We start from the raw sequence: 274886 nt of genomic DNA, 5'->3' as shown, positions 1-274886 counted from the left end.
TCTCAGTTTGTCTCTAGATTTTGGCGGGCCTTTTGTGCTAGGATGGGCATTGATTTGTCTTTTTCTTCGGCGTTTCATCCTCAGACTAATGGCCAAACTGAGCAAACTAATCAGACCTTGGAGACCTATTTGAGATGCTTTGTGTCTGCTGATCAGGATGATTGGGTGTCTTTCTTGCCGTTGGCCGAGTTTGCCCTTAATAATCGGGCTAGTTCGGCTACTTTGGTTTCACCTTTCTTTTGTAATTTTGGTTTTCATCCTCGTTTTTCTTCTGGGCAGGTTGAGCCTTCTGATTGTCCTGGTGTTAATTCTGTGGTGGACAGGCTGCAGCAGATTTGGACTCATGTGGTGGACAATTTGACGTATTCTCAGGAAAGGGCTCAACGTTTTGCTAACCGCAGTCGGCGTGTTGGTCCCCAGCTTCGTGTGGGGGATTTGGTTTGGTTGTCTTCTCGTCATGTTCCTATGAAGGTTTCTTCTCCTAAGTTTAAGCCTCGGTTTATTGGTCCTTATAAAATTTCTGAAATTATTAATCCGGTGTCTTTTCGTTTGGCTCTTCCTGCCTCTTTTGCTATTCATGATGTTTTCCATAGATCTTTGTTGCGGAGATATGTGGTGCCCGTTGTTCCCTCGGTTGACCCTCCTGCCCCGGTGTTGGTTGAGGGAGAGTTGGAATATGAGGTTGAGAAGATTTTGGATTCTCGTTTTTCGAGGCGGAGGCTTCAGTATCTTGTCAAGTGGAAGGGTTATGGCCTGGAGGATAATTCTTGGGTTGTTGCCTCCGATGTTCATGCTACCGATTTGGTTCGTTCTTTTCACTTGGCTCGTCCTGATCGGCCTGGGGGCTCTGGTGAGGGTTCGGTGACCCCTCCTCAAGGGGGGTACTGTTGTGAATTCCGCTCTTGGACTCCCTCCGGTGGTTGTAAGTGGCACTTTTGTGAGTTCTGCTCCTGGGCTCCCTCTGGTGGTTTCTAGTGGTATGGCTGCTCCTTGGAGTTAGCTGTCATCAGCTGCCTCCACTTATTGTCCGCTATTTAAGTCTGGCTCTTTATTCAGCCTGTGCCACTTGTCAATGTTCCTAGCTGATTCACATCTCTGCTTGGATTCTCCTGGTTTCCTGACCAGTTCTGCAAAGATAAGTTCTGGCTTTGCTCATTTCAGTCCACATGTTGTGGACTTATTGTTCTGTGCATTCTATATTTGTCCAGTTGTCAGTATGGATTTTTTCTGTTAGCTGGAAGCTCTGGGAAGCAGATTTACCCTCCACACCTTTAGTCAGGTGTGGAGATTTTGTAAACTCTGTGTGGATTGTTTTTGTAGTTTTTATACTGACCGCACAGTATCCTTTCCTGTCCTGTCTATCAAGCTAGTCTGGCCTCCTGTGCTAAAATCTGGTTTCATTTCTGCGTATGTTATTTTCCCCTCCTCTCACCGTCAATATTTGTGGGGGGCTATCTTTCCTTTGGGGATTTTCTCTGAGGCAAGATAGGTTTCCTGTTTCCATCTTTAGGGGAAGTTAGATCTTAGGCTGTGTCGAGGGGTCTAGGGAGCGTCCGGTACCCCCCACGGCTATTTTTAGTTGTGCTGCTAGGTTCAGGGTTTGCGGTCAGTACAGATACCACCTCCTTCAGAGCTTGTCTCATGTTGTTCCTAAACCACCAGATCATAACAGCGGAGACTCTTTCAGCAAGGCCTGGTTTCAAGGAGGGCAGCAAAGAAGCCACTTCTCTCCAGAAAAAACATCAGGGACTGACTGATATTCTGCAAAAGGTACAGGGAGTGGACTGCTGAGGACTGGGGCAAAGTCATTTTCTCTGATGAATCCCCTTTTCGATTGTTTGGGACATCTGGAAAACAGCTTATTCGGAAAAGAAGAGGTGAGCGCTACCACCAGTCTTGTCTCATGCCAACTGTAAAGCATCCTGAAACCATTCATGTGTGGGGTTGCTTCTCAGCCAAGAGAATCAGCTCACTCACAGTCTTGCCTAAAAACACAGCCATGAATAAAGAATGGTACCAGAATGTCCTCCAAGACCAACTTCTCCCAACCGTCCAAGAGCAGTTTGGCGCCCAACAATGCCTTTTCCAGCATGATGGAGCACCTTGCCATAAAGCAAAGGTGATAACTAAATGGCTCATGGAACAAAACATAGAGATTTTGGGTCCATGGCCTTGAAACTCCCCAGATCTTAATCCCATTGAGAACTTGTGGTCAATCATCAAGAGACGGGTGGACAAACAAAAACCAACAAATTCTGGCAAAATGCAAGCATTGATTATGCAAGAATGGACTGCTATCAGTCAGGATTTAGTCCAGAAGTTGATTGAGAGCATGCCAGGGAGAATTGCAGAGGTCTTGAAGAAGAAGGGTCAACACTGCAAATATTGACTTGCTGCATTAACTCATTCTAACTGTCAATATAACCTATTGGTACTCATAATATGATTGCAATTATATTTCTGTATGTGATATAAACATCAGACAAACACTAATAAAAACCAGAGGGCAGCAGATCATGTGAAAATATAATTTTGGTGTCATTCTCAAAAATTTTGGCCATGACTGTACACATGGCCCAATGCTTCTCTATGCCCCAGCTCCTATCTGCCGTATTTTACTGATCCGTATTATACGGTCTTCTACGGCTGTAGAAAATCGCAGCATGCTGCGTTTGTCATCATATTGCGCAAAAAATACGCCAACGAAAGTCTATGGGGGCCAGAAAAATACGGATTACACATGGACCAGCAGTGTGACTTGCGAGAAATACGCAGCAGTGTTAGAGAGAAAAGCCGGCAATTCAGTGCGGTGTACAGTAAAATCACACTGAAAGCTTACAATAGAATAGGTAGAATAAATGTGTACACATAGAATAGGTATATATATATATGTCATTGAGGCACATATATGTATATATATTAATATTTCATCCAGCGCGAGATAGCTTTAAAGCCGGTAATTCAATTGCCGGCTTTTGCTATCTCCTTCCTAAACCCAACATGATATGAGACATGGTTTACATACAGTAAACCATCTCATATCCCCATTTTTTTTGCATAATCCACACTACTAATGTTAGCAGTGTGTATATGCAAAATTTGGGCGCTCTAGCTATTAAATTAAAGGGTTAAATGGGGAAAAAAATTGGCGTGGGCTCCCGCGCAATTTTCTCCGCCAGAGTAGTAAAGCCAGTGACTGAGGGCAGATATTAATAGCCTGGAGAGGGTCCACGGTTTTTGGCCCCCCCCCCTGGCTAAAAACATCTGCCCCCAGCCACCCCAGAAAAGGCACATCTGGAAGATGCGCCTATTCTGGCACTTGGCCACTCTCTTCCCATTTCCGTGTAGCAGTGGGATATGGGGTAATGAAGGGTTAATGTCACCTTGCTATTGTAAGGTGACATTAAGCCAGATTAATAATGGAGAGGCGTCAATTATGACACCTATCCATTATTAATCCAATTGTATGAAAGGGTTAAAAAACACACACACACACACATTATTACAAAGTATTTTAATGAAATAAAGACACAGGTTGTTGTAATATTTTATTAGACTCTTAATCCACCTGAAGACCCTCACTCTGTAACAAAGGAAAAATAAAAAAACAACAATATCTCATACCTTCCGATGATCTGTCACGTCCCACGATGTAAATCCATCTGGAGGGGTTACATTATTTTACAGGCAGGAGCTCTGCTATAATGCAGCTGTGCTCCTGCCTGTAAAACCCCAGCAAATGAATGGAAAGTAGGTCAATGACCTGTAGTTACCTTCATTCGCGGTGATGTGCCCTCTGCTGGTTGTCCTCATATGACCTTGAGCGTGGGAACTTTTCAGAATTTTTTCCCAGCCTCGAGGTCATATGAGGACAACCAGCTGACGGCGCATCACCGCGAATGAAGGTAACTACAGGTCATTGACCTACTTTCCATTCATTCGCTGGGGTTTTACAGGCAGGAGCACAGCTGCATTATAGCAGAGCTCCTGCCTGTAAAATAATTTAACCCCTTCAGATGGATTTACATCGTGGGACGTGACAGATCATCGGAAGGTATGAGATATTATTGTTTTTTTTCTTTTTCCTTTGTTACAGAGCGAGGGTCTTCAGGTGGATTAAGAGTCTAATAAAATATTACAACAACCTGTGTCTTTATTTCATTAAAATACTTTGTAATAATGTGTGTGTGTTTTTTAACCTTTCATACAATTGGATTAATAATGGATAGGTATCATAATTGACGCCTTTCCATTATTAATCTGGCTTAATGTCACCTTACAATAGCAAGGTGACATTAACCCTTCATTACCCCATATCCCACCGCTACACGGGAATGGGAAGAGAGTGGCCAAGTGCCAGAATAGGCGCATCTTCCAGATGTGCCTTTTCTGGGGTGGCTGGGGGCAGATGTTTTTAGCCAGGGGGGGGGGTGCAACAACCGTGGACCCTCTCCAGGCTATTAATATCTGCCCTCAGTCACTGGCTTTACTACTCTGGCGGAGAAAATTGCGCGGGAGCCCACGCCAATTTTTTCCGCCATTTAACCCTTTAATTTAATAGCTAGAGCGCCCAAATTTTGCACATACACACTACTAACATTAGTAGTGTGGATTATGCAAAAAAAAAAAAAATGGGGATATGAGATGGTTTACTGTATGTAAACCATGTCTCATATCATGTCAGGTTTAGGAAGGAGATAGCAAAAGCCGGCAATTGAATTACCGTTAATTCCTGTGTGGTTCCTGAAGGTGTAATCTCCCTGAATGCATTTTTTAATACTTTGTGGGGTGTAGTTTGTGCATCTTTAAAATTGGGTCTTGTTTGGAGGTTTGTTGACTCCTCAAAGTGACTTGAAATTTGAAGTGATTTTTAAAATTTCATTGAAAAAAATATAAAAGTGCAGTTAAACTTTTATCCCTTCTAATTTCACAAAATATGCTCATTTAAATTAGCCATGTGGTGAATTGTATTAACTATTTTGTATGTCATGTCATTTTTACTTATTTCGCCCTGAAGCCTGTTTTCACCTTCCTGACCAGGCCAATTTTAACAATTCTGACCACTGTCACTTTATGAGGTCATAACTCTGGAATGCCTCAACAGATCCCGGTGATTCTGAGAATGTTTTCTCGTGACATATTGTACTTCATGATGGTGGTAAAATTTCTTTGATATGACTTGTGTTTATTTTTGAAAAAAAGGAAATTTGGTGAAAATATTGCAAAAATAGTTAATAAATAACATTTCCCACATGTCTACTTTACATCAGAACAATTTTGGGAACTGTAGTGCACCGGTAGCCAGTGATGAGGCAGTGACCCACAAAGTTCAAACATAAAAGTCTCTTTACTATGTTTTCTTCATAAAGAAAAGGTTCCAATACACACAAATGCATATAACTTCAGTGCATTTAACTTCAGTGTTCAATTCACACCAGTTCATAACAGCATCCTTTAGATTGCAGTCACTACACACGCTAGTCCTCCTCTGACTAGAACGCGGGTGTCCTGTATCACAGTCTCTACTCACAGCCGTACACAGACTTTGACATCCTCCTGTCTGCAGCTGTGACACATGCCAGTCCTTCCTTTGGGCACAGGACAGTCTAACTCCGGTTCACGTCCGGGCACAAGACCTGCCCACATTCGAGACCAGTCATCGTGGACTGCGACTACATATCCCCCTCCCCTGTTCAAACCTGTAGGGTTGAACACTTGTCACCCCACATGGGCGCGAGACAGGGCATCTGCATGACCCTATGACATCCCTGCCTGACACTAAACTAAGAAACCATCGATCAGTGCATGCATCCCTCCCCTTTGCGTTTCTCCTCCATACTTTCTCACGCGACCACCCACCGCATTCTCCATTGCAGAAGCCAAGCCCTCTTTTCTGATTAACCATAGATTTGGGCCAGTTTTGGGTGGTCTTGACCTTGTTTATTTTGGGTTCACTAACCCCGCAGGTCATCCTGTCACCTAAGTTCCGGCCTTCGGGTCCTTGGTACAGTTTACTCCGTACCCTTACCCATGCCCCGGTGACTGTCACGCGGAAATGCCGCAGACCGCACTGGCAACTCCGAGCATACATCTGCATTACGCTGCACCTGAACCTGAGCCTCCTGACACTACCGTCTATCAAGCGCTCTCTCTATTTTACCCTGACCCCCGGCCACATCCTTGGCCGTTGCCAGAGGGTTCCTTATTCGCACGTCTCCAGTCGCCTTGGTGACAAGACACTCCCGGATCTTCCCAGCGTCCTTTCTATTTGCACATTTCTTATACCTGTGTCTCCGTGTGGGACGCTGGATCTGAGCTGTCCCAAACTTACCAGAGAACACCTCCAGCTCGGGGTTCAATGGGGTCCCCACGACATCAACTGCCACAACCTCTACAGGGAGCCTATTGGGGTTACACTCTAACCCTAAATTAGCAACCCCTGTTGCAGACATCTTAGCATCTTTGGGTTCTACGCCTGAAACAATATTTTCAGTTTCTCCTGCCATTACCTCTAGGGGGAGCCTATCGGGACTACACTCTGTCCCTAGGTTGGCGACCCCTATGGCAGGTATCTCAACATCTTTGGGTTCTGCAACCGGCACATTTCCTGTGAGAGGGTTGACCCTGGTCTCCCACAGGGACCAAAACAGGGGCAATTCTCTCCCCAACACAGTCCCATATGGAAGGGTCTTCGCCACTCCCACCACCTGTTTAAAGTCCCCACGTGGTGTGGAAAAATTTACCTCTGCGGTCGGGTACTCACGGATTTGTCCGTGGATACCCATTACCTCCACTTTCGGTCCTTTGGGGTTGTCCCCGGCAACAAGAGACCTATGGACCAAAGTCACATTTCTCTCCGTGTCCAGGAGAGCCTCTGTTTGGTGCCCGTTTACGAGTACCTGGCACAATCGTGGTTTACTGCCGGCTGTGCCTGCAGTGGTGATACAGACTGGCTGGGCACACATAGTCTCATGGCAAGTGTTCCCACAGTCCATGGGCTTAGATGTCACTTAACAGTTACTAGCCCATGCCCAGGGTCTGGTGCAATGTCCTGAGTTGGTTTATACCGCTCAATCAATTCTATCAGCAGTTCCAGGGTGCCTAGGTCCCTCGGCCCGAACCAACGCTGCATGGCAGTAGGCAGAGCCCGCACCATCCGGGTCAACCACGATTCCCTCCATCATCTCGTACGGGTAAAAAAAATATTTTGCTTGAGACCTGGCAGACCAAAACTCTACAATAGGACCACTGGTACACCCAATGATCACCCCTCACCTTAAGGGTCTCTTTACCATGCTGAAGCTCTGCTACCTTCCACTGCAGCACCTCTTGCTGCTGCTGCTGCAGAACCTCTTGCAGCGACCACTGAAATTCCAGCGCCTCTTGCTGACGCCTTTGCTGACTGAACACAACCTGCTCCAAAAGCTCCTTTATTTCTCCAGCAGACTTGCACAATGATCTGCAGCACTCTCTGGGGTATGCTTCAGTTCACACGGTCCGCATTTTTTCCATCATATGTAGTGCATCGGTAGCCAGTGATGAGGCAGTGACCCACAAAGTTCAAACATAAAAGACTACACCTGCGACTACAACGCGCCCTCATGGCCTCACTACGCCTCTGTGCGCATTCTGGGGAGAACAAACAGCACCCCTTAGCTGTAACAGGGGTCACTGCCTCATAGAACATAAAAAAACTAGAAAGTTATAAGGGTTAAAAGTTGACCAGTGATTTCTCATTTTTACAACGAAATTTGCAAAACCATTTTTTTAGGGACCACCTCACATTTGAAGTGACTTTTAGGGGCCTATATGACAGAAAATACCTCAAAGTGACACCATTCTAAAAACTGCACATCTCAAGGTACTCAAAACCACATTCAAGATGTTTATTAACCCTTCAGGGGCTTCACAGGAATTTTTGGAATGTGGAAGAAAAAATAAACATTTACTTTTCTTTTACACAATATTTCATTTAGACCTAATTTTTTTTCACTTTTGCAAGGGTAACCGGAGAAAATGGACCTTACATTTTGTTGTGCAAATTCTCCATATCATACCGATACCCCACATGTGAGGGAAATCTACTGTATGAGCACACGGCAGGGCTCGGAAGGGAAGGAGCGCCATTTCACTTTTTGAATGCAAAATTTGCAGGCATAATTTGTGGACGCCATGTCATATTTGGAGAGCCCCTGATGTGCCTAAACAAGGGAAACCCCAACAAGTGACACCATTTTGGAAACTAGACCCCTTAGAGAACTTATCTAGATGTGTATTGAGCACCTTGAACCCCCAGGTGCTTCACAGAAGTTTATAACGTTAAGCCATGAAAAAAAAAAAAAATCACATTTTTTCCAGATAAATCTTTTTTAGCTACAAATTTTGCATTTTCATAAGGGTATCAAAAGAAATTGCTCCACACAATTTGTTGGCCATTTCTCCTGAGTGTGCAGATACACCGTATGTAGAGGAAAACAACTGTTTGGGCGCATGGCAGGGCTAAGAAGGAAAGGAGCGCCATTTGGCTGTTTGAATGTTAAATATGCTGGAATAAGTAGCGGACGCCATGTCGCGTTTGGAGACCCCCTGAGGTGCCTAAACAGTGGACACCCCCACAAGTGACACCATTCTGGAAACTAGAACCCTTGGGGACCTTATCTAGAGGTGTATTGAGCACCTTGAACCCACAGGTGTTTCACAGAAGTTTATAACATTAAAGGGAATCTGTCGCCTCATTTATATACAGCATTACAGAATGCTGTAGATAAGCCTCTAATGGCGGTGGCCGCAGCTTATATGCAAAAAATGAGGTGACAGATTCCCTTTAAGCCGTAAAAATAAAATTAAATACAAAAAAATTAAAATCACATTTTATCAACAAAAATCTTTTTTAGCTATAAAGTTTGTTGTGCAATTTCTCCTGAGTTCGCCGATACCTCATATGTGGTTGAAAACTACTTTTGAGGCACAGTGCAAAGCTCAGACGGGAAGTAGCGCCATATTACAGGGCAGTATTTTCTGCACTTGTTTGACGGTTTCATGTTACATTGGCAGAGCCCCTGAGGTGCCATAACAGCAGAAGCCCCCATAAGTGACCCCATTTTACCAATTAAACCTCTCAATGAATTCATCTAGAGGTGCAGTGATTATATTGACACCACAGGTGTGTCACAAACTTTTATACCATTGGGCAGTAAAAAAAAAAATAATTTACATTTTTACCACCAAGATTGTGTTTTAGCCCCAATTTTACTGGGAAATGGGTAAAAATTGCACCAGAATGTGTCCCATAATTTCTGCTGAATGTAGAAATACCCCATATGTGGCTGAACAGTACTACTTTGCCATACGGAGAGACTCAGGAGGGACAGAGCGCTATTTGCCTCATGGAGCCCAGATTTTCCTAGACTAGTTTGTGGATTCCATATAAAGAGCCTCTAAGTGCTAGAAAAGCAGAATCCCCCCTCAAGTGACCACTTATTGGAAATGATAACCCTTTGGGAATTTATCTACAGATGTAGCGACGATTTTGACTCCATGAATGTTTTCCAGAAACAGGTAGCAGTGGATGTTGCCGAGTGAAAATATGTTACAGTTTGAACGTTGCTGACTGGCATTATCAATTTCTTGGATATCATTTTGTATCCCTTTCCTACAGTTCAACTACCTTTTCCCATAGATCCGTTGACAATTCTTTTGCTTTCCCCATGACTCACAATCCAGAACCGTCAGTGGCTGGATGAAAGATGCAAGAGTCTGTCTGGATCCCAGAAACTCACTCAGCTTTTATGCACACACACTGATTACAAGCAAACAGGTCACAGGTGAGGATATTACCTTTAGTAGCCATTCAAACCCATTTGTGTCAACTTCTGTGCATGTTATCAGGTCAAACTCACCAGGGTATGTGAACTTTTGATCAGGGACATTTGGATGTTTTGGGTTGTCGTTAGGATTTAAAAAGAGAAAACAGAGTAGTTTGACAATAAATGGCTTCACCCAACCACTAACCATGAGTGGAGAAAAAGTTTTGGTGTTATCATTCATATTCTCTGAAAAGGGCCAAGAAAGCAAAACTTCTGCCAGAGTATGTAAACTTTTGAGCACAACTATTTCCATTAACAGATGACAGATCTGAGTGAGGACTTGCTTTTTTTGTGGATTGAGTTGAAGCTTTTATTGCGAACATTTTATATAACATTTGGGATCACAATTATCCAGCGCTCTATGCTGAGCCCTTACTTTGGGGTTTCCATATAAATCTCAGAGTGATGTGCCAAATGAAACCCCCGAGGGATCCATTCACTATAATGAGGCAGCAGATTTACTCTGGACTCCGCTGAACAGAAGCCAGATGGTGTCCTTTTCAGAAGTGCACAAAACTGTAGCCGACGGCACTTTTATGCAATCCTAAAAAGACAGACACTGCTGGATCACAGGTCAGACGGCGTTCACAGTGCCTCCATCTGCCTCATTATAGGGAATCTTCCGCCAGAGGTTCTGTCTAAATTACATATTTCAGAGATTTACATGGAAACCCCGGTGCAAGCGCTCAGTGCAGAATAAATGTGCACCGAGCCTTACTGCGATCTTTGGGAGGCAGAATGAAAAAATGAACAGTAGGTGAAGAATTGGTTTTAATTATTTTTTATGCCGTTCCTTGTGTTGTATAAGTGATTAGGCGACTTTATTCTTTGGGTTGGTGTGATTACAGCGATACCAGATTTATATAGAATTTTTATGTTTCACAGCTGTCACACACTAAAATACGCTTTTTAGGGTAAGTTCACACAGGGCGTTTGTGCTGCATTTTTTGCTGCATTTTTAATGCTAATTTTCAGCTGCTTTTTACAATACCAGCAAAGCCTATGAGATTTCAGAAATCACGTGCACACATATTGGTTTTTTGTGTGATCAGTATTTTGTGCTTTGCTGCTTTTTTTGGACATAGAGCATGTCACTTCTTTCAGCGTTTTTTCAGCGTTTTTCACCCATTGACTTGAATGGGTGTTGAAAAAACGCAGGTATCATTATTTGCTGCATTTTTGCTGCTGAAAATTCAAGGACATTAGCATGGACAAAGAGAAAAAAAGATGCAGAAAAAAAACACACCAAAAAAAGCAACAAAAAAAAGGCACCAAAAACGCACCTAAACCTGCGTTTTTGATGCAGTTTCTTTCCTGCCAAGAAGATCAGGTTTTGCTGCAGAAAAAAAGCCGCAAAAACGTCCTGTGTGAACTTACCCTTATTGCGAAAACTAGTTTTTGAATCACCACATTTTGAGAGCTATAATTTTTCCATATTTCGGCTGACAGAGTCATGTGATGGCTTGTTGTTTGCGGATTGAGCTTACGTTTTTATTGGTACTGTTTTCGGGCACATGACATTTTTTGATCACTTCCTATTCTGATTTTTGGGAGACAGAATGAACAAAAAACAGCAATTCAGGAATTTCCTTTTTTCTTTTTTTTTTTATACCGTTCCACATTTGGTAAAATTGATAAAGCAGCTTTATTCTTCGGGTCAGTACGATTACAGTGATACCTTATTTATATTTTTTTTATGTTTTGGCGCTTTTACACAATAAAAACTATTTTATAGAAAAAAAATATATTTTTGCATCGCTTTATTCTGAGAGCTATAACTTTTTTTTACTTTTCTGCTGATGAAGTTGTATGATGGCTTGTTTTTTTGTGGGACAAGATGACGTTTTCAGTGGTACCATGTTTATTTACATCAATATTTTATATCGCGTTTTATTGCATTTTTTGTTCGGCGGTATGATGATAAAGCGTTGTTCTTTGCCTCGTTTTTTTTACGGTGCTCAATGAAGGGGTTAGTCAGTGGGAACGTTTTATAGAACAGGTCGTTACGGATGCAGCGATACCAAATATGTGTACTTTTATTGTTTTGTTTTTTTTTCTATGTACATAAATGTATTTGTTGGAAAATATTTCTTTTTTTTTCTTTATTTAGGGATTTAAAAAAAAAACATTTTTACACTATATATATATATATATATATATATATATATATATATATATATATATATATATAATATATATATATATATATATGTTTTACATTGTCCCAGTATGGGACATCACTGTATTATATCAAATCCCTGATCTGACACTCTGCACTGCGCTGTATCAGATCAGGATTTGACAGGCAGGGAAGGAGGCATGCCAGCGCCTGCGCAGGCGCTCACAAGCCACCTCTACAACATAAAGTCCCAATTCACATTGTCTTTGCTTCTTTTGTTGAGACTAAAAGTGGTTCTAAGGCTGCCGTCACACTATCAGTATTTGGTCAGTATTTTACATCAGTATTTGTAAAGGCCCCGTCACACATAGCGACGCTTGAGCGATTCCGACAACGATACGACCTGTCAGGGATCGCTCAAGCGTCGCTATGTGGTCGCTGGTGAGATGTCAAACAGTGAGATCTCACCAACGACGCAGCAGCGATGCGGCGACCTGTAGCGACCTGTACAACGATCCTATTTCATGACGATTCAATGGGACGTCCTGTCAGCGAGGTCGTTGGTAAGGTGTCAAACACAGCGATGTGTGTTACCCAGCGGGACCTCAACGATCAAAAAATGGCCCAGGCCATTCCGACACGACCAGCGATCTCACAGCAGGGGCCTGATCGCTGCTACGTGTCACACATAGCGAGATCGCTACTGAGATCGCTGTTGCGTCACAAAACTTGTGACTCAGCAGCGATCTCACTAGCGATCTCGCTATGTGTGACGGGGGCTTAAGCCAAAACCAGGAGTGGAACAATTAGAGGTAAAGTATAATAGAAACATGTCACCACTTCTTCATTTATCACCCACTCCTGGTTTTGGCTTACAAATACTGATCTAAAATACTGACCAAATACTGCTAGTGTGAAGGCAGCCTAATAGTGACATTTATGTTTGCTCTTGGGTTATATTCCCACGGTGAAGTTTTTATGCTGCATATTTAAAAAAAAAAAAAATGCAAGTGACCTTTTTTACTTAATGGGTGTAGAAATAGTGCAGAAAATCTGCAACATCAAAACCTCACCAAAAACTCATCATGGAAACATAGCCTTACAAAATCTAATTTATTTTCTAAGAGACAAACCTGTGACATTTTTTTTTTGAATATCAAGGAAACTTTTTACTCTAAAAAGGTGCAAAACATGAAAAAGTAAAAGAGTATCTTTGACTTTGTCCAAAATTCATCAACTCGTGTGGACATAAAATAGCAACAAATACCACAAGACAAGAAAGAAAAGTAATTTAGGGGCAAGCGGTCACAAGATTCATGCTGCCCAAACCATGATAGCATGAATCCGAACCTGGCAGCATTATAGCAGGGGACCGTAAGCAGACCCCAGACTTGTCCTTTCCCAGCCGCCTTCTCTGCGCATCACTCCAGGTGATTGACAGGTCTCTGATTCATGATATCTATAGTTTGGGCAGCATGATTCTGGAGACAAGTTCCTAATTAAAGGAAAGCAAATGATAACACAAGGCACAAAGTTATAAAGTGTCGGAAACATTCGCAGAGATCGGGACGGCAAAACCGGGACATCAGTAACAGATAATGGCAGAACATTAATATCTCCCGATAGTGACAACATGGAGCGGGTGACGGCCATAATGGAGACTGTACAGTAACAGAGCAGCGAGCGGCGTCAGGAGGGAAGTGACCCAATGTAATCCAATACAGAGAGACCCTGATATAGCGACACGTTCTGTCTTCTGGAATGTGACTGCAGAACTTAGGCGGTTAATGTCCCCTGCCCCCGCCCAATAATGGGGAATATCCAACACCTACCTCCACCTGCAGAGCCGCACACCACATATATGGCTGCTCTGTGCGCACAGGACCTGTGATGAGGTCACAGGAGGGGAGGAGTCATTGGTCACATGATCAGGGGCCTCAGTGTCTGCAGGACTCTGCTGTGCAGGTTGTCATGTGTGGGGTCAAGCAAAGTGATGAGCGAATGCTAAAATGCCCGGGTACTCATTACTCGAATCGGGCAGGTTGGACGCTCGGACTCGAGAAATGAATATAATAGAAGTCAATGGGAAGTTAGAGCATTTTTCCAGAAAACCATAACAGAAGGGCTGAGGAGGCAGGAAAATTGCATAGGAAGCCACTTGGATGCAGGTCTGACTTCCAGGTCGCTGCTGGGAACAATATTGTCATTTACAGACTGACAATAAAAGATACAAAACTGAAGACAAGGATGGATTTTACAGGAAAAAATGTTAGGAAACATTCTTTTCTGTATAATGACTTGTACATAAGGTTCAATTAAAAAGATGAGAAAAAAAACAACTCCTCCACCCTTTATAGCCGGGCCATCTCTCACTGTATTTCCCCGTCGGCTACAAGTAGTACAGTAGATGACATAGTAGAGGGGGAAATAAAACTGCACCCACCTGTGAATGTAATTTTTACATTTTACTACCTCACCTGGGCATGTGTGACGTGGTCAGACACATCTTGTTTAATTTATGACGGATGGACTCAAACTCCCAAAGCCTAAGCTGACAATTCAGGAACTCCCAAAAGTTAGAAGACTGCTTTATATGTATAGCCTTACCCAGGATGATCTCTTATAACCTGAAATAATATCAGAAACAACTTCCTGTTGGGTGGAAAATGGTCACAGCTTTATTTTATTAATTTCCTTCATTAAAAACACCACAATCACTTGACCCAAATTTCTTCTGTAACAAACTCTCATCATGCCTGTCACTGTACACAGTGAGCATGTTTTTTTACAACGAGCCAAAAATTATTGCCAAGGAAGGAGGCCGAAAAACCTTTTCGACCACCACCACCCAACAAGGATAATGCATGTTGCACACCTTCCTGCAAACCATTTAACAATATGTTGTTACCTACAGCATTCAAGTGAATGCCATCGGCCAGAAGATCACCATTATCACCCTCAACATACGATGCCGAATAGCCGCCCTTCCTTTAGAACCCATGAAACGGGACACCCTCATATTCAGCAATCTCCATGCCCTCTCCAAAGCCTCCATGTCGCGTGCTCCCCTTCAGCATTTATGAGGCATCACTTCAGACCAAACTAAAACATTTTTGAGGAAACAATCTTCTAAACCTTGTACAATCAGAATTTATTATCCCAATGGATTCAGCCAACTTTATTTTACCCAAATCGTTACTAAGACAGTAGGGTTCGCACGTAACTTGCTTATTGCCTCTGTGCTATCGAGCATCTGAAACCACTGACACAACGAAAATGGGAGACATTTATTAGCATCCTGGATAGGACCTGTGCACAGTATATACCGTATGGGAATAAACATACTAGAAATAAGAGGAAACCAATATGGCTAAATAGAGCTGTAAGGGGCGCAATAAGTGACAAAAAGAAAGCATTTAGAGAATGAAAGGAAGTAGGTAGTGATGAGGCATTAAATAATTACAAAAAATTAAATTCTGTAAAAAGCAAATCAAGGCAGCAAAGATTGAGACAGAGAGACTCATTGCCAGAGAGAGTAAAAATAATCCCAAAATATTCTTTAACTACATAAATAGTAAGAAACTAAAAAATGATAGTGTTGGCCCCCTTAAAAATAGTCTGGGTGAAATGGTGGATGAGGATGAGGAAAAAGCCAATATGCTAAATGACTTTTTTCATCAGTATTTACACAAGAAAATCCCATGGCAGACAAAATGATCAGTGATAAAAATTCCCAATTAAATGTCACCTGCTTAACCCAGCAGGAAGTGCGGCGGCGTCTAAAAATGACTAAAATTGACAAATCTCCGGGCCCGGATGGGATACACCCTCGAGTACTGCAGGAATTAAGTACAGTCATTGATAGACCATTATTTTTAATATTTAAAGACTCCATAATAACAGGGTCTGTACCACAGGACTGGCGTATAGCAAATGTGGTGTCAATATTCAAAAAGGGGACAAAAACTGAACTCGGAAATTATAGGCCAGTAAGCTTAACCTCCACTGTGGGTAAAATCCTGGAGGGCATTCTAAGGGACGCTATACTGGAGTATCTGAAGAGGAATAACCTCATGACCCAGTATCAGCACGGGTTTACTAGGGACCGTTCATGTCAGACTAATTTGATCAGTTTCTATGAAGAGGTAAGTTCCGGATTGGACCAAGGGAACCCAGTGGATGTAGTATATATGGACTTTTGAAAAGCTTTTGATACGGTGCCACACAAAAGGTTGATACATAAAATGAGAATAATGGGGATAGGGGAAAATATGTGCAAGTGGGTTGAGAGCTGGCTCAAGGATAGGAAACAAAGGGTGGTTATTAATGGAGCACACTCGGACTGGGTAGCGGTTAGCAGTGGGGTACCACAGGGGTCAGTATTGGGCCCTCTTCTTTTTAACCTATTTATTAATGACCTTTTAGGGGGCATTCAGAGCAGAATTTCAATATTTGCAGATGACACGAAACTCTGCAGGGTAATCAATACAGAGGAGGACAATTTTATATTCCAGGATGATTTATGTAAACTAGAAGCTTGGGCTGATAAATGGCAAATGAGCTTTAATGTGGATAAATGTAAGGTCATGCACTTGGGTAGAAGTAATAAGATGTATAATTATGTGCTTAATTCTAAAACTCTGGGCAAAACCGTCAATGAAAAAGACCTGGGTGTATGCGTGGATGACAAACTCATATTCAGTGGCCAGTGTCAGGCAGCTGCTACAAAGGCAAATAAAATAATGGGATGCATTAAAAGAGGCATAGATGCTTATGAGGAGAACATAATTTTACCTCTATACAAGTCACTAGTTCGACCACACTTAGAATACTGTGCACAGTTGTGGTCTCCGGTGTATAAGAAAGACATAGCTGAACTAGAGCGGGTGCGGAGAAGAGCGACCAAGGTTATTAGAGGACTGGGGGGTCTGCAATACCAAGATAGGTTATTACACTTGGGGCTATTTAGTTTGGAAAAACGAAGACTAAGGGGTGATCTTATTTTAATGTATAAATATATGAGGGGACAGTACAAAGACCTTTCTGATGATCTTTTTAATCATAGACCTGAAACAGGGACAAGGGGGCATCCTCTGCGTTTGGAGAAAAAAGGTTTAAGCATAATAACAGACGCGGATTCTTAACTGTAAGAGCAGTGAGACTATGGAACTCTCTGCCGTATGATGTTGTAATGAGTAATTCATTACTTAAATTTAAGAGGGGACTGGATACCTTTCTGGAAAAGTATAATGTTACAGGGTATATACACTAGATTCCTCGATAGGGCGTTGATCCAGGGAACTAGTCTGATTGCCGTATGTGGAGTTGGGAAGGAATTTTTTTCCCCAATGTAGAGTTTACACTTTGCCACATGGTTTTTTTTTGCCTTCCTCTGGATCAACATGTTAAGGCATGTTAGGTTAGGCTATGGGTTGAACTAGATGGACTTACAGTCTTCCTTCAACCTTAATAACTATGTAACTATGTAACTTCAGACCATGATAACCTTCCTAATGAAAAATGGCTCCAACTTGAGCTAAGTTCAGGCCCAAAGGGGGAACACTCACCCATCTCTCCGCCCAATATATAAACGAATGGCCGATGATCCATATATGAAGCATTGACGTATCTGCAAAATAAACCAAAAATAGAACTTACTATCTCCCAATTACAAGTTCAGTCTCACATACATCCAAAAACATGAAGACTTCCACCTACCCAGCTGATTTATTGCTTCCTCACCCAAACCTACAGCATTAGCCTCCATAGCCGTTCCTATCTTGAAAGAATGCATCCCAAACTGCAACGCATCCTGCCCAACCTGGGTTAAGTATGCTTTGAATACAGTCTTGAACTGATACAAAGTCAAAGACGCACCAGATTCATGAACCAAAAATTGGACACAAGCTTGACCATATATTGTTTCATTACTTTTACTGGAGAAAATTTTTACATTTTCATTGTAAGCCAAAAACCTTTCCCTCCTGACACACATTTAAACAACCTTGACGAATGTTAACGTCACCTGCTGCCAAACCGCCCACTCCCTCTGTGCTCGGTGTGACTAACTCCCCAATACGCAGTGCTGCAAAAAAGGCCAAAGAAAAAGCTGTTGAAAAAAAACATGCATCAAAAAAGGTGCGAATAACCATTTTCATAACCAACAGCTAATAAGCTGTGACAATGAAGCAAAAGACACAGGATGCCTCTTGTCCTGTAATTGCTTCTTTTTTTGCAACCTTTTATGATCTGTCTGATAATAAATTCCTTTGTTACAGTATATCTCTACATCCCCAAAGTTTTAGCATAAAAGATACTCCTTATAGCCTTTTTTGCACACTAAGGGCCTTTACTCCTCCAAACTTCCAACAGCGACAGAGTAGCTTCCAAATGAGACCCATCATTTGCCGGAAAATTGCGCCCGGCAAACATCATCCACTCATTCCACGCAATACCATGACTTTTCCACGTCGAGTGAGCCACCGACATCTGCACTAAGTACGCCTACTCCACTTTGCGATGATCCACAAGTGACCTGGACAACTGAAATCTGTCCCTTCTGCCCCTGGATGCAGTTCCCTGAAAAGCTCCATCTGTGAACAAGATAAAGCATCCGCAAGTTTATTATCCACGCCCGACACATGACGCGCTGACATCAGAAAAGTGAAGTGAGTTCATTGGCTGTGAACTCACAGGACTTGTCTGATGGCACCGCAAACAGGAGACTTTTCTCATGATCGTGGTGCTGTCAGATATGTAATAGTTCACAGGGAAATACTGAGAGACGCTGCTCAGTGTCTGCTGGATGACAGACTGTATGGTCGCATCATGCAACCATGCAGCCTGCCATCTAGTTGCAGCAGAGCTAGATCCATCGTGGGACAAATGGATTAGCAGCATCTCTGTGGAAAGGTGAGGAATATTGTTGTTTTTTTAACTACTTTGCAGATGATGAGGGCATTGGATGAATGGGCGAGGTCATAAGTATGGTTTAATTAAGATTATTAAAGGAGTCTGTGTCATTCTTTTAATTAAAGGACTTTATTCTGGGTATCTGTGTTTTTATACAACATGATTATTGACACCTCTCCATTACTAACCTCGGGGCTTGATGTCACCTGACAATTCAAAGGTGATATTAACCCCCCAACAACTACCCCACTTGCCACTGTTACAGGGCAAGTGGGAAGAGCAAGGCTAAGTGCCAGAATTGGTGCACCTTAGAGATGTACCTTTTCTGGGGTGGCTGAGAGCTAATGTTTTTAGCCTGGGAACGGCCGTTATCCATGGCTCCTTCCCAGGCTATTAATATTAGCCCACAGCTGTCTCCATAGCCTTTGCTGGTTATTAATTATAGGGGGACCCTACGTCATTTTTTTAGGGTCGCCCATTTTAATTGAAAGTAAAGACTAAGCATACCGTTGTGAGAAAATATTAATAGCCTGGGAAGCTCCATGGGTATTACCCCTTCTAAGACTATAACCATTGTCCCCCAGCCATCGGCTTTCCCTCTATTAATTATGAAAAATTGGGGGGGAGCCCTCGCCATTTTTTTCAGAAAAATAATCTTTTATTAAATACATGTACAGTGAGCTGTACATACACTGTACTAATTATATTTGTCACAAACATCTGTCACCTATTCTATTTGTATTTACTGTATGTTGTCCATCTCTTCTATCCTGTCGGCTCCAGCAGTGATTTTACAGTACACCGCAAATGATTTGCCGGCTTTTCTTCTATCTATCTATGTATCTATCTAATATAAATTCATATATACAGTACAGACGAAAAGTTTTGACACACCTTCTCATTTAAAGATTTTTTTGTATTTTCATGACTCTGAAAATTGTACATTCACACTGAAGGCATCAAAACTATGAATTAACACATGTGGAATTATATACTTAACAAAAAAGTGTGAAACAACTGAAAATATGTCTTATATGCTAGGTTCTTCAAAGTAGTCACCTTTTGCTTTGATGACTGCTTTGCACACTCTTGGCATTCTCTTGATGAGCTTCAAGAGGTAGTCACCGGGAATGGTTTTCTCTTCACAGGTGTGCCCTGTCAGGTTTAATAAGTGGGATTTCTTGCCTTATAAATGGGGTTGGGACCGTCAGTTGTGTTGTGCAGAAGTCTGATGGATACACAGCTGATAGTCCTACTGAATAGACTGTTAGAATTTGTATTATGGTAAGAAAAATGCAGCTAAGCAAAGAAAAACGAGTGGCCATCATTACTTTAAGAAATGAAGGTCAGTCAGTCTGAAAAATTGGGAAAACTTTGAAAGTGTCCCCAAGTGCAGTGGCAAAAACCATCAAGTGCTACAAAGAAACTGGCTCACATGAGGACCACCCCAGGTAAAGACCAAGAGTTACCTCTGCTTCGGAGGATAAGTTTATTCGAGTCACCAGCCTCAGAAATCGCAGCTTAGCAGCAGCTCAGAAAAGTGAAGCAGTGTTTAAATCCCGCCCCAATATCGCTGATTGGTCGCGGCCGGCCAGGCGCGACTAATCAGCGATGCGGGATTTCCATTACAGACAGAAGTTACAGACAAACAGATAGAAGTGGACCCTAGTCAATTATATATATATATATACACATATATATAGATTCTATGTGTATATATCTATATATATAAATTCTATGTGTATATATCTATCTATTCTAACCTGTCAGTGTGATTTTAGTGTACGTGGCACATGAATTGCCGGCTTTTCAAAGGATACCGATGTGTAAAAATCAGACAGCACTCACATCATCCGAGTGCTGTGTGATTTTTTTTCTCACATCTATAGGCTTGCATGGGCGAGTCTCAGATGATATAGGAGTACAATCGCAGCATGCTGTGATTTTACATGCACATCAAATATGCCTGAAAAAATAAATGGTGATGTGAGCTGCTCCATAGATTAACACTGGTCCAAGTGCTATGCGCTGTTTTCTCGATACTTTCTATGGTAGTGTGACGCCGGCCTCACGGGACTTTTTTCTGTGTGCGTTTTTATAGAATATGACTATGGGGTTAGTAATGGGGGCATCTTATTGATGCCTCTCCATTACTAACCTCTGGGTTAGATGTGCCCTGACAATACAAAGGTGACATCAATCTCCCCCAACTATCACCCCACTTGCCACTGCTACAAGGCAAGTGGGAAGTGAGAGGCTAATTGCCAGAACTGGCACATCTTAGAGATGCTTCTTTTCTGGGGTGGCTGAGAGCTGATGTTTTTAGCCTGGGGGACAGTATCCATGGCCCCTTCCTAGGCTATTAATATAAGCCCACAGCTGTCTGCATAGCCTTTGCTTTTTATTAATTATAGGGAGACGCTACATCATTTTTGGGGGGTCCCCTATTTTAATAGCCAGTAAAGGCCATGTATACAGCTGTGGGCTGATATTCATAGCCTGGGAAGCTCCATGGGTATTACCCCCTTCCCAGGCTATAAACATCTGCCCCAGCTGTCAACTTTCCCCCTGCTGGTTAAAAAATTTATGCGTGAGCCCACGCCATTTTTTTCTGAAAAATAATCTTTTAAAACTAAATACATGTACAGTAAGCTGCAACGCATTGTACTAGTTGTATTTGTCACTGACATCTGAATATCTATATATCTATGTGTATATACTGTATGTAATCCATGTATTCTATCCTGTCGGCTCCTGCTGTGATTTTACAGCACATGGCTGCTGAATTGCTGGCTTTTGATAGATAGATAGATAGATAGATAGATAGATAGATAGATGTAATATATACATAGATATATGTGTGTTTCACTGACATCTATACACTGTGTTCCAAATTATTATGCAAATTGGATTTAAGTGTCATAAAGATTTAATTGTTTTGTTTTTCAAATAAACTCATGGATGGTATTGCGTCTCAAGGCTCAATGGATCACTGAAATCAATCTTAAACACATGTGATAATTACTTTTCCAGGTGATTCTAGTTAAAGGAAAACTACTTGAAAATGATGTTCCACATTATTAAGCAGGTCACAGGTTTCAAGCAACATGGGAAATAAAAAGGATCTCTCTGCTGCTGAAAAGCATTAAATAGTGCAATGCCTTGAACAAGGTATGAAAAAATTAGATATTTAATTAAAACTTAAGAGTGATCGTCATACTGTGAAGAGATTTGCGACTGAAACAGAGCACAGATAGGCTTTTGCACTTTGATATGCTCATTTGTAGTTCTTGATGTTCCACTTGTCTGTAATTATTAAAACTTCAATAAAAAGAAAATTGAAAGAAAGAAAGAAACAGAGCACAGACAGACTTCATGTAGATAAAGGCATAATGAGGAAGTTATTTGAAGCTGCTGGTGCCTCTGGAGTCCCATTGGGGCATTTTTGGAGCTGGAGCTGGTCTAGACCTCTGGCAGGCTTTGATGAACCTGACCACCCACCTATCTGCTGCCAGATTGCAGTTGTAAAGTGCCCCTAAAGCAGATACCTGCACCTTAAGGGTGCTAGTGGCCAGTCCCATTTCCATACCCCTCTGAAGGAATTCCAGGACTTGTATAATCGGGATTGAACCCCCAACTGGCTACCCTGAGAAAGTTAAAAATTTTGCCCATAATCTGCCATAAATTTTAGTTGTTATGGGCTTTCTGCTTTGCATCAGAGTAGCTACCAGGGCCGGAGAAAATTCCTTTTGTATCAGCAATGTCCTCTCAAAATCCAGGCCGTCAAATGAAGACCTGATTTCTGAGGATGTAACACTGGGCCCTGCCTGAGGAGACCTGGATATCCGGGAGAACCCAGGGGTCTGTCAAGGACATTCTCCTTAGCCATGAGAACCATGGTCTCTTTGGCCAAAAAGGAGCAATGAGGATGACATCAGCAATCTCCTCCCAAATCTTCCGGAGTACTGCCGGGATTAACATTAACGGAGGAAATTCTTACACTAGCTGAAAGTTCCAAGGGATTTGTAGCGCATCCACCGCATATGGCCTTTCTCTTGGGTCTAGGCTGCCCCCAAAAATTCACAATCTGCTGGAAAACTGATGCATCTAGCTCCCATTCCCCCTGTCTCAAGGCTGTGCGGCTGACGAAATCTGCTTCCTCGTTCTCCTTCCCCTTTACATGTAAGGCCGATATCTGCAGTTGTTGATCCTCCACCTGAAAAATTTCTTGCTCTAGCAGTATTAACGGTCTGGACCTTGTGCCTCCCTGATGATTGATATATGCTACGGAGATTCGATTGTCCGATAGGATACAGACATGGCTGCCTTCTAACCAGGGAAGGAATTTCATCTCTGCTTTCTTTATGGCAAGTAGTTCTCTGTAGTTTGAGGAGCCGCTTGCTTGTGCTTTGGACCAGACCCCCTGTATTAAATTGTCTCTGAAATGTGCTCCCCATCTCTCTGCGCTTGCGTCCTTCACCATAATGTCTGATATTGGGAGGGACAATGGGACACTGCACGACAGATTCTCTGGATTCAACCACCAGACTATGGAACTTAGAGGCTCTTGAGAAAGTACGATCTTTCCCTCTAGGCGACCAGACATTCTCTTTTTTCCCTTTAGGACATCCTGCTGTAACACCCTGGAATGGCACTGGGCCCACTGTACTGCCAGAATGCATGAAGTCATAGAACCTATAAGGGACAAGGCTTTCCTCAGGGTTATGGTTGGGTTGGACAGGACTGCTGACACTAGGGTTATCATTTTGGCTCTCTTCTCCTCTGGAAGTAGACAAAGCTGTTTTTCTGAGACTATGATAAGCCCTAAGAAGGACTGAACCTTCCGGGGCTGCTGCCTTGATTTTTCTATATTTATCATCCAGCCTAGACTGGCCATGGTACACTGGATGAAACTTAAATGAGCCTTGCATTCTTGCTCTGTCCTGCCAAAAAATTGTCCAAGTTAGGCTCCTCCAGTATGTCTTTTTCTCGTAAGTGTGCAGTTACCTCCAGAATTATTTTGGTAAAGATTCTTAGGGCTATGGACAGATCGAAAGGCTGAGCTCTGTACTGAAAATGTCTTAGTTGACTGCTCATATGCACTGCTGCTCTTAGAAATCGTTGGTGTTCCTGATTGCTGGGGACATGATAATATGCATCTTTGAGGTCTAAGACAATCATATAACAGCCCGGCAATAGGATTTTGATTGCGGTCCTTATGGACTCCACTATGAATGGTCTGTAGACCAAGAATCTGTTGAGGCCTCTCAAATTGATTATCGTCCTGTACGATAGGTCTGGTTTCTTTATCAGAAACGGGAGAATAGAATCCTCTCCCCTGCTGCTGAACAGGTACTTCCACCAGCACCTTCTTTTGAAGCAAGAGAAGTACTTCTGCTTCTAGGGCCTGCTGTTCCTTCCAGGATCTGGGGGACGAGATCCTGAAACTGTGCCTGGTGATGGACAAAAACTCTAGCTTCAGTCCTGTTTTTATAATGTTGAGCACCCATGTATTGGCAGAGATCTTCTCCCAGGCAGTTCGGAAGTGGGACAGCCTTCCTCCCACCAGGGGTGACCCATCACTTAGAGGATTTTCTGTTTTTTTTTTTTTTTTTGAGGAGGAACCTCCAAACACGAAGCCCTTGTTGTTTGGTCTTTTATTCCTCCAGTCATCTGGATTCTTGGGTCGTCTGCTCATTCTGTAACGTCTCCTCCAAAAGGAACTTTTGAACTGCGGCCTTAATATGGCAGGAGACCCTTTCTTCTTATCCGCTGCCTTATCCAAGATATCATCGAGGCTTGCCCAAAGAGGAATTTCCCTTCACACAGGATGGAGCATAATCTGGTTTTGGACAGTGCACCCCCTGGCCAGCTCTTAAGCCAGAGAGCTCTACGGGCTGCGTTAGAAAGGTTTGCCGATCTTGCCGCTAACCTTACTGAGTCTGCCGATGCATCGGCTAAAAAGGAAGCTGCTTCTTGTAATAGAGGTAGATCCATCAGAATCTTCTCTCTTGGGGTATCGTTCTTTAGGCGGTCGCTTAGCTGCTGTAACCACACCATTAAAGATCTTGCTATGCAGGTGGCTGCTATTACTGGTTTTAATTAACCTGCTGAAGATTCCCATGCCTGTTTCAGGAAGGTCTCGGCCTTTCTGTCTAAAGGATCTTTGACCCAGGCCTCCGAACATAATGTCCTGGACAGATTTAGTAGACTTGGGGTCTGAGATACCAATGGTGGATCCTATAGCCCTAACCAGTTTGTCCGTATCCTCTGTAGGAAAGCAGGGCCTAACCCCCATTTCCCCATCAGAAGAGGATGATGAACTTGAGCCCGAGCCTTCCTCATGCTGTACTGATCCCTCGGATTCGGAGTATAGCGACTCAGGCATGCCCTTCTCTTTCATTGCCATCAGATCCCTTAATGATCCCTGAACCTCCAACCTGATAATGGACTTAAGGTCCCTGGAGTTTCCTCCGCTATGGTCTGCCGTATACATTGCTGACAAAGTCTTTCTGAATGGAGCTAGGCAGATCTCCCTTACATATTCTCCCTTCCCTATTAAGGAAACACAGAAAAAAAGGGGATGCCTGGATTAATATAATGCACATTCATGTAGATCACTCACCACCTGTAGATCAATCTACGGTCCTGGAGATGAAGGCTGAGCTGGTTCCGAAGAATGTCTTTCTCTGGCAGAGGATTCATGGCTTGCCTTACTCCTCAGGCTGGTCTTACTGCCTGCATGACTGCTATTGCGCCCTCTATGCTGCTGACGGCACTGAGGGGGCTCCTGCGATATTGGTGGTGATGGCGGCTGCTGGTGCTGCTGTTGCAGAGGCTGCTGCGGTTCCATTGCCAGAGCTTGCAGACAAGTGCCGCCATCTTCTTGGGGCCACCCCTTTAAGTATTGGGTGGCTCCACCCCTCTGTCTCAATTGTTTTATATACCACAGCGCGCGCAGCCCAGGACCCATGTAGACAGGGGCCATTTTTCAAAGAGGTCTCCTGCTGCACGCTGCACCAACCCGATGGTCGGCTCTTCTTCATCCACGGACGGCGTCCCGACTCACGGACACCCTCCTGGGTAAGTGTACCGCTAGTCTTCTTGTAGGATTCCACGTGGACAGGAAACCGAGCTGATGCGGAGCAGAGGTGCCGCCTTTTTATTCAGTAGGTTTCTTGTCCTGGTGGGCCGATACCCTCTCCCAGGTAGTGCTGTCATGGGAGAGGGGGAAAAAATATTCTGCTTTCCCATTGACTTTCATTGTATTCGTTATTCGGTACGAAAACACGGATATTAGAAAGTATTTGTGCCGATTTTCCTGAAACAGAATATTTCACTATTTTGCTGACAAGAAGTCTGGGCCGCGAGAGGAAGATGCTTCATGAAATTAAGTGTCCTGTTCTTCCCTACCTGACTGAAAATGTTTCTGGTGCTTTTGGGAACAGCAGTTCTTCTGTATTTGCTATAGGACGTATTGCAGATGGAATGTTTGTATAGTGTAAAATCCATTTCTTCCTTGAAACTCCTTTCCTAATGAGGGCACCATGCAGAAATAGTAATTTCTAGCAGAATCGATTGGCTCTCTCCATATCATTGGGACTGCAGAACACATAGATTGCCTCTCTCCATGCAAACAATGGATAAGATGTGATGCACATCTATTGCAGCATATGTGTGGAGCTCAATTTTTGTTCTCCTATACTGCAGCCAAAATTCAGGTTGTAGGCTTTCCTTATCATGGTATTTAAGTTTCACCTACGTGACGCAAAAGTGACGTCTCTGCATATGTAGCAAAAACTATGAGCTTTGTTAAAGCAAGAATGAAGCATATCTGAAGACACATATAGCAATATGTCAATATGCTAAGAAACTGAGCTAAGAAATCCTAAAACTGTATACCTTACACAGAAAACAGTTATAAATGTAGGTGATGCTACAGTAATTAGGATTAAGTCATCGAAGCGGAGATGGCGGTTTTTAATTGATCACCCTAAGATGATAGAATACTCAAGGCTCAATAGAGTAAATACAGTGGCATGTAAAAGTTTGGGCCCCTCTGGTCAAAATTACTGTTATTGTGATCAGGTAAGCAATTTGAAGATGAAATGATCTCTAAAAGGCCTAAAGTTAAAAATGACACATTTCCTTTGTAATTTAGAAAAAAAAATGTATATTTTTTAAGTTTTACATTTTAGAAATTACAAAAAGGAGAATGGGCAGATGCAAAAGTTTGGGAACGCTGCATAGTTAGTACTTAGTAGCACACCCTTGTAAACTTGTAAATGCTTTTTGTAGCCAGCAAAGAGTCTTTCAATCCTTGTTTGAGGGATTTTCATCCATATTTCCTTAGAAAATTCTTCCAGCACTGAGATTCCTGAGTCCTCTTGTATGCACTGCTGTTTTGAAACCTAGACACAGATTTTCTTTGATGTGCAGAACAGAGTTTTGTGACAGCCATTGAAAAACCTTCCGCTTGCGCCTTTTGAAGCAGTCTACTCTGGTTTCTGATGTGTGTTTAGGATCATTACTAGTGATGAGCGAGTATACTCGTTGCTCGGGTTTTCCAGAGCATGCTCAGGTGGTCTCCGAGTATTTGTGACTGCTCGGAGATTTAGTTTTTGTTGACTCAGCTGCATGATTTACAGCTGGTAGCCAGCCTGAATACATGTGTGGATTGCCTGGTTGCTAGGGAATCCCCACATGTAATCAAGCTGTCTAGTAGCTGCAAATCATGCAGCTCCGGCAAGGAAAACGAAATCTCCGAGCAGTCACAAATACTCAGAGACCACCCGAGCGTGCTCTGGGAAAACCCGAGCAATGAGTATACTCAATCATCACTAATCATTACCCATTTGTAGAAGCCATTCACGTTTCAACTTCAGCTTTTTTACAGATGGGTTATGTTTACATCAAGAATTTGTTGAAATTTAATTGAATCCATTCTTTCCATTGGCTGCAACACAGCCACAAAACATGATTAATCCTGGGGCTGAATGGTTGTTTTTTTCCTATAGGAAAGATATATATCTTGTTACCTTGTTAGCCCGTAGATATTTGTTACCATCTTTTCAGTTAGCCATTAAAAGGTATCAACCACTGAGGACTTTCAATTCTAAATATTGTTCTTTTCCTGAAATTCTGTGCCCTTTTATCTCCACACATATCTTTGATCATTGTGGCAAAGAGTTCTATTTTAACCTCATCGGTCCACAGGACTTGTTTCCAAACTGCATCAGGCTTGTTTAGATGTTCTTTTAGGGTATGTGCACACGCTGCAGATTTTGCTGCGGATCCGCAGTGGTTTTGACGTTTTCCATGAGTTTACAGTACCATATAAACCTATGGAAAACAAAATCCGCGTTGTTTATTCCGCAGCATGTTAATTCTTTGAGTGGATTCCGCAGCGGTTTACACCTGCTCCTCAATAGGAATCCGCAGGTGTAAAACCGCAGGTGGAATCTACACAAAAACCGCGGTAAATCAGCGGTAATTCCGCAGTGCGGTTTACCTGCAAATTTACAAAAACAGGTGGGGAAAAATCCGCAGAGATCCAACCTACGTGTGCACATACCCTTACATATTTTCAAAATTGAATTTTTTGGTGAGGAAACAGGAGAGATTTTCTTCTGATGACTCTTGCATGAAGGCCATATTTATGCAGGTGTCTCTCAGCAGTAGAACAATGCTAAATCTTTCTGAAAGTCTTTTGCAGTCAGAGGTTCAGGAAAGCTTAGCACCAAAATATCAGATTCTGGGTAAAAAAAAACGTGTATTTTATTCCATGTCAATTAAAAAACAAAAGCAGGAAAGCACTGTGGGCAACGTCTTAGCCATAACTGGCCTTTGTGAAACCCAGAGAAAGATTGATATAGCCCAGAGAGCTAAAGTTATAATGATCATCTTATCTACACACGTGGTCAAAATTGAAGGCCACTTCAGAATAGTCCAATGTTTTTCTCTTAGCCATTCTTGGGTGTTTTAGCTGTGTGTTTTGGGTCATTATCCTGTTGCAAGACCCATGACTTGTGACCGAGACCAAACTTTCTGACACTGGGCAGCACATTTCTCTCTAACATCCCTTGATAGTCTTGAGATTTCATTGTACCCTGCATAGATTCTAGACACTCTGTGCCAGATGCAGAAAAGCAGCCCCAGAACATAACAGAGCCTCCTCCATGTTTCACAGTAGGGACAGTGTTCTTTTCTTGATATGCTTTATTCTTCCGTCTGTGAACATAGGGCTGATGTGCCTCGCCCCAAAAATTCAATTTTTGTCTTGTCTGTCTATAGTATATTCTCTCAGAAGCTTTGTAGCTTGTCAACATGTAGTTTGGCAAATTCCAGTCTGGCTTTTTTATGATTTTTTTTTCAACAATAGTGTCCTCCTTGCTCATCTCCTATGAAGTCCACTTTGGATCATACAATGAAGGATGGTGCAATATGACACTGATGTGCCCTGAGCTTGAAGTTCACCTTTAATATGTTTAGACTTTTCTGGGCTCTTTTGGTACCATTCTTATTATCCATCTCTTTGATTTGTCATCAATTTTCCTCCTGCGTCCACGTCCAGGGAGGTTGGCTACAGTCCCATGGATCTAAATTTCCAAATAATATGTGCAACTCTAGTCACAGGAACACCAAGCTGCTTGGAGATGGTCTTGTATCTTTTACCTTTAACATGTTAGTTTATAATTATCTTTCTAATCTCCTGAGACAACTCTTTCCTTCGCTTCCTCTGGTCCATGTTGAGTGTGATACACACCATGTCACCAAACAGCACAGTGAGTATCTGTAGCCCTATATACAGGCCCACTCACTGATTCCAAGATTGTAGACACCTGTGATGCTAATTAGTGGACACACTTTGATTTAACATGTCCCTTTTGTCACATTATTTTTAGGGGTACCATCAATTCTGTCCAGGCCTATTTCATGAGTTTTATTTTTGTTTATATTCTGTGGAAGCATGGTTGAAAAGCAATGTCTGACTTACATTTGTTCATTTTCATAGATCTTTTATTTATTACTACTTTTGTTAGATTTAAGTTATTTCTGTGACCATTGTGGGTTTTTCTGTCATTAAATGAGGGGTACCAACAATTTTGACCATGTGTGTGTATATACATACTTGGCTAGCTACCTTAATTTTTGCCATTTTATTTCTATGCAATGGGGAGAGAGGCAAAGTAGTATTATGTTAAAGGTAATGGCTATACGTATGTGATGCTTCTAGCTACTCCTATTGCTATACAGGTCCTTCTCAAAAAATTAGCATATAGTGTTAAATTTCATTATTTACCATAATGTAATGATTACAATTAAACTTTCATATATTATAGATTCATTATCCACCAACTGTAATTTGTCAGGTCTTTTATTGTTTTAATACTGATGATTTTGGCATACAACTCCTGATAACCCAAAAAACCTGTCTCAATAAATTAGCATATTTCACCCATCCAATCAAATAAAAGTGTTTTTTAATAACAAACAAAAAAACCAACAAATAATAATGTTCAGTTATGCACTCAATACTTGGTCGGGAATCCTTTGGCAGAAATGACTGCTTCAATGCGGCGTGGCATGGAGGCAATCAGCCTGTGACACTGCTGAGATGTTATGGAGGCCCAGGATGCTTCAATAGCGGCCTTAAGCTCATCCAGAGTGTTGGGTCTTGCGTCTCTCAACTTTCTCTTCACAATATCCCACAGATTCTCTATGGGGTTCAGGTCAGGAGAGTTGGCAGGCCAATTGAGCACAGTAATACCATGGTCAGTAAACCATTTACCAGTGGTTTTGGCACTGTGAGCAGGTGCCAGGTCGTGCTGAAAAATGAAATCTTCATCTCCATAAAGCATTTCAGCCGATGGAAGCATGAAGTGCTCCAAAATCTCCTGATAGCTAGCTGCATTGACCCTGCCCTTGATGAAACACAGTGGACCAACACCAGCAGCTGACATGGCACCCCACACCATCACTGACTGTGGGTACTTGACACTGGACTTCAGGCATTTTGGCATTTCCTTCTCCCCAGTCTTCCTCCAGACTCTGGCACCTTGATTTCCGAATGACATGCAAAATTTGCTTTCATCAGAAAAAAGTAATTGGGACCACTTAGCAACAGTCCAGTGCTGCTTCTCTGTAGCCCAGGTCACGCGCCTCTGCCACTGTTTATGGTTCAAAAGTGGCTTTATCTGGGGAATGCGGCACCTGTAGCCCATTTCCTGCACACGCCTGTGCACGGTGGCTCTGGATGTTTCCACACCAGACTCAGTCCACTGCTTCCTCAGGTTCCCCAAGGTCTGGAATCGGTCCTTCTCCACAATCTTCCTCAGGGTCCGGTCTCCTCTTCTCGTTGTACAGCGTTTTCTGCCACATTGTTTCCTTCCAACAGACTTACCATTGAGGTGCCTTGATACAGCACTCTGGGAACAGCCTATTTGTTGAGAAATTTCTTTCTGGGTCTTACCCTCTTGCTTGAGGGTGTCAATGATGGCCTTCTTGACATCTGTCAGGTCGCTAGTCTTACCCATGATGGGGGTTTTGAGTAATGAACCAGGCAGGGAGTTTATAAAAGCCTCAGGTATCTTTTGCATGTGTTTAGAGTTAATTAGTTGATTCAGAAGATTAGGGTAATAGGTCGTTTAGAGAACCTTTTCTTGATATGCTAATTTATTGAGACAGGTTTTTTGGGTTATCAGGAGTTGTATGCCAAAATCATCAGTATTAAAACAATAAAAGACCTGACAAATTTCAGTTGGTGGATAATGAATCTATAATATATGAAAGTTTAATTGTAATCATTACATTATGGTAAATAATGAAATTTAACACTATATGCTAATTTTTTGAGAAGGACCTGTACATATCTATTGACTCTCTTCTCTATTTTTATTTAAATGACCGAACTTGTTCGGAAAACGTTTGCGAATCTCAAAGTCAGCACAAACCTTGCACATTGGGATTCGGGTTTGGATTTCCGAGCATTTTCCTCAAAATCGCCAAAATTCAGCCAAAGTTCAGTAAATGATCGAGTTTCCACTAAGGCTGTGTGCACATGGCGGCTCTGTTCTACAGTAAGATTACTGTCAGAGCGCTGTGAGTTCACGCTGCCAGATCACTAAGGCTGTGTGTACATGGTGTCTTTGATCGGTGGTAACATTATGGTCGGTAAGATTGTTACCGTCGGTCAGAGTGCTGAGGGGTCATGCTGTCAAATGTAGGCATGACCCCGCAGTTGTGACTGTGACCTGCTGTGACTCACCCAGCAGAGGTGCCATAAGTGAGACCACTGGGGCTTATCAGCAGATGAACTCTGGTGAACTTTCTCACGGTAACTCAGCGCTACACACTGCAAGAGTGATTACACGCTCCTGTCAGTGGGTCGCTGGCTTCTCAAAGTCATCAGGATCGTCATGGGACATTATGGATTATCTTTTCACTTTGCAAAGGTTATTTATAATTTTAATTTATTTGGAGGGGAATTTGGCTTCACTGGACTGGGCGACGACATGAGTGTGGATTAATTTAGAGTCAATAAAAGAAAACAATACTGTGTGTGTGTTTTTTTTTATTTCTTTTTTACACATTATCACTATGGGCTTAGAAATGGGGGCATCTTATAGATGCCTTTCCATTACTAACCTCTGAGCTTGATGTTACCGGAAAATACAAAGGTGACATCAACGCAACAAATATGAACCCCACTTGCCACCGCCACAGAGAAAGTGGGAAGATCTGGCAAAAGATGCATCTTTTCTGGGGCGGCTGCGTGCTGCTATTTTTAGATTGGGGGGTAAAATAACCATGGCCCCTTACCAGCCTGAGAATACCAGCCCCCAGGTGTCAACTTTAGCTTGGCTAGTTGTCAAAAATGGGGGTTACCTCACTCCATTTTTTAAAATGATTTAAATAAAAAAAAAAAAAAAGAGTGGGGACCCCTATATTCTTGATAACCAGCTTTGCTAAATCTGACTTCTGAGGGTTGCAGTCCACACCTGTCTATGTGGTTTTGCCTCCCATTAAATTCAATGGTGTTTGATTATGTTCAATGAACATCAGGAGGTTTGCTCATCTCTAGTGCCAACCTCCGCAGTAAGGTAGTACCAATATCAGGCATTTCAATAGAGCATTACAGGTATCTGGTAGTGTGTGGTGTGCACATTCATTTCTTAATGCAAAAAGAAATAAATACGGATTTTTTATTCTATATTTGAATGTATTACAGGGGTATTGGTGTTTTTTTAGCGACATTTAACAAAAATTTGTTTTAAATGAATTCCATGTTCACGTCAAATATTTAATTCCATTCATATGATCAGTGTTTTCACACTTTGAGTTCTGCGTGCAAAACACTGTTAGGCCAGGGTCACACTTGCAAGTGTAATGCAAGAAACTGGCACGAGTCTCTCACATCAATACCCGGCACTGCCACCGGCACTCGGGACCAGAGCGTGTGGCTTCATGTATTTTTATGTATTTCTTTTGTGTATGCTTTACCATAACATATTTTTTCTTGCACTTACACTTGTCAAAATGTAAAATAAATAAATAAAATGGCTACTTCCCTGTGTGAGTTTTCTGATGAGTAACAAGATTTGTTTTCTGACTAAAACATTTCCCACATACTGAACATGAAAATGGCTTCTCCCCTGTATGAACTCTCTGATGTGTGACAAGTTTGTATTTCTCGCTATAACATTTACCACATTCTGAACATGAATATGGCTTCTCTCCTGTGTGAATTCTGAGATGTGTAACAAGTTTGTATTTCTCCGTATAACATTTCCCACATTCTGAACAGGTGTACGGCTTCTCTCCTGTATGAATTCTCTGATGTCTAACTAAGACATGGCGATGGTAAAAACATTTTCCACATTCTGAACATGAAAATATCTTGTCCTCTGTCTGGCTTCCCTGAAGAGTAACAAGATTTGTTTCTGGGTTAAAATGTTTCCCACTGTCTGAACATGAAAATAGCTTTTCACTTCTGTGACTTCCCTGAAGGCTAACAAGATTTGTTTCTGGGTTAAAATATTTCCCACTGTCTGAACATGAAAATAGCTTTTCACTTCTGTGACTTCTCTGATGAGTAACAAGATTTGTTTTCTGACTAAAACATTTCCCACAGTCGGAACAGGAAAATATCTTCTCCCCTGTGTGAATTCTCTGATGAGCAACAAGTTTATATTTCTCACTATAACATTTTCCACATTCGGAACATAAATATGGCTTCTCCCCTGTGTGAATTCTCTGATGTGTAACAAGCTTGTATTTCTCGCGATAACATTTCCCGCATTCTGAACAAGAATATGGCATCTCCCCTGTGTGAATTCTCTGATGTCTAACCAAAACGTGGTGATATTCAAAACATTTTCCACATTCTGAACATGAAAATAGCTTCTCCCCTGTACGATTTCTCTGATGAGTAACAAGATTTGTTTTCCGATTAAAACATTTCCCACATTCTGAACATGAAAATGGCTTCTCCCCTGCCTGACTTCTCTGATGAGTAACAAGATTTGTTGTCACATTAAAACATTTCCTACATTCTGAACGTGAATATGGCTTTTCCCCTGTGTGAATTCTTTGATGCACAAGAAGATTTGTTTTCTGATTAAAACATTTCCCACATTCTGAACATGAAAATGGCTTTTCCCCTGTGTGAATTATCTGATGTGCAACAAGATTTGTTTTCCGAGTAAAACATTTACCACATTCTGAACAAGAAAATAGCTTCTCTCCTGCATGAGTTTTCTGATGTCTAAGAAGATGTGATTTCCCTGTAAAATATTTCCCACATTGTGAACATGAATAAGGATTATCTCCTATGAGAGCTATTTCATGTTTAACAATTCTTCTGTTACTTTTGTTTTGCATATCAGTCTTTGATGAAGCAGGAGAAAAGACTTGATGAAAGGCATCAGATGGTAGATATTTGCTGTGAAGTGCAAACGGTATGTCTGGGATAATTACATGTTCTTCACATGTATGTGGTGTGATACCATGATCTTCTGCTGTAAAATCCGAAAATATAAATTCTCCCTCTGAGAACTTAGAAAAGTCATCTGCCAATATAAAAAAAAGTTTTACATGTTTTCTACATAACTATTGAAATATTAAAATGTATATATATTTTATAACATTTAATTTCAAATTGTAATGCAATTCAATTATCAAGTGACTAAGAACAGTAAACAACGTTCCAATGACTAAGAGAACTTGGTAACAGGTTGTGCTTTTTCAATTCGTTCTTGAAGCAGTCTTCTCTATAGGTTCACTTCAATTATTAACAATTGTTTCCAAGTACATCTTCAGGGGAGACTCATAAAAAGGGACTAAGTCAGTGCTATCAGGTGGTATCCAACTTATACACTCTCTCAGCTACATGCATTCTAGCACAGAGAAGGGCACGTGGACAAAGCAGTATGGTCATAGACAAATAAGCCATGGATCTGGAGAAAACATAAGGTTGTGTAGTTTTTACTAGTGGAACTAAACAGGGTACACAAGAAAGGAGAACAAGTCCTTTATACGTTATGGAAGCCATCAGAAATATTGGCGTACATCAAAAATATATGAATATGGGTGCATTGGGGAACTTAAAGGAACCCCAATTAACCGATGTAAAATATAACTTCATTATTTTCTTTGAAAGGGACAAAACATGTACAAACACCACACACTAAAGAGTGCACACTATGTTCACCCTATAGATACACCCTGAACTGAAGGCCTGCCTTACTGCAGAGGTTGGCACCCTATAAACAGCCTGTACAAGAATGGCGCCATCGCTCAACGATGACTGACCCTACTGTCCTATTATGCCCTATTGACAACATCACTTGTCAATAGGGCACAATAGGACAGTAGGGTCAGTCATCGTTGAGCAGGGGCTCCATTCTCGTACAGGCTGTTTATAGGGTGCCAACCTTCACAGGCAGGCGTTCAGTTCAGGATGTATCTATAGGTGAGCATAGTGTGCACTCTTTAGTGTGGTGTTTGTACATGTTGTTTGTCCCTTTTAAAGTAAATAATTCAAAATTATATTTTAAATAGGTTAATTATTGGGGTTCCTATATGTTAGCCTTACACTGATGAACGCTCTCACAAATACATTTGTTTGATTATTTTTTTTGCATTGGGGATCTGAAATAGAATTTGGAACACTGTTCTCTACGATGTATAGCTGCCGATTCTTTTGTAGATCCACAAGTTAAAAGGATACAGCCACCTATATGCATGGAAAATAATTAAATACATATGTAGCTAAGTTAGTTTTGTTAAAGGGAACCTGTAAGGCGATTCATGCTGTCCACATCATGGACAGAATGAATCAGATCCTTGATACACGATTACACTTATGTATTATTATTACTATGAACAAGCTGGTGTTATAATAGCCTTATTGGCTGTCACTTGCTCTTTACCTAGCATTATTGGTAGATTCCATATTTTCTCAGTGTTGACTAAATGTCGTAAAAATGTTGGTGAACTTTAACTTGTGCCTAAGGTGTATGGTAAATGAAAAAGTGAAACTGGCAACTGATAATGTGAGAAAACAAAACCTCATACCATGGAAAAAAAATGTTAGTGCTGCCAACAGCAGCACATTTTGTACTGCTGGCTCTATCTGTTTCGGCTGTAGTAGTACCAAACCTTGGTTACATTTGTTTCCTTTGTCTCTGGAAAAAAGCATATTAAGTGGAAAGGAAGCAAAGTAAAATATATCACATCATTCTTAGTAGGACAATGTTACTTCTGACAGCGACACTATCAGCTGGAATCAATCTTCTGCTTAATCCACTTCCTTCACTCTGCCATAACACTTAAAGGGGTTGTCCGGTCAAAGCCGATAAGGCTGCAGTCACTCTCTTAATGCAGAAATATGAATCCCCCCAGCACACGCACTGTGCTCTGCTGGGATTCGCTGGTTTCAAACCCAGGAATGGAGAATAGTATGAGGTATACAAACCCCCGGCCAGTGAGCTCGGCCTCACCCTACAGTCATACTGACCATCTCGAACAAAGTCCAGCTCACCATGATCGACATCCTTGGAGACTCGGAGCACGGAACCGCTGTGTCAGGGCGTAGAAAATCAAAGAAGAAATGAGGAATCCAGCTCAACGAGGTAGTGAAAAAAACTTCTTTCTTTATTCACTTGAAAATATATTCAGTGGAGGATAAAAACATCAGCAATTTCAAAGGATAAAAAGCGGTATCAACGCGTTTCTGGTGACCAAGCACCCTTATCATGATTTAGCACAGATGAGACGTATAACAGTAAACCTGCAGTATTGAGATTTGCTGGTGTAGAATGTGTAAATACTTCCAAAAATTGGGGAGATAAGACACAAAAAGAAGTACATTGGATATTAGTAACAGACGTACAGTGACAATTGGCTTTTAATGGAAAAACATTTTTAAACTATATTTGTAATTACATGTTAAGGGGTCCAATTTATTGCCAAGCGGTTATTAAAAATTTTTTAATGTTGGCATTTTATGCATACAAATATATATATATATATATATATATATATATATATATATATATATATATATATATATATATATATTATGTTATCATATGTGTTATCAAGATTTCTACCAATTGGGGTGGAGCTACAACTTTAAATAGTGGGCTGTTTTCACTCTGCAAATAGGCCTGTAGAAGTGTCAGCCTGCTGTTTGACCACGTAATATTGCTTGCCATGAGATAATAAAGAAGACTGGTGGTGACTGCTGTCATCTTCACTTCTACTACTTGGGACATTCAGTGACTTTTGTATAATGACAGTGCATCACTGATGATTTCAGAATAGCTATGTGCATGGACTACATCTGAGTATATGAGTGTGCATTTCTGAAAGGAGTTCCAAGTGGTTTCCTTCGTGTCTGTTATTAGGTCTTGTAGACTCCTGCTGACTGTACAATTGACCAGGAGACCCTTTTCTGCTTCTGCAGAGCCAACACTCCACTGCCTGTGCCAAATCTAAGGCTACAACAGGTAGCTGAGACAACAGAAGCAACTACGATACATTTAATGTGATGGACCAGATGTTTGCTGAAGTGTGCCAAATTGACGCACTCCAGTAAATAGACGCACATGGCAAACAGCTAGAGGTGTGACTTCTGGCTCAGCAAATTAGACCAGTAGAAAGAACTGACCCAGTTTGCTATGGCTGTATAGTTGTGTCAAACCTCTAGTATACTGTCAGAGGGCATTTAGCACAGTCAATGCTTTTATCACACCCAAGCAGACTTGGCTATCCTTGCCGTGTTATCTCTTTACAATATGCACTGACAGTGCACTCTTGCCAGCTTGTTACTTTCTATCAGAGCCGGCAAGGGAGCGCAATGTCACTGTGTATTAAAAATAATATTGCACAGTGACAAGATCCTACAACAAAGCCAAAGAAATGAGTTGGAGCATAGCTTTGTATCTGTGCAATGTGTAAGAGCACGTTCCCACTGGCCATTTCACAGATAAACGCCAATAAGAGTAAAAATGAGCATATACACTGTAGTAAGTAAATAGTAGCAGTACATACGCGGAGGAGGCAGAGGGATGCAAGTGCAGGAGAGGCTGGCGGGATCCAAGATGGCACTGTGGCCAGAGCGGACGCTGAGAAAGAACGCTGCCTGTCAGAAGAACATAGAGGTGGCAGCAAAGCTTAAAAGGTTTGCCCAGGTGGAAAATGGGGATGAGGCACAAGAGTCTATTGAGGAGAGATCTGAAGGGGAGGAAGAGGAGGAGGAGAAAACTGATGAAGGAGTGGGGGGGGCACAGAAGGAGGAGGAAGAAAGTAGCATGGCTGCAGCAGGAGAGGCTAAGAAGGAAGTGGAACTGAGAGGGGAGCTGACCCTTAAGGTACTGTCACACTAGACGATATCGCTAGCGATCCGTGACGTTGCAGCGTCCTCGCTAGCGATATCGTCCAGTGTGACAGGCAGCAGCGATCAGGCCCCTGCTGGGAGATCGCTGGTCGGGGAAGAAAGTCCAGAACTTTATTTCGTCGCTGGACTCCCCGTAGACATCGCTGAATCGGCGTGTGTGACACCGATTCAGCGATGTCTTCACTGGTAACCAGGGTAAACATCGCGTAACTAAGCGCAGGGCCGCGCTTAGTAACCCGATGTTTACCCTGGTTACCAGCGTAAAAAAACAAACAGTACATACTTACATTCAGCTGTCTGTCCCTTGCCGTCTGGTTCCTGCACTGACTGCTGGCCGTAAAGTGAAAGTGAAAGCACAGCACAGCGGTGAGTCAATGCATGGGAGAGGAGGAGGAGGAAAGGATGAGTACTGTGGAGGATCATGTGGTCCAACTACAAAAGGTAGAGAGAAAGTTTGTCCAACAGATATCGGAATTGGTGGCAAAAAATGAGGACCTAGATAGTGGGTCTGCCGGAAAAAACAGAGGGGAGAAACCCTACTGAGTTTATTGAAAATTGGTTAAAGGAGAAGGTTGGTGCCGAGGTTCTGACAAAGGTCTTTGCTGTGGAAAGAGCGCACAGAGTTCCGCCGCAGCCCCCTCCCCCTGGAGCCAACACCCGTACCATGCTGGCCAAGATATTAAACTACAGAGACAGAGACATTGTTCTTAGGAAGGCCAGAGAAATGGAGGATCTCACTGTTGATGGACAGAGGATTGCCATCTACCCGGATTACTCTGTTGCGGTCCAGAAACAGAGAGTGCAATTTATTGGCGTCAAGAGGCGACTGAGAGAACAGGGAGTGCAATAATCCATCTTTTTCCTGCGAGATTGAGAGTGGTCGCCTTTAATAAAGCCCATTTCTTCACGACACCAGAGGACACCACCCAATGGATTGATGTCAATGCCAAGAACCTGAGGGCGGTGGGAGACTGACTTTCAGCGGAGGCCTGAGCTGTTATTGTTACCAAGATGTTTGGAATAAGAGAACTGGGTTGCTTCTTGTACCCATTTAATGCCTGCGTCTCTTCCACTTTCGGAAGAGTGGAGTATGGCTGGGTTTGATTAATGCGCCAGTTAGAGACGCGCTGGAAAATGTGGGGGGAGGTGGGGATTGCTAATAGGGTGCACTGCAAATGTTATTTTTGGAATCTCTTTACCTCACTGTGTTTTGTTCTGTTAATGATTAATGTAAAGAGATGTGGTTCTGAGGCTTGCATGAGCGAGTTAGAGGAGGTAACTTAGGTTAGAATGTCTAAAACGGGCCAAGGAGCCCCACTCTCGATGAGAGGAAAATGCTTTATCTTGGGGGAGGTTGGGGGGATGGGAGTTCAAAGGGTGGGGGGAGGGGTTAGACAGCTCAGGTTAAGGAGTAAGATTTTCTGGATGACTGTTCCGCATCATGATGGGGGACCGTATTAAAATACTGAGTTGGAATGTTAGAGGCCTAGCGGATAAAACCAGATGAACGGCGGTGCTGCAATACGCACGAGACCAAAGGGCCTCACTGATACGTCTGCTGGAGACACACTTGGTTTATGAGAAGGTGGACGTTTTACGTAGGCGCTGGTTGCAAAAGACGTATCATTCCACCTTCTCTGCATACTCAAGGGGTGTATCGGTATTGGTCCCATCAGGTGTACGCTATGAGGGGATGAAAGTGTATGTTGATGTGGATGGACAATATGTGGTAGTGAAATGCAGAATGCTTAGTCTACATTCCTCCCCCTTATTCGAGCAAAAAACTTAGAAGTGCTGGAATTGTTTGGACGGGGAGATCCGATGCCGCTTTTAATTATTGGAGACCTCAACAACATATGTGATTATTTCTGGGATAAACAAAAATATACAGAACAGGTCGGAAAGCCATACGCCGTTCGGAACATATATTCGAGAGATTGGTATGACTGATTTGTGGAGAGTGCGCCATGTTGGGGAGAGGGGATATTCTTGTTATTCACCGGCTCATAATACTTTATCCAGAATAGATATGGCGCTCGGAAACAATATGTTTGATTCTATTGTGGGAGAGGCGAGATACTTGCCTCGGGCGATCTCCGATCATAATCCGATAGAGGTAGAGTTACGGCCAATGGGGACACAAACACGACAGGAGAGTGGAAAATTCACCCTAACTGGATGAATAGTGTGAGTTTGGAGGGCATACAGCAGGAGGTGGAGGAGTTTTTTGAGATTAACGAGGGCAGTTCGGACATACCCACTATATGGAAAACAATGAAGGCATATTTGAGAGGTTTGCTGTTCAGGGACATCAGTAGATGTAAGTGGCGATCAAAGCAGGCGGAGAATGCCACAAGGGAAAGGCTGAGAGTTGCTGAAGATGAGTTGGCCACACTGGGTACCCCTGAGGCTGGAAAATGGTTAAGAGAAGCCCAGAATAATATGGATAAAGTTCTTTTGGAAAGGGCAGGGAGGAAGAGAAAGTTCAAACGACTATCAGGAGGGGGAGGTAGTGGGGCATATGCTCTCGTTGGTGGCATCTGCCCAGAGGGGTAAATCATTCGTACATTCGCTGGAACCTATCAATGGTACAAAAGTGTTGTAGTGTTGTAGACCTCGGAGATCTTAAGGGTCTTTACGGACTTTTACGTGGATCTGTACTCCTCTGGTGTGGTCACATCGGGGGGTGACAACGTGGCATTTCTAGAAGGTATTGTCTTACCTAGGCTGAGTGAGGAGGATAGAGAAAGTTTGGAGGGGCCTATCATGGACGAAAAACTAAATCTCGCTTTAAGGGCCATGGCAAGAGGTAAGGCGCCAGGAGCAGATGGAGTGCCAGCTGAAATTTATAAGGAGGAAGTGCTGCTACTCAGATTACGAGTAGTCTTGGAGGAGGCTGGGAATAGGGGGTATTCTCCCAACCTCCATGAGGGAGGCCATAATAGTTGTAATCCCGAAGGAAGATAAAGATCTACGACTCCCTGAATCGCATTGCCCGATTTCTTTGCTTACCACGGATGTTAAACTTCTGACTGGGGTGTTAGCGACCCATTTATCGGGTGTTATTTCTAAGTTGATTCATCCAGATCAGTCTGGCTTTATGCCTGACAGGTCCACAGCAGTTAATCTTAGAAGGCTTTTTTTGAATTTACAACTGGCAGCTGATAACGGTGGGCATAGAGTTGTTGCTTCCTTAGATGCCCATAAGGCATTTGATAGTGTGGAATGGGGATACCTGTGGCAGGTATTACAGTGCGATGGCTTCGGTCCACAATTTGTGTCCTGGGTTCAGTTACTGTACGCACAACCATCAGCTAGAGTGAGTGTGAACGGGGAGCTTTCCCATACGATAAGGCTACATAGGGGGACGAGACAGTGGTGTCCGCTCTCCCTCTTTTTTTGCTTTAGCCGTGGAGCCGTTGGCCGCCAAGATTCGACAGTCCACTGAGGTCTTTGGTAGGGTTGAGCGACCTTTACTTTTATAGGATCGGGTCGGGTTTCACGAAACCCGACTTTTTCAAAAGTCGGGTCGAGTGAAATCGGCCGATCCTATAAAAAAAGTCGGGGTCGGGGTCGGCCGAAACTCGAAACCCAATGCAGTGCATTGGGTTTCCAATGGTTCCCAGGGTCTGAAGGAGCGGAAACTCTCCTTCAGGTCCTGGGATCCATATTTAAGCGTAAAATAAAGAATTAAAATAAAAATATCGCTATACTTACCCTCTGACGCGTCCTGGTACTAACCGGGAACCTTCCTTCCTTCGAATCAGCGCTTCCAGGACCTTGCGGTGACGTCGCGGCTTGTGATTGGTCGCGCGGCCGCCCATGTGACCGCTCGCGCGACCAATCACAAGCCGCGACGTCACGCAAGGTCCTGCAAGCGCTGATTCTTTGGAAGGAAGGCTGCCGGAAAGAAGCAGGGCGCGTCCGATGGTGAGTATATTCCTATTAGGTATATACTCACCCTCGGACACGCCCTGCTTCTTTCCGGCAGCCTTGCTTCCTAAGAATCAGCGCTTGCAGGACCTTGCGTGACGTCGCGGCTTGTGATTGGTCGCGCGAGCGGTCACATGGGCGGCCGCGCGACCAATCACAAGCCGCGACGTCACCGCGACGTCACCACAAGGTCCTGGAAGCGCTGATTCGAAGGAAGGAAGGTTCCCGGTTAGTACCAGGGCGCGTCAGAGGGTAAGTATAGCGAATTTTTTATTTTAATTCTTTATTTTACATTAAATATGGATTCCGATACCGATTTCTGATATTGCAAACATATCGGAAATCGGGATCGGAATTCCGATACCACATTCAGAAGATCGCCGACTTCATGGCCGACCCCACACAGGGGTCGGGTCGGGTTTCATGAAACCTGACTTTGCCAAACCTAGTCTTTGGGTTTAAATATGGATCGATAGAGGAAAAGATAGCGCTTTATGCTGACGACATACTGCTGTTCTTGAGTGACCCACATGATTCATTGAGTAATGCAATTCGGCTCATCGAGGGATTTGGTGCTCTGTTGGGGCTTAAAATAAATTGGAATAAATCAACTCTGCTCATGGTGGATGATGCAGGGGGTAGACTTAAAGTAGCAGATCAATTTAAATATTTGGGGATACTAATCTCTTTGCCGATCACGATTTACTTGCATACGAATCTTACACCGCTACTGGGAACTCTTAAGGCAAAGGTAGGGGCTTGGTCTAAGTTGCATTTATCTGTTGTTGGCCGAGTTAATCTCGTTAAGATGATTCTGATGCCCAAGATACTGTATGTTCTCCATAACTCACCTATCTGGATACCATGTGGGAAATTCAAACTGATTAACTCTTTATTTAGAAGCCTGGTATGGGGGAGGCAGCATCCACGAATCAGGTTGGAGACGCTTCAACGCCCTAAGGACGCGGGAGGCTTGGCTCTACTTAACCCTGAAATATACTTCTTAGCGGCCCAATGTCAGCATTTAAAGGGCTGGGACCATGAGTCGTTTGCCAATGTTGCACAACTCTTGAAGAGGTAAGCTATAGGCTGGACCACGGTGAGTCACTGGACGTGGTATATCTCGATTTTTCCAAAGCGTTTGATACCGTGCCGCACAAGAGGTTGGTACACAAAATGAGAATGCTTGGTCTGGGGGAAAATGTGTGTAAATGGGTTAGTAACTGGCTTAGTGATAGAAAGCAGAGGGTGGTTATAAATGGTATAGTCTCTAACTGGGTCGCTGTGACCAGTGGGGTACCGCAGGGGTCAGTATTGGGACCTGTTCTCTTCAACATATTCATTAATGATCTGGTAGAAGGTTTACACAGTAAAATATCGATATTTGCAGATGATACAAAACTATGTAAAGCAGTTAATACAAGAGAAGATAGTATTCTGCTACAGATGGATCTGGATAAGTTGGAAACTTGGGCTGAAAGGTGGCAGATGAGGTTTAACAATGATAAATGTAAGGTTATACACATGGGAAGAAGGAATCAATGTCACCATTACACACTGAATGGGAAACCACTGGGTAAATCTGACAGGGAGAAGGACTTGGGGATCCTAGTTAATGATAAACTTACCTGGAGCAGCCAGTGCCAGGCAGCAGCTGCCAAGGCAAACAGGATCATGGGGTGCATTAAAAGAGGTCTGGATACACATGATGAGAGCATTATACTGCCTCTGTACAAATCCCTAGTTAGACCGCACATGGAGTACTGTGTCCAGTTTTGGTCACCGGTGCTCAGGAAGGATATAATGGAACTAGAGAGAGTACAAAGGAGGGCAACAAAATTAATAAAGGGGATGGGAGAACTACAATACCCAGATAGATTAGCGAAATTAGGATTATTTAGTCTAGAAAAAAGACGACTGAGGGGCGATCTAATAACCATGTATAAGTATATAAGGGGACAATACAAATATCTCGCTGAGGATCTGTTTATACCAAGGAAGGTGACGGGCACAAGGGGGCATTCTTTGCGTCTGGAGGAGAGAAGGTTTTTCCACCAACATAGAAGAGGATTCTTTACTGTTAGGGCAGTGAGAATCTGGAATTGCTTGCCTGAGGAGGTGGTGATGGCGAACTCAGTCGAGGGGTTCAAGAGAGGCCTGGATGTCTTCCTGGAGCAGAACAATATTGTATCATACAATTATTAGGTTCTGTAGAAGGACGTAAATCTGGGGATTTATTATGATGGAATATAGGCTGAACTGGATGGACAAATGTCTTTTTTCGGCCTTACTAACTATGTTACTATGTTACTATGTAACTATGTTACTATGTTGATAGAAAGGGTGGCAAAAAGAAGTCCGGCGGTACAGTGTTTAGAAGATGGCTCCCTATGGTTACTGGGGAAAAAATACCAAACATTATTTCTCATATATAAAGTATGGGGGAGAGTTAAACAAATATGCGGGTTACTTGTCTGACCAGGTTTTCACCGCTGTGGTTTAATAATAATCTACCGGAGTTTTTGGCGATGGGACAAATACCAGAATGGCAAGCCAGGGGGATTCAGTATGCTTGCAGATTTTAGAGCGGTGGGGGTTGAAACCCTTTTTCCAGCTACAGTCGGAGTATGGTCTTAAAATATCTGGGGGGGGGGGGGGGGGGGGAGTCCAATGTGCACAAGTATGGCGTGCGTTTGTGGCTCAGAATGAAGGGGATTGTTTCCAAATTCAAAGCGACTTCGCATTGGATTACATCTGTGGAGTGGGGACAACGAGGGGTGTTATCTCTATATAAGGATTTACTCCATACTCACTTACTGGGATATCCGATTGGCGCCAGGGCTAAATGGGAAAGAGAGCTGGGCCGCTTGGAGGATGAAACGTGGGAGTCTGTACTAGAATGGATACCAAAACTATCACTAAATGAGCCATATAGACTTTCCCAGCTTTATATTGTACACAGAGTGTATAGATCCCCGGATGTCCTATACAAAGCTGGGTTGAGATCTGACTTGGAATGCCCTAGATGTGGGAATGATAATGCTGGAATGTTTCATATGTTATGGTCGTGTCCGAGATTGACTGCTTTTTGGTTGGTGGTTGTAAGCCGGATAGAAGGGGCATATAGGTACGTGGAAGAGATAGTTGGGGATAACAAACTGAAAATAGCAATCGCTAGACTATTATTCATGGCTCGGAAGGTCATAGCCAGAAATTGGTTTAAAGAGGAGCCTCCCTTGAGGGGAGAATATATTAAATATGTGAAGCAGGTCATTACCCCGGAAAAAAGTGTATATCAGAAAAGAGGGAAGATGGTCCTGTACGATAAATTGTGGACGCCTTGGATGGAACTAGGTTAGAGGAGGTTAAGGGAAGCAAGGCCTGAAAAGGGTTCGCCTATATACTAAATGGTTTATATGTTCATAATAAAAGTCATTGTATATGGATAATGTATATACTACAGGACATGTTAAGAGAAAAGCGTGAGCTGTCTAAAAGGGATAGGAGGGGGGAGGGGTGGGTAAGGGTAAAAGTGGAGAAAATTAAAATGTATGTCTTAATGTGAAATGTTTTATTGAAATTTTATACTTAAAAAATATGAGTTAAAAAAATAGTAACCGTACATGTAAATAACATAATAAGCAACCCAACACTATTTTCATCAAAAAAGCATAGAAGTCATCCCATCACAACAAGATGTACCCAATTGGGACGGTCCTATACTGCCCATGGGAAGCTATGTAGATGAAATGCCTAGCTAAAAAAGGGGGCCATGTCCCTGTTTGTACAAAGTACAAGAAACTACAGCAAAACAAAAAGAAATGAGCCGGAGCATAAGTTGGTATCAGCACGCTGTCAGGATTCAGAAGTCTGCAGTCATATAGTATCTGCACACTTGTCAGAGGAATGGACAACCCTTTTAAAAACAAAAGTAAGTATCTCCTCTGCAGGAGCTCGGAGACGACTGTAAAAAAAAAAGTGTTTGTTTTTAGATGCAATATCCACTGTATAGATTTGTACTCACTCACCTGCGGGTGAGGTAAGCAAAGGAAGGGGGTATTGCTGAAACGTCCAGGCAAGTTTATTTAAAGTTCATAAACTGATCAGGATAGCAAGCAAAAAGCAGCCTTTTCCGGCACAAATAAAAAGTCCATACAATAGAGCAGGTTCGCCTGCTCAAGATAGTGTCTGACACTGAATGAGACAATCGGTCTCCATTTTATTTGCCAAACCACGCCCCTGGGGTAGAGATATGCGAGCAGTCATTCCCACCCATCTCTTATGACTGCTTGTAAAACCTGTCCCCGGAATGGCCTAAAGCCCCCGTCACACACAGCGAGATCGCTAGCGAGATCGCTGCTGAGTCACAAGTTTTGTGACGCAACAGCGATCTCAGTAGCGATCTCGTTATGTGTGACACGTAGCAGCGATCAGGCCCCTGCTGTGAGATCGCTGGTCGTGTCGGAATGGCCTGGACCATTTTTTGATCGTTGAGGTCCCGCTGGGTAGCACACATCGCTGTGTTTGACACCTTACCAACGACCTCGTTCACAGGACGTCCCATTGAATCATCATGAAATAGCATCGTTCTACAGGTCGCTACAGGTCGCTACAGTTCACCGCATCGCTGCTGCGTCGTTGGGAGATCGCACTGTGTGACATCTCACCAGCGACCACATAGCGACGCTTGAGCGATCCCTGACAGGTCGTATCGTTGTCGGAATCGCTCAAGCGTCGCTATGTGTGACGGGGCCTTAAGAACTCTCTCGGCACCGCTGCTCAGGAAGGATATAATGGAACTAGAGTGAGTATAAAAGGAGGGAAACAAAATTAATAAAGGGGATGGGGGAACTACAATATTATAGGATTATTTAGTCTAGAATAAAGACGACTGAGGGGTGATCTAATAACCATGATATATAAGGGGACAATACAAATATCTCTCCGAGGATCTGTTTATACCAAGGAAGGTGACGGTCACAAGGGGACATTCTCTGCGTCTGGAGGAGAGAAGGTTTTTCCACCAACATAGAAGAGGATTCTTTACTGTTCGGGCAGTGAGAATCTGGAATTCCTTGCCTGAGGAGGTGGTGATGGCGAACTCAGTCGACGGGTTCAAGAGAGGCCTGGATGTCTTCCTGTTATTATGTTCTTTAGAACAACGTAGATCTGGGGATTTATTCTGACGGAATATAGGCAGAACTGGATGGACAAATGTCTTTGTTAGCACTATGTGCTGGAGCATGCTTCCAAGCTCACATCACCGCAGCCAATAACCACGAAGACACATATCTCTACTCAAGGACCCATCCGTCAGCCATCTTACACCACATTAAAAATCTCTTTGTTAACATACCCTAAACATTTCAATGCATAACGGTACGAACCAATAATTCCGTAAAACCAGTGACTTCTCTGCATTTAGGGCTTACTGCTCACCTGTGCAGTTATCTGTAGGAATCTCCTCTTTACACCGCTCATCACCCCTCACATGTCTCTGTAGTATTAATGAGGATCAGATATTCACCCTAAAACAAATTTTGAAAAAAGTCACAGAAAGATTTAGATGTTAAATAGAATGATTTCGAAGAGCAAAAAAGAGCAAATAGTTGAAGGTCTCCTGTAGAAATTAAGTCTTATTGTTCCATTTTCCTACCAGAGGTCTCCATAACTGATCATTGTGAGCAGATCCAGACAACATCTAATCAGTGGCGTACCGCCAATATCAGCAGACCAAGCAACTGCTATGGGGCCCCGAAGGGTGAGGGGGCCTGCTGTAGTCGGACCGCATCGGCTGTGCCAGGGGCGGACATACTGCCTGGGCAGCTGCACTGGGGCCCAGAAGTTCCGGGGGGCCCCTGCGGGGTGGCCATTAATGAGGGCAATCTGGCCTGTTTATCCGGCCCAGAGGGGCCCTTGGCCAGAGATTGTGCTCATGTGCGGCGGGCAGGGAGAGATCCCTGCAGCTCCGCTGCCTACAAGAGAAAATGGCAGCAGTGCAGCAGCGATCCGTCCTGCCGGCGCTGCCTGTCTCACAGCAGTGAGCGGCGCGGCCGAATGACATACGTACGTACGTAAGTGTGTGAAGATGAGTGGTGTGTGTATTGTCGCAAGGAGAGAGCAATGATGGGGTAATGGGGAGAAGGCAATGATGGGGGTGACGGAGAGGGTAATGATGGGGGTGGTGGGGGAGAAAGCAATGATAGGGTGGTGGTAAGGGCAATAATGGGGGGTGGGGAGGAGGAAATGATGGAGGTGGAATGGGCAATGATGGGTTGGTGGGGGAAAACGCAATGATGGTGATAGTGGAAAAGACAATACATAGTAACATAGTTAGTAAGGCCGAAAAAAGACATTTGTCCATCCAGTTCAGCCTATATTCCATCATAATAAATCCCCAGATCTACATCCTTCTACAGAACCTAATAATTGGTGGTGGAAACGGCAATGATGAGGGTGATAGGGGAGGAAGAAATGATGGAGGTGGTGGAAAGTGCAGTATTGGGGGTGCTGGGGGAGAAGACATTAGTGGGATGTGGGGGGAGGAGGACAATAAGTGGTGTGGGAGATTGGGAAGGGAGGAAGGGGGATTTATAATGGATTTAGGAATGGGGAGATGGAGGAAGATGTTATCGCTTATTATGTTTAACACAGTCCCTTAGTACACAGTGTACTCAATTATTACATAGCACAGCCCCTTAGTATATAGTGTACTCGCTTATTATGTATAGCACCATCCCTCAGTATATAATGTAGTCACGATTAGAGTGTCTTGATGTTTATGTAGTTGAAAAATATTTTTGGATTCTTTTTACTTTCTTTGGCAATGGACTCCTCTGTCTCAATCATTGCTGCTTTGATTTTCTCGATAATTTAATGCCTAGAGTGTCGCAAATAAATTGTCTGTTCAGTGAAGAATACTGATGGATAAAACCAGACTGAACACAAGACCTTCACAGTATTCTACACATCATGGGGGAGACTTCATGACACCTTCTCTCCATCTACCTGATAATCCTGAGGAACTTTGAGATCTTCTTCTTTACAGTCTTGTTGAAGAAGAGGACGGAGACATCTCTCTGGTGTTGTCATTTCACTGGATAGAACTGAAGGAAACACATACAGGGACTGAATTCATTCTTTACATACAGATAATTATAGGCCGTGTGTATTTAGTCCTGTCTATTACCTGGTGATGTGAGGGGCTGGGGAACCTCCATCATGACGTCCTTGTACAGATCTTTGTGTCCTTCTAAATACTCCCACTCCTCCATGGAGAAATAGATGGCAACATCCTGACACCTTATAGGAACCTGACACACACAATGATACCGTCATCCCCCGATCCCTCCATAGCATTACTGTATAATGTCCCAGCATTCCCAGCAGTGTCACCTCTCCAGTCAGCAGCTCAATCATCTTGTAGATGAGTTCTAGGATCTTCTGGTCATTGATGTCCTCATGTATCAGGGGGTGAGGTGGAGGCCCTGTGATTGGGCTCAGGGGTCTTCCCCATCCCTCAGACACAGGGGCCTGACAGCGCTTACTAGAGGTCTTCTTCACTACTGTGTAATCCTGGTTATGGAGAGAGATATTAATAAATCTCACTACAGACATTTCCAGAGTCCTCACCTCTCCATTTCTGTCCATCTGTTATCCCCATAGATAAGAATGATGAAATGTGACGTCATCAGAATCTCTCACCTCTCCAGTAAGCCGGAAGAGGATCTCTAGGGTGAGGTGTAATATCCTCTCCGCCATCTTGTCCCTGTCCCTATCCATCCTTGTAGGGTCACTCAGGAGAATTCTCTTATATAGAAGATCTCCACTGAGAGGATCCGATATTGTAGGGACCTGATTAGGGAGAAGATGTAACATCATAAAGAATCTTATTTAATAATACAATTGCTGAAATTAATAAGGTCCGTGATACTTTGTGCTGTGTCATTGTGAATGGGTCAGATTTGGGAACAGGAATTCACCTTATAGGCCATTGATACCAGAAGTCAAGGATTTTGGAGATGCTGAAAGAGGAATAGTAACATAGTAACATAGTTATTAAGGTTGAAGGAAGACTTTAAGTCCATCTAGTTCAACCCATAGCCTAACCTAACATGCCCTAACATGTTGATCCAGAGGAAGGCAAAAAAAAACCCATGTGGCAAATAGTAAGCTCCACTTTGGGGAAAAAAAATTCCTTCCCAACTCCACATACGGCAATCAGACTAGTTCCCTGGATCAACACCCTAACAAGGAATCTAGTATATATACCCTGTAACATTATACTTTTCAAGAAAGGTAGCCAATCCCCTCTTAAATTTAAGTAATGAATCACTCATTACAACATCATACGGCAGAGAGTTCCATAGTCTCACTGCTCTTACAGTAAAGAACCCGCGTCTGTTATTATGCCTAAACCTTCTTTCCTCCAGACGTAGAGGATGCCCCCTTGTCCCTGTCTTAGGTCTATGATTAAAAAGATCATCAGAAAGGTCTTTGTACTGTCCCCTCGTACATTTATACATTAAAATAAGATCACCCCTTAGTCTTCGTTTTTCCAAACTAAATAGCCCCAAGTGTAATAACCTATCTTGGTATTGCAGACCCCCCAGTCCTCTAATAACCTTGGTCGCTCTTCTCCGCACCCGCTCTAGTTCAGCTATGTCTTTCTTATACACCGGAGACCAGAACTGTACACAGTATTCTAAGTGTGGTCGAACTAGTGACTTGTATAGAGGTAAAATTATACGGCATGAGCATCTATGCCTCTTTTAATGCATCCCATTATTTTATTTGCCTTTGTAGCAGCTGCCCGACACTGGCCACTGAACATGAGTTTGTCATCCACCCATACTCCCAGGTCTTTTTCATTGACGGTTTTGCCCAGAGATTTAGAATTAAGCGCATAATTATACATTTTATTACTTCTACCCAAGTGCATGACCTTACATTTATCCCCATTAAAGCTCATTTGCCATTTATCAGCCCAAGCTTCTAGTTTACATAAATCATCCTGTAATATAAAATTGTCCTCCTCTGTATTGATTACCCTGCAGAGTTTAGTGTCATCTGCAAATATTGAAATTCTGCTCTGAATGCCTCCTACAAGGTCATTAATAAATGCTAAAAAGAAGAGGGCCCAATACTGACCCCTGTGGTACCCCACTGCTAACCGCGACCCAGTCCGAGTGTGCTCCATTAATAACCACCCTTTGTTTCCTATCCCTGAGCCAGCTCTTAACCCACTTACACATATTATCCCCGTTATTCTCATTTTATGTATCAACCTTGTGTGGCACCGTATCAAAAGCTTTTGAAAAGTCCATATACACTACGTTCACTGGGTTCCCTTGGTCCAGTCCGGAACTTACCTCTTCATAGAAGCTGATCAGATTTGTCTGACATGAACGGTCCCTAGTAAACCCGTGCTGATACTGGGTCATGAGGTTATTCCTCTTCAGATACTCCAGTATAGCGTCCCTTAGAATGCCCTCCAGTATTTTACCCACAATAGAGGGTAAGCTTACTGGCCTATAATTACAGAGTTCAGTTTTTGGCCCCTTTTTGAAGTTGGAGCGCGGCCTGAACACCATGTGCTCTATTTCCGTCCCCCAGAATCTGCCATCTACACGGGGAGTGAAGGAGATAATCACTACACGAAGAGTGATGACACTGGGAGGGTCCCGGGGAGCGGCCATGAGGGGGATTACAGGAGTCATTAATTATAACAACCGCCATGATAAATGTCACCTTAAGTAACTGCAACACACAATATATATTTATATTGTGCTATATATATAGTACAGACCAAAAGTTTGGACACACATTCTCATTTAAAGATTTTTCTGTATTTTCATGACTATGAAAATTGTACATTCACACTGAAGGCATCAAAACTATGAATTAACACGTGTGGAATTATATACTTAGCAAAAAAGTGTGAAACAACTGAAAATATGTCTTGTATTCTAGGTTCTTCAAAGTAGCCACCTTTTGCTTTGATGACTGCTTTGCACACTCTTGGCATTCTCTTGATGAGCTTCAAGAGGTAGTCACCGGGAATGGTCTTCCAACAATTTTGAATGAGTTCCCAGAGATGCTTAGCACTTGTTTGCCCTTTTGCCTTCACTCTCCGGTCCAACTCACCCCAAACGATTAAGTTCAGGTCTGGCGTAGCACCCCATCACTTTCCTTCTTGGTCAAATAGCCCTTACACAGCCAGGAGATGTGTTTGGGGTCATTGTCCTGTTGAAAAATAAATGATGGTCCAACTAAACGCAAACCGGAAGGAATAGCATGCCGCTGCAAGATGCTGTGGTAGCCATGCTGGTTCAGTATGCCTTCAATTTTGAATAGATCCCAAACAGTGTCACCAGCAAAGCATCCCCACACCATCACACCTCCTCCTCCATGCTTCATGGTGGGAACCAGGCATGTAGAGTCCATCCGTTCACCTTTTTTGTGTCGCACAAAGACACGGTGGTTGGAACCAAAGATCTCAAATTTGGACTCATCAGACCAAAGCACAGATTTCCATTGGTCTAATGTCCGTGCCTTGTGTTCTTTAGCCCAAACAAGTCTCTTCTGCTTGTTGCCTGTCCTTAGCAGTGGTCTCCTAGCAGCTATTTTACCATGAAGGCCTGCTGCACAAAGTCTCCTCTTAACAGTTGTTGTAGAGATGTGTCTGCTGCTAGAACTCTGTGTGGCATTGACCTGGTCTCTAATCTGAGCTGCTGTTACTCTGCGATTTCTGAGGCTGGTGACTCGGATAAACTTATCCTCCGAAGCAGAGGTGACTCTTGGTCTTCCTTTCCTGGGGCGGTCCTCATGCGAGCCAGTTTCTTTGTAGTGCTTGATGGTTTTTGCAACTGCACTTGGGGACACTTTCAAAGTTTTCCCAATTTTTTGGACTGACTGACCTTCATTTCTTAAAGTAATGATGGCCTCTCGTTTTTCTTTACTTAGCTGCTTTTTTCTTGGCATAATACAAATTCTAACAGTCTATTCAGTAGGACTTCAGGATAAAAGGGACAGCGCACCAATCGGGTGTTTTAAGGTCCAAAAGTCTTTATTCCAGCCATAGTAAACAGCAACGTTTCGACCGTACAATCGGTCTTTTTCAAGCATACACCAATGTGTTAGGGGCGGTCTTAAATAGTGTGGACACCACGCAGGGAGCCAATCACCATTATAGACCCACCCCCTTAACCATATACTATATACAAACAATAAAAACAGTCCCAAACGGGACATCAAACAAATGTGCAATAGTGCGTTATTTAAAACTAAATCATCACTGCATGCATACATGCCTCTAATAACATACAGTAGTCCAAAAGTGAGTTGTTCATCTTCTGATTGTCTTGCAAATAGGTGCTGCTTATCCGTCTCCATAGTAGCGAAGCACCAATAGGCGCCACGTCAGAGCCTGGTGGTGCTACATCGATTATATTTTTTTCATTTGGGAAGGTAGCCAGAGTGATTTAGAATCCTGTTATGAACAGGCGATTCAGAACCACAATGGACCTAGTGGTTAAGAGCACACAAAGTGACCTGATAGTTACTAACATAGGACGAGCTCTGAAACGTGGGAACTCTGCTGACCGCAATCCCAAATCCTATCATACCACACTAAAGGTAGCCGTGGAGCGCTCCTGACCAGAACCTAGGCGCCTCGGCACAGCCTGAGAAACTAGCTAGCCCTGAAGATAGAAAAATAAGCCTACCTTGCCCCAGAGAAATTCCCCAAAGGAAAAGGCAGCCCCCCACATATAATGACTGTGAGTTAAGATGAAAATACAAACACAGAGATGAAATAGATTTTAGCAAAGTGAGGCCCGACTTACTGAATAGACCGAGGATAGGAAAGATAGCTTTGCGGTCAGCACAAAAACCTACAAACAACCACGCAGAGGGGCAAAAAGACCCTCCGCACCGACTAACGGTACGGAGTTGCTCCCTCTGTGTCTCAGAGCTTCCAGCAAGCAAGAAAAACCAATATAGCAAGCTGGACAGAAAATATAGCAAACAAAAGTAACACAAGCAAAACTTAGCTTATGCAGGGCAGACAGGCCACAAGAACGATCCAGGAGAAAGAAAGACCAATACTGGAACATTGACTGGAGGCCAGGAACAAAGAACTAGGTGGAGTTAAATAGAGCAGCACCTAACGACTTAACCTCTTCACCTGAGGAAGGAAACTCAGAAGCCGCAGCCCCACTCACATCCACCAGAGGAAGCTCATAGACAGAACCAGCCGAAGTACCACTCATGACCACAGGAGGGAGCTTGACCACAGAATTCACAACAGAATCCTTCCACAATTATCTAAATGGAGTTTATTCAGAATTGCAGTTCACTCTGATGAGTTCAACTATTCAAATACAATTTCTGGATACCTTGGTTTATAAAGAAAGGAATAAGCTGAGGACAGATTTATTTGTAAAAGAAACAGACAGGAACAGTTTGCTGCTCTATGACAGCAACCACCCTAGAGGCATGATTGACTCACTCCCATGGAGTCAATTATTGAGAGTACGCAGGATAGTATCTGATGAACATATGGTGAATCTTAGATTAGATGAAATGTGTTCAAAATTTGTACAAAGAGGGTACCATGCTAATAACGTTAATGAATTTAAGATTAAAGCTCTCAATTCCTCACGAGAAAGTGTTAGGAAAAAATCTTTCAAAAAACAAGCCTGTGATAGGATACCGTTTGTCTCCACCTATAGTCCGATAAGTAATAAAATAAGTGGTGTTATTAAGAAACATTGGACTCTTTTACAACAAGGTCTACCCCAGATATCAAGTTTCAAATCCATCCCAATGATGTCTTATAGGAGGGGTAAAAATTTAGGAGACAAGTTAGTGAAATCCGATTTTGGTACATCAAAAATAAATAGTCAACGCACTTTGAGCGCACCTATGTTTGGAAATTTTCCTTGCCTGGGTTGCGCTTGTTGCAATAACTTACTTAAAGGGGATTCATTTTGCCATCCGCACACTGGGAAGAAATTCCAGATTAAAGAGAGATACACCTGTGCGTCCAGTTATGTCATCTACATGATAACTTGCCCCTGCGGACTGGTGTACATAGGGGAGACAACCACTGAAGTGAGGACCCGCATAGGGAAACACAAAAGTACTATCAGAACAGGTCTTACTGAGTTACCAGTTCCGAAACATTTTCTAGACAATAAACATCTAGTGAATCAGCTGAGATTCAGAGTTATCGATAGTGTTCCGGTTTTGAGGAGGGGCGGAGATAGATTAGGGATACTTAAAGCTAAAGAAATGAGATGGATATATACGCTAGGTACATTACAACCTAGGGGTTTGAATTTAGAATACAACCCGCATATATGTACCCCTAGATGATTGGAATATATATACCCTGCTTCCCTCCCGCATACAGCATCTGTATTGTTTTTAATACTATACATTTACATGTATTTTTACATTTTTTTCTTTCTTTTCCTTTTTTGTTTTTTCAGATGGACACTGGCTGAGACAGTCGGCGCACTATGCAATAAGATTTAGAATGAGATTGGAGTGCTTATCTAGCACGCTATAATATACAGGTTAAAATGCATATTTTTTATTTATTTTTCCGACTGTCTCATCTCTTGTACCATCTGATATGCTGTTTTGCATGTACCGTATATGCCTCTATATAGATGCGTTGTATATCTTCTTCTAATACTTGTGATATCTAGATGGGATTAATGATCTTTCCATTATGTGCATCTGATTGATTTATATTTATATCTGTAATATATAGTCCTACTATCTTTTGCTTAATGCTAATAGAGTTGATTAAGAATGAGTGTGGATTTCTTTTGATGTGCTGATATTTCCATGGTTATAGACGCTTTAGTTAGTCACGAGAGTCCGGTGGGAGGTGCTACAGAAGTGCCTTGCGTTGAGCTGCAGCTTCATCCCATTTATGGGTTGAGACGTGGCGATTGCATAGAGCACGGATGTTTGCACTCCTCTACGGATACCTAAATCTGCCGTATCTTTTGAGATCCTATGCGCTATTGTCCCCTAGGTTACCGACGCTGAAAGCAGTCACGTGGGATCGGCGGGAGGTGCTGCAGAGGTGCTTCGCGTCTGGCTGCAGCTCCGTCCCGATCATGTGACGGGGCGTGGCTATGACGCTGAGCGCTGACGCCTGCACTCCATGTCAGAAACCCGCGTCTGCCGGTAAGTGTGCGGACCCTATGAGCATCTGAGATATATGAGGATGAGTATTCTCCTTTTGATAGATTCATCCTTATTGGTGGGGCTGTGCTACATAAAATATATTAAATAGATTGGTTGAAGGTGGAATATGGCGCCAATAGACATGAATGGGTCAAGAGTACACAGGAAGTGTCCCCTATTGGTGCTTTGCTACTATGGAGACGGATAAGCAGCACCTATTTGCAAGACAATCAGAAGATGAACAACTCACTTTTGGACTACTGTATGTTATTAGAGGCATGTATGCATGCAGTGATGATTTAGTTTTAAATAACGCACTATTGCACATTTGTTTGATGTCCCGTTTGGGACTGTTTTTGTTGTTTGTATATAGTATATGGTTAAGGGGGTGGGTCTATAATGGTGATTGGCTCCCTGCGTGGTGTCCACACTATTTAAGACCGCCCCTAACACATTGGTGTATGCTTGAAAAAGACCGATTGTACGGTCGAAACGTTGCTGTTTACTATGGCTGGAATAAAGACTTTTGGACCTTAAAACACCCGATTGGTGCGCTGTCCCTTCTATCCTAAAGTTGTTACTATATCCAGGAAGGGTTCCCTGGACGTGGAACGAGCGCCTTAAGAAAGTGAGTGCTGTCAGCCTTCTTTTACTTTATATTCAGTAGGACTATCAGCTGTGTATCCACCAGACTTCTGCTCAACACAACTGATGGTCCCAACCCCATTTATAAGGCAAGAAATCCCACTTATTAAATCTGACAGGGCACATCTGTGAAGTGAAAACCATTTCCGGTGACTACCTCTTGAAGCTCATCAAGAGAATGCCAAGAGTTTGCAAAGCAGTCAAAGCAAAAGGTGGCTACTTTGAAGAACCTAGTGTGGCACCCCTAGGGGTATTTGCCACAAAAATAGTTACTGACACTAAATACAAGTACTAAGATAGCAAAACTGCACTACCACCTCCGGCCAGAAGGGGGAGCTCCAGAGACTCCCCTTGATCCATTCTGGTCTGAGAGAAGAACTGGCAGTTGGGCTAAGGAGCTGAAAGTGAGAGGTCATACAGCTGAATTTCTAACAGCCCTATGACAGTTTCCAGGCCCAAATCACCGGCCTGAGGAGAAGAGGGACAGAGAAAAAGGACATTGTGAGAACCGGGTAGCATTAATCACTACCCAGAACAGGCGCAAAGACGGATACCGGATCCGTGGTTGTATTCATTATATATAATACAGCAACCGGAAAAACGTGAGGTGATATCAGCTTCACTAGGGCCGGACGCAGCAACAGACACAGAGTTCAGCGGTACTCCTGGAGGGGGTAAGCCGATAAAAGGACTTGGGTTGCCCGTCGAACCAGGACCCGGAGGGGACAGATTGGGCCGGCAGCCAGTTCACATACAGCAGTAGGGCCACACAGAAACTGCGTACAATAAGAGGCGAAGACCCCGGCAGGGTCAAAGTAACTCAGAGTTCCCATACAGACTCCGGTGACAGGACTGGTTGTAAATCCCTTTATGTTGAAGTAAACTGGTTAAACGTTTCAGTGCCTCAGACTTTCATTTGGACAATAGCTATCTATCCAGGATCAGAATCATCACCGCTGAGAGAACCTGCTGCTGATCAAGTAAGTGCCTGTTCCCTCATGATACCCCTTACACTGTGCATTGCCTGAGGCCACAGCACCGGGTCAAGCCACCCGTGACATCTCCCTCAAGAGACAGACCCCATTGGTCCGGTGCTGGGTACCCTAGTCTCCTGGGCATCACAATTGGCGTCACGAACAGGATAGAGCCAGCCCGTACACCGGGTATTGTGTGCCGTGATTGGAGCCCAAAACTGTGAAAACTTGGATGAAAAATCTTGAAAATTGACTTTATTAAAGAAAATCCCGTTCCCCATTGAAAACTATTGAAAGTGACTTTTCCCTATTGGTTATAATGGAGTAAAAATGGCCGCCATCCCCTGAGGTAATCACCTCATAACCGTTAGGCACGAGACTGTTAATTGAGCTACGCCATTACCTGAGCCCCAGTCTAACTGAAAAACTTCAGAATCCGCCATTACAGAGCGCGCGGCGGATGGGAGCAGCAGGGGGCGTGTCATTGTGGGCGGCACCAAGCTGAGCGCTCTGACATCAGAGCAAGAGGAAAACCAATCCTGCTGCACGGCGGAACGAATCTACACTATCCCGACGGAAGCGGAGGACCGGAAGGGTCCGGATTAACTAAGGGGGCACAGTATGTCGCAGCACGGAGACGCCGCAGCACCCGGCGACGCTAATGCAGCTGAAAGACAGAGTGTCGATAGAGAGTCCGGCAGTGCAGCGGTGCAAGGAGTGGCGCCCATCATGCCGGTGCTGATGCCATATACTCCGGGTGGCCCGTGGCTTCCAATGTATGGAGGTGAGCCTAATACCCTTGACGATTTCAGAGAAAAGATGCTGGCCCATTTTGACATGTTCCCCATGGGTGAAGTTCAGCGTGTTAGTCTCCTGATGATGCAGTTAAGTGGCCATGCTAAGCTAGAAGTCACAGCATGGGCAGCTGATCTAAAAGGCACTGTTGAACGCATATTTGCTGGATTAAAAGCTACATTTGAAACCAATGCCGGCAGCAAAGCTAAAGTACGATTCTTTAATTGCAAACAAAAAGCTAATGAGGGCGTGAGAGACTTTGCCTTAAACCTGCAGGAAGCCCTTAAATCACTTACACTGGCTGAACCCATTTTTAACACCGGAGCGGATAAACTGCTAAGAGATCAATTTATTGAGGGACTCTACACCCCTTCTCACCGGGGGCATGTGAGCATGCTTGTTTTTAAGAACCCTGAATTGACATTTGCCCAATTAAAGGAGAGCGCTATTCGTCTCCAGCTGGCAGAGGCACCTCGGGATCAGGATCCTGCGCAACCCATGGCAGAGGCACCTCAACAACAGGGAGTGCCAGTGACATCAGCTATGTCCGGGGCCATTGCTAAGCCCCTGGGGCCCAGTACTAATGAGGCTCTTCAACAAAAGCTTGACTCTTTAACTGATGTTGTTGCTTCAATGGCTAAAACCATGCAGGAGATGAGAGGACCCAAGATGGAGTTGGCAAACCGTAGAGAGGATGTTCCATGGATGAGACCCCGGAGATACCCGACATGGAGAGGATGACCCCGCGACCGCTACCAACCGGATGGACAGCCCATTTGCCGCCGTTGCCAGCAGCCAGGCCACTTTGCACGAGATTGTGATTTAAACGGGAATCCCCTGGGAATGCGGGCCGCTTCGCAGGAATGAACTTTCAAGGCCCAACACCCTGGCACGACAGGTACATCGGAGGACGACCCATTATCCCTATCGTGCTGGACGGAATTCCCCTCAACGCTTTGCTGGACACAGGTTCCCAGATTTCATCTATACCGTATATCCTTTATAAGAGGTACTGGGCTGATGCAGATATTGATAAAGGGCCCTCTGATGTTGAACTAGATATATGGGCCAGTAATGGTAAGTTGGTACCGAAACTAGGATTCAGGGAGATGACCATAAAGATTGGTAAAGTAGAATTGAAGAAACAGGGTATAATTGTTGTTGATGTTGACCGGCGGAACTGTGAACCAACTGTATTGATAGGAATGAATGTGTTAGAGAACTGCTTTTCCGAAGTTATTTCTGTCTTACAGCAAATTGCTGAAACTGCCCAATCCTGCCAGCAGAGAGTTCTCCAAAGGGAAATAAAAGTATTGATGTTAAGGCAACAGGTAGAAGCTGCAGGTGGAGAAATCGGCAGTGTGAGGGTAAGTGATCCAACGTCTATTGTAATCCCACCAAAAACAGAAATGCTGGTATGGTGTAGAGCAGCCATTGGTACTAAGGGACGAGATTATCAAGCCTTAATAGAACCAGTGTACACCGACAGCAGGCCCACTATACTCACAGCACGAGGGGTAGTCGAGGTACACCAGGGACGAGTGCCGGTGCGACTTTTGAACTGTGAAGAGGAAGAGGTCACTTTGCCAAGGTATGCTACAGTGGCAAAGCTATATACTGTTGACAACAATGCCATCACCACCATTGAGCCCTTAGAACCAACCTGTCAGGTGGAAGTCAACGGCTCAGATGGAGAATTGGAGGATTGGTGCCAACAGCTACACGTGGGCATAAATTCAACACCTACCCATCAAAAACAAGGGGTGTATAGGCTAGTGACGGAATATGAACAGGTCTTCAGTAAACACCCATTGGACTTCGGACGGATAGAAGGGGTAGAACACACAATCCCCACCGGTGACCATCCCCCAATAAGAGAAAGATATAGACCCATACCGCCCGCTCACTATCAATGTGCAAAAGATATGCTGAGGGAGATGAAACAGGCCGGGGTAATAAGAGACAGCTGTAGCCCCTGGGCGGCCCCTCTAGTGATTGTCAAAAAAAAGGACGGAACCATGAGAATGTGCGTAGACTACCGGCGGATTAATAACATCAACCATAAAGACGCCTACCCCTTGCCTAGGATAGAAGAGTCCTTGACTGCTTTGAAATCTGCTAATTATTTTTCCACCTTAGACTTAACAAGCGGGTATTGGCAAGTCCCTGTGGCTGAGAGAGATAAGGAAAAGACGGCATTCACCACACCAATGGGTCTATGTGAATTTAATCGCATGCCATTCGGACTCTGCAACGCATCCGGTACCTTCCAGCGGCTGATGGAATGCTGCCTCGGACACAAGAACTTCGAGACCGTCCTCCTGTACCTAGATGATGTGATCGTCTACTCAAAGACTTACGAACGACACTTAAAAGACCTGGCAGAAGTGTTCGAAGCCTTATCCAGGTATGGCATGAAAATCAAGCCATCCAAATGTCACCTTCTCAAGCCAAAGGTACAGTACCTGGGACACATCGTGAGTTTGGAGGGAGTAGCACCGGATCCCGAGAAAATAAGCGCCATAAGGGATTGGCCAAGACCTACCAACGCAAAAGAAGTGAGGCAATTCCTGGGATTGGTGGGTTACTATCGCAGATTTATAAAAGGATTTACCAAGTTGGCAGCACCCTTGCAAGATGCCTTGGTAGGGCAGACGAAGAAACCTTCAAACCGAAACCCTCCTTTTCAGTGGAACGACGAAAGGGAAGACTCCTTTGAACAACTAAAGAAGGCACTAACCGGAGAAGAGGTTCTGGCATACCCAGATTACCATCAACCTTTCATCCTCTACACCGATGCCAGTAATGTGGGACTAGGAGCGGTGCTGTCACAAAAGCAAGAAGGTCGGGAGAAAGTCATCGCCTTTGCAAGTAGAAAGCTCCGGCCTACTGAAAGAAATTCAGAAAATTACAGCTCCTTCAAATTGGAACTACTGGCAGTAGTTTGGGCTGTGACTGAACGTTTCAAACACTATCTGGCCTCTGCAGAATTTATTGTCTATACTGACAACAATCCGTTGACCCACCTGGACACAGCCAAATTAGGTGCGTTAGAACAACGATGGATAGCCCGGTTATCTAATTACAACTTCAAGATCAAGTATCGAGCAGGTCGCAAGAATGGAAATGCTGATGCCCTATCCCGGATGCCACACTTGAGAGATGTAGAAGAAGAAACGGGGGAGCTTGAAGAAATTGAACTACCAGCCTTCCATCATCCCAAGGCAAAACATCATCAGTCAAGTACCTATCAGAAACAACAAGAGGTGAATTTTAATCCGTTAGCACACCATAGATGGGCTGACACCCAAGACAGCAATCCGGCTGTGAAGTTGGTGAAGGAACTGCTGACTGAGCAAAGTGCATATCCCGATGAGGATGCCCCAGAAGAGACGCATCAACTCTGGAAAGAGAGAGGCAAAATGTTCCTGTATCAAGGGAAGCTCTGTAGAAGGTACACCAATCCGAAAACACATGAATTGGTTTGGCAGATTATCGTACCTAAACAAGATGTGAAGATGGTCCTCGAAGCTTACCATAATGGTGCTGGTCACTTCGGTTGGAAAAAGTTAGAAGTACTTCTAAGAGAAAGATTTTATTGGGTCGGGATGAGAAAATCAATCGAACAGTGGTGCAGAAATTGTGGCCCGTGCAACCTCAGAAGAAACGATCAAAAGAACCAATGAGCACCACTGCAGCCCATAATCACCAAACAACCACTTGAACTTGTAGCCATGGACCACGTGAAGTTGACACCAAGCCGGTCCGGCTATGTCTATGCCTTGACCATCGTGGACCATTATTCACGCTTCTTGGTAGTAGTACCCGTAAAAGATCTGACAGCAAAAACAGCAGCCAAAGCGTTCCAAACGTACTTTTGTAGACCCCATGGATATCCGGAACAGGTTCTCACTGACCAAGGTACAGCCTTTGAATCAGAGATCTTCAGAGAATTCTGTAATATGTATGGTTGCAAAAAGATCCGGACGATGGCCTATCATCCACAAACAAACGGCTTATGCGAGAAGATGAACCATATTGTAATAGACCTACTAAAGACTTTACCTGAGACAGAAAGGAATCAATGGCCAGAGAAATTGCCTGACTTGGTGGATCTGTATAATCATGTCCCGGTGAGCTCCACCAACTGCACCCCAGCTTACCTTATGCGTGCAAGACCCGGCCAATTACCAATCGATCTAGAAATGGGAATTCTGAAACCAGACGCAGAAGTTCAAGAATCCAATTGGGATATCATACGGCAAAAGCAGTATCGCCAAGTGCAAGAGAGTGTGGAAAGAAGCCTTCAGCAAACTAGAGAAAGACAAGAGCGAACTTTCAACCAGAATGCTCTAGCGACCCCATTAAGACCGGGTGACCAAGTGCTCAAGAGAAACCGTCGAACCAATAAACTAGACAATCAGTGGGAAGCCGTACCCTACACAGTTTTACCAACAAGAATGGATAATCCTAAAATGTGTCTCATTAGCAAAAACGGAGGCTTAACATCTGTATTAGTGTCAAGAGACAATCTTAAATTGTGTCCGGAAGCATTGAAAGAGTCAGAAGTTGTCCAGCCAGAACCAGAAGTTATTCAACCCATACAGGTTCAACCAGTAAAGGAAAAAGAAGAGGAAATGTATCACACCTGTATAGGAGACTTTCCCAAAACCATACTAACATACCATGGTGCAGTAGTGGTTCCCATGGTGGCCTTTTACCCAGCACCGAACCCAATACCAGAAGTCCCAAGACAGGAAGAGGCTGACCCCGTACTACGGGAGGTTCCAGGCCAGGAAGATCAGATTCCTGATCAGAGTAATCCCATTCACGGTGGACTTGCCAACTCCATAGTCGTGGAATTATCTTTAGCAGAGTGGGCAGATACTACATCTGCAGTAGACAGTAGTACACCACATGAAGAGACACCGCTATTATGTAGATCACAGCGTAGTACCCAGGGTCAATTACCGGCCAGGTATGCGGATTACCAACTATAAAACTATAGTCATTGTTATCATTCTGCAACGTTTAAGCCCAGTACCTACAGAGACTTGTCTGTATGAACTTCTTGCATATTCTTGAACTTTTTATCAGCCCGGAGGCACTAAATCAAAGCTCCGGAAAGACTGCTTTTTGAACTTTGCTTTTTGCTCTTTTTGAACTTTCTTTAGATGTTATATCAATAAACTGTATTAATGGACGCTATTTGAAGTGACTTTTTACAGAACTCTATTTTTGTTTCCTTGAGTGGTTTTTGTAACTTTTCATTTTTAAGACTCTGTACATATTAATTGTTATTTCAAAATGTTATCGTCCCACAGTCCCGGAGTACTGTTCTTAACTAAGGGGGAATGTGGCACCCCTAGGGGTATTTGCCACAAAAATAGTTACTGACACTAAATACAAGTACTAAGATAGCAAAACTGCACTACCACCTCCGGCCAGAAGGGGGAGCTCCAGAGACTCCCCTTGATCCATTCTGGTCTGAGAGAAGAACTGGCAGTTGGGCTAAGGAGCTGAAAGTGAGAGGTCATACAGCTGAATTTCTAACAGCCCTATGACAGTTTCCAGGCCCAAATCACCGGCCTGAGGAGAAGAGGGACAGAGAAAAAGGACATTGTGAGAACCGGGTAGCATTAATCACTACCCAGAACAGGCGCAAAGACGGATACCGGATCCGTGGTTGTATTCATTATATATAATACAGCAACCGGAAAAACGTGAGGTGATATCAGCTTCACTAGGGCCGGACGCAGCAACAGACACAGAGTTCAGCGGTACTCCTGGAGGGGGTAAGCCGATAAAAGGACTTGGGTTGCCCGTCGAACCAGGACCCGGAGGGGACAGATTGGGCCGGCAGCCAGTTCACATACAGCAGCAGGGCCACACAGAAACTGCGTACAATAAGAGGCGAAGACCCCGGCAGGGTCAAAGTAACTCAGAGTTCCCATACAGACTCCGGTGACAGGACTGGTTGTAAATCCCTTTATGTTGAAGTAAACTGGTTAAACGTTTCAGTGCCTCAGACTTTCATTTGGACAATAGCTATCTATCCAGGATCAGGATCATCACCGCTGAGAGAACCTGCTGCTGATCAAGTAAGTGCCTGTTCCCTCATGATACCCCTTACACTGTGCATTGCCTGAGGCCACAGCACCGGGTCAAGCCACCCGTGACATCTCCCTCAAGAGACAGACCCCATTGGTCCGGTGCTGGGTACCCTAGTCTCCTGGGCGTCACAATAGAATATAAGACATAACAAAAAAGTGTGAAACAACCGAAATTAAGTATATAATTCCACATGTGTCAATTCATAGTTTTGATGCCTTCAGTGTGAATGTACAATTTTCATAGTCATGAAAATACAGAAATATCTTTTAATGAGAAGGTGTGTCCAAACCTTTGGTATGTATGTGTGTATGTATGCATACATACATATATATACATACAGTAGAGACCAAAAGTTTGGACATACCTTCTCATTTAAAGATATATATCCGCAGAGAAGTTTCCCCAGGAGACGTGTGCGCTTCTCTCTATTCATCCTATTCATCGTCTATGGAGAGAACCGAGCGCGGCTCTGAGTGGTGACTCTGTAGGGGGTGACTTACAAGAAGACGATGAGGGAATTGCTAATTTTTTCTGTCCCCAGAGAAGGAATAAACCTCAATAATCTACTATATAATTGTCTAAGGGTCACTTCCGTCCTTCTGTCTGTCTGTCTGTCTGTCACAGATATTCATTAGTCGCGGCCTCTGTCTATCATGGAAATCCAAGTCGCTGATTGGTCACCGCAAAACAGCCACGACCAATCAGCGACGGGCTCAGTCCGGAAGAAAATGGCCGCACCTTACTTCCTGCAGTCACTACCCGGCAGTCATCGCTAACACAGGGTTAATGCCGGCGGTAACGGACCGCATTATGCCGCGGGTAACGCACTCCGTTACCGCTGCTATTAACCCTGTGTGTCCCCAACTTTTTACTATTGAAGCTGCCTATACGGCATCAATAGTAAAAAATGTAATGTTAAAAATAATTTTAAAAAAACAAAAAACCTGCTATGCTCACTCTCTGTTGTCTGCCGAGCCGGCTGCCATCTTGCGTTCCCGGCGATGCATTGCAAAATTACCCAGAAGACTTACCGGCCTCGCGAGACCGCTAAGTCATCTGGGTAATTTCGCAATGCATCCTGGGAACGGAAGATGGCAGCAGCCGCGCACCTATCGCCGGAGCTCCGCTGGACCCCACGAGGTGAGTATATAACTTTTTTACTTTACTTATTTTTTTAACAGGGATATGGTGCCCACACTGCTGTATACTACGTGGGCTGTGTTAGATACCGCGTGGCTGCTATATACTACATAGGCAGTGTTCTATACTATGTGGGCTGTGTGATATACTCTGTGGGCTGTGCTACATATTACGTGGCCACTGTTATATACTACGTGACTGGGCAATATACTACATGACTGGGCAATATACTACGTGGCTCTGTGCTGCATACTACGTGGCTCTGTGCTGTATACTACGTCGCTGGGCAATATACTACGTGGCTGGGCAATATACTACGTGGCTGCTGTATACTATGTCGCTGTGCAATATACTACCTGGCTGGGCAATATACTACCTGACTGCTGTATACTACGTCGCTGTGCAATATACTACGTCGCTGTGCAATATACTACGTGGCTGGGCAATATACTACGTGACTGCAATATACTACATGACTGGGCAATATACTACGTGGCTGGGCAATATACTACGTGACTGGCCAATATACTACGTGGCTGGACAATATACTACGTGGTTGGGCAATATACTACGTGGCTGGGCAATATACTACGTGGCTGGGCAATATACTACGTGGCTGGGCAATATACTACGTGGCTGGGCAATATACTACGTGGCTGGGCAATATACTACGTGGGCTGTGCAATATACTACGTGGCTGGGCAATATACTACGTGGCTGGGCAATATACTACGTGGCTGGGCAATATACTACGTGGGCTGTGCAATATACTACGTGGCTGGGCAATATACTACGTGACTGGGCAATATACTACGTGACTGGGCAATATACTACGTGACTGGGCAATATACTACGTGGCTGGGCAATATACTACGTGGCTGGGCAATATACTACGTGGCTGGGCAATATACTACGTGGCTGGGCAATATACTACGTGGGCTGTGCAATATACTACGTGGCTGGGCAATATACTACGTGACTGGGCAATATACTACGTGGCTGGGCAATATACTACGTGGGCTGTGCAATATACTACGTGGCTGGGCAATATACTACGTGACTGGGCAATATACTACGTGACTGGGCAATATACTACGTGGCTGGGCAATATACTACGTGGCTGGGCAATATACTACGTGACTGGGCAATATACTACGTGGCTGGGAAATATACTACGTGGGCTGTGCAATATACTACGTGGCTGGGCAATATACTACGTGACTGGGCAATATACTACGTGGCTGGGCAATATACTACGTGACTGGGCAATATACTACGTGGCTGGGCAATATACTACGTGGGCTGTGCAATATACTACGTGGCTGGGCAATATACTACGTGGCTGGGCAATATACTACGTGACTGGGCAATATACTACGTGGCTGGGCAATATACTACGTGGTCTGTGCAATATACTACGTGGCTGGGCAATATACTACGTGACTGGGCAATATACTACGTGACTGGGCAATATACTATGTGGCTGGGCAATATACTATGTGACTGGGCAATATACTACGTGGACATGCATATTCTAGCGTTAGAATCGGGCCACCATCTAGTAATACATAATGGGGAATCTCCAGCACCTACCTCCACCTGCAGAGACGTACACCACATATATGGCTGTTCTGTGCGCACAGGACCTGGGATGGTGTTGTGCCAATGTGACCAGAATCTTGTGTGGGAGGAGCTATTCTTGAGTTTATAGGAAGTGAGATGTATCATGTGACTCCTGACTCCTCCCCTCCTGTGACCTCATCACAGGTCCTGTACGCACAGAACAGCCATATATGTGGAGTGCAGCTCTGCAGGTGGAGGTAGGTGCTGGAGATTCTCCATTACTGGGTGCAAGGGACATTAACCCCCTCAGTGCTGAGCCTGTTTAGGTGTATTTATATTGCTGCATTCTAATATTCATACTATTCTTTTTTAAATTTCCTCTGAACATTGATATGCAAATTGCCTCTTCAGAGAGAAAGTTGACTTGAACTCTATATAGCGCCACCTGTTGGAACTAGTGATCCTACTTTGAACATTGAAAGACTCAACCCTTACAGTTGGCTATTCCTTCATGCCCCTCACACAGTGTGATTCCCCACCACACATTCCCCTCCCTCCTCTATAGTGTGACTCTCGCTCTAAGTGCAGATGTACAGGTGGCGCCGCTGTGTGGTGTGCGCGGCTCCTGCACCTGGGGGGATGGTGACGTCAGTGTGTGCTGCGCCCCCCTCAGGTGCTGCAGAGGGCACAGGCTGTGGACGCAGGTACACATAATGTCAGTGCTTGCCGCAAACCTCCCCGGCAGCTTCCCACATCTGAGGATGTCCCCATGGATCCAGGATGCTTGGACGTATGAGAAGCAGTTTTCTGTCTATATACAACATTTTTGAGAAATTATATAACTATTTATCTGTGTTGTTTATGTCCTAGATTTTATCTTTTTTTTGGAACCTTTCTCTAGTACCTTTGTTAAACTGGCTGATAAGGCACCATATTGAAAGATGTGGGACGCCAATCTGGTAACATCAGTCCCTCCGAGTATATAACCGCCAAAGAAGTTAAAAAGCCAAGAGTGGAGTTACCTTTGCTCATGACTATCACATCTGAATCCCATGGTCCATCATTAGTAGGCCATGGTGCTCGCCTTGACATAGTATTAGGGCTGAGTCAGACCGCCGTATAACTCGTGCGAGGATCGCATTGCATGCACTCGCCTGGCACCTCTCCTAACCTGAGCAAGACAGTATGATGTATTTCTATGCAGCTGTCAAATCGGGTCAGAAGAGCCGACAGCCAGTACCAGGTTTATGATGCGATTCTCACACGAGAAATACGGAAGTCTGTCTCTGCCCTTAAAGAGACTCTCTCTGACGGTTGAAACTAAGTCCGGCAGCTTGGTGCAGTTTGGCATGGCCAAACATTTAAATACACCTTCACACTTGCTTGTTTTCCCTCAGTCTCTCTCCTTCCTTCTTTGATTGACCGCTCTGACTTCATAGAGCCAAAGAAGAGAGGAGACAGATGGAAAACATGCAGGTGGGAAGGTGAATATAAATAATTGTCCATGACGTGACACACCAAGCGCTTGTACTTGGTTTGAACAGTCATTCTGTGCTGACAGAGTCCCTTTAACTACAATTATTGCATAGGCATAGAAGCTGTGGCTTGTGTCATCATCTTAAGAGCTCACTCACAGTTGCGTGGATTTTTTCATGCAAGAGAAAATGGGCCAATTATGCTAATAACATTCGGCTCAAACTCTGTCCGAGTATGAGCCGAGTGTCATTTTACTGTGATCACATGAAAGAATCACAGTACAGGTGTGGAGAAGATGAAGAATTTAATTTCTCCATCTTCTCTGTGCGCTTACATCAGACTGCGCTTGGATGACATACGAATCGGCATGAGAAAAAACATCGGATAGCACTCGTCCAAGTTATACACTAGTGTGAGCGAGCCCTAAGATTATGTAAAAATGTGTAGCCTACTTCAGCAAAGGCAAAGCTCCCAAACCTTCCCCGATTCAGCGGGACTATCACAATTTGAGGGGGCAATGGCATTTGATTTTTTTTTACATCCATTTTTTTCAAGTGCCACATCAAAGCCCATAGAGAAAAAATGCACTAAAACAGCATAGTACAACTGAGTATTGAGATGCACCAAGGGTTTTCATGAAACAACATCCACTTTGCTGGGACATTTAGGCCATGTTCACATGTAGCGTAAATGCTAAGTTTTTTCTGCTGCCCCTTTTTTTTTGCATAGAAATTTTGCTGTGTTTAAGGCTATATTCACACATTGCTGTTTAGATGCTTTTTTTCTGCAGCCAAAACATGATATTTTGGCAGTAGAAAAAAATGCTGCAGACAAAAAGCATTTTTATGCTGCGTTTTTCAGGATCCCAAAGTTCAAATTTGCCTCCTGTGAGGCAGTGACTGGTGTCATATGTGAGGGTCGCTATGTATCCCCCAGGATGTGCTTAGAAGCATATTAGATTCGCTGGAGTGCCCTGTGCTCACAGCAGGTTGTCTGTGAGACACAGGGAAGAATAAAAGTGAGTGTGACCTGGGTCAAGTTATTTGACCCAGAAATTATTCAGGAAAACCCGGTATGGGCTTTTATTTTTGAAACGGACTGCAGGAAGGTAGTGGGGCCGGTCCGTTTCCTCCAGCCCAGATCTTATAGTGGCCCATGGCCATAGAATCTGGAGGAAAGAAAAAAAAAACCCTGCAAGAGAGTTTGGGTGTGTCAGTGTTGGTCTGGGAGTCAGACCTAGCAGGAGGCTTATGATGAGCTCTTTCCGTGTGGAGCAACACGGGCCAGGCAGAGCCTAAAAAGCCTGACACCCCAGCGTATACAGTGTGGTAATACATTCACGGCAACGGATTGTGGACTGTCTTTGTTTTTCCTGGCTGCATACCAAAGGACTTGTTTGCTTATGTTTTCGGTTTGTGAGTATGCTATAAAATAAACAAGACTTTATTTTGAACTTTATATGGGTCACTGCCTTCTCACTGCACAGCAAGGACTTCGCTGCATCACATTTGGTGGAGAATGCGGGCAGTGTGAATTAAGGCATACCCCAACACCATTTGCATGTCTGTTATTAAGCCTGCTACATTACAATTCAGGCCTACAGACAAAATGGAGGAGATCCTAAGGCAGCTGGTCCTCACACAGCAACAACAGCAACAAACTAATAACCTGCTGCTGCAGCAAATTACAGCCCTGCGTGAGGCACCTCCAGCACCGACCCCGGAACGTCGCGATGCCCGTGACAAGGTCCGCTCCGCTTTGAGGAAATTGAGTCCGGAAGATGACGTGGAAGCTTTCCTCACCGTCTATGAGCGCACGGCAGAGCGGGAGAATCTGCCAGCGGCACAGTGGGCCGAAGTTGTGGCTCCGTTCTTGAGGGGTGATGCGCTAAAGGCCTACTTTGACCTCAGTCGGGAGGATGCCCAGGACTATTCCAAGCTAAAAGGTGAGATCCTTGCCCGACTGGGGGTTAATACTTATGTGGGAGCTCAACGGGTGTTTTCTTGGACTTTTTTGGAAGCCCAGCCTGCCCGGTCTCAGATTTTTGACTTACTGCAGCTTGTGAAACGGTGGCTCCAACCTGAGACTTTATCCACAAGTCAGATAGTGGAGAGGGTGGTGGTCGACCGACTGGTGAGGGCTCTGCCAGCAGCCATACAGTGTTGGGTGGGTCAAGGGTACCAGGGTACCCTAGACCAGGTTGTAGGTCTGATAGAGCGATATAAGGCCACCCAGGACTTTATACGGGACACTGCTCCGCTTCGGCAATCACGTAAGGCTCCGCCAGCTCAGGAGTCTGAGAAAATTCCACGACCCTCCACTGGGACAAAACCGGACCGAGTCCGTGCTGAAGGGTTGTCTCGGAAAGAGAGTGACCACAGACCGGTGTCCCCTAAACTGGCCCCAAGGTTACCTCGTGCCACAGTCATTACGTGTTGGCGGTGCCAAGAACCTGGACATGTGGTTGCTAATTGCCCCCTAACAACAGAACCCATGGACTGCGGGTATACCCGCCGGGTGTCTATGTATGCCCAGCCAGTCTGCATTGCCACTACAGACCCTGCTGGTACCAAACCTCAGCTGTGCAGAGTACTCGTTAACGGGTACCAGACGGATGCTCTCTTGGACTCGGGGAGCTTGGTGACCCTGGTACACGGGTCCCTGGTTGCTGGGGACAGTCCTAATGGACGAAAGGTGGGGGTAGTGTGCATACATGGGGACCTCCGAGAGTACCCGACTGCGGAGGTCACGTTCTCCACTCCATGTGGAGAGATAAAACATGTGGTGGGAGTGGTAAAGACTCTTCCGTATGGAACCGTGTTGGGTAGAGACTTGCCCTTGTTCTGGTCCCTCTGGGAGACCAGAGTTAACCCTCTCAGGGTAAAAAGCATTCCGGGAGCAGAACCCGAAGATCCCGAGTCAGGGACACCTGCCGTAGGGGTCGCCACGATAGGGACAGTGTGTAATCCCGATAGGTTTCCCCTAGAGGTGTTGGCAGGAGAAGTTGAAGAGAATCCATCAATTCCTGAGCTGGAGGTGTCACCTGGTAAGTTTGGGACTGCCCAGCTCCAGGATCCCACTCTGACCCGGGCAAGGGAAAGAGTAATCGAGGTGAATGGGGGGGCACAACAACCTGGTGCAGAAAAGGAGTTTCCCCGGATGATGATCAACCAGGAGTTACTGTACAGGGTTGATAAAATCCGGGATGAGGTGGGCAGTGCTCGACATGGCTCACACTCACATGTTGGGGGGGCACTTGGGGGCCAAAAAGACGTTAGAGCGCATATTACAGAGGTTTTTTTGGCCTGGTGTCTACGCTGAGGTTACAAAGCACTGTGACACATGTCCTGAGTGTCAACTAACCTCACCCACCACGAACTACCGGAGTCTATTAGTGCCTCTGCCCATCATAGAAGTACCTTTTGAGCGGATAGCGATGGATCTGGTAGGACCAATAGTAAAATCCGCCCAGCGCCACCAGCACATATTAGTAGTCGTAGACTACGCCACCCGATACCCAGAGGCGATACCGCTCCGGCACACTTCGGCTAAATTAATAGCCCGTGAACTGTTTGGCATGTTTTGTCGCCTTGGGCTACCCAAGGAGATTCTTACGGATCAGGGAACTCGTTTTATGTCTAAAGTGACTAAGGAGCTATGTAAATTGCTCCAAATTAAACAATTACGTACGTCAGTGTACCATCCACAAACCGACGGGTTGGTTGAGAGGTTTAATAAAACCCTCAAGGCCATGCTCAAAAAGGTGGTCGCCAAGGATGGGAGGGATTGGGATATGTTATTGCCATATTTAATGTTCGCCATACGCGAGGTACCGCAGGCGTCCACGGGATTCTCCCCATTTGAGTTATTGTATGGCAGGATGTAGCCAAAGAGACATGAGAACAGGAGCCCACTCCACATAAGAGTGTCATCGAGTATGTGGCAAGTATGCAGGATCGGATTGCGGTGGTGCGACCCATAGTAAAGGAGCATCTGTTGGATGCCCAGGCCGCTCAGAGCCGTACATATAATAAAAGGGCCACAGTCAGGACCTTTAAAGAAGGAGACCGGGTGTTGGTACTAGTACCCACCCCAGAGAGTAAACTCATGGCCAAGTGGCAAGGGCCTTATGAGATACGGGGGAAGGTGGGGGAAGTGAATTACAAAGTGTACCAACCCTGGAAAAGAAAACCCGAGCAGCTGTACCATGTAAACCTGCTAAAGGCCTGGAAGGACCGAGAATGTTTGGTCACAGAGGCAACTACGGTCATACCATCGGAGGTCCCTCTGGCACTGGCCAAGGACACAGCCGGCTGTGAGGTAAAAGTCAATGATGCCCTCACAAAACAGCAGCGGCGGGAGGCTCGAGCTTTGGTACAGCAGAATATGGATGTATTCTCATAGCTGCCGGGGCGAACCTCGATGATTCAGCATGACATTGTCACTGAGCCCCAGGTAAAGGTGCGGATGAAGCCGTACCGAGTGCCAGAAGCCCGAAGGCAAGCCATCGCAGCCGAGGTAAAGCAAATGCTTCAGTTGGGAGTCATTGAGGAGTCCCGAAATGAATGGGCTAGCCCTATTGTTCTAATACCAAAACCAGATGGGTCATTACGCTTCTGTAATGACTTTAGGAAGTTAAATGAAGTGTCAAAATTTGACCTGTATCCCATGCCACGGGTGGACGAGCTAATTGAGAGACTGGGGAAGGCCCAGTACTTCACCACGCTGGATCTCACAAAAGGTTACTGGCAGGTTCCCTTAACGGAGTCAGCGAAGGAAAAGACTGCTTTTATAACCCCAGAGGGTCTCTATCAATACGTTGTCTTTACCTTTTGGCTTACATGGGGCTCCGACCACATTCCAGAGGCTGATGGACATTGTGTTAGCACCACATAGAGATTACGCGTCGGCCTATTTGGATGACATAGTCATCTTTAGTACCGACTGGGATACACATCTGTCCCAGGTACAAGCAGTGCTGGAGTCTCTTAGAGCTGCAGGGTTAACAGCAAACCCAAAGAAATGCGCGATAGGTCTCACGGAAGCCCGGTACTTAGGATACGTGATCGGCCGGGGGGTTATCAAACCTCAAGTGAACAAAATTGAGGCCATGCAAATCTGGCCTAAGCCCTTAAGTACCAAACAAGTGAGGGCATTCCTTGGCATCATTGGGTATTACCGTCGATTTATACCCAATTTTGCAGGTAAATCGGCTTCCCTAACGGACCTGTTAAAAGGGAAGAAAACGGTGATGGTCAAGTGGAATCCTCAAGCAGAGGAAACATTCCAGTGTCTGAAGTCGGCGTTGTGTGGACAGCCGGTCCTCATCAGCCCCGACTTCAAGAAAACCTTTATTGTGCAAACTGATGCCTCAGAGGTAGGCTTAGGAGCGGTGCTGTCACAAGAGGTGAACGGGGATGAGCATCCAGTCACCTATTTAAGCAGGAAACTGACCCCGGCAGAGAAAAATTATAGCGTAGTGGAGAAGGAGTGCTTGGCGATTAAGTGGGCCTAAGAGTCCCTACGCTACTATTTGCTCGGGCGTCAGTTTCGGTTGGTAACGGACCATTCACCCCTCGTCTGGATGAGAAATGCAAAAGAGAGGAATGCCCGTGTCACCAGATGGTTCTTGTCCCTACAAAACTTCAGCTTCTCTGTGGAACATCGGGCTGGGAAATCACAGGGAAATGCCGATGCCCTGTCACGGGCACCACGTATGCTGACAAATGTTCAACCCCACAAGTCTGAACAGAGGGGGGGGGGTATGTGAGGCAGTGACCGGTGTCATATGCGAGGGTCGCTATGTATCCCCCAGGATGTGCTTAGAAGCATATTAGATCCGCTGGAGTGCCCTGTGCTCACAGCAGGTTGTCTGTGAGACACAGGGAAGAATAAAAGTGAGTGTGACCTGGGTCAAGTTATTTGACCCAGAAATTATTCAGGAAAACCCAGCATGGGCTTTTATTTTTGAAACGGACTGCAGGAAGGTAGTGGGGCCGGTCCGTTTCCTCCAGCCCAGATTTTATAGTGGCCCATGGCCATAGAATCTGGAGGAAAGAAAAAAAACCCTGCAAGAGAGTTTGGGTGTGTCAGTATTGGTCTGGGAGTCAGACCTTGCAGGAGGCTTATGATGAGCTCTTTCCATGTGGAGCAACACGGGCCAGGCAGAGCCTAAAAAGCCTGACACCCCAGCGTACACAGTGGTGTAATACGTTCACGGCAACGGATTGTGGACTGTCTTTGTTTTTTCCGGCTGCATACCAAAGGACTTGTTTGCTTATGTTTTCGGTTTGTGAGTATGCTATAAAATAAACAAGACTTTGTTAGGTTGAACAAATTAATAATAAAATGTTCACTTCACTTAAGTTGCCTACTCCTGGCCTAATGGATATTGATCAGGTGCGCACCAAAGAAATAAACATATAACAACACACAGTCATATGTAAACTCTCCATGATCAATCTATGGCCCAGCTGCAAGGGAAAAAGAGACTTTATTCAGGCAAGACACAGATTTATATATCCCCTGTAAGGGGGCTCGGTTAGCTCTAAAATGGGAGTGATCGGATGCATTCCATTGGTTAGTGGGTTGGGCAATGAGCAAGTCCATGGGTGGATCCATGAGGTCATCAGGGTGGGTTGGTCCATGAGGTCATCAAGGTGGGCGTCACTGTGGGTGGATCCATGAGGTCACCAGGGTGGGCGTCATCTTGGATACCAGCCAGGCAGCCACATGGCTCTCTGATACAGGAAATGGCAGCCATCTTTAGAGTCTTACTTTCATCTAAAAAAAACTTATGTAAGATCAAACAATACACGTTATGGGTCGCTTCTCTCAATCTCTTATGTCTTGGGGTTAATTAAGTATTTGATTTTATGGCTCTCCTCAACAGTCCCCCCTAAATACTTTATTAACCCTTTTTTTATCTTGATCCCACCGTGGTTCCCTAACCCACCAGTGTTAAGTGTCACTATGACATCAGAGGTTTGATGACAATACGGATGCTATAGACACCAGAGAATGTGTGACCAATCATGGATATATCAGGAGGTATCTCGGAGCGCGCTACCAGCGTCCTCGGGACTTTTCTACCTGCTGGATCTATTACTCTCCAATCTCCCATCTCCATGGTTACATAAAATACACATGTCACTCAACCTGATGTAACACATCCTATATCTGACCGTCTCGCCCGGGAGGGGGGAATTGGAGTTTTCACCAGTTTGAGACAAGTTTTCCCTTGTGGAAAACCTCCCTTTGTAGCTGGACTTTGACAAGCAGGTCAGATCCTACTCTGTCCCTAACTGTCTAACAAGTTTATAATGTGAGAGATGGATTAAATGGCGCTATAACAATAAATAATAAAAATAATATGGATCCAGGAGACGCTCAGCAATCCTGACTGAAGTAGGAGTAGTCAGGAGCACTTGGTAGGAACCCTCAAATCTCGACTCCAGGGATATCTTTCTGATGAACTTCTTTACCAGCATGTAGTCACCAGGTTGGAAATCATGGGTACCTTCACTGGAATCTGGATCTGGAATGGATGATAAAACTTGTACATGTGTTACTGACAGTTCTTTTAGTAAGGACAATTACATAATTTACAAGAGTATCACTTCCTAAAGCTAGTTGTTGTGGAAAATATTGAACCTTGGAGGCTCCCCCAAAAAGAATCTCGTGTGGTGTGAGTTTGGTGGGACCCCTTGGAGTGTTTCTGACTGAGTATAAGGCAATGGGCAAAATGTCTGTCCAAGTCTGACCTCCTAACTGGCTTTCAGTATTTTATTTTTCAAGGTGCCATTCAGTGTTTCTACTTTCCCACTGCTCTGTGGGTGATATGGAGTATGTAAACCCAAATCAGCTCCCACCAATGTCCATAGTTCCTTAGTCAGTGCTGCAGTGAACGCAGGTCCTTGGTCACTCTCAATTACCTCTGGGACCCCATATCTGCATACTACTTCAGTCATCAGTCTCTTAACAGTCACTCTGGCAGTCATGTTTATTACTGGATAGGCTTCGGGCCATCCTGAGAACATGTCAGTTACTACCAGTACATACCCGTACTTCCCTACTTTTGGCATTTGAATGTGATCTATCTGAATTCTCTGAAAGGGATAGAGTGGTTTAGCCAATGTTTCTGAGTAACTTTCTGGGGCGGTGCTGGATTGCATGTTGCACACACAAGGCAGGAATTGCAGTATTTTTGGGGTGACAGTAGAGATCCCAAGTGCCATGTAAGTCTTCCAAATCAGGTCAATCATCTGATTCCTGCCTCTGGGCGATACCGTGTGCCCATTCTGTCTCCGAGGAATACAGATTACGGGGTAGACAGAACTTTTTGTTCACCCTCCAGACTCCATCTTCATCCTTTTTTAGCTCCTCCTTCTTGCCATGGCTTCTTTTCATCATCCGATGTCTTGATGTAGATGGATAATCCTCATAAGAGAGCCTTTAGTCCCTTCTTCAGTGTTTTGTGACACGTACACTGCTGCTTTCTCTTTCCCAAATGGATCAGCAGCATAGGTTTTTACTGTTTTGTCAGCAAAGAAGTTCCTCCTTCCTTCTGGAGAATCCAATCTTCCGTGAGCTTTGATCTTGATCACTTCAACCTCCGAACATAGATCAAGAGCGGCCACAAGTTCTTATATGGTAGCAGCATGTTTTACAGGAGTTCCACTGGACGCTAGGTATCCTCTGGCTACCCAGATACTGCCAAAGTCATGAGCCACTCCGAAAGCATATCTTGAATCCGTGTAGAGGTTGACCACCTTCTCCGTTGCTTCCTGACAAGCCAACGTCAAAGCTTTAAGTTCCGCTTCTTGTGCAGACATGTGCGGTGGTAGTGATCCAGCTGAGATGACCTGGTCATGTGTAACCACGGCATATCCCGTATGGAACCTTCCCGTTTCATCTGCAAATCTGGAACCATCAGTGAGGAACGTCAGGTCAGCATGTGGGAATGGGTCTTCAGACACGTTTTTCTTGGAGGCTACTTCTTTCTGCATTTGTTCAAGACAGTCATGATCCTCCTTTGAGTGTGTAGAGGCATCTTCTCTGAGAGCATCAGCATCATCATCCACATCCCCCCTGGAAAGAGGAAGCAGCATGGACAGTTTGAAGATGCTGCAGCGGACAAGAGTGACATTATCCGGAACCAACAGCGAATATTGTAGTCTCATATGACGCTGCACCAACAGATGTTTAGGGTTGCAGGAATAGCAATTATGTCGTGTGGAGCCATTAAGAGAACTGGATGTCCTCAGATGATATCAGAATTTGGGATTCCAAAAGCTGGTGCAGACTGTATGGCCTGTTTAAGAGCGTAGAAAGCTTCCACGGATTTGGTACATAGTGGAAACGCTGATGTCTTGAGGTCTTCGTACAATGGCTGCATCAGCTTTGAGGCATCTGGAATCCTTTGGCGACAATAAGTGATAGGTCAGCCAGCTCATCCGAGGCCCATGTCTTGGGTTCTTGGCAGAACTCAACACCAGAGTCCCATGTCTTGTCACTGGCAAGTGAGTCATCATTGAACACGATATCCATAACAGACCAATATGCATCGACTGCTTTAAGATTTGCCAGGGAAATTAGATCTTGCCACGTAGCTGGGTAAGTACTTTGGATTTGAAGCATGCTTCTGTAGAAAGGCATCGGCTGTTTTTCTGGATCTGGAGCTTGGTACAACAGAGTAGCAGCTTGCTGGGGTGTAAACTTGACATAGAGGGTGGGCTCCTCAGACATGAGCATTGGCACTGTTGGTGGTGACACCTGAGGCGGGAGTAGAGATGGCACCGGAATTGTCAAGGTCTCAATTTGCTCACTAATATTCGCATACTCTAAAATGCGAGTTATTGCTGCAAGAAGTTGTTGAGCACTAACGTCTGGTTGAATAGGGTCAAAAGTAGGGGTCACAGCGTGTATGATCATTCTACATGGAAGATTGCCAGCTTTAGTCACCACTATGTCCCCAATAGCTATCTGACCACGTGACTCAACAATGATTTGACTGTCAGCTTGAATAGTCGCCCCTCCTGCTTACACTATAGCTCTAGCTACACCTCCATTATGCTCTAACCGAGAATTGGCAGCTTTAACAATAGCGTCTGTTTCCATTGTCGTTATGTCACCCTTTCCCACCACTAACAAGGGTCCCTCAGGAAGTTCTTTTTCGAAAACAGGTTGCCAACATTCCCTCCCCTTTGTGCTTCCTGTGCTATTGACATCCCCCTCCCAGATTGAGCCCCCCCTTGATACAGTTGCCACCGTCCCATACAGGTGTGCACTTGGCTGCAAGAGAGCCTGTGAGGTACCGGGTATAGGGTTAGGTAGACTGTGTGAGAGTGCTATTGTAGTGGAAGCGTTGGGAGGAGAGGCCATTGCTTGGAGCATCTTGTGTGGGTGTGCGGCTAAATTGGCAGTGGAAGTGACAGTAGAAAGGGTCGGTGCCGAGGACGATCCAGGCGGGAGGATTGCTAGATAGGGGAAAGGTTCGGTGCCCCATTGGAAACCACTGAGACAGGATACATGGGTAAAGCTTGTTCACTTCCCAAAGGAAAATAGTATTGGCCGTTAGTGGTCATTACTGGGTAACAAGGATTTGGTGATGTGGTGTGTAGCCTTAGTCTAAGATGTTCACCACCAGGAGCAGCACATTTGCCATCCAGAAAATGGCTACCGTCAGAATTACATTTGTTATCCACAAAATGGCCACCATTAGAATTAACACTTTTGCCATCCACAAAATGGCCGCCGTCAGAATTACATTTGCCATCCACAAAATGGCTGCCGTCAGAATTACATTTGCCATCCACAAAATGGCCGCCGTCAGAATTACATTTGCCATCCACAAAATGGCCACCGTCAGAATTACATTTGCCATCCACAAAATGGCCGCCGTCAGAATTACATTTGCCATTCACAAAATGGCCACCATTAGAATTAACACTTTTTGCCATCCACAAAATGGCCGCCATTAGAATTAACACTTTTGCCATCCACAAAATGGCTACTACCAGCATTAACAAATTTACCATTCACAAAATGGCTACTACCAGCATTAACAAATTTACCATTCACAAAATGGCCGCTGCCAGGGTTAGCACATGGCTCTGGGCCACCATTATAAGGTGGTGGCCGCTCACAGGATATATTTTTGTAATACACATAATTCAAAACTCTGCCCTTTTTATTCCTTTCCTCTTCTACCCAATTTTCTCTATACAGACTTTCAGAGACTCTCTCCCATGCCCTAGCAGTAGACAAAAATCCATTATCTTCTAGGATACCCTTTCTTTCTTTCAAGACAATCTTCCACTCCAGGGGCTGTAACCTTCCCCTTCTGGCATTCCACACAACTTCATAAGCTTTTTACATTGTTTAACATGACTCTTCCCTTCACGAGTCGCTACTAATGTGCACGAGTCTATCTTGCCATCTGAATTTGGCTTAGTGCCAATACGGCAGAACTGCATTAATTTCTCCATCTTTCTATAGATATCTATATCTCTATCAAGATAACAAACACCAAACAAACAATAAGACGGGGGAGATGACTCAACCCTGAGATTCTAAAGGGAACTGAGTCTGCAGTACTCAGTTCCTATTTCTTCTTGTCACGTGGTCCCTGTCTGACTTCCGTGTTCCGTACTTTACAAACCAATTATTCCCTACTTAGTCAAATTGCTCCCTAACTTACCAGTCCCCGTGCAGAGTCAACTCACTCGATGCCACGAGGCAAAAAAAACTATAAATTTATTTATTTGGCTCGAACTGAGTCATCTCACTCCAAGTTTTAATGAGCCGCTACACAATTTATTAGGCGCCGAACTGAGTCATCTCACTCCAAGTTTTACCGGGCCCCCCTAGGCCGAGTCAATCACTCAAGGTCCTAGTCTCTCTTATACAGAACTGAAAATCTTATCACAGGCGACAACCATGTACTGTACCACAGACAAAAATAATTTTTTTTTCTTACACTTGCTTGCTTTTCTTTTCTAAAAACTTGCTTTTCCTGTTCTAACACTTGCTTTTCCTTCTCTAAAAAAAAACTTGCTTTTCCTGTTCTAACACTTGCTTTTCCTTCTCTAAAAAAATACTTGCTTTTCCTGTTTTAACTACCAGTCATCTCCCCTCCTCACAACACATAACAGGCAGTAGTCAACTAAAACATGTGGCGGTTCTTGCAATTAAATGACCAGCAGCGGAGAGACCCTTCTGCCGTCTTACAGATACCACGAAGACCGGACACGGTCAGGCAATCTGCACAGGATACCCCGAAGGACACAGGTAAAGACTACAGATTATAAAAATCAGCAGACTTACCGTGTTCTGATAAGGAGGTGATCAGTCTCCACGTTCGGGGTATTCAGCGCGTTCTGCCGTTCCAGTCGCCGGTCCTCAGGGTTCAGGGCTCTTCCTCTGCTGGCCCCACGTTGGGCAGCCAAATTTGTTAGGTTGAACAAATTAATAATAAAATGTTCACTTCACTTAAGTTGCCTACTCCTGGCCTAATGGATATTGATCAGGTGCGCACCAAAGAAATAAACATATAGCAACACACAGTCATATGTAAACTCTCCATGATCAATCTATGGCCCAGCTGCAAGGGAAAAAGAGACTTTATTCAGGCAAGACACAGATTTATATATCCCCTGTAAGGGGGCTCGGTTAGCTCTAAAATGGGAGTGATCGGATGCATTCCATTGGTTAGTGGGTTGGGCAATGAGCAAGTCCATGGGTGGATCAATGACGTCATCAGGGTGGGTTGGTCCATGAGGTCATCAAGGTGGGCGTCACTGTGGGTGGATCCATGAGGTCACCAGGGTGGGCGCCATCTTGGATACCAGCCAGGCAGCCACATGGCTCTCTGATACAGGAAATGGCAGCCATCTTTAGTGTCTTACTTTCATCTAAAAAAACTTATGTAAGATCAACAATACACGTTATGGCTCGCTTCTCTCAATCTCTTATGTCTTGGGGTTAATTAAGTATTTGATCTTATGGCTCTCCTCAACAACTTTATTTTGAACTTTATATGGGTCACTGCCTTCTCACTGCACAGCAAGGACTTCGCTGCATCACACTCCTCATATGGAAATTTGACCACTATTTGTAACAAAAAAGTTTAGATGAGTTCATGAAAAAATACACAATTGCAAATGTAAAAATGGCAGGGGGGGAGGGGAGAGTTGAAAAGGTCAGTCATAATTTACCAAACACATTGGCAATGCATTGAGTTGGTTGGGTTCTGTTTACTGTAACATTTGGTTAAAAATGCTGCAAAAACCGATGGCAGTGTTTTTACACTTACTCCTTGCTTTCTACGGGTGAAAAAAAGCTGAATTAAGAAAAAGCAGCAGTTCTACAGTTCAGTCAGGAAAAAAACAAGTATGTGCATGAGATTTCCCAAATCTCATAGCTTTTGCTGGTACTGTAAAAAATAAGCTTTTAATTGGCATAAACAAATGCAGCAAAACACAACGTGAATATACAATAACTGTCCAAGCAAAGTGAATGTGATTTCATGAAAACGGGGCATCTAAACACACTGGTGACCTGTTCAGGTTTAGAGCTTTTGTTCTCTAGAGCCTTCTATGTGGAGCCTAAACAAAGCATATAAACATTGCAGTTAAGTGCAGAATGAAACCCTTTCTGTACAATAAAAATGATATTAAAAAACGCTGCTTCACATCTGCACCAAAAATGCAACAAATAAGGAAACTGCTTTACTCCTTCACCCTCGGGCCATTTTTAATTGTTTTATTTTTGCTCCCCTTCTTCCCAGAGCCGTAAATCTTTTATTTTTCCATCAATTTGACCATGTGAGGGCTTGGTTTTTTGCGGGACAAGTTGTACTTTTGAACCATTGATTTTGCCATAGAGTGTACTGGAAAATAGGTAAAAAATTCCAAGTGCGGTGAAATTGTAAAAAAAAAGTGCAATTCCACAATTGTTTTTTTTTTTTTATTACACTGTCACTGACAGAGATGGAGCCTCCTCCATTATATCTAAAGTAACTGTCAGAGATATAGCCTCCTCCATTATATCTGAGGTCACTGACAGAGATAGAGCCTCCTCCATTATATCTGAGGTCACTGACAGAGATAGAGCCTCCTCCATTATATCTAAAGTAACTGTCAGAGATATAGCCTCCTCCATTATATCTGAGGTTACTGACAGAGATAGAGCCTCCTCCATTATATGTCAGTGACCTCAGATATAATGGAGTAGGCTCCATCTTTGTCAGTGACCTCCGATATAATGGAGAAGGCTCTATCTCTGTCAGTGACCTCAGATATAATGGAGGAGGCTCTATCTCTGTCAGTGACCTCAGATATAATGGAGGAGGCTCTATCTCTGTCAGTGACCTCAGATATAATGGAGGAGGCTCTATCTCTGTCAGTGACCTCACATATAATGGAGGAGGCTCCATCTCTGTCAGTGACCTCAGATATAATGGAGGAGGCTCTATCTCTGTCAGTGACCTCACATATAATGGAGGAGGCTCTATCTCTGTCAGTGACCTCAGATATAATGGAGGAGGCTTTATCTCTGTCAGTGACCTCAGATATTATGGAGGAGGCTTTATCTCTGTCAGTGACCTCAGATATAATGGAGAGGCTTTATCTCTGTCAGTGACCTCAGATATAATGGAGGAGGCTTTATCTCTGTCAGTGACCTCAGATATTATGGAGGAGGCTTTATCTCTGTCAGTGACCTCAAATATAATGGAGAGGCTTTATCTCTGTCAGTGACCTCAGTTATTATGGAGGAGGTTTTATCTCTGTCAGTGACCTCAGATATAATGGAGGAGGCTTTATCTCTGTCAGTGACCTCAGATATAATGGAGGAGGCTCTATCTGTCAGTGACCTCAGATATAATGGAGGAGGCTCTATCTCTGTCAGTGACCTCAGATATAATGGAGGTGACTCTATCTCTGTCAGTGACCTCAGATATAATGGAGGAGGCTCTATCTCTGTCAGTGACCTCAGATATAATGGAGGAGGCTCTATCTGTCAGTGACCTCAGATATAATGGAGGAGGCTCTATCTCTGTCAGTGACCTCAGATATAATGGAGGAGGCTCCGTCTCTGTCAGTGACCTCAGATATAATGGAGAGGCTCTGTCTCTGTCAGTGACCTCAAATATAATGGAAAGGCTTTATCTCTGTCAGTGACCTCAGATATAATGGAGGAGGCTCTATCTCTGTCAGTGACCTCAGATATAATGGAGGAGGCTCTATCTCTGTCAGTGACCTCAGATATAATGGAGGAGGCTCTATCTCTGTCAGTGACCTCACATATAATAGAGGAGGCTCTATCTCTGTCAGTGACCTCACATATAATGGAGGAGGCTCTATCTCTGTCAGTGACCTCAGATATAATGGAGAGGCTCTATCTCTGTCAGTGACCTCAAATATAATGGAGAGGCTTTATCTCTGTCAGTGACCTCAGATATAATGGAGGAGGCTCTATTTCTGTCAGTGACCTCAAATATAATGGAGAGGCTTTATCTCTGTCAGTGACCTCAGATATAATTGAGGAGGCTCTATCTCTGTCAGTGACCTCAGATATAATGGAGAGGCTTTATCTCTGTCAGTGACCTCAGATATAATGGAGGAGGCTCTATCTCTGTCAGTGACCTCAGATATAATGGAGAGGCTTTATCTCTGTCAGTGACCTCACATATTATGGAGGAGGCTTTATCTCTGTCAGTGACCTCAGATATAATGGAGGAGGCTTTATCTCTGTCAGTCACCTCAGATATAATGGAGAAGGCTCTAATTCTCTGTCAGTGACCTCAAATATAATGGAGAGGCTTTATCTCTGTCAGTGACCTCAGATATAATGGAGGAGGCTCTATCTCTGTCAGTGACCTCAGATATAATGGAGGAGGCTTTATCTCTGTCAGTGACCTCAGATATTATGGAGGAGGCTTTATCTCTGTCAGTGACCTCAGATATAATGGAGAGGCTTTATCTCTGTCAGTGACCTCAGATATAATGGAGGAGGCTCTATCTCTGTCAGTGACCTCAGATATAATGGAGGAGGCTTTATCTCTGTCAGTGACCTCAGATATTATGGAGGAGGCTTTATCTCTGTCAGTGACCTCAAATATAATGGAGAGGCTTTATCTCTGTCAGTGACCTCAGTTATTATGGAGGAGGTTTTATCTCTGTCAGTGACCTCAGATATAATGGAGGAGGCTTTATCTCTGTCAGTGACCTCAGATATAATGGAGGAGGCTCTATCTGTCAGTGACCTCAGATATAATGGAGGAGGCTCTATCTCTGTCAGTGACCTCAGATATAATGGAGGTGACTCTATCTCTGTCAGTGACCTCAGATATAATGGAGGAGGCTCTATCTCTGTCAGTGACCTCAGATATAATGGAGGAGGCTCTATCTGTCAGTGACCTCAGATATAATGGAGGAGGCTCTATCTCTGTCAGTGACCTCAGATATAATGGAGGAGGCTCCGTCTCTGTCAGTGACCTTAGATATAATGGAGAGGCTCTATCTCTGTCAGTGACCTCAGATATAATGGAGGAGGTTCTATCTCTGTCAGTGACCTCAGATATAATGGATGAGGCTTTATCTCTGTCAGTTACCTCAGATATAATTGGAAGAGGCTGTATCTCTGTCAGTGACCTCAGATATAATGGAGGAGGCTCTATCACTTTCCTCCGATATGATGGAGCAGGCTCTCTCTCTCTCGCTCTTCATCTAAAATAAAGGACATGGTCTACTTCAAATAAAATAGAATACTGAAACTGCTACCATATATTGAATGCTTTTCTATTCGACTTGCATCCCTCCAGCTTACCCTTTTCTTTTCATTTTTCTCGATCCTCTCTGTTCCTGACTTACTTCTTGGAGATTGATGGGAGATGTCGTTCTTTCCCAGTGCAGAAGTATATAAAGCGTTCCTGCCATTGAATGTTTCTGACAGGATCTTAGGCCGGGTTCACATTTGCGATCTGGGGCTTTGCGGAGGGCTGCGTACGTCCTCCATTAAGCCCTGCCTACTTTCACATACATTTGCATGCGTCCTGCATACCTATCTTTAACATTGGGTATGCAGGACATGTGGATGTATGCGGATGCGTCGTTTTGATGCGCCCGCTGTCCGCACAAAATGCAACTTGTTGCGTTCCCGTGTGGTTGGGGCACGTCATAACAATGCATCTGCATACATGCCCTGTGTACCCAATGTACATACGCAGCCCTCCGCAAAGCCCTGGAATGCTAATATGAACTTAGCCTTTGTTGAATGAAAAAATGGTTTGGTACCGTGTTTGCCAGTTGAAAAAAGATTGCTCTCTGTGGGAAAAACAAAATAATCTTGTAGTTATGATACCTTTTATTGGATAACAAAAATAAAATAAATTATGTTAGTTTCTTCATCAGGCATACCGATCTGAAGTAACACAAATATGTACACAAAAAGAGCAGAGATGTGGCATAATATATGGACATTTAAATAAACAAACCAAGTTTATAGAATAAATCCTTAGATTAGATTAGCGGTGTGAATGTTTTATAGTCCCAATATCCATGTAAGATCAGAAACCTGGTGTCCTTTCTGCCTCTGGAACAGATCCTCATATTTTGTACAGGAAAAATATATATCTTTATACCATATTGGCCAGTAGATAGAAAAATTTTAAAGTTTGAGAGTCCTCCTTGTTTGAGACCTTTGAGTGGCTAACTGAAAAGATGGTAACAAATGGCAACCTTTCGAGACTGCTCAGGTCTCTTCATATTTATACACAACATGGCACATGAGTAATGCAGTACAAGACAAGTGATGTGAAGCGGGAAGGGGAGAGAGAGTCATTGCAGTAAATATTGAGCATGGAGCAGCTCATAGATGAGGAGTGTAAAATTGTATTGTCCTGTGATTGAGGTCTGGTCCATGGTTGTGATGCCCCCAAAAGGTCCCAGGAGCACATTCCTTAGTTGATGTAGAAAGACATAAATCCAGGCGACACATTCATTTCTGTTCTGAGTGTGTCCAAGGTTGTCATAAGTTTATCTTTTCTGTTTCTCTGAGATTTGAATTTACCATATAATTCAAGTCATTTTATGTCCTTGATTCTGTGATCAGGGATACAAAAATGTTTGGCCATAGGTAAATCTATTATTTTTTTTTCTCTTCTTGTGTTGCAATGAGAATTCATCCTTGTTCTAAGCTTTTGCCCTGTCTCCCCTACATACAGACCGACAGTTGGACATTTGATATATATAATTAAGTACACTACATTAGATGTGATGCAGCTGAAAGTACCTGGTATCTTGTAATCCTGATGTGAATTGGGGATCTTTATCTTGTCCGTGCTCATTATAAATGGACAGGCTTTACATTTTTTTGTGATTGCAAGGAAGGGTTCCTGCAGCTGTTGGAGAGGACAGGGAGCTTCTGAAAATGATGCTTCTTATATTTTGGGGCTGCCTAAAACATAGAAATTGTGAATCTGGAAATATATAGTAATCAACATCTTTTTGTAATAAAGGTTGTAGTTTCTGTGAAGCTTCCCTTAGCAACTCCAGACTTGGATTGTAGATGACTACTAGAGGCACCCGGTTGCTTTCTTGTTTAGTTTTGTAATGTAGGAGATGATTCCTTGCTCTTCTGGTGGCTCTTGCAATCTGGTTTAAAAAAAAATGTCTTTATGAGGCAACCAAGGTGTTTGTCTCTGTCAATAGTGTTGGAACATATCCTATTGTATCTGATGGCTTTGCTGTAGACAATAGAGTTTTTTGATGTGTTTTGTGTGGAAACTGTTTAAGGTATGTTGGAAAGTCAATTGGCTTCTGGTATAGGCACTTCTCTATTTCATTGTTCTGTAGCTTAATGATGGGGTCCAAAAAGTTAATTTCAGTGCAGGAGTAGTTGCATGTTACGTTGATGGTGTGATGACACTGATTAAACTGTTCATGGAACATATAAAGCTGGGGACTGCTATTCATAGCCTGGGAAGATTCATGGGTATTACCCCCTTCCTAGGCTATAAACATCAGCCCGCAGTCGCTGGCATTCCCTCTCTACTGCAGAAAATTGCGTGGGAGCCCATGACATTTTTTTATATATATATTTTTAAAATTAAACAGATACTGTGTTTAAGGCCGGGGTCACACTTGCGAGAAACTTGCACGATTCTCGCACCTCAATATCCGGCACTGCCGCCGGCACGCGGGACCAGAGTGTGCGGCTGCATGTATTTCTCTGCAGCTGAACGCTCCGGTCTGAGTTCCGGCGGCAGTGCTGGGTATTGAGGTGCGAGACTCGTGCGAGTTTCTCGCAAGTGTGACCCCGGCCTGAAGCAGATTTTGTGTGTGTGTCTTTATTTAACTCTTTATGTACCATTTTATTATGTTTATTACTAAACATCGGGCTTGGTATTATCTATCTATCTATCTATCTATCTATCTATCTATCTATCTATCTATCTATCTATAGATATATCTAACTATCTATAGATCTATCCATCTATCTATAGATATATCTATCCATCTATCTATAAATATATCGATAGATAGATACAAAAAAGGGTTAAAAGTAGCGCAAAAAAAGCAAAATTAGGGTGCAGAGACCCCCAGGCATATACCAAACCTTGTCATAGGAGTCCAAAAAGTTAGAGGTAGCACATCACTGATAGTTGAAGTTTTAAAGGTGCTAAATTTTAATAGCCCATTGCGGTTACACTTCGGCTCATGGAGAGCCTTTCTAAAGCTTGAGATCTATCTATCTACCTATCTATAGATATATCTATCCATCTATCTATAGATATATCTATCCATCTATCTATAGATCTATCTATCCATCTTTCTATAGATCTATCTATCCATCTTTCTATAGATCTATCTATCCATCTATCTATAGATCTATCTTTAGATAGATAGATCTATAGATAGATAATCTAAGGATAGATCGATAGATCGATCTATCTATAGCTATATCTATAGGTCTATCTATCTACCTATAAATCCATCTACTGTATATATCTGTGTGTAAACATTATTCTTCAATGGACTAAGTAAAAGAAGAGGATGGACAAGGAAATGACATCACAATTCTTATTTTTTTGTTAAATAATATATCTATATTTAGCTTACAAAAACGCATACAAATCCGCATAAAAATCCACATCAAATGTGTGCGGATTTTCAAGTGCGTTTTCTGCCAAGAGTGGAAGATTCTGCCCAGAAAATTCCACAGGCAAATTTGCAACGTGTGCACATACCCTTAGTTATGCTTAATTCAGTGTAGATGATAAATCTTTGAGCAGCATATTCAGCTGCTGATTCTGAGAAAGAAACAGTTTGTTACTGTGTGTGGTCTAAAATATATAGGTTTTATAACTAAGCAGATATAAAAAAAAAAGAGTCAGAATTCTGTTAAATGCTAAAGATTAATACACTCAGAAACCGCTAACTTAGTATCTACCTATCAGCGGTTTCTGAGTATCCTTTTTAGGTAGCACACAGTTGACAAGGTGTGCATGCACCTTTTTACAGCTTTGCATTTATTCTCACTGTTTGCTTCTGATCATTATTAGCGCAGGTGTCTCTTATTAGTGTCTATATTATAAAAATAGTAATACTCACATTAAGGGCACAGACATATGGCGTATAACTCGTGCGAGTATCACATCGCAACCCTTGTTCTGCTAATCTACCCTCCTGACCTGAGCGTGACAGCTGCATAGAAATACAACACGCTGTCATGCTTAGGTCAGGAGAGGTGCTGGGCCAGTTCGTGCAGTGCGATGCGATCATCGCACAAGTTATACCAAAGTCTGTCTGCGCCCTAAAGATTCACCTCTGTGCCAATTTCATCACTGTCTGGGTCCCTAGTCAATCTCTGTAATTACTGCTTGTTAATTATAAACATGTAATCACTACAGCCAACTAATGGCCTAAACAGTTTCAGTCCTGGAATATAACATCTACACTGTTGCTCTTCTATGTTTACCCTTATTATCTCATTGTATTATTATATGGGATTCTTTATTATGTTATATCTCATCAAATTCTTCCCATTCAGGTCCCTACAATTTCTGATCCTCTCAGTGGGGTTCTTCTTCCTGATTGACAGTCAAAGATGGATAGGGACAAAGACAAGTTGGTGGAGAGGATATTACACCTCACCCTAGAGATTCTGTTTCGGCTTACTGGAGAGGTGAGAGATTACATAATTCTTATCTATGGGAATAACAGATGGACATAAATGGAGAGGTGAGGACTCTGGAAATGTCTGTAGTGAGGGTTATTAATGTGTCTCTCCATAACCAGGATTACACAGTAGTGAAGAAGACCTCTAGTGAGCGCTGTCAGGCCCCTGTGTCTGAGGGATGGGGAAGACCCCTGAGCCCAATCACGGGGCCTCCACCTCACCCCCTGATACATGAAGACATCAATGACCAGAAGATCCTAGAACTCACCTACAAGATGATTGAGCTGCTGACTGGAGAGGTGACACTGCTGGGAATGCTGGGACATTATACAGTAACACTATGGAGGGATCGGCGGATGACGGTATCATTGTATGTGTCAGGTTCCTATAAGGATTCAGGATATCACCGTCTATTTCTCCATGGAAGAGTGGGAGTATTTAGAAGGACACAAAGATCTGTACAAGGACGTCATGATGGAGATTCCTCAGCCCTTCACATCACCAGGTAATAGGACTAAATACACACGGCCTATAATCCTTTGTATGTAAATAATTAATTCCGTCCCTGTATGTGTTTCCTACAGATCTATCCAGTAAGAGGACGACACCAGAGAGATGTCCCCGTCCTCTTCTTCCACAGGACTGTAAACAAGAAGATTCCAATGTTCCTCAGGATCATCAGGTAGATGGAGAAAAGGTGTCATGAAATTTCCCCAGTGATGTGTAGAAGGCTCTGAAGGTCTAATTTTCAGTCATGTTTTATCCGCCAGCACTGAACAGACAATTTATTAGAGACACCTGTATGAAAATTGGAAATGTATGAAATGAAAATTGATAACATACAGCAAAAGTTTGTCCTGTGGATGTAATCCGCTAAGAAAAGTACTTAGAGAAGTTTGTTTACCAGACAACTTACACTGCCCACTACAAGTGAATAAAACATTGATGTCCGATTGCACTTGTACCTTAGCACAGATGGGCCATAACTGCAGTTATGGACCAGTTTCAGTGCTGTTGCTGTCTAAATTTAACCCCTTAGTGACAGAGCCAATTTGGTACTTAATGACCGAGCCAATTTTTACAATTCTGACCACTGTCACTTTATGAGGTTATAACTCTGGAACGCTTTAACGGATCCCGCTGATTCTGAGAATGTTTTTTCGTGACATATTGTACTTCATGTTAGTGATAACATTTCTTCGATATAACTTGCGATTATTTATGAAAAAAACAGAAATATGGCGAAAATTTTTAAAATTTAGCAATTTTCAAACTTTGTATTTTTATGCTCTTAAATCAGAGCGATATGTCACGAAAAATAGTTAAATAACATTTCCCACATGTCTACTTTACATCAGCACAATTTTGGAAACAAAATTTTTTTTTGTTAGGGAGTTATAAGGGTTAAAAGTTGACCAGCAATTTCTCATTTTTACAACACCATTTTTTTTAGGGACCACATCCACTTGAAGTCATTTTGAGGGGTCTATATGATAGAAAATAACCAAGTGTGACACCATTCTAAAAAATGCACCCCTCAAGGTGCTCAAAATTACATTCAAGAAGTTTATTAACCCTTTACGTGCTTCACAGGAACTGAAACAATGTGGAAGGAAAAAATGAACATTTAACTTTTTTTTGCAAACATTTTACTTCAGAACAATTTTTTTTTTATTTTCACAAGTGTAAAAACAGAAATGTAACCATAAATTTTGTTCAGCAATTTCTCCTGAATACGCCGATACCCCATATGTGAGGCTAAACCACTGTTTGGGCGCACCGCAGAGCTTGGAAGTGAAGGAGCGCAGTTTGACTTTTTCAATGCAGAATTGGCTGGAATTGAGATTGGACGCCATGTCGCGTTTGCAGAGCCCCTGATGTGCCTAAACAGTGGAAACCCCCCACAAGCGACACCATTTTGGAAACTAGACCCCCTAAGGAACTTATCTAGATGTGTGGTGAGCACTTTGAACCCCCAAATGCTTCACAGAAGTTTATAACGTAGAGCCGTGAAAATAAAAAAAATCACATTTTTTCTACAAAAATGATATTTTTGCCCACAAATTTTTATTTTCACAAGGCTAACAGGAGAAATTAGACCACAAAAGTTGTAGTGCAATTTCATCTGATATCTTTGGATAGATAATTGGACGCTATGGCTTACCTAAGCATTTTGGCCTACCAAGCTCATCACTTCAAGTCAACTGTTCATCCTATGGTAAAAGGACTATGCCCCATACCACAAAGTTCTTATAAACTCTGTCAGAATTTGATCCAATTGTCATCTGAGTTTGATAAGATTTTCTTGCATGATAAAATTGCATCATAGAAGCGGAGAAGATGGAGAACTTAATTTCTGGATCTTCTCACAATTTTTTGGTTATGGAGACTGCTGGTTAGAATTAGTAGCTGACAGGTTGGATTTATGCAGGAGACTGCAGAATTTTGATTACTATTGCTGTCATGTTATTTTTGGCCATAATTCTAATTATTTTTTCTTTTCTGCAAAAATGTTCCTTATAATTTCTTCATTTTTTGTTTTAGGATACAGATCTGCCCCATATTAACACTACAGAGACATATGTGAGGGGTGATGAGCGGTGTAATGATCCTACAGATAACCACACAGGTGAGTAGTGACCAATAAATGCAGAGAAGTCACTGATTTTGAATTAGATGTTGAAGTTTTTAGGGTGCGCCGATTTTACACTTAAAGATTTTGTGCTTAAATAAAAAATAAGATTTAATACACTATTTTGTGCATTCATCTCTATGCTGTTGAGCTGCTGTAGAGAAGATATTCCGTATTCACAATCCTGTCTAACACACAGGACACTGTGCCCAGGGCATGCCTCTAAATATACTTTTGACCATTGCTTGCTATGGTCGAAGATCACTGATGTGGAAAATAGAAACATTATCAGTCATACGCTGTTACATACAGGAGAACTTTCTCAGCCTAAAAACAGGATTCTTCACTACATGCATATAATAAAGAAAAGGTACATCATATACAGATATATCAACAATATATATGCCAATATGTGAATGTTACAAGTGCTGAAAAGTTTTTGAGAGATTTTTTTTTTATATAGTTTTATTTTTAACCCCTTTCTGACATGGGACGTACTATCCCGTAGAGGTGGGGTGGGCCCCCATGACCATGGACGGGATAGTACGTCCAGCGCGATCGGCGGCGCTCACGGGGGGAGCGCCGCCGATCGCGGCCGGGTGTCAGCTGTTTATCACAGCTGACATCCGGCACTATGTGCCAGGAGCGGTCACGGACCGCCCCCGGCACATTAACCCCTGGCACACCGCGATCAAAGATGATCGCGATGTGCCGGCGGTATAGGGAAGCTTCCCGCAGGGAGGGGGCTCCCTGCGGGCTTCCCTGAGCCCCCCGCAGCAACGCGATGTGATCGCGTTGCTGCGAGGGTCTCACCTCCCTCCCTGCTTCATCCAGCCCCGGATCCAAGATGGCCGCGGATCCGGGTCCTGCAGGGAGGGAGGTGGCTTCACAGAGCCTGCTCAGAGCAGGCACTGTGAAGGCTGCAGCGCTGCATGTCAGATCAGTGATCTGACAGAGTGCTGTGCACACTGTCAGATCACTGATCTGTGATGTCCCCCCCTGGGACAATGTAAAAAAGTAAAAAAAAATTTTTCAAAATGTGTAAAAAAAAATATTCCTAAATAATGAAAAAAAAATATATATATTATTCCCCTAAATACATTTCTTTGTCTAAATAAAAAAAAAAACAATAAAAGTACACATATTTAGTATCGCCGCGTCCGTAACGGCCCGACCTATAAAACTGGCCCACTAGTTAACCCCTTCAGTAAACACCGTAAGAAAAAAAAAAAAAAAACGAGGCAAAAAACAACGCTTTATTATCATACCGCCGAACAAAAAGTGGAATAACACGCGATCAAAAAGACAGATATAAATAACCATGATACCCCTGAAAGCGTCATCTTGTCCCGCAAAAAACGAGCCGCCATACAGCATCATCAGAAAAAAAAAAAGTTATAGAATAAAGCGATGCAAAAATAATTATTTTTTCTATAAAATAGTTTTTATCGTATAAAAGCGCCAAAACATAAAAAAATGATATAAATGAGGTATCGTTGTAATCGTACTGACCCGAAGAATAAAACTGCTTCATCAATTTTACCAAACGCGGAACGGTATAAACGCCTCCCCCAAAAGAAATTCATGAATAGCTGGTTTTTGGTCATTCTGCCTCGCAAAAATCGGAATAAAAAGCGATCAAAAAATGTAACGTGCCCGAAAATGTTACCAATAAAAACGTCAACTCGTCCCGCAAAAAAAAAGACCTCACATGACTCTGTGAACCAAAATATGGAAAAATTATAGCTCTCAAAATGTGGTAACGCAAAAAATATTTTTTGCAATAAAAAGCGTCTTTCAGTGTGTGACGGCTGCCAATCATAAAAATCAGCTAAAAAACCCGCTATAAAAGTAAATCAAACCCCCCTTCATCACCCCCTTAGTTAGGGAAAAATTAAAAAAATGTATTTATTTCCATTTTTCCATTAGGGCTAGGGCTAGGGCTAGGGTTTGGGCTAGGGTTAGGGCTAGGGTTAGGGCTAGGGTTAGGGTTAGGGCTAGGGTTAGGGCTAGGGTTAGGGCTAGGGTTAGGGTTAGGGCTAGGGCTATGGTTAGGGCTAGGGTTAAGGCTATAGTTAGGGTTGGGGCTAAAGTTAGGGTTGGGGCTATGGTTAGGGCTAGGGTTAGGGTTGGGGCTAAAGTTACGGTTAGGGTTTAGATTGCATTTACAGTTGGGAATAGGGTTGGGATTAGGGTTAGGTGTGTGTCAGGGTTAGAGGTGTGGTTAGGGTTACTGTTGGGATTAGGGTTAGGGGTGTGTTTGGATTAGGGTTTCAGTTATAATTGGGGGGTTTCCACTGTTTAGGCACATCAGGGGCTCTCCAAACGCGACATGGCGTCCGATCTCAATTCCAGCCAATTCTGCGTTGAAAAAGTAAAACAGTGCTTCTTCCCTTCCGAGCTCTCCCGTGTGCCCAAACAGGGGTTTACCCCAACATATGGGGTATCAGCGTACTCAGGACAAATTGGACAACAAATTTTGGGGTCCAATTTCTCCTGTTACCCTCGGGAAAATACAAAACTGGGGGCTAAAAAATAATTTTTGTGGGAAAAAATTTTTGTTTTATTTTTACGGCTCTCCATTATAAACTTCTGTGAAGCTCTTGGTGGGTCAAAGTGCTCACCACACATGTAGATAAGTTCCTTAGGGGGTCTACTTTCCAAAATGGTGTCACTTGTGGGGGGTTTCAATGTTTAGGCACATCAGTGGCTCTCCAAACGCAACATGGCGTCCCATCTCAATTCCTGTCAATTTTGCATTGAAAAGTCAAACAGCGCTCCTGCCCTTCCGAGCTCTCCCATCCGCCCAAACAGTGGTTTACCCCCACATATGGGGTATCAGCGTACTCAGGACAAATTGTACAACAACTTTTGGGGTCCAATTTCTTCTCTTACCCTTGGGAAAATAAAAAATTGGGGGCCGAAAGTTAATTTTTGTGAAAAAATATGATTTTTTATTTTTACGGTTCTACATTATAAACTTCTGTGAAGCACTTGGTGGGTCAAAGTGCTCACCACACATCTAGATAAGTTCCTTAAGGGGTCTACTTTCCAAAATGGTGTCAATTGTGGGGGGTTTCAATGTTTAGGCACATCAGGGGCTCTCCAAATGAAACATGGCGTCCCATCTCAATTCCAGTGAATTTTGCATTGAAAAGTCAAATGGCGCTCCTTCGCTTCCGAGCTCTGCCATGCGCCCAAACAGTGGTTTACCCCCACATGTGGGGTATTGTCGTGCTCAGGACAAATTGTACAACAATGTTTGGGGTCTATTTTCTCCTGTTACCCTTGGTAAAATTAAACAAATTGGAGCTGAATTAAATTTTTTGTGAAAAAAAGTTAAATGTTCATTTTTATTTAAACATTCAAAAAATTCCTGTGAAGCACCAGAAGGCTTAATAAACTTCTTGAATATGGTTTTGAGCACCTTGAGGGGTGTAGTTTTTAGAATGGTGTCACACTTGGGTATTTTCTATCATATAGACCCCTCAAATGAGATGTGGTCCCTAAAAAAAAATGGTGTTGTAGAAATGAGAAATTGCTGGTCAACTTTTAACCCTTATAACTCCCTAACAAAAAAAATTTTGGTTCCAAAATTGTGCTGATGTAAAGTAGACATGTGGGAAATGTTACTTATTAAGTATTTTGTGTGACATATCTCTGTGATTTAATTGCATAAAAATTCAAAGTTGGAAAATTGCGAAATTTTCATAATTTTCGCCAAATTTCCGTTTTTTTCACAAATAAACGCAGGTACTATCAAAGAATTTTTACCATTGTCATGAAGTACAATATGTCACGAGAAAACAATGTCAGAATCACTGGGATCCGTTGAAGTGTTCCAGAGTTATAACCTCACAAAGGGACAGTGGTCAGAATTGTAAAAATTGGCCCGGTCATTAACGTGCAAACCACCCTTGGGGGTAAAGGGGTTAAGAACAAAAGAGATGAAATAAGGATTGTAATTATTGACACATGAACAACACACTGAGAAAAGGCAGTTTTTCTAATATACTTTACTCAATCATTCAGATGTCTGATTAAGGCTACTTTCACACTAGCGTCGGAATCTCCCCGTCGCATTGCGTCGGGCAGAGATTCCGACGCTAGCGTTTGATGCACTGCACAATGGGTGCAGTGGATGCATTTCTCCGGCGCATCCGCTGCCCCATTGTGAGGTGCGGGGAGATGGGGGCGGAGTTCCGGCCGCGCATGCGCGGTCGGAAAAAGCGGTCCGTCAGGAGCAAAAAACGTTACATTTAACGTTTTTTGCTCCCGGCGGTCCGCCACAACACGGCGCAACCGTCGCAAGACGGTTGCGACGTGTGGCAAAGCGTCGCAATTCGTCACTAATGTTAATCTATGGGGCAAAAACGCATCCTGCAAACAACCTTGCAGGATGCGTTTTTTGCCATAAACGACGCATTGCGACGTCTGGCAAAAAACGCCAGTGTGAATGTAGCCTTAGGCCTAAATCTACGTTAACACCCCAGAGTGCTGTTTGCTAGAGCACTCTGTCTTGGGGGTTACCGTGCATCTTTTTACAGGAAAATGGTATACAAACTTGCCCCTGATGCGTCCATGAAATGCAATGAGTACTGTAATCCAATAATGCAATTATTTAAGGCTGGTTTCAGACTTGTGTATGGGAGTGCTGTGGGTAGCGGTGTACTTCCTCCCTTATTCCTCCCTGAAACCATGCCTATGCTCCGTCTATGCCTCGAAAAGTTCTGTGGTGCCCTGCGTACCTATCTTTATCATTGGGTACGCAGGAACGTACGCTGGTTACGGATGCCTCCGCATGCGCCGTTTGGACGCTGCACCAAACTGTGCTGAACACATGTTGCATTTTGTTGCGGTCGGCGCATCATCCAAACGGCGCATGCGGAGGCATCCGCAAACAGCGTAGGTTCTGCATATCCAATGTTAAAGATACGTACGCAAGGCACCGCAGGATGCAAGGAGGCGTAGGCGTGGTTTCAAGGAGGAAGAAGGGAGGAAGTACGCTACCATCCGCAGCCCTCCCGTACGCAAGTATGAAACCAGCCTAAGATAGATAAAATTTAATAAATGTCCAAGCAATAAACACAAAGAGAGCTGATCGCACTCCAAATATAAACCACATAATATCGTAGCATAATGCACAGTCGAGGAACTTACTGTATATTCGCGTGTTAAAGCCGAGTTTTTCAGCACATTTTTTTGTGCTGAAAACGCCCCCCCTCGGATTATACACAAGTCAGTTGTCCCAGAAAGACGGCCGGGAAGGGGGAGCCGCAGAGCAGTGAGTCACAGAGGCAGGAGCTGGTGGTTGTTTCTAAAGCCTGTGCAACTGCTAAGGAGAATATTCACTGCCACTGCGCTGGCAGTGATTATTCATTTCTCTGTAATAGCGCACAGTGACAGCCGCTGGCTTCCAGCACACATCCTACATACCTTCCCTGCGTGTCCATCTTGTTCGTTCCGGCACCAGCAGCTCTTCCGACCAACTGATCATGTGGCCCCGCTCATTAAGGTGATGAGCGGGGCCACTCCACAGCTATTTATATAGAATCATAGTCTCTACAAGTACTGATATTTAAAAAATAAATAAATAAATAAACTGGGTGATCTTACAGGGAACCTGTCACCAGGTTTTTTTCTCATATGAGGTAAGGCCAGTCCCTGTAAGTCCTCATATACCACATTCTAATATGCTCTATATATGCCCCTACTGCAGCCTGCAAGACAAGGAAAAGAGCTTTTATTATTATACACTATGGGGTGGTCCGGTGCGATGGGCGTTGCTGGTCTTGCTTTGGCGCCTCCTCTCTACTTGCGATGCTTTCCTTCTTCTCTGCTTCGTGTAGATGATGCATCCTATGCTACCCACAAAGGAACCAGTATTGTGCTCCTGTACAGGCTTATTTTTCTCTGCCCTGTCGAGGGCAGAGTAAATTTCTGTAGTGTGCAAAAAATAGTTTTTGCGTCACCACATTTTGAGAGCTATAATATTTCCATATTTTGGTCCACAGAGTCATGTGAGGTCTTGTTTTTTTGCAGGAAGAATTGTTGTTTTTATTTGAACTATTTTCAGGCACATGACAGTTTTTGATCGCTTTTTATTCCGATTTTTGTTAGGCAGAATGAACAAAAAACAGAAATTCATGAATTTATTTTGGGGGGCGTTTATACCGTTCTGCGTTTGGTAAAATTGATGAAGCAGTTTTATTCTTCTTACAGCGATACCTCATTTATATCATTTTTGTAATGTTTTGACGCTTTTATACAATAAAAACCATTTTATATACAAATAATTATTTTTGCAACGCCTTATTCTGAGGGCTATAACTGTTTTATTTTTTTGTAGATGATGCTGTATGGCGGCTTTTTTTTTTTTTTCGGGACAAGATGATGTTTTCAGCGGTACCATTTTTATTTAAATCCGTCTTTTTGATCGCGTGTTATTCCACTTTTTATTCGGCGGTATGATGACAAAGCATTGTTTTTTGCCTCTTTCTGTTCACTGAAGGGGATAACTAGTGGGACAATTTTATAGGTTGGGTCGTTACGGACGCAGCGATACTAAATATGTGTACTTTTGTTTTTTTTTATTTACATAAATAAATGTACATATATTGGAACAATATTTTTTTTTCTTTATTTAGGATTTTTAAAAAATATATTTTTACACAGTGTAATTTTTTTGTAACTTTTTTACATTGTCCCAGGGTGGGACATCACTATATATTGTCAGATCGCTGATCTGACACTTTGCAGAGCACTGTGTCAGATCAGCGATCTGACAGGCAGTGCAGGAGGCTTGCCGGCGCCTGCTCTTAGCAGGCTCTGACAAGCCACCTTCCTGTAGGACCCAGAAGGACCCAGCGGCAATCTTGGATCTGGGGATCTGCAGGGAGGAGACCGAAGGAGACCCTCGGAACAACGCGATCACATCGCGTTGTTCTGAGGGTCTCAGGGAAGCACGCAGGGAGACCCCTCCCTGCACGATGCTTCCCTATGCTGCTGGAACCCTGCAATCTTGTTTGATCGCAGTGTTCTGGGGGTTAAATCAGCTGACACCCGGCCACACTCCCACCGTGAGCACGGCTGATCTCATATGATGTACTATCCCGTCGATGGTCATATGGGCCCAGGTCACCGCGACGGGATAGCACGTCTGATGTCAAAAAGGGGTTAACTTTAGCCCTTTTAGAGATCTTTCCATCCTCAACTTGCTTAACTGTTCACAATAAAAGCAATTTTCACCAGGGCTGCCCAAACTTTTACATGCCACTGTAATCTATTAGCCGCTCATTTGTGGTCACCTGTCCTAGTCAGTTGAATTGTATTACAATTTGTATGGAAATGTTCTACAATACTGTAATAGTAATATAAATATAATTTCAGTGTAGTGTTACCTATTAATAATAAAATCACTTTTATTTTTTGCAGATGACTGCACCTGGATCTCAATGGGACATATATTTTCAGATTTTACAGCAGATGATCATGGTAAAAAATGGGAAGAGCATGTCATTATACCGAATATACCGCAAGCCCTTGTCAGAAAAAATCTGTCTTCAAATCCTTTTCAATATACCCTTTCTTCAGCTTCATCAAAGACCAATATGCAAAACAAAAGCCACAGAAGGATTGTTGGGCATCAAATGGCTCACAGAGGAGAGAGACCATTTCCATGTTCCGAATGTGGGAAATGTTTTAAACGGAAGTCAGTTTTAATTGTACATCAGAGAATTCACACAGGAGAAAAGCCATTTTCATGTTCAGAATGTGGGAAGCGTTTTACAGAGAATTCATATCTCGTTACACATCAGAGGAGTCACACAAAGGAGAAACCATATTCATGTTCAGAGTGTGGGAAATGTTTTAATTGGAAAAGAAACCTTATTGCACACCATAGAATTCACACAGGGGAGAAGCCATTTTTTTGTTCAGAATGTGGGAAATGTTATAGTGAGAAATCCACACTTGTTACACATCAGAGAGTTCACACAGGGGAGAAGCCATTTTCATGTTCACAATGTGGGAAATGTTTTAATCAGAAAAAAAATCTTGTTACACATCAGAGAAGTCACACAGGGGAGATGCCATTTTCATGTTCAGAATGTGGGAAATGTTATAATGAGAAATCCAAACTTGTTAGACATGAGAGAATTCACAAAGGGGAGAAGCCATTTTTATGTTCAGAATGTGGGAAATTTTTTACCCAAAAATCACATCTTGTTAGACATCAAAGAATTCACACAGGGAAGAAGCCATTTTCATGTTCAAAATGTGGGAAATGCTTTAATCTGAAAACAAATCTTGTTAATCATCAGAGCATTCACACAGGGGAAAGGCCATTTTTATGTTCAGAATGTGGGAAGTGTTTTAATCGCAAAGCAAATCTTGTTCGACATCAGAGAATTCACACAGAAGATAATGCATTTTAATGTTCAGAATGTGGAAAATGTTTTGTAGAGAAATCATACCTTGTTAAACATCAGAGAATTCACACTGTGATGTTGTTGTTATAGGAAAAAAAATATTGCTTAGCGAAGTCACACGTGTATAAAATGTGGAAAATGTTTTACAGAAAAATCACACATTGATAGACATTATGTCACATAGAGGGCAATTGTCATTTTCTTTTTTTTTAATCATTTTATTGAGAATATCTACAAGAAAAAAAAAGTTATAGTCAAGTAAAATCACACACTCTCAAAAGTAAGAGAAAACAATCCAGAGCACTAAATGATTATTAAAAATTGTATAAAAATAATACATTGTTTAAGTGAACCATTTGTACAAAATATTTCACATTTATGTATACTATTTTTGTATCTTTATGGTTGTCTGATGTCTTTGTCTTCCCTGCTATTTGACATTGGCAATGGAGACATGCTTTACATGATCAGGATAGTTGCTGATGCAACCATTCAATGCCCGGCTTATGTTATCCACTTAGTACAGTGATCTGTTAATTTGATGAGACCATTGGCATGGATAGAAATCATGGGACCCCATAGCAAAGTGAAAATTGTCCCTCTTACTCCAACAAAAAATAATTATTGAGCAGGGTAATTGCGTGTAGATGTCATCAACAGTATACCACCCTTCTTTAACAGGTAGGCACACAGGATTACTGCTCCTAGTGATGTCCATTAAGTGTCCCTCCTATTACAGTACCAGTACCTTTTTCATGGTGCCCACAAATTGTCACTCTCAGGCTGCCATCACACTAGCGAGTTTTACGGACGTAAGAGCGCAGAAAATACGTCCGTAAAACTCGCCAAACAAACGGCACAATTATTCTCTATGCCCCTGCTCCTATCTGCCGTATTTTACTGATCCGTATTATACTGGCTTCTACGGCCATAGAAAATCGCAGCATGCTGCGTTTGTCACTGTACTGCGCCAAAAATACACCAATGAAAGTCTATGGAAGCCAGAAAAATACGGATCACACACGGAACAGCAGTGTAACTTGCGAGAAATACGCAGCGGTGTTAGAGAGAAAAGCCGGCAGTTCAGTGCGGTGTACAGTAAAATCACACTGACAGCTTACAATAGAATAGGTAGAATAAATGTGGACACATAGAATGGGTATATATATGTATATATATATATATATATATATATATGTCATTGAGACACATATATGTATATATATTAATACTTCATACAGCGCTAGATAGCTTTAAAGCCGGTAATTCAATTACCGGCTTTTGCTATCTCCTTCCTAAACCCGACATGATATGTGACATGGTTTACATACAGTAAACCATGTCATATCCCCATTTTTTTGCATATTCCACACTACTAATGTTAGTAGTGTGTAAATGCAAAATTTGGCCGTTCTATCTACTAAATTAAAGGGTTAAATGGCGGAAAAAATTGGCGTGGGCTTTTTTTTTTTGTTACAGAACGAGGGTCTTCAGACCCAAGATTGCCTTGCGCAGGCATGTACTATGGAGGACAGAGAATGAACTTCAATCCAATATTGCAGCCAGCATGCAGCCAGCGGGTAAGGAAAGGGTGAATCAAAAACCCCAAAACCCCGCCTCCATGGCTGAAGATGGTTCCCTCCAAATTCAGGTGACAGTGTCCCTTTAAATATCTGAGATAGCTTTTTGTATCCTTCCCCTGAACAACTATGTTGAATAATCTTTGTTTTCAGATCATTAGACAGTTGTTTTGAGGAGCCCATGATGCCACTCTTCAGAGGAGATCCAAACAGGAGAACAATTGCTAGTGGCCACTTTAAGTAGCTTTTCTCATGATTGCATACACCTGGCTATGAAGTTCAAAGCTCAGTGAGGTTAGAAAACCCAAAAAAAGTGCTTTAGTAAGTCCGTAAAATGTAGGTAGGAGTATTTAAAACAAGAAAATGATAAGGGTGCCCATACTTATGCACCTGTCAAATTTTGTTTGAATGCAGATTGCACATTTTCTGTTAGTACAATAAACCTAATTTCAAGGCAGAAACATTACTGTGTCCAACAGTTATTAGATATATGAAACTGAAATAGCTGTTGCAAAAAAACCTATTTTTTTTATAAAACATTAAGCTTAAGATTAATAGGGGTGCCCAAACTTTTTCATATAACTGTATATACTCAGATGAGCCTTGCCACATTTGATATTCTTATTGAGACTCTGTGGCCTGGTATCACCTATAAGGACACCTTGATGCACAAGGCTATTTCTGCTGAGGAGCGGCTTCTACTTACTTTACGGTATGTCCAAAAACTATGTTGCATATGTATTTGATGTATTTTATACACATTTCCTTTGTTATATTTTTTGCCGCCTTTTTTTAATTCTAGCTTTCTAGCGACTGGCCTGTCCTACGCCTCACTACATCTGGAGTTCCTAATCGGCAACTCAACAATTTCAGGCATTGTTCGGGCTACGTGCTCACAAATTTGGTCACGATTGCATCAGTCGGTCATGCCGGAGCCAAAAAAGCAAGACTGGCTGCATATTGCCCATGGGTTTGAGAAGACGTGCCAGTTTCCTAACTGTATTGGTGCCCTGGATGGCAAGCACATCCATGTCCGGAAACCACTAAACTCTGGCTCACAACATTATAATTATAAAGAATACTTTTCGGTGGTGCTGTTGGCCCTGGTCGACAGCGCATACATGTTTCGAATAGTTGATATTGGGGCCTATGGTGGAACCGGAGACTTCCAAGTGTTCCATACTTCCATTCTGGGTCGTCGTATGTGCAGTAATCAGTTGGACCTCCCACCCCCACGGCAGCTTCCACGGTCCAATCTTGAAGCTGTCCCTTATGTAATGCTTGGTGATGAGGCCTTCCAGTTAACTAGGAACCTCATGAAGCCCTATCCGCGCCGAACCCTGGACCACCGGCGTCGAATCTTTAACTTCCGCCTTTCCTGTGCCCGACGCCTGGTGGAGTGTGCCTTTGGGATTCAGAGTGCAAAATGGCGTGTTCTACAGTCTGCAATACAATTAAGTGAAGAAAATGTGAATCTTGTTATCAAATCATGTGTTGTTCTTCACAACTTCATAAGAATTCACGACTGTAGTGCAAATGCTGGTGATGATTTTGAGGATGCCAATAATGTCCAGGCTCCTTCACATGGACATCAGGCCGGTCGTCCACCCTCTGAATTGAAAGTGCGGGATGTCTTTACAAACTATTTTGTATCTCCAGAGTGATCTAATCCGTGGCAAGAGAATGCAGTGTTCATGTTATAATTCTGTTTGCTTATGTGTGTAAAATAAAATGATGTTACCTTTTCAAAATTGTGATGTTTTTGAAAAATGTGTTCACTAAATTGATATAAACATCATCTATATATCGTAAAAATAGAAACACACACTTTTAACTAATTGATTTTACTGACATAATGTTTGTATGTCACAATAACCATATTCACAACATATGGGAGTTATGGCCACTATTATCAGACCTCTAAAAAAAAATTTGTTAACATAATAAAATATAAAAACAAACAAACGTGTAACCATAAATTAGAATCACAATAAAAATTACAAATTTATGTATGAAGGTGGAGGAGGTGGCCGGGCAGCAGCCTGAGTGTTTTGGCTACTTTGTGTGCCCAATTGACCATAAGCCTGAGTGGTGCCTAAGGCTGCATGATGGAGCATGGAAGGGACTGGTTGTGGGACATGCTGGTACTGAGCATTTTGGTTCTGCAGAAGAAAATAATTCTGGGTATTGGCAGTACCCATTTGTGGATACCCCCCAGAATGTCCATGTTGACCATACCCATATAGTGGCCACTGTCCTATACTGGGTATGGTCAAGTGGCCATACTGGTGAAGTGAAGCTGATAGCATGATTTGGCCATGTTGTGGCCGATGTATTGTGCCTTCAGGAATTTGTGGTGAAGGACTCCGTGTGTGAGGGGGTTCATTATCAGATCTAGTGTTCTCCTCTGGATGTGCAGCGTTGTGAATTCTGTGGCCAAGCTCCCTCCTGTGGTCGAGAGTGGTACTTCGGCTGGTTCTGTCTATGAGCTTCCTTTGGTGGATGAGAGTGGTACTGCGGCTTCTGAGTTTCCTTCCTCAGGTGATGAGGTTAAGTCGTTAGGTGCTGCTCTATTTAACTCCACCTGGTGCTTTGATCCTGGCCTCCAGTCAATGTTCTAGTATTGAACAAAAAACAAATAGAGTTGAAGTCCATAAATATATTTTATTGATTATAAAAATGGCATCCATAGCCAAAAATACATACAAAAAATCATAATTCAAATATATGTAACATATAAATCAACAACAAAAAGGGGGGTAGATGGTAGCAAAAGGATGGAAAAAAAGGCACCGTGTGGGTACTCCTGATACCAAGTTATATATTCGTAAGGTGCATCATGCAACAAAATGTCAGCAATACCTGGGAAAAAGGATCAAACATCTAAGGTTCCTATATAATTTGTGCATATGGCTCTCATCTAATTACAATACGCCCTGCGCACAGGCTAAAGGTGCTCATGGATCTCCCAAGGCCAAAACCCAAAAAATGGAAAAAGTACTATGCATAAACCTTATCAATCCTTACCTAGGTGTCGGTAATCAGGAAGGAAGCCCACACGGTGGCCCCAACGCGCGTTTCGCGTCAGCTTCGTCAGGGGGCTGTGCTGCTAACAGTCCGGGATGTGCCTTATAAACGTGTTTAGTCCTAATGAAAAAATAATCCACCTGGTGCGGCGCATGTCACCGCACGTCCGGCCGGGAATTGCATCCCGGGCGGCATCCAAGATGGCGCCGCGGCCAGTTCCGTCGCGCTGACGTCACTGAACCGCACGCGTCATCAATGGGCGCCGCCCACAATGCCCCAGATACCAGACGCCGGCCGACATGCGCACAATGGAGCGGTGTTTGGCTGCGTGGGAGGTGCCGCAACTAGATGTAGGAGGGACACAACTCCCAAACAAAAACATAGGGGCAGAGAATCCCTAATTCCTCATATAAGGACCAAAATAAGGGGAAATCAACTCCACAATGATTCAATCTACTCCAATATGCATCAATGAATAAGGGTGAAACATATAGTGCAAATAACATATAAATGTACATTCCACATCAAGGGGAATGTCATAACAACGGCATATATACAAAAAGTTAGAATGAACAATAAATTTACAGAGGCATATTACAAAGTGCAATGTGCGAATACAAGTGTGTATATAATATTATAAATAAAACAAGAAAACAGTTCTAAAAACTGATATACATTGATGAACACCAATACAAGTGCAAATCTCTATCTAGAATACATATAATGAGAATATATATATATATATATATAATTTATTCATTTCTTCCATGAGTGCAATAACTTCCGAAGCATTAGAGGAGAAAGAATCCCAAAGTCCAATATGGACTTCGTTGAAGCAGCCTGAACTCCGTTCAATGGCACATCGAATTGTATGATAATATAAATCACTAAAATAATAAAGAAATCAAAAAAGAAGGGAATTAATAATAAAAACAGAAAAATACAAGAAAACACAAGAATTACACATGAAAAAACCAGACAACAACACTAAATAAATATTAAAAAAAAAAATAAAAAATTAAAAAATCGGAGACAGTTTCTATAGGAATGAACTAAAACTAAGTTGTTCATTAAGGCCCGCTGGAGCAAGTGTATGCAAAACAGCAATCCAGCGACATTCTCTTTGTGCCAGTTTTTGCTTGGCATCACCTCCTCTTATGCCTGTATGAATCTTCTCAATTCCCCATACTCTAAGATCACTTGGATTGCAATTGTGGTATTTCCGAAAATGTTTCGGAATTGGTTTCAAATCCTCCAAACTCTCCACCTCTTTTGCTGCCTTGATATCACGCACGTGTTCGCGTACACGAACGCGCAACTCTCTTGAAGTCAAACCAATGTAAATGAGTTTACACGTACAGGTAGCATAGTACACTACAAATGTTGTGCTGCAAGTGATGTGTTCTTTAATTTTAAACTCGCGTGTACCATCAGAAGAGGTGAAGGTGGAGGATCTGACCATGTTCCTGCAGGCAAGACAATCTCCACAGGGGAAAAAACCACTCTTTTGTTTTCCTGCACCAAAAGGATCTTGGGGTTTAGCTACGTAGTGACTATGTACTATTAGGTCCTTGATATTATTACTTCTACGTGCTGTCATAAGAGGTCGTGTCGAAAGACAATCCCTTAACATGGGATCGGTAGTGAGGACCGACCAGTGTTTCTCAAAAATTCGCCTCATCTCTTCCCATTTGTGGTTAAACGTGGATATAAACCTGGGTTGATTTTCCCATGTCTTTGTCTTTGTTTTATCTTTTTCAACCAGAAGATCATTTCTCCGCGTATGTTTCGCTCTTAAATACCCTCTCTTTATTGTTCGTCCACTATACCCACGTTGACGGAAACGTTCCCCAAGGTCCACAGCCTGCCTCTCAAAAGATGAATCAGAGGCACAGATCCTTCGAGCCCGAAGGAACTGTCCAATAGGGATGGCTCTTATCGTGGAAGGAGGATGAGATGATGATGAATGTAAGAGGGCATTAACAGAGGTCTCCTTCCTATACATATCGGTGTAAATCTCACCATTCCCCTGTACCCTAAGTGTAATGTCTAGAAAAGAAATCTCCTTTTGATGATATGTATAGGTGAGCTTGATGTTGGAGCCATTGTCGTTCAATCCTAACATAAATTCCTGCAACTCCAGGACAGGGCCATGCCATATAAACAACACATCATCGATGTATCTGTACCACCCAAGAATTTGGTGGACCGAGGGGGCGGAGTGTGCGCCGCCCTGGAATATATCACGTTCCCAGAATCCCAAAAATAAATTTGCATAAGACGGCGCACAAGCCGCCCCCATGGCAGTGCCCTGTCGCTGGAGAAAAAAACGGTCTTTAAAAACAAAAAAATTATGGGTCAGGATGAACTCCAACAGCTCCAACACCAGCTCACGCAAATCCGGGTCAAGATTACTAGATTCCAAATAGAATCTAGAAGCTCTCAACCCGTCCTCATGATGGATGCTCGTGTATAGCTGTTCAACGTCAGCAGTAACTAGGAGCATATCCTCTTCCACGATAAGGCCATCAACCCGACGTAGGACGTCCGTAGTGTCCCTGACATGTGAGGGCAGCGTCTCAACCTGTGGTTTGAGATAGAATTCAATAAATTTGCATACTGCATCGCATAGCCCTCCCATGCCAGAGACAATCGGACGTCCCGGTGGGGAGAGGAGGTCTTTGTGGACCTTGGGGAGAAGGTAGAAGGTGGGTACCACTGGGTGTGAAATCAAGAGACCACCTAAAGTTTTTTTATTTATGATTCCTCGTTCAAAGGCTAATTCCAAAATATTTTTAAGTTGTTTTTGAAAAACAGAGAGTGGACTCTTCTCAAGAGGGGCATATGTATCTTTATTTCTCAGTTGCCTAAATGCCTCCCTCTCGTACCTCTCCACTGGCCAAATGACCACATTTCCCCCTTTGTCCGCCGATTTTATGACCACGTCGTCCCATTTCCCAATTTCCTGCAAGGCCTCTCTTTGTTTAACCGTAAGGTTATCTCTTTTTTTGTAGTTATTAATTTTACGAAGGTCCTCAGCCACCAATTTGGTGAAAATTTTGACCTGTGGACAGATAGACAAAGGGGGAAATGTGGTACACCTGGCAGCAATATGGGATGGAGAGGCACTTACCCCCATAAGAGATTCCCGTTCCAGATCTTCAAGATCCCTTAAAGTCTCCAATTCAATAGGGTCAGTAATACCCGAACCTCCTGAAGAGCGTAAATGCAGTTTTTTCAAAACAATCTTCCGGGCAAAGAGATGTAAATCCTTCAATGCTACAAAAAAATCAAAGTTATTACAAGGTGAAAACGACAAACCCAGTCCCAAAACCTCCTTTTGTGGTTCAGAGAGAACATGAGTGGATAAATTAATTACCTCTAGCGTATTAGTTTTTAATTTTTTATCCTTTATAGGAGAGGCATTCATTTTGCGCTTATTTCTTAATCTTCCATTTCTCCACTCATTTCTCTCATGGTCTTTTTTTATCCAAAATGGCCTCATCCCATCAGCACGCTGTGTTCTGTCCTCGGCCGAGGATATCGAGGAAATAGAAGTAGAGCGACTTCTGGGTACTGATTTATTAAAAGCACGCCTGCTATTCCATTTATATACCTGACCTTGTTGACGGTCAGTGAGGTCACGCTGATATTTTTTGGTCTTATTTTGGACCACTTCTGTTTCCCATTTTTTTAGCAGTGATTCCATCTCCTCTTTGAATTTAACGGCTGCGTCACCCGTCAGACATTTGTTGATCTCCTCTTGTATCACATTTAATTCTACATCTAGCTCTTTGAGATGTTTCTCATTTTGTGATGCAAGTAGTTCCATAAATTTCTTAGAACAAGTAGAAGCTGCGTCTTCCCATAATTGAATAAACTTATTATCATTCACCACAAAAGATGGGAACACTTGGACGCGAAGTCCTCTTGGGACCAAACCACATCCTATATATCTCTCGAGAAAAGCCTTGTTCCACCACAGGCGAGTACGCCTATGTAGTAAATCCTTATATTTGTTCGTAACATTCCCAATGTCTCCAGATTTAAAATCAGCTGTGCTACCAGCACCCTCCTTAAAGACGTGATCAAGCTGATTCAGCCACGCTTTTTCGCGTTCACGAAAATCCATCTCTTCAAATCTGAAAACTGTGAAAACACAGATAGCAATACAGACAAAGAAAGTCAGAAAAGAAGATATTATACCCAATATTCTCACCATACTCAATCCCAAATGGGAGAGTCACTATGGGAGATATTATATTAAGTCAGGATGGACACTCCTCACAATAGCAATAAACAAAAAACAAATGGAGTTGAAGTCCATAAATATATTTTATTGATTATAAAAATGGCATCCATAGCCAAAAATACATACAAAAAATCATAATTCAAATATATGTAACATATAAATCAACAACAAAAAGGGGGGTAGATGGTAGCAAAAGGATGGAAAAAAGGCACCGTGTGGGTACTCCTGATACCAAGTTATATATTCGTAAGGTGCATCATGCAACAAAATGTCAGCAATACCTGGGAAAAAGGATCAAACATCCTGTGCGCAGGGCGTATTGTAATTAGATGAGAGCCATATGCTCAAATTATATAGGAACCTTAGATGTTTGATCCTTTTTCCCAGGTATTGCTGACATTTTGTTGCATGATGCACCTTACGAATATATAACTTGGTATCAGGAGTACCCACACGGTGCCTTTTTTCCATCCTTTTGCTACCATCTACCCCCCTTTTTGTTGTTGATTTATATGTTACATATATTTGAATTATGATTTTTTGTATGTATTTTTGGCTATGGATGCCATTTTTATAATCAATAAAATATATTTTTGGACTTCAACTCCATTTGTTTTTTGTTTATTGCTATTGTGAGGAGTGTCCATCCTGACTTAATATAATATCTCCCATAGTGACTCTCCCATTTGGGATTGAGTATGGTGAGAATATTGGGTATAATATCTTCTTTTCTGACTTTCTTTGTCTGTATTGCTATCTGTGTTTTCACAGTTTTCAGATTTGAAGAGATGGATTTTCGTGAACGCGAAAAAGCGTGGCTGAATCAGCTTGATCACGTCTTTAAGGAGGGTGCTGGTAGCACAGCTGATTTTAAATCTGGAGACATTGGGAATGTTACGAACAAATATAAGGATTTACTACATAGGCGTACTCGCCTGTGGTGGAACAAGGCTTTTCTCGAGAGATATATAGGATGTGGTTTGGTCCCAAGAGGACTTCGCGTCCAAGTGTTCCCATCTTTTGTGGTGAATGATAATGAGTTTATTCAATTATGGGAAGACGCAGCTTCTACTTGTTCTAAGAAATTTATGGAACTACTTGCATCACAAAATGAGAAACATCTCAAAGAGCTAGATGTAGAATTAAATGTGATACAAGAGGAGATCAACAAATGTCTGACGGGTGACGCAGCCGTTAAATTCAAAGAGGAGATGGAATCACTGCTAAAAAAATGGGAAACAGAAGTGGTCCAAAATAAGACCAAAAAATATCAGCGTGACCTCACTGACCGTCAACAAGGTCAGGTATATAAATGGAATAGCAGGCGTGCTTTTAATAAATCAGTACCCAGAAGTCGCTCTACTTCTATTTCCTCGATATCCTCGGCCGAGGATAGAACACAGCGTGCTGATGGGATGAGGCCATTTTGGATAAAAAAAGACCATGAGAGAAATGAGTGGAGAAATGGAAGATTAAGAAATAAGCGCAAAATGAATGCCTCTCCTATAAAGGATAAAAAATTAAAAACTAATACGCTAGAGGTAATTAATTTATCCACTCATGTTCTCTCTGAACCACAAAAGGAGGTTTTGGGACTGGGTTTGTCGTTTTCACCTTGTAATAACTTTGATTTTTTTGTAGCATTGAAGGATTTACATCTCTTTGCCCGGAAGATTGTTTTGAAAAAACTGCATTTACGCTCTTCAGGAGGTTCGGGTATTACTGACCCTATTGAATTGGAGACTTTAAGGGATCTTGAAGATCTGGAACGGGAATCTCTTATGGGGGTAAGTGCCTCTCCATCCCATATTGCTGCCAGGTGTACCACATTTCCCCCTTTGTCTATCTGTCCACAGGTCAAAATTTTCACCAAATTGGTGGCTGAGGACCTTCGTAAAATTAATAACTACAAAAAAAGAGATAACCTTACGGTTAAACAAAGAGAGGCCTTGCAGGAAATTGGGAAATGGGACGACGTGGTCATAAAATCGGCGGACAAAGGGGGAAATGTGGTCATTTGGCCAGTGGAGAGGTACGAGAGGGAGGCATTTAGGCAACTGAGAAATAAAGATACATATGCCCCTCTTGAGAAGAGTCCACTCTCTGTTTTTCAAAAACAACTTAAAAATATTTTGGAATTAGCCTTTGAACGAGGAATCATAAATAAAAAAACTTTAGGTGGTCTCTTGATTTCACACCCAGTGGTACCCACCTTCTACCTTCTCCCCAAGGTCCACAAAGACCTCCTCTACCCACCGGGACGTCCGATTGTCTCTGGCATGGGAGGGCTATGCAATGCAGTATGCAAATTTATTGAATTCTATCTCAAACCACAGGTTGAGACGCTGCCTTCACATGTCAGGGACACTACGGACGTCCTACGTCGGGTTGATGGCCTTATCGTGGAAGAGGATATGCTCCTAGTTACTGCTGACGTTGAACAGCTATACACGAGCATCCGTCATGAGGACGGGTTGAGAGCTTCTAGATTCTATTTGGAATCTAGTAATCTTGACCCGGATTTGCGTGAGCTGGTGTTGGAGCTGTTGGAGTTCATCCTGACCCATAATTTTTTTGTTTTTAAAGACCGTTTTTTTCTCCAGCGACAGGGCACTGCCATGGGGGCGGCTTGTGCGCCGTCTTATGCAAATTTATTTTTGGGATTCTGGGAACGTGATATATTCCAGGGCGGCGCACACTCCGCCCCCTCGGTCCACCAAATTCTTGGGTGGTACAGATACATCGATGATGTGTTGTTTATATGGCATGGCCCTGTCCTGGAGTTGCAGGAATTTATGTTAGGATTGAACGACAATAGCTCCAACATCAAGCTCACCTATACATATCATCAAAAGGAGATTTGTTTTCTAGACATGACACTTAGGGTACAGGGGAATGGTGAGATTTACACCGATATGTATAGGAAGGAGACCTCTGTTAATGCCCTCTTACATTCATCATCATCTCATCCTCCTTCCACGATAAGAGCCATCCCTATTGGACAGTTCCTTCGGGCTCGAAGGATCTGTGCCTCTGATTCATCTTTTGAGAGGCAGGCTGTGGACCTTGGGGAACGTTTCCGTCAACGTGGGTATAGTGGACGAACAATAAAGAGAGGGTATTTAAGAGCGAAACATACGCGGAGAAATGATCTTCTGGTTGAAAAAGATAAAACAAAGACAAAGACATGGGAAAATCAACCCAGGTTTATATCCACGTTTAACCACAAATGGGAAGAGATGAGGCGAATTTTTGAGAAACACTGGTCGGTCCTCACTACCGATCCCATGTTAAGGGATTGTCTTTCGACACGACCTCTTATGACAGCACGTAGAAGTAATAATATCAAGGACCTAATAGTACATAGTCACTACGTAGCTAAACCCCAAGATCCTTTTGGTGCAGGAAAACAAAAGAGTGGTTTTTTCCCCTGTGGAGATTGTCTTGCCTGCAGGAACATGGTCAGATCCTCCACCTTCACCTCTTCTGATGGTACACGCGAGTTTAAAATTAAAGAACACATCACTTGCAGCACAACATTTGTAGTGTACTATGCTACCTGTACGTGTAAACTCATTTACATTGGTTTGACTTCAAGAGAGTTGCGCGTTCGTGTACGCGAACACGTGCGTGATATCAAGGCAGCAAAAGAGGTGGAGAGTTTGGAGGATTTGAAACCAATTCCGAAACATTTTCGGAAATACCACAATTGCAATCCAAGTGATCTTAGAGTATGGGGAATTGAGAAGATTCATACAGGCATAAGAGGAGGTGATGCCAAGCAAAAACTGGCACAAAGAGAATGTCGCTGGATTGCTGTTTTGCATACACTTGCTCCAGCGGGCCTTAATGAACAACTTAGTTTTAGTTCATTCCTATAGAAACTGTCTCCGATTTTTTAATTTTTTTTTTTTTTTTTTAATATTTATTTAGTGTTGTTGTCTGTTTTTTTCATGTGTAATTCTTGTGTTTTCTTGTATTTTTCTGTTTTTATTATTAATTCCCTTCTTTTTTGATTTCTTTATTATTTTAGTGATTTATATTATCATACAATTCGATGTGCCATTGAACGGAGTTCAGGCTGCTTCAACGAAGTCCATATTGGACTTTGGGATTCTTTCTCCTCTAATGCTTCGGAAGTTATTGCACTCGTGGAAGAAATGAATAAATTATATATATATATATATTCTCATTATATGTATTCTAGATAGAGATTTGCACTTGTATTGGTGTTCATCAATGTATATCAGTTTTTAGAACTGTTTTCTTGTTTTATTTATAATATTATATACACACTTGTATTCGCACATTGCACTTTGTAATATGCCTCTGTAAATTTATTGTTCATTCTAACTTTTTGTATATATGCCGTTGTTATGACATTCCCCTTGATGTGGAATGTACATTTATATGTTATTTGCACTATATGTTTCACCCTTATTCATTGATGCATATTGGAGTAGATTGAATCATTGTGGAGTTGATTTCCCCTTATTTTGGTCCTTATATGAGGAATTAGGGATTCTCTGCCCCTATGTTTTTGTTTGGGAGTTGTGTCCCTCCGACATCTAGTTGCGGCACCTCCCACGCAGCCAAACACCGCTCCATTGTGCGCATGTCGGCCGGCGTCTGGTATCTGGGGCATTGTGGGCGGCGCCTATTGATGACGCGTGCGGTTCAGTGACGTCAGCGCGACGGAACTGGCCGCGGCGCCATCTTGGATGCCGCCCGGGATGCAATTCCCGGCCGGACGTGCGGTGACATGCGCCGCATCAGGTGGATTATTTTTTCATTAGGACTAAACACGTTTATAAGGCACATCCCGGACTGTTAGCAGCACAGCCCCCTGACGAAGCTGACGCGAAACGCGCGTTGGGGCCACCGTGTGGGCTTCCTTCCTGATTACCGACACCTAGGTAAGGATTGATAAGGTTTATGCATAGTACTTTTTCCATTCATTGGGTTTTGGCCTTGGGAGATCCATGAGCACCTTTAGCCTGTGCGCAGGGCGTATTGTAATTAGATGAGAGCCATATGCACAAATTATATAGGAACCTTAGATGTTTGATCCTTTTTCCCAGGTATTGCTGACATTTTGTTGCATGATGCACCTTACGAATATATAACTTGGTATCAGGAGTACCCACACGGTGCCTTTTTTCCATCCTTTTGCTACCATCTACCCCCCTTTTTGTTGTTGATTTATATGTTACATATATTTGAATTATGATTTTTTGTATGTATTTTTGGCTATGGATGCCATTTTTATAATCAATAAAATATATTTATGGACTTCAACTCCATTTGTTTTTTGTTTATTGCTATTGTGAGGAGTGTCCATCCTGACTTAATATAATATCTCCCATAGTGACTCTCCCATTTGGGATTGAGTATGGTGAGAATATTGGGTATAATATCTTCTTTTCTGACTTTCTTTGAATGTTCTAGTATTGGTCTTGCTTCCTCCTGGATCGTTCCTGTGGCCTGTCTATCCTGCATAAGCTAAGTTTTGCTTGTGTTATTTTTGCTTGCTATTTTTTCTGTCCAGCTTGCTTTATTGGTTTTTCTTGCTTGCTGGAAGCTCTGAGACGCAGAGGGAGCACCTCCGTACCGTTAGTCGGTGCGGAGGGTCTTTTTGCCCCTCTGTGTGGTTGTTTGTAGGTTTTTGTGTTGACCGCAAAGCTATCTTTCCTATCCTCGGTCTATTCAGTAAGTCGGGCCTCACTTTGCTAAATCTATTTCATCTCTGTGTTTGTATTTCATCTTACTCACAGTCATTATATGTGGGGGGCTGCCTTTTCCTTTGGGGAATTTCTCTGAGGCAAGGTAGGCTTATTTTTCTATCTTCAGGGCTAGTTAGTTTCTCAGGCTGTGCCGAGTTGCATAGGGAGCGTTAGGCGCAATCCACGGCTACCTCTAGTGTGGTGTGTTAGGATTAGGGATTGCGGTCAGCAGAGTTCCCACGTCTCAGAGCTCGTCCTTTGTTTTTGGTAATTGTCAGGTCACTTTGTGTGCTCAACTTCAATGTCCGTTGTGGTTCTGAATTACCTGTTCATAACAGTACTGGAGGCCCAAAGTACTAATGCTTCTCAATAGAGGGAAAAGAGAAGTTCTGAGACCATTTTTTTTTCTTTGCACTGTGTTCTGTCTTTCTTTTCCCCTTTACATCAGGGTGATTCAGAACACAGGTGTGGACATGGACATTCAAGGTCTGTTCTCTTTGATGGATAATCTCGCTATAAATGTACAGAATATTCAAGATTTAGTGGTTCAGAATCCTATGTTAGAACCTAAGACTCCTATTCCTGAGTTATTTTCTGGAGATAGAGCAAAGTTTTTGAATTTTAAAAATAATTGTAAACTATTTCTGGCTTTGAAACCCCGCTCCTCTGGTGACCCAGTACAACAAGTTAAGATCATTATTTCTTTATTACGTGGCGACCCTCAAGACTGGGCATTTTCCCTTGCGCCAGGAGATCCTGCATTATGTAATATTGATGCGTTTTTTCTGGCGCTCGGATTGCTGTACGACGAACCTAATTCAGTGGATCAGGCAGAGAAAAATTTGCTGGCTCTGTGTCAGGGTCAGGATGAGATAGAGATTTATTGTCAGAAGTTTAGAAAGTGGTCCGTGCTCACTCAATGGAATGAATGTGCGCTGGCAGCTATTTTCAGAAAGGGTCTCTCTGAAGCCCTTAAGGATGTCATGGTGGGATTTCCTATGCCTGCTGGTCTGAATGAGTCTATGTCTTTGGCCATTCAGATCGGTCGACGCTTGCGTGAGCGTAAATCTGTGCACCATTTGGCGGTATTATCTGAGCATGAACCTGAGCCTATGCAGTGCAATAGGACTTTGACCAGAGCTGAAAGGCAAGAACACAGACGTCAGAATGGGCTGTGTTTTTACTGTGGTGATTCCACTCATGCTATCTCCGATTGTCCTAAGCGCACTAAGCGGTTCGCTAGGTCTGTCACCATTGGTACGGTACAGTCGAAATTTCTTTTGTCCGTTACTTTGATCTGCTCTTTGTCTTCCTATTCTGTCATGGCATTTGTGGATTCAGGCGCTGCCCTGAATTTGATGGACTTGGAGTTTGCTAGGCGCTGTGGGTTTGTCTTGGAGCCCTTGCAGTGTCCTATTCCATTGAGAGGAATTGATGCTACGCCTTTGGCCAAGAATAAGCCTCAGTATTGGACCCAGCTGACCATGTGCATGGCTCCTGCGCACCAGGAGGATATTCGCTTTCTGGTGTTGCATAATCTGCATGATGTGGTCGTGTTGGGGTTGCCATGGCTACAAGTCCATAACCCAGTATTAGATTGGAAATCAATGTCTGTGTCCAGCTGGGGTTGTCAGGGGGTACATGGTGATGTTCCATCTCTGTCTATCTCATCATCCACCCCTTCTGAGGTCCCAGAGTTCTTGTCTGATTACCGGGATGTATTCGATGAGCCCAAGTCCAATGCCCTACCTCCGCATAGGGATTGTGATTGTGCTATCGATTTGATTCCTGGTAGTAAGTTTCCTATGGGTCGACTGTTTAATTTATCTGTACCTGAGCACGCTGCTATGCGGAGTTACGTGAAGGAGTCTTTGGAGAAGGGTCATATTCGCCCGTCATCGTCGCCATTGGGAGCAGGGTTCTTTTTTGTGGCCAAGAAGGATGGTTCGCTGAGACCTTGTAGTGATTACCGCCTTCTAAATAAAATTACGGTCAAATTTCAGTACCCCTTGCCGCTGCTGTCTGATTTGTTTGCTCGGATTAAGGGGGCTAGTTGGTTCACCAAGATAGATCTTCGTGGTGCGTATAATCTTGTGCGTATTAAACGGGGCGATGAATGGAAAACAGCATTTAATACGCCCGAAGGCCATTTTGAGTACCTGGTTATGCCATTCGGACTTTCTAATGCTCCATCAGTGTTTCAGTCCTTTATGCATGACATCTTCCGAGAGTACCTGGATAAATTCCTGATTGTATACTTGGATGATATTTTGGTCTTCTCGGATGATTGGGAGTCTCATGTGAAGCAGGTCAGAATGGTGTTCCAGGTCCTGCGTGCTAATTCTTTGTTTGTGAAGGGGTCAAAGTGTCTCTTTGGTGTTCAGAAGATTTCATTTTTTGGGTTCATTTTTTCTCCTTCTACTATCGAGATGGACCCTGTTAAAGTTCTGGCCATTTATGATTGGACTCAGCCAACATCTCTGAAGAGTCTGCAGAAGTTCCTGGGCTTTGCTAATTTTTATCGTCGCTTCATCGCTAATTTTTCTAGCATTGCTAAACCGTTGACTGATTTAACCAAGAAGGGTGCTGATGTGGTCAATTGGTCTTCTGCTGCTGTGGAAGCTTTTCAGGAGTTGAAGCGTCGTTTTTCTTCTGCCCCTGTATTGTGCCAACCAGATGTTTCTCTTCCGTTCCAGGTCGAGGTTGATGCTTCCGAAATTGGAGCAGGGGCTGTTTTGTCGCAGAGAAGTTCTGATTGCTCGGTGATGAAACCATGCGCCTTCTTTTCCAGGAAATTTTCGCCTGCTGAGCGAAATTATGATGTTGGCAATTGAGAGTTGCTAGCCATGAAGTGGGCATTCGAGGAGTGGCGTCATTGGCTTGAAGGAGCTAAGCATCGCGTGGTGGTCTTGACTGATCACAAGAACTTGACTTATCTCGAGTCTGCCAAACGGTTGAATCCTAGACAGGCTCGTTGGTCGCTGTTTTTCTCCCGTTTTGACTTTGTGGTTTCGTACCTTCCGGGCTCTAAAAATGTGAAGGCGGATGCCCTGTCTAGGAGTTTTGTACCCGATTCTCCGGGTTTGTCTGAGCCGGCGGGTATTCTCAAAGAGGGGGTAATTTTGTCTGCCATCTCCCCTGATTTGCGGCGGGTGCTGCAAAAATTTCAGGCTAATAGACCTGACCGTTGCCCAGCGGAGAAACTGTTTGTCCCTGATAGGTGGACGAATAAAGTTATCTCTGAGGTTCATTGTTCGGTGTTGGCTGGTCATCCTGGAATCTTTGGTACTAGAGATTTGGTGGCTAGATCCTTTTGGTGGCCGTCTCTGTCGCGGGATGTGCGTTCTTTTGTGCAGTCCTGTGGGATTTGTGCTCGGGCTAAGCCCTGCTGTTCTCGTGCCAGTGGGTTGCTTTTGCCCTTGCCGGTCCCGAAGAGGCCTTGGACACATATCTCTATGGATTTTATTTCGGATCTCCCCGTCTCTCAAAGAATGTCGGTCATTTGGGTGGTTTGTGATCGCTTCTCTAAGATGGTCCATTTGGTGCCCTTGTCTAAATTACCTTCCTCCTCTGATTTGGTGCCGTTGTTTTTCCAGCATGTGGTTCGTTTACATGGCATTCCAGAGAACATCGTTTCTGACAGAGGTTCCCAGTTTGTTTCGAGGTTTTGGCGAGCCTTTTGTGCTAGGATGGGCATTGATTTGTCTTTTTCCTCGGCTTTCCATCCTCAGACAAATGGCCAGACTGAACGAACCAATCAGACCTTGGAAACATATCTGAGATGTTTTGTTTCTGCTGATCAGGATGATTGGGTGTCCTTTTTGCCTTTGGCTGAGTTCGCCCTTAATAATCGGGCCAGCTCGGCTACTTTGGTTTCGCCGTTTTTCTGCAATTCTGGGTTCCACCCTCGTTTCTCTTCAGGGCAGGTTGAGTCTTCGGACTGTCCTGGTGTGGATACTGTGGTGGATAGGTTGCAGCAGATTTGGACTCATGTAGTGGACAATCTGACTTTGTCCCAGGAGAAGGCTCAACGTTTCGCTAACCGCAGGCGTTGTGTGGGTCCCCGACTTCGTGTTGGGGATTTGGTTTGGTTGTCATCTCGTTATATTCCTATGAAGGTTTCCTCTCCTAAATATAAGCCTCGTTTCATTGGTCCATATAGGATTTCTGAGGTCCTTAATCCTGTGTCTTTTCGTTTGACTCTTCCAGCTTCTTTTTCCATCCATAACGTGTTCCATAGGTCATTGTTGCGGAGATACGTGGCACCGGTGGTTCCATCTATTGATCCTCCTGCTCCGGTTTTGGTTGAAGGGGAATTGGAGTATATAGTGGAGAAAATTTTGGATTCTCGTGTTTCGAGACGGAAACTCCAGTATCTGGTTAAGTGGAAAGGTTATGGTCAGGAAGATAATTCCTGGGTCTTTGCCTCTGATGTCCATGCTGCCGATCTGGTTCGTGCCTTTCATGTGGCTCATCCTGGTCGGCCTGGGGGCTCTGGTGAGGGTTCGGTGACCCCTCCTCAAGGGGGTTACTGTTGTGAATTCTGTGGCCAAGCTCCCTCCTGTGGTCGAGAGTGGTACTTCTGCTGGTTCTGTCTATGAGCTTCCTTTGGTGGATGAGAGTGGTACTGCGGCTTCTGAGTTTCCTTCCTCAGGTGATGAGGTTAAGTCGTTAGGTGCTGCTCTATTTAACTCCACCTGGTGCTTTGATCCTGGCCTCCAGTCAATGTTCTAGTATTGGTCTTGCTTCCTCCTGGATCGTTCCTGTGGCCTGTCTATTCTGCATAAGCTAAGTTTTGCTTGTGTTATTTTTGCTTGCTATTTTTTCTGTCCAGCTTGCTTTATTGGTTTTTCTTGCTTGCTGGAAGCTCTGAGACGCAGAGGGAGCACCTCCGCACCGTTAGTCGGTGCGGAGGGTCTTTTTGCCCCTCTGCGTGGTTTGTAGGTTTTTGTGTTGACCGCAAAGCTATCTTTCCTATCCTCGGTCTATTCAGTAAGTCGGGCCTCACTTTGCTATATCTATTTCATCTCTGTGTTTGTATTTCATCTTACTCACAGTCATTATATGTGGGGCGCTGCCTTTCCTTTGGGGAATTTCTCTGAGGCAAGGTAGGCTTATTTTTCTATCTTCAGGGCTAGTTAGTTTCTCAGGCTGTGCCGAGTTGCATAGGGAGCGTTAGGCGCAATCCACGGCTACCTCTAGTGTGGTGTGTTAGGATTAGGGATTGCGGTCAGCAGAGTTCCCACGTCTCAGAGCTCGTCCTTTGTTTTTGGTAATTGTCAGGTCACTTTGTGTGCTCTGAACTTCAATGTCCATTGTGGTTCTGAATTAACTGTTCATAACAGTGCAGCCACTTGGAGAATGTTTTGCCTTGAAAGTTGCCATCTTTCAAGGTAAGACAATATTGGAATTGGGTGGGGTGCAAGCTTCTAAAACTATTTGAAGTGCACCTCTGGCCCGCAGCCTCACTTCTCTTGGGATTGGGTGGAGATAGCGTGCCAGACTCCATGCATACGCCTCTTCTCCGTTATCATTGGCAGTGTGGGACAGGTAGTTCAATACCCCAGTATCCACTTGCTGTTTGGTTCCAGTGGTGGAAAGCTCCCTCCTGCGGCGGCTACTGCATGACACTACTGCAGGCTGTGGTGAAGTATCAAGTGGGAGTGTTGGGCTGCTACTCTGCCCACAATCCTTCTGTTCTTCTTTTGGCTCCTGTTCCGCAGAAGCCTGTGCTGGTGGTGGTTGTTGTTGACTTGATGATGGTTGTGAAGATGCTCCAGCCTGTTCTTCACCTTCATCAACTAGGTTGATTTGGAACTCCGAATCTGAGCCAGTCTCATGCTCAGTTAGGTTTGATTCTGTTCTGTTTTTTATATATATATATAAAAAAAAAATATTAGTTCATACTGTAACACCACGTGACAAATGTGTGGTATGCTGACACTTACGGATGGAGATCAAGAACTGGAGCCAGAAAATTTAAACGATCAAAGTAAATATATTTTCGCTTTCTGGGTCCCTCTGACACACTCCTGGCCCGATTCTGATGCTCTCTGCGGAACTGGTCACGGCAGCTCCGCCACCGTCTCATAACATCAGACACTACAAAGTTAACCAAAAAATTGGGCACATTAGGATGACAGAGCAACTATAGCCAAATGTAGGTTAAAGACTAATGTGCCATGCTACTTACCAAGTGTAATGTTTCAAACAGCCAGGCTCGCAAGCATAACATCACATATGATGATGTTTTTTGTATTTGTGGCTTCCTTTAAACCAAATTATTTTTTATAAAAATTAAGGGTAGTACTTACTCATTTCATGCTGCACCTGAGGTGTACTTTGTTCATATGTAGCAAACATTTGCCGGCAGATACGCTTCCATGAGGCATCTTTGAGGGCACAGTCAGCATAATGGGCATCACGTACATCCCATATTTCGGGCCTCTCTTGCACCGAATCTATCAGAAGATCCACCTTAATTTGCCTTGACATCTTGCTGTACTCCGTGGAGGCGTGCTGGTGGCTTGTTGTTGAACTTCCCAGGCTATTTAGCATGTGAAAGCTTCCTGAATAATGGCTGAGCCAATTTCCTGTCACCTGGCCAATGCCTGAGAACTTCTCGCAAGTCACACGCATGGTCCGTGTGCTGTGCGTTTTTTTTTCTCGCACCCATAGACTTGCATTGGCGTTTCTCAGCTGAGATACGCGGATACTCGCAAGCTGCGATTTCACTCGCAAGCGTAATACGGACGAGAAAAAAACATGATGGGAGCTGCCCCATAGATTAACATTGGTCCGAGTGCTATGCGATTTTTTTTTATCGCATAGCACTCGTCCGTATTACAGACTAGTATGACCCCGTCCGTATAATGATGGTGTGTAGCGAGGATTACTAATTCTGCTATGAGTTTTATGTTGAGGCACAGGATGTTTTAGCAATATCTTCTATTTGCTCCTCAAAAGAGGAGATGTAGGGGCAGCACCACTAGATGTGGGAGAGCTAGTTCACTTAGTTTCCACATCTAGAACAGAGATTTCAGTTTGACAGATTAGCTGCATAGAGCCATTCTTGAATTTTGTTCCTCCTTGTGAGCTTTTTTTAATGATTTTCTCAGAGGGTAGCACATGGTAAAAATTCATGTAAGTAAAAGAGTAGACATTTTAGCCTCAATATAACATTTAATTTCAGTTCTTTTCCAAAAGAGGTTAGGAAAGTAGGTGTGTAGGACACCGGTGTAACCACATCACATACCCATTGTAAAGCTTTCATGCCTTGCTCATAGTGACCATCTTAAAGAGAATCTGTCACTAGATTTTCTACATAGAAACTAAAATCTCCACCTTTAAGCCCTCTTATACACCACTCCACCAATCTGTTTATAAGCCCCACGCAGATCCATGAAAATTACTTTTAATCATTCTCCCTCTCCTTATGCTAATCGTAGTGGTCCAGTTTGATGGGTATTACAGCTTGTTTGGCATCTCTTCCATCAATCACTGGCGTCATGTCTTGATGGAAGTGGATGATGTCTCATATGTCATTGACCCATGCTGGAAACCTCGAGTCTGAGCAGTTCAAGCACAGATCTGCTCAGATGCGCTTTTCTCTGCTTTCCTGGGTTATCCAGGGGTCAGTATTGTACCTTGCATTAAGGGCTGGGCTTACCTTGAGGGGTGTGACTAAGTGTCTACCGGGTCTTCACTAGGGCCTCCATTGGAGTGTGTAGGCTGGGTTGCCAGTAGACACCAGGCACCACTCCAGGGCAGTCCCCAGGACTGCAGCAGTTTACTGGAGGGATAGAGGCATGGATACTAGTTATGTGAGGGTGAGACAAAAGAGTAGACAGACGGTCCGAGGTCGGGGCAGGCAGCACGGGTTCATAGTACAAAACCAGAGTCTGGGATGGAGAATTCAAACAGCAGAGAAACAGGTCAGTTCGAACGGGAGATGAAATATTGAGGTGCTTACGAGCTAGTAACCAAAGTTCGGACAAGGAATGAAGGGTGGAGTCACCTGATATGTCACCTGCTAGCAAGTGATAGGCTGAAAAAGCTAATCTGTACAGGACAGAGTAGATACAAATTCTTGCAGAATTGAATTCGGCTGCGCCCCCTATGACTCACAACTGAGTGATGGTCAGATACTTGGTCGTACAGTGCAAAACACATGGTGAGTAAAGCGGTGTACAGTAATACGATTATGCAGGAAGTGAAGCTGGGCCATGCGCATTACAAGACTTTGCTTTTACAATTACACTGGTCAACACACAAAAAAAATCAGCAAAGATAATATGTCTGTTTTATGGAGTTTGATGTACTGATTGAAAAACTATGCTTAGTTTTGCTCTATCACATAAAGTTTCTGAGATAGAAGTATTTGTTATTACGTTATTTCTGCATTTTGAATGTATGCCGTTTTTCCTAAGTTATTCCCATTTCTTTGCTTGTCTTAATTGTGAATTTTCTTACAGGGACAACATCAGTAAAAGTTTTAGTGAGTTTTATGGGACGGAGTATTGACCGTGCAGTCAACCAATGACTGCTTCTCGGAATGTCACATGTTATGGGGAGGAGCTAACTGTTATGAGGCGGTAAGATTTGAGTCAGTCAGAAAAGGATGGTGATGGCAGCAAGGACTGGTATGTGAGCCTCTACAGGGATCTGAGCCCTGCCACTGGGAGATAGAAAGGAAGACAGAGGACAGCCGCCATTGTGAGAGGATTTTCACTGCATTTCTGGGAGGGCAAATCAACTCAGAGGGAAGAAAGCAGCTCAGCCACTGAGGTGTAACTGACAAAACTGCCTGTTTGCAAGTAGAAAAATATTTATAATTGAGAGTCCTCAGTGGTTGATGCCACTCTCAATTCCAAATATTTTTCTATCTACTGGCTAACATGGTACCAAGATATACCGTATTTCCCGGCGTATAAGATGACTTTTTGACCCCTAAAAATTGTCCCAAAAGTCGGGGGTCGTCTTAGGCCTCTTTCACACTTCAGTTGTTTGGCGTCAGTCTAAAACCGCCATTTTCCTCAAATAACGGATCCGTCTTTTTTTTTTGACGGATCTGTTATTTTCCCATAGACTTGCATTAGCGACGGATTGTGACGGATGGTCGTCTGTTCCATCCGCCATGCGACGGATCCGTCGAAATTTGGCGGACGTTTTCTGGACATAGACGGACATTGAAACGTTTTTTGTCAACGCCGAAATGGCGTATCGCGACGGATCCGTCGCCTCCGCCACTCCATAGAATGGCCGCCTATGGATGCGGTGACTGAAGGACCTTCAGTGACGTCGCGGTCACATGAGCAGTCAGGTGACCGGTTACCTGACCGCTCATGTGACCGCGACGTTATCGAAGGTCCTTCACTCACCGCATTCTAAGGAACAGAGGGAGACGCTAGCAGCGCTGTGATCCAGGGCCCGTCCGAGGGTGAGTATATCCATGTTTTTTATTTTTATTCTTTATTTTTAACATGAATATGGATCCCAGGGCCTGAAGGAGAGTCTCCTCTCCTCCAGACCCTGGGAACCACACGCCGTATAAGATGACTGGGCGTATAAGATAACCCCCGTCTTATACGGCATGCATATCCCAAATTCCATATTTTACATGGAAAAGTTGGGGGTCGTCTTATACGCCCAGTCGTCTTATACGCCAGAAAATACGGTATATCTTTCCTGTTTGCAAATATTCATCTGTAAGGAATAGGATGACCCGTTTACCTCACAACTGTATATAGTTATCTACCAGATTACCTCCAGTAAAATCAGTTCCAAATACAAGCTGCCTCTGTCATCTCTGGGGAAATATCCTCCTATAATTGGTCGGCTCTTCGCATTTTTTTTGCGCTTGTCACCACCATTGAACTGAACTTACTCTACTGTTTGAACTGATTTAAAGGAGAAAAATGCCCCAACCGTGTATCAATCATCCTAACAGATTCTGCTATGTGTGTGGTTCTTTTACACTTCTTTGTGTGTGGTTCTTTATGTGCACTTGGTGATCAAGACAAATGCTGGGCCCCTCATGTGATGTGCTCAAGTTGTTCAAATGGTCTTCGTGACTGGTTGAATATGAGGAAAGTGGCTATGTCATTTGCTGTTCCCATGATTTGGAGAGAACCTAAAAATCATAGTGATAAGGCTACGTTCACATTAGCGTTGCACCGGGCGCAGCCGCGGCGATGCATGCGTCATGCGCCCCTATATTTAACATGGGGATGCATGGACATGCGTTCTTGCGTTTTGTGACGCATGCGTTATTTTTGGCGCAAGCGTCAGGGCGCAGGGGACGCTGCATGTTGCTTTTTTTTTTGCGTCCAAAATCAAGCCAAAAATGGACGCATGCGTCACAAAACAATGCGTTTTTGCATGCGTTGTGCGTTGCGTCGCCGACGCAACGCCCAACAATGCAAATGTGAACGTAGCCTAACTGCTACTTTTGTTTTGTCAATCTGAAGGGCTTTTCCACAAAGAACAAACATAAGATTAATTACCCTGAACGTGAATCTGCGATGAGGCTAGTTCCACATGATGGTACCTTGCCAGTTCCTGTACCACTGTTGTCTGGATTGGATGAAAATGAAGTAGAATATGAAGACTATAGAGCTGAAGCTACTGGCGAAGACATGGAGACCTCAAGTCAAGATGAATATGTACCTGATGGAGCAGCCGAGCAGCCAGAACGCTTTACTCAACATGAATTAAATGATCTCATCAAAGACCTTTCATTGTCAAAAGATAAAGCTGAACTTCTTGCATCTAGGTTGAAACAGAAGAATCTTCTTCATGACGATATCAAAGTGTGTTATTACCGAAACGGAACTAATTTTTCACAATTGATGGACCAATGGTGTACTGCAACAATGTGACTGGCCTCTTTGAAGAACTGAATCAAGAGTATTTTGATGCAGATTGGCGATTGTTTATTGACTCATCCCAGCTCTGCTCCGTACACCTCGTACACACGCAGCTCTTCTCCATACACACACAGCTTTGCTCTGCACACCTCGTACACACACACCTCATACACACACGGCTCCCCTCTGTACACCTCGTACACACATGGCTCCGCTCCATACATCTTGTACACACGAGGCACCGCTCCGCACACCTCGTACACACAGGGCCGTATTTGCCACTAGGCACGTGAGGGCACGTGCCTAGGGCGGGGACAATGCAGGGGGCGGCACCTGAGCAAGGTTTTTTTTTTTAAAGCTGGGTCACCTCCCGAACGACCCCGCCCCCCCGCCCCAACTGGCCGCCCACCCTCCCTCTCACCCGCCTCCCACCCGCCCTCCTTGAAGACAATACTCACTCTGCTGCTCCAGCGATGCCTGGTCTCGGCGTCTGGAGCTCGTCCTTAATGAGCGGTCACGTGGTACCGCTAATTAAGGTCATGAATATGCACATATTCATGACCTTAATGAGCAGAGCGGTATCACCTGACCGCTCACGCAGGAAGAAGGTGCAGCGCGCCGGGAGTCGGGACAGCCAGAGGGACGTCGCGGCCGTGCGGTGAGGAGCAGGTGAGTATGAGGGATGGGGGGACAGGGGAGGGGGGAAGAAGGAGGACGGTAAGCCGCGCCATTCAAGATGGGGGGTGGAGGAATATGAGCCATGCACACGGGGGGGGGAGGGGGTGGAGTAATATGAGCCATGCATACAGGTGTGGGGGGTGGAGGAATATGAGCCATGCACACGGGGGGGGGGGTGGAATATGAGCCATGCACACGGGGGGGTGGAATATGAGCCATGCATACAGGGGGGGGTGGAATATGAGCCATGCATACAGGGGGGGGGTGGAATATGAGCCATGCATACGGGGGGGGATGGAATATGAGCCATGCATACAGGGGGGGGGGGGTGGAATATGAGCCATTCATACAGGGGGGTGGGGGATATGAGCCATGCATACAGGGGGGTGGGGAATATGAGCCATGCATACAAGAGGGGGGGTCATTATACAGTATGGAGAACTGTGTGTGGCCATAATACAGTATTGAGCATCATGTGTGGCCATTATACAGTATGGAGCATTGTGTGGCCATTATACAGGATGGAGCATCATGTGTGGCCTTTATACAGGATGGAGCATCATGTGTGGCCATTATACAGTATGGAGCATCATGTGTGGCCGTTATACAGTATGGAGCATTGTGTGGCCATTATACAGTATGGAGCATCTTGTGCGGCTATTATACAATATGGAGCAGTGTGTGGCCATTATACAGTATGGAGCATCATGTGTGGCCATTATACAGTATGGAGCATCATGTGTGGCCATTATACAGTATGGAGCAGTGTGTGGCCATTATACAGTATGGAGCAGTGTGTGGCCATTATACAGTATGGAACATCATGTGTGGCCGTTATACAGGATGGAGCATCATGTGAGGCCGTTATACAGTATGGAGCATCATGTGCTGCCAATATACAGTATGGAGCATCATGTGCGGTCATTATACAGTATGGAGCATCACGTGCGGCCGTTATACAGTATGGAGCATTGTGTGGCCATTATACAGGATGGAGCATCATGTGTGGCCGTTATACAGGATGGAGCATCATGTGTGGCCGTTATACAGTATGGAGCATCATGTGTGGCCAATGGCCATTATACAGTATTGAGCATCATGTGTGGCCATTATACTGTATGGAGCACTGTGTGGCCATATTTTTTTTGTTTATAATTGTATATAAAACAGTGTGATCAGCAGTGCTAAATGGCTGTGGTTGGGACGTGGATATGGGTGTGACTAGTTGTGAAATGGGTGTGGTCAGAGGTGTGGCCTAAAATTTGCCGCGGCACACTACGTGCGCCGCAAACTTCATGACTCCTTCCCTTTTTCAAAAGTTGGGGGGTATGGTACCGCATTTGCCAGATCATGGCAAGTGCCGCAAATCCCATAGGGAATGAATGAGGTTGAACGCAGTGTTGCCGTAAGTGATCCGGTACGCGGCAGATGCAGAAAAACTGCCGATCTGCTGCAAAAGGCGACTGCCGATAGTGTCTTACTCACCAAAGTGGGAGGCAGCGCTAAAAGTGCCTAGGGCAGCAGAAACTCTAAATACGGCCCTGCGTACACACGCAGCTCCGCTCCACACACCTTGTATACACGCGTGCGGCTCTGCTCCGCACACCTCATACACACACGGCTCTGCTACATCCACACTGTAAACCCCTCCTGACCCCACACAGAACCTTCCCCTCATCCAGCACCATGACAACCAGGAATGCAGAGTCCTGCATACACTGAGGCCCCTGATCATGTGACCCCTGACTCCTCCCCTTCTGTGACCTCATCACAGGTCCTGTACGCACAGAACAGCCATATATGTGGTGTGCGGCTCTGCAGGTGGAGGTAGGTGCTGGAGATTCCCCATTACTGGGCGCAGGGGACATTAACCCCCTCAGTGCTGGTGACAGTTCTCTCCTCGCTGCCATATATCTTACTGATGGAGATTTCTCTTTCTCTGGAGCTTCTGTTCTCTCCATAGACGATGAATAGAGAGAAGCGCACTCGTCTCCTGGGGAAACCTCTTTGCGGTCCTATATATAAGGGTATGTGCACACGTTGCAGATTTCCTGCAGATCCGCAGCTTTTTTTTCGTGCAGAAACGCTGCAGATCCGCAATTGATTTACAGTACAATGTAAATCAATGAAAAAAAAATGCTGTGCTAATGGTGCGGAAAATTCCGTGCGGAAAATGCAGCGGATTAAAAAAAGGAGCATGTCAATTCTTTGTGCGGATCTGCTGCGTTTCTGCACTCATTCCATAATAGAAATCCGCAGGGGTAAAAACGCATGGAATCCACACAGAATCCGCAGTAAATCTGTAAAAAAAAAGCTCAGATTTTGACCTGCATTTTCTGCCAAGAGATGCAGAATCCACACAGAAAATTCCACAGGCAAATCCGCAATGTGTGCACATACTCTATATGTCTTGTGTGTGTCGCGGTTTCTTCACATGACATAACGGCGGCTGTTATAATTAATGATTCCTGTAATCCCCCTCATGGACGCTCTCCAGGACCCTCCCAGTGTCATCTTCACTCTTTGTATTTCTGCCTTTCTCCTCCATATTTCTGGGGTCCCTGTGACCTGAGCGGCTCCTGTAGTGATAATCTCCACCACTCCCCGTATAGACGGCAGATTCTGGGGGATGGACATAAAGATGGAGTGCAGCCTGAACGCCATGTGCTTTATCACATGTATCCCACTTTTAGCATCTTCATCATCCTCGGCTTTTGATATCGGTTGCATTTAAGGTGAATTCCTGTCCCCAGATCTGATCCATTCACAATGACACAGCACCAAGTGTTACAGGCTCCTTGATAATTCAGATACCTGATAGAAAAACAATAAAGTCTTACCCTATGTGATTACACTGTTAGGGTAGAGAAAAAAAATCCTCTCTACTCCAGCCTCATTTTTAACTTTGAAGGTAGACAAAGGGTATTCCCATCTCCAAGATCCTATCCCAATATGTAGTGAGTATAATAATAATGATTAATAATAATATTAGCAAATACCTCTAATTAGAAATGTGGTATAGTATTTTTGATTATTTATGTCTCTTTCCTTATGTGTACGCATTGCAGGACCTTAGGTATCCATGGTTACGTCCACTGATGACGTGACAGCTAGTTGCTAGTAGTCGTAACCATGGATACTTAAGGTCCTGCAATGCCTGCACATGAGGAAAGAGACATTGCGAATGATATTGGGATAGGATCCTGGAGATGGAAATACCCCTTCAGGTCAATCAAGTTCAGCCTATAGCCTAACATGTTGATCCAGAGGAAAGCAAAAATCCAATGGGGCAGACACTAATTAACTCTCTATTTAGGGGAAAATTCCTTCCCGACTCCACATATGGCAAACAGACTGGTTCTCTGGATCACAGAATCTAGTGCCCATAATCTGTGTTATTATATTTTTCAAGAAAGGAATTCACAACTTTCTTGAGTTTTAGAAGTGAATCAACCATTATAACATAATGTAAAACATTACACGCCCCCCCTGGCTGAGGCATTTCCAAGCGAAATGCGCTCGGGTGTGGTGGGTCCCCGGGTGTTCCAGGTAACTATACGTTGCTATGTTTATCATGCGGGTATTCCTCATTGTGCACTGACATTGTGCACAGCCTGCACTGACCCCGCTGCCGCCTCATCACTACCGAAGCTACCGCCTCACCAACACCGGAGCTCCTGCAACCCTCAACCTACTGTCTCCTTCCCCATAATCCTGTAGAATGTAAGCTTGCAAGGGCAGGGTCCTCGCCCTTCTGTATCAGTCTGTCATTGTTAGTTTGTTTACTGTAAGTGATATCTATAACTTGTATGTAACCCCTTCTCATGTACAGCCCCATGGAATCAATGGTGCTATATAAATAATAATAATAATAATTGTGGTATTACATTGGCATTGTGTGCGTACCAAATCCTGCCATTAATAAATCACAGTTCTACTTTAAGATCACTGGATACTTCTGGTATATATATTTTATATTGTGCAGTGTAATTTAACCAGTTGCTTGACTATATCATGGTATGCAATATGGTAGCATTCTAGGTTTATTCCTTCTCTGTTTTTTAATGTACTGAGGACATATTGTATTGAGAACTTCCTATCTTTATGTCTGAATCACTCATTATAAATATGATAGTGTGGACAATGTAATATGACTATCAAACCATGGGCTGTTTTTACTTGCCTGTGTAGTACTATTTTGTATTGACTATTTTCCTTTCGCAATGGCAGCACCCTACTGAGAGAGGGGATCCGCCCACCAGGACAGGGAACCTACAGGTTAAAAGGGGGTGGTGCCCCTCGCCTCCTCAGTTGTGTCCTGATGGGAACCTGCGGAGAAGAATCTTACCTGGATCCAATCAGCCTCTGTTGGAACGGCTGGTTAGTAACGCGCCCGTGACCCGGAAGTACTGCTACTTAACTTCCAGGTGGGACCGGAGAGGTGCATCATGGATGGGGAAGTGAGGGGGCGTAGTCAGGCCTTCTTAGTCCGGCAGCATACAGCAGGACAGTGCTGGAAGATGTCTTCCCCAAGAGTCGTTGAGGAGCACACACCACCTAAAGAGGTGGTCACCGATCCGCACAGAAGTGGCAAAGGCAGCAACAGTGGTCGCTCTAGAGGGAGTGACTCCACAGATGCCAGAAGTGAACAGAGTCAACAAACTTCTATAGCCTCCAAATCATGCGCTATGCCTCCACCTCCTGAATCGGTACCCTACTAACAAGCTTCAGACAGTTAGTGCATACAATGGTCACCTGGTAAGCTGAATCCCCCTTCTGTTTCTATGTATTCCCAGGTAAGGAAATCTATTAAAACCAAGCACAAATAGTGTGCTTTATGCACAGAGCCCCTACCTGACACTTATCTCAAAAGTCTGTCAGTCATGTATATGTCAAGGCCTGGAGGAGGAATCTCCTGTACATACATCTGATCATAGAACATTTATCAGAGAGGAGATTAGGCGCTCTCTTAAGGGGCAGAAAATCCGTAAAAAGAAGGCTAGCTGTGTAGAGTCTGACTAGGGATCTAGTCTGACTGCAAGAAGGCGGCAAGTTGAATCTGCAGAATTCTCTTTATCTTCATCTTCCTCAGACGAAGAGGGGAGGTTTTGTTTTCCCATTGAGAATATAGAGGCATTGGTCAGATCAGTCCAGTTCACAATGGGGATGGCTGATAGGAAAGTGCCCAAATCTGCTTACGACCTGATGTTCGCAGGCCTGTGCCAGAGGAATCGGAGATCCTTACCTGTGAATGACATGGTGAAAAGCCTCGTGAGAATGGAGTGGGAGAACAGGACAGCAGCCTCAAAACATAAATACCCCTTTGATGATGACTTGCAGGCAGAATGGGTTAAAGTTCCCAAGGTAGCAGCTTCATCAAAACGATCAGCATTGCCCCTAGAAGACGGAGGTCTTCTAAAGGAACCGTCTGATAGGAAGGTAGAAATGTTTCTGAAGCGGGCCTGGCAGTCGTCGGCTGGGACATTCAAACAGCTATTGCGAGTACCTGTACCGAAAGATCTATAATGGTTTGCCTGGACCAACTGGAGAACCAGATACGATCCGGAGCTCCTAGGGACAAATTACTGGACTCGTTTCCACAGATCTTCATCCCTACTTTCAGGAACACCTTTAGGAAGCGGTCATCTTTCCAGAGGAAGTATAGAAACCGAGACTGGGAGCCAGCAGAGCCGAACCAGAAAGGTGCCTACATTGGTGGGGCCTTATCGTCCAAAAGCAGGCGCAAGTATCGCTAGCCCTGATCTCCCACAGGGAAGTAGATTGAAATATTTCTTTAAAAAATGGTCTGTATAACGTCCAACACCTGGACCTAATGGGTGCATATTATCACCTGCCTATATACCAGGGCCACTAACAATACTTCTGGCAGTACTTCTGTGCGACCAGGTTAAACACTTTCAGTTCGCCTCTATGCCGTTTGGTCTATCCATGGTACCACATGTGTTCACCAAGGTGATGGCTCATTTGACGGAACGAGATACCCTGGTTATTCCATACCTGGATGATTTCCTTATGATAGGGAGGTCGGCCGTCCAGTGCAGTACCCGGCTGAGCCATATAATATCGTCCCTACAGGGTCTGGGTTGGATAATCAATCTGAAAAAATCAAGACTAGTTCCCTTGACCCTTCAAAGGTTCCTCAGCCTCCTCTTGGATTTGGTAGCTCAACGTTGCTGACCAGGGAGGCACAGGGTTCCTCAAACCTTAAGGAATTAAGGGCAGTGAAGTATGCGCTCCTTGAGTTTCTACCGATTCTGCGGGACACTCGCGTACGGATACACACCGACAACACTATGGTGGTGGCATATTTGAATCATCTGGGAGGGACAAGGTCACCATCACTAATGTCCACTGCAGACGACATACTCACCTTGGCCGAAGAATCACCTCCTCTCCCTGTCAGCACTTCACATCAGAGGGGAACACAATGTTCAGGCAGACTATTTCAGTCGACACTCCCTATGTCATGGGGAATGGTCCCTAGAGCGACAGATATTCAGATGCATCATACGGTTATGGGGCCTCCCGGACATAGACCTTTTCCCCACAAGGAGCAACAGGCAGGTCAGGAGGTTTGCGTCACTACAAGCATCAGATGGCCAGAGGTAGTAGACTCCCTTCAAGTCCGGTAGATTATACTCTAGCCTACGCATTTCCTCTGATGTGTCTGACTTCGCTAGTGCTCAGAAAAATCAAAGAGGAGAGAGCGAGAGTAAATCTGGTAGCCCCCTTTTGGCCCAAGAGGCCATGGTTTTCTTGCCTGAGGGCAATATCCGTGATCGACCCTTGGGTGCTGCCAACGAGTTTGTGGATTCTCTCTCGGGGGGCATTTCGTCATCTGCAGGTGGAGGGTCTTCACTTGACAGTGTGGAATTTTAGGGGGAGCTTCTGAGGCGTAGAGGGTTTTCAGAAGCCCTAGTCACCATCTTGCTATAAAGAAGAAAGGAGGTTACCACAAACATTTTTTTATAAGACCTGGAGGAGGTTTTTGCTATTCTACTCAGCTCCCCTGTCGGACCATGTTCCAATTCTGGCAATTCTGGAATTTTTGCAGAAAGACTGAGAATTGGGGTTATCGGTTTACACCCTTAAAGTATAGGTCTCTGCTCTGGGAACACTGTATAACTAATGTAGCAGGGGACAGGTGGGTCACTAGATTCATAAAAGCCTGTGAACACAGTAACCCAGTGCGTATTGCTAGATTACCTCCGTGGGATTTAAACCTTGTGCTGGACGCAATAACAGGCTCCCCCTTCGAACCCTTAGATTCTGCCTCTATTATAAGGTTCTAACCCTCAAAACAGCTTTATTGGTAGCCTTGACTTCTGCAATTCAAGTAAGTGACATTCAGGCACTATCAGTAGATACTCTTTTTTTGATGATTTATCAGGATAAGATAGTTCTGATACCGGACCCGGCTTATTTGCCAAAAATCGCTTCTAGGTTTCATAGAAGCAAAGAAATTTTATTTACCATCCTTCTTTGATAGCCCCTCTACTGCAGAGGAACGAAGATGTCCAGAAGAACTGTGCTGGAGTACTTAGAGAAGACTCTAAGGAGGCAGAGTAGACCTATGTTTTTCACCTTTCAGGGCCGGAAGAAGGGGTCGGGTGTCACAAAAAACACTATCGCCTGGTGGATAAAAGATGCGATCTGCTTAGCTTATTCAGCCAAAGGTGAAACCCCACTGGAGGGAGTGAGAGCCCATTCAGCGTGGGCCATGGCATCCTCCTGGGCTGAAAAGGTGGACGTATCCATTGATTTGATTTGTAAGGCGGTAATGTGGTCGTCACCTTCGACCTTTTATAGACACTACCGTCTTGATCTATTATCCACCTCTAGTCTAGACTTTGGGCGAGGAAGCCTGCATACGCAAAATGCGCGTCGGGGCTACCGGTATATGCATCCCTGACCACTGGGTCACTACCTCCTCCCTTCTGTGTTCCCCCCACATGGGTAAGATTTTTTTGTATTACTTGTACTTTGGACTATGATTGGCACTTTATAGGTGGGGATGGCAGCAACACTTGTCTGTAGGTGTTTATTAAGCTGACCCATTCATATGTAAATTGATGCTAACCCTTATGGAAGCATTATACTGATAATATCATGTGCCGTAATTTAATATTTTGAGGGAAGTTGAGGTAGACGTTTTGTATCTAGAGTTCTTCTCCTGTCTTTTCCTTGCCCATGTACTAATATGTTCTAAATCTTTATATGCATGTGAGTGAGTGATAAAATAAAATTTATACATTCTTTAATATATTGGTCTCACCACATTTATTGAGCGCATAGTGGCTCCATTTTTCTATGTAGGATTAATATATGCTTGGGAGCATCCCTCACTGTCAGTAATAGATTTATTTTTTACAGAATTTATATATGAATATCCGCAATGTTAGTTATTGTTAACAACCTGTTTTGATATTGTTGTCCAACCATTCCCTTAATAACCTGGGTTGCTCTTATACACTTCTTATACACTAGTGTACACAATCCATTGGATTTTCTTGAAAGCTTTTTACATGAGATTCTTTATGATTTTCCATGTCCTTCCTATTTAGATCCCTACATTATCAGATCCGATCTATATTCTCTGTAACAGAATTCTCCTGACTGAGCCAGCAAGGATGGATAGGAACAGGGACAAGATGGTTGGCAGAATATTACACCTCACCCTAGAGATCCTTTTCCAGCTTACTGGAGAGGTGAGAGATTCTGATGATTTCACATTACATCATTCTTATCTATGGGAATAACAGATGGACAGAACTGGAGGGGTGAGGACTCTGGAAATGTCTGTAGTGAGATTTATTAATGTGTCTTTCCATTAACAGGATTACACAGTAGTGAAAAAGAACTTTGGTGAGCAATTTCAGGCTCCTGTGTCTGAGAGAAGGAGGAAAATCCTAAGCCCAATCACTGGGACTCCACATCACCCCCTGATACATGAGGAAATCAATGACCAGAAGATTCTAGAACTCGCCTACAAGATGATTGAGCTGCTGACTGGAGAGGTGACACTGCTGAGAATGCTGGGACATTATACAGTAACCCTGTGAAGAAATCGAGAGGATGACGGTATTATTGTATGTGTCAGGTTCCGGTAAGGTGTCAGGACGTCACCGTCTATTTCTCCATGGAGGAGTGGGAGTATTTAGAAGGACACAAAGATCTGTACAAGGACGTCATGATGGAGGTTCCCCAGCCCCTCACATCACCAGGTAATAGACAGGACTAAATACACTCTAAATATCTGAATATAAAAAATGAATTCAGTCCTTGTATGTGTTTCCTCCAGTTATATCCAGTAAAAGGACAACACCAGAGAGATGTCCCCATCCTCTTAGTTCACAAGACTGTAAACCAGAAAATCCTGATGTTGCTCAGGATCATCAGGTAAATGGAGAGAATGTGTCGCGAGATGTTACCTATGATGTGTAGAAGTCTGTGAAGATGTTGTGTTGTCTTGTTCTACCCACCAATGTTAGACGTTTTATACTTGGTGGAGATGACAGGTATTCAGCTTACCAACAACATTATATGATGACGGGATCTTCTCACAATTTTATGATTATGGAGACTGCTGGTTAAATTTAGGAGCTGACAGGTTTTATTTATACAGGAGACATGCACCAGTATTATAAACCGAATGGCCAATTTAGCCGACACTGTCAATTTCTTGATTAGAGCTTTTCTGTTTGGAAATTGGACCCATGACCATGAGTGCAGTATAAAATGAAGTTAACAACAATTTTCATTCTGAATCCACATAAGAATTGAAAAATCGAATGATTTTGAATGAGGCATGGTTATCAGTGCTTGATTAACCAGTATTTAAAAAAACAAAAAGCAAAATTGTGAAATTCATGCTTTTATGGGCAATGGTGTTAAGACTATACTGAAAATATTGTTAAGGAGGGAAAACATCCTATGACAAATGATCATGTGGATGAAAACAACTCATCAAAGGAGATATCAAATAATCTTTGAGAAAAATTGGTGCAGTCATGCCAATTGCTTGTGAATACAGCTCTTGTGTCCAAGCAATGTGTCTGTATGCTTTCTTTGTTCTTTAGCACACATGAGATATAGCAGCAGAACATTGGTCAGATGAATCCAGTTTTTTGTTGCATCATGCTGATGGTAGGGTAAGAATTTGGCAGAAGGCTATTGGAGGTAGAACAATGATGCAAGGAATATTTTCTCATCACATCCTGGGACATTTGATACCTGTGGACACTAGCGGTTACCTAAGCATTGTAGTCAAACATGTTGTTCATCACTTGAAGGCAGCTATTTTCCCTATGACAGAAGGACAATGCACCTTGTACAATGTTCATTTAGTCATGGATTGCTTCCAAGAACATGACACTGTGGTTTTCCTTGCTTTCCTGGCCTTCACAGTCTCCAGATATTAATTTTGTAGAAAATCTCACACACAAGATCAAACAGGTTGTTATGAGAATGTCAGCACCGCTATCAAATTTGCAGCAACTTAAAGAATCTATCCTGTTGACATGGGTTAGTATTCCTGCCGAAAAATCAACTAGTGGAATCTGAGATGAATTACTGAGGATCTCATGGCCAAAGACGTTCCAATGTTCTACTCTATGGGCGTCTCTAATAAAGTGGCCATTCAGTGTATGTTTTATACTTGGTGGAAAAGACAGGATGAAGCTGATCAGACATTAGATGTTGTCTGGATCTTCTCACAATGTTCTGGTTATGAAGACTGCTGGTTAGAATTAGGAGCCAAAAGGTTGGATTTATACAGGAGATCTGCAGCTATGTGACAACTACTGCTGTTATTTGTGGTTGTCATGTTAATTTTTGATCTTTTCTCTTCTTTGAACAATTTCTTATAATCTCTCCATTTGTCTGTGACTTTTACAATATTTGTTTCAGGGTACAGATCTGACCCATATTAATACTACAGAAGAGACTTATGTGAGGGGTGATGAGCGGTCTAAAGAGAAGATTCCTACAAATAAACATACAGGTAACCGACAAGTACAGTAGTGCAGGAAAGTTTCCGAACGTGAGATGTTTTCATATTTCTACACAAATTTGACCTAAGACTACATTATATTTTCACACAAGTCCTAAAAGTAGATGAATAGAATTAAATAAAACAAATGAATCAAACATATTAGACTGTGGATGATTCTCCTCATTTAAAAATAAAATATCACTCATTTGTGAATGGAAAAGTATGGGAACCTTTAAAATTAGTAGATAATTTGAAGGTGAAATTAGAGAATTATCTATTCAATCAATAAGTTGACAATGAGGTGTTAGTTGGCAACCTGTTTTTATTCAAAGTCTGATGTTAACAACATGTAAGTGGAAGTTTATCATGACATGAACAAAGGAGAGTTTTGAGGACCTTATTAAAACTGCTGTTGCTTGTGAGGCTGGAAAAGGTAACAAAATCATCTCTGAAGAGTTTGGACTCCATCAATTCAGAGTGTGTAGAAATGGAGGAAATTTAAGGTAATTATTACCCTCATCAGGAGTGGTCGATCAAAAGTGATCACTCCAAGCGAAGGCGTATAATAGTCTGCAAAGGTCACAAAGGAACACAAGCTAACCTCTGAGCAACTAATGGCCTCTTAGCTAGGGTTAATGTTTATGAGTCCACCATCGGGTAAATATTGCCAAGAGTGTGCATGGCAAGAATGCAAGGACAATGCATGTTCTCCAAAAATAACATTGCTGTCCATCTGCAGTTTCTGAAGATCAAGTGGACAAACTAAAATGCTCATGGATCAATGTTATATGAATAGATAAGGCAAAAAATAGAGCTTTGTGGTTTAAATGAGAAGCGTTATGTTTGGACAAAAGAAAAACACTGGACTATGGCATAAAAACTGCATAGCATTTGTGCAACATCGTGCTGATAGTATCATAGTTTGGGCCTTTTTTGCTGTAACTGGGCCAGGACGGCTGCTATTATTGATGGAACAATAAATTCTGAATTTAGCAAATTGTAAAGGAAAATGTAAGGACATCTGTATGAGCTAACTCTCAAGAGACCTTGGTCATGCAGCAACACAACAACCCAAAGGAGACAAGTAATTCTACAAAAGAATAAAGTAACTTTTTTGGAATCAACAAGTCACAGTCCTGACTTTAACCCCTTCACGACATGCACCAAACATGTACGGCACATTTCTGGTCTCTTCCTTTGATGTGGGCTCCAGTGCTAAGCCCACTTCTTTTCTGGCACATGTCAGCTGATTTCAACAGCTGACATGTGCTAGTAACAGCCCCTGGTGGAATCGCAATCCACCTGTGGTTGTTAACCTGTTAAATGCCACTGTCAATCTCTGACAGTGGCATTTAACATTATCACCCTGGAAGTGCGTCACTAATCCCGCTCATCGATATCCGTTTCACATGACCACGGGTCACTTGATGGGTTGGAATGTCAACCCGGGATCTGTAGGAGACCCCTGTGGTTGTCATTGCTGGATAACTATGAGCACCGCCCAGCTATACTGCTCTGTGTAGCACAAGTGATCGGATGATTGCAGCTTCTAGTCTCTCCATATTGAACAAGTCTAAAGTAAAAAAAAGTTTTGAAAAAGATTAAAAATATATAAAAGTTTAAATCACCCCCCATTCTCCCTATTCAAAATAAAACACTTTAAAAAAAATTAAAAATAGACATATTTGGTATCGCCGCATTCAGAATCGCCCGATCTGTTAACATATAAAAATAATTCATCCGATTGGTAAACGGTGGAATGAAAAAAAAAAAGTCAAAAACGTCAGAATTACTTTTTTTGGTTGCCGCAACATTGCATTAAAATTCAATAACAGGCAATGAAAACATCGTATCTACACCAAAATAATATCAATAAACTCACTCAGCCCCAGATCCCTAAAAATGGAGACGATACGGTTCTTGGAAAATGACGCAATTTATTGTTTTGTTTTTTTTTTTAAACAAATTTTGGATTTTTTTTTCACCACTTAAATAAAAAATAACCTATATATGTTTGGTATCTACGAACTTGTAATGACCTGGAGAATCATAATGGCAGTCAGTTTTAGCATTTGATGAACATGGTAAAACGCTATATGCTAAAATCAATGGTGTTGTTCAAAAGGTATGGCTCTGGAAAGAAGGGGAGCAAAAAACAAACGCAAAATTGGAAAATGTCCCAGAGCTGAAGGGGTTAAACATATAGAAATGTTGTAAGTCAGCTTGACGTGAGCAGTTCATGGGAGAAAACCCACCAACATAACAAAATGGAAGTTGTTTTGTAGGAAATAATGGGCTGAATTTCCTCCAAGCCAATGTGCAGTACTAAGCTACAATTACTGGAAACATTTAGATGCAGGGTCTTCTGCATAAGGGGGTTATACCAAGCAATGGTTCACATACTTTTGTCACCCCCAAACATGTGATATTGAATCATTTTCCACATTTAAAAAATTACAAAGTCTAATATTTATTCGTTTATTTGACAAAGTTTTTTTCTCTTTATCTACTTTTAGGACATGTGTAAATCTGATCACATTTATGCAAAAATATGGAAAATTCTGATTCACAATCTTTCAAGCACCACAATGAATGAATTTTTAGGGTTTATTCGCACAGTTATTTTATGTAGATTTTTTGCCTGAATTTGTATACCTTTGCCTTCTTCTGTGGCGATGGACAGTCCAGGCTTCTCCAGAAGTAGCTCTGTCTCAAGGGAGAGCTTATACCCATGCTCATTCTGCTGCAGCAATGGGATACATGAATTGTAAAAAGTGATACATTGACTAAAAATGTCTGAAGCACACTGAGTAAAAAGGCAGTTATTCACATATAACCCCAAAGATGGATATCTGCTTGAAACTTAAAGGAGTTGTTCACTACAGCACTTGCATTCCTGAGGCTCACGTGAGGTTGATACATCACGCGAGCCCTTTGCCAAATCAGGGCCTGCTTTACTGTCCCCGTCATTGCATATCAACAGAAAGTCAGGACTGTGGCTACTCTGACTTTCTCTTGATGTTCGGTATTTGGTTGAAGGCAGGGACCTTGAAACCATTGTTGATTGGGAGTAGGGCTCATGTAACAACCTCACTTGAGCCACGGGAATGTGACGCCACTGGAATGCGCTGGCTGGTGCCGGGGACCTGGAAGCACCATGGAGGCCAAAGGGAGTCTCTTCCATCAAACCGGTGTGAGCCGCGGCACCATTACTTTATGGTTGCCCAGTGGCCGTGCTTCCCGGCTACACAGGTGCCGGGACTATTTCAAAGGAATCTCCCAATTTTATGTCTAATTTAAGATCCTTTATAAGAATTGAGGAGAACAACTTAAAGTCACTATCCCACTCAGACGAAGTAGATCTAAAAGTACGAAAAACCCGTGAGATCCTTCCAGGGGTATAATAATTCTACTGAGTCAGAAGTAAAATTTCAGTATAAGTCTTTGTCAAATTCCACCTCATCTCAGAGTGACATGGGGAGTAGACATTGTTTTTGCTAGAAGAAATGGATAATTTAATGAAGACAGAAAGATCAACATTGGGGTTAGTGGACCAACAAACAAGAAATCTGTTCAAGACATAATGTTAGAGGGCCTGGAACAGAAAAAATGTAAAACCTTACTTATTAACGAGAATGTTCAGGGTCTTATTGATAGAGAGTGGAAAAGACCAGAGGTCCCATCCCTTGCTCTCTCAATAATATCCCTTTTGAGGAAGAGGCTACAACATCCTGGGACAAATGTCCTAAACTAGACGTAGCAATTTCCAAGGCCTCAAGAAAGTCTTCACTTACTTTTGAAGATATGGGATTATTAAAAGACCCCTTAGATAGGAAAACTGATAGTTTCCTTAAGTGGGCAAGGGAGTCTTCAGCAGGAGCCTTTAAACCAGCCATAGCGGCGACATGTACATCTAGGTCCCTGATTGTCTGATTAAATGATCGGTAGGACCAGTTAAATAGTAAAGTGGCAAGAAATTCCATTTATGCATTCCATTAATGAAAGGGCAATGGCATTCCTTTCACCCACCTTGGCAGACTCAGCAAGGCTACCGGCCAGGTCAGCAGCATTACCCAACGCAAGCCACCTGGTTGAAATATTGGCCAGGGGATGTGCAGGCAAAAGTGAGGCTGTGCTCTCTTCCATGTGAGGGGGAATATTTCTTCTGTCTAGCCATGGGTGATATGCTGGAAAAAAGTAGGGGATAACAAAAAAGGGTTTCCCAAGTCGCCCTTTTCATCCTTTAAACGGCCCTTTTGGAGACTGCAGTGAAGCTGGAAGACAACATCCTGGAACCTGGACAGATGGGAGGACCGTACCAAAAGAAGTAGATTATTCTTTGGTGATCACTCACAGGAGGGCAGAAGCACCTCTTAATGATTATTCCCCTGGTGGGGCTCTCTCCCTTCCGACCTGGGAAAATATTTCCTCTAATGTCTGGATCCTCAATCTAATAAGGTCAGGATTGAGGCTGGAGTTTCACACAGGAGAGATTTATCATAACGTTCCCACAGGCATCCCTGCTGGAACAACTGACGCTACAGACAAGTTTTAAATCTAATAATAGAAAAATACGTCTTGTTAGAAGTCTCACCAGAAGAAAGGAAGAAGGGGTTCTACTCCCCTTTATTTATGATAAAGAAACTGGACAATACTTTCAGGGCACTGAACAGATTCCTGAAAATTCCTACTTTCGAAATGGGATAAATAAAACTAGCCAGAAAGCTGCTCTTTCCAGGATGCTATATTGCCGTCCTGGACCTAAAAGATGCCTACTACCATGTTTCAATACATGTACAATAGATTATCAAAAGTTTTTCAGGGTAGCAGGAACAGTAAAATGGGTGCTCGGGCATTGTCGGAGCATCCCCATACTGAGGTTCCCAAAGGGGGGCTGACACCTGAGATTGTCCCCCATATAGTATACTACACTCCCCATAGTCCTCCTTATAGTATAATGCACTCCCCATAGTCCTCCTTACAATATAGTGCACTCCCCATAGTCATGTATTCAGTAATATAGCCACCACGATGTGCTCATTGATTAAAAAACTACAATACTCACCTCCCCTCCTTGTTTCCCCGATGCTTTGATCTTTGCAGTGAGCATCCTGAAAAGCCCACCATATAGTGTCGTCATCACGCCTGCTGTTCTGAGAAATCAGACGCCAAGGAAGAATGATAAAGGAGGAAGCATCAGCTGACAATCCATTTTTCATCATTACTTTCAACTGTGTACAGTTGAACGTGCAATGACAGGCAGGCGCTGTGGGACTAGCGCCTGCTCCGGTTCCCATAGCAGCCACGTGCCACTAAGCATCATTAACAACATGCCGGCAGAGGGGCGTGTTATTCAATGCTACCTTCGGAGCATCTGTGATGTCGCAGATCACTGATGGGTTGCCATGGCAGCAAGGGGTCTGTTGAAGACCTCTGTGCCTGTTATTAGAGAGCTCCCTTGAAACCCTGCCTGTGGCCGGGCTTCAAAGGATGTTCACTATATGCAGCAATGCTGTGACAATGGTGGATACATCACAAGCGATCAGACTATTGCAGCTTCAAGTCCCCTAATGGAACTAACAAAGTACAGTGAAAAGTAAAAAACAAATGTTTTAAAAAATATTAAGAAAATAAAATAAAATAAGTTCAAATCATCCACCTTTACCCCCAATAAAAAAAAATAAATAAAAAACAAACAAACATATATGCGGTGTTGCCGTGTTCAGAAAAGTGTGTTGGATCAAAATATAAAAATAATTAACCCGATTGGTAAACACCATAAACGGAAAAAAATATGTCTTTGGGACATTGCTTGTTATTGCATTTTTTGTGGAATTGCAATCTAAATGTCATATCCGTCCCAAAATGGTATCCATAAAAATGTTGTCTCAAAAAATACACTATCACACTGCTCCATCGACCAAAAACTGAAATTGTTATGGGGCTCAGAAAATGGCGACACAACCCCCAATTTATTTTTTCAAACTTCTGATTTTTTTACTAGATGTTTGTTATCCCCGTAATCGTGCTGATGAGGAGAATCACATTGCGAGGTAATTTAACCACAAAATGTATGCCATAAAAACAATTCCAAAAAAACTATCAGGCTTTTTTTCAGAATTTCACTGCACTTGGAATTTGTTCCTATTTCCCAGTACAGTATGTGGTAATCTGAATGGTGTCATTCAAAAATACAACTCGTCCTACAAAAACAAGCTCTCAAATTAAAAAAGTTATGACTCTGGGAAGAAAGGAAGGAGTAAAACACAAAAATGGAAATTGACCACATCAGGAAGGGATTAAAGTACTTCATCTTTGTTGTTGTATGCCCAGCTTTATTCTGTAAAAAAAAAATACAAAGCCCTTCTCTTGCTCCAAAGCGATGGCTTTTTTGTAGACACTGCCCCTTCCTCCACACTGCTCTATGCTCTATTACATTTTGCATGAAAATGTTTTAAAATAAGAATATACATATTAATATAATTGAAATGCCTTGTTATAGAAAAATAATAAAATTAGTTTTATTCCTGGCAGATGACTGTACCTGGAGCTCGGGGACAAATCTGAAATTTTCCAATTTTGTATCAGATAATTATGGTATCACACCAGAAATATGTGAAGAAAATACCTTTGTCCCAGAAGTACCTCCTGCCCTTCACAGAAAACATCTATCATCTGATCCTTTACAACAGGTCCTTTCTTCTACTTCATCAAAGAACGATATAGAAAACAAATATCGCAGAAAGGGTGTTGAATATCAAATGGCTCACATATTGGAGAAACCGTTTTCATGTACAGAATGTGAGAAAAGTTACAGTTTTAAATCAAGACTTGTTGCACATCAGAGAAGTCACACAGGAGAGAAGCCATTTTCATGTTCAGAATGTGGGAAATGTTTTAGCGAGAAATCCATACTTGTTAAACATCAGAGAAGTCACACAGGAGAGAAGCCATTTTTATGTTCAGATTGTGGGAAATGTTTTAATCAGAAAACAAATCTTATTACTCATCAGATAATTCACACAGGAGAGAAGCCATTTTCATGTTCAGAATGTGGTAAATGTTTTAATCGAAAAACAAATCTTGTTACACATCAGAGAATTCATGCAGGAAAGAAGCCATTTTAATGTTCCAAATTGAAAAATATTTTTTGCACTGAACAGTCTTATTACACATCACAGAACTCACACAGGAGAGAAGCCATTTTCATCGTCAGAATGTGGGAAATGTGTAACAAAGAAATATATTTTTAGACATTAAAGAACACACATGGGGCAGTAGCCATTTTCTTTTCTTTACATTTCATTGACAATATGAACAAGAAAAAAATACAAGAAAATTCATATGTCTACAAGAGAAAAGGAAATAATTTAGAGCAGTAAACAATTAGAAAATGTATACAAATACCAATAGCCAATTGTTATTGAAAGCAATTGGTATCTACAGTATGGAAAAAAAGTATTTAGCCAGCCACCAATTGTGCAAGTTTTCCCACTTAAAAAGATGAGAGAGGCATGTAATTGACATCATAGGTAGACCACAACTATGAGAGTCAAAATGAGAAAAATCCAGAAAATCACCTTGTCTGATTTGGTAAGATTTATTTAGCAAATTATGGTGGAAAATAGATATTTGGTCATTAACAAAAGTTCATCCCAATATTTTGTTATACATCCTTTGTTGGCAATGACAGAGGTCAAACGTTTTCTGTCATTTTAAAAAAACTGACCGTCACATCCAAACATAGACTAAGTGTGAACAGGTGCTGAATCTAGAGTCACCAACTCGTATATAGTCAAGTAAATAAGGCAGCACACTGCAGCGCTAAAACATGCAAACATGAAACACGAAAATTGAACTGCATTACTGCACTAGAAATATGAAAAATGAGAGCGTTTAGCGCATAAAAATTGCCAATTTTATGTGTACCTGGTAGCCACTTTAGGGCATCTCTCTTATACCAGGTCCTACACTTGCCTTTCCTCGCTGAGAATAAACATCTCCATCTGAATGGGTAACTGTGAAACCTCTTCTTAGACTAAAATTCTCTCTCTCTCTCTGTGGAGGGGTTATAGACCTGTTGCGATTAAAACACCTGTGGCTAGGAGGCGGCGTGCTCGGTCAGAAGGCTAAAGAATACATTTAAAAAAACTGACCGTCACATCCAAACATAGACTAAGTGTGAACAGGTGCTGAACCTAGAGTCACCAACTCGTATATAGTCAAGTAAATAACGCAGCACACTAATAAATAGTGCTGCCTTATTTACTTGACTATATACGAGTTGGTGACTCTAGGTTCAGCACCTGTTCACACTGGATGTGTGGATGTGACGGTCAGTTTTTTTAAATGTATTCTTCAGCCTTCTGACCGAGCACTCCGCCTCCTAGCCACAGGTGTTTTAATCGCAACAGGTCTATAACCCCCCAACAGAGAGAGAGAATTTTAGTCTAAGAAGAGGTTTCACGGGTACCCATTCAGATGGAGACGTTTATTCTCAGCGAGGAAAGGCAAGTGTAGGACCTGGTATAAGAGAGATGCCCTAAAGTGGCTACCAGGTACACATAAAATTGGCAATTTTTATGCGCTAAACGCTCTCATTTTTCATATTTCTAGTGCAGTAATGCAGTTCAATTTTCGTGTTTCATGTTTGCATGTTTTAGTGCTGCAGTGTGCTGCCTTATTTACTAAACGTTTTCTGTAAGTCACAAGGTTGGCAATCACTGTTGGTGGTATGTTGGCCCATTCCTCCATGCAGAGCTCCTCTAGAGCAGTGATGTTTAGGGCCTGTCCCTGGGCAACACTGACTTTCAACTCCCTCCAAAGGTTTTCTATGGAGTTGAGATCTGGAGACTGGCTAGGCCACTCCAGCACCTTTATATGCTTCTTACGAAGCCACTCCTTTGTTGCGCTGGTGGTGTGCTTGGGATCATTATTATGCCGAAAGACCCATCCACGTTTCATCTTCAATGCCCTTGCTGATGGAAGGAGGTTTGTACCCAAAATCTCATGATACATGTCCCCATTCATTCTTTCATGTACATGGATCAGTAGTCCTGGTTCCTTTGCTGAGAAACAGCGCCAAAGGATGATGTAGCCACCCCTATGCTTCACAGTAGGTATGGTGTTGTTTGGATGCAACTCGGCATTCTATCTCCTCCAAACATGACAAGTTTTGTTTCTACCAAACAGTTCTACTTTGGTTTCATCAGACCATATGACATTCTCCCAATACTCTTCTGGATAATCTAAATGCTCTCTAGCAAACTTCAGATTGGCCCGGACATGTACTGGCTTAAGTAGGGGGACACGTCTGGCACTGCAGGATCTGAGTCCCTGGCAGCGTAGTGTGTTACTGATGGTAGCCTTTGTTACGATGGTCCCAGCTCTATGCAGGTCATTCACTAGTTCCCCCATGTGGTTCTGGAAATTTTGCTCACCGTTCTTGTGATCGTTTTGACCCCACAGAGTGAGATCTTGCTTGGAGCCCCAGATTGAGGGAGATTATCAGTGGTCTTGTATGTTTTCAATTTTCTTATTAATGCTCCCACAGTTGATTTCATCACATCAAGCTGTTTGCCTATTGCAAATTTAGTATTCCCAGACTGGTGCAGGGCTACAATTTTGTTTCTGGTGTCCTTCGACAGCTCTTTGGTCTTCACCATACTGGAGTTTGGAGTGTGCCTGTTTGAGGTTGTGGACAGGTGTCTTTTTTTACTGATAACAAGTTCAAATAGGTGCTATTACTACAGGTAATGAGTGGAGGACAGAGGAGCCTCTTAAAGAAGAAGTAGCAGGTCTGTGAGAGCCAGAAATCTTGCATGTTTTTAGGTGACCAAATACTTATTTTTCACCATAATTTGCAAAATTATCAGTATTTTTAAGATTTCTGCATATATATCACCTAAAACTACATTAGATTTCTGCACAAGTCCGACAAGTAAATAATGGCAAATCAAACAAATGAGTCCAAAATGGTAGACTTGTATTATTAAGGAAAATGATCCCTTATCAAATATATATGAGTAGTAAAAGTATGTGAAACCTTTACTTGCCGTTTTTGCTGTGACTCCCTTTTACAGCAATAAATGCATCTAAACATTTCCAGTAATTGTTGACAAGTCCTGCTTATTGGCTTGGAAACATTGTAGCCAATTCCTCTACCCCAAAAAAGCTTAAATGTTGTTATATTGGTGGGGTTTCTCCTATGAGCTGCTCATTTCAGGTCCTTCCACAACACATTTATAGGGTTAAGTACCAGATTTTGACTTGGTCTTTCTAAAACTTTACCTTTTTCCTTCTTTAACCATTTTTTTGTAGAACACCTTGTATGCCTTGTATTGTTGTATTGTTGCATAACCCATCTTATAATGAGACTCAGCTCATGGACAGTTGTCCTAAAAATTTTCCTGTAGAATTTGCCAATAAATTTCAGAATTCAATGTTCTATGAATGATGACAGCCATCCTGGCCGCAAGGCATAAAAACAGGCTTAAACCATACTACCATAATGGAGCGCCCCCACATCAGGGCAATGGGGTACTCGGTATCGGGTCCTTTGGTTCTGGGGATGTGGATGTCACGGTGGCCCGACCCGGCCCCTGGCCCTTTGAGGGGCGTCTAATAAAAGGAAGAATGTTTATAGGAATTATAGTGTTCGTGACGCCACCTGTGGTATTCGGTCAGGGTGACCGACGCTGCTGTAAAGGGGTCCGCTGGGGTGATGTTAGGGCAGCAAGATGATATACCTTCCCACAGGTGAAGTGTATCCCCAGAGCTTCCCAGAGTGTAGATGGTGATGGTAGATGGTGAGAGGCGCAGTGAATAACGAGGACACAAGGTTGCAGTCTCTTTACCTTTACTGAAGACTTCAGCATCCACAGTCCAGGGTACAGACCACATGGTAGGCAGAGTCCAGCCGGTCTGGAGGCAAATCCAGAGTCCCCTTATTCAGGTGGAATTCAATAGCCTTCCTGTAGCGCCTGTGTGTTGTAGTACCTCCCTGCTGAGCTTCTCGGTAAGGTCCTCACAACTAATGGAGATGTTAAGTCTCTTTCTCTTTGTCCCCCTGATGGATAGGATAGGACAAAACCCGTATGACTGGTGGCCTGAGGCTTTTTGTAGGGACCCTACGACACCCTGGCCTCCACAAGTTGCCACCGTGCCTCCTGGGTATATGGTCGAACAGCCAACGTGAAATTAACTGTCCTGCCAATCTCTGAAGTAAAGCATAGAGATCCTTACTCCCTCTGTGTTCTGGCTACCGGGATTCTTGCACCTCAGATGGTGGCAGCCTTTTACAGGGCAGAACTACTTCTGGTTTTCCTCTCCTTTTGCTATGACTTCGTTTCTCACTCACTGCAACGCAATTCCCTTCAATGTCTCTTTCTTTGGATGCTGCCGCACGTGGGGCAGGCGCAGCTCCGTGGACCCTCGTCCTCCGCAGACTGCAGTCTGGATCTGGCTGAAACCCACTCCAGCCAGCTTCTGCCAAAATCCGTCGGGTTCTGTCTAACTTCCTGTCCAGTCTACCAGTTTTACCTAATTGTGAAGAGTGCACTAATAGATGGAAGCTTAGCTCCCCCTGGCGGCCTGGAGTGTGAAGTGTGTTGTGTTGTTGTGATACCTGGACAGAAGATCTCCTTTATTGCCTACAGACGTAACATCACTCCCCTGGTGGAAGAATAACATTACTGCAACGACCAGGACTCTGGGGCGCTGCGATAACAGTGTTTCTCAGCTGGTTTGCGGTTTTTATGCTGTAATTCGGTGTTTTTCTCACTCCAAACATAATGCTTCACGTTTAAAAACAAAAAAGCTTTATTTTGGTCTCATCCACAAAATATTGTTCCAATAGCCTTCTGGCTTGTCATGTTATATTGAGAAAACTGCTTCAACTCTTGTTATGTTGGTGTTTTTTTCTCCATGAACTGCTCTGCAGGTACTTCTACAACATTTCTATAGTATATAGGTCATAATTTTCTCTTGGCCTCTCAAAAACTTTCACTGTTATTCATCTTTAACTATTCTTTTGTAAAACGACTTTCGGACTTTTGGTTGTTGTCTTCCTGCATGACTCCCATTCACTTCAGTTTCAGCTTAAGGACAGATGTCCTGACAGTTCGATCAATAATGGCAAGTCATCAATAATGGCCCAGATGTAGCAAAACAGGTTAAATTCATGATTCTTCCACCCCTGTGTTCCAATAGCCTTCTGGCTAGTACAGGTGATCTTAAATAAACTGGAGATGGGCAGCAATGTTCTTTTTCGAGAGTAGAGGCTTTCTACTTGAAATCTTGCCATGCACAGTATTGTTGTTTAGTGTTGTTCTAATGATGGACTCGTGAACTTTAAAGGGAACCTGTCACCTGAATTTGGCGGGACAGGTTTGTGGTCATATGGGCGGTGTTTTCGGGTGTTAGATTCACTCTTTCCTTATCCGCTGGCTGCATGCTGGCCGCAATATTGGGTTGAAGTTCATGCTGTGTCCCCCGTAGTACATGCCTGCGCAAGGCGCGTACTACGGAGGACATATAATGAACTTCAATCCAACATTGCGGCCAGCATGCAGCCAGCGGGTAAGGAAAGGGTGAATCAAACACCCGAAAACCCCGCCCATATGACCGCAAACATGTCCCGCCAAATTCAGGTGACAGGTTCCCTTTAACATTAGTAAATGTGAGAGAGGTCTTTAGTTGCTTAGAAGTTATCTTGGGTTCCTTTGTGACATCAAAGACAATTATACATTTTACTGTTGGAGTGTTTTTGTTTTTTTTTGTTGGTCCACTACTCCTGCGAATGCTCATTATGATTTTGAATTTCCTTCATTTGCACACAATCTGTCTTGACTGTGGGTTGATTGATTCAAATTCTTCAGAGATGGTTCTGTAACCTTGTCCAGCCTGATGAGCAACAACAACTCTTCTCCTGAGGTCCTCAGAAATCTACTTTTTTTTGTGCGATGATACATTTCCACAAGCATTTGTTGGGAAGATCAGACTCTGATAGATTCCGGTTCTTAAAATAAAAAAAGTTGCCCACTAACAACTGATTGTCATCATATGGATTGAAAACACCAGACTAATTTCACCAGCAATCTATCTGCTAATCAGTTAGGTTCACATACCTTTGCCACTCAAAGTCATGTCAAATTGGATCATTTTCTTAAATAAATAAATAAAATGACAAAGTTTAATGTTTTTGAATCATCTGTTTGATTTGTTTCTCTTTAGGTCAAGTGTATGTAGAAATATGAAAAACTCTGAAGAGTTCACAAATTTCAAGCACCATTGTGTATAAAATGTAAAATTTTCTATATACTTTATAACTGCAGCTATGCTCTAGTATGTCTCATTCAACATCGGCCATAGAGAGACGCTGCTATACATGATTGGGACAGTTGCTGAAGCAGCCATCCAATGCTCAGCTTGTCTCGTCTAATTAATATAGTGGCTAATTACCGTATATATTCGAGTATACGCCAAGACCCCTAATTTTGCCACAAAAAACTGGGAAAACTTATTGACTCGAGTATAAGCCTAGGGCGTGAAATGCAGCAGCTACTGGTAAATTTCAAAACTAGATACAAATAAAAGTAAAATTAATTGATACATCAGTAGGTTAAATGTTTTTGAATATCCATATTGAATCAGAAGCCCCATATAATGCTCCATACAGTTCATGATGTGCCCCATAAGATGCTCCATACAAATTACGCCCCATATAATTCTCCATAAAGTTCATGATGGGCCCCATATGATGCTCCATACAAAATATGCCCAATATAATGCTCCATAAAGTTTATGATGGGCCCAATAAGATGCTCCTTACAAAAAATATGCCCCATATAATGCTGCACAAAGGGTAATAATGGCACCATAAGATTCTCCATGTTAAAATATGCCCCATATAATGCTGCATAAAAGATAATGATGGCCCCATAAGATGCTCCATAGAAAAATATGTTCGATATAATGCTCCATAAAGGTTGATGGCCTCAAAAGATGCTGCATAGAATAATATGCCCCATATGCTGCTGCTGTGATTTAAAAAAAAAATGACATACTCACCTCATCGCTGGGGGAGAGGTGCCGGTGTCCTGAGCAGGCTGGGACACCGGTACGCTATGGGTGCCAGGTGGCGGAGTTGCCACTGGCTCAGGCCCTGGCACCAGAGATATTCACCTGTCCCCGTTCCCGCTGTGTCTTCTCGGTCTCTGCAGTGACTGTTCAGGCAGAGGGCACGCACTAAACACATCATCGCGTCCTCTGACCTGTACGTCACAGCCATAGGACACAGATGATACAGCCTGGCAGTGGAACGGGGACAGGTGAATATAGCATGGCTCACCCTCCCCCATCATACTCACCCCATCCTGGCGCGGCCTCTGCTTCTCAGATGGTCTCTGACGCTGGCAGCTTGTTCCTGTGTTCAGCAGTCACATGGTACCGCTCATTAAAGTAATGAATATGCGCTCCACGCCTATGGGAGTGGAGTTGCGTCCATATTCGCGCATATTCATTACTTTAATGAGCGGTACCATGTGACCGCGGAACACAGGAACAAGCTGCCGACACCACAGACTATCTGAGAAGCAGTGACATGCAGAGACCGTGTCAGGAGGAGATGAGTATGATGCGACAGCCGCCGCTCCCCCTCCCCCACCAACCCCCTGGGACAATGACTCGAGTAAAAGCCGAGAGGGGCACTTTCAGCCTAAAACAATGGGCTGAAAATCTCGGTTTATACTCGAGTGTATACAGTAATTAGATAAGACCTGATTCATGCAAAGAAATCTTGGCTATGCTCTTAGAAAACCTACAATTTGGAAATCCACACCCGCACCCCCCAAAAAGCAAACAAACTATTTTTCGATGGGATCGCAGCCAGTAGCACATAATTATGGAAGAGAATAACTTCCAATTTTTAAAGACAAGGAACAGTTACATGTATTGTGGAGAAATAAATATGGAGATGAGACAGCACATCCAGTGATATGAGTCTTGTTTTTTACCTATGTGACGTTTCAGGTCCAATGATCTTTTCTCAAGCATAGCAAAAGTTGTAGTGAGCAGTGTTTATATGCGGCTAACAGTCAGAAATTATATCATCATTGTGATATTAAACAGTAAAAAGTGTCAAAATAGTGAATCAGATTTCAAAGCGGACTGGGATTTTAAGATGTGTTCTTAAGGCTCTCATAAAGAAGCATCAAGAAATGGGTAACGCTGAGAACTGTAGGCACAGTAGTCAGCCAAGAAGTCTTCATGGAGAAGATGAAATATGTGATTTTTTTTTTTATTTTCCCGGCTTTACATTACAAACTTTTCTGAAGCACCTGTAGCTTCCACTGTTCACGCACATCAGGGGCTCTCCAAACGCATCTTAGCTTCCGTTACGGATTACAGACATTTTTTAATTCAAAATTTCATACGGTGCTCCTTCCCTTCAGAGCCATTCACTCAGCATTATTTTTCCTAAATATTGGGTAATGGCATGCTCAGGAGAAGTAGAATAATACATTTTGGGGTCCCTTTCCTCCTGGTACCCTTGTGAAAATAAAAAATGGGGGTTAAAAGAACGGCTTTATGCTATAAATATCAAACGACTGACCGTCACTTTGAAACAGAAAACAGGTGTGTATAGGTGCTTACTAACAGTAGCCATCTCCATGTATAACTAACAAATAAAATAGGACTCTGCTCCACTATAGCATGCAAACATGAAATATATGAATTTTGAATTGCTTTTCTGCTCTAGAAAATGGGAAAAAAATGGAATACTTAAGTCATAAATCGTCCAATTCATGTCTGCCCAGTAGCCACGATAAGGCGATTCTTTCTGCTAGGACCTATCCTAACGCAATTCCTCTAATGGGCTAAGAATGTGGGGGATCTGGTTGGAGACACCCCTACAATTACCTTTACAAAAAAAAAATCAATCAATTAAGGACCGAATAGTAAAAAGCCACTTTGTGGTGCCCACCGATGACTGAAACATGGCTATCAATGAGACCAAAAGGTTGCTATAAATGCATTGGATGTGTGGTCTGTCCCACTATGGATACTGGAAAGACCTTTACCATTCAGGTCACACAGAGAGAATATACCATTAATGACTATCTATTGCAAGGCTAAAGTGGTGGTCTATAAGGCCACGTGTAGATGTGGAAAGGAATATGTGGGAAAAGCTACATGACAACTCCGCAGAAGGGTGGGAGAACACCTAGAAGATATACAGCTATTAATTAATTAAGAGACCACCACATCAAAACTCTGACATGGGCAGCCCAATCTCCAGACTTGAACCCCATTGAAAATCTCTGGAATGTAATCAAAAGAATGATGGATAGTCACAAGCCATCAAACAAAGAACTGCTTAAATTTTTTGCGCCAGAAGCGGTGTGAAAGACTGGTGGTAAGCATGCCAAGATGCATGAAAGCTGTGGTTATTCCACAAAATATTGATTTCTGAACTCTTCCTGAGTTAAAACATTAGTATTGTTGTTTCTAAATGATTTTGAACTTTTTTTTGCATTATTTGTGGTCTGCAAGCAATGCATTTTTTGTTAATTTGACAATTTCTCATTTTCAGAAAATAAATACAAAATTTATTGATTGGAACTTCGGGAACATGTTGTCAGAAGTTTATAGAATAAAAGAACAATTTACATTTTAATCAAAAATATACCTATAAAGAGAAAAATCTTGCAGTGGTCTCTTAATTTTTGCCAGAGCTGTATTTTTATTATTATTATTTATTTATATAGCACCATTAATTCCATGGTGCTGTACATGAGAAATGGGTTACATACAGAGCTGTATGTGAACTTTTTTTTTTTTTACATAAAAATGTGTATTTATTGGTATTTTTAAAAAATATGTTTGCAATTGTTTTTTTTTTTTTTTACTTACCGTAGTCCCTCTATGGGCCTTTTGCTTTTTATTACCTTTGATCTCTGGGACCATGTTCTAAAATGCTTTCCATGGCCTGGGGTGGTGACTTGGGTCATCAACAATCAGACCCCACAATAACGTCATGGGGCGAAGATCTGAAGGGAAATGGAGCTCCTCCCTCTCCCTTTCTCCTAAAAAATGTGATTGTAGCATTTAGGGGGTCAAACAGACAGGGGCTTTGCTGGCATTCTCCCTGGATGTTACTGCAGAAGCTCGGCCACTTGTAGTAGCTCTTAGCACCGAGCTTCTTCTGTGATATTTCAGCACCTGTGCAATCATGCTATTATCAGTCAGTCAGGCTGACTAAGGCTACTTACACACTAGCGTCGTGTGACGTACGTCGCAATGCGTCGTTTTGGAAAAAAAAACGCATCCTGCAAAGTTGCCCGCAGGATGCGTTTTTTCTCCATAGACTTGCATTAGCGACGCATCCGTCATGCAACGGATGCGTTGTGTATTGGCGGACCGTCAGCACAAAAAAAGTTGCATGTAATGTTTTTTTGTGCGTCGTGTCGGCCATTTCCGACCGCGCATGCGCGGCCGGAACTCCGCCCCTCCTCCCCGAACCTTACAATGGGGCAGTGGATGCGTTGTAAAACTGCATCTGCTGCCCCCGTTGTTCATTTTTTTCGCAGTTTGCGTCGGAACGTGGGGCCGACGCTAGTGTGAAAGTAGCCTAACTGATCACAGCGCCCTGAGTGCGGGGACCTCTGAATTAGGTCCCCACACCTCTTCCCCTGCTGCTCAGCCGATAGTGACAGCCGTCGGCACGGAACTGTAACTTTGTGTTTACAGGCAGTGACAGTTTAAATGCATGATGGACGCTCCCTCTCCCATCACTCCCCCTGCCTGTGACTCCACAGGCGCACAATGACATCACTTCATCATGCGCCACGCTGTGCCAGCAGTAGAGGCGATGAGACCAGAGCAGCAGAGCCTGGAGCAGCGTGGTAAAAAAGGAGGAATGAGTGTGCGAGTGCATGTATGCATTATTGTGTGAGTGTGTGGTGTCTGCATTATAGTGTGTGTTTCTGCACTATACTGTGTGTTGGGAGGGAGCTGCACTGTACTGTGTGTTGGGTGACGGAGCTGCACTGTGATGTGTGTTGGGGACGGAGCTGCACTGTGCTGAGTGTTGGGGAGGGGGCTGCACTGTACTGTGTGTTGGGGGACGGAGCTGCACTGTACTGTGTGTTGGGGGACGTAGCTGCACTGTACTGTGGGGGACGCAGCTGCACTGTACTGTGTGTTGGGGATGGAGCTACACTGTACTGTGTGCTGGGGAGGGAGCTGCACTGTACTGTTTGGGTGAGGGAGCTGCACTGTACTGTGTGTTGGGGGAGGGAGCTGCACTGTACTGTGTGGGGAGGGAGTTGCACTGTACTGTGTATTGGGAAGGGATCTGCACTGTACTATGTGTTGGGGGAGAGCTGCACTATAGTGTGTGCTGCTAGAAGCTGCAGCTATACTGTGTGTTGAGGGGGGCTGCAGTATACTGTGAGGGGGCTGCATTATACTCTATCAAGGGCCATGGGGAGTGCATTATACTGTATGGGAGGTGCATTACACTGTATCGAGGACTATCTGTCCCCATCATTTTTCCTCAGCTGGTGTAAAGAAACTCGGAAACAGGCGTCTAACAACTTCAATGCCGACAATCTCGCTTGTTTAGCAGCCTGAACTCTGCACCTATAAATGCAGCCAAAATGTTTGTGTGATGTGGAATATGTGAGCAATAGGGGCCCCACTTTAAACTTTTACCCAGGACACCAATTTCTCTAAAACCTGCCCTGCTAGTAGCTTGTCAGACAACTTTGACTTTCTGAAATGAGATGATCTTGAACAACGAGATGTAATTTTGGACAAAGTTAATCGATGTGACCTAACCTCTTGCAGGTGTGCAATGCAGAGTTCTGCTTTATTCTGGGCATCTCGCACTACTGCATTATTTTCTTGGAGAAGTGTCTTTCTTTCAGCAAGCTCTGCTGTGGCATCATCCATGTCGGAGTTACTGAATTTGATGTGCCTTGGTGACAGGCGCTGGCAGCAATCATAGGCGGCAGATAAACGATTCAATGTGGTGGTTACATCTGCTGTGTCACTCTTAGAGCATGGAAGCGCTGCTAAATCGTATTCAACTCTGTCCCATAAATCATTTAGGTTGTCACGCAACTCATCTATGGTCGTCTCAAAGTTCTTTCTGTCCCTTGGTGTCGGTTTGGGGTGTATTCTATGTGCTGCAGTCAGTGTACACTCTGCTCCCTGAGCATCCGTGTGGTCACAAACATTATGCGTTTGCCGATGTTTCTAGGTGAGATGTGTCTGAAGGAAGTGACCATGGATCTCTGTACAAGCAATAGTAGATAGGTTACTCACTATTTTGTCCTCTCTTGCCTGACCAGCTGCATGTAAATTATCCAGCCTGGAAGATGCAGTGGATGAACTTTTAGATCGTTTATTGACAATACCTTGACAAATGATGAAGTTGAGATGTCAAAGGTAAATCAAGGATTGAGGATGAGGTAGAAGATGGAGGTTGGAGGATAGAGGTGACAGGAGACTCCTTTCTCCAGCTCTGATGCATGTTTGTGCCAAGATGGCACTGACAAGAAAGAAAGGATGTGAGGAAGGAAAATACAGTAGGAGAGAGACAGAGGAGCTTGGTGGGAAATTGCAACTGCAATACGTGAGAACATACTGTATAATAACAATGGCCAGTAGATAGCAGCAAAGGAACAACTACCATTCCAGTCCATGTAATTGAACAGGACAGTTGGACAGCACATGGTACATTTTTTAATTGCTTGATGTCTTTTAATAGAAGCCCAAATGTCAAAATAAATATAGCATAATATGAACGGCAAGTTGTTTTTACATAGGAATTAATATGTTCATTCCTTTGATTTTTTGTGTGATGTTTTCTAAAAAAAATCTGTGGAAAAATTTGCAATGTGAACGTACTCTAAGAAGTTTTCTATAATGGCGATAAATCAGATTGGGGAAGGGGAACAGCCTTGCCTCGTTCCATCAGAAAGATGTCTCCTTAGAGGTCAGTTGTACATCCCTCATATTTTTCTAGCAGCAACTACATTTCATTTTATATACCACAAAACTTGTTACAGTTTATATAGGAATTAATTACTGTAGAGAAAGAATTCTTCATCTGAGATTAGGAGACATCTTTCTGATTCCCCCAACAAACAAAAAGTTAACAAATCAGCAGTGCCGACACTTCAGTGCGACACGCACGCACACCTCTTACATGCATAAAAAGAGTGTTCAGGCCATTGAGAAGAGGGGACTGTAACGGAAAATTGATAAATAGAGACGCCTGGTGGATTTATCTTCTACAAACACATATCCCCTTCAGACAAGACATTGTATATCACTACGAATGAAGGCTTAAAGGTTCAGTTCGGTTAATAAGATGGTGTTCATGTAGGAACAAAATACTTTCGTATACCTAAAGGGTTAGGCTATGTGCACACGTTCAGGATTTTTTGCGTTTTTTCGCTATAAAAATGCGGCTCCTGTTCCCGTACATGCGCGGCTCCCCTCCGTACACCTCGCACACACATGGCTCCGCTCCATACACTTAATACAAACACGGCACTGCTCGGTACACCTCGTATACACACGGCTCCGCTCCATACACCTCAGAGCGGAGCCGTATGTGTACAATGTGTACGGAGTGGAGCCGTGCGTGTACGTACACCTTGTACACATGGGGCTCCGCTCCATACACCTCGTACACACACGGCTCCGCTCCGTACACACATAGCTCCGCTAAGTACACCTCGTACACATGTGGCTCCGCTCCGTACAACTCGTACACACACTGCTCCGTACACCTCGTTCACACATAGCTCCGCTCCATACACCTCGTACACACATAGCTCCGCTCCATACACCTCGTACACATGTGGCTCTGCTCCGTACACCTCGTACACACATAGCTCAGCTCCGTACACACACAGCTCCGCTCCATACACCTCGTACACACATAGCTCCGCTAAGTACACCTCGTACACATGTGGCTCTGCTCCGTACACCTCGTACACACATAGCTCCGCTCCATACACCTCGTACACACATAGCTCCGCTAAGTACACCTCGTACACATGTGGCTCTGCTCCGTACACCTCGTACACACACAGCTCCGCTCCATACACCTCGTACACATGTGGCTCTGCTCCGTACAACTCGTACACACAGCTCCGTACACCTCGTACACACATAGCTCCGCTCGGTACACACAGCTCTGCTCCATACACCTCATACGCACACGGCTCCGCTCCGTACACCTCGTACACACGTGGCTCTGCTACATCCACACTGTACCTCCATCCTGACCCCACACATAAACTTCCCCTCATCCAGCACCATGACAACCAGCACAGTAGAGTCCTGCATACACTGAGGCCCCTGATCATGTGACCGCTGACTCCTCCTCTCCTGTGACCTCATCACAGGTCCTGTGCGCACAGAACAGCCATATATGTGGTGTGCGGCTCTGCAGGTGGAGGTAGGTGCTGGAGATTCCTCATTACTGGGCGCAGGGGATATTAACCGCTTAGTGACCACCAATAAGTCTTTACTGACCTGAGATATAAGAGAATTACATCCCCATGCAGGTGACAATCCAGCAGCTGTCGGCTGTACACTATAGCTGACAACTTGCTGCATCAGCCACAATCAGTGTTGGCATCAACCATGGCAGTTTAACCCCTTAAATGCTACTCTCAATGGTAACTGCAGCATCTAAATGGTTAACAGAGTGTGGGGGCTCCCTCTTAAGGCTATGTGCACACGATGGAGATTTGCTACATTTCTGCAGCGTGGAAATGCTGTAAATCCACACTGGAATATTACAGCAATGTTAATCAATGGCATTCCTGAATTGGTGTACACATGCTGCGGAAATTTCCATCCTTATTCTTATTTTTTATTTTCCGCAAAATGTGAATTCTTTTAGCGGAGCTGCAGTGTTTCTGCACCCTTTGACTTCCATTGAGTCAGGCCATTCTTCAGGTGTAAAAAGTTCTGCGCATTTGGTGCGGATGTGCCAGCAGAAACGCTGCAGAAAAGGAAATGAAGTCAGAAGGAGGAAGAGTGTATGAACGGAGAATATGTGGGTGCGTGTGCAGGTGTCTGTGCATCTCTGTGTGCAGGTGTCTGTGCGGGTGTCTGTGTGCGGATGTCTGCGTGTGTGTGCGGCTGTGTGCGGTAATGCTAACGCCGGTACTGTTGGTCATAGCGCTGCGGGATCATGCTGGCAGATGTCAGCATGATTCCGCAGCTGACTGTGACCCGCAGCGGTGACCTGCAGTAAAAAAGCAGGCGTGTACCAATGAGACTACTGCTCCCATCCTGCTATGTCTGCTGTAACTGATAACAGTGACAGCAGGTGCCGCTGAAGGGAGAGTAGTATCATCTGCCGGCTCCTGTGCTAACAGTTAAAAAAAAAAAAAAGTAAAATTACATACATATTCACATAAAAATAAAAGCCCATTATACTCACCACACACCAAATCCCCGACGCCCTCGTCTCCTAGAAATAATGTAAAATAATAAACCAACATATATTCCCTGTCCACCGTAGTCCAGGTAATCCGACTGTCCCACAGCGGTCTCACGTGTAGAATGGTCACATCTCCCGCAGTGACAGGAGGTTATCGCTCTTGCCGCTCTTGCGCTGCCGTTAGAGTTCACCGTAGTTCATCAGCTCCGGTGCTCTCACGACACCCCTGTCTGTGAAAGTTCACACACAGCGGTAGTGCTGTAAGTGACAGCTCCGGAGCTGATCATCTGATACACTGCGGGAGATATTACCTCCTGTCAGTGTGTCGCCCGATGTGACTGTTCTACATGTGAGATCGTCATTGGACACTCGTTATTAAATGGACTACTTTGGACAGGGAGTATTACATGCTGGTTTATTTTTGTTGCAGGAGATCAATGGTGTCGGGGATTAGGCGTTGAGTAAGTGGTTAATTAAGATTCAATAAAGGAGTCTGTGATTATTTCAAATAAAGGACTTTATTCTGGCTGTGTCTTTATTTACCATATAACTATAGGATTAGTAATGGATAGGTGTCTCATAGATGCTTCTAGATTACTAAGCAGTGGGCTTGATGTCACCTGACAATATAAAGGTGACATCAACCCCACAAATATTACCCCACTTGCCACCGCTACAGGGCAAGTGGGAAGAGCGAGGCTAAGTGCCAGAATTGGCGTATCTTAGAGATGCACCTTTTCTGGGGCGGCTGAGAGCTGATGTTTTTAGTCTGGGGGGGGGGGGCAATATTCATGGCCCTTCCCAGGCTATTAATATCAGCCCACAGCTATCTGCCTAGTCTTTGCTGGTTTGATTTTATAGGGGACCCCTGTAAACTAGCCAGTAAAGGCTAAGCAAACAGTTGTGAGCTGATATAGCTTGGGAACCTTTATGGCTATTGGCTCCTTCCCAGAATATTAACATCGGCGGCTTTTCCTCTGCTGGTTATTAAAATTATGTGGGAGGTCACGCAATTTAATTTTTTTTTAAGCATTGCATTTCTCGCAGATTTCTGAGGGTATGTTCCTACAGTCGGTAAACGCTATGGGTTGCGTCCAACCCGCAGCAGCCAGATATTACAGCAAGAAATCCCATGTTCACTATGCGTGCAGCGGCACCCGCGGCTTCCCTGCAGCGACGGACATGTGGCGCGTCTTTCCAGACCACAGCATGTCTATTTATCTTGTGGAGACGCACCTATACATTGGACACCGGTCCAATGTGTAGGGCGCGGTGATTCCGCATGGTTCAGTGAACACATGTGAAATCACCTGCATTCAAAAGCCAGCAGCGCTTTGGACACAGCGGACATGTGCTGCGTCCAAAGCGCTGCCGATTACTGACTGTGGGGACATAGCCTAATAACAGTTGCTATTTTGTTAGAGCATATGTAAGTTAATTATGTTAATGCTCCTACATAGGCTGCTGACTGTGTGTGTCTTTATTTAATATTAATGAGGGTATCTGGCTGAAGAGGTTGAACAAGGAAATTACCTCACTTTTTTTTTTTAAATAATATATCTTTATTTAGCTTACAAATCCACATGAAAATCCGCATAAAATTCACGTGGAATTTCAAATGCGTTTTCTGCCAAGAGAGACAGAATCCGAGCAGAATTATACACAAGTAAATCTGCAACGTGCGCACAGAGCCTTAACCCCATTGTCACCCTGAGATTATGATTGTGTGGTCCTAATGTTTGCCATGGCAATTCACGAGTATATAGAGGCCTTAGAGTCTGACGGCTATAGCGGTTAAGTTAGTGACATTTAGGTGGTAAAAATGCACTTCTTTGTTCCTGTCATGTCAATTTGCATTAATTCCTGAAAGCACCTGAAGGGTTAATGAACTACCTGACTGCAATTTTGAATACATTGAGGGGTGTTGTTTTTAAAATGGTATCACTTTTGGGAGTTTCCAATATATAGGACCCCCAAAGTCACTTCAAATCTGAACAGGTCCCTAAAAAAAAATAAGTATTGTAAATTTCCTTGAAAAAATGAAAAATTACTGCTACATTTTTAAACCTTCTAAAATGCTAACAAAATACAATAACATTTTGCAAATGGTCCTGATGTAAAGCAGACATGAGGGAAATTATATTTATTAATGTTTATTTGTGGTACGACTATCTGGATTAGGCTGAAGTCACACTTAACGTATAAATAATCGGTCTGATTTTGACAGCCGAGAATCGCACAAATGTTCCCTGAACAGTGATCCATATGTAATCCGTTTGCAATGCGAGGATGCGATTTCCTCACACCTAGTAACAGTGTGACATCGGTAAGGCATCCGTATGCAATGTGATTTTAACATGAGCTCATGTTAAAATCGCATTGTAAAACACAACTGTAAACATCGTTTTAAAAACAAATAATCTTCAAAACATATATATATATATATATATATATATATATATACACACACTACCGTTCAAAAGTTTAGGGTCTCCCAGACAATTTTGTGTTTTACATGAAAACACATACTTCTATTAATCAAATGAGTTTCGAAATGAATTGAATATCTAGTCCAGACATCGACAAAATTCGAAAAAAAGATTTTTATTTGAAATAATGATTTTCTCCTTCAAACTTTGCTTTCATCAAATAATTCTCCCTTTGCAGCAATTACAGCATTACAGACCTTTGGTATTCAAGCAGTTAATTTTGCTGAGGTAATCTGGAGAAATTTCACCCCATGCTTCCAGAAGCCCCTCCCACAAGTTGGTTTGGCTTGATGGGCACTTTTTGAGTACCATACGGTCAAGCTGCTCCCACAAAAGCTCAATGGGGTTGAGATCTGGTGACTGGGCTGGCCACTCCATTACAGATAGAATACCAGCTGCCTGCTTCTTCCCTAAATAGTTCTTGCATAATTTGGAGGTGTGCTTTGGGTCATTGTCCTGTTGTAGGATGAAATTGGCTCAACCAGCTGCCTGCTTCTTCTCTAAATAGTTCTTGCATAATTTGGAGGTGTGCTTTGGGTCATTGTCCTGTTGTAGGATGAAATTGGCTCCAATCAAGCGCTGTCCACAGGGTATGACATGGCATTGCATTGCAAAATGGAGTGATAGCCTTCCTTATTAAAAATTCCTTTTACCTCGTACAAATCTCCCACTTTACCAGCACCAAAGCAACCCCAGACCATCATATTACCTCCACCATGCTTGACAGATGGCGTCAGGCACTCTTCCAGCATCTTTTCAGTTGTTCTGCGTCTCACAAATGTTCTTGTGTGTGATCCAAACACCTCAAACTTGGATTTGTCTGTCCATAACACTTTTTTCCAATCTTCCTTTATCCAATGTCTGTGTTCTTTTGCCCACATTAATCTTTTCCTTTTATTAGCCAGTCTCAGATATGGCTTTTTCTTTGCTACTCTGCCCTGAAGGCCAGCATCCCGGAGTCGCCTCTTCACTGTAGACATTGACACTGGCGTTTTGCGTGTACTATTTAATGAAGCTGCCAGCTAAGGACCTGTGATTTCTCAAACTACAGACTCTAATGTACTTGTCTTGTTGAAGAGAGGGAAGGGAGTAGTACACACCGTTGTAGGAAATCTTCAGTTTCTTGTCAATTTCTCACATGGAATAGCCTTCATTTCTAAAACAAGAATAGACTGTCGAGTTTTACATGAAAGTAATTTTTTTCTGGCTATTTTGAGAGTTTAATGGAACCAACAAATGTAATACTCCAGATTCTCAACTAGCTCAAAGGAAGGTCAGGTTTATAGGTTCTCTAATCAGCCAAACTGTCTTCAACTGTGCTAACATACTTGCACAAGGGTTTTCAAGGGTATTCTAACTATCCATTAGCCTTCTTACACAGTTAGCAAACATAAAGTACCATAAGATCACTGGAGTGATAGTCGCTGGAAATGGCCCGCTATACACCTATGAAGATATTGCATTACAAACCAGACGTTTGCAGCTAGAATAGTCATTTATCACATTAACAATGTATAGAGTGTATTTCTGACTCATTTAATGTTAGCTTCATTGGAAAAAAAACTGTGCATTTCTTTCAAAAATAAGGAAATTTCTAAGTGACCCTAAACTTTAAACTTTTTAAACTTCTCTAGATAGAGTAAAACCCGGCAAATGATCTGCTGTGTACAGTATAGAATAATAATAATAATTTTATAATATTGATATAGCCAACATATTCCGCAGCACTTTACATTATAGAGGAGACTTTTACAGTTAATAGACATTACAGCATAACAATAAACACAGATCAAAACAGATACTAAGAGGAATGAGGGCCCTGCTCGCAAGCTTACAAACTATGAGGAAAAAGTGGAGGCATGATAGGTGGATGGTAACAATTGCTTTCATTGTTCGGACCAGCCATAGAATCGGGTGTTCATGTAAAGCTGCATGAACCAGTTAACTGCCTAAGTATGTAGCAGTACAGACACAGAGGGCTATTAACTGCATAAAGTGTATGAGAACATGATGCGAGGAACGTGATTACGGTTTAAGTTTTTTGAATGGGCCACACAGGGATAGTTAGGTTAATGCGTTGAGGCGGTAGGCCAGTCTGAAGAAATGCGTTTTTATGGCACGCTTAAAACTGGGGTAGAAGAATCAGCGTTGGGGTAGGACGCAGCAATCCTGACATACAATCCAGGTATTTATCACACATTAGTCTCTCTAATATGTGGTATATTTCCATTTGAATATTAAGGGTATACTTGGTCCCATGGACTTAACATGCACTTAGACACATTACAATATTGCTAGCAGGCTTTCCATTTTAGGATCTGGTAAATGTTTACCTTGTTTACATGTTGGTATATGGCACTTTGCCTTATTTTGATATTTGTTGATCTGCCTATCAATAGGGTATTATTTTAGGTTAGTTAATCTGCTATTTAGTACTATTGATTTTCCTTTTCACCCTTGACATGGGATTTTTTGATAGCCACTAAGTCTATTTGTAATATCGTTAACCTCTATTTAGTATGTCTGATTGCTGTTTGTCTTTCTAGTCTGACCATGTTAAAAATACTTATTTCGTATATTTAGTTATTCAGGACTCTTTACCAGATACGATACTCTAAAGAAAATGTCATGATATTTCTTATAAAAAATGTAGTGGTTTATTGGATTGTCCACCAAAAAGCATCACTGCAGCACAAATAAAAATAGTTTTCAACATATGTCTTTAAATAAGCTGTAAATGGCACTTCAAACAACTGTATCAACAAAAAGCAGATTTAGATCCCATTAACCGCACGAAGAGAACCATGTGAATAAAAGCAGAATATCTTTATTAAATAATAAACATAAAAAACAAAAAAAAACAAGACCTGATGATATATTGTAACAAAGTGTCCTGAGAGAGATATGAGAACCTACTTACTATCCATAAAATTAACGGCAATATAAGCCAATAATAATAATATGTCCATAGATATTGTCAAACAACAAGCTAGAAAGGTCAGCTGTAGTATATGCTGATAAACAATAGTGTGCTCCACAATACAGAGATAGAGGGGGAAGAAATGATTCTCCCAAGTGCCTAGACAATAACCCTGTCCATATGTGGACTCCTAAGTAACCAATATAGTCCTCCTACTAGCTCCTATAATGTGCATTTCAAATAAACAATGATACATATAAAAAGATAGTACTGTAATGAAGTAGGACCCTTCTCTCACGTGCGCCCCAACGTGCGTTTCGCCCAGAGCTTCTTCCGGGGGCGTCATTTTCGTATATTTAGTTATTCAGGACTCTTTACCAGATGCGATACTCTAAAGAAAATGTCATGATATTTCTTATAAAAAATGTAGTGGTTTATTGGATTGTCCACCAAAAAGCTTCATTGCAGCACAAATTAAAATAGGTGAAATAGTTACAAAGAGAGTGTCCATTTGTCCATATCTAAGTTTGGTCCCCATCTTTCCTGAGACTCTGAATGGTAAATGGCTTCTTTCTCTGTCATTGAGCATGGTAGAAGCCATCAAGAAGCACATGGCTGACTCACATCCCAGCTGTCCATTTCGTCTGTAGTCTGTGTGCAATGTGTGAAGTTGCAGAGAGTGAAAAAGAAGCCAAAGAAAGAGCCCCCCTCCCTCCTGTGATATATATGTCGCATATAGGGTTGAGCGAAACGGGTCGTTCATTTTCAAAAGTCGCCGACTTTTGGCAAAGTCGGGTTTCATGAAACCCGATCCGACCCCTGTGCGGGGTCGGCCATGCGGTACGCGACTTTCGCGCCAAAGTCGCGTTTCAATGACGCGAAAAGCGCCATTTCTCAGCCAATGAAGGTAAACGCAGAGTGTGGGCAGCGTGATGACATAGGTCCTGGTCCCCACCATCTTAGAGAAGGGCATTGCAGTGATTGGCTTGCTGTCTGCGGCGTCACAGGGGCTATAAAGGGGCGTTCCCGCCGACCGCCATGTTACTGCTGCTGATCTGAGCTTAGGGAGAGGTTGCTGCCGCTTCGTCAGAAGCAGGGATAGCGTTAGGCAGGGTCCATTAACCACCAAACCGCTTGTGCTGTAGCGATTTCCACTGCCCAACACCACCTTCGGTGTGCAGGGACAGTGGAAGCTACATTTTTTTTTTTTTTCCCCTCAGCGCTGTAGCTCATTGGGCTGCCCTAGAAGGCTCCCTGATAGCTGCATTGTGGTGTACGCCGCTGTGCAAACCAACTGCTTTTTTCAAAGCACAAATCCTCTTGTTCCTTCCTTTCTGCACAGCTATCTTTTTGGTTTGTACACACTTTTTATTTAATTTGTGCATCAGTCCACTCCTTATTGCTGCCTGCCATACCTGGCTGAGATTACTGCAGGGAGATAGTAATTGAAGGACACTCCCTGTTTTTTTTTTTTTTTTTTGTGGGAGATTAAGATTGACATTTCTGCTAGAGTGCCATCCCTGTCTGTGTCATCTCTCACTCAGTGGGCCATAGAAAGCCTATTTATTTTTTTGCTTGATTTGGGTTATAAAATCTACCTGAAAAAATCACTACATCAATCAGTGGGAGAAAAATATTGGCCTCAGGGCTTGTGTGCCACTCTTGACTCCTGTGTGCATCATCACTCACTCAGTGGGCCATAGAAAGCCTATTTATTTTTTTGCTTGATTTTGGTTCTAAAATCTACCTGAAAAAATCACTACATCAATCAGTGGGAGAAAAATATTGGCCTCAGGGCTTATGTGCCACTCCTGACTCCTGTGTGCATCATCACTCACTCAGTGGGCCATAGAAAGCCCTTTTTTTTTTTTTTTTGCTTTATTTGGGTTCTAAATTCTACCTGAAAAAATCAATAAATCAATCAGTGGGAGATTAATATTGGCCTTTGGGCTTGTGTGCCAGTCCTAAGCGTGCCATCTCTCTCTCTCAGATAGTGGGCCATAGAAAGCCTATTTATTTATTTTTTTTTTTTAATGGGTTTATAAATTTTCCCTGGAAAAAAAAAAAAAAGTGGGAGATTAATATTGGCCTCTGGGCTTGTGTGCCAGTCCTGAGCGTGCCATCTCTCTCACAAATAGTGGGCCATAGAAAGCCTATTTATTTATTTTTTTTTGGTTTTATAAATTCTCCCTTAAAAAAAAAAGGGAGATTAATATTAGCCTTTGGGCTTGTGTGCCAGTCCTAAGCGTGCCATCTCTCTCTGTCTCTCAGATAGTGGGCCATAGAAAGCCTATTTATTATTTTTTTTATTGGGTTTATAAATTTTCCCTGGAACAAAAAAAAAAAATGGGAGATAAATATTGGCCTCTGGGCTTGTGTGCCACTCCTGACTCCTGTGTGCGTCATCTCTCACTCAGTGGGCCATAGAAAGCCTTTTTTTGTTTTATTTGTTTTCTAAATTCTCCCTGAAAAAATCATTTTATTTTCTTTGGTTTCTAAATTCTTCCTCAAAAAATCATTTTATTCTATTTTTTTTTTCCTAAAGTCTCCCTGAAAAAACAAAAACAAAAAACAAATCAGTGGGAGATTAATATTGCCCTTTCTGCTTGTGTGCCAGTCTTGACTCCTGGGTGTGCCATCTCTCTCTCTCTCTCCAATTGTGGGCCATAGAAAGCCTATTATTTTTTTTAGCTTGATTTGGGTTCCAAAATCTACCTGAAAAAATCACTACATCAATCAGTGGGAGATAAATATTGGCCTCTGGGCTTGTGTGCCACTCCTGACTCCTGTGTGCGTCATCTCTCACTCAGTGGGCCATAGAAAGCCTTTTTTTGTTTTATTTGTTTTCTAAATTCTCCCTGAAAAAATAATTTTATTTTATTTGGTTTCTAAATTCTTCCTGAAAAAATCATTTTATTCTATTATTTTTTTTTCCTAAAGTCTCCCTTAAAAAAAAAAAAAAAATCAAATCAGTGGGAGATTAATATTTACATTTGTGCTTCAGTGACAGTCCTGCGTGTGTGGCATCTCTCTCATTTGTTGCCACCAACAACAGAGTGTGTAACATTGTGCCTGATTTTCGTTGTGGTCTCACTCACCTGTAAAGGGGTAGCTAAATCATACTGAAGTTATAGCTCACCGTGTAATTTGTGTGACAGCAACAAATACCGTTAGTTTGTTTACGTTTTTAAAACAATGAGGAAGTATGGTGGAAGAGGTCGTGGCCGGGGGCGTTCATTGTCAGCTGGTAATGAGGGTAGTGGTAGTGGTGGAGCATCAGCTGGTCGAGGGAAAAAAAATATTGCACCTAAGTCTGGAGCTGTGGAGCCAGGTTCGTCGTCTGGCTACACAAGGCCTTGAACGCTCCCTTTTCTGGGAGTAGGAAAACCGCTTTTAAAGCCGGAGCAGCAAGAGCAAGTTTTGGCTTATCTTGCTGACTCAGCCTCTAGCTCTTTTGCCTCCTCTCGTGAAACTGGTAAATGTCAAAGCAGCGCGTCGTTAGTGGATGTTCACGGTCAGGGACAAGTCGCTTCCTTGTCCTCTTCAGCAAAAACAACAACAGAGAAGAATGCAGCAGGCGACACAACGGGTTACTCCATGGAGCTCTTTACACATACCGTCCCTGGCTTAGAAAGTGAAGCAGTTAACAGTCCATGCCCATTACAAGTTGAATCTGACATGGAGTGCACTGATGCACAGCCACAGCCAGACTACTATGCTGGTCCTTTGACTCAGACCACAACATTGCCCTCGCAGGGTGCTGATCAAGAATCAGACCCTGATGAGACTATGTTGCCCCATCACGAACGCTATACCACCGACCGACACGGTGACACAGACGAAGTTGCACACGAGCTACAAGAAGAGGTAATAGATGACCCAGTTCTTGACCCCGATTGGCAGCCATTGGGGGAACAGGGTGCAGGCGGCAGCAGTTCTGAAGCGGAGGAGGAGGGGCCGCAGCAGGCATCAACATCGCAACAGGTTCCATCTGCCGGGCCCGTATCTTGCCAAAAACGCGTGGCAAAGCCAAAACCTGTTGGAGGACAGCGTGGCCATCCGGTTAAAGCTCAGTCTGCAATGCCTGAAAAGGTATCCGATGCTAGAAAGAGTGCAGTCTGGCATTTTTTTAAACAACATCCAATTGATCAGCGCAAAGTCATCTGTCAAAAATGTTCAACTACCTTAAGCAGAGGACAGAATCTGAAAAGTCTCAATACAAGTTGCATGCATAGACATTTAACCACCATGCATTTGCAAGCCTGGACTAACTACCAAACGTCCCTTAAGGTTGTAGCACCCTCGGCCAATGAAGCTAGTCAGCAACGCAACATCCCTTCCGGCAGTGTAGGGCCACCATTTTCCGCACCACCTGCAGTATCTGTGCAGGTTTCTTTGCCAGGCCAAAGCAGTCAGGGTCAGGGAATCACCAGTTTCGTAGTAGGAAACACTGCATCTAGGGCACCGGTGGCAACAATACCATCTCCCACCGTCTCTCAGTCTGCCATGTCCACCGGCACCCCCGCTAGTTCCACGATCTCCAGCTCTCCAGTCCAGCTCACCCTACATGAGACTATGGTTAGAAAAAGGAAGTACTTAGCCTCGCATCCGCGTACACAGGGTTTGAACGCACACATAGCTAGACTAATCTCGTTAGAGATGATGCCCTACCGGTTAGTTGAAAGCGAAGCTTTCAAAGCCCTGATGGACTATGCTGTACCACGCTACGAGCTACCCAGTCGACACTTTTTTTCCAGAAAAGCCATCCCAGCCCTCCACCAGCATGTTAAAGAGTGCATCGTCCATGCACTCAGGCAATCTGTGAGCACAAAGGTGCACCTGACAACAGATGCATGGACCAGTAGGCATGGCCAGGGACGTTACGTGTCCATCACGGCACACTGGGTAAATGTGGTGGATGCAGGGTCCACAGGGGACAGCAAGTTTGGGACAGTTCTGCCTAGCCCACGGTCTAGGAAACAATTGGCTGTAGCCGTTCGCACCCCCTCCTCCTCCTCTTCGTCCTCCTGCAGAAGCGAGAGCTCGTCCACAGACCGCAGTCGCACAACCACTCCATCCGCAGCTGCCACTGTTGCACACCAGGTCTCCCATTATGGGGCAGCTACTGGCAAACGTCAGCAGGCTGTATTGGCTATGAAGTGTTTGGGCGACAACAGACACACCGCGGAAGTTCTGTCCGAGTTCTTGCAGAAAGAAACGCAGTCGTGGCTGGGCACTGTAGATCTTGAGGCAGGCAAGGTAGTGAGTGATAACGGAAGGAATTTCATGGCTGCCATCTCCCTTTCCCAACTGAAACACATTCCTTGCCTGGCTCACACCTTAAACCTGGTGGTGCAGTGCTTCCTGAAAAGTTATCCGGGGTTATCCGACCTGCTCCTCAAAGTGCGTGGACTTTGCTCACATATCCGCCGTTCGCCCGTACACTCCAGCCGTATGCAGACCTATCAGCGTTCTTTGAACCTTCCCCAGCATCGCCTAATCATAGACGTTGCAACAAGGTGGAACTCAACACTGCACATGCTTCAGAGACTGTGTGAACAGAGGCGGGCTGTTATGTTTTTGTGGGAGGATACACATACACGGGCAGGCAGTAGGATGGCAGACATGGAGTTGTCAGGTGTGCAGTGGTCGAAGATTCAAGACGTGCCAAGTCCTTCAGTGTTTTGAGGAATGCACACGGCTGGTTAGTGCAGACAACGCCATAATAAGCATGAGCATCCCCCTAATGCGTCTGCTGATGCAAAGTTTGATGCACATAAAGGATCAGGCGTCTGCAGCTGAGGAAGAGGAAAGCCTTGATGACAGTCAGCCATTGTCTGGCCAGGGCAGTGTACAGGACGAGGTAGCGGGCGAAGAGGAGGAGGAGGACGAGGAGGATGATGGGGATGATTATATTTTTAATGAGGAAGCTTTTCCGGGGCCACTGGAAATTGGTGGCGCGGCAAGGCCGGGTTCTGGTTTTTTGAGGGACACAAGTGACGTGGATTGGCCTGAAACTGCCCCTCAACCAAGCACAACCGCAGATTTGAGAACTGGAACTTTGGCCCACATGGCGGATTATGCCTTACGTATCCTCAAAAGGGACACACGCATAACTAAAATGATGAATGATGACGATTACTGGTTGGCCTGCCTCCTTGATCCTCGCTATAAAGGCAAATTGCAAAATATAATGCCACATGAGAACTTGGAACTAATATTAGCAACCAAACAATCAACTGTTGTTGACCGTTTGCTTCTGGCATTCCCTGCACACAGCGCCCGTGATCGTTCTCACACGAGCTGCAGGGGCCAGCAGACCAGAGGAGTTAGAGGGGCAGAAATCAGAAGTGGCGTTGGCCAGAGGGGTTTTCTGACCAGGTTGTGGAGTGATTTTGCTATGACCGCAGACAGGACAGGTACTGCAGCATCAATTCAAAGTGACAGGAGATAACATTTGTCCAGTATGGTTACAAACTATTTTTCATCCCTTATCGATGTTCTCCCTCAACCGTCATTCCCATTTGATTACTGGGCATCAAAATTAGACACCTGGCCAGAATTGGCAGAATATGCATTGCAGGAGCTTGCTTGCCCGGCAGCTAGTGTCCTATCAGAAAGAGTATTCAGTGCTGCAGGTTCAATACTAACAGAAAAAAGGACTCGTCTGGCTACCCAAAATGTAGATGATCTAACCTTCATTAAAATGAACCACAACTGGATTTCGAAATCTTTTGCCCCACCTTGCCCGGCTGACACTTAGCTTTCCTATGAAAAGGTCTTGCCTGTGGACTATTCTGAATGCCTTTTCCAATCTCGTAATTTTCTGCACCTGATTGTCCAGCATACGACATGTTTACACCTCACTAAATGGCCAAACTCCCCACACGGGGCCGTGGTATCGACACTTGGCGACAGCACCCGTGAGAGTGCAGTTTGTCTGAAGAGGTGGGTGAGCCCGCTTTTGGTCGACGACACTGCCACTGGGTCCCTCCTAGTACAATAAAGTGTCTCTGGCGGTGGTGGTGCGCACCCAACGTCAGACACACCGTTGTAATATGAGGGGCCCTGGGCCTGTACCGCCGGCCACAAGACAGTTTCCCCCCACCCCAGCTCAAACAGTGCTCTACCACTTGCAAAATTATCTCACAGCTCCACCAATGTTTAGTCTATGCGCTGACATCCTTCAATGCCTGCCACTGACAATACCATTGTATTGACATTTTTGTTAGGCCTTCGATGCCTGTCTGTGGTCACTCCTTCCACTAGGCCTCCACTGACCACACCACTGCTGCCCGTGTACCCCTGGAACCAATTTAAAATTGCCTACAGCCATGTGTTATTATTTTAGGCCTTCGATGCCTGTCTGCGGTCACTCCTTCCACTAGGCCTCCACTGACCACACCACTGCTGCCCGTGTACCCCTGTAACCAATTTAAAATTGCCTACAGCCATGTGTTATTATTTTAGGCCTTCGATGCCTGTCTGCGGTGACTCCTTCCACTAGGCCTCCACTGACCACACCACTGCTGCCCGTGTACCCCTGGAACCAATTTAAAATTGCCTACAGCCATGTGTTATTATTTTAGGCCTTCGATGCCTGTCTGCGGTCACTCCTTCCACTAGGCCTCCACTGACCACACCACTGCTGCCCGTGTACCCCTGGAACCAATTTAAAATTGCCTACAGCCATGTGTTATTATTTTAGGCCTTCGATGCCTGTCTGCGGTCACTCCTTCCACTAGGCCTCCACTGACCACACCACTGCTGCCCGTGTACCCCTGTAACCAATTTAAAATTGCCTACAGCCATGTGTTATTATTTTAGGCCTTCGATGCCTGTCTGCGGTGACTCCTTCCACTAGGCCTCCACTGACCACACCACTGCTGCCCGTGTACCCCTGGAACCAATTTAAAATTGCCTACAGCCATGTGTTATTATTTTAGGCCTTCGATGCCTGTCTGCGGTCACTCCTTCCACTAGGCCTCCACTGACCACACCACTGCTGCCCGTGTACCCCTGTAACCAATTTAAAATTGCCTACAGCCATGTGTTATTATTTTAGGCCTTCGATGCCTGTCTGCGGTGACTCCTTCCACTAGGCCTCCACTGACCACACCACTGCTGCCCGTGTACCCCTGGAACCAATTTAAAATTGCCTACAGCCATGTGTTATTATTTTAGGCCTTCGATGCCTGTCTGCGGTCACTCCTTCCACTAGGCCTCCACTGACCACACCACTGCTGCCCGTGTACCCCTGGAACCAACATCAGAAAATATAAAAATAAGTATTTTGCTTATAAAAAAGAAAATACTGGAGAGATATCAAATGCAGACATTTTAACATTAAAATCAAACACATACAACAAAAATCTGGTACAGTACTAAAAATGGCCACCAGCTACAATAACTTTCTCCTGCAAGTAGTTAACTGAAAGGTTTTTTCAATTTTAAACACAGATATGGCATCCACCGAGTGTTGTCCTGTCGCGTCTTCTTTATATTATTGCCAAGAAGATGCAAAACAATGAAAATAATAAAATCATTATTTACCAAAAAAATAGAGTAAGTCAAAACCACATTGCAAATAAACATTCATTACAAATAAAGAAGCAGGGCGCGTCCGAGGGTGAGTATATACCTAATAAGAATATAATCACCCTCGGACGCGCCCTGCTTCTTTCCGACAGCCTTCCTTCCTAAGAATCAGCCCTTCCGTGGTGTAGAGAGAGGGTTTGTTACACTCCAAGGTGTTCCCCAGGTTTCCTCTCCATTGCTTCGATCTTCCGGCTCTCGTTTAGTAGTTGTTGGAAACTACGCTGCATTAGGCCTACAAATTGGGTATGGGGTGTAGAGAGATGGTGTGTTACACTCCAAGGTGTTCCCCAGGTTTCCTCTCCATTGCTTCGATCTTCCGGCTCTCGTTTAGTAGTTGTTGGAAACTACGCTGCATTAGGCCTACAAATTGGGTATGGGGTGTAGAGAGATGGTGTGTTACACTCCAAGGTGTTCCCCAGGTTTCCTCTCCATTGCTTCGATCTTCCGGCTCTCGTTTAGTAGTTGTTGGAAACTACGCTGCATTGGGCCTACAAATTGGGTATGGGGTGTAGAGAGATGGTGTGTTCCACTCCAAGGTGTTCTCCAGGTTGCCTTTCCTGAGCTTCGATCTTCCGGCTCTCGTTTAGTAGTTGTTGGAAACTACGCTGCATTAGACCTACAAATTGGGTATGGGGTGTAGAGAGATGGTGTGTTCCACTGTAGAGAGATGGTGTGTTCCACTCCAAGGTGTTCCCCAGGTTTCCTCGCCAATGCTTCGATCATCATGCTCTCGTTTAGTAGTTGTTGGAAACCGCTGCATTAGGCCTACAAATTGGGTATGGGGTGTAGAGAGATGGTGTGTTACACTCCAAGGTGTTCCCCAGGTTTCCTCTCCATTGCTTCGATCTTCCGGCTCTCGTTTAGTAGTTGTTGGAAACTACGCTGCATTAGGCCTACAAATTGGGAATGGGGTGTAGAGAGATGGTGTGTTACACTCCAAGGTGTTCCCCAGGTTTCCTCTCCATTGCTTCGATCTTCCGGCTCTCGTTTAGTAGTTGTTGGAAACTACGCTGCATTAGGCCTACAAATTGGGTATGGGGTGTAGAGAGATGGTGTGTTCCACTCCAAGGTGTTCTCCAGGTTGCCTTTCCTGAACTTCTATCTTCAGGCTCTCATTAAATTGTGGTTAAACGGAACAACTGCATTTGGCGTACTAGTTGGTTTGGGGCCTACTATCGGTGTCTGCCGCTCCTTGCTGTTCTCCTGGTTTCCTGTCCTGAAATTCCGTTTTCAGGCGCTCGTTAAGTAGTTGTTAATGTTAGACTGCATTTGGCCTACTAGTTGGGTTGGGGCCTACTATTGGTGTCTGCCACTCCTTGCTGTTCTCCTCCACTGAACAAAGCTGTGCCGCCTGTTTACTACTGTTGCCAATTTTGAACTGCATTTCGACTACTTACTGATTTGGGCCTACTCTCTGTGTCAGCCTCTCATTCCAGTTGTCCTCCACTGCAATGCCCCCTGTGTTACCAATTTTGAACTGCATTTAGCCCACTTTATTCTTTGGGCCTATATCTGTGTTTCCTCCTCATCCTGCCCATTGCCCAGCCAGTGATAGATGAGTTTGCTGGTACATTGACCCATAACGCAACATTTCCCGTGCACGCTACACTGCAAGATTGTGACCCTGCTGAAAGTCAGGTCCCCCTTCCCGCATACCATACCACCTTACACGGGGACAAACAGGAAGGTGCAGATGAAAGTGCAGGTTCCTTCATCAGGTGGGGGGAGGAATACTAGTTGGCGACGTCACTGGCACAGGGCCTCTCATGGTACGCAAAAGTGTTGCTGCTGGTGGGAGGCGCCCCCGCCGTGCAAACACACCGCTGTACTTTGAGGGGCCCTGTGCCAGTGCCAATGCCAACGAGTGGGCCCCCCCTGCTTGCTCAGGTTCACAGCACTTGCAAAGTTGAAATACTTACCTCTCCCTGCTCCACTGCCGTGACGTGGTCCAGATTTCCTGGGCCCACTAATTACTTGAACCAGTCCTACCCACCACAACTTTAGCCAAATGACCCCCAATTTCAAATGCCTTCCAATTATTGTAAGGTAAATTACGCTTGACAAGCTTCATTAAGAAGAATGGATGGTTTTGACATTAAAATGGGCACTCTAGGTGTTTTCCTGGCCCCCACTCACTGCCGACTATGCTGCCCCATTGACTTGCATTGGGTTTCGTGTTTCGGTCGATCCCGACTTTACGTCCTAATCGGCCGATTTCACTCGACCCGACTTTTGAGATAGTCGGGTTTCGCGAAACCCGGCTCGACTCTAAAAAAGGCAAGGTCGCTCAACTCTAGTCGCATATAGCACGTGTTCTCTCTATATGGTGTTAACTTTTACTCTGAGCTAAATATACAGGTCTAGCACATGTAATGTCAGCCAAACCTTCCATGAGGCTCAGTACAGAATTGAGTGTAATAAGCATAAATCAATAACCAATAATTAATATTTAACAGACCAGTAGCATCCATCTCTACTTTGATATTAAGTTTTATATGTAGTATACATGAATAAATTTATTTTGATATATTTTCTATACATTAATTGTCCCCTTCGTTTGTTCGTGGGTTCTGATTCGTAGGTATGGGTATATTGTTGTTTTTTTATTTTTTATTTATTGCAGGAGATCGAGGGCGTCGTTTGGATTAGCAGAACAGTAAAAATGGCAAAACTGTGTGGTCTTTCATTTCATTAAAATACTATTCTGCCTGTGTGTGTCTTTGTTTAACTCTTAACAAACTTTTGGGTTAGTAATGGATAAGTGTCTTATTAACACCTTTCCATTACTAATTCAGGCTTAATGTCACCTTACAATACAAAGGTGACATTAACCCCTTATTACAACATATACCACTGCTACAGAGCAGTGGGAAGAGAGAGGCTAAGTGCCGGAATTGGCATATCTTACAGATGCACCTTTTCTGGGGTGGCTGGGGGCAGATGTTTTTAGCCAGTGGGGGCAATAACCTTGGTCCCTTTCTAGGCTATTAATATCTGCCCTCATTCACTGGCTTTCCCTCTCTGGCACAGAATTTTTTTTTCCTTGAAAACATTCTTTTATTAAATGTCACTGACATGTATAAATCTAACTGTTCTGCAATGGTTTACTTTATGTAAACCATGTCTCCTATCCTGTCGGCTTCTGCAATGATTTTACAGAATCCGACAAATGAATTAATGGCTATTCTGCTATCTATCTCTTTATGAAATATAAAGCTATATATATGTGTATAACCAATATACTATGTGTACCATATTTTTTGGATTATAAGATGCACTTTTGTGCCCCAAAATTTTGGGGGAAAGTGGGGGGGGGGTGTCTCATAATCCGAATCTGTGTGCTGTAGAGGAGGGGGGGCGGCTCTGGAGTGGTGTCGGGGCTGAAGGGGGCTGGCTGCAGAGACAGCAGGAGGTCCTGTGCTCCCATTTATTAGCCTCCTAAAATATTCACTGCACCCGCTGTCCATCACCTCGGTACTGAAGCCGCGTGAGTTGCTTGACATGGGAGCAGTGCATATTGCATGTGCCTGCACTGCCCCCCATCATGAATATGCCCCCCGGTCACTCTATATGCCCCCTGCTGGCACACACATGGGCCCCCCCCTCTCTCTATATGCTCCCCTGCTGGCACACACATGGCCACCCCAGTCACTACATGCCCCCCTGCAGACGTGAACATGATAAAATAACAAACACTTAACTCACCTTCTGATGATGGCTCCGTGCTCCCAGCTCCCCCGTGGCTCTTCCTGTGTCTGTGCCGACATCCGATCATACGATCGGCACAGCACAATGATGTAATCACAGTGTGTCCAGGTCACATGATCTGATGCCTGGGAAACAGGAAGCACAACCGAGGAGCTGAGAGCACGGAGCCATCATCAGAAGATGAGTTGTTTGTTATTTTATCATGTGCGTGACTGGGGGGGCCATGTGTGAGCCAGCAGGGGGGCATATATAGAGAGGGAGGGCCATGTGTGTGCCAGCAGGGGGGCATATCTAGAGAGGGGGGCCATATCCAGGATGAGATGGGGGGCAGTGTGCCAGCAGCACAGGGGGCAGTGTGCCAGCAGCACAGGGAGGGCAGTGTGCCAGCAGCACAGGGTGCAGTGTGCCAGCAGCACAGGGAGGGCAGTGTGCCAGCAGCACAGGGGGGCAGTGTGCCAGCAGCACAAGGGGGAAATGTGCCAGTGTGCCAGCAGCACAGGGGAAGCCATGTGCCAGGATGGAGGTTATATAGATACCAGCCAGGATGAGAGACATATATGATTTGTAAGACGGACACTGGCATTTTAAGACAGACCCCGTTTAACAAAATTATTTTTTTTCTCTTCACCAAATTTGGGGGTGCGTCTTATAATCAGGTGCGTCTTATAAAGCGAAAAATACGGTATATATCTATTCTGTCTATTCTATTGTAAGCTGTCAGTGTGACTTTACTGTACACTCCACATGAATTGCCGGCTTTCAAAGGACACCCGTGCATATCTCTCGCAATTCACCCTGAAGGTCTATGTGGTATGCGAGTTTCGGACGATATATAGTGCAAATTGCAGCATGCTGTGATTTCACTTGCACGTATAATACGGCCGATAAAAAAACGGTGATGGGAGCTGCTCCAGCGATTAAAATTGGTCCGAGTGCTATGCGATTTTTTTTCTCGCATAGCACTTATCCGTATTACTCTCTAGTGTGACTCCGGACTTAAAGGGATAATCATTTAAAGTTTGAAGATTGCAAATTTTATTAAACTTTTTCTCAAATTTCTGATATTATTATAAAATAAAGCAAAACATATCAACCTAAGTTTACCTTTATCATAAAGTATAATATGTCACAAAATAATATTCTCAAGATCAATTCGATATATATATAAGCCTTCCAGAATTAGCCCGGTCACTAAGGGGTTAACCCCCACAGTGCTGAGCCTGTGATAAATCTCTGTATTTGACTATAATGGGACCGTGTGTTATACCGGGGGCAGGACTGGGCCATGACTGGATGTAGTGATCATGTGACACTGGTAACAGCTCTGGAGATTTCTTACATGGGATCTTTATGATGTTACATCGTCACCTTCTCCCCATTCAGGTCCCTACAATATCGGATCCTCTCAGTGGAGATCTTCTATATAAGATAATTCTTCTGAGTGACCCTACAAGGATGGATAGGGACAAAGACAAGATGGCGGAGAGGATATTACACCTCACCCTAGAGATCCTCTTCCGGCTTACTGGAGAGGTGAGAGATTCTGATGACGTCACATTACATCATTCTTATCTATGGGAATAACAGATAGACAGAACTGGAGAGGTGAGGACTCTGGAAATGTCTGTAGTGAGGTTTATTAATGTGTCTCTCCATAACCAGGATTACACAGTAGTGAAGAAGACCTCTAGTGAGCGCTGTCAGGCCCCTGTGTCTGAGGGATGGAGAAGACCCCTGAGCCCAATAACAGGGCCTCCACCTCACCCCCAGATACATGAGGACATCGATGACCAGAAGATCCTAGAACTCACCTACAAGATGATTGAGCTGCTGACTGGAGAGGTGACACTGCTGGGAATGCTGGGACATTATACAGTAACGCTATGGAGGGATCGGGGGGATGACTGTATCGTTGTATGTGTCAGGTTCCTATAAGATGTCAGGATGTTGCCGTCTATTTGTCCATGGAAGAGTGGGAGTATTTAGAAGGACACAATGATCTGTACAAGGACGTCATGATGGAGGTTCCCCAGCCCCTCACATCACCAGGTTATAGACAGGACTAAATACACACGGCCTATAATTATCTCTATGTAAATAATAAATTATGTCCCTGTATGTGTTTCCTCCAGTTCTATCCAGTGAGAGAATAACACCAGAGAGATGTCCCCAACCTCTTCTTCCACAGGACTGTAAACAAGAAGATTCCAATGTTTCTCAGGATCATCAGGTACATGGAGAGAAGGTGTCATGAGATCTCCCCTATGATGTATAGAAGGCTGTGAAAGTCTTGTGTTCAGTCTTGTTATATCCACCAGTATAATAGACTGAACTGACAATTTATTAGACCCCCACCCTTTTGTATCTAGAACTATTCTGTTTGGAAATAGACACATGATACATAAATGAGTAAAATAAAGAATTAAAAAATAAATGACCCAAGTGCAGCATAAAATGAAGTGATCAATTTTCATGGTCATATCACACAACCATTGAAAAATTTAGCAATTTTAACCCCTTTGATGTGGGCTCCGGCAGTGAGCCCACATCTTTCCCGGGACATGTCAGCTGTTTTGAACAGCTGACATGTGCCCGGGATAGCCGCGGGAGGAATTACGATCCACCTGCGGCTATTAACCCGTTAAATGCCGCTGTCAAACACATTTAGCTAGCGTTTTTAGCCATTGGGCTGGAAACCCGCCCACCGGTGACGCGTGATTGCGGTTCACCGGTTCATTGGCATGACAACAATAGGCTCCTGGAGACCTTTATGGTTGTCACTTCTGGATTGCTGTGAGCGCCACACAGCTATCCTGTCGGCATAGGCCAATACTTATGCAACACCAAGTGGAATCTGGCATGATGAATTAGTTCTGAAGGCAAAATAATAATCCAACACCCTAATACATGGATGTTAATAAGGTGGACATTCAGTGTATGTTCAGTACTTGGTGGAGATGACAGGATTAATGCTGAATGATTGGATTCGTACAGGAAACCTGCAGATATTTTATTACTACTGCTGTCATGTTTGCTTGTAATAGTAATTGATCTCTCAAATACTTTCTTACAACTTCTCCATTTTTTGTGACTTCTACAAAATGTATTTCAGGGTAAAGATCTGCCCCATATTAATACTACAGAGACATATGTGAGGGGTGATGAGCGGTGTAAAGAGGAGATTCCTACAGATAACTGCACAGGTGAGTAGTGACCACTAAATGCTGAGAAGTAGAGTGGTGCTTGAAACTTTGTGAACCCTTCAGAATTTTCCATATTTCGGCATACATTTGACCTAAAATGACATCAGATATTTATAGATATAGAATCAAATAAAACAAATTATTTTTATATGAGGAAAATAATCAATATGACAGTGGCAAAAGTATGTACACCTTTTGAGCTAGCAGATAATTTGGTGAAATTTGTCATTCTGTGTACTGGACACACCTGACTATCAGGAGTGGGTGCATTGTTTTTACTCTAAGGACAGGGATCAATCAAAGACAGATCTTCACAATATGTTTATGGAAGTGTGTCATGGCACAAACATAGGCGATATCTGAGGATGTCCGAAGAAGAGTTGTTGATGCTTGTGAGGCAGGAAAAGTTATAAAATTATCTCTAAAGAGTTTGGACAGATTGTTTACAAGTAGAGGAAATTCAAGGCCATTATTACCCTTGAGAGATTGACCAACAAAGATCACTCCAAGAGAAAGGTACACAAGGTCACAAAGAAACCCAAGGGGTAATGTCCCACAATAGCGTACTAATATACCTTATCCTAGTATATGTCCCCATAATGTTGTATATGATCCCCATCCTGGTATATATTGTTAGGAGTCGAGTTTCCTCTGCTGCACAGGGGGAATCTCGATCCGTGTCTGCTGCGGTCTCCCATTCTACATCAGCCGCAGTGGAGCCTGCTCAGCGGAGACGTCGCTCCCAGCGTCTCACTGAGACTGGTACTGTGCAAAGGGTTACTACTGCCTCTCCAGGCTCTGCTATGGTACCCTGCACTGATCTGCAGCAAGCAGGCTTTTCTGGGTCTAAGTCCTGCTTTGCACACACTGAGCATGCCCAGGGCAAGATCTCTCAGTGGAGATCTAGGGTCACATGCTCAGGAAGGTCCTGTAGGTGCTAGGACTTAGTCCTGCTTTGCACACTGAGCATGCCCAGGGCAAGATCTCTCAATGGAGATCTAGGGTCACATGCTCAGGTACTACTGCAAATCCATTGGTCCTTCTTTGAAGGGTCCTGAACGTGCTGCAGCTATATAAGCTTTGCATGACCGCACGGCCATGCGCTAGTATACTATTGTTATCGTGTGTGTGTTTATGAGTGCAAGTCGTTCCTTAAAAAACCCATCCCTTGTGTATGACTGTTCGCGTAAGGTGTATGGTTGAATCTAGCGCCCGGCTGAACTCACAGCCTTAACACACGAAGCAGCGTCTAACTGCTGTGACCGCCAGTGCAGTGCCGTGCGCTATTAGTGCGCTTACCTTACCCAAGTCTGGGTGGTTAGTGGCGTCCGCTAGTGTGGCACAGCATACACTTCTGTGCATAATAGTTTCCTCTGATACCCCTATTGTGGTGTCGATCGCAAGAGGTCTACACTAACTCTAATCCTGTGTCCTGGGATAGAGTTCTGTGGTTCCTTACTTGCGCTCTCTGTGCGGTACCGCGACCCTGTGACTTAACAGGGATCACTTTCTTCACACAGGGTGAAGTTACCCGTGTGTGTAATCACATTGTACCGCCATATAGTGCCGCCATTCACTTAGCAGCAGATTCTTTCCTGCACGGTGGATCCCGGGTGGCGAACGCACCAATCTTACTTAATAAATATATTCGGTGCGTTCCGCCAACCCTAACATTTATGGCCCCCAATTCAGTTATACATGGCCCACATCCTCATCCTGGTATACATGGTCACCATTCTCATTCCTATCCTAGTATACATGGCCCGCCATCTCCATCCTGGTATACATGGTCCCCTTCTCCCCATCCTGATATACATGGCCAGCATCCCCATCCTTGTATACATGGTCCCCTCATCCGCATCCTGGTATACATGTTCCTCTCATCCCCATCCTGGTGTGCATGGTCCTCTCATCCCCATCCTGGTGTACATGGTCCCCCCATCCTGGTATACATGCCCCCTCCCCATACCTATTCTGGTATACATGGCTCCCTGTCCCTATCCTGGTATACATGGTCCCTAAATCCCTATCCTAGTATACATGATCCCCCATCCCCATCTTGGTATACATGGACCCCTCATTGTCATCCTGGTATACATGGCCCCCATCATGGTGCACAAATAAAAAAAAACTTCTAAGGATGTCGGTAAATAACACCTTATCTAAGCTCTTTGAAGTCCAACGAGGGACGCGCCAGGGTTGCCCTTTGTCTCCCCTCTTGTTTAATTTGGCACTAGATCCATTCTTGGGGATGTTCCAGAACGAGGCGACATTTGAAGGGGTGAGAGTAGGAGCTGCATCTATAAAGATCTCGGCCTTCGCTGATGACATTCTTTTATTTATTGCCAACCCAACTCAAGCAATCCCGGCTATCATGAATATCTTGGAGAAATTTAGTAAATTCTCTGGTTTTAGGGTCAATTATGGTAAATCTGAGTCTCTGGTGGTTTTCAGGTCTGGGAGGTTGAGTGATCCCTTGTTTCCATTTTACTGGAGCCAGGAATCTATTAAATACTTGGGGATACAGTTGCCTGCGGATCCTTCCATTTTATATAGAGTAAATTATAAACCTCTAATCTCCTCCATAATTAGTCTCCTCCATTCGTGGAAACATTTCACTTTATCATTCTCAGGTAGATGCCATCTAATTAAAATGATAGTGTTCCCTAAATTGTTATATGCCTTTCAGACGTTGCCCCTCCTCCTGTCTAGGGCAGATCTTGGTATACTAAACTCAAATTTTCGTAAATTTATTTGGGGGGTTGGAGGCAGAACGCGTATAGGTCTTGTTAAATTGCAGGCGACAAGGGCAGAGGGTGGAATCAACTTTCCTGACCTGGGTAGATATAATCTGGCAGCTAATTTTAGATATGCCATTGATTGGATAAGATGTGTCTCTCATTTCGCCAACGTTGACCTAGAACAACAATTCTACCAGCATATTGTTAGGACTGGCGGAACGCACCAAGTACAAGATGAAATGGAACTAGGTGCGTTCGCAGTCCGAGGTCCACCGTGCAGGTAAAAACCCTGCTGCTAGTAAGACGGACTATATGGCGGTACTACAAGTATACACGCACGGGTTAACTACACCCTGCGTGAAGGAAGAGATCCTGTTGCGTCACAGGACCGCGGTACCGCACATAGAGCGCGAGCAAGTAGTCAGCGAACTCAACCCCAACTAGGATTGAAGTCCGATTAGACACTTGCTGGCACAACACCGCAACTGGGTGTGTAAGTAAACAAAATAAGAATATAAAGGCACAAGAGTGCGTGCGGTGCCGCACAGACGGTCGCCACTAACCACCCAGGCTTGGGTCAGGAAAGCGCAGAGCAAGCGCACGGCGCCGTACAGGCAGACACAGCAACTGGTAGCTGTAATGTATGTTACGTGCTGTTGGATAAGTCGGGCGCTAGATAGCAAACATACACCTTCCGCGAACAGACATTCAATAGGGAGGGTTATTTAAAGAGCGACTTTCACTCACAACACACACACATATTTACAAGACAATACTAGCGCATGGCCATGCGGTCATGCGCAGTTTATATAGCTGCAGCACAGGAAACAGCTACAGAAGTTTTGCCCTTTCAGGACCTGCCAAAAGGACCAATGGGATGAGCTGCAGTACCTGAGCATGTGACCCTCGATCTCCAATAGGAGATCTTGCCCTGGGCATGCTCAGTGTGTGCAAATAAGGACTTAGATCCAGAAACGTCCACTCGCCACTGCCCAGCACTGGCTTCAATGGCAGAAGCAGGAAAAGCAGCAGTAACTCTTCGCACAGAGTCAGACTGAGCGAGACGCTGGGATCGACGTCCCTGCTGAGCAGACTCCACTGCGGCTGGAGAAGAATGGGAGACTGCAGCGGAGACGGATCGAGATTCCCCCTGTGCAGCAGAGGAAACTCGACTCCTAACATTACCCCCCCCTCCTAGGGCCCCCCCCTCCCTGGGCCTCGCTACGTTCGAAGGCAGCAATGAGCTGCGGGGCCCGAATGTGCTCAACAGGCTCCCAGGACCTGTCCTCGGGGCCATAACCCTTCCAGTCTACCAAATAAAATTTTTTCCCACGTACCACCTTGCACCCCAAAATAGCGTTCACCTCATAATCGTCCGTAGACGAACCCGATGTCCAAGCAGATGACTCGGACATATACACGGGTTTCAAGAGGGACACATGGAAGGTGTCGGTGATACCCAGGCGTGGCGGAAGGGCCAAACGATAGACCACAGGATTAACCTGCTCGAGGACCTTGAATGGGCCAAGTAGCGAGGAGCAAATTTAGTGGACTCAACTCGCAGCCTGATGTTACGGGCGGAGAGCCACACCAAGTCGCCAGGAGCAAAGGTCGGAGCAGGGCGCCGATGAGCATCGGCGGAGGACCTCATTCTCTCCTTAGAGGCCCGAATGGCATCCTGAGTGCGGTCCCAAATATCCCGTGCCTCCACAGCCCAGTCTGCCACCCTGGAGTCGGCGGAAGACACGGGCATAGTCACAGGTATCCGTGGATGCTGACCATAGTTGAGGAGGAATGGGGTTTGTCCAGTGGAGTCGGCTACGGCGTTTTTCAGTGCAAACTCTGCCCATGATAGCAAGGATGCCCAGTCATCCTGCCTGGCTGAAACAAAATGTCGCAGGTATGTGACCAAGGTCTGGTTGGCCCTCTCTACCAACCCATTCGTCTCGGGATGATATGCGGAAGAGAGATTTAACTCAGTGCTGAGAAGACGACAAAGCTCTCTCCAGAACCGAGACGCAAACTGGGGACCCCGGTCACTGACAATTTTGTCTGGCATGCCGTGTAGGCGGAAGATGTGTCTTATGAACAACGCTGCCAAGGCCCGTGCAGAAGGTAACCGTGGGAGCGGCACCAAATGCACCATTTTCGAGAAATGATCGGTAATAACCCAAATGACGGTACAGCCGCGAGACTTGGGCAAACCCACTACAAAGTCCATCCCGACCATCTCCCAGGGCCTGTCTGCCACCGGCAAGGGATAGAGTAACCCAGATAGCCGTTGTCGAGGAGACTTATTTTTGGCGCATGAAACACACGCCAGAACGTAATCTCTGACATCTCGGACCATATGCGGCCACCAGTACGTCCTCGCCAGTAGCTCAGATGTCCTTTTTGTCCCAAAGTGTCCACCCACCCTGGACGAATGAGCCCAAGAGAGAACCTCCGGTTGCAAATTAATGGGCACAAAAGTCTTGCCCGGAGGCACAGACTCTAGCGAAACTGGCGCTACGGTTCTCAGGCTCTCGGAAGGGACAATAAGCCGAGGCTCCTCTTCCTCCTCCTCAGTTGACATAAGGGAGCGAGAGAGAGCGTCAGCACGGATATTCTTCTCCCCGGCGAGATAATGAAGGGAAAAGTGGAACCGGGAGAAGAACAGGGACCATCTGGCCTGGCGAGAATTTAGCCGCTGGGCTGTCTGCAAATAGACCAAATTTTTGTGGTCCGTGTAAACTTGGAAGGGAAACCGCGCACCTTCCAGAAGGTGTTTCTACTCCGAAAAGGCCAACTTCATTGCTAGCAACTCCCTGTCCCCGATGGAGTAGTTTCTCCGCTGGCGTGAAGGTCTTAGAGAAGAAGAAGCATGGATGCTTCCGACCTTGAGCATCATTTTGATAGAGGACTGCTCCAGCACCAACGGACGAGGCATCCACCTCCATTAGGAATGGCTTATCCACATGGGGACGATGCAAGATGGGAGCGCTAGCAATTTGGGATTCGCTCCCTTCTTGGTGAGGGCTACCAAGGGAGCTACCAGAGTTGAGAAGTGGGGAATGAACTGGCGGTAATAGTTTATGAACCCCATAAAGCGCTGCACCGCTTTAAGAGAATGGGGCTCTTGCCAGTCCATCACAGCCTGTAGTTTGGCAGGATCCATAGCCAATCCCTGGGCGGAGATGATATAGCCCAGGAAAGGTAAAGACTCCTGCTCAAACATACATACATACAAACATACATACATACATACAAACATACATACAAACATACAGTTCTCCAACTTTGCATAAAGAGAGTTTGCCCGTAGGAGGTCGAAGACTCTGCCAACATCTCTTCGGTGGGAGTCAATATCTGGAGAAAATATGAGAATATCATCCAGATAGACTACAACTGAGGTGGAAATCATATCCCGGAAGATGTCGTTGACAAAGTCTTGGAAAACGGCTGGGGCATTACAGAGCCCGAAGGGCATTACCAGATACTCATAGTGCCCATCTCTGGTGTTAAACGCCGTTTTCCATTCGTCCCCCTCACGGATGCGAATCAGGTTGTAAGCACCCCGCAGATCTAGTTTAGTAAAGACCCTTGCTCCCCGAAGCCTATCGAAAAGCTCAGATATCAAGGGCAAAGGATACTTGTTCTTAACGGTGATAGCATTAAGATCCCTGTAGTCTATGCATGGACGTAGTTCCCCATTCTTCTTCTGCACGAAAAAGAACCCTGCCCCAGCAGGTGACACCGACTTCCTGATGAACCCTCTTGCCAGATTCTCTTGAATGTACTGAGACATTGCCTCCGTCTCCGGGAGAGATAATGGATAGACTCGACCTCGGGGAGGCTCAGCACCAGGCAAGAGATCAATAGGACAGTCATAGGGGCGATGGGGCGGAAGGGTCTCCGCCGCCTTTTTGGAGAACACGTCTGCATAAGACCAATATTGCTTGGGGAGAGAGGATAGATCTGCGGGTACCTCTGTAGTAGCAACCTGAACGCACTCTCGGTGACACCTACCCCCACAAGATTCACCCCATCCCAGAATTCTCCGACACCGCTGCAACCCTCCTCCCAATCCAAAGCCACACTATAAGGTACATCTGGACTATGAGATGCACCTCCCACTTTCATCCAAAATTTTGGAGGAAAAAAAGTGTGTCTTACAGTCCGAAAAATACAGTAAACTCTGGGCTCAGATTTTCAGTGAGATTTATGTCTGGCCCATAGATCTTGACAGCTCATTTACATAGTAAGAAAAACATGGATTTCTGTGGAATAAGACCTCAGATCACAAATATCAAGGTATCACTTTATTCAACTTTCCATGACTTGGATGCCCATATAGACGGCTTAGGAGGGTTAACCACACTTATAGATGCTCTTGAAGCATGAAACTATGGAGAAGACTGCTTCAACAGAGAAATAAACAATTGATAGAGCACAACCTGGTGGCGTAATATTATAATCCATTAGTTCCTGCTTTGCGGTGTACTGTCCTAGTCAGTTGATAAATGAATTGCATTTCAGTTTTGTTTGACAATCTTAAAAAATAAGAATATGAATATCAATATAATTTAAATGCAGTGTTATTAAAAAATTATAAAATTTGTTTTTTTCTTGGCAGATGACTGTATCAGAAGATCGGTGACAAATCTGATATTTTCAGATTTTGTATCATATGATTGTGATATCATACCAGATAAATGTGAAGAGCATGCCATTGTCCTAGACGTACCTCCTGCCCTTCACAGAAAAAATCTATCCTCTAATCTTTTACAAGAGGTCCTGTCTTCTACTTCATCAAAGACCAATACAAAAAACAAAGGTCACAGAAGAGGTATTGAATATCAAATAGCTCACACAGAGGAGAAACCGTTTTCTTGTTCAGAATGTGAGAAAAGTTACAGTTTTAAATCAAGACTTGTTGCACATCAGAGAAGTCACACAGGAGAGAAGCCTTTTTCATGTTCAGAATGTGGGAAATGTTTTAATGTGAAAGCAAGTCTTGTTACACATCAGAAAAGTCACACAGGAGAGAAGCCATATTCATGTTCAGAATGTGGGAAATGTTTTGTAGTGAGATCACATCTTATAATGCATCAGAGAAGTCACACAGGTGAGAAGCCATATGTATGTTCAGAATGTGGGAAATGTTTTGTAGTGAGATCACATCTTATTTCACATCAGAGAATTCACACAGGAGATAAGCCATTTTCATGTTCAGAATGTGGCAAATGTTTTAATTGGAAAACAAATCTTGTTACACATCAGAGAATTCACACAAAGGAGAAAACATTTTCATGTTTAGAATGTGGAAAATGCTTTACATGGGAAACAAATCTTGTTACACACAAGAGAATTCACACAGGAGAGAAGCCATTTTCATGTTCAGAATGTGGGAAATGTTTTAATCGGAAAACAAATCTTGTTACGCATCAGAGAATTCACACTAAGGAGAAAACATTTTTATGTTTAGAATGTGGAAAATGTTTTAAATGGGAAACAAATCTTGTTACACACAAGAGAATTCACACAGGAGAGAAGCCATTTTCTTGTTTAGAATGTGGGAAATGTTTTGTAGAGAAATCAAAACTAGTCACACATCAGAGAATTCACACAGGCGAGAAACCATTTTCATGTTCAGAATGTGGAAAATGTTTTGCAGATAAATCAAATCTTGTAAAACATCTGAGAATTCACAAAGGGAAGAAGCCATTTTAATCTGTCACATATGAGAAATGTTTAGCATTAAATTAAGTTTATTACCCAGCAAAATGCACACTATGAGAAACCATTTTCATGTACTGAATGTGGGAAATGTTTTACAGAGAAACACAGAGCAGTATGTATTTTTTTATTTTATTTCATTGACAATATGTTCAACAAATAACACAAGTTTTAGTCAAGTAAATTCATACATCTAGAAGAAAAAGACAAAGCAATTTAGAGCAGTAAATGATTATTTAAAAAATTATATAAATACTAATAGCCATTTGCTACTAAAAAGCAATTGGTATCTAAATAATATAAATGCGAAAAAGGAAATCACACGCTCACCTATGTTTCCAAGTTTAGATTTTGGAAGAGCCTTGAGCAGAAACCATTGCAAGGCATTGATCAGTTATAAAAAGGAGGTGGGTTTGTCCAGTTCCATCCAAGTAGGTTAAAATTAGCACTTTATTTCATTCATTTAAAATCTATAGAAGAGTGATGACTGGATACTGACCATCAATGCGTTTCAAACACTATATGCGCTTTTACTCATGATGAAGAGTATTAACCTATTTGGATGGAGCTGGACAAACTCACCTCCTATCTAAATAATACAGCGATATATGAATCGTATACAGTGGTGCTTGAAAGTTCTTCGACCCTTCAGAATTTTCCATATTTCTGTGAAATTTTAACCAAAAACTGCATTTTATTTTCACACAAGTCCTAAAAGTAAATTAAATCGTATCAAACAAATGAGAAATATTAGACTTTGTCATTTTGTTTTATTAAGGAAAATTATCCTTCATCACATATTGGTGAGTGGCAAAAGTACGTGAACCTTTGCTAGCAATTTCTAGTGTGATCCCCCCCCCCCCCCACCTTCTTGGGTAGGAATAACTGCATCTAAACATTTCCAAAAAATGTTAATTAGTCTTGCACATTTACCTGGAAACATTTTTAGACCATTCATCCATACAAAAAAGCATCAATTCTGTTATCTTGGTGAGTTTTCTTCAATTAACTGCTTGCCTTATGTCTTTCCACAAAAAATATAATTAAGGTCAGGACAATGTCTTGTCCATTTTAAAACGTTTGAACTTTTTTTCTTCTTTAATCAATATTATAATTTATTATTATAGCACCATTTATTCCATGGCGCTTTACATGTGAGATTCTTTGTAGAACGACTTTTGTGCCTTGGGTTATTGTCTTACTGCAAGACCCACGTTCACTTGAGATTCATCTCCAAGAAAGATGTCCAGACATTTTCCTGTAAAATGTATAATTTCTTGTACCATCAGTGATGACAATGTCACTATTCCACCCCTTAGTATGCCTGGGATGCAGCTATTGATGGACCAGTCATCCCATCTGCTACAGTGGCGTGCTAAAGCTGTCAGTGTTTTGATTGACAGCTTGACCGTCCAATCTGAGACTGGGGGGAGCTGGATGTCTCCATTTGTTCATTGTCCCAGATTATCTCCCAGCTACTTAACTGGGCTGATAGTCCCAGATCTCTGCCAGAGATACATTCAGCTTTTTTGTGGTTTGTCTCTCTGTGGCTTGTGTTTTGATTGTTACTTGACTTTGCAGCTCGTTCTGACCATCAGTCTGTTTAACCCCCTTGTTCTGATCCTCTATCTTCCTGCTGTTTGCCCTTGGACCATTACCGGACTAAACCTTTGTCTCTTCTGTTTATGACGTACCCTCCTGGCTTTTGACCTCAGACTCCTTGACTTTCCTGACCCAAAGTTTGTCCTTGAGAAATGACTCGGCGTCACATTACGTATGGCCTATACATTTTAATTTTTTGTCAGTATGGATTGTGTTCACACACTTAGCGACAAGGTGGCGAATGTGATGCAGGTGACTCAGGATTGGAGTCATCACAATATCAGTTTCAGGGTCAGATAATTCATTGCAGATTTCTAATTACACTACTTTGAATTAGACTAGAATTGGACTGGAATTGACTGTAATGTAAAGGAATAGAATACCACTATAATGTTTCACTTTCTCACCACTTTCACCCCATAATACTCTATTTTTTCCTACCTCCTGTAATCCCCCCACCTAGTTAGGAAGTAGTCATTTCTCCCTCCATCCTCCCCAGCCACCTCACCTCCTCCTCAGAACTGTTCCTCCACATACAATCCTTTTTCTCCAGACACACACAGCCACATCATGTCCTATCCTGCTCCCACCTTCTAACGCTCTGTCTGCTACTCCTCATTGCTGACGTATCCTCAAATCCTGGCCCTCCTCAACACATCCCCACACTCATTTCCAACCCCCTGCCACGATCCTCTACACGTCTCCGCAATAATGATAACCTCATACCCATTCATCAATCCTCCACTCCCCCGGTCCTCGTACCTGAAGCACTATGGAACGCACGCTCTGTCTGCAATAAACTGTCATTTATCCATGACTTCTTTTTTTTTATATCAGATAGATTTTTATTATCCGCAAAGAATAAACAATCAGAATATTTCTCATGGCAATGTTTCATTAAACATTTACAGATAACTTTTTCCCCCCGACCCAGAGCCCCCCCACCCCGCCCAACCCCAGAGACCTCAGCCAGAGCCACCCCACTAACCATCATCATACAAACATTTGAATAAACATCCGTTATATTTCCATTGAATACTAGGTTCCCTATATTCTCATTTATCATCCTAATTCAAGTCCATCCACGGTTGCCACAGCTTGTGGAAGATGTCCAGCTTATTCCTTTTGGTGTAGATAATTTTCTCCAAAGTAAGTATATGCTCCGCTTGCTTAAGAAAGTCTCTTCTTGTTGGAGGTTCCTCTCTAATCCAAAATTTGGCGATCAATTTCCTAGCAATGAATAACAATCGTGCAATAGCTATTTTAAACATGTTGTCCGTAACAATTTCCTCTGTTGTAAATTCTGTTTTCGGGTTCCCTCCTGTGGTCATGAATGGTACTTCGGCTGGTTCTGTCCATGGACTTTCTCTGATGCCTGTGGGTGTTTCTGAGTTTCCTTCTTCAGGTGACGAGGCTAATTCGTTAGTGGGCTGCTCTATTTAACTCCACTTGGATCCTTGTCCGATGCCAGCTGTCAATGTTGTAGCATTGGTCTAGTTCGCTCCTGGATCTTCCTGGTTACCTGTTTTCTCCAGCAGAAGCTAAGTTTCGCTTTGCTTTTTTCTTGTTTGCTATTTTTTCTGTCCAGCATGCTTATGTGAATTTTGCCTTGCTTGCTGGAAGCTCTGGGACGCAGAGGGGCGCCTCCGCTCCGTTAGTCGGTGCGGAAGGTATTTTTCCCTGCACTCTCTGTGTGGCTTTTTGAGGGTTTTGTGCTGACTGCAAAGTGACCTTTCCTATCTTCTGTCTGTTTAGTAAGTCGGGCCTCTCTTTGCTAAATCTATTTCATCTCTGTGTTTGTGATTTCATCTTACTCACAGTCAATATATGTGGGGGGCTGCCTTTTCCTTTGGGGAATTTTCCCTGAGGCAAGATAGGCTTATTTTTCCTATCTCTAGGGCTAGCTAGTTCTGAGGCTGTGACGAGGCGACTAGGTCATGTTAGGAGCGCTCCACGGCTATTTCTAGTGTACGTGATAGGATTAGGGATTGCGGTCAGCAGAGGTTCCACTTCCCAGAGCTTGTCCTGTATTAATGTGCTATCAGGTCTTTTCTGGTGCTCTAACTACCAGGTCCACTATTTGTTCTAACCACCAGATCATAACATTCCTCCACATATCCCAATATGCAAGTCAGTGGAACCCTAGGGACAGAACATCCATACACCAGTTCAATACGATTTAAAACAACTATCCAGAAGGAGGACAGTCTAGGGCACTGCCACATCATATGCAATATCCCCGCCTGGGATTGTGAGCACTGTTATGAACAGGTGATTCAGAACCACAATGGACAAAGTGACCTGATAGTTACTAACATAGGACGAGCTCTGAGACGTGGGAACTCTGCTGACCGCAATCCCTAATCCTATCATACCACACTAGAGGTAGCCGTGGATTGCGCCTAACGCTCCCTATGCAACTCGGCACAGCCTGAGAAACTAGCTAGCCCTGAAGATAGAAAAATAAGCTTACCTTGCCTCAGAGAAATTCCCCAAAGGAAAAGGCAGCCCCCCACATATAATGACTGTGAGTTAAGATGAAAATACAAACACAGAGATGAAATAGATTTTAGCAAAGTGAGGCCCGACTTACTGAATAGACCGAGGATAGGAAAGATAGCTTTGCAGTCAGCACAAAAACCTACAAACAACCACGCAGAGGGGCAAAAAGACCCTCCGCACCGACTAACGGTACGGAGGTGCTCCCTCTGCGTCTCAGAGCTTCCAGCAAGCAAGAAAAACCAATATAGCAAGCTGGACAGAAAATATAGCAAACAAAAGTAACACAAGCAAAACTTAGCTTATGCAGGGCAGACAGGCCACAAGAACGATCCAGGAGAAAGCAAGACCAATACTGGAACATTGACTGGAGGCCAGGAACAAAGAACTAGGTGGAGTTAAATAGAGCAGCACCTAACGACTTAACCTCGTCACCTGAGGAAGGAAACTCAGAAGCCGCAGCCCCACTCACATCCACCAGAGGAAGCTCATAGACAGAACCAGCCGAAGTACCACTCATGACCACAGGAGGGAGCTTGACCACAGAATTCACAACAGTACCCCCCCCCTTGAGGAGGGGTCACCAAACCCTCACCAGAGCCCCCAGGCTGACCAGGATGAGCCAAATGAAAGGCACGAACCAGATCGGCAGCATGAACATCAGAGGCAAAGACCCAGGAATTATCTTCCTGACCATAACCCTTCCACTTAACCAGGTACTGGAGTTTCCGTCTCGAAATACGAGAATCCAAAATCTTCTCCACTATATACTCCAACTCCCCCTCAACCAAAACCGGGGCAGAAGGATCAACGGATGGAACCACAGGTGCCACGTATCTCCGCAACAATGACCTATGGAATACGTTATGGATGGAAAAAGAAGCTGGAAGGGTCAAACGAAAAGACACAGGATTAAGAACCTCAGAAATCCTATACGGACCGATGAAACGAGGCTTAAACTTAGGAGAGGAAACTTTCATAGGAATATAACGAGATGACAACCAAACCAAATCCCCAACACGAAGTCGGGGACCCACACAGCGCCTGCGGTTAGCGAAACGTTGAGCCTTCTCCTGAGACAATGTCAAATTGTCCACCACATGAGTCCAAATCTGCTGCAACCTATCCACCACAGTATCCACACCAGGACAGTCACAAGACTCAACCTGCCCTGAAGAGAAACGAGGATGGAAACCAGAATTGCAGAAAAACGGCGAAACCAAAGTAGCCGAGCTGGCCCGATTATTAAGGGCGAACTGAGCCAAACGCAAAAAGGACACCCAATCATCATGATCGGCAGAAACAAAACATCTCAGATATGTTTCCAAGGTCTGATTGGTTCGTTCAGTCTGGCCATTTGTCAGAGGATGGAAAGCCGAGGAAAAAGACAAATCAATGCCCATCCTAGCACAAAAGGCTCGCCAAAACCTCAAAACAAACTGGGAACCTCTGTCAGAAACGATGTTCTCCGGAATGCCATGTAAACGGACCACATGCTGGAAGAACAATGGCACCAAATCAGAGGAGGAGGGCAATTTAGACAAGGGTACCAAATGGACCATCTTCGAGAAGCGATCACAAACAACCCAAATGACCGACATTTTTTGAGAGACGGGGAGATCCGAAATAAAATCCATAGAGATATGTGTCCAGGGCCTCTTCGGGACTGGCAAGGGCAAAAGCAACCCACTGGCACGAGAACAGCAGGGCTTAGCCCGAGCACAAATCCCACAGGACTGCACTAACGAACGCACATCCCGCGACAGAGACGGCCACCAAAAGGATCTAGCCACCAAATCTCTGGTACCAAAGATTCCAGGATGAGCAGCCAACACCGAACAATGAACCTCAGAGATAACTCTACTCGTCCACTTATCAGGGACAAACAGTTTCTCCGCTGGGCAACGGTCAGGTCTATTAGCCTGAAATTTTTGCAGCACCCGCCGCAAATCAGGGGAGATGGCAGACAAAATTACCCCCTCTTTGAGAATACCCGCCGGCTCAGACAAACCCGGAGAGTCGGGCACAAAACTCCTAGACAGGGCATCTGCCTTCACATTTTTAGAGCCCGGAAGGTACGAAACCACAAAGTCAAAACGGGAGAAAAACAGCGACCAACGAGCCTGTCTAGGATTCAACCGTTTGGCAGACTCGAGATAAGTCAAGTTCTTGTGATCAGTCAAGACCACCACGCGATGCTTAGCTCCTTCAAGCCAATGACGCCACTCCTCGAATGCCCACTTCATGGCCAGCAACTCTCGATTGCCAACATCATAATTACGCTCAGCAGGCGAAAACTTCCTGGAAAAGAAGGTGCATGGTTTCATCACCGAGCCATCAGAACTTCTTTGCGACAAAACAGCCCCTGCTCCAATCTCAGAAGCATCAACCTCGACCTGGAACGGGAGCGAAACATCTGGTTGGCACAACACAGGGGCAGAAGAAAAACGACGCTTCAACTCTTGAAAAGCTTCCACAGCAGCAGAAGACCAATTGACCACATCAGCACCCTTCTTGGTTAACTCAGTCAACGGTTTAGCAATACTAGAAAAAATATTGATGAAGCGACAATAAAAATTAGCAAAGCCCAGGAACTTTTGCAAACTCTTCAGAGATGTCGGCTGAGTCCAATCATAAATGGCCTGAACTTTAACAGGGTCCATCTCGATAGTAGAAGGGGAAAAAATGAACCCAAAAAATGAAACCTTCTGAACACCAAAGAGACACTTTGACCCCTTCACAAACAAAGAATTCGCACGCAGAACCTGGAACACCATTCTGACCTGCTTCACGTGAGACTCCCAATCATCCGAGAAGACCAAAATATCATCCAAGTATACAATCAGGAATTTATCCAGGTACTCTCGGAAGATGTCATGCATAAAGGACTGAAACACTGATGGAGCATTAGAAAGCCCGAATGGCATAACCAGGTACTCAAAATGGTCCTCGGGCGTATTAAATGCTGTTTTCCATTCATCGCCCTGTTTAATACGCACAAGATTATACGCACCACGAAGATCTATCTTGGTGAACCAACTAGCCCCCTTAATCCGAGCAAACAAATCAGACAGCAGTGGCAAGGGGTACTGAAATTTGACCGTGATTTTATTTAGAAGGCGGTAATCAATACAAGGTCTCAGCGAACCATCCTTCTTGGCCACAAAAAAGAACCCTGCTCCCAATGGCGACGACGACGGGCGAATATGACCCTTCTCCAAGTATTCCTTTACGTAACTCCGCATAGCGGCGTGTTCAGGCACAGACAAATTAAACAGTCGACCTTTAGGAAATTTACTACCAGGAATCAAATCGATAGCACAATCACAATCCCTATGCGGAGGTAGGGCACTGGACTTGGGCTCATCAAATACATCCCGGTAATCCGACAAGAACTCTGGGACCTCAGAAGGGGTGGATGATGAAATAGACAGAAAAGGAACATCACCATGTACCCCCTGACAACCCCAGCTGGACACAGATATTGATTTCCAATCCAATACTGGGTTATGGACTTGTAGCCATGGCAACCCCAACACGACCACATCATGCAAATTATGCAACACCAAAAAGCGAATATCCTCCTGATGCGCAGGAGCCATGCACATGGTCAGCTGGGTCCAGTACTGAGGCTTATTCTTGGCCAAAGGCGTAGCATCAATTCCTCTCAATGGAATAGGATACTGCAAGGGCTCCAAGAAAAACCCACAGCGCCTAGCATACTCCAAGTCCATGAAATTCAGGGCAGCGCCTGAATCCACAAATGCCATGACAGAATAGGATGACAAAGAGCAGATCAAAGTAACGGACAAAAGAAATTTCGACTGTACCGTACCAATGGTGGCAGACCTAGCGAACCGCTTAGTGCGCTTAGGACAATCGGAGATAGCATGAGTGGAATCACCACAGTAAAAACACAGCCCATTCTGACGTCTGTGTTCTTGCCGTTCAGCTCTGGTCAAAGTCCTATCGCACTGCATAGGCTCAGGTCCATGCTCAGATAATACCGCCAAATGGTGCACAGTTTTACGCTCACGCAAGCGTCGACCGATCTGAATGGCCAAAGACATAGACTCATTCAGACCAGCAGGCATAGGAAATCCCACCATGACATCCTTAAGGGCTTCAGAGAGACCTTTTCTGAAAATTGCTGCCAGCGCACATTCATTCCATTGAGTGAGCACAGACCACTTCCTAAACTTCTGACAATATATCTCTACCTCATCCTGACCCTGAGACAGAGCCAGCAAATTTTTCTCTGCCTGATCCACTGAATTAGTTTCATCATACAGCAATCCGAGCGCCAGAAAAAACGCATCAATATTACATAATGCAGGATCTCCTGGTGCAAGGGAAAATGCCCAGTCTTGAGGGTCGCCACGTAATAAAGAAATAATGATCTTAACTTGTTGAACTGGGTCACCAGAGGAGCGGGGTTTCAAAGCCAGAAACAGTTTACAATTATTCTTAAAACTCAGAAACTTAGCTCTATCTCCAGAAAACAAATCAGGAATAGGAATTCTTGGCTCTAACATAGAATTCTGAACCATAAAGTCTTGAATATCTTGTACTCTTGCAGTGAGATGATCCACACAAGAAGACAGATCTTTAATGTCCATCACTACACCTGTGTCCTGAACCACCCAAATGTCTAGGGGAAAAGAAAGACAAAACACAGTACAGAGAAAAAAAATGGTCTCAGAACTTCTCTTTTCCCTCTATTGAGAAGCATTAGTACTTTGGGCCTCCAGTACTGTTATGAACAGGTGATTCAGAACCACAATGGACCTAGTGGTTAAGAGCACACAAAGTGACCTGATAGTTACTAACATAGGACGAGCTCTGAGACGTGGGAACTCTGCTGACCGCAATCCCTAATCCTATCATACCACACTAGAGGTAGCCGTGGATTGCGCCTAACGCTCCCTATGCAACTCGGCACAGCCTGAGAAACTAGCTAGCCCTGAAGATAGAAAAATAAGCCTACCTTGCCTCAGAGAAATTCCCCAAAGGAAAAGGCAGCCCCCCACATATAATGACTGTGAGTTAAGATGAAAATACAAACACAGAGATGAAATAGATTTTAGCAAAGTGAGGCCCGACTTACTGAATAGACCGAGGATAGGAAAGATATCTTTGCGGTCAGCACAAAAACCTACAAACAACCACGCAGAGGGGCAAAAAGACCCTCCGCACCGACTAACGGTACGGAGGTGCTCCCTCTGCATCTCAGAGCTTCCAGCAAGCAAGAAAAACCAATATATCAAGCTGGACAGAAAATATAGCAAACAAAAGTAACACAAGCAAAACTTAGCTTATGCAGGGCAGACAGGCCACAAGAACGATCCAGGAGAAAGCAAGACCAATACTGGAACATTGACTGGATCCCAGGAACAAAGAACTAGGTGGAGTTAAATAGAGCAGCACCTAACGACTTAACCTCGTCACCTGAGGAAGGAAACTCAGAAGCCGCAGCCCCACTCACATCCACCAGAGGAAGCTCATAGACAGAACCAGCCGAAGTACCACTCATGACCACAGGAGGGAGCTTGACCACAGAATTCACAACAGAGCACCGAGGACATTCCGAGTTCTGCCTAAGCCCAGCCTTGAACAACCTGTCAGGGCTTCTATAGGCCCTATGGATTATGAATAACTGTGATAGCCTGCCTGGTTCACTCATTGATATCTTGGGCACATATTCTAGGACCGACTCCCATCTATCATTGTCAATTATTCCCAATTCAGCTTCCCATTTCCCTTTGGCTCGGATGGGATATTTTTCCAGGAAAGAAAAATGTAGAAACCCATATATTTCTGAAATCGCCCCCTTCGTGCAGCTATTCTTAAGGATATAGTCGAGCATGAGATCAATCTGTACCACTATGGCTCCCCTTTTATTCTGTGCCTGATAAGCATGAGAGATACGATTATACTGGAACAATTCAGACCGTGGCAACTGAAATTCTTCCTGCAACTCCTCAAATGTTTTAAGTCTGCCCTGACTTATCAGCTGCCCCAGCCGTTTAATACCTGCGGCAGACCAAAAGTGAAAACCCTCCCTCTGCCTAAATTCCGGTAGGTAGATAAATGTTGTCCCAAATAGGCGAGAATCTGGTGAACCCACTCACTTCCCTAATGAGTTTGACTTTTTCCCATACTCTGTGAATTAATTTGATAGTGCACCCCTGTGAACCCATTTTTTTGAATTGTCCTCCCTCCAAACTGTCACTCAAAACGTCTGCCTGTAGTAAGAACCTCAAGCTATTAGGTATTTGCACACTCCTTGCCTCCTCCCCCCATCCCATCCCCACCCCATTCGTTTGTGCCAACTGCTATGGGAATGTACAATAATAACATTAGGGTTAAACCACCAAGGTGAATGTCTACTTATTTCTCTACATTTCAGTTCACTCGTTGTGTATGTCCTATTCTAATGTATAATGTTCTTCTGTCAACAAACTGTCATGTCAACTATGTAATTCCTTTATGATTTTTATGATTTAAGTTGTGCTGCTGTGATACCATAATTTCCCACGGGATCAATAAAGTGTATCGTATCGTATCGTATCGTATCCTTTGAGATGTTGACACTGTGCTGCTAAGAAGTATAGCCATGGATTAGGAAGTGCAAGACCCCCCTCTGTTTTGGCCCTCTGAAGTATCTCCTGTTTAAACCTAGGACTCTTTCCTCCCCATATTAATTCCCCAAACAAAGACCTAATCTTACGGAATCTGCATTGTGTAATCCAAATGGCAGAGTTATGTAGCACGTACAACAACTGTGGCATTACAATCATCTTTAAGAGGTTCACCCTACCAACCACCGATAAATGTAATTTGTTCCATGCAACCTCTGGTGGGCACACGGTGCGCTCTTTCAACGGCAAACATCTTAGTAAGGCCATCTCCACCCACAGCGTTTTTTAGCCATGCCTCAATATAAGCCATGGGGTTGCTCCCTTCCGCCTTTTCTGGGACCCCCACAATCCTTAGGTTGTTCCTGCGGGATCGGTTTTCAAGGTCATCAGTCTTAAACTCCAGATCAGCAATACGTTGAATATACTTTTTTTCCCTGTTTAACAATTCACCAATCCGATCTTCTGCACTCCCAACCCTTTCTTCCACCTCTTCCACTCTCTTTTCAACTTTACGCATAGCAGAGTTTAAAGCGACCATCTCTCCCTTTAATTCATCCGCTCGTAGGTTTAGAGCCCCCCAGGGCAGACTTACAGTACATCACCACTGAAAATATGTCCTTCAGAGTCGGCTCCTCCATTTCTGGCATGTCAGACTGTGCAGGCAGAACAGCTCCTGCGGCCCTGGTAGGAGATCCCTGGTCTGACCCACTGCACTGTAGCTGAGCCCCTCCTTCCTGCTGTTCTCCGGGGGCACCAGCTGCTCCAGACTCCACACTTCCAGCCTCTGACTGCAGATTTACAGCCTCCTCTGACCTGGCAAATCGCTCCAACTTAGTGATCACATCCATCTTCCTCTGATAAGCAGCGCTTCCCTCGCCGCCTCCTCTGCAGTCTCGGCGCCATCTTGGGCCTGTGAGCTTCCCGCAGCTGTCAGCTCCTTCTGTCTCCTGCGTGTCATCCTCAGATAAGATTCCGTTCCTTCTGGTCACACCTCGCTCTCCGAGACTATGTGCACTCCTGAGAGTATGATTTGCGTTCGCCGGCGCCTCTAAGGGGTTAATACAGAGATAATGAAGCGGGAGAGCTCTGTTGCACGTCTGTTCACATCGCCTGCTAGGCCACGCCCCTTCCATGACTTCTTTATCACCAACAAACTTTCCTTCCTTGACATCACTGAAACCTGGCTGACCCCCTCTGACTCAGCCTCTCCAGCTGCACTTTCTTATGGTGGATTCAATTTCTCTCACACCCCTCGCCCCAGAAACAAACGTGGTGGAGGAGTTGGCTTTCTCCTGTCCGATACCTGCTCCTTTACCCCAATTCCACTACCCCCTCCGCTACTCTTCCCTCGGTTGAGGTGCACTCCGTCCGCATCTATTCCCTCTCCAGCTAGCTGTCATCTACTGCCCCCCAGTACTAGCCATCTCCACCTTCCTTGACCACTTAAGGGAGGAATTACTGAATTGCTGTCTGATTTTTATTAATACTTTGTATTTATTTTTATTTTTTTTATTGAACTGTTCTGTCTGGTGCAATCCCCATTAGGAAATGTGCTCCACGATTGTTAATGCCATCCAGTGCACATCTTGCCACATGTATGCAGTCCTTGAGCAGCCGATCGAGGGTGCATACTGCTGTGCGAGATGTGAGCACGTTGTGCATTTGGAAACCCAGATTCTGACTCTAAATGTGCAGCTGGCAACACTGAGATCCATAGACAATATGGAGAGGAGTCTTCTGCTCACGGAGCAGACGCTCAATGGGACAGATGAGGGGGGGGATGGTGGGATGGAGCTGCAGGACAATGAAGTAGCAAGCTGGGTGACAGTTAGGAAGCGGGGTAGAGGGAAGAGTGCCAGGGAGGCTAGTCCTGATCTGGAACACCCCAATAAGTTTGCTAAGTTGGCAGATGAGGGGGGTGCCAGTACAGGGGTAGCACTGCTGCAGCCAGGCATGTCCTCTGAAAGCCGGAGGAGTGACTGCTCCAGTAAGGAGGGAAATAGGAGAGCAGGGCAGGCTAGACAGGTGCTGGTAGTGGGCGACTCAATTATTAGGGGAACAGATAGGGCAATCTGTCACAAAGACAGGGATCGTCGAACGGTGTGCTGCCTACCTGGCGCTCGAGTCCGACACATCGCTGATCGGGTGGACAGATTATTGGGAGGGGCTGGTGAGGACCCAGCGGTCATGGTGCACATTGGCACTAATGACAAAGTTAGAGGTAGGTGGAAGGTCCTTAAAGATGATTTCAGGGAATTAGGCTGCAAGCTGAAAGCAAGGACCTCCAACGTGGTATTTTCCGAAATACTGCCGGTACCACGTGCCACGCCAGAGAGGCAACGGGAGATTAGGGAGGTTAATAAGTGGCTCAAGAATTGGTGTAGGAAAGAGGGGTTTGGGTTCCTGCAGAACTGGGCCGACTTCTCAGTTGGCTACAGGCTCTACGCTAGGGACGGGCTGCACCTCAATGGGGAGGGTGCAGCTGTGCTGGGGGAGAGAATGGCTAGAAGGTTGGAGGAGTGTTTAAACTAGGAATTGGGGGTGAGGGTATTCATTTTATAGGAGGGGAAGATAGTGCAGACAGAGACCTGGGCACAAATAAGGAAGTTGGGGGTGGCGGTGGCATGGGGGGTGGGGTCAGAACAGTTAATAATTTAAGAAATAGAAGTACAGAGAGGAACATAAAGTGCATGTATACTAATGCCAGAAGCCTCGCCAACAAAATGGACGAATTAGAACTAATGTTGTTGGAGCATAATTATGACATGGTGGGGATATCTGAAACGTGGCTGGATGAGAGCCATGACTGGGCTGTTAACTTGCAGGGCTATAGCCTGTTCAGAAATGACCGTACAGATAAGCAAGGGGGAGGAGTGTGTCTATATGTAAAATCATCCTTAAAACCCATCCTGCGCGATAATATAGGTGAATTTAATGAAAATGTAGAATCCCTGTGGGTGGAGATAAGGGGAGGGGGAAAAAATTATAAATTACTGATAGGGGTTTGTTATAAATCTCCAAAAATAATGGAAGCAATGGAGAATATCCTCGTAAAGCAAATAGATGAAGCTGCGACTCAAGGAGAAGTCATTATTATGGGGGACTTCAACTACCCTGAAATAGATTGGGGAACAGAAACCTGCAGTTCCAGCAAAGGTAATCGGTTTTTGACAATTATGAGAGACAATTACCTTTCACAACTGGTTCAGGACCCAACAAGAAGGGGGGCACTGCTAGACCTAATATTAACCAACAGGCCAGACCGCATATCAAATATAAGGGTTGGGGGTCACTTGGGAAATAGCGATCACAAAATAATAAGTTTTCATGTATCCTTTAATAAGATGTGTAGTAGAGGGGTTACAAGGACACTAAACTTCAGGAGGGCAAATTTCCAACGGATGAGAGAGGATCTTGGTGCAATTAACTGGGACGATATCCTGAGACACAAAAATACACAAAGAAAATGGGAGACGTTTATTAGCATCCTGGATAGGACCTGTGCACAGTATATACCGTATGGGAATAAACATACTAGGAATAGGAGGAAACCAATATGGCTAAATAGAGCTGTAAGGGGCGCAATAAGTGACAAAAAGAAAGCATTTAGAGAATTAAAGGAAGTAGGTAGTGAGGAGGCATTAAATAAATACAGAAAATTAAATAAATTCTGTAAAAAGCAAATCAAGGCAGCAAAGATTGAGACAGAGAGACTCATTGCCAGAGAGAGTAAAAATAATCCTAAAATATTCTTTAACTACATAAATAGTAAGAAACTAAAAAATGATAGTGTTGGCCCCCTTAAAAATAGTCTGGGTGAGATGGTGGATGAGGATGAGGAAAAAGCCAATATGCTAAATGACTTTTTTTCATCAGTATTTACACAAGAAAATCCCATGGCAGACAAAATGTCTAGTGATAAAAATTCCCAATTAAATGTCACCTGCTTAACCCAGCAGGAAGTGCGGCGGCATCTAAACATCACTAAAATTGACAAATCTCCGGGCCCGGATGGGATACACCCTCGAGTACTGCAGGAATTAAGTACAGTCATTGATAGACCATTATTTTTAATCTTTAAAGACTCCATAATAACAGGGTCTGTGCCGCAGGACTGGCGTATAGCAAATGTGGTGCCAATATTCAAAAAGGGAACAAAAACTGAACTCGGAAATTATAGGCCAGTAAGCTTAACCTCTACTGTGGGTAAAATCCTGGAGGGCATTCTAAGGGACGCTATACTGGAGTATCTGAAGAGGAATAACCTCATGACCCAGTATCAGCACGGGTTTACTAGGGACCGTTCATGTCAGACTAATTTGATCAGTTTCTATGAAGAGGTAAGTTCCGGATTGGACCAAGGGAACCCAGTGGATGTAGTGTATATGGACTTTTCAAAAGCTTTTGATACGGTGCCACACAAAAGGTTGATACATAAAATGAGAATAATGGGGATAGGGGAAAATATGTGCAAGTGGGTTGAGAGCTGGCTCAGGGATAGGAAACAAAGGGTGGTTATTAATGGAGCACACTCGGACTGGGTAGCGGTTAGCAGTGGGGTACCACAGGGGTCAGTATTGGGCCCTCTACTTTTTAACATATTTATTAATGACCTTGTAGGGGGCATTCAGAGTAGAATTTCAATATTTGCAGATGACACTAAACTCTGCAGGGTAATCAATACAGAGGAGGACAATTTTATATTACAGGATGATTTATGTAAACTAGAAGCTTGGGCTGATAAATGGCAAATGAGCTTTAATGGGGATAAATGTAAGGTCATGCACTTGGGTAGAAGTAATAAGATGTATAATTATGTGCTTAATTCTAAAACTCTGGGCAAAACCGTCAATGAAAAAGACCTGGGTGTATGGGTGGATGACAAACTTAAATTCAGTGGCCAGTGTCAGGCAGCGGCTACAAAGGCAAATAAAATAATGGGATGCATTAAAAGAGGCATAGATGCTCATGAGGAGAATATAATTTTACCTCTATACAAGTCACTAGTTCGACCACACTTAGAATACTGTGCACAGTTCTGGTCTCCGGTGTTTAAGAAAGACATAGCTGAACTGGAGCGGGTGCAGAGAAGAGCGACCAAGGTTATTAGAGGACTGGGGGGTCTGCAATACCAAGATAGGTTATTACACTTGGGGCTATTTAGTTTGGAAAAACGAAGACTAAGGGGTGATCTTATTTTAATGTATAAATATATGAGGGGACAGTACAAAGACCTTTCTGATGATCTTTTTAATCATAGACCTGAAACAGGGACGAGGGGGCATCCTCTGCGGTTGGAGGAAAAAAGGTTTAAGCATAATAACAGACGCGGATTCTTTACTGTAAGAGCAGTGAGACTATGGAACTCTCTGCCGTATGAAGTTGTAATGAGTGATTCATTACTTAAATTTAAGAGGGGACTGGATACCTTTCTGGAAAAGTATAATGTTACAGGGTATATACACTAGATTCCTTGATAGGGCGTTGATCCAGGGAACTAGTCTGATTGCCGTATGTGGAGTCGGGAAGGAATTTTTTTCCCCAATGTGGAGCTTACTCTTTGCCACATGGTTTTTTTTTGCCTTCCTCTGGATCAACATGTTAGGGCATGTTAGGTTAGGCTATGGGTTGAACTAGATGGACATATAGTCTTCCTTCAACCTTAATAACTATGTAACTATGTAACTATGTAACTTCACCACCTGGCTACTTCATTTCCTCACTGCTGACATCCCCACTATCATCATGGGTGACTTCAACATCCCCATTGACGCCTCCACCCCAGCTGCCTCTAAACTTTTATCGTTCACTGCCTCCTTTGGCCTCACTCAGTGGTCCTCCATGGCCACTCACAAAGATGGTCACACGCTGGACCTTATCTTCACCCACCTCTGTTCCCTTAATAATCTCACTAACACACCCCTCCCCGTGTCTGACCACAACCTACTGACATTCTCTTCCCTCTCCTCTCCTAGTGCGCAACCCCCACTCCACAAACTCAGTCACCCTCGCAGAAATCTCAAATACCTCAATTTACAATCACTCTCGGAGTCCTTTCTCCCTCTTACAGACATAGCTTCCCTTCATGACACAGATGCTGCTGCCACTTTTTATAACACCACAATAACAGCAATACTTGATTCAGCCGCCCTCCTCACTCATAGCCAAAGTCGTACAATCAACAGGAAGCTCTGGCTGACCAACCTGAAAAAAGAACCGAGATGGGCTTCCAGGGTCGCTGAGCAGAGATGGAAGATATAACGCTCTGCCAAGCACTTCATGTCATTCAAGCAGTCTCTCGCCAGCTTCAAATCCATGCTCACTGCTGCAAATCAAACTTCTCATCTCTCATATCCTCACTGTCTCACAACCCTAAAAAGCTTTTCAACACTTTCAATTCTCTACTCCGTCCCCCAGCACCTCCTCCCTCTCCTCTCATTTCTGCTGAAGACTTTGCCTCTTTCTTTAAGTAGAAGATCGATACAATCCGAGAAAGCTTCGGCCCGCAGCCCCCAATGCCCCTCTTAGCTGCTCAGCCCCGTTCCTCCAAAACCAGCTTCTCTCCCATGACAGAAGATCAGCTCTCCACCCTTCTGTCAAGATCTCATCTCATCACTTGCACGCTTGACCCGCTCCCGTCCCACCTCATCCCTAACCTCGCCACAGTCTTCATCCCAACCCTAACACACCTGTTCAAACTCTCACAAATGGTGTCTTCCCCTCATCCTTCAAAAATGCCTCGATCACACCCATCCTCTAAAAGCCCTCCCTCGACCCATGCTCTGTGTCTAGCTATCGCCCGATATCTCTTCTCCCTTATGCCTCAAAACTACTGGAACAGCATGTCCATCTTGAACTGTCCTCCCACTTCTCCTCCTGCTTCCTCTTTGACCGGTCACAATCTGGCTTCACTCAACTGAAACTGCCCTAACTAAAGTCACCAACGACCTACTAACCACCAAGAGCAAGCAACACTACTCTGCCCTCCTTCTCTTGGACCTGTCTTCTGCCTTCGACACTGTGGACCATTCCCTCCTACTACAGATTCTCTCATCTCTTGGCATCACAGACCGAACATTCAGTGTCTCCCTGTCTCACACCACCTCCTCACCACGCCCCCTGTCTGTCTGTGTTCCCCAAGGCTCAGTTCTAGAACCCCTATTCTTCTCCATCTACACTTTCGGCATCAGGCAACTCATAGGATACCACGGTCTGCAGTATCATCTCTCCGTCGATGACATGCAGATCTACCTATCTGGACCTGACCTCACCTCCTTACTGACCAAAATCCCACAATGTCTGTCTGCTATTTCAGCTTTCTTTTCTGCTCGATTTCTAAAACTGACAAAACAGAATTCATCATCTTTACCCCATCTCACTGTACCCCTTCACTAGACCTATCCATCAATATCAATGGCTGCTCAGTTTCCCCAGTCCTGCACGCTCAGTGTTTTGGAGTATCCTCGACTCTGCCCTCTCTTTCAAGCCACATATCCAAGACCTTGCCTCCTCATGCCGACCAAAACTCAAAAATATTTCCCGGATCTGTGCATTCCTTGACCATGAAACCACAAAAACACTAATGCACTCCATTATCATCTCCCGCCTCGACTACTGCAACCTCCTACTCTCTGGCCTCCCCTCAAGCACTCTGGCACCCCTGCAATCTATCCTACACTCTGCCGCCCGACTAATACACCTGTCTCCCTGTTATTCCCCAGCCTCTCCTCTATGCCAAGCCCTTCACTGGCTTCCTATTGTCCAGAAGCTCCAGTTCAAAACCCTAACTATGACATACAAAGCCATCTACAACCTGTCTCCTCCATACATCTGTTACATGGTCTCCCGGTACTTACCTACACGCAACCTTCGATCCTCTCAAAATCTCCTCCTTACCTACACGCAACCTTCTATCCTCTCAAGAGCTCCTTCTCTACTCCCCTCTTATTTCTTCTTCCCATAACCGCATACAAGACTTCTCCCCATTACTCTGGAACTCTCTACCCCAACATATCAGACTCTCGCCTACCATCGAAACCTTCAAAAAGAACCTGAATACCCACCTCTTCCAACAAGCCTACAACCTGCAGTGATCCTCAGTCTACTGAACCACCGCACGACCAGCTCTACACTCTCCCAGTGTATCCTCACCCATCCCCTGTAGAGTGTGAGCCCTCGCGGGCAGGGTCCTGTCTCCTTCTGTACTTGTGTGTGCCTTGTTTAGCTTATGTTTATTGAACTTGTCTGTATTTGCCCTTTCGCATGTAAAGCGCCATGGAATAAATGGTGCTATAAAAATGTATAATAATAATAATAAAATAATAATTTTATAAATACATCCTATAGTCCTCCACTGCCACCAGTGGTTTTGACGTCTGTACTCTCTAATGTACACTTAGTCTCTTCCGAACCTGTAATGGCTCGCCCCCAAGGCAGGCTCCAGGTTTTCGGGGCCCCTGGCAAAAGAGTCTCCGTGGGCCCCTTTAACACATACCAAAATTCATGCTGCAGAGATATGGCAGAGAAATATAGGTATAGTTCAATGCCAAAGATTTCACTTCTTACATTACATGAGTGATATATATATATATATAATGGGCCCCATATACTACTCCATATTTAATTGGCCCCCTGAGATTCTCCATATGTAATTGGCCCCATATACTGCTCCATATATAATTGGCCCAATATACTGCTCCATATGTAATTGGCCCCATAAGATGCTCCATATATAATTGGCCCATATGCAATTGGCTCCATAAGATGCTCCATATATAATTGGCCCCATATACTGCTCCATATACAATTGACTCCATAAGATCCTGCATATATAATTGGCCCCATATACTGCTCCATATGTAATTGGCCCTTTATACAATTGGCCCCATAAGATGCTCCACATATAATTGGCCCATAAGATGCTCCATATATAATTGCTCCATATGTTATTGGCCCCATAAACAATTGGTCCTATAAGGTGCTCTATATATATTTGGCCCAATATACTGCTCCATACTGTGGGAAAAAAAAGTACACTGCTCAAAAAAAAAGAAAAAAGGGAACACTTAAACAACAGAATATAACTCCAAGTAAATCAAACTTCTGTGAAATCAAACTGTCCACTTAGGAAGCAACAATTTCACATGCTGTTGTGCAAATGGAATAGACATCAGATGGAAATTATTGGCAATTATCATGACACACTCAATAAAGGAGTGGTTCTGCAAGTGGAGACCACAGACCACATCTCCATACCAATGCTTTCTGTTTTGGTCACTTTTGAATGTTGGTTGTGCTTTCTCACTCGTGGTAGCATGAGACGGACTCTACAACCCACACAAGTGGCTCAGGTAGTGCAGCTCATCCAGGATGGCACATCAATGCGAGCTGTGGCAGGAAGGTTTGCTGTGTCCATCAGCGTAGTGTCCAGAGGCTGGAGGTGCTACCAGGGGACAGGCCAGTACACCATGAGATGTGGAAGGGGCAGTAGGAGAGCAACAACCAGCAGCAGGACCGCTACCTCAGCCTTTGTGCAAGGAGGAACAGGAGGAGCATTGCCAGAGCCCTGCAAAATTACCTCCAGCAGGCCACAAATATGCATGTGTTTGCACAAATGGTTAGAAACCGACTCCATGAGAATGGTCTGAGTGCCCGACTTCCACAGATGGGGGTTGTGCTCACAGCCCAACACCGTGCAGGACACTTGGCATTTGCCACATAACACCAGGATTGGCAAATTCGCCACTGGCGTCTTGTGCTCTTCAAAGATGAAAGCAGGTTCACACTGAGCACATGTGACAGAGTCTGGAGATGCCGTGGAGAGCGATCTGCTGCCTGCAGCATCCTTCATAATGGTGTGGGGTGGCATTTCTTTGGAGAGCCTCACAGCCCTCCACGTGCTCGCCAGAGGTAGCCTGACTGCCATTAGGTACCAAGATGAGATCCCCAGACCCCTTGAGAGACCATATGCTGGTGCGGTTGGCCCTGGGTTCCTCCTAATGCAGGACAATGCCAGACCTCATGTGGCTGGAGTGTGTCAGCAGTTCCTGCAAGATGAAGGCATTGAAGCTATGGACTGGCCCGCCCGTTCCCCAGACCTGAATCTGATTGAACACATCTGGGACATCATGTCTCGCATCATCCACCAACGTCACATTGCACCACAGACTGTCCAGGAGTTGGCAGATGCTTTAGTCCAGGTATGGGAGGAGATCCCTCAGGAGACCATCCGCCGCCTCATCAGGAGCATGCCCGGTGGTGATGGTTGGATATGGTATGTGGATATCATTTTTTTTGTATTAATATTTTACTGATGTTCATGATGTTCTCTTGTAGGATGAGTTATTTGCTAATCGATGAATAGCTGTAATTGCCATCTGATATCAGCCCCCCACAGTACTGTACTGTTATCTTTCCACAGGGTCAGTGAATAATGCGGTTTTTCTATTATGCTAATGACATATTGACCTAGCTTGTTGAAACAAGGAGCCACTGTGACCAGGATATCTTAATTGATGGATACAAAGTGTTGGGATTTAGAGACACGGGGGCATTCCTGACTATCGCTGACCCCCTGTGGTTCAACCCAAGGCAATTCACCAGGGTCCGGGAATCCCCATTGTCCTGGCGGGGGGTGTCCGCAAATATATACAGCGAGCTTTGGTACATTTGGATTATGGTTTTGGAGAAAAACTGTTGGATTGGAGTTATGGGAGGACTTTCTGCAGATATTGTCCTTGGAAATGACATTGGGGAGTTACAGTGTCATATTGTAGATTGTAAGCTCTCACGAGCAGGGTCGTCTTATTTTGCTTTATTACTGTATTGTTAACATTGTTAGCTATGACTGTTGTGTTTGAAACTGTTCAACTGTAAAGCGCTGCGGAATATGTTGGCGCTATATAAATAAAGATTATTATTATTATTATTTTGTGGGAGCAGTCACCCAACTACAGGCCCTTCAAGCACCACGACATCTGGACCTCACCGGGGAGCAATCTGTTTGGCCAGAATTCATGGGCCTTTCACTCTTCTGAAAGAACAATTGGAGGAAGATATCGCAGACACCGTAACGCCCATCATACCCTACATTCTAGAGTTCAGAGATTCTCGCCCAGCTAGCTACCTTGACTAAAGAACTGCAGCGAACATCCCAGTTCAATCAAAAAACCGGTATGACCATAAAGCCAGGACCCGGGAATTTATGGAAGGACAACAAGTGCCAATGATTATTGCAACCCCTGCCACTGTACAAGGAACTATAAACAGTGCAATGTGGACTAAAGTGAGCAGGCCAGAGGTCTTTGAAGATCTCATGGCGTGCTCACTTATAAAGGGGGGTAGAGGTTGTGATGGTGGGATATGGTATGTGGATATCATTTTGTTTGTATTAATATTTTATTGATGTTCATGGTGTTCTCTTGTAGGATGAGTTATTTGCTAATTGATGAATGGCTGTAGTTGCCATCTGATATCGGCCCCCCACAGTACTGTACTGTTATCTTTCCACAGGGTCAGTAAATAATGCGGTTTGCTAGTATGCTAATGACATATTGACCTAGCTTGTTGAAACAAGGAGCCACTGTGACCTTCCCCCTCCTGACCTGTGAATGAGGAGAGGGACTGTTAAAATATCAAGGAGGTGAGGCACAGATTAGTCCTGTGTGGAACTATGATGTGATCACAGCACCTCAGAGAGAAAGAAGAGTATATGGACTGTTATCCTCTGTCTGCTGAATTGTTGGACTTTTATCGTGTTACTGAACTGCATTTGGCTTCTGGACTATTTTATCTTTTGTGTGGTTGATTATATATGGACCTTTCATATTTTTGCCTAAATAAAGGTCTTGGAATTTTTCACTCTTCTCTTGCTTTGTTGCTGTTGTAGGGAGATCATACAGGCACGTGGAGGCCATACACACTACTGAGCATCATTTTCTTGTCTTGAGGCATTTCCACTGAAGTTGGAGCAGCCTGTACCTCAATTTTCCACTTTGATTTTGAGGATCATTCCAACTCCAGACCTCCGTGGGATATTATTTGTGATTTACGTTGATCATTTTTAGGTTTTATTGGTCTCAACACATTCCACTACGTAATGAATACACTATGTTCCAAATTATTATGCAAATTATACTTTTCTCAGATTTTCCTAAATGGTTGGTGCAAATGACAGTCAGTCTAATAAAAGTCATCACCCATTAGAGTATACATCAAATTTTATTGAAGAAACCTCCCAATGATAACTGTATAATCTTCAAAATGAATGAAAACTCAAAATGCACTGTTCCAAATTATTAGGTGTAAGGACTGGCAGAACACACCGAGTTAATATAGATGTTATAAATGGTGCGTTCGCAGCCCTGGGTCAACCGTGCAGGAGAGAACCTGCTGCTAGAAGATGGTGGCTCTATATGGTGGTATAAGTGAACTCAGTTACTTCACTGAGTTGCACTGTAAAGAACAAAAGAACATGCTGTGCCCTGTTAGCGTCACAGAGGAACACAGCTAACTGCTGAGCTGATGGCAGTCAGTGGTCACGCACACAGAGAAGCACACAAACACTCCTCTCTGGTGGAACCAAAATTCTAGTGGCTATTAGCCAGCCCTGAATACATTCATACAAACTCCTCACCGGAGGTGGTGGTATTCTAGGGGCTTATTTCAGCCAAACCATATCCACATACAGGCGCGACCACAAATAGCAAGTTCATAACATGAAGTGATACTAGCGCATGGCCGTTCGGCCATGCGAACCTTTTATTGCTGCAGCTGCTTCAGGACCTTCCTAGAGGACCAATGGCAGCTGCTACAATACCTGAGCAACTTCAGGACCTTCCTAGAGAACCAATGAGAGCTGCAGCAGTACCTGAGCATGTGACCCCTGACCTCCAATAAGAGGCCTTACCTTGGGCATGCTCAGAAGGGAAAAAGCAGGACTTAGTCCCAGAGACGTCTGCTCGCCGCTGACCGGTACTGGCTACAATGGCTGAGCCTGGGAAGGCAGCAGAAACCATTCGCACAGTATCAGGCTGAGCCAGATGCTGGGAACGATGTCTCCGCTGAGCAGACTACACTGCGGCTGAAGAAGAATGGGAGACCGCAGTGGAGATGGCTCGAGATTCCCCCTGTGCAGAGGCGGGAACTCGACCCTTAACATTAGGCACAGTAGAATTTCTAAACATTTGATATGTTTTAAAGAACTGAAAATGCTCATTTGTGGAATTAGCAGCATTAGGAGGTCACATTCACTGAACAAAGAAGCTATTTAACTCAAAAACATCCTAACAGGCCAAGTTGCATGTTAACATAGGAACCCTTCTTTGATATCACCTTCATAATTCTTGCATCCATTGAACTTGTGAGTTTTTGGGGAGTTTCTGTTTGTATTTCTTTGCATGAAGTCATAATAGCCTCCCAGAGCTGCTGTTTTGATGTGAACTGCCTCCTACCCTCATGGATATTTTGCTTGATGATACTCCAAAGGTTCTCTATAGGGTTGAGGTCAGGGGAAGATGGTGGCCACACCATGAGTTTATCTCCTTTTATGCCCATAGCAGCCAATGACTCAGAGGTATTCTTTGCAACATGAGATGGTGAATTGTAATGCATGAAGATGATTTTGCTCCTGAAGGCACATTTCTGCTTTTAAGACCATGGAAGAAAGTTGTCAGTCAGAAACTCTATATACTTTGCAGAGGTCATTTCCACACCTTCAGGAACCTTAAAGGGCCCTACCAGCTGTTTCCCCATGATTCCGCCCCAAAACATGACTCCACCTCCTTGCTGACGTCGCAGCCTTGTTGGGACATGGTGGTCATCCACCAACCATCCATCTGGACCATCCAGGGTTGCTCGACACTCATCAGTAAACAAGACAGTTTGAAAATTAGTCTTCATGTATGTCTGGGCTCACTGCAATTGTCTCTGCTTGTGAACATTGTTTAGGGGTGGCCGAATAGTAGGTTTATGCACCACAGCAAGCCTTTGAAGTATCATACACCGTGAGGTTCAAGGGACTCCAGATCCTACACTTGCCTTACCTCGCTGAGAATAAACGTCTCCATCTGAATGGGTACATGTGAAACCTCTTCCTAGACTAAAATTCTCTCTCTATGGAGGGGTATTGGACCTGCTGTAATTAAAACACCTGTGGCTAGGAGGCGGAGTGCACGATCAGAAGGCTAGAGAATACATTTCAAAAACCTGACCGGCACATCCAAACATAGACTCAGTGTGAACAGGTGCTGAACCTAGAGTCGCCAACTCGTATATAGTTAAGTAAATAAGGCAGCACACTGCAGCACTAGAACATACCGTAAAGGGGCTACCAGGTACACATAAAATTGGCCATTTTTATGCGCTAAACGCTCTCATTTTATCATATTTCTAGTGCAGTAATGCAGTTCATATTTCGTTTTTCAAGTTTGTATGTTCTAGCGACATGCAGGCTGCTCCTTGCTGCAAAACCCCGGGGAATGAGGCTAAATATAGATCAATGATCTATATTTAGCTTCATTTGCGGTGAGGCACCCTCTGCTGGATGTTCATAGATCGTGGGAACTTACCTAGAAAGCTCCCAGGCTTTCTAGGAAAGTTCCCACGATCTATGAACATCCAGCAGAGGGCGCCTCACCGCAAATGAAGCTAAATATAGATCATTGATCTATATTTAGCCTCATTCCCCGGGGTTTTGCAGCAAGGAGCAGCCTGCATTAGCGGAACTCCTTGCTGCAAAATGTTTTAACCCCTTCAGAAGGATTTAAATCGTTGGACGTTACAGATCTGCGGAGGGTAAGTATATTGTTGGTTTATTATGTTTTTTTACTTACAGAACGAGGGTCTTCAGTGACTGGATTGGGCGTAGAATAAAATACTCCAACAACCATTGTTTTTATTTCATTAAAATAATTTTAAATAATGTTTGTGTTTTATTTAACCCTTTACTACAATTGGATTAATAATGGATAGGTGTCATAATTGACGCCTCTCCATTATTAATTAGGCTTAATGTCACCTTACAATAGCAAGGTGGCATTAACCCTTCATTACCCCATATCCCACAGCTACACGGGAATGGGAAGAGAGTGGCCAAGTGCCAGAATAGGCGCATCTTACAGATGTGCCTGTTCTGGGGTGGCTGGGGGCAGATATTTTTAGCCAGGGGGGGGCCAATAACCGTGGACCCTCTCCAGGCTATTAATATCTGCCCTCAGTCACTGGCTTTACTACTCTGGCGGAGAAAATTGCGCGGGAGCCCACGCCAATTTTTTCCGCCATTTAACCCTTTATTTTAAGAGCTAGAACGGCCAAATTTTGCAGATACACACTACTGGCATTAGTAGTGTGGAATCTGCAAAAAAAAGGAGAGAAGACATGGTTTACTGTATGTAAACCATGTCTCAAATCATGTCGGGTTTTAGGAAGGAGAAAGAAAAAGCCGGTAATTGAATTACCGGCTTTCAAGCTGTATAGCGCTGGAAAAAATATTAATATATATACATATATGTGTCTACTGACATATATATATATATACAGTGGGGCAAAAAAGTATTTAGTCAGTCAGCAATAGTGCAAGTTCCACCACTTAAAAAGATGAGAGGCGTCTGTAATTTACATCATAGGTAGACCTCAACTATGGGAGACAAACTGAGAAAAAAAAAAAACCAGAAAATCACATTGTCTGTTTTTTTAACATTTTATTTGCATATTATTGTGGAAAATAAGTATTTGGTCAGAAACAAAATTTCATCTCAATACTTTGTAATATATCCTTTGTTGGCAATGACAGAGGTCAAACGTTTTCTGTAAGTCTTCACAAGGTTGCCACACACTGTTGTTGGTATGTTGGCCCATTCCTCCATGCAGATCTCCTCTAGAGCAGTGATGTTTTGGCTTTTCGCTTGGCAACACGGACTTTCAACTCCCTCCAAAGGTTTTCTATAGGGTTGAGATCTGGAGACTGGCTAGGCCACTCCAGGACCTTGAAATGCTTCTTACGAAGCCACTCCTTCATTGCCCTGGCGGTGTGCTTTGGATCATTGTCATGTTGAAAGACCCAGCCACGTTTCATCTTCAATGCCCTTGCTGATGGAAGGAGGTTTGCACTCAAAATCTCACGATACATGGCCCCATTCATTCTTTCATGTACCCGGATCAGTCGTCCTGGCCCCTTTGCAGAGAAACAGCCCCAAAGCATGATGTTTCCACCACCATGCTTTACAGTAGGTATGGTGTTTGATGGATGCAACTCAGTATTCTTTTTCCTCCAAACACGACAAGTTGTGCTTCTACCAAACAGTTCCAGTTTGGTTTCATCAGACCATAGGACATTCTCCTAAAACTCCTCTCGATCATCCAAATGCTCTCTAGCAAACTTCAGACGGGCCCGGACATGTACTGGCTTAAGCAGTGGGACACGTCTGGCACTGAAGGATCTGAGTCCATGGTGGCGTAGTGTGTTACTTATGGTAGGCCTTGTTACATTGGTCCCAGCTCTCTGCAGTTCATTCACTAGGTCCCCCCGCGTGGTTCTGGGATTTTTGCTCACCGTTCTTGTGATCATTCTGACCCCACGGGGTGGGATTTTGCGTGGAGCCCCAGATCGAGGGAGATTATCAGTGGTCTTGTATGTCTTCCATTTTCTAATTATTGCTCCCACTGTTGATTTCTTCACTCCAAGCTGGTTGGCTATTGCAGATTCAGTCTTCCCAGCCTGGTGCAGGGCTACAATTTTGTTTCTGGTGTCCTTTGACAGCTCTTTGGTCTTCACCATAGTGGAGTTTGGAGTCAGACTGTTTGAGGGTGTGCACAGGTGTCTTTTTATACTGATAACAAGTTTAAACAGGTGCCATTACTACAGGTAATGAGTGGAGGAAAGAGGAGACTCTTAAAGAAGAAGTTACAGATCTGTGAGAGCCAGAAATCTTGATTGTTTGTTTCTGACCAAATACTTATTTTCCACCAAAATATGCAAATAAAATGTTAAAAAAAACAATGTGATTTTCTGGATTTTTTTTTCTCAGTTTGGCTCCCATAGTTGAGGTCTGTCTATGATGTAATTTACAGACGCCTCTCATCTTTTTAAGTGGTGGAACTTGCACTATTGCTGACTGACTAAATACTTTTTTGCCCCACTGTATATATATATATAGACAGTATATATATATATTTTTTTCTTTTTGGGACACATGGATCACTTCTATAGCGGTATGTTGGTTTTGCAAGCCTGCGAGAAAACCACGCAGTACGGATGCCATACGGATTACATACGGAGGATGCCATGCGCAAAAAACGCTGACACACCCTGCCTACGGAGGAGCTACGGACCACTATTTTCGGGACTTTTCAGCGTATTACGGCCGTAATATACGGACCGTATTTTCATACGCTGAGTGTGAAGCCGGCCTTACTGATACAGTCCTACGGAGGCTGTATGTAACGACTGCAGGAGAAGGACTGTTGGATTTCAACCATTTCCTTGCTGGTGTCATTGTCTTGGTGCCATAGAAACCTGGGATAATTTTGGTGAACTTGTTGTACGATAAAACAATGGAGCATTTGTTTGATGTCAGCAGCAGTAATAGCGACTGGATATTTTCTGAATCTCATAAACACTCCCACCAGGTGAGGAAAATGTCATTCAGAGATACACCATGATTATAAATGCCCAATAAACATGCCATCTTGGTAGTGGCATAATTGTGATTGACTGGCTGCATTACCACATCAGAAGTTATAAAAGGACAGGCGCCACCACGCTCGTCAAACTGATGGCACTGCAGGGAGAGAGCAGTTATTCAGGCCTGTGTGTTCACAGTTTAACTACTCAGAGTCCTCTAGTGTCTGGACCTGATTCTGAGCCATTATAGTAACAGTCATTCTAAGGGCTAATCTTGTGTTTTGCTCTTTGTATCAGATATATTTTGCATTTAGCCTAGGGACAGTTGCAGAAGCAGGGAGAGTAATAGAATACAGCCTCTAGGCAAAGCTAAAGTCTTTGCTGTCCATTGCTAAATACTGTATATACAGTGGGGCAAAAAAGTATTTAGTCAGTCAGCAATAGTGCAAGTTCCACCACTTAAAAAGATGAGAGGCGTCTGTAATTTACATCATTGGTAGACCTCAACTATGGGAGACAAACTGAGAAAAAAAAATCCAGAAAATCACAGTCTGTTTTTTTAACATTTTATTTGCATATTATGGTGGAAAATAAGTATTTGGTCAGAAACAAAATTTCATCTCAATACTTTGTAATATATCCTTTGTTGGCAATGACCGAGGTCAAACGTTTTCTGTAAGTCTTCACAAGGTTGCCACACACTGTTGTTGGTATGTTGGCCCATTCCTCCATGCAGATCTCCTCTAGAGCAGTGATGTTTTGGCTTTTCGCTTGGCAACACGGACTTTCAACTCCCTCCAAAGGTTTTCTATAGGGTTGAGATCTGGAGACTGGCTAGGCCACTCCAGGACCTTGAAATGCTTCTTACGAAGCCACTCCTTCGTTGCCCTGGTGGTGTGCTTTGGATCATTGTCATGTTGAAAGACCCAGCCACGTTTCATCTTCAATGCCCTTGCTGATGGAAGGAGGTTTGCACTCAAAATCTCACGATACATGGCCCCATTCATTCTTTCATGTACCCGGATCAGTCGTCCTGGCCCATTTGCAGAGAAATAGCCCCAAAGCATGATGTTTCCACCACCATGCTTTACAGTAGGTATGGTGTTTGATGGATGCAACTCAGTATTCTTTTTCCTCCAAACACGACAAGTTGTGTTTCTACCAAACAGTTCCAGTTTGGTTTCATCAGACCATAGGACATTCTCCCAAAACTCCTCTGGATCATCCAAATGCTCTCTAGCAAACTTCAGACGGGCCCGGACATGTACTGGCTTAAGCAGTGGGACACGTCTGGCACTGCAGGATCTGAGTCCATGGTGGCGTAGTGTGTTACTTATGGTAGGCCTTGTTACATTGGTCCCAGCTCTCTGCAGTTCATTCACTAGGTCCCCCCGCGTGGTTCTGGGATTTTTGTTCACCGTTCTTGTGATCATTCTGACCCCACGGGGTGGGATTTTGCGTGGAGCCCCAGATCGAGGGAGATTATCAGTGGTCTTGTATGTCTTCCATTTTCTAATTATTGCTCCCACTGTTGATTTCTTCACTCCAAGCGGGTTGGCTATTGCAGATTCAGTCTTCCCAGCCTGGTGCAGGGCTACAATTTTGTTTCTGGTGTCCTTTGACAGCTCTTTGGTCTTTACCATAGTGGAGTTTGGAGTCAGACTGTTTGAGGGTGTGCACAGGTGTCTTTTTATACTGATAATAAGTTTAAACAGGTGCCATTACTACAGGTAATGAGTGGAGGAAAGAGGAGACTCTTAAAGAAGAAGTTACAGGTCTGTGAGAGCCAGAAATCTTGATTGTTTGTTTCTGACCAAATACTTATTTTCCACCATAATATGCAAAAAAAATGATAAAAAAACAGACAATGTGATTTTCTGGATTTATTTTCTCAGTTTGTCTCCCATAGTTGAGGTCTACCTATGATGTAAATTACAGACGCCTCTCATCTTTTTAAGTGGTGGAACTTGCACTATTGCTGACTGACTAAATACTTTTTTGCCCCACTGTAGCTGCTGCACGTAATCACATTATTTTTGGGGGGTGAAAAAACCTACTATATTTTCATGCATGCAGTTTCACGTGCTTATTGTTACATTTCAGTGGTATGTAACACTCCAAAAAAGCTTTAAAAAATGTTTCTGCATTCGGTTTGTCAACCATAGAGTATTACATGCTTTGTGTTACATTTTGGTGGTATATAACACTCCAAAAAAGGGTTCAAACGTTTTTCTGGATTCAATTTATTATCCATAAAGTATTATGTGCTTTGTGTTACATTTCAGTGGTATACAAAACTCCAAAAAAGCATTCAAAACTTTTTCAGGATTTTGTCATCCGTAGTGTATAATGTGCTTTGGGTTACATCTTGGTGGTATTTAACATTCCAAAAAGGGAAAAAAATGTTTCTGGATTCAGTTTCTTATCCATAAAGTATTATGTGCTTTGTTTTACTTTTCAGTGGTATATAACACTACAAAAAATAGTTCCAAAATGTTTCTGAATTTAATTTATGACCAATAGAGTATTACGTGCTTTGTGTTGCATTAGGGTGGTATTAAACTCCAAAAAAGTGCTTTGCCTGTTGCAAATGTTTTTTTTTTATTTTTATTAAAAATAAACTTGTTTTTCAGAAACTTAGCAATGAGAAAATGCATAAAGCATGAGGTAAGGGATGGAGAAGTGGAAGTGCTGATGATGGTGCAAGCAGACACCGAGGACATGGGGCAAGTGCAACTACAGCTGTTGCTGGAGCACAAGAATCACGCCCATCCACGACACATAGCTTACTGTCCCATTTTGCTGGGAGGCAGGGTTTACCACTTCTGAAGCCACACCAGTACAAACAGGTGGTTGGTTGGATAACAGTGTGGTATGGCGCATGGCCATGTGGTTAATGGGCGGTATGTATCACAGAGTTGGGTGGCCCTGTGATGGAAGCTTGGGCTTCTTTTGCTCAGCAAATCTACTGCTGAGGGTTACTATACATTGGGAAGGCTTCCAGGTGACTTGAAGAGATGGGTAGGTCCAGTCACCTACATATCCCACCCAAGGGGGCGTGTCTGAACACTCAAGATGGAGTCTGTGTGCTTATGCATGGGCATGGCTGGCTAGGCTGAGCCACAGAGATGGGTCCTGTGGTATACCTCCGGAGAGGACGCCTGTGAGGATAAGAGGTATCCGGGAACCTGTACGGTCATCACGGACAGTTAACGGACACTAATCCGTGTTAGGCACACCAAGGTTCAGCGAGGACGTGAGTACTGTAAAGCCAAACAGGGGTCGGATGGTACACGGGGTGCTGCACATTACCAAGTACCTGAGATTTGGTTTATGCTGTGTATTAATAAACCGGATGGACTTTTGTTTTAACCCTGAGTGTCCCACCGTATGCCTCAACGACCGGCCAAGTGAGTACTCCCCGTCCATATAATGGATGTATGGATGACCATGTAATTTTTGTCAGGCTTTGCACTTAGTGCATAGCCTTTATAAGTCTAGGAGTACCACTACATGACAATTTGAACAGGATGTGTATGAAGCCATCCTTCATGTCTAATACAGGGTGTATCTCTGTCTATCTTCCATCTAATTTTTGTCAGTTATTGCCTCCTTCTTAACCCCTTAGTAACAGAGCCAAATTTTTGAAATCTGACCAGTGTCACTTTATGTGGTAATAACTCTGCAACGCTTCAACAAATCCCAGTGATTTTGAGATTGTTTTTTAGTGACACATTATACTTTATGATAATGGTAAATTTAGGTCAATATGTTTTTGTTTTTATTTATAAAAAATATAAAATATTTGAGAAAAATGTTAAAAAATTAGCAATTTTCAAACTTTGAATGATTATCCCTTTAATCCAGATGGCCATACCTCAGCAAACCATTAATAAATAACATTTCCCACATGTCTGCTTTACATCAGCATCATTTGTAAAATGTTATTTTATTTTGTTAGCATTTTAGGAGGATTAAAAATGTAGCAGCAAATTTTCATTTTTTCAAGGAAATTTACAAAATTTATTTTTTTAGGGACTTATCCATGTTTGAAGTGACTTTAGGGGTCTCATATATTGGAAACCCCCAAACGTGATACCATTTTAAAAACAGCACCCCCTGACATATCGAAAACTGCAGTCAGGTAGTTTATTAACTCTTCAGGTGCTTTACAGGAATTAATGCAAAGTGGCATGATAGGAATGAAAATGTGCATTTTTACCACCTAAATGTCTCTAACTTCTGAACAGATTACTACAGCCGTCAGACTCTAAAGGCCCCGTCACACATAGCGACGCTTAAGCGATCCCGACAACGATACGACCTGTCAGGGATCGTTGCTGCGTCGCTATGTGGTCGCTGGTGAGATGTCAAACAGTGAGATCTCCCCAACGACGCAGCTGCGATGCGGCGACCTGTAGCGACCTGTACAACGATGCTATTTCATGACGATTCAATGGGACGTCCTGTCAACGAGGTCGTTGGTAAGGTGTCAAACACAGCGATGTGTGCTACCCAGCGGGACCTCAACGATCAAAAAACGGTCCAGGCCATTCCGACACGACCAGCGATCTCACAGCAGGGGCCTGGTCGCTGCTACGTGTCACACATAGCGAGATCGCTACTGAGATCGCTGTTGCGTCACAAAACTTGTGACTCAGCAGCGATCTCGCTAGCGATCTCGCTATGTGTGACGGGGGCTTAAGGCCGCGATTTGGTCATGAATTGCTATGGCAAACATCAGGACCACAAAATCAAGATCTGAGGGCATCAATTTGGTTAAATAGGAAGCCCCCACACTCTGTTAACCATTTATAATGATGTAGTCACTACTGACAGCAGCATCTAAGGGATTAAACAGAGTTGGACGGTGCAAACACTGATCGTGGCTGATGCAGCAAGTTGTCAGTTATACTGGACAGCCAACAGCTACTGGATTGTCACCTGTATGGCGAGGCTATTCTCTTATATCTCAGGTCAGTTAAAAGACGTATTGGCTGTCATTAAGGGGATAAATGACACTAAAATTCCCATTTTTTAATAAACAATTAATTAAAATATATTAAATAAAAAAATAAACTTTGGTTTACTTCAATGTATTATTTTTTATATCCTTTTTAAATATTACTTTATATACAAGTCATTATACAGGAAAAAAAGGTCTTTGATTTTGAATGTTTTATTGTCAGTCCTTAAAGTGGAGTAAAAGTGTGACACCATTGTTCTTAGCAGCGATCTGGGAGTCATAAATGCTTCTAGGGTTTTTTCCCATGCTGTTCTTCTTTCATTCAGCTCTTTTTCCATCTTTTTCAACATTTTCACTGCCCCTCAGAGCTCCTTGTAGGGTCTGCCAGAAAAATGCTCGGATTTCCCATTGACTCCCATTCTACTCATTAATCGAAACGATCATTAGGAATTGCTCGGTTTGAGTAACGAGCATCTGAGCATTTTAGTGCTCGCTCATCCTTTTTTTTTTTTTATCACCCTTAGGGCCATAATATAAGCAAACAACGTTCCTCGCATTTTACACATATTCAAATAACGTACAATCACAACACCTGAAAACCTCTTATAGCGTCATATATCATTGCCACCGCACTAATTCAAATCAATCCACGGTTGCCATATCTTGTGGAAAAGATCCAACTTGTTTCTCTTGGTATAAATACTTTTTTCCAGTAGAAGTATATGATCCGTCTGTGTAATAAAGTCTCTTCTAGTCGGAGGTTCCTCTCTAATACAAAATTTAGCGATCAGCTTTCTTGCAATGAATAACAATCTTGCAATTACTATTTTGGTTGTATTAACCATTGTTATGTCTTCCACGTATCCCAATATACATACCAATGGGTTTCTAGGGACAATGCACCCATACACCAATTCAATAGGATTCAATACTACTATCCAGAAGGAAGACAATCTTGGACAATGCCACAACATATGCAATATACCCGCCTGAGACTGTGAACACCTTGGGCATTCAGAATTAGGCCTCAATCCAGCTTTGAATAACCTTTCAGGGGTTCTATATGCCCTTTTAATTACAAATAACTGCGATAACCTCCCAGGTTCACTCATAGAAATCTTAGGCATGTATTCTAAAATCAAATCCCATCTATCATCAATCTCTCCCAGCTCAGCTTCCCATTTCCCTCTAGCCTTAATAGGATGTTACTGAGAAAAGCAAACAGAAGGTCCCCGTATACCTCCGATATCGCCCATCTCGTACCACTATTCTTAAGGATAAAATCCAACATATGATCTACTTGCATCACTATGGGTCTCCTCCTACTTTCTGTCTGATATGCGTGATGAATCCGGTTATATTGATACAGCTCTAAACGCGATATCTGGAATTCTTCCTGTAACGCCTCAAACGATTTGAGACTGCCCTGGCTAACTAGCTGACCTATCAGTCTAATACCTGCCTCTTTCCAAGACCAAAAACCTTTCATTTGCCTACATTCCTGCAAATATATATGTCCCATATAGGTGAAAACCTGGTAAAACCATTTACACCCCTGATATGCTTCACTTTTTCCCAAACCTAGAATACTGGAAATAATGATACATGTATGTCTTAGATGCCTTGTTACTGAGAAATCATCTCTTACCACTTTATATTAATAACCTCTTCCAGGCTATGGGGAGGATGTTGCACGGAAGATAAATCTGCCTCCAGAGCTTATTTTTAATATGAGGGGGAGTTACAAAGTGTGATATGTAATGGCTGCTCTCTGTTCTCCTCATCTCACTTCAGAGGTGTATGTGGTTAAAACTAACACATCTGCAGGTTTCTCTCACAGTCAGACAGGGTTGCAATATTATAGCAATACAGTAGAAATTAGAGAGAAGCAAAAAATGTGTTTTTAAGAAGAAAGTTTCATTTCTCCTGTTCTGTGATAGTCACATGTCTAACTCCCATTTTATTTAAAATAAGCTCTGGAGGCAGAGCCCTCTTCCAGGAAACATGCTTCCCATAGCCTGTAAGCGTTCATTTATATAAAGTGATAAAAAATGATTTCTCAACAACAAAGCATCTGGTATAAGGCATAAAGGTCGGATTTTTTCAGCAGTCTACAATGTGTATGTCCATATTAATAGTTTAATGTCAAATTTGGTGACAGATTCCCTTCAACTGGGATTCTTTCCTTTTTTGTTGAGCTCTAATTCCTGCATTTTTTAAATTTCGTTTTTGCTTCCGGCTTTATAAATTGGGATTGCGTCTCGATTCTTTGAGGTTCTGCTTTCATCTGTTTTCCTTGTGCTTCTACTTCAACTTCCTTCCTGGCAAATAAACTTCTAACTCTGGCTTCCTCTGCATGTCAGACTATTCCAAGTAGCCAGGGCTGGCATTAGGGGCAGGCAGACCAGGCAGTTCCCTAGCGCCCCTGCTCGTCCAGGGGCCCCCACCTGAGCCAGTGGCGTGCCGTTAATAGCTGCACAACACACAGCTGCTGAGTGGCCTGGCGCCGCCCCATCCCTGATTCAACTTATCGGCATCATGGATGCTGATACAGTTGAAAGCACTGATGGAGGAGAGAGCGTCTGCTGATGCTCCCTCTCCCATCACTCCCCCTTTGACTTAGTAGGCGCGCGATGATGACACTTCAGGGGTAAGTATTGTGCGAGTGTGTATGCATTATTGTGTGTGTGTGTGAGAGTGCAGGGCCTGAATTATAGTGTGTGTGTCTGCACTATACTGTGTGTTCGGGGATGGAGATGCACTGTACTATGTGTTGGGGGATGGAGCTGAACTGTACTGTGTGTTGGGGGACGGAGCTGCCCTGTTCTGTGTGTTGGGGAAGGGAGCTGCACTGTACTAAGTGTTGGGGGAGCTGCACTATACTGTGTGTTGGGGGGAGCTGTACTGTGTGCTGGGGACAAGCTGTACTGTGCGCTGGGTAGGAGCTCCACTGTGTGCTGGGGAGGAGCTGCACTGTACTGTGTGTTGGGAGGAGCTGCACTATAGTGTGTGCTCAGAGTGAGATACACTCTACTGTGTGTTGGGGAGCTGCACTGTCAATGTGTTTGGGGGGAGCTGTACTATAGTTTGTGTGTGGAGGGGGCTGCACTATTCTGTGCGTAGGGAGCTGCACTATACAATGTGTTTAGGGGCGAGCTGCACTATAATGTGGAGGGGGATGCATTATACTGTGTGTTTGGAGGGGGCTAGATTATACTGTGTGTAGGAGAGATGTACTATACTGTGTGTGGGGGGCTGCATTATATTGTCTGTGTAGCTGCAGTATACTGTGTGTTTGTGGGGCTGCAGTATATTCTGAGGAGGGCCTCAGAATGAAGGGGGCTGCAGTATACTGTGAGGGGGCTATATTATACTCTATCAAGGACCACGGGGAGTGCATTATACTGTATCGAGGACTATCTGTCCCCATCATTCTTTCTCAGCTGGTGTAAAGAAACTCGGGAACAGGCGTCTAACAACTTCAGTGCCGTCGATCACGCTTGTTTAACGACCTGAACTCTGCAACTATAAATACAGCCAAAATATTTGTGTGATGTGGAATATGTGAGCATTTGGGACCCCACTTTCTCTAAAACCGGCCCTGCTAGTAGCGTGTCAGACATGTAAATCATTCAGCCGCGGCAATAAAAACTAAATTTCCAAGCACTAAAAAATACTCGGAGGACCCCCGAGCATGCTCGGGAAATTTCGAGTAACGAGTATATTCGCTCATCACTAAACGTAATATTTTCGCATACCTAAAGGGTTAATGTGAAGATTTGTTTGACAAAATAGAGACACTTCTGGGAGAAGTGGTTTCTGCAAGAGTTTAATAAGGTTTGGGTCCTACGTCTGGATCTTATCTGATCTCTTTCATGTATATTTCGAATCTTAGGGCAGCTGCAAACAAGCGATTTTTGGTCCAAGTACGATCCAAGAAAACATCAGATCGCCCCCTGACCAATGTTATGCTATGGGACTGTGCACATATTCGCTTTTCTCCTTGAACAGCGTCTTTCCAATCGCTGTGTGCCAAAGTTGGAGCTGATATTTGGATCGCACTCCACCATGTAAGTCAATGAGTGCGTGGGTAACATCGGACTGCATTCGGATGACAACTGAGTGCCGTCCAATTTCCGTGGCCTAAGAGAATGGAGAAGATGGAGACATTTTTGTCCTCATCTTCTCATCCGAGAGAATCGGATCACACGCTGAGCAGTGTGATTTGCGTAAAGAACCTGATTCTCTTGGATCAATCTACGGCCGTTTGCTCCTGCCCTTACACTGAGGACTCGCTGTGGTTTATTGTTATTTCATCCCGTGTCATCATCTGTATTAATGCGGCAGTTTCTGTCACTACTGTCCCCCACATCATCAGCTACACATTGATTATTATAATAAAAACCATGGCCCCGACTCATCCAGGCTGCTGGGATTTTTACACCTCTTAATGAATTTGGAGCATCGTTCAGCTGCTGTGTGCCACAGACGGAAATGCACAGCAGTCTGGGGCTTGCTTATTACACTCAATTCTGTACTGAACACATTGTCTTTCGCTGACATTACATGTGCTATTCCTGTATATTTAGCTCAGAGTAAAAATTAACACCATATAGAGAGAACACGTGCTCTAAGGGACATATATATATCCACGACTCACAGGAGGGAGGGGCTGTCACTTGGGTTTTCTTCTTCACTCTCGGAGGACTTCGCAGATTGCACACAGACTTCAGACGAGATGGACATCTGGGATGCAAGTTAATCACCACGTGTTGCTTCCAGAGACGCTTATGACAGAGACAGACACCATTTACCATTCAGTATCTCAGGAAAGATGGGGAACAATCTTTGATATGGAAAAATGGGCATTCTCTTTGTAACTATTTTACCTATTTTATGTTTTGCTGCAATGATGCTTTTTGGTGGACAATCCAATAAACCACATTTTTTCTAAAAAATATCATGACATTTTCTTTAGAATATTGCATCTAGTAAAGAGTCCTGAATAAATAAATATACGGACTATTCTTAACAGGGGTCTAAAACATAATTTGTCATGCGTGCTTGGCTATGCTCAATCCGAACTTTGCGCACTTTTTAAAATGCTGTCTGTGCTCGCTAGGACTGGCATAAGGGCGACAAAAGTCACAGCATGGCCGTTTTACAACTGAAAACTGGAAAAAACTGCGCGATTAATGAGGGACCAAGTGTCCAGAGCTGTAGTCACAATTCTGATTGTTGGCAGATAAAAATCCTAGTGGGAGCATCCCAGAAACATGAACAGAAAGGATCCACTCTATACATGTCATACAAACATGGCTCTGCTCTGTATGCATTACACATAAACAGCTCTGGTCTGTACACACGCTGCTCTGCTCCGTATGCATTATACAGACACGGCTTCGCTCTGTACACATCATACACATATGGCTCCGCACACCTCATACACACGCGGCTCTACTCCGTACACCTCATACACACATGGCTCCGCTCATCTCGGTCACACTGCTCCACTCCGTAAAACTTGTACACATGCGGCTCCACTCTATACACAGGCTGCTCTGTACGCATTATACAGACACGGCTCCGCTCCGTACACACATGGCTCCAATCCGTACACCTCGTACATACGTGGCACCACTCTGTACACAGGCTGCTCTGCTCTGTACGCATTATACAGACACGGCTCTGCTCTGTACACCTCGTACAAACTCCGCTCCGTACATCTCGTACACACACATGGCTCCACTCCGTACCCCTCGTACACACACGGCTCCGCTCCGTACACCTCGTACACACACGGCTCCGCTCCATACACCTCGTACACACACGGCTCCACTCCGTACACCTTGACACACGGCTTCGTTCCGTACACCTCGTACACACGCGGCTCCGCTCCGTACACCTCATACACACACGGCTCCGCTCCGTACACACATGGCTCCGCTCCATACACCTCGTACACACACGGCTCCTCTCCGTGCACCTCGTACACACACGTCTCCGCTCCGTACACCTCGTACACACACGGCTCCGCTCCGTACAACTCGTACACACACGGCTCCGCTCCGTACACCTCGTACACACACGTCTCCGCTCCGTACACCTCGTACACACACGGCTCCTCTCCGTGCACCTCGTACACACACGTCTCCGCTCCGTACACCTCGTACACACACGGCTCCGCTCCATACAACTCGTACACACACGGCTCCGCTCCATACAACTCGTACACACAGGGCTCCGCTCCATACAACTCGTACACACACGGCTCCGCTCCATACAACTCGTACACACAGGGCTCCGCTCCATACAACTCGTACACACACGGCTCCGCTCCGTACAACTCGTACACACAGGGCTCCGCTCCGTACAACTAGTACACACAGGGCTCCGCTCCGTACAACTCGTACACACACGGCTCCGCTCCGTACAACTCGTACACACACGGCTCCGCTCCGTACACCTTGACACACGGCTTCGTTCCGTACACCTCGTACACACGCGGCTCCGCTCCGTACACCTCATACACACACGGCTCCGCTCCGTACACACATGGCTCCGCTCCATACACCTCGTACACACACGGCTCCTCTCCGTGCACCTCGTACACACACGTCTCCGCTCCGTACACCTCGTACACACACGGCTCCGCTCCGTACAACTCGTACACACACGGCTCCGCTCCGTACACCTCGTACACACACGTCTCCGCTCCGTGCACCTCGTACACACACGGCTCCTCTCCGTGCACCTCGTACACACACGGCTCCGCTCCGTACACCTCGTACACACACGGCTCCGCTCCGTACAACTCGTACACACACGGCTCCGCTCCATACAACTCGTACACACAGGGCTCCGCTCCATACAACTCGTACACACACGGCTCCGCTCCATACAACTCGTACACACAGGGCTCCGCTCCGTACAACTCGTACACACAGGGCTCCGCTCCGTACAACTCGTACACACAGGGCTCCGCTCCGTACAACTAGTACACACAGGGCTCCGCTCCGTACAACTCGTACACACACGGCTCCGCTCCGTACAACTCGTACACACACGGCTCCGCTCCGTACAACTCGTACATACACGGCTCCGCTCCGTACACCTCGACACACAGCTTCGTTCCGTGCACCTCGTACACACACGGCTCTGCTCCGTACACCTCGTACACACACGGCTCTGCTCCGTACACCTCGTACACACACGGCTCTGCTCCGTACACCTCGTACACACACGGCTCTGCTCCGTACACCTCGTACACACACGGCTCTGCTCCGTACACCTCGTACACACACGGCTCTGCTCCGTACACCTCGTACACACACGGCTCTGCTCCGTACACCTCGTACACACACGGCTCTGCTCCGTACACCTCGTACACACACGGCTCTGCTCCGTACACTTCGTACACACACGGCTCTGCTCCGTACACCTCGTACACACACGGCTCTGCTCCGTACACCTCGTACACACACGGCTCTGCTCCGTACACTTCGTACACACACGGCTCTGCTCCGTACACCTCGTACACACACGGCTCTGCTCCGTACACCTCGTACACACACGGCTCCGCTCCGTACACCTCGTACACACAGGACTCCGCTCCATACAACTCGTACACACAGGACTCCGCTCCGTACACCTCGTACACACAGGGCTCCGCTCCGTACACCTACGTCTCTGCTCCACACACCTCGTACACACACGGCTCTGCTACATCCACACTGTACCTCTATCCTGACCCCCACACAGAAACTTCCCCTCATCCAGCACTATGACAACCAGCACAGCAGAGTCCTGCATACACTGAGGCCCCTGATCATGTGACCCCTGACTCCTCCCCTCCTGTGACCTCATCACAGGTCCTGTGCGCACAGAACAGCCATATATGTGGTGTGCGGCTCTGCAGGTGGAGGTAGGTGCTGGAGATTCCCCATTACTGGGCGCAGGGGACATTAACCCCTTAGTGACCGCCAATACGTATTTTTACTGACCTGAGATATAAGAGAATTACCTCCCCATACAGGTGACAATCCAGCAGCTGTCGGCTGTACACTATATAGCTGACAACCTATGGCATGAGCCACACTCAGTGTTGGCACCAAACATGGCTTTTTAACCCCTTTAATGCTGCTGTCAATAGTAACTGCAGCATTTAAATGGTTAACAGATTGTGGCTTCTCCTTTTTTGTCCCCATGGGCACCCTGAGATCATGATTGTGTGGTCCTGATGTTTGCCATGGCAGTTCACAGCCAAACAGCAAGGTTAGAGTCTGCCGGCTACAGTGACCTGTTAAGTGACATTTAGGTGGTAAAAATAAACTTCATTCCTGTCATGTCACTTTGCATTAATTCCTGAAACCAATTTTGAATACATTGAGGGGTGCTGTTTTTAAAATATCACTTTTGGGGGTTTCCAGTATCTAGGACCCCCAAAGTCACTTCAAAACTGAACAGGTCCCTAAAAAAATAAGTTTAGTACATTTCCTTGAAAAAAATGAAAAATTCCTGCTACATTTATAAACCTAAAATGCTAACAAAATAAAAGAACATTTTGCAAATGGCGCTTATGTAAAGCAGAGGTGGGAAATGTTATTTATTAATGTTTTACTGTGGTATAACTATCTCGATTAAAGGGATAATCATTCAGTGTTTGAAAATTGCTAATTTAAATTTTTTTTTTTTACAAATTTCTGATATTTTTATAAAATAAAGGAAAACATATCAACCGAAGTTTACCATTACCATAAAGTATAATATATCACGAAAAACAGTCTCAAAATCAATTGGATATATATAAGCCTTCCTGTGATTAGGGTCTCTGTGGTGATGACTAGGGTTGAGCGAAACGGGTCTGCCAGATTCAGAAGTCGCCGACTTTTGGCAAAGTCGGGTTTCATGAAACCCGACCCCGTCCCCTGTGTGGGTCGGCCATGAGGTCGGCGATCTTCTGAACTGGAATCGGAATTCCGATACCGAGTTCCGATATGTTTAAGATATCGGAAATCGGTATCGGAATTCATATTTAAGTGTAAAATAAAGAATAAAAATAAAAAATATTGCTATACTCACCCTCGGACGCGCCCTGGTTCTCACTGGCAGCCTTCCTTCCTAAGAATCAGCGCCTGAAGGGCATTCGATGACGTCGCGGCTTGTGATTGGTTGCGTGAGCCGTCACATGGGCGTCACGCGACCAATCACAAGCCGCTACGTCATCGAAGGTCCTTTAGGCGCTAATTCTTAGGAAGGAAGCGTCCGAGGGTGCGTCCGAGGGTGAGTATATTCCTAATAGGTATATACTCACCCTCGGACGCGCCCTGGTTCTAACCCGCAGCCTTCCTTCCTAAGAATCAGCGCCTGAAGGACCTTAGATGACGTCGCGGCTTGTGATTGGTCGAGTGACGCCCATGTGACCACTCACGCGACCAATCACAAGCCGCGACGTCATCGAAGGCCCTTCAGGCGCTGATTCTTAGGAAGGAAGGCTGCCGGTGAGAACCAGGGCGCGTCCGAGGGTGAGTATAGCAATATTTTTTATTTTGATTCTTTATTTTACACTTAAATATGGATCCCAGGGCCTGAAGGCGAGTTTCCTCTCCTTCAGACGCTGGGAACCATTAGAAACCCAATGCACTGCATTGGGTTTCGTGTTTCGGCCGACCCAGACCCCGACTTTTCTATAGGATCGGCCGATTTCACTCGACCCGACTTTTGAAAAAGTCGGGTTTCGTGAAACCCGACCCGATCCTATAAAAAGAAAAGACGCTCAACCCTAGTGATGACCCCACATGGTCCGAGGGGCAAGTTCCTTAGTTGATGTAAACTTGCCCCTTGGACCATGTGGGGTCATCACAACAGAGACCCTAATCACAGGACAATAAAACAATCCTTATCTAAGAATTGGCCCAATATTTATGGAAGTAACTGTTTATCACCCATGGTAATTCTGCTTCATGTCACCTGGCTTGTCCATGGGTTTTTCCCCCCTTTTTTTTTTTTTTCTACACTATGTTGTGCATAAATATGTGATTCTTCAGAATTTGTTTTAGTCTTTGCCTGATGAAGAGACGTATGTAGTCTCGAAAGCTTGCAACTTGTTACCATCTTTTCAGTTAGCCATTAAAAGGTATCAACCACTGAGGACTCTCAATTCTAAATATTTTTCTATTTACTGGCTAACACGGTACCAAGATATATATCTTTCCTGTATTATAATAATAATCTCTGTAATGGGACTGTGTGTTATACCGGGGGCAGGACGGGGCCATGACTGGATGTAGTGATCATGTGACGCCGGTAACAGCTCCGGAGATTTCTTACATGGGATCTTTATGATGTTACATCGTCATCTTCTCCCCATTCAGGTCCCTACAATATTGGATCCTCTCAGTGGAGATCTTCTATATAAGAGACTTCTCATGAGTGACCCTACAAGGATGGAGAGGGACAGGGACAAGATGGCGGAGAGTATATTACACCTCACCCTAGAGATCCTCTTCCGGCTTACTGGAGAGGTGAGAGATTCTGATGACGTCACATTACATCATTCTTATCTATGGGAATAACAGATGGACAGAACTGGAGAGGTGAGGACTCTGGAAATGTCTGTAGTGAGATTTATTAATGTGTCTCTCCATAACCAGGATTACACAGTAGTGAAGAAGACCTCTAGTGAGCGCTGTCAGGACCCTGTGTCTGAGGGATGGGGAAGACCCCTGAGCCCAATCACGGGATCTCCGCCTCGCCTCCTGATACATGAGGACATCAATGACCAGAAGATCCTAGAACTCACCTACAAGATGATTGAGCTGCTGACTGGAGAGGTGACACTGCTGGGGATGCTGGGACATTATACAGTAATGCTATGGAGGAATCGGGGGGATGACTGTATCATTGTATGTATCAGGTTCCTATAAGGTGTCAGGATGTCACCGTCTATTTCTCCATGGAGGAGTGGGAGTATCTAGAAGGACACAAAGATCTGTACAAGGACGTCATGATGGAGGTTCCCCAGCCCCTCACATCACCAGGTTATAGACAGGACTAAATACACACGGCCTATAATTATCTGTATGTAAAGAATAAATTCAGTTTTTATATGTGTTTCCTCCAGTTCTATCCAGTAAGAGGACAACACCAGAGAGATGTCCCCGTCCTCTTCTTCTACAGGACCGTAAACAAGAAGATCCCAATGTTCCTCAGGATCATCAGGTAGATGGAGAGAAGGTGTCATGAGATCTCCCCTATGATGTGTAGAAGCTGTGAAGGTCTTGTGTTCAGTCTTGTTTTATCCACCAGTATTATACACTGAACAGACAATTTATTAGACCCCCACCCTTTCTTAACTAGAACTATTCTGTTTGGAAATTATACACATGATATATAAATGAGTAAAAAAAAAAACAACAAACTAACTGAAACTCATGTTTTTATGTGGAATGATATCCAGACTATACTGAGATTATTTAAAGTGAATTTGTCACCTCCCCACCCAGGGCGTTTTTAAGTAAAAGAGCCCCCTTCAGCAGCACTAAGGCTTGGTTCACATTGCGTTCAGGGGCAACGTTAAACGGAGTACGTTACACCGCGGCATAACGAGGTGTAACGTACTCCGTTAACGCCGCCATTGAATGCAATGTCGGATGCATCGCCTAGCGCACGCCCAGAATGGGCGTGCGCTAGTGATGCGCCGTCATTGAGTGACGGACCCGAGACGCTGGCTGCAGTGTTTCCGGGTCCGTCACTGCTAGCGCAGATGGAGCTAGCAGAAGCTCCATCTGCGCTAGCGTGATGTAGCACAGGCACTTGCGCTAGCAGCAGCCCGTTCAGCACATACGCTAACGCAATGTGACCCTAGCCTAAGGCTGCATTCTGTGAAGGTGGCTCTTATGTTTAGTAACCCTAGGAATGCTGAAATACACTGTGTGCAGAATTATTAGGCAAGTTGTATTTGAGAGGATTATTTTTATTATTGATCAACAACTATGTTCTCAATCAACCCAAAAGCTTAATATTTTTGGAAGTTGGAGAGGGTTTTTTTTAGATTTGGCTATCTTAGGAGGATATCTGTTTGTGCAGGTAACTATTACTGTGCAGAATTATTAGGCAACTTAATAAAAACCAAATATATTCCCATCTCACTTGTTTATTTTCACCAGGTGAACCAATATAACTGCACAAAATATAGAAATAAACATGTCTGACATGCAAAAACAAAACCCCAAAAAATTAGTGACCAATATAGCCACCTTCTTTATGATGACACCCAACAGCCTTTCATCCATAGATTGTCAGTTGCTTGATCTGTTTACGATCAACATTGCATGCAGCAGCCACCACAGCCTCCCACTGTTCCGAGAGGTGTACTGTTTTCCCTCCCTGTAGATCTCACATTTTATGACGGACCACAGGCTCTCTATCGGGTTCAGGTCAGGTGAACAAGAGAGCCATGTCATTATTTTTTCTTCTTTGAGACCTTTACTGGCCAGCCACGCTGTGGAGTAGTTGGAGGCATGTGATGGAGCATTGTCCTGCATGAAAATCTTGTTTTTCTCGAACGATACCGACTTCTTCCTGTACCACTGCTTGAAGAAGTTGTCTTCCAGAAACTGGCATTTGAGCTTCACTCTATCCTCAACCTGAAAAGGTCCCACAAGTTCACCTTTGATGATACTGGCCCATACCAGTACCCCACCTCCACCTTGCTGGCGTCTGAGTCGGAGTGGAGCTCACTGCCCTTTGCTGATCCAGCCTCTGGCCCATCAAGAGTCACTCTCATTTCATAAGTACATAAAACCTTTGAAAAGTCAGTCTTCAGATATTTCTTGGCCCAGTCTTGACATTTTATTTTATGTTTCTTGTTCAAAGGTGGTCGTTTTTCAGCCTTCCATACCTTGGCCATGTCCCTGAGTATCACACACCTTGAGCTTTTTGCTACTCCAGTAACGCTGCAGCTCTGAAATATGGCAAAACTGGTGGCAAATGGCATCTTGGCAGCTTCACGCTTGAATTCCCTCAATTCATGGGCAGTTATTTCTCCAACGCCTCATTGGGGGACACAGACCATGGGTGTATGCTGCTGCCACTAGGAGGCTGACACTAAGTGATACAAAGAAAGTTCTCTCCTCCTCTGCAGTATACACCCTCCTGCTGGCTCATCTAACCAGTTATTGCTTAGTGTCTGCAGGAGGCACTTGGGTCTGGTTCAGACCCCAATGTTTTTATTTTATTTTTTACTTTTCTGTAAATTTTTATTTTTTAATTAACGGAGTGAAGGGGGCAATGGATCCTTTCAAGGTTCCGATCTCCCCCGAATCATCAACAGGTGAGCACGCCGAGTATACCTTCCCGTACCCTCTCCTGCGACGCGGGAAGCCATGCCTGAGCTCACTTCAGGGGCAACGGTTCCTTCGAGTCCCGGTCTCCCCACACCAGCAACGGGCGAGCACATGGAGTGTCGCCTCCACGTATCCTCTCCTGGAGCCAGGCCTACAGCCAGACAACTGGCCCTGTCCACCGGGGGCTGAACTCCGTGGATGTACAGAGGCCCCTCTCTCTTTGGCGTCCGAGCAGCCCCCACTGTCCCACCACTGTTAAAGCGGATGGCACAAGGAGGCGGACGGTTCCTATCCACCTCCCTAACAAAGGGATGATGGATTGAGGTTTATCCCTCTATCCCTGCACCATCCACGCTGCAATACCTGACCTGCAGCAGAACAATATAGTGTGCGCGCTTCCTCTGCGCTAAAACTCAGTCATCGCGGCGGCTCCATGCCGGGACGCACACCGATGGTTAGTGGATCCAATCAGCGATGGGACTCTGCAGTGGGATATTCACATGCTGACAGGCAGCCTCAGCTTCCCTGTGGCCCACCTCCCTGAGGTAATGCTCCGGCCGGCTGCACAAATTTAGCCCCCGGTTTCGGCCGATGTGTAGGCTGCATCCCGGAAGCTGTGCCCACACTATGGCGCGCTAAGGCTGCTCCGCCCACCTTGAATCCCTCCGTGAACCCTCTGTGGCTCGGAGTGCCTGCAGGACCAATATTTTCTGATCCCTCACCAATGATTTGCTGAGAAAAAGTCTCGGAATATGGATCGGATATTGCCTTGGTTCTGGACTCACCAGAACTTCAGAAAAGGATGGATTCGCCTATTTATATAATTAACCAATCTCTGTAGATTGACGAGGACTTCGGTTCTACTCTAGATCATGCAGTGTCCATCATGAGGAAACTAAACCCCCTCGCAGAGCATTTGCCATTCACCCGGACAGGGAGCGTCCGGATAAGCGATCTGCTGGACAGAAACCTGGGCAAGCGCGGTATCCTTTTTCAGCCGATATGCAAACACGTGGGGTGTTCCCTCTACGTATTCACACCTAAGACGTGAGATGCCATGCCTGGCCTGATTGTTAAGGGCGACGGGTCCTTTTAACCCCTCTGTGACCTTATACGTACTATCCCGTCCAGGTGCCCTGGGCCTATCTGACCCTGGACGGGATAGTACGTCATAGTGATCGGCAGCGCTCACGGGGGGAGCGCGGCCGATCGCGGCCGGGTGTCAGCTGCTTATCGCAGCTGACATCCGGCACTATGTGCCAGGAGCGGTCACGGACCGCCCCCGGCACATTAACCCCTGGCACACCGTGATCAAAGATGATCGCGATGTGCCGGCGGTACAGGGAAGCATCGCGCAGGGAGGGGGATCCCTGCGGGCTTCCCTGAGCCCCCCGCAGCAACGCGATGTGATTGCGTTGCTGCGAGGGTCTTACCTCCCTCCCTCCCTGCTCCAGGCCCGGATCCAAGATGGCCGCGGATCGGGGTCCTGCAGGGAGGGAGGTGGCTTCACAGAGCCTGCTCAGAGCAGGCACTGTGAAGCCTGCAGCACTGTAAGTCAGATCAGTGATCTGACAGAGTGCTGTGCAAACTGTCAGATCACTGATCTGTGATGTCCCCCCCTGGGACAAAGTAAAAAAGTTAAAAAAAATTTTTTCCAAATGTGTAAAAAAAAATAAAAAAAAATATTCCAAAATAATGAAAAAAAAAAAAAATATTATTCCCATAAATACATTTCTTCATCTAAATAAAAAAAAAAAACCAATAAAAGTGCACATATTTAGTATCGCCGCGTCCGTAGCGACCCGACCTATAAAACTGGCCCGCTAGTTAACCCCTTCAGTAAACACCTTAAGAAAAAGAAAAAAAAACAAGGCAAAAAACAATGCTTTATTATCATACCGCCGAACAAAAAGTGGAATAACACGCGATCAAAAAGACAGATATAAATAACCATGGTACCGCTGAAAACTTCATCTTGTCCCGCAAAAATCGAACCGCCATACAGCATCATCAGCAAAAAAATAAAAAAGTTATAGTCCTGAGAATAAAGCGATGCAAAAATAATTATTTTTTCTGTAAAATAGTTTTTATCGTATAAAAGTGCCAAAACATAAAAAAAGATATAAATGAGGTGTCGCTGTAATCGTACTGAACCGAAGAATAAAACTTCTTTATCAATTTTACCAAACGCGGAACGGTATAAACGCCTCCCCCAAAAGAAATTAATGAATAGCTGGTTTTGGTCATTCTTCCTCACAAAAATCGGAATAAAAAGCAATCAAAATATGTCACGTGCCCGAAAATGTTACCAATAAAAACGTCAACTCGTCCCGCAAAAAACAAGACCTCACATGACTCTGTGGACCAAAATATGGAAAAATTATAGCTCTCAAAATGTGGTAACGCAAAAAATATTTTTTGCAATAAAAAGCATCTTTCAGTGTGTGACGGCTGCCAATCATAAAAATCCGCTAAATAACCTGCTATAAAAGTAAATCAAACCCCCCTTCATCACCCCCTTAGTTAGGGAAAAATTAAAAAAATGTATTTCCATTTTCCCATTAGGGCTAGAGTTAGGGCTAGAGTTAGGGCTAGGATTAGGGCTAGGGTTAGGGCTAGGGCTAGGGTTAAGGCTAGGGTTAGGGCTAGGGTTAGGGCTAGGGTTGGGGCTACAGTTAGGGTTGGGGCTAAAGTTAGGGTTAGGGTTTACATTAAATTTACAGTTGGGAATAGGGTTGGGATTAGGGTTAGGGGTGTGTCAGGGTTAGAGGTGTGGTTAGGGTTACCGTTGGAATTAGGGTTAGCGGTGTGTTTGGATTAGGGTTTCAGTTATAATTGGGGGGTTTCCACTGTTTAGGCACATCAGGGGCTCTCCAAACACGACATGGCGTCCGATCTCAATTCCAGCCAATTCTGCGTTGAAAAAGTAAAACAGTGCTCCTTCCCTTCCGAGCTCTCCCGTGTTCCCAAACAGGGGTTTACCCCAACATATGGGGTATCAGCGTACTCAGGACAAATAGGACAACAACTTTTGGGGTCCAATTTCTCCTGTTACCCTTGGGAAAATACAAAACTGGGGGCTAAAAAATAATTTTTGTGGGAAAACAAAAAGATTTTTTATTTTCACGGCTCTGCGTTATAAACTGTAGTGAAACACTTGGGGGTTCAAAGTTCTCACAACACATCTAGATAAGTTCATTGAGGGGTCTAGTTTCCAATATGGGGTCACTTGTGGGGGGTTTCTACTGTTTAGGTACATTAGGGGCTCTGCAAACGCAATGTGACGCCTGCAGACCAATCCATCTAAGTCTGCATTCCAAATGATGCTCCTTCCCTTCCGAGCCCTCCCATGCGCCCAAACGGTGGTTCCCCCCCACATATGGGGTATCAGCGTACTCAGGACAAATTGGACAACAACATTTAGGGTCCAATTTCTCCTGCTACCCTCGGGAAAATACAAAACTGGGGGCTAAAATATAATTTTTGTGGAAAAAAAATATTTTTTATTTGCACGGCTCTGCGTTATAAGCTGTAGTGAAATACTTGGGGGTTCAAAGCTCTCAGAACACATCTAGATGAGTTCCTTAGGGGGTCTACTTTCCAAAATGGTGTCACTTGTGGGGGGTTTCTACTGTTTAGGTACATTAGGGGCTCTGTAAACGCAATGTGACGCCTGCAGACCATTCCATCTAAGTCTGCATTCCCAAACGGTGGTTCCCCCCCACATATGGGGTATCAGCGCACTCAGGACAAATTGGACAACAACTTATGGGGTCCAATTTCTTCTCTTACCCTTCGGAAAATAAAAAATTGGGGGCGAAAAGATAATTTTTGTGAAAAAATATGATTTTTTATTTTTACGGTTCTGCATTATAAACTTCTGTGAAGCACTTGGTGGGTCAAAGTGCTCACCACACCTCTAGATAAGTTCCTTAGGGGGTCTACTTTCCAAAATGGTGTCACTTGTGGGGGGTTTCAATGTTTAGGCACATCAGTGGCTCTCCAAACGCAACATGGCGTCCCATCTCAATTCCTGTCAATTTTGCATTGAAAAGTCAAATTGCCCTCCTTCGCTTCCAAGCTCTATCATGCACCCAAACAGTGGTTTACCCCCACATATGGGGTATCAGCGTACTCAGGACAAATTGTACAACAACTTTTGGGGTCCATTTTCTCCTGTTACCCTTGGTAAAATAAATCAAATTGGAGCTGAAGTAAATTTTTTGTGAAAAAAAGTTAAATGTTCATTTTTATTTAAACATTCCAAAAATTCCTATGAAACACCTGAAGGGTTAATAAACTTCTTGAATGTGGTTTTGAGCACCTTGAGGGGTGCAGTTTTTAGAATGGTGTCACACTTGGGTATTTTCTATCATATAGACCCCTCAAAATGACTTCAAATGAGATGTGGTCCCTAAAAAAAAAATGGTGTTGTAAAAATGAGAAATTGCTGGTCAACTTTTAACCCTTATAACTCCCTAACAAAAAAAAATTTTGGTTCCAAAATTATGCCGATGTAAAGTAGACATGTGGGAAATGTTACTTATTAAGTATTTTGTGTGACATATCTCTGTGATTTAATTGCATAAAAATTCAAAGTTGGAAAATTGCGAAATTTTCAAAATTTTCGCCAAATTTCCGTTTTTTTCACAAATAAACGCAGGTACTATCAAAGAAATGTTACCACTATCATGAAGTACAATATGTCACGAGAAAACAATGTCAGAATCACCAGGATCCGTTGAAGCGTTCCAGAGTTATAACCTCATAAAGGGACAGTGGTCAGAATTGTAAAAATTGGCCTGGTCATTGACGTGCAAACCACCCTTGGGGGTAAAGGGGTTAAAGGACACCGATCTCCCCACACCAGCAATAGACGAGCACATGGAGTGTCGCCTCCATGTATCCTCTTCTACAGCCAGGCCTAACGCCGGACAACCAGCCCTGTCCACCCAGGTACCTTAACTCTGTGGATGTACAGAGGCTCCTTTTTTGACGTCCGAACACCCCATCTGCATCTCCACTATTTAGCAGATGATGCCAGAAGGCGGACGATCTTTTTCCACGTCACTGTTTAGAGGATGGTGGATCGAGGGTTCATCATTTTAACTCCGCACAGTCAAAAGAGAGCTGCAATAGTAAGAGACGGTTTTTCCTCCTTCTGCATGCAGCCGCGCATTCTGCCACTTGGCTTACTAACCGGGTAGAATCTCCTGTGGTATACCTACCAGTGTCCCTACCCGATGGATCATCAATTAAAAATACAACCGACTGTCAGATAGCAAATCTAGTTTGTTCCATTTCCCGGCCTCCAGTTCAGCGCTCTACCCTCCCTTAGCCATCGCATGTGTTGCTTGAGCAATGGTCTCTTGGTCAGAGACCTTAACTATTTTGTTTTCCTATAGACCCAACTAGCAGTGGATCAGTTGTCCAGGACGGTCTAGATCTAAGGGATCTTGGTTCTAAAATGGGGACCGAAAAGTAAGACCGACCCTGAACCTCAATTTTCTACCAAGCTTGACAAGGTCCCCCATCCTCGGATGGAGTTACCCCACTCAGCCATTACATCAACGGGAAAAGGTGAAGTTTCTGGCATCCACTGCCATTCGGGATGCTTACCTTCACATTCCCATGTTTTTCCCTCTTCAAAATTGCTTTGCTTTCCCTTTCGCAAACAGCATCTTCAAATCACGACCTTGTCCTTCGGCCTTGCTACCGCACCCAGAGTGTTTGCAAGGGTTATGGGGCTGTCATGTTCCTCTTGCACCCTAGAGGCGTGGTCGTCCTGCCCTATCTGGTCGACTTTCTAGCCGCTCATTCAGCCCGGCGCTGAGACGTCTATATCTCTTGCGATACCCTCTCTCTCCTAGGCTGGCAGCTAAACTTAGACAAGTTTTTCCACATTTCCAGCCCAGCAGATATCCTTTTTTGGTGATTCTCCCTTGAGACAAGGCCGTGCCCCTTTAACAGGGAGCTCGCACACTTGTTCACTCATCCCCTCATTCCATTCGATTTGCTAGGAGTGTTCTGAGGAAAATTGGTGACGACAATGGAAGTGGTTTCCTTCGCTCCTATGTTTTCTGCAGGTCAATCAGGCTTTCAGAGGGTAGTCTCTGAGCTCCTTCCTCATCCAGGGAAGATCTTTTCTCCCGGTTATTAGTGACTACCGATGCCAGTCCTCTCCTTCTGATCATTGTTCTGGGGATCCGAACGGTACAGCTAGTTCTACAGCAGGTCCACTGCCTTCTGGCGGGTCACCCCATCCGATTCAATTGGACAATCCCACGTCTGTGCCATATGTCAATCATCTAGCAGGTACCCACAGTCAGGCATCATGGCCGAGGTACCTCACATTCTCTGTTGGGCCACGATCTATCATTTGGTGATCTCGGCACTACACATCTCAGGTGTAGAACTCTGGGCGGCAGACACCGTCAGGGTCCCGCCTCATGTGAGTGGGAACTTCACCCGGAAGTCTTCCATCGGATCTGTCTTCTCTGGAGCACTCCAGATGTAGGTCGGATGACATCCAGACTGAACGCCAATGTACTCTAGTTCATGGATCGGCCTCCAGGTCCAAAAGCCATCGCAGTGCATGCTCTCGGTTTCCATGGTAACAGTTTCCTTCACCCCTCTTCCACTACTTCCCAGATCTTTTCGGAAGCAGGAAGGGCCCCAGTGATCCTGGGAGATCCGCACTGACCATGTCAGGTTTTTTTCTCGTTTGCTGAACTAGTATTTTTCCGTCTTAATGCAACAAAACTGCAAATATGGACTTCCTCGCAGGGAGTCTTCACATGTGGTTCTTCCCTATCGCATACCGTTAGATCTCTGGGACCTTAATGATCCTGGGAGTCTTACAGTAGATTGCTTTTTGATCCGGACAGAGTTTACTATCAGGGAAGATCGCCCTTTTTTCTCTGCGATCTCCTCATCTTGACGAGACTTTGAAGCTTGCCGCTCTGTTCTTTCAGACCTTTTTTCCCTTATTACCATCAAGGCAAGGTTGTCTACAGGCAATCCCCGTCCCTTGTTACCAAGGTAGTATCGTATTCCCACAGTTATGAGGGCATCGTTCTTCCCTCATCTCTTTCGGCACCAGTCCACATAACGGAATGGGTTCCCCATATTCTGGACGTGGTGAGTGCTCTGAGTAGGTACGTCTTGAGGACGGCGTCCTTCCGAAGGTTGGACACTTTATTTAGGCTACCTCACTGTAAGAGGACTGCTTCCTGACGGATACAGGAAGGGTTTAGCCGTTTCATCGGCCATGTTAGTGCAGCGCCCCAGAGACCTGGTCGTTGCAGTAATGTCGCTCTGCCGCTAAAGAGGGTGATGTTATGTCTGATTGCACTAAAGGAGTTCACCTCACCAGGTATCACAAGCACACATTACACTTCACACTCCGGCCACTAGGGGGAGCAAAAGGCACTATGTATTAGGCCACTCCTCACACTGGTAAAACTAGGGGTCGGATAGGAAGCTAGGACAGAACACAGCCTGGGGAGAGTCCAGGGAGGACCTGTCATGGGTGGGTTCCTGACAGGGGCCTAGCAGAACGATTAGAAAGCAACGGAACCGCGCCTGCACTACCTTACATACATAGTAACATAGTAACATAGTTAGGCCGAAAAAAGACATTTGTCCATCCAGTTCAGCCTATATTCCATCATAATAAGTACCCAGATCTACGTCCTTCTACAGAACCTAATAATTGTATGATACAATATTGTTCTGCTCCAGGAAGACATCCAGGCCTCTCTTGAACCCCTCGACTGAGTTCGCCATCACCACCTCCTCAGGCAAGCAATTCCAGATTCTCACTGCCCTAACAGTAAAGAATCCTCTTCTATGTTGGTGGAAAAACCTTCTCTCCTCCAGACGCAAAGAATGCCCCCTTGTGCCCGTCACCTTCCTTGGTATAAACAGATCCTCAGCGAGATATTTGTATTGTCCCCTTATATACTTATACATGGTTATTAGATCGCCCCTCAGTCGTCTTTTTTCTAGACTAAATAATCCTAATTTCGCTAATCTATCTGGGTATTGTAGTTCTCCCATCCCCTTTATTAATTTTGTTGCCCTCCTTTGTACTCTCTCTAGTTCCATTATATCCTTCCTGAGCACCGGTGCCCAAAACTGGACACAGTACTCCATGTGCGGTCTAACTAGGGATTTGTACAGAGGCAGTATAATGCTCTCATCATGTGTATCCAGACCTCTTTTAATGCACCCCATGATCCTGTTTGCCTTGGCAGCTGCTGCCTGGCACTGGCTGCTCCAGGTAAGTTTATCATTAACTAGGATCCCCAAGTCCTTCTCCCTGTCAGATTTACCCAGTGGTTTCCCGTTCAGTGTGTAATGGTGATATTGATTCCCTCTTCCCATGTGTATAACCTTACATTTATCATTGTTAAACCTCATCTGCCACCTTTCAGCCCAAGTTTCCAACTTATCCAGATCCATCTGTAGCAGAATACTATCTTCACTTGTATTAACTGCTTTACATAGTTTTGTATCATCTGCAAATATCGATATTTTACTGTGTAAACCTTCTACCAGATCATTAATGAATATGTTGAAGAGAACAGGTCCCAATACTGACCCCTGCGGTACCCCACTGGTCACAGCGACCCAGTTAGAGACTATACCATTTATAACCACCCTCTGCTTTCTATCACTAAGCCAGTTACTAACCCATTTACACACATTTTCCCCCAGACCAAGCATTCTCATTTTGTGTACCAACCTCTTGTGCGGCACGGTATCAAACGCTTTGGAAAAATCGAGATATACCACGTCCAATGACTCACCGTGGTCCAGTCTATAGCTTACCTCTTCATAAAAACTGATTAGATTGGTTTGACAGGAGCGATTTCTCATAAACCCATGCTGATATGGAGTTAAACAGTTATTCTCATTGAGATAATCCAGAATAACATCCCTCAGAAACCCTTCAAATATTTTACCAACAATAGAGGTTAGACTTACTGGCCTATAATTTCCAGGTTCACTTTTAGAGCCCTTTTTGAATATTGGCACCACATTTGCTATGCGCCAGTCCTGCGGAACAGACCCTGTCGCTATAGAGTCACTAAAAATAAGAAATAATGGTTTATCTATTACATTACTTAGTTCTCTTAGTACTCGTGGGTGTATGCCATCCGGACCCGGAGATTTATCTATTTTAATCTTATTTAGCCGGTTTCGCACCTCTTCTTGGGTTAGATTGGTGACCCTTAATATAGGGTTTTCATTGTTTCTTGGGATTTCACCTAGCATTTCATTTTCCACCGTGAATACCGTGGAGAAGAAGGTGTTTAATATGTTAGCTTTTTCCTCGTCATCTACAACCATTCTTTCCTCACTATTTTTTAAGGGGCCTACATTTTCAGTTTTTATTCTTTTACTATTGATATAGTTGAAGAACAGTTTGGGATTAGTTTTACTCTCCTTAGCAATGTGCTTCTCTGTTTCCTTTTTGGCAGCTTTAATTAGTTTTTTAGATAAAGTATTTTTCTCCCTATAGTTTTTTAGAGCTTCAATGGTGCCATCCTGCTTTAGTAGTGCAAATGCTTTCTTTTTACTGTTAATTGCCTGTCTTACTTCTTTGTTTAGCCACATTGGGTTTTTCCTATTTCTAGTCCTTTTATTCCCACAAGGTATAAACCGCTTACACTGCCTATTTAGGATGTTCTTAAACATTTCCCATTTATTATCTGTATTCTCATTTCTGAGGATATTGTCCCAGTCTACCAGATTAAGGGCATCTCTAAGCTGTTCAAACTTTGCCTTCCTAAAGTTCAATGTTTTTGTGACTCCCTGACAAGTCCCCCTAGTGAAAGACAGGTGAAACTGCACAATATTGTGGTCGCTATTTCCTAAATGCCCAACCACCTGCAGATTTGTTATTCTGTCAGGTCTATTAGATAGTATTAGGTCTAAAAGTGCTGCTCCTCTGGTTGGATTCTGCACCAATTGTGAAAGATAATTTTTCTTGGTTATTAGCAGAAACCTGTTGCCTTTATGGGTTTCACAGGTTTCTGTTTCCCAGTTAATATCCGGGTAGTTAAAGTCCCCCATAACCAGGACCTCATTATGGGTTGCAGCTTCATCTATCTGCTTTAGAAGTAGACTTTCCATGCTTTCTGTTATATTTGGGGGTTTGTAACAGACCCCAATGAGAATTTTGTTACCATTTTTCCCTCCATGAATTTCAACCCATATGGACTCGACATCCTCATTCCCTTCGCTAATATCCTCCCTTAAAGTGGACTTTAGACAAGACTTTACATAGAGACAAACCCCTCCTCCTCTCCGATTTTTACGATCCTTTCTAAACAGACTGTAACCCTGTAAGTTAACTGCCCAGTCATAGCTTTCATCTAACCATGTCTCGGTTATTCCCACTATGTCAAAGTTACCTGTAGATATTTCTGCTTCTAGTTCTTCCATCTTGTTTGTCAGGCTTCTGGCGTTTGCGAGCATGCAGTTTAGAGGATTTTGTTTTGTTCCAATCTCCTCACTGTGGATTGTTTTAGAAATGTTCTTACCTCCCTTCTGAGTATGTTTTCCTGGGTCGTCTTTGTTCGAGTCTAATGTTTTTCTTCCCGTCCCCTCTTCTTCTAGTTTAACGCCCTCCTGATGAGTGTAGCGAGTCTTCTGGCGAATGTGTGTTTCCCAGGTTTGTTGAGGTGTAGTCCGTCTCTGGCGAGGAGTCCATCATACCAGTAATTCACACCGTGGTCCAGGAATCCAAATCCTTGTTGTCTGCACCATCGTCTTAGCCAGTTGTTTGCATCAAGGATCCTGTTCCATCTCCTGGTGCCATGCCCGTCTACTGGAAGGATAGAAGAAAAAACTACCTGTGCATCCAGTTCCTTTACTTTCTTCCCCAACTCTTCAAAGTCCTTGCGGCGGTATCCTAAGAAAGGACAAGAAGAGAAGGATATTGTGGACAGTGAGAAACGAGATCAAGCACAAAGGAGAGCCAGTAGTAGTCGTGCCCCGAGAACGGCAACTTCCTACTGAGGCGCGTAGCCGGTGACCGGAACACCGAGGAAGTAACTGACTCTATGCCTTACTTCAAATACCGCAGGACAGTTAATTATAGGTTGGCTGTCTACCATATATCACCTAAGCAGACATAGGGGGCAAGCGTGGAGAGGGGCGTCTCTAGGGTCCCAAAATAGCTCCGAGCCTTCCCGTCAAATGGGTGCGTCCTAGCCAGATAAACTTGGGGGACGGAGAGAGAGAGAGAACGAGAAAGAACGAGAACAGAAGTTGTGAGGACTATCCCGAATGCTCAGCAGGGAAGAACTACAACACACAGGCGCTAGTGGTAGGCAACGATTTCCACTTGCAAAGGGAACTCTGGATGTGCCTTCGGACCGGCTGGTCTCAGACAGCCCAGTTGACAGTGCTCTGGATTGAGGATCCCGAAGCCTTCAGTAAAAGGTAAAGAGACTGCACCCATGTGTCCTCGTTATTGACTGCGCCTCACACCATTGCCACCTACACTACCGGGAAGCCCTGGGGACATACTTCACCTGTGGGAAGGTGTACAATCTAGCTGCCATCACATCACTCCAGTGGACCCCGAGCAGTGTCGGTCGACCTGACCGAATACCACAGGTGGCGTCACGAAACTTTGGCCGACTTTCATCATCCCTTTTATTGGACGCCCCTTAACAGGGTCACGGACTGGGTCCAGCCACCGTGACAACCCTAGAACTGAGACAGAGAGGACCGGTACCGAGTAACCCGCGGCCCTGCGGCTGGGGGCGCTCCATTAGCTTGGAGGATTTGTTACACCATCCAGGAATCGTTCCGTGTTAGATGTCAGCCTATCTCCCTGTCTATCGAGGTTTCTTGGATTCTAGGCACCAGGCGTCGGCACACCACGCCTGCAAGCTTGCGAGGTCGTCCAGTCCGCATGCATTCCTGAAGCATTATAATTCCCAGACTTCCACAGATGTGAGTCTGGACAGGCGGACTCTGCAGGCCGTGGTGGCGCACTTGTAAGTAGCGGTTACACAGGGCCTGATCTGATGTTGTCCCCACCCAGGGACTGCTTTGGGACATCCCACGGTCTGTGTCCCCAAGTGAGCCAATCATTGGGGGACACAGCTCCCACCCTGTTTTTAGCTTGTGCTTCTGTTATAATCTGACATGCTATACTCTCATATATATATAATGTGACATTCTATATGGTCACATGTTATTGATCTCCTACTGCTTTTGCATCGAACTGGTTAGCTGAGAGCCAGCAAGAGGGTGTATACTGCAGAGGAGGAGCTAACTTTCTTTGTATCACTTAGTGTCAGCCTCCTAGTGGCAGCAGCATACACCCACGGTCTGTGTCCCCCAATGATTGGCACTTATTTTGCGCCTTTTTTGCCCAACACGCTTTTTGCGACCCTGTTGGCTATTTGCCATGAAATGCTTGATTGTTCGGTGATCACGCTTCAAAAGTTTGGGAATTTCATGACTGCTGCATCCCTTTGCAAGACATCTCACAATTTTGGACTTTTCAGAGCCTGTCAAGTCTCTCTTCTAACCCATTTTGCCAAAGGAAAGGAAGTTGCCTAATAATTAAGCACACCTTATATAGGGTGTTGATGTCATTAGACAACACCCCTCCTCATTACAGAGATGTACATCACCTGATGTACTTAATTGGTAGTTGGCTCTCAAGCCTGAACAGCTTGGAGTAGGACAACATGTATAAAAAAAGTATCATGTGATCAAAATACAACTTGCCGAATAATTCTGCACACAGTGTAATCACTTTTATAAATTTTGCACCATATCTGTTTTGTCTCCCAGAGGTATGTCTTTTTCCCAGGTGTCAATCGCCTCCGAGATGTCAATCACATCCCCCTGTGTCCTACGGGCGCTGCCTCCTCTCTTTGTTGTGATGTCACCGGAGCCTGCGTGTAGTGGAGGCCACAAATCTCGCCCTGCAGGGTGTTATGATGTATTCACACTGCGGGGCTGGGAATCTGGCGCCTGCGCCTGTGCAGTGGAGTGGGTTACCGTGACCGTGCTCCATTGAAGATAGTGCCGAGATTTGTGAAGTCTCGCAAGACATTAGTATTACCTTCAATAGGGCACGGGGACCCGCTCCACTGCGAAGGTGCCAGATTCCCGGCCCCGCAGTGTGAATGCATCATAACACCCTGCAGGGCGGGATCTGTGGCCTCCACTACACGCAGGCATCAGGGGAGAAGACATCCCTCCGGGACTCAATAGAGGTATGGCACAAAATGTATAAAAGTGATTATTTCAGCATTCCTAGGGATACTAAACATAATAGCCACCTTCACAGAATGCAGCCTTAGTGCTGCTAAAGGTGGCTCTTTTACTTAAAAACGCCCTGGGGGGGTGACAGGTTCCCATTAATAAAATATGTCCCAAAATGCAACACATAGGATGCTAGACACTTCCAATGAAGTATAAACACACACCGTCCCTGACAGCTGTGAATAATCCCGCAGGACACAAAATAGATTTTAGTTAGCCCCTTTCTGTCATTGGACGTACTATTCCGTCCATGTGGGGTGGGCCTAAATTCCCACAGATGAAATAGTACGTCCAGAGCGATTGGCCGCGCTCACGAGGGGAGCGTGGCCGGGTGTCAGCTGCCTATCGCAGCTGACATCCGGCGCTATGTGCCAGGAGCGGTCACGGACCGCCCCCGGCACAATAACCCCCCGGCACACCGCGATCAAACATGATCGCAGTGTGCCGGCAGTATAGGGAAGCATCGCGCAGGGAGGGGGCTCTCTGCGTGCTTCCCTGAGACCCCCGCAGCAATGCGATGTGATCGCGTTGCTGTGAGGGTCTCCTTACCTCCCTCCCTGTAGCAGGCCCGGATCCAAGATGGCCGCGGCATCCGAGTCCTGCAGGGAGGGAGCGATCTGTGATGTCCCCCCTGGGACAAAGTAAAAAAAAAAATTTCCATATGTGTAAAAAAAAAAAAAATTCCTAAATAAAGAAGAAAAAAATATTATTCCCATAAATACATTTCTTTATCTAAATAAAAAACAAACAATAAAAGTACACATATTTAGTATTGCCGCGTCCATAACGACCCAACCTATAAAACTATCCCACTAGTTAACCCCTTCAGTAAACACCGTAAGAAAAAAAAAAAACGAGGCAAAAAACAACGCTTAATTATCATACCGCCAAACAAAAAGTGGAATAACACGCGATCAATAAGACAGATATAAATAACCATGGTACCGCTGAAAGCGTCATCGGCAAAAAAATAAAAAAGTTATAGTCCTCAGAATAAAGCGATTCAAAAATAATTATTTTTTCTATAAAATAGTTTTTATCGTATAATAGCGCCAAAACATAAAAAAATGATATAAATGAGGTATCACTGTAATCGTACTGACCCGAAGAATAAAACTGCTTTATCAATTTTACCAAACGCGGAACGGTATAAACGCTTTCCCCAAAAGAAATTCATGAATAGCTGGTTTTTGGTCATTCTGCCTCACAAAAATCGGAATAAAAAGCTATCAAAAAATGTCACGTGCCCGAAAATGTTACCAATAAAAACGTCAACTCGTCCCGCAAAATACAAGACCTCACATGACTCTGTGGACTCAAATATGGAAAAATTATAGCTCTCAAAATGTGGTAACGCAAAAAATATTTTTTGCAATAAAAAGCGTCTTTCAGTGTGTGACGACTGCCAATCATAAAAATCCGCTAAAAAACCCGCTATAAAAGTAAATCAAACCCCCCTTCATCACCCCCTTAGTTAGGGGAAAAAAAAAAAATGAATTTATTTCCATTTTCCCATTAGGGCTAGGGTTTGGGCTAGGGTTAGGGTTGGGGCTAGGGTTAGGGTTAGGGTTAAGGCTACAGTTATGGTTGGGGCTAAAGTTAGGGTTAGGGTTTGGATTACATTTACGGTTGGGAATAGGGTTGGGGTTAGGGTTAGGGGTGTGTCTGGGTTAGAGGTGTGGTTAGGGTTACCGTTGGGATTAGGGTTAGGGGTGTGATTGGATTAGAGTTTCAGTTATAATTGGGGGGTTTCCACTGTTTAGGCACATCAGGGGCTCTCCAAATGCGACATGGCGTCCGATCTCAATTCCAGCCAATTCTGCGTTGAAAAAGTAAAACAGTGCTCCTTCCCTTCCGAGCTCTCCCGTGTTCCCAAACAGGGGTTTACCCCAACATATGGGGTATCAGCGTACTCAGGACAAATTGGACAACAACTTTTGGGTTCCAATTTCTCCTGTAACCCTTGGGAAAATACAAAACTGGGGGCTAAAAAATAATTTTTGTGGGAAAAAAAAGGATTTTTTATTTTCACGGCTCTGCGTTATATACTGTAGTGAAACACTTGGGGGCTCAAAGTTCTCACAACACATCTAGATAAGTTCCTTGGGGGGTCTAGTTTCCAATATGGGGTCACATGTGGGGGGTTTCTACTGTTTACGTACATTAGGGGCACTGCAAACGCAATGTGACGCCTGCAGACCATTCCATCTAAGTCTGCATTCCAAATGGCGCTCCTTCCCTTCCGAGCCCTCCCATGCGCCCAAACGGTGGTTCCCCCCCAAATATGGGGTATCAGCGCACTCAGGACAAATTGGACAACAACTTTGGGGTCCAATTTCTCCTGTTACCCTCGGGAAAATACAAAACTGGGGGCTAAAAAATAATTTTGGGGGGAAAAAATTTTTGTTTTATTTTTACGGCTCTGCATTATAAACTTCTGTGAAGCCCTTGGTGGGTCAAAGTGCTCACCACACATCTAGATAAGTTCCTTAGGGGGTCTACATTCAAAAATGGTGTCACTTGTGGGGGGTTTCAATGTTTAGGCACATCAGTGACGATCCAAACGCAACATGGCGTCCCATCTCAATTCCAGTCAATTTTGCATTGAAAAGTCAAACGGCGCTCCTTCCCTTCCGAGCTCTCCCATGCACCCAAACAGTGGTTTACTCCCACATATGGGGTATCAGCGTACTCAGGACAAATTGTACAACAACTTTTGTGGTCCAATTTCTTCTCTTACCATTGGGAAAATAAAAAATTGGGGGCGAAAAGATAATTTTTGTGAAAAAAAAATGATTTTTTTATTTTTATGGTTCTGCATTATAAACTTGTGTGAAGCACTTGGTGGGTCAAAGTGCTCGCCACACCTCTAGATAAGTTCTTTAGGGGGTCTACTTTCCAAAATGGTGTCACTTGTGGGGGGTTTCAATGTTTAGGCACATCAGGGGCTCTCCAAACGCAACATGGCGTCACATCTCAATTCCAGTCAATTTTGCATTGAAAAGTCAAATGGCGCTCCTTCGCTTCCGAACTCTGTCATGCGCCCAAACAGTGGTTTACCTCCACATATGGGGTATCGGCGTACTCAGGACAAATTGTACAACAACGTTTGGGGTTCATTTTCTCCTGTTACCCTTAGCAAAATAAAACAGATTGGAGCTAAAGTAAATTTTTTGTGAAAAAAAGTGAAATGTTAATTTTTATTTAAACATTCCAAAAATTCCTGTGAAACACCTGAAGGGTTAATAAACTTCTTGAATGTGGTTTTGAGCACCTTGAGGAGTGCAGTTTTTAGAATGGTGTCACACTTGGGTATTTTCTATCATATAGACCCCTCAAAATGACTTCAAATGAGATGTGGTCCCTAAAAAAAAAAAATGGTGTTGGAAAAATGAGAAATTGCTGGTCAAATTTTAACCCTTATAACTCCCTAACAAAAAAAAATTTGGTTCCAACATTGTGCTGATGTAAAGTAGACATGTGGGAAATGTTACTTATTAAGTATTTTGTGTGACATATCTCTGTGATTTAATTGCATAAAAATTCAAAGTTTGAAAATTGCAAAATGTTCAACATTTTCGCCAAATTTCCGTTTTTTTCACAAATAAACGCAGGTAATATCAAAGAAATTTTATCACTATCATGAAGTACAATATGTCACGAGAAAACAGTGTCAGAATCACCGGGATCCGTTGAAGCGTTCCAGAGTTATAACCTCATAAAGGGACAGTGGTCAGAATTGTAAAAATTGGCCAAACCACCCTTGGGGGTAAAGGGGTTAGAAAAAAATAAAAAGGTATACTGATACAAAAATCATAAAATATGGATAAAACAGGGTGGGAAAAGAACTCCAATGGGGGGAGGGGCAAAGAGTAACTCTCGATTACCTCAAGGTGCCGCTATACATGTGAACTAATTGCAGAAAAATAGCTGACGAGTAAGAGAGCAATATTTAGTAGTAGACATAACCAATATCTAGGACAGAGAAAAACTGATATTGCAGAAAATAAAGAGCATAGTGCCTAAATTATAAAACAGTCTCTGCCAATATTATTACACATATTAGAATTTAATGAATGCTCATAGCACAGGATGAAACATATAGTCACTGTAATTGGACATAGGGGAAATGCTACTCCTAGTACAGTGAACAATATCTCAAAATCCCAGGTATAAATACAGTATCCACCTAAGTGATATAACACTCAACATGAAGAGATATATGGTATCAAATAATAATAATAATTTTTTATTTATATAGCGCCAACAAATTCCGCAGCACTTTACAATTAAGCGGGGACATGTACAGACAATACAGACAATAAATTCAGTACAAGATAAGACAATTTAAACAGTGACATTAGGGGTGAGGTCCCTGCTCGCAAGCTTACAATCTACAAGGAAATGGGGGGACACAATAGGTGAAAAGTGCTTGTTATTTCAGGTCTGGCAATTATAATAAATAGGGATTTTCATATAAAGCTGCATGATCCGGTAATCAACCCGTGTGTTTATGTGCAATAGTCAAGTATCAAGTGCAGTTATCATGTGCATGGAGGGTGTGGAGACAGATGAATAGAAGGGTGCAGATTCACATGCAGATAATATTTGGAAGGAGGGAACAGGACAAAGTTAGTTTACTGAGTAGTTGATTTGGTAGGCTTGTTTGAAGAGATGGGTTTTTAAAGCGCGCTTGAATAGGTCGGGGCTGGGTATCAGTCTGATCGTCTGGGGAAGTGCATTCCAGAGAGCTGGTGCAGCACGAGAGAAGTCTTGGAGACGGAGGTGCGAGGTTCGGATTACGGGGGATGTTAGTCTTAGGTCATTTGTAGAACGGAGGGCACGTGTAGGGCGATAGACGGAGATGAGAGAGGAGATATAAGGCAGTGCAGAACTGTGGAGAGCTTTGTGGGTGAGAGAGATGAGTTTATACTGGACCCTGTGGCGAATGGGTAGCCAGTGTAATGACTGGCACAAGATGGAGGCATCAGTGAAGCGGCTGGACAGAAATATGACCCTGGCTGCCGCATTTAAGATGGATTGGAGAGGAGAAAGTTTGGAAAGAGGGAGACCGATCAGAAGAGAGTTGCAGTAGTCCAGACGAGAATGAATAAGAGCGATAGTAAAAGTCTTAGCAGTTTCAAAGGTGATAAAAGGTCGGATTCTGGAGATGTTTTTAAGATCCAGGTGACAAGAGCGAGTGAGTGATCGGATATAGGGAGTAAAGGAAAGTTCGGTGTCGAATATCACCCCAAGACAGCAGGCATGCTGCTTGGGAGTTATGGTTGAACCCTCCAGGGTAATTTCGATGATGGGTAGAGTGAGGTAGTTCAAGTAGTTCAGTTTTGGAGAGATTTAGTTTCAGATAGAGGGAGGACATGATGTTAGAGACAGCAGACAGACAATCCTTGGTATTTTGAATTAGGGTAGGGGTGATGTCGGGGGAAGAAGTGTATAATTGGGTGTCGTCAGCATAGAGATGGTACTGGAACCCAAATCTGCTTGTTTGTCCAATAGGGGCAGTGTATAGAGAGAAGAGGAGGGGGCCCAGGACTGAGCCCTGCGGAACCCCGATAGTAAGGGGACGAGGAGAGGAAGAGGAGCCGCCAAAAGATACAGTGAAGGAGCGGTCAGAGAGGTAGGAGGAGAACCAGGAGAGGGCTGTTTCCTTGTGGCCGATGGAGCGAAGCATAGTGAGGAGGAGATGGTGATCCACAGTGTCGAATGCGGCAGAGAGATACAGGAGAATCAGCAGAGAGCAATGACCTTTGGATTTAGCTGTTATTAGATCATTATATCAATATATATAGTGAGTACATCACCTATAGCAGACACTGTGGCCTGGGCCTTGCAGCAAACATATGGACAGCCAAACCTCCCCGTCCCCTACTCGGTTTCACTTACACTTCTTCTGGGGGTGAGCAGTACAAAACATTGGTCAGAAGAATTTTATTGCACCATGGTATCAGCATGATCCATGTTCCCTTTTTGATGTCACTTATCAACATTTCAGGCTGGTTGAGGAGGAGAAATGGTCCAGGGAATGTTTTCTTGGTACATCCTGGGTCCTCTGATATCTGTAGATGGATATTTTGATACTAAAGTTAACTTACACATTGTGAACTACCAAGTTTATCACTTGATGTCAGCGGTTTATCCTATGGTGGGAGGACAGTGCACCTTGTCACTAGGGTCATATCTTCATGGATTGCTTCCAGGTACCTGTCTGGGAACACGTCAGTACCTCCATCTAATATGCAGCAACTGCAAAAAAGCTATCCTGTCGGCATAGACCAATACTTATGCAACACCAAGTGGAATCTGGCATGATGAATGGCTAAAGTTCTGAAGGCAAAATGATATTAAACACCCTAATACATGGATGTATTTAATAAGGTGGCCATTCAGTGTATGTTCACTACTTGGTGGAGATGACAGGATTAATGCTGAATGGTTGAATTCCTACAGGAAACCTGCAGATATTTGATTACTACTGCTGTCTTCTTTGCTTGTACTATTAATTGATCTTTGATGTCTTTTCAAACACTTTCTAACAACTTCTCCAATTTTTTGTGACTTCTACAACATTTATTTCAGGGTAAAGATCTGCCCCATATTCACACTACAGAGACATATGTGAGGGGTGATGAGCGGGGTAAAGAGGAGATTCCTACAGATAACAGCACAGGTGAGTAGTGACCACTAAATGCTGAGAAGTAGAGTGGTGCTTGAAACTTTGTGAACCCTTCAGAATTTTCCATATTTCGGCATACATTTGACCTAAAATGACATCAGATTTTTATAGATCTAGAATCAAATAAAACAAATGACTCATAAATATTTAGACTTTTACATTTTTATATGAGGAAAATAATCAATATGACAGTGGCAAAAGTATATAAACCTTTTGAGCTAGCAGATAATTTTGTGAAATTTGTCATTTTGTGTACTGAACACTCCTGACTATCAGGAGTGGGTGCATTGCTTTTACTCTAAGGATGGGGATCAATCAAAGACAGATCTTCACATCATGTTTATGGAAGTGTGTCATGGCACAACATTGGAGATTTCTGAGGATCTCAGAAGAAGAGTTGTCGATGCTTGTGAGGCAGGAAAAGTTACAAAATTATCTCTAAAGAGTTTGGACAGATTGTTTACACGTAGATGAAATTCAAAGCTATTATTACCCTTGAGAGGTTGACCAACAAAGATCATTCCAAGAGAAAGGTATGTAGTAATCCACAAGGTCACAAAGAGACCCAAGGGGTAATGTCCCACAATAGCGTACTAATATACCTTTATCCTGGTATATATCCCCATCATGGTGTATGTGATCCCCATCCTGGTATATATGGCCCCCAATTCAGTTATACATTGCCCCATCTCCATCCTGGTATACATGGTCCCCTTCTCCCCATCCTGATATACAATGCCAGCATCCCCATCCTGGTATACATGGTTACATAGTAACATAGTAACATAGTTAGTAAGGCCGAAAAAAGACATTTGTCCATCCAGTTCAGCCTATATTCCATCATAATAAATACCCAGATCTACGTCCTTCTACAGAACCTAATAATTGTATGATACAATATTGTTCTGCTCCAGGAAGACATCCAGGCCTCTCTTGAACCCCTCGACTGAGTTCGCCATCACCACCTCCTCAGGCAAGCAATTCCAGATTCTCACTGCCCTAACAGTAAAGAATCCTCTTCTATGTTGGTGGAAAAACCTTCTTTCCTCCAGACGCAAAGAATGCCCCCTTGTGCCCGTCACCTTCCTTGGTATAAACAGATCCTCAGCGAGATATTTGTATTGTCCCCTTATATACTTATACATGGTTATTAGATCGCCCCTCAGTCGTCTTTTTTCTAGACTAAATAATCCTAATTTCGCTAATCTATCTGGGTATTGTATTTCTCCCATCCCCTTTATTAATTTTGTTGCCCTCCTTTGTACTCTCTCTAGTTCCATTATATCCTTCCTGAGCACCGGTGCCCAAAACTGGACACAGTACTCCATGTGCGGTCTAACTAGGGATTTGTACAGAGGCAGTATAATGCTCTCATCATGTGTATCCAGACCTCTTTTAATGCACCCCATGATCCTGTTTGCCTTGGCAGCTGCTGCCTGGCACTGGCTGCTCCAGGTAAGTTTATCATTAACTAGGATCCCCAAGTCCTTCTCCCTGTCAGATTTACCCAGTGGTTTCCCGTTCAGTGTGTAATGGTGATATTGATTCCCTCTTCCCATGTGTATAACCTTACATTTATCATTGTTAAACCTCATCTGCCACCTTTCAGCCCAAGTTTCCAACTTATCCAGATCCATCTGTAGCAGAATACTATCTTCTCTTGTATTAACTGCTTTACATAGTTTTGTATCATCTGCAAATATCGATATTTTACTGTGTAAACCTTCTACCAGATCATTAATGAATATGTTGAAGAGAACAGGTCCCAATACTGACCCCTGCGGTACCCCACTGGTCACAGCGACCCAGTTAGAGACTATACCATTTATAACCACCCTCTGCTTTCTATCACTAAGCCAGTTACTAACCCATTTACACACATTTTCCCCCAGGCCAAGCATTCTCATTTTGTGTACCAACCTCTTGTGTGGCACGGTATCAAACGCTTTGGAAAAATCGAGATATACCACGTCCAATGACTCACCGTGGTCCAGCCTATAGCTTACCTCTTCATAAAAACTGATTAGATTGGTTTGACAGGAGCGATTTCTCATAAACCCATGCTGATATGGAGTTAAACAGTTATTCTCATTGAGATAATCCAGAATAACATCCCTCAGAAACCCTTCAAATATTTTACCAACAATAGAGGTTAGACTTACTGGCCTATAATTTCCAGGTTCACTTTTAGAGCCCTTTTTGAATATTGGCACCACATTTGCTATGCGCCAGTCCTGCGGAACAGACCCTGTCGCTATAGAGTCACTAAAAATAAGAAATAATGGTTTATCTATTACATTACTTAGTTCTCTTAGTACTCGTGGGTGTATGCCATCCGGACCCGGAGATTTATCTATTTTAATCTTATTTAGCCGGTTTCGCACCTCTTCTTGGGTTAGATTGGTGACCCGTAATATAGGGTTTTCATTGTTTCTTGGGATTTCACCTAGCATTTCATTTTCCACCGTGAATACCGTGGAGAAGAAGGTGTTTAATATGTTAGCTTTTTCCTCGTCATCTACAACCATTCTTTCCTCACTATTTTTTAAGGGGCCTACATTTTCAGTTTTTATTCTTTTACTATTGATATAGTTGAAGAACAGTTTGGGATTAGTTTTACTCTCCTTAGCAATGGTTCCCTCATCCCCATCCTGGTATACATGTTCCTCTCATCCCCATCCTGATGTGCATGGTCCTCATCCCCATCCTGGTGTGCATGTTCCTCTCATCCCCATCCTGTTGTGCATGGTCCTCTCATCCCCATCCTGTTGTACATGGTCCCCCCATCCTGGTATACATGCCCGCCTCCCCATCCCTATTATGGTATACATGGTCTTCCTATCCTAGTATTAATGATCCCCCCCCCCATTCCCATCTTGGTATACATGGACCCTTCATCCTCATCCTGGTATACATGGCCCCCATCATGGTGCATACATAAAGAAAAAATTCTACTCACCTTTCTTGCTCTCCTTCGCAACGCTGCGTCATGTTCTCATGCCAGCACATGATTTCAGCATGTAAGCAGCATATGACATCACTGCCATGCGCCCTCACACGCCAAAATCAGTTGCCAGTATATTCACTGCTTCCCACGCCCGGCACTATGTGAGTGGGGAGCAGTGAATATTCATTTTGTGTAATAGCGGACACACGTTATCGCCCAGCAGCTGTAGGAGCAGACGGCTGCTGCTAATAGTGTGCCCGCTATTATGCAGAATGAATATTCACTGCTCCCTTCTAGTGATGAGCGAGTATACTCATTACACTGGTTTCCCAGAGCATGCTCGGGTGGTCTCCGAGTATTTTGTAGTGCTCGGAGATTTAGTTTTCATCGCCGCAGCTTCATAATATGTGGCTGCTAGACAGGCTGAATACATGAGGGGATTTCCTAACAAACAGGCATTCCTCACATGTATTCAGCCTGGCTACCAGCTGTAAATCATGTAGCTGAGGCAGGGAAAACTAAATGTCCGAGCACTAACAAATACTTGGAGACTCCCTACGCCCAAAGTACCTCCCACCTCTCGGCGCTGGCTTCAGTGCATAGAGGTGGGAGGGAGTATGGGCATGGGGAGCTATAAATATTCATTCTCTTTAACAGCGGGCACACGCGTTAGCTTCAGCAGCCGACTCCCGCCTCCTGTGACCCTCTGCTCCGACACTGCTGCACCCCTCCCCCCAATCCAAAGCCACACTATAAGGTACATCCGGACTATAAGATGCACCTCCCACTTTCCTCCAAAATTTTGGAGAAAAAAAAAGTGATCTTACAGTCCGAAAAATACAGTAAGCTCTGGGCTCAGATTTTCAGTGAGATTTATGTCTGGCCCATAGATCTTAACAACTAATTTGCATATTAAGACAAAACATGGATTTCTGTGGAATAAGTCATCAGATAACAGATATCAAGGTATCCCTTTATTCAACTTTCCATGACTTGGATGCCCATATTGACTGCTTAGGTGGGTTAACCCCACTTACAGATACCCTTGAAGCATGAAACTATGGAGAAGACTGCTTCAGCAGAGAAATAAACAATTGATAGAGCACAACCTGGTGGCCTAATATTATAATCTATCAGTTCCTGCTTTGCGGTGTACTGTCCTAGTCAGTCGATAATTGAATTGCCTTACAGTTTTGTTTGAAAATCTTAAAAAATAAGAATATGAATATCAATAAAATTTAAATGCAGTGTTATTGAAAAATTATAACATTTGTTTTTTTTCTTGGCAGAAGAATGTGAAGAACATGCCATTGTCCTAGACGTACCTCCTGCCCTTCACATAAAAAATCTATCATCTAATCTTTTACAAGAGGTCCTTTCTTCTACTTCATCGAAGACCAATACAAAAAACAAAAGTCACAGAAGAGCTGTTGAATATCAAATAGCTGACACAGAGGAGAAACCGTTTTCTTGTTCAGAATGTGAGAAAAGTTACAGTTGTAAATCAAGACTTGTTATACATCAGAGAAGTCACACAGGAGAAAAGCCTTTTTCATGTTCAGAATGTGAGAAATGTTTTAGTGTGAAAGAAAATCTTGTTAGACATCAGAAAAGTCACACAGGAGAGAAGCCATATTCATGTTTAGAATGTGGGAAATGTTTTGTAGTGAGATCACATCTTATTTCACATCAGAGAAGTCACACAGAAGAGAGGCCATTTTCATGTTCAGAATGTGGGAAATGTTTTAAATGGGAAACAAATCTTGTTACACACAAGAGAATTCACACAGGAGAGAAGCCATTTTCATGTTCAGAATGTGAGAAGTGTTTTGTAGTGAGTTCACATCTTATTTCACATCAGAGAATTCACACAGGAGAGAAGTCATTTTCATGTTCAGAATGTGGGAAATGTTTTAGCGAGAAATCCATACTTGTTAAACATCAGAGAAGTCACACAGGAGAGAAGCCATTTTCATGTTTAGAATGTGGGAAAGGTTTTGCACAGAAATCAAAACTAGTTTTACATCAGAGAATTCACACAGGTGAGAAACCATTTTCATGTTTAGAATGTGGAAAATGTTTTAGAGATAAATCAAATCTTGTAAAACATTTGAGAATTCACAAAGGGAAGAAGCCATTTTAATCTTTTACATATGAGAAATTTTTAGCATTAAATTAATTTTATTTCCCAGCAGAATGCACACTATGAGAAACCATATTCATGTTCTGAATGTGGGAAATGTTTTACAGAGAAACACAGGGTAGTAGGTATTTATTATTTTATGTCATTGATAATATGTTCAAGAATATTCAAGAAAAAACACAAGTTTCAGTCAAGTACCGTATATACTCGAGTATAAGCCGAGATTTTCAGCCCAAATTTTTGGGCTTATACTCGAGTCACGGTCTGTGGCAGGGTCGGCGGGTGAGGGGGGGGGAGAGGTCTGAGGCATACTTACCTAGTCCCGGCGCTCCTGACGCTCTCCCTGCCTGTCACACTGTCTTCGGGTGCCGCAGCTCTTCCCCTGTACAGCGGTCACGTGGGACCGCTCATTAAACTTATGAATATGGACTCCACTCCCATAGGGGTGGAGCCGCATATTCATTTCTCTAATCAGCGGTAACGGTGAATGCTGATAGAGGAAGAAGCTGCGGCACCCGAAGACCAGCTGTCCGGGGGAACGAGCGGGACGCCGGGTGCAGGTAAGTATGTCATATTTACCTGTCCACGATCCACACGCCGGGCGCCGCTCCATCTTCCCGGCGTCTCTCCGCTCTGACTGTGCAGGTCAGAGGGCGCGATGACGCATATAGTGTGCGCGCCGCCCTCTGCCTGATCAGTCAGAGCGGAGAGACGCCGGGACCGGACGCTGGGGAGCTGCAAGCATGAGAGGTGAGTATGTGTTTTTTTTTTTTTTATTGCAACAGCAGCGTTATATATGGCACAGATTTATAATGAGCATCTATGGGGACAAACTGAACGGTGCAGAGCATATAGGGTACATATTTATGTGGAGCATCTATGGGGCCATAATGAACGGTGCAGAGCATATATGGCACAGCTTTATAAGGAGCATCTATAGGGCCATAATGAACGGTGCAGAGCATTGTATATGGGGCACAGCTTTATATGGAGCATCTATGGGGCCATAATGAACGGTGCAGAGCATTCTATATGGCACAGCTATATATGGATAATCTATGGGGCAATAATCAATGGTATGGAGCATTATATATGGCACAGCTTTATATGGAGCATCTATGGGGCAATAATGAATGGTATGGAGCATCTATTTTTATTTTTGAAATTCACCGGTAGCTGCTGCATTTTCCATCCTAGGCTTATACTCGAGTCAATAAGTTTTCCCATTTTTTTGTGGCAAAATTAGGGGGGTCGGCTTATACTCGGGTCGGCTTATACTCGAGTATATACGGTATATTCATACATCTAGAAGAAAAAGAGAAAGCAATTTAGAGCAGTAAATGATTATTAAAAAAATTACCATATATAAATACTAATAGACATTTGCTACTAAAAAGCAATTGGTATCTAAATAATATAAATGCAAAAAAGGAAATCACACGCTCACCTATGTTTCCAAGTTTAGATTTTGGAGAGCCTAGAGCAGAAACCATTGCAAGGTATTGATCAATTATAAAAAGGAGGTGGGTTTGTCCAGTTCGATCCAAGTAGGTTAAAATTAGCACTTTAATTCAATATTTAGAATTTAGAGTCCTCAGTGGTTGATACCTTTTAATGGGTAACTGAAAAGATGGTAACAAATTGCAAGCTTTCGAGACTACTCAGGTCTCTTCATCAGGCATAGACTAAAAGAAATTCTGTAGAATCACACATTTATGCACAACGCATCACAGAAAAACACCATAGATAAGACTGCTTCATGCCACCTGTCTTATCTATGGCGTTTTTCTGTGCTGTGTTGTGCACAAATATGTGATTCTACAGAATTTCTTTTAGTCTATGCCTGATGAAGAGACCTGAATAGTCTCGAAAGCTTGCAATTTGTTACCATCTTTTAAGTTCTCCATTAAAAGGTTTCAAACACTGAGGACTCTCAATTCTAAGTATTTTTCTATCCACTGGCTAACACGGTACCAAGATATATACACTTTATTTCATTCATTTAAAATCTATAGAAGAGTGATGACTGGATACCGACCATCAACACGTTTCAAACACTATATGTATTCTTACTCATGATGAAGAATGTTAACCTATTTGGATGGAGCTGGACCTCCTATCTAAATAATACAGTGATATATGAATCGTATACAGTGGTGCTTGAAATTTTTTCAACCCTTCAGAATTTTCCATATTTCTGTGTAATTTTAACTAAAAACTACATTTTATTTTCACAACACGTCCTAAAAGTAAATGAAACCACATCAAACAAATTATAAATATTAGACTTTGTCATTTTGTTTTATTAAAGAAAATTGTCCCACATCACATACCAGTGAGTGGCAAAAGTTTGTGAACCTTTGCATGCAACTTCTAGTGTGATTTCCCCCCCAAACCTTCTTGTGTAGCAATAACTGCAGCTAAACATTTCCAAAAAAATGTTGCTTAGTCCTGCACATTTACCTGGAAACATTTTTAGACCATTCGTCCATACAAAAAAGCATCAATTCTGTTATCTTGGTGAGTTTTCTTCAATTAACTGCTTGCCTTGGGTCTTTCCACAAAAATTCTGTATAATTAAGGTCTGGACAATGCCTTGGCCATTCTAAAACGTTTTAACTCTTTTCTTTAGTCATTCTTTGTTGAACGACTTATGTGCCTTGGGTTATTGTCTTACTGCAAGACCCACCTTCTCTTGAGATTCATCTCAAAGACAGATGTTCTGACATTTTCCTGTAAAATGTATAATTCCTTGTTCCATCAGTGATGACAATGTCACTATTCCATCCATGCCTTAGTATGCCTGCGATGCAGTTATTGATGGCCCAGCCATCCCATCTGCTACAGTGGCATGCTGAAGCTGTCAGTGTTTTGATTGACAGCTCGATCGTCCAATCTGAGACTGGGGGGAGCTGGATGTCTCCATTTGTTCATTGTCCCAGGTTATCTCCCAGCTACTTAACTGGGCTGATAGTCCCAGACCTCTGCCAGACATACATTCAGCTTTTGTATGGTTTGTCTCTCTGTGCCTTGTGTTTTGTGAATTGATCGTTGCTTGACTTTGGAGCTCGTTCTGACCATCAGTCTGTTCAATCCTCTTTTTCTGATGCTCTATCTTCCTGCTATTTGACCTTGGACCATTACCTGACTAAACCTTTGTCTCTTTCTACTATTTATGACGTACCCTCCTGGCTTTTGACCTCAGACTCCTTGACTTTCCTGACTCAAAGCTTGTCCGTGAGAAGTGACTCGGCATCACATTACGTATGGCCTATACATTTTTCTTTTTTGCCAGTATGGATTGTGTTCACACACTTAGCGACAAGGTGGCAAATTTGATGCAGATGACTCAGGATCTGGAGTCATCACAATATCAGTTTCAGGGTCAGATAATTCATTTCATTTTACAGATTTTTAATTAGACTAGAATTGGACTGGAATTGACTGTAATGTAAAGGAATAGAATACCACTATAATGTTTCACTTTCTCACTACTTTCATTCCCATACTACTCTATTTTCTCCTACCTCCTGTAATCCCCCACCTAGTAAGGAAGTAGTCATTTCTCCCTCAATCCTTCCCAGCCATCTCACCTACTTCTCAGAACTGTTCCTCCACATAAATAATATAATAATCTTTATTTTTATATAGCGCTAACATATTCCTCAGCGCTTTACAGTTTGCACACAATCATTGCTGTCACCAATGGGGCTCACAATCTAATTTCCCTATCAGTATGTCTTTGGAATGTGAGAGGATAATGGAGTACCAAATGCAAACACGGGGAAAACAATACAAACTCCTTGCAGATGTTGTCCTTGGTGGGATTTGAACCGAGAACTCCAGCGCTGCAAGGCTGCAGTGCTATCCACTGAGCCACCGTGCCGCCCCACATACGCTCTGTCTGCTACTCCTCATTGCTGGTGTGGTATGCCCAAATCCTGGCCCTCCTCAACACATCCCCACACTCATTTCCAACCCCCTGCTACAATCCTCTACATGTCTCCGCAATGATGATAACTGTTATGAACAGGTGATTCAGAACCACAATGGACCTAGTGGTTAAGAGCACACAAAGTGACCTGATAGTTACTAACATAGGACGAGCTCTGAGACGTGGGAACTCTGCTGACCGCAATCCCTAATCCTATCATACCACACTAGAGGTAGCCGTGGATTGCGCCTAACGCTCCCTATGCAACTCGGCACAGCCTGAGAAACTAACTAGCCCTGAAGATAGAAAAATAAGCCTACCTTGCCTCAGAGAAATTCCCCAAAGGAAAAGGCAGCCCCCCACATATAATGACTGTGAGTTAAGATGAAAATACAAACACAGAGATGAAATAGATTTTAGCAAAGTGAGGCCCGACTTACTGAATAGACCGAGGATAGGAAAGATAGCTTTGCGGTCAGCACAAAACCCTACAAACAACCACGCAGAGGGGCAAAAAGACCCTCCGCACCGACTAACGGTACGGAGGTGCTCCCTCTGCGTCTCAGAGCTTCCAGCAAGCAAGAAAAACCAATATAGCAAGCTGGACAGAAAATATAGCAAACAAAAGTAACACAAGCAACTTAGCTTATGCAGAGCAGATAGGCCACAAGAACGATCCAGGAGAGAGCCAGACCAATACTGGAACATTGACTGGAGGCCAGGAACAAAGAACTAGGTGGAGTTAAATAGAGCAGCACCTAACGACTTAACCTCGTCACCTGAGGAAGGAAACTCAGAAGCCGCAGCCCCACTCACATCCACCAGCGGAAGCTCATAGACAGAACCAGCCGAAGTACCACTCATGACCACAGGAGGGAGCTTGACCACAGAATTCACAACAGTACCCCCCCTTGAGGAGGGGTCACCGAACCCTCACCAGAGCCCGCAGGCCGACCAGGATGGGCCAAATGAAAGGCACGAACCAGATCGGCAGCATGAACATCAGAGGCAAAGACCCAGGAATTATCTTCCTGACCATAACCCTTCCACTTAACCAGGTACTGAAGTTTCCGTCTCGAAATACGAGAATCCAAAATCTTCTCCACTATATACTCCAACTCCCCCTCAACCAAAACCGGGGCAGGAGGATCAATGGATGGAACCACAGGTGCCACGTATCTCCGCAACAATGACCTATGGAATACGTTATGGATGGAAAAAGAAGCTGGAAGGGTCAAACGAAAAGACACAGGATTAAGAACCTCAGAAATCCTATACGGACCAATGAAACGAGGCTTAAACTTAGGAGAGGAAACTTTCATAGGAATATAACGAGATGACAACCAAACCAAATCCCCAACACGAAGTTGGGGACCCACACAGCGCCTGCGGTTAGCGAAACGTTGAGCCTTCTCCTGAGACAATGTCAAATTGTCCACCACATGAGTCCAAATCTGCTGCAACCTATCCACCACAGTATCCACACCAGGACAGTCAGAAGACTCAACCTGCCCTGAAGAGAAACGAGGATGGAAACCAGAATTGCAGAAAAACGGCGAAATCAAAGTAGCCGAGCTGGCCCGATTATTAAGGGCGAACTCAGCCAAAGGCAAAAAAGACACCCAATCATCCTGATCGGCAGAAACAAAACATCTCAGATATGTTTCCAAGGTCTGATTGGTTCGTTCAGTCTGGCCATTTGTCTGAGGATGGAAAGCCGAGGAAAAAGACAAATCAATGCCCATCCTAGCACAAAAGGCTCGCCAAAACTTCGAAACAAACTGGGAACCTCTGTCAGAAACGATGTTCTCCGGAATGCCATGTAAACGAACCACATGCTGGAAGAACAATGGTACCAAATCAGAGGAGGAAGGCAATTTAGACAAGGGTACCAAATGGACCATCTTCGAGAAGCGATCACAAACAACCCAAATGACCGACATTTTTTAAGAGACGGGGAGATCCGAAATAAAATACATAGAGATATGTGTCCAGGGCCTCTTCGGGACTGGCAAGGGCAAAAGCAACCCACTGGCACGAGAACAGCAGGGCTTAGCCTGAGCACAAATCCCACAGGACTGCACAAAAGAACGCACATCCCGCGACAAAGACGGCCACCAAAAGGATCTAGCCACCAAATCGCTGGTACCAAAGATTCCAGGATGACCAGCCAACACCGAACAATGAACCTCAGAGATAACTCTACTCGTCCACTTATCAGGGACAAACAGTTTCTCCGCTGGGCAACGGTCAGGTCTATTAGCCTGAAATTTTTGCAGCACCCGCCGCAAATCAGGGGAGATGGCAGACAAAATTACCCCCTCCTTGAGAACACCCGCCGGCTCAGACAAACCCGGAGAGTCGGGCACAAAACTCCTAGGCAGGGCATCCGCCTTCACATTTTTAGAGCCCGAAAGGTACGAAACAACAAAGTCAAAACGGGAGAAAAACAGCGACCAACGAGCCTGTCTAGGATTCAACCGTTTGGCAGACTCGAGTTAAGTCAAGTTCTTATGATCAGTCAAGACCACCACGCGATGCTTAGCTCCTTCAAGCAAATGACGCCACTCCTCGAATGCCCACTTCATGGCCAGCAACTCTCGATTGCCAACATCATAATTACACTCAGCAGGCAAAAACTTCCTGGAAAAGAAGGCGCATGGTTTCATCACCGAGCCATCAGAACTTCTTTGCGACAAAACAGCCCCTGCTCCAATCTCAGAAGCATCAACCTCGACCTGGAACGGGAGCGAAACATCTGGTTGACACAACACAGGGGCAGAAGAAAAACGACGCTTCAACTCCTGAAAAGATTCCACAGCAGCAGAAGACCAATTGACCACATCAGCACCCTTCTTGGTTAAATCAGTCAACGGTTTAGCAATACTAGAAAAATTATTGATGAAGCGACAATAAAAATTAGCAAAGCCCAGGAACTTTTGCAGACTCTTCAGAGATGTCGGCTCAGTCCACTCATAAATGGCCTGAACTTTAACAGGGTCCATCTCGATAGTAGAAGGGGAAAAGATGAAACCCAAAAATGAAACCTTCTGAACACCAAAGAGACACTTTGACCCCTTCACAAACAAAGAATTCGCACGCAGGACCTGGAACACCATTCTGACCTGCTTCACGTGAGACTCCCAATCATCCGAGAAGACCGAAATATCATCCAAGTATACAATCAGAAATTTATCCAGGTACTCTCGGAAGATGTCATGCATAAAGGACTGAAACACTGATGGAGCATTAGAAAGCCCGAATGGCATAACCAGGTACTCAAAATGGCCCTCGGGCGTATTAACCCTGCTGTTCTGTTGGTCAAAAATGACCGACTTTGAACTTCAATATTCTTTAAAATATTCAAGATGCGGCTCTGAAACCCGTGGCCGACCGACCCATCCTCATTTAAGTCAATCAACCACAAGTTTCAGAACCGCATCTTGAACACCCCAAAAAATACCAAAGTTCAAAATAGGTCTCCCCAGACCGAACAGAACAGCAGGGTTAAATGCTGTTTTCCATTCATCGCCCTGTTTAATGCGCACAAGATTATACGCACCACGAAGATCTATCTTGGTGAACCAACTAGCCCCCTTAATCCGAGCAAACAAATCAGACAGCAGCGGCAAGGGGTACTGAAATTTGACCGCGATTTTATTTAGAAGGCGGTAATCAATACAAGGTCTCAGCGAACCATCCTTCTTGGCCACAAAAAAGAACCCTGCTCCCAATGGCGACGATGACGGGCGAATGTGACCCTTCTCCAAGGATTCCTTTACGTAACTCCGCATAGCGGCGTGCTCAGGCACAGACAAATTAAACAGTCGACCTTTAGGAAACTTACTACCAGGAATCAAATCGATAGCGCAATCACAATCCCTATGCGGAGGTAGGGCACTGGACTTGGGCTCATCAAATACATCCCGGTAATCCGACAAGAACTCTGGGACCTCAGAAGGGGTGGATGATGAAATAGACAGAAATGGAACATCATCATGTACCCCCTGACAACTCCAGCTGGACACAAACATTGATTTCCAATCCAATACTGGGTTATGGACTTGTAGCCATGGCAACCCCAACACGACCACATCATGCAGATTATGCAACACCAAAAAGCGAATATCCTCCTGATGCGCAGGAGCCATGCGCAGGAGCCATGGTCAGCTGGGTCCAGTACTGAGGCTTATTCTTGGCCAAAGGTGTAGCATCAATTCCTCTCAATGGAATAGGATACTGCAAGGGCTCCAAGAAAAACCCACAGCGCCTAGCATACTCCAAGTCCATCAAATTCAGGGCAGCGCCTGAATCCACAAATGCCATGACAGAATAGGATGACAAAGAGCAGATCAAAGTAACAGACAAAAGAAATTTCGGCTGTACCGTACCAATGGTGGCAGAGCTAGCGAACCGCTTAGTGCGCTTAGGACAATCGAAGATAGCATGAGTGGAATCACCACAGTAAAAACACAGCCCATTCCGTCGTCTGTGTTCTTGCCGTTCAGCTCTGGTCAAAGTCCTATTGCATTGCATAGGCTCAGGTTTATGCTCAGATAATACCGCCAAATGGTGCACAGTTTTACGCTCACGTAAGCGTCGATCGATCTGAATGGCCAAAGACATAGACTCATTCAGACCAGCAGGCATAGGAAATCCCACCATGACATCCTTAAGGGCTTCAGAGAGACCCTTTCTGAAAATTGCTGCCAGAGCACATTCATTCCATTGTGTGAGCACAGACCACTTCCTAAATTTCTGACAATATATCTCTACCTCATCCTGACCCTGACACAGAGCCAGCAAGATTTTCTCTGCCTGATCCACTGAATTAGGTTCATCATAAAGTAACCCGAGCGCCAGAAAAAATGCATCAATATCACATAATGCAGGATCTCCTGGCGCAAGGGAAAATGCCCAGTCTTGAGGGTCGCCACGTAATAAAGAAATAATGATCTTTACTTGTTGAACTGGGTCACCAGAGGAGCGGGGTTTCAAAGCCAGAAATAGTTTACAATTATTTTTGAAATTCAGAAACTTAGCTCTATCTCCAGAAAATAACTCAGGAATAGGAATTTTAGGTTCTAACATAGGATTCTGAACCACTAAATCTTAAATGTTCTGAACACTTATAGCGAGATTATCCATCAAAGAGGACAGACCTTGAATGTCCATGTCTACACCTGTGTTCTGAACCACCCTGAATTAAAGGGGAAAAGAAAGACAAAACACAGTGCAAAGAAAAAAAATGGTCTCAGAACTTCTCTTTTCCCTCTACTGAGAAGCATTAGTACTTTGGGCCTCCAGTACTGTTATGAACAGGTGATTCAGAACCACAATGGACCTAGTGGTTAAGAGCACACAAAGTGACCTGATAGTTACTAACATAGGACGAGCTCTGAGACGTGGGAACTCTGCTGACCGCAATCCCTAATCCTATCATACCACACTAGAGGTAGCCGTGGATTGCGCCTAACGCTCCCTATGCAACTCGGCACAGCCTGAGAAACTAACTAGCCCTGAAGATAGAAAAATAAGCCTACCTTGCCTCAGAGAAATTCCCCAAAGGAAAAGGCAGCCCCCCACATATAATGACTGTGAGTTAAGATGAAAATACAAACACAGAGATGAAATAGATTTTAGCAAAGTGAGGCCCGACTTACTGAATAGACCGAGGATAGGAAAGATAGCTTTGCGGTCAGCACAAAACCCTACAAACAACCACGCAGAGGGGCAAAAAGACCCTCCGCACCGACTAACGGTACGGAGGTGCTCCCTCTGCGTCTCAGAGCTTCCAGCAAGCAAGAAAAACCAATATAGCAAGCTGGACAGAAAATATAGCAAACAAAAGTAACACAAGCAACTTAGCTTATGCAGAGCAGATAGGCCACAAGAACGATCCAGGAGAGAGCCAGACCAATACTGGAACATTGACTGGAGGCCAGGAACAAAGAACTAGGTGGAGTTAAATAGAGCAGCACCTAACGACTTAACCTCGTCACCTGAGGAAGGAAACTCAGAAGCCACAGCCCCACTCACATCCACCAGCGGAAGCTCATAGACAGAACCAGCCGAAGTACCACTCATGACCACAGGAGGGAGCTTGACCACAGAATTCACAACAGATAACCTCATACCAATTCATCCAGCCCCAACTCCCTTGGACCCCGTACCTGGAGCACTAAGGAACGCACGCTCTGTCTGCAATAAACTGTCATTTATCCATGACCTCTTTATCACCAACAAACTCTCCTTCCTTGGCATCACTAAAACCTGACTCACCCCCTCTGACTCAGCCTCTCCAGCTGCACTTTCTTAAGGTGGATTCAATCTCTTTCACACCCCTCGCCCCAGCAACAAACGTGGTGAATGAGGAGTGTTACTCTCACAAATGCAGATAAGTAATTAGTAAAGAGTGAGACCCAAAAAGTTTAAATATAATGTAGAAAATATCTTTATTATATTAGCTCACTCACAACAATGAATATAGGCTTCTAGCCATAATACGAAGTACATGACAAGGATAGAAATGGGGGGAAAAAAGACAAAAATAGAACATAGCAAACAATTAGAGTACCTCCATAGATGGTATAGCAAACAGCAAGCTAAAGGTACATAACCTGAGCAGGACACTTTGAGCCCTACCATGTTATATGTCAGTGTAATACAAAAAATCAAACCGACAAGTGCCGAGCCAGAAATAGAAAAAGAAGCATTGCTGTTCACCCTAAATAGAGCCAGTGCTTACCCATGTGGGGAGGAGGGAACTCGATGGAATGAATGTTCTAGCCCCGACGCGCGTTTCGCGTAGATGGTTTCCTCGGGGGGCCGCCATCTACGTGAAATGCGTCGGGGCTAGAACGTTCATTCCATCGAGTTCCCTCCTCCCCACATCATGTACTTCGTATTATGGCTAGAAGTCTATATTTATTGTTGTGAGTGAGCTAATATAATAAAGATATTTTCTACATTATATTTAAACTTTTTGGGTCTCACGCTTTCCTAATTATTTACCTGCATTTGTGAGAGTAACACTCCTTGTTCTTTGTAGGTACAATTTATCCAGTGGAGTAGCGTGAGCGCTCTCAGTTAGGTCCTGTTTGTAGGACCATTAGTTCTAATGTGTTTCCAGCATGTCAGCCATTGTTAACCAAACGTGGTGGATGAGTTGCTCCTTTACCCCATTTCCACTACCCCCTCCGCTACTCTTCCCTCGTTTGAGGTGCACGCGGTCCGCATCTATTCCCCCTCTAACCTCTAGCTGGCTGTCATCTACCGCCCCCCAGAACTAGCCATCTCCACCTTTCTCAACCACTTCACCACCTGTCTACTTAATTTCTCCCCAACCATCATGGGTGACTTCAACATCCCCATTGACGCATCCACCCCTAGTTGCCTCTAAACTTTTATCGTTCACTGCCTCCTTTGGCCTCACTCAGTGGTCCTCCGCGGGCACTCACAAAGATGTTCACACCCTGGACCTTATCTTCACCCGCCTCTGTTTCCTTAATAATCTCACTAACACACCCCTCCCCGTGTCTGACCACAACCTACTGACATTCTCTTCCCTCTCCTAGTGCACAACCCCCACTCCACAAACTCACTCACCCTCGCAGAAATCTCAAATACCTCAATTTACAATCACTCTCCGAGTCCTTTCTCCCTCTTACAGACATAGCTTCCCTTCATGACACAGGTGCTGCTGCCACTTTCTATAACACCACAATAACAGCAACACTTGATTCAGCCAACCCCTCACGCATTGCCAAACTCGTACAATCAACAGGCAGCCCTGGCTGACCAGCCTGAACAAAGAACTGAGACGAGTTTCCAGGGTCACTGAGCAGAGATGGAAGATATCCCGCTCTGTCGAGCACTTCATGTCATACACACAGTCCAACGCCAGCTTGAAATCCACACTCACTGCCGCAAAACAAACTTACTTCTCATCTCTCATATTCTCACTGTCTCACAACCCTAAACAGCTTTTCAACACTTTCAATTCTCTATTCCGTCCCCCAGCACCTCCTCCCTCTCCTCTCATTTCTGCTGAAGATTTTGCCTTTCTTTAAGTAGAAGATCGATACGATCAGAGAAAGCTTCGTCCTGCAGCCCCCAATGCCCCCCTTAGCTGCTCAGCCCTGTTCCTCCAAAACCAGCTTCTCCCCATGACAGAAGATCAGCTGTCCACCCTCCTGTCAAGATCTCATCTCGCCACTTGCACGCTTGACCCGCTCCCGTCCCACCTCATCCCTAACTACGCCACAGTCTTCATCCCAACCCTAACACACCTCTTCAATC

At 43.9% G+C, this 274886-nt stretch overlaps 3 protein-coding genes across 3 annotated transcripts; 2 read left to right on the top strand and 1 right to left on the bottom strand.

Annotated features, from left to right (window-relative positions):
* Positions 1–32536: 32536 nt before the first annotated feature.
* Positions 32537–52431, bottom strand: LOC138666667 (zinc finger protein 84-like). The gene is made up of 4 exons (XM_069754856.1): positions 52275–52431; positions 49742–49839; positions 48173–48230; positions 32537–34967 (listed from the first exon to the last, which is right to left on the bottom strand). The coding sequence occupies exons 1-4, from the start codon at positions 52429–52431 to the stop codon at positions 33460–33462; spliced, it is 1821 nt and encodes a 606-aa protein (XP_069610957.1). The 3' UTR covers positions 32537–33459.
* A 15934-nt stretch (positions 52432–68365) lies between these two features.
* Positions 68366–191727, top strand: LOC138666666 (uncharacterized). The gene is given in 27 exon segments (XM_069754855.1): positions 68366–68429; positions 90703–90837; positions 90951–91130; positions 91213–91336; positions 91416–91513; positions 93376–93460; positions 100898–101975; positions 102632–102704; positions 104069–104184; positions 104275–105132; positions 110544–110683; positions 111523–112050; positions 112393–112538; positions 112608–114482; positions 129812–129847; positions 136606–136749; positions 136879–137058; positions 137142–137265; positions 137343–137440; positions 138950–139043; positions 145569–146160; positions 180549–180759; positions 180889–181068; positions 181152–181275; positions 181359–181456; positions 182339–182429; positions 189786–191727. Coding segments are annotated over 26 exon segments (8448 nt in total). The 5' UTR covers positions 68366–68429; positions 90703–90759; the 3' UTR covers positions 190883–191727.
* A 40375-nt stretch (positions 191728–232102) lies between these two features.
* Positions 232103–264980, top strand: LOC138667026 (zinc finger protein OZF-like). The gene is made up of 7 exons (XM_069755272.1): positions 232103–232140; positions 234590–234739; positions 234869–235048; positions 235132–235255; positions 235339–235436; positions 257465–257555; positions 261798–264980. The coding sequence occupies exons 1-7, from the start codon at positions 232114–232116 to the stop codon at positions 262649–262651; spliced, it is 1524 nt and encodes a 507-aa protein (XP_069611373.1). The 5' UTR covers positions 232103–232113; the 3' UTR covers positions 262652–264980.
* The last annotated feature ends 9906 nt before the right edge of the window (positions 264981–274886 follow it).

This window comes from Ranitomeya imitator, chromosome 2 (assembly GCF_032444005.1).
Source record: "Ranitomeya imitator isolate aRanImi1 chromosome 2, aRanImi1.pri, whole genome shotgun sequence".
NCBI lineage: Eukaryota > Metazoa > Chordata > Amphibia > Anura > Dendrobatidae > Ranitomeya > Ranitomeya imitator.
The sequence above is the reverse complement of the archived record's forward strand: the minus strand, read 5'-3'. Positions and strand labels throughout refer to the sequence as shown.

Excerpts from the sequence above, each read along its gene's own strand:
- LOC138666667 (XM_069754856.1), bottom strand. The coding sequence starts at position 52,431 with ATGGCCGCTCCCCGGGACCCTCCCAGTGTCATCACTCTTCGTGTAGTG. Across the intron at positions 49,840-52,274 it reads GGGGCCAAAAACTGAACTCT|TTCTATCCAGTGAAATGACA; the intron begins GTAATTATAGGC and ends TGTTTCCTTCAG. Across the intron at positions 48,231-49,741 it reads AAGTTCCTCAGGATTATCAG|AGACATGTGAGGGGTGATGA; the intron begins GTAGATGGAGAG and ends TTAATACTACAG.
- LOC138667026 (XM_069755272.1), top strand. The coding sequence starts at position 232,114 with ATGTGGTGTGCGGCTCTGCAGGTGGAG. Across the intron at positions 232,141-234,589 it reads GTGCGGCTCTGCAGGTGGAG|GTCCCTACAATATTGGATCC; the intron begins GTAGGTGCTGGA and ends CTCCCCATTCAG. Across the intron at positions 234,740-234,868 it reads TCTTCCGGCTTACTGGAGAG|GATTACACAGTAGTGAAGAA; the intron begins GTGAGAGATTCT and ends CTCCATAACCAG.